This window comes from Littorina saxatilis, linkage group LG1 (assembly GCF_037325665.1).
Source record: "Littorina saxatilis isolate snail1 linkage group LG1, US_GU_Lsax_2.0, whole genome shotgun sequence".
Lineage (NCBI taxonomy): Eukaryota > Metazoa > Mollusca > Gastropoda > Littorinimorpha > Littorinidae > Littorina > Littorina saxatilis.
The window spans coordinates 90,450,320-90,738,677 of NC_090245.1; the positions used below are offsets into that span (position 1 = coordinate 90,450,320).

Here is a 288,358-nt window from a genome sequence, read left to right on the forward strand (position 1 = left end):
TCGAAGATAATTTGTCAGTTGTCTTTTATCTGACTTCGAAAAATTATGGCATGAGACCAATCAACAGTAATTATCATGTATTTATGGTGTTAATGCCATTCGTAATCACAGAAGCGGGTGTTTTTTTTATATTTTTTTTTATAGTTTCATTTCTTTTTTTTTTCAAACTCTTCACTAACAGTTTGGAACGAAACGTTTTCCACCACTTTATGTATAGTATAATCACCACCAACGTAGCAAGATCCACAGTAGCGTTTTATTAAGAGCGCACAATTGAACAATCACTCTGTTGCAGCGGAAACAACTTGATGTCCAGAAACAACGACCAAAAATGTTCACCAAACCTCAAGCGAAATTCCACTCACAGTTCTGATATCCATAAGAGTTCAAGGTTCGAAAAAAAACTCCAGCACAATTCCACTCACAGTTTTGGTTTCCAACAGGATTCAAGGTTATATTACGATACCAAGTTGAGGAATTTTCATGAAACAGAGGACAGCCCAAACAATGCAGAGTTTTCTGACTGTGTGACTAAAAGGAAAAGAAATAAGAAATCTCATGAACTCTATTATCTCTTGAAGTTTGTATGACTTCACGGCTCCGGTGGTGTGCTCATATCATCCCACGGTTTTAAAGGCGGTGTCTGAGGCAAAATAACCGGGTGCTCGTTTGCTCAGGTCAGCGAAGACAACAATGGTGTTTATCCCATGACCTGGCTTTGTGCTTGACGGGGTGAATGACTCTGCAATTTAGGTCTAATCTGCATAAACAAACATGACCTATTGTTAATCTCTCTCTCTCTCTCTCTCTCTCTCTCTCTCTCTCTCTCTCTCTCTCTCTCCCTCTCTCTCTCTCTTTCTGTCTCTATCTCTCTGTCGGTCTCTCTCTCTGTCTCTCTCTCTCTCTGTCTCTCTCTCTCTCCACCGTGATAATCTGGATTCGAGGCCTGCCAACAGACTAAAATTGCACAGCTGACCTATTTACCTTAATTTGGCAACTACGTTTGCATACCATGGCCTTACAAATTATGCAAGGACACGACAGCAACATTTCCCCTTGAAACTGTTCCTTGAGAAAGTAACAGAACAAAACAACTGAGGTGAATCAATGACATAATTGTATTAACAACATAAAGAAAGGAGCAAATTCTACCTAAACTGAAGAAAAAGAAAAAAAAAACGCGACAAAAACTGATCTGTTGGTGTTCTTTTTTCCGTACCTTGGCAAGGCCTTTTTGTGGCACTAACCTGATCAATCTTAATCAAACGCAGTGTCCAAACCCGAAAGCTATTTTTTCGTCAAATAAATATGAGAACGTAATTCTCTGTGAATTCGACTTCAGAATTCAGACTTCACTGAAGTCATCTTAAAGGGTTTTATTTTATGTTCAATTCATCCAGATAGTCTGGAATGCAAAATTCACAGCAGGTTCTACCAATGTTATCTCGGATCCATGCAGGATTCACTAGATAAGTCAGGAACAATGTCTGTTAAAAACCGAGACAAAACCGCTCAGGAATGTGGACATTGAGGAGAAATGACACCACTTCCTGTCCGTTTTCGTTCCAAACACAAAATCACCGATGAAATACAGTAATCAAAACACATAATACTGAAATATGCCTCCACAACTAAACACGAACCGAATAAACGTTTGCGCCGCGAGGAAGGTTTGCAAATACTGACTCAGATCAAACGACTTGCTTCTTTAAAAAAGTAAGAGAACTTTACATCTGCTCTGATATGAATGATTAAAAACTCAGAGCTCCGATAATAGAACCTGTCTATTATTAAAGATGGGACTTTTTAGATTAATCTGCTAATTTCGGCAATGGCTAGGTCCAGACACGAGATAAGACCTTCAACCTGTTGGGAATTTTCACATATGGCACAGATATGTTAGGCAGTGTTGTTCTCAGGCCTCGGGTCTTGGATCATTGACGCATGCTTTTTCCATCTTACGCATTGTTCTGACCCCTGGCCCGTCGACAGCTTTGACTTGCAGGAGGTCACCAGTACTTTTGGACCTTTTTTCAATCTATACTATGAGTCATAAAACAAAAAGTAGGCAGATGCGTTTGAGTGCAGCGGATCTCTGTACTGAGGCCGTTTATTGTCAGACCAGTTATATGACTGGAAAGGCCATTCATTTCCCTACCATATTCAGCAAACGGATTTATTTTACATGTGGTAGTGTCTATACAGTGGGACCTACAACACAGACACCCCCAAAATCAAATTCACAAAAGCGAGGTTTTTGCTAAAGCGAAAAATAATACACACACAAAACACACCAAATAAGCCAAAACGGAACAAGTTTGACATGTCATTGGAAAGAACAATCAAATTGACATCGCAATCAGTCAGTTTTGTTTTCCTATCTTGCATAACAATTGCGTTATGGAATGCTGAACGGTGCAGATGTCATTTTTCTCAGAAGCCATAAATGTGTTTTTTTAATCAAAAAACAAGAAAGGTAAGTTGTTGGAACGTTAATTGTTATTGACAAAATTACGTTACAGTCACAAATATGTCGACCCAACGGTCTTTTAAGTGAACAGACTAACAAATATCACATTAAAAGACATTTATATATTTTTATTTACAAACAAATATCCCATTAAACGGTATTTTAAGTGAACAGACAAACACATATATCACATTAATTAATATTTTTATTATATCATTAAATATAAAATTAAAAGACCGTTGGGTCGACATATTTGTGAATGTAACGTAATTTTATCAGTAACAACGTTCCAACCACTTACCTTTCTTGGTTTTTGATTCTGAATTTCGGAACGTTGGCAGTCTCTTTGTTTTTACATTTAGTCAAGTTTGGACTAAATGTTTTAACATAGACGGGGAATCGAGATGAGGGTAGTGGTGTATGTGTGTGTGTGTGTGTGTGTGTGTGTGTGTGTATGTGTATGTATGTGTGTGTATGTGACTGTGTGTGTGTGTGTGTGTGTGTGTGTGTATTTATGTATCTATGTGTGTGTGGGTGTGTGTGTAGAGCGATTCAGAGAAAACTACTGGGCCGATTTTTATTTTATTTATTTTATTTTTTTTATAAATAATACTGGACCGATCTTCATGAAACTTCACATGAGAGTTCCTGATTAGAATATCCCCAGGTATTTTCATTTTTTTCTTTAATAAATGTTTTTGATGACGTCATATGCGGCTTTTTGTGAAAGTTGAGGCAGCACTGTCACGCTCTCATTTTTTTAACCAAATCGGTTGAATTTTTGGTCAAGTAATCTTCGACGAAGCCCGGACTTTGGTATTGCATTTCAGCTTGGAGGCTTAAAAAGTAATTAATGAGTTCGCTCATTAAAGTTGTCATTAAAATCGATTTTTCGCAAACAGATTTAACATTGATTGCATTGTGTTCCTCATCTTCTCCTGATTTCAAAAATATATAGATATGTCGCGGCGGCGAGCGTGACCCGTCTCGGTTTTCTGTATGGTTCGCCGAAACTATCTGAATGTAGTCTCGGCGATGATTGGTTTGTGGTGTTGATCTTGACTAAATGTTATCATATCGCTTCACGCAACTTGTTGGATTTGTGGTTTGTGAAGCCGTTGTACTAACCTGTCAGACTGATCATTAAAAAAATGAAATTATCAGGCATTAAGAGAAATGAAAACTTCAAATTAAACGTGTTCATTGTACATTCAACACTGGCAGCTCAGAGCGCATTGGTTTAAACACAAACAATTATGAAAAATGCTCTTTCAAGGGCCATGCTCAGTCAAGCGTGTCAGCAGTGAGCTTTCATAGATGTTGGCTGACATTTGCTGTCCGCGATGTGAAAGAGACTACTTCTCAAAAATTACTCTTGTGTTGAAATCCTCATATCACCCATGACTGATATAAGCATTGATGTGAAATGCGTCCGTGTGTGTGTGTGTGTGTGTGTGTGTGTGTGTGTGTGTGTGTTGCTTTACCGCAGTATATTTACAGATTGGTACTGCTCTCTTTCCTTTTTATCACGTGTGTTTTTGTGTTTGTGTTTTAGTTTTTGTTGTTGTTTATGTTGTTGGGGGGGGGGGGGAGGGAGGGGGGGGGGGGGCAGGGCCAAAGGCGGGTCAATATACAGCTTGAATATTTTTCTGAGTCCTTTCTCTCTACGGCACCACACACACACATACACACACACACACACACACACACACACACACACACACACACACACACACACACACACACACACATTCACACACGACATACATTCAAGCCAGTAAACAAGCAGACAAGCAGCACCAACCTATGAAGATGCTGTCGTAGAGCTGCAGGGCGGCGGTGAATCCACCAATGGAGGTGATCGTCAGCTGCACCAGCTGATAGCGCCCCCTGGTGCCCAGTGCCCGGAACATGCCATCCAGATCATCCTGGGACTTCATGGTCGCTGACTGTGTTTCCGTTCCTGCAGGAATAGTGCAAAGGTATACCACACACACACATACATAAAGAGTGTCAGTGTTTTGCCTTCCTCAAGACTGAGCTCAAGCGACGCATGTTCCATGATTTGCTCGAGGCAAGTCTGCCAGGTGTAGGATCCGGTCCGGTCCCCCCTCTGAAGTAGTCCCCCGGGGGACCAATTCGTGGCAAAAACTGCTCTATAATGGTCCCCCCTTAGACATCCAGCCTCGTTTTCGACTGGTCCCCCTGGGCGATTTTGGTCCCCCCTCGCATCCAAAATAGGCCCCCTCTCGAACTGGTCCCCCTCTTTTCTAACCAATGTAGAGCTATGTCAGTATTTATTTTTAACTTTATTGTTACAAAACTTTATTGTCCCCACAGGGCCATAGGAACATTTTTTTTTATTTTTTTTTCCGATTCATGTGCTTGTTGTTATTTTTGTGTGTGTGAGATATATTTGTTTGGTTGTGTTCTTGTTTCTTTCAGGTTGTTTTTTTTGCATTGGTTCTTTTTGTTTCTGTTTGTTTATGAGATGGTTGTACCGAATACTGAACATTAAATATTACTAGAATTTCAAACAATAAATAAATAAGTCAATCAATACTCTCTCTCTCTCTCTCTCTCTCTCTCTCTCTCTCTCTCTCTCTCTCTCTCTCTCTCTCTCTCTCTCTCCCTCACTCTCTATCTCACTCTCTCTTGCAAAACCTGAAATAGACATTTACGTTCTTTGACAAGAAAAACTTTATTTCAAAAGCAAACTTGATCTTTCCATTTCCACATTGGACTCTCATGAGGATTATTTGGTATGTCCAGTCATAAGTATAGGCTGCATAGAACGGCATATCTACGAAGTTAAATCACTTTTATAAGTTTAGATTTGACACTGTAACCTTCACCCAGTTCAAGATCATCTTGAATAACATCTCTGTACAAAAATGAAAATAATTATACATATAACGAAAGAGGTGTGTGTGTGTTTGCGTGCGTGCGTGCGTGAGTGAGTGTGCACGCGTGCGTGCGTGCGTGCGTGCGTGCATAATGTGTGTGTGTGTGTGTGTGTGTTTGAGAGATGGAGGGAGGAGAGAAAGTGTGGGGGGCGAGAGAGAGAGAGAGAGAGTGAGAGAGATCCAGAGTCACGTTTTCTACTGAGTTGACACACACTATAACAATAAAGTTAAAATAAATACAAAATCGCCCAGGGGGACCAGTCGAAAACGAGGCTGGATGTCTAAGGGGGGACCATTATAGAGCAGTTTTTGCAACGAATTGGTCCCCCGGGGGACTACTTCAGAAGGGGGACCGGACCGGAACCTACACCTGGCAGACTTGCCTTGAGCAAATCATGGAACATGCGTCGCTTGAGCTCAGTCTTGAGGAAGGCAAAACACTGACACTCTTTATGTATGTGTGTGTGTGGTATACCTTTGCACTATTCCTGCAGGAACGGAAACACAGTCAGCGACCATGAAGTCCCAGGATGATCTGGAAGGGGGACCGGACCGGATCCTACACCGGCAAAGAGTTGAGACTTAAGCACGGACTTTTGGTACTCTAACTGTCGAAATCCACGGTGTGTCAACTGATTCCGTTCATACACCGGATGTTTCCGTTCATACAGCCTCATTTTTGTCACTTGCTTGGGGAAAAAACGTGGCGGTAAGTCGTGTGAGCAGCGCGCTTTTTGCAAGAATAAGGTAGCTAATTGGTTGGTATGGGGTTGGGCTGTGATTGTGTACGATAAGTACCAAGGTGCTAGTAATCCTCATAATAACACACGCGGGCCGAACGTGGCAGAATTGCCTGATTTTTTAAAACATTTTCTTGTATTTTTCGCTCTGTTATCGAATCTGACCCCTGACTTGCACATGATCACCAAAACCATTGCCTGTTACGACATTTCTCTTGAACAGAAGTTTATAGAGACCCATGGCTTTTCGTTAGATCAGAGTGAAACAGGCCCCCACTACAAGTTATGTGTGTTCCAATGGTCTTCAAACAACACAAAGTACGAATGCGTGTGATATTGGACCTATGTGAACCATGAGATGAATTGATTTTGCAAAAATCAGTTTTGTGTCCGTTCGTACTGATTTTGACGGAAAAATGCGTCCGTTCGTACCACTTTCATCAAATTGTTTACGTTCGTACGCTTTTCAGTGATGTGTTCTGTGACGGATCTTTCTGGGTCTTTTGATAAGAAAGAAGATTGATTTATGCAGTGTTGCTTGCTTTGCAGCACTGCAACTTAGACTGAAATAAGTGACATGTACATGTGTACTTACCGGTATCATGCCTTTTGCTTCACCTGTGATAATCATGAGCAGAATTTAGACAAATCAAGAAAAACATTATCCGGGCTCAATCAGTCCTTTTTACATTTAGTCAAAGTTTTGACTTATTTTTTGATCAAATGAAACTTTAACCAAGCAATCTTCGACGAAGCCCCGTTCTATGGGATTGCATTTCAGCTTCGAAGCTTAAAAATTGATTTAAAAAGTTTGGTCATTAAAAATCTCAAAATGCGAATTAAAATTAAAATGTAAGTAATCGATCCAAAAATGATTTCATCTTATTCTCTATTGTTTCCTGATTTCCAAAACATAAAGATATAATATGTTTGAATACAGAAACTAGCTCAGAAAATTAAAAAGAATACAGAAAAGCGTACTTTCCTGCTTAGCGCAATAGAAGCTACCGCGCTTTACCGGCTTGTGTCTTTTGCAATCACAGGCCCGTCTGGAGAAAAATTGAAACAATCAACTGATAATCCTGGTTTGAATCGATAGTTTAACGAGTGTGTACTTCTTCTTGCCTGTGAACTCTCAAACAATGGGTACATATGCTTTTAAAAATTCATCTTTGTGCGTGTCTTGGCTATTTAAATCAATATCTTTTACAGCTGTAAAGCGCTTATTGCAATGTCCGCATGTCACGTTTTCCATTGATTCTTGTCATCCTGGAACAGAAAACTGAGAGATTGCTTCATATATTCTCGATCAATACATCAGCGGCGTGTGTCTTACATTATAAATGACACGCTGCAGTAAAAAAAAACAAGTCGCGTAAGGCGAAATTACTACATTTAGTCAAGCTGTGGAACTCACAGAAGGAAACTGAACGCACTGCATTTTTTCACAATGACCGTAGTCCGCCGCTCGTGCAAAACGCAGTGAAACTGACGAGCTTGTTTAGCGCGGTAGTGGTTTCGCTTTGCTGCATAGCACGCTTTTCTGTACCTTTCTTCGTTTTAACTTTTTGAGCGTGTTTTTAATCAAAACATATCATATCTATATGTTTTTGGAATCAGGAACCGACAAGGAATAAGAAATTTGATTTTGATCATAATTGTAATATTTTTAATTTTCAAAGCTTGTTTTTAATCCGAATATAACATATTTATATGATTTTGGAATCAGATAATTATGAAGAATAAGATTAACGTAAATTTGGGATCGTTTTATACAAAAATAATTTTAATTACAATTTTCAGATTTTTAATGACCAAAGTCATTAATTAATTTTTAAGCCACCAAGCTGAATTGCAATACCAAAGTCCGGCCTTCGTCGAAAATTGTTTTGCCAAAATTTCAATCAATTTGATTGAAAACTGAGGGTGTGACAGTGCCGCCTCAAATTTTACAAAAAGCCGAATATGACGTCATCAAAGACATTTATCGAAAAAATGAAAAAAGTCTGGGGATATCTTCTTCTTCTTCTTCTTGTCGATCACTCAGATGGTAACGCCGGTTCTCCGCGGGATATCATACCCAGGAACTCTCATGTAAAATGTCATAAAGATCGGTCCAGTAGTTTACTCTGAATCGCTCTACACACACACACACACACAAACACACACACACACACACACACACACACACACACACACATACACACAAACACACACACACACACACACACACACACACACACACACGCACAGACACACACACATTTAGTCAAAACTTGACTAAATGTAAAAAGAGAGAGAGAGAGAGAGAGAGAGAGAGAGAGAGAGAGAGAAAGAGAGAGACAGAGAGAGAGACAGAGACAGAGACAAACAGACAGACAAAGAAGAGGCGGGATAGAATTACATTGAAAGGAGAGGTATCTTTGTCTAATTGCTGTAGAACCATACCCAATGCAAAGCATGTCAGACTTCAAACTCTTTGAATAAAGCAGGAGAAAACCATCTGGGAAGGCCTACTTGTTTTTGACTCGCACAAACGCACATACAAACACACAAATAAGCAAACAAACTAACGAAAGAACAAACAAAGAGTTATGCAAACAGGTAACCCTACCTTTCGTATTCCCTCACTAAAACAAGTGTGTCGAACGCTGAAGAAGAAGAAAACTAAAACAAGTGTAAGTTTTGTTTTGTTAAATTGCATTTCGAAAGATACATTATAAAGTGTGTTGACCTATCACCTGATTATAACGATTTTAGCACACAGCATCTGCTTTTTGCACATCTGAAATTTCAAGAAATAAAGAGTACATATTTTGAACAGGTTTCACACAAGTTCAGATCTTTGAAATGACATTATGTAAGGAAACTGGACGAAGACACACTTATCAAAATGTTTGCTCGTCAGAAAGATTTTAAACAGGGATGGTATTGCACCAGAAAAGCCACAGTCGCGTGTTGTTGCACTCATGAACAACATGAATTATGTGTAAAACATAAGTCGAATTAGGGGTATAGGGGTATTAAAATGCTAATTGCACAAGCTTTCTACCAAAATCACGAACGTCATGAAAAGCGTACGAACGGAAACAATTTGATGAAAGTGGTACGAACGGACACATTTTCCCGTCAAAATCAGTACGAACGGACAAAAAACTGTTGGTTTTTTTCAAATTCAATTCATCTCATGGTTCACATAGGTCCAATATCACACGCATTCGTACTTTGTGTTGTTTGAAGACCATTGGAACACACAGTACTTGTAGTGGGTCCTGTTTCACTCTGATCTAACGAATGTGTACGAACGGAAACGCTTTTCGTACGAACGGAAACATGCACTTTTGTACGAACGGAAACATGGTGTATGAACGGAATCTGCATGTTTTTAAAAGACAAGTGATTGTACAAAAGCCATGGGTTTCTTTAAACTTCTGTTCAAGCGAAATGTCGTAACAGGCAATGGTTTGGGTGATCATGTGCAAATCAGGGGTCAGATTCGATAACAGAGCGAAGAAAACAAGAAAATGTTTAAAAAAATCAGGCAATTCTGCCACGTTCGGCCCGCGTGTGTTATCATGAGGATTACTAGCACCTTGGTACTTATCGTACACGTAGCCCAACCAATTAGCTATCTCGCTGCCCACACGACTTACTGCCACGTTTTTTCCCCAAGCAAGTGACGAAAATGAGGCTGTATGTACGGAAACATCCGGTGTATGAACGGAATCAGTTGACACACCGTGAAATCAACAGCTGAAGTTCAGGAAAGTTCGGGTTAATAAGACCACCCTTGAAGATGAGAGCTGTTGTGGAGCTAATGGCTAATGTATCATGAACAGTTTCTGCATGAAAATCCACACATTACCTATAAGCAGGTGAAAAGAAAGACATTGTGCATCTGATTGGCAAGCTTTTTTTCTTCAAGTTACATTATCCTCTGAACGTCATGAAACCGTGCGTTGCTCCCGTTGGGTGTCTCATCGCCTCTACTTAGCGCAAAAGAAATATATGGGAGAAATCGGGAATAACGAGAAGGCCAAAACAAACAACAAAACATCCTGTGTTGAAGTTTATCTCTGCAGTTTTTCTTAGGTGGGTACTTAAATTCTCCAGCGTTCACAGAACGTTGGACTTTTTCAGCTGAACCGTGACCCTGCAATCTTGCATGCAACACGTCAATTGTGTTCGTGTGCACAGAGCTGAAGGGGCCAACATACGCTATGCACAATGAAACACTGACTGCCCAACAGCACACGCAAACATTTCTCGCATGTCTGTGACCTGATCGTCTTTTCCTGCCAGCAGCCGACAGTAGCCTATTGCCAAACAAACTAAAACTGTCAGAAAAGCTATACATAAGACTCAAAAATTAGGTATCTATGTATTTTACAACTAGAGGAATACACGGCTTCGCCGGGGTGAATCGCGAGACAGAGACAGACAGCGTGGCGGTTCACCACAATCACCTTTGAAGGCGAAGTCCTGTCAAACGGGATTGAGAATTTTAGAGCTTATTTCTTAGCCCTATATCATCTGCTGTGGCTTCTCAAATGCCAGAACATACAGACAGACAAAAACCGCTAGACCCCATCACAAACAGAACTCTACAATCCACAGGTTTTTGCCCACACACACACACAAACACACAGAGAAGCCGTATATATATATATGTATATATCTATATCTATAAATATATAGAGATAGGTGACAGTGTATTTTTCGCGTGGCTATAAATTGATTCGACCTTTTCACTTTGACTGTAAGAACAACTTACGGGTGCAAGGGAAGCGTTCTGGACAGCGCAGTGACATTCTAAAAATAGTAACTTAGAAACGGGAATATGGATTGAAGCCACACGAAGGCGCAAAACACTGGAGAAGATAAGGAAGAGTTACTGGGAATGGTGAATTCGCCGGGGTGAATCGCGAGACAGAGACAGACAGCGTGGCGGTTCATCACAATCACCTTTGAAGGCGAAGTCCTGTCAAACGGGATTGAGAATTTTAGAGCTTATTTCTTAGCCCTATATTATCTGCTGTGGCTTCTCAAATGCCAGAACATACAGACAGACAAAAGCCGCTAGACCACATCACAAACAGAACTCTACAATACACAGGTTTTTGCCCACACACACACACAAACACACACACACACAGAGAAGCCGTATATATATATGTATATCTATATCTATAAATATATAGAGATAGGTGAGAGTGTATTTTTCGCGTGGCTATAAATTGATTCGACCTTTTCACTTTGACAGTAAGAACAACTTACGGGTGCAAGGGAAGCGTTCTGGACAGCGCAGTGACATTCTAAAAATAGTAACTTACAAACGGGAATATGGATTGAAGCCACACGAAGGAAGGGAGATAAACGCAAAACACTGGAGAAGATAAGGAAGAGTTACTTATAATGGTGAAATGAACACAAAAACCAAAATCGGTTCAGCGCTGCGCGCTGAGAGCACGTGTTGAAATATCTCATCGATGATATTGTGTCCGGGGTGTAGCTGAATACGGTGTCCAAATTTGAAAAAGATCCACCGAGAACTTTGGCGTTGTGATGTGGTGTAGCGGCTTTGGTGTGTCGGTATGGGGGCCCGGGTAGCTGAGGTGGAACCAAAATCGGTTCAGCGCTGCGCGCTGAGAGCACGTGTTGAAATATCGACCAGGTTGTGTCCTGTCCCGGGTCTACCTAAATATGCCCACCAAATTTGAAGCAGATCCATCGAGAACTTTGGCCGTGCATCGCGAACTCACAGACAGACACACAGACAGACAGACAGACACAAGTCGTATATATATATAGAAACACACACACAGGCACAGGCACAGGCACACACACACACACACACACACTTTAAAACGTTTGAAGCAAAAATGAGAGAGAACTTACCGATGGCAAGGGTTTGTGTTTGGAATCTCTTGCTGGTTTTGACGCTGTAAGTTGAGATGATCCTGACCATCAGCTTTATTCAAGCTACAAAACTTGAAGTCTGACCTGAGGCCAAAAATCCTGGAACGCCGAAGAAGAAGAAGAAGAAGAGATGCAGGCAACGTCCCCGCATGCACCAAAGTCTGTACATTTGGGACATGTGGTCCTGCGGGAGCGCGTTAAAGTGCCTCTACATGGCCAATTTCATTTTAATCAAAACTCATTCAAAGTGTTTGTGTCATTTTTGGAGAAGACTGGTTTTATCAGCAAGCGAGCTTAATCACAAAGGAAATAGATCAGCGTGCATTGTTTAAAGATGTTTTGAGAATTTTAATGACCGAACTTAATCATTAATGCATAAGCTTCCAAGTGTATGCACTCCAATAGTCCCGGCTTTGTCGAAGATTGCTTGAACAAACTTTCAATTAATTTGATAGAAAAATGAGGCCGCGATTGTACCGCCTCAACTTTCACTAAATGACAGATATGACATCACCAAAGACACTTATCGAAAAAATAAAATATTATCTGGGAATATCATCTGGAAGAATGTGCATGTGAAGTTTAATGAAGATCGATCTAGTAGTTTTCTCGGAATCGCTCTACACACACACACACACACACGCCAGCACCGCCCTCATCTCAATTCCCAGTCTATGTTAAAATATTAAGTCAAAACTTGACTAGATGTAATAACAAGTCGCGTAAGGCAAAATTACTACCTTTAGTCAAGCTGTGGAACTCACAGAATGAAACTGAACGCACTGCATTTTTCACAATGACCGTAGTCCGCCGCTAGTGCAAAAGGCAGTGAAAGTGACGAGCCTGTTTAGCGCGGTAGCGGTTGCGCTGAGCTGCATGGCACGCTTTACTGTACCTCTCTTCGTTTTAACTTTCTGAGCGTGTTTTTAATCCAAACATATCATATCTATATGTTTTTGGAGTCAGGAACCGACAAGGAATAAGATGAAATTGTTTTTAAAACGATTTCGGAAATTTAATTTTGATCATAATTTTTATATTTTTAATTTTCAGAGCTTGTTTTTAATCCGAATATAACATATTTATATGTTTTTGGAATCAGAACATGATAAAGAATAAAATAAAAGTAATTTTGGATCGTTTTATAAAAAAATAATTTCAATTACAATTTTCAGATTTTTAATGACCAAAGTCATAAATTAATTTTTAAGCCTCCATGCTGAAATGCAATACCGAAGTCTGGCCTTCGTCGAAAATTGCTTGGCCAAAATTTCAATCAATTTGATTGAAAAATGAAGGTGTGACAGTGCCGCCTTAACTTTTACACAAAGCCGGATATGACGTCATAAAAGACATTTATCGAAAAAAAATTGGGGATATCATACCCAGGAACTCTCATGTAACATTTCATAAAGATCAGTCCAGTAGTTTACTCTGAATCGCTCTACACACACACACACGCACAGACACACATACACCACGACTCTCGTCTCGATTCCCCCTCTATGTTAAAACATTTAGTCAAAACTTGACTAAATGTAAAAATGCAAATGCAAAGGGCGGTGTACGCTCCATTGACATTGATGACGTAGTAATTTAAGCATAATTTTGCATTATCATTTCAAAAAGCACTCGAAGCACTTCAACAAATAATGATTATTGGCCGCATTTGACATTTTGTATTTGGTTGCATTGAATTTTAAGAGTATCATTTTATTTTATTTTATTGATATCTTATCGTTTCTTGCTTCACCTTTGTCATGTAACTCCAACAACTGTCTTTGCTTAAAAAAAAATGAAGTGATCCAGATCGCACGATGCAGCGCTTTAATTGCTATTTTAATTTAACTTAAAAATTATTCTGTGACTTTGCCATAATATTGTGAACGTTTCGAGAAGCAAACTCTCAAAACAAACATCAAAAAGGTTGTTTTGGAGCTTTAACATGCTCAAGTTGACACTAGCCTTGTTCGACAATTTATTATATCAATCTCACGCAAGCTAGCTTAACAAATAAACTGCATTGGGTAGGCAATTAATCTTTTTTTTATTGTTGTAACTTGTGTTAATAAAATTGCTAATTTGACCTGTTTGGATTTGTAAAAATTCAACTTTTAAACGTAGGTTTTGGTTGTATTGATTTGGGGGGGATTACAAAGACTTTCACGTGTTCCTTGTGAAAGACTTATTTAATTTAAAAAAATAGGGATAAATAGCCAACAGAATGTATTGATTCAGTGCACAGAATTTGAACAACATAATGATGCTTTTTTCCTTCTTTTTACATTTAGTCAAGTTATGACTAAATGTTTTAACATCGAGGGGGGAATCGAGACGAGGGTCGGCGTGTATGTGCGTGTGTGTGTGTGTGTAGAGCGATTCAGACTAAACTACTGGACCGATCTTTATGAAATTTGACATGAGAGTTCCTGGGTATGAAATCCCCGAACGTTTTTTTCATTTTTTTGATAAATGTCTTTGATGACGTCATATCAGGCTTTTCGTGAAAGTTGAGGCGGCACTGTCACGCCCTCATTTTTCAACCAAATTGGTTGAAATTTTGGTCAAGTAATCTTCGACGAAGCTTGGACTTCGGTATTGCATTTCAGCTTGGTGGCTTAAAAATTAATTTATGATTTTGGTCATTAAAAATCTGAAAATTGTAAAAAAAAATTAAAAATTTATAAAACGATCCAAATTTACGTTCATCTTATTCTCCATCATTTTTTGATTCCAAAAATATATAAATATGTTATATTTGGATAAAAAACAAGCTCTGAAAATTAAATATATAAAAATTATTATCAAAATTAAATTGTCGAAATCAATTTAAAAACACTTTCATCTTATTCCTTGTCGGTTCCTGATTCCAAAAACATATAGATATGATATGTTTGGATTAAAAACACGCTCAGAAAGTTAAAACAAAGAGAGGTACAGAAAAGCGTGCTATCCTTCTTAGCGCAACTACTACCCCGCTCTTCTTGTCAATTTCACTACCTTAGCCATGAGCGGTGGTCTGACGATGCTACGAGTATACGGTCTTGCTGAAAAATGGCATTGCGTTCAGTTTCATTCTGTGAGTTCGACAGCTACTTGACTAAATGTTGTATTTTCGCCTTACGCGACTTGTTTTTTTTTTAACCTGGTATATAAACATTGGTCTAACGCTTATCATCTACTTGAGCTTGACCGACTCCTCCCAAGAAAGAACAGCTATAATACGTCAGTCTATTTTGACACATTCTATTTTCAGAACTGTCTTTTTACATTTAGTCAAGTTTTGACTAAATGTTTTAACATAGAAGGGGGAATCGAGACGAGGGTCGTGGTGTATGTGTGTGTGTGTGTGTGTGTGTGTGTGTGTGTGTGTGTGTGTGTGTGTGTGTGTGTGTCTGTGTGTGTGTGTAGAGCGATTCAGACTAAACTACTGGGCCGATCTTTATGAAATTTGACATGAGAGTTTCTGGGTATGATATCCCCGGACGTTTTTTTTCATTTTTTCGATAAATCAAAATTAAATTTCCGAAATCGTTTTAAAAACTATTTCATCTTATTCCTTGTCGGTTCCTGATTCCAAAAACATATAGATATAATATGTTTGGATTAAAAACACGCTCAGAAAGTTAAAACGAAGAGAGGTACAGTAAAGCGTGCTATGAAGCACAGCGCAATCGCTACCGCGCCAAACAGGCTCGTCACTTTCACTGCCTTTTGCACTAGCGGCGGACTACGTTCAGTTTCATTCTGTGAGTTCCACAGCTTGACTAAATGTAGTAATTTCGCCTTACGCGACTTGTTTAATCATCACTGAACCTGACGCAAAATCCCAGAGAGAAGGAAAACAAGTCGCGTAAGGCGAAAATACAACATTTAGTCAAGCTCTCAAACTCACAGAATGAAACTGAACGCACTGCAATTTTTCAGCAAGACCGTATACTCGTAGCATCGTCAGTCCACCGCTTGTGGCAAAGGCAGTGAAATTGACAAGAAGAGCGGGGTAGTAGTTGCGCTGAGAAGGATAGCACGCTTTTCTGTACCTCTCTTCGTTTTAACTTTCTGAGCGTGTTTTTAATCCAAACATATCAAATCTATTATGTTTTTGGAATCAGGAACCGACAAGGAATAAGATGAAAGTGTTTTTAAATTGATTTGGAAAATTTAATTTTGATCATAATTTTTATATTTTTAATTTTCAGAGCTTGTTTTTAATCCAAATATAACATATTTATATGTTTTTGGAATCAGGAAATGATGAAGAATAAGATTAACGTAAATTTGGATCACGGTTTTATAATTTTTTTTTAATTTTTTTTACAATTTTCAGATTTTTAATGACCAAAGTCATAAATTAATTTTTAAGCCACCAATCTGAAATGCAATACCGAAGTCCGGCCTTCGTCGAAGATTGCTTGGCCAAAATGTCAATGAGGGTGTGACAGTGCCGCCTCAACTTTTACAAAAAGCCGGATATGACGTCATGAAAGACATTTATCGAAAAAAGAAAAAAAAAATGTCCAGGGATATCATTCCCAGGAACTCTCATGTAAAATTTCATAAAGATCGGTCCAGTAGTTTAGTCTGAATCGCTCTACACACACACACGCACAGACAGACACACACACACACACACACAGCTTGGTTTTAATCCAAATATAACATATTTATATGTTTTTGGAATCAAGAAATAATGAAGAATAAGATGAACGTAAATTTGGATCGTTTTATAATTTTTTTATTTTTTTTTTACAATTTTCAGATTTTTAATGACCAAAGTCATCAATTAATTTTTAAGCCACCAATCTGAAATGCAATACCGAAGTCCGGCCTTCGTCGAAGATTGCTTGGCCAAAATGTCAATCAATTTGATTGAAAACTGAGGGTGTGACAGTGCCGCCTCAACTTTTACAAAAAGCCGGATATGACGCCATGAAAGACATTTATCGAAAAAAGAAAAAAAATGTCCAGGGATATCATTCCCAGGAACTCTCATGTAAAATTTCATAAAGATCGGTCCAGTAGTTTAGTCTGAATCGCTCTACACACACACACGCACAGACAGACAGACAGACAGACAGACAGACACACACACACACACACAGCTTGGTTTTAATCCAAATATAACATATTTATATGTTTTTGGAATCAGGAAATAATGAAGAATAAGATGAACGTAAATTTGGATCGTTTTATAATTTTTTTTTACAATTTTTAGATTTTTAATGACCAAAGTCATTAATTAATTTTTAAGCCACCAATCTGAAATGCAATACCGAAGTCCGGCCTTCGTCGAAGATTGCTTGGCCAAAATGTCAATCAATTTGATTGAAAACTGAGGGTGTGACAGTGCCGCCTCAACTTTTACAAAAAGCCGGATATGACGTCATGAAAGACATTTATCGAAAAAAAGAAAAAAAGGTCCGGGGATATCATTCCCAGGAACTCTCATGTAAAATTTCATAAAGATCGGTCCAGTAGTTTAGTCTGAATCGCTCTACACACACACACGCACAGACAGACACACACACACCACGACCCTCGTCTCGATTCCCCCTCTTTGTTTGTTTGTTTGTTTATTTGTTGCTTAACGTCCAGCCGACTACGCAGAGCCATATCAGGACGAGGAAGGGGGGGATGAAGGGGGCCACTTGTCAAGCGATTCCTGTTTACAAATGCACTAACCCATTACTTGTGTCCCAGCAGGCTTTAGTAAAACTAAATTAATACCTACTGGAAGATTACCAGTTTCCAGTATGTTAAAATAGGCTTAACCTATCTACTGCTGGACTTACATCAGAACACTAACAGATTAAACTATACATGAATCGCGAGACAAGCGGCAAGAGAAGAGATTTTTGGAAAAAATACAGGTGAATGAGCAAGAAGGCAGAAAAAAGAAAAGAATTCATGAAGAAAAAGAGAGCATGACAGGAAAGAGGAACCAAAAATCTACCTAACAGCAAACTAGAAAGCTCCTGCGGTTCCAAAAACAGGAGGGGCCTTTAATTTCATAACCGCAGTGCCCCACTGCGGGAATTCCCCCTCTATGTTAAAACATTTAGTCAAAACTTGACTAAATGTAAACAAGTCGCGTAAGGCGAAAATCATACAACATTTAGTCAAGCTCAGTCGAACTCACAGAATGAAACTGAACGCATTGCATTTTTTCCGCAAGACCGTATACTCGTAGCATCGATCGTCTGTCCACCGCTCGTGGCAAAAGCAGTGAAATTAACAATCCAGAAAAGCGCGATAGCGGTTGCGCTGAGGAGAATAGCACGCTTTTCTATATCTCTATTTCTTTTTAACTTTCTGAACGTGTTTTTAATCCAAACATATCATATCTATATGTTTTTGGAATCAGGAACGGACAAGGAATAAGATGAAATTGTTTTTAAATCGATTTTGGACATTTAATTTTAATCATAATTTGTATATTTTTAATTTTCAGAGCTTGTTTTTAACACACACACACACACACACACCACGACCCTCGTCTTGATTCCCCCTCTATGTTAAAACATTTAGTCAAAACTTGACTAAATGTAAAAACACAAAGCGAAGTAACCGCCATCTGGAAGACTGATAATGAGCTGCAAATATAAGCATTGCTAAAGGCACACCCAGAGGTCTCGCGTATCACATGTCCCTAATGAATTAGCCGCAAAGGCTTAAACATCTTTATTTTCATTCATACCCAGAGGAGATGTGCATAAATAATGCCTGGTGATGCTTAAGTGCGATTTTATCTACCGTGTGACTCAGTAATAATCGTACCGCCCTGATATGGCCCTTAATTCGTGGTCGGCTGGGCGTTAAGCAAACAAACAAACAAAGTAATAATCGTTTATGTGTTAATCAAGCATCTTCCCTGCCGTCCTACATCTATATCTATATACGGCTTGTGTATGTGTGTGTGTGTGTGTGTGTGTGTGTGTCTGTCTGTCTGTGTGTTCGCGATGCACGGCCAAAGTTCTCGATGGATCTGCTTCAAATTTGGTGGGCATATTCAGAAGTAGAGGAATACCCGGCTTTGCCGGGATGAAAGCGTTGTGGACAGTGACCTTCTAAAAATAGTAACGGGAATATCCGGCTTCGCCGGGATGAAAGCGTTGTGGACAGTGACCTTCTAAACATAGTAACGGGAATATGGATTGACACCACATGAAGGAAGGGAGATAAACGCAAAACACTGGAGAAGATAAGAAAGAGCTACTGGGAATGGATCTGGGAAGATGAACAGAAAAACCAAAATCGGTCCCACGCTGCGCGCTGAGAGCACGTGCTGAAAATTCTCATCGACCAGGTTGTGTCCGGGATCTACCTGAATATGCCGACCAAATTTGAAGCAGATCCATCGAGAACTTTGGCAGTGCATCGCGAACACCCACACACACACAGACAGACACAAGCCGTATATATATATAAATATAAAAAAATATATATTTATATTAAATATGTAAAGGGACTTTGCTCTGTAAATCTCGGTCCCCCTTGAGAAGGGTCTGATGCTCCCAATAGGCTGTCTGTGAAGGGATACTTATTTCTCTCTCTTTCTCTGCTAAGAGATTTTAACAAATCTCGGAAGAAAGTCTCTGCTGACTTTCAATTGTTTCTTTCACAATTTCTGATGTTTTATATATATATATAGATAGATATACGGCTTCTCTGTGTGTGTGTGTGTGTAGGCAACACCTGTGGATTGTAGAGTTCTGTTTGTGATGGGGTCTGGCGGCTTTTGTCTCTCTCTATGTTCTGGTCTTCCTTAGAAAAGCCATAAGTGTTTAAAAGGCTTAGAAATAAGCTCTAAAATTCTCAATCCTGTTTGAGTGGACTTCGCCTCCAAAGGTGATTATGGTGTTTCAGCACTCGGTTACATTCGGCGTCGTCGACAGGGATGGCACTCGACATGATATGTACAAGAATGACATTATGGCCACTGAATCATTTTCGTGCTGTTCTTTCACGAACCTGGGAGGGACCTAAGCTTGGCGGGTCCATGGTTCGGAACTTTGGGGACAAAGTTCATTCAAACGGGGGCGACGGTGTGACAGTGAGACTACCGTCGCCCTTCACAGCAGACTCTGCAGAGTTGTTCGCCTTAGAAGTTATGAGCTATTTATAGCTAGCTCGCAAGGCAACACCTCTGGATTGTAGAGTTTTGTTTGTGATGGGGTCTGGCGGCTTTTGTCTCTCTCTATGTTCTTGCCTTCCTTTGTGAAGCCGTAACAGTTTTTATAGGGCTTAGAAATAAACTCTAAAATTCTCAATCCTGTTTGATTGGACTTCGTCTCCAAAGGTGATTGTGGTGTTTCGGCACTCGGTTACATAAGTATTGCAATTCGTGTACAAAATCCCTCCCATCTTCAAAATATTGCCACTAATACTACCCCTCCCATCGTAAATATTCTGCATCAAATTTGGTGGGCATATTCAGGTGGACCCCGGGCACAATAAGGTGGATGGAAATTTTCAACATGTGCTCTAAGCCCGCGAACCGCCACTCTGCATACTCTGTCTCGCGATCCACCCGGCTTCATTCCTCTAGTTAGTACATATATATCTACCCAAGTCCTTCTTTAGCATATAACACACGCACACACATATTCACACACACAAACACACACGTAATACATATATGAAGCAAAGCATGAACAAAAAACAAACAAAAAAACACATTCAATATACGAAATGTCATCAGCAATGGCAAAATACAATTCTTTCTTTATTTGGTGTTTAACGTCGTTTTCAACCATGAAGGTTATATCGGGACGGGCAAAATACAATGAAATAATTACAGAAAGGATCACATTACAAACGTGCGCGCTCCCCGCATACGCATTCATTTATATGTATACACACGGTTTATAATCGTAGCCTTATGATCAGTTTGAACGCTAATTTTGACATGGATAAATTCATACCTCAAAATGCAGGTAAATAGAAACACTAAATAACATTTCAGAGCACATATACACGGTAACACACACACACACACACACATGCGCGCGCATGCAGAGAGAGAGAGAGAGATATGATTAGGGGAGAGAAATGCTGCAGAAAAAACAATTTTTCTGCAGCTTTTCTGAATAATGTCATCATCCGTCGAAGCATCGTTTTTTTCCCCTGCAAAACAGTTTTTTCGCAGCATATAATGTTGACATTTTTTTCTGCGGCATTATTACGATTAACTTTTTCTTCAGAATAAACTGACAGTTTTTCTGATGAAAAACCAACGCTCTTGTAAAGTAGCGTTTGTATCCGTCTAGGGACACAACGATGCCAAAAAACAAGTGAATTGGTCAAGGAACAAAGACGCACAAAGCAATTAAAAACTGTGACTTCCGTACATATTAGTTAACTTAACCTCCACCTGAAGTCAAACAAGCTCTAGTTTTCACCATTGAAGATGTGTCCCTAGTCCCTGTAAACCTGAAAAGTCTGACGCACAAAGCTGGCGACCATCATGCCGTAGTAACTGGGGTGGTAGTTAGCTAGGAGGGTGGACAACCACTCTGCTGTCCCTTGAGCAGCTCTTTCCAGCATTCCGTGCAGCATGACGAAGCCGGTGAAGCCGCAGGACAGAGCGCGGTCAGCATAGCCGGCAGCGGTCACTGTCAAGGTGCTCTTGTCCAGAGTCGTAGCCCAGTGGCCACACGCCTGCCAAAGAAAATTTCACTTCTACCGTTTAAGCTCATTAATTCACCCATCTTGCTGTTCCACTGCTATCCACCCAATATGCAGAAAAATCAGACTGATCAATCACAAAGATAGAATTACAAAGCCCACAAGTGAACATGCCTAAAGCCTGAAATAAGTGAATTTTGTAATTGTCCATTCAGACACTTTTCTTTGCTTTATAATTGGTCACACAGAATACTTTTAACCAGAATAAACAAATGAAAGCCGGTTAACTTGCAAAAAGAATGACAAATTCAAACAGCAGAAAAGGATATAAATTATGGGCCAACACTAACACAAGCACTAACACGCACAAGCATGCAGACAGACAGGTAGACATCACACACACACACACTGACACACACCAGGTCAAATGGCTCTGAAGCATTGGAGTAGCCATAGGGTCCACTGGCTTGGTGTGTGTGCGCCAGGTCTGCACTGATAATGACCACAATGCGCTGTGATGCTGAGTCTAACATCTCAAACAGATTTGAGCCTGACACAACCAACAAAAGCTTATTAAGACAAAGATCAATGCCAGCATACATTATGAGTATGACAGAAGTTTGAACAGCATTGCAGACTAATAAACAATAGCACGCTTTTCTGTACCTCTCTTTGTTTTAACTTTCTGAGCGTGTTTTTAATCCAAACATATCATATCTATATGTTTTTGGAATCAGGAACCAACAAGGAATAAGATGAAAGTGTTTTTAAATTGATTTGGACAATTTAATTTTGATAATAATTTTTATATATTTAATTTTCAGAGCTTGTTTTTAATCCGAATATAACATATTTATATGTTTTTGGAATCAGCAAATGATGGAGAATAAGATAAACGTAAATTTGGATCGTTTTATAATTTTTTTTTTTTTACAATTTTCAGATTTTTAATGACCAAAGTCATTAATTAATTTTTAAGCCACCAAGCTGAAATGCAATACCGAAGTTCGGGCTTCGTCGAAGATTACTTGACCAAAATTTCAACCAATTTGGTTGAAAAATGAGGGCGTGACAGTGCCGCCTCAGCTTTCATGAAAAGCCGGATATGACGTCATGAAAGACATTTATCAAAAAAATGAAAAAAACGTATGGGGATTTCATACCCAGGAACTCTCATGTCAAATTTCATAAAGATCGGTCCAGTAGTTTAGTCTGAATCGCTCTACACACACACACAGACACACACAGACACGCACACACACACGCACATACACCACGACCCTCGTTTCGATTCCCCCTCGATGTTAAAATATTTAGTCAAAACTTGACTAAATATAAAAAAAGTATAAATTTACTTACTATATCACAAATATATGTACCTATAAATGCTGTAATAACTGAAAACCTACACACCTCATACTGTTATAGACAAAGTTACATCTGAGCTTGATATTTCATTATTAAGTGAAACTGAAAGTGAACTAATAGAGCAATTCTTAACGGAAAAAAATTGCTTCCAGTAATACAACTTACTATTTGATCAGTGTCAAAATCAACCCAAATAACTTGATTACATTTTGATTTACAAAACCCACACAAACACACATAGAACTGTTTAATTTCGAACATCATTTATTTGCGATAAAAAAGACATACTGAAAGACAAGTTGTGCCAAAGACAGTTTCCTGAAGTGAATAAACAGTCTCTGGTGTAACAGACCTGCATACTAACACATGAATGCAAACACATGCACGTGCACACCTCACATCCACACACACACACAGAAAGAACACAGTACCCAGCTAAAGGAGCTCTGGGATCATGGCGACATCATCAGTGTAGCGACGGCTAGGCTGAGACAGAATGATGGCTTTGGTGTTGTTTAAACCAGGGATGAAATGTAAGGGTATCACCTCCCCCCACCTGAAACAAAGAATCAAAGTTTGAAGAAACTGTGTGTCTCTTTTTACATTTAGTCAAGTTTTGACTACATGTTTTAACATAGAGGGGGAATCGAGACGAGGGTCGTGGTGTATGTGTGTGTGTGTGTGTGTGTGTGTGTCTGTCTGTCTGTGCGTGTGTGTGTGTAGAGCGATTCAGACCAAACTACTGGACCGATCTTTATGAAATTTGACATGAGAGTTCCTGGGAATGATATCCCCGGACGTTTTTTTCTTTTTTTTTTATGAATACCTTTGATGACGTCATATCCGGCTTTATGTAAAAGTTGAGGCGGCACTGTCACACCCTCATTTTTCAATCAAATTGATTGAAATTTTGGCCAAGCAATCTTCGACAAAGGCCGGACTTCGGTATTGCATTTCAGCTTGGTGGCTTAAAAATTAATTAATGACTTTGGTCATTAAAAATCTGAAAATTGTAAAAAAAAAAAAATTTTTTATAAAACGATCCAAATTTACGTTAATCTTATTCTTCATCATTTCCTGATTCCAAAAACATATAAATATGTTATATTTGGATTAAAAACAAGCTCTGAAAATTAAAAATATAAAAATTATGATCAAAATTAAATTTTCCAAATCAATTTAAAAACACTTTCATCTTATTCCTTGTCGGTTCCTGATTCCAAAAACATAATAGATATGATCATATGTTTGGATTAAAAACACGCTCAGAAAGTTAAAACAAAGAGAGGTACAGAAAAGCGTGCTATCCTTCTCAGCGCAACTACTACCCCGCTCTTCTTGTCAATTTCAATGCCTTTGCCACAAGCGGTGGACTGACGATGCTACGAGTATACGGTCTTGCTGAAAAATTGCATTGCGTTCAGTTTCATTCTGTTAGTTCGACAGCTTGACTAAATATTGTATTTTCGCCTTACGCGACTTGCTATTTCCTGTTCTTGCCCCCTTTGGTTCCCAAAATCTCAAGGTCCTCAGTTTGAGTCTTTTCCGAGGCTTTTATTTTTATCCCCAATCCCTCCTAAAAATGAAATGCCCAGCCCCGAAAGAACAAACAGGAAGTGTTGAATGAAGCTGTCAAGGTCATGCAGCCAGTGTAGGTTGGGATTCAGGCCACCTTTGCTGTACAGAGTTCTGTACATGATTCTCACTCTCAGCTCTATCTTTTCAAACACCGAGCCCCGGATAGCCATTATAATAGCTTTAAGTGATGATCCGGGTTTGAAGGTGCTCTCCATCTCTAACCGCATTTTTCTGTGGCCCCCCCCCCCCCCTCTCTGATTTTCGGAGGATGTTGGTTTTGTGCAGATCTACGCTGCATCTGTTGTTTACATATTTTGTCAAATACGAGGACTGGTCGACAACGGTGAATCTGTGGAGGGGCAGTCAGTGAAATCTTAATTGCGCTTGACTGGCAGGAGATGAAATATAGTTTGCAGGACTGTTCTCTTCTGGGCAAGCCACCCTTAAAACTGACATCCTCTTGCATGTCAACAGGGAAGGCAGTCTCTACATATAAAAGGAGGGAGTAACAAATCTGTTGAAAGGGCTGGATGCATGGGTATATCACTATATGCAACAACCACTTAAATTCAGCATTGTCCCTGATGCACAACTAGTGTAAATATAATTAAAAAGAAAGAAAAACTTAAAGTTCTGATTCTCACTTTAATGGAAAAGGCTCTGAGCTTTGCTCTGGCGGCCCGTATGCGGACAGCCCTGACACGTTTTTGGCCAAACCCAAACTCTTCACAAGATCAGCGGACATTTTGGTGTCCAGGTTTACAGACACGCTGTAACAGCAGGGTGGACACTGGCAGTTATCTGTGTCGGCGTGCCCCTGTCCCTGAGGGTTGAGGTAGAAAAGAAAGTTTTTTAGGTCCGCGACTCCGTGTGGAGTGCTGAGAAAAACAAGGTCTGGTTTCAGCTGTTGCATCTGTTGCCTTACTTTCACACAAGCGTTGTGGATTTCCCATGCTTCCTTTTTGGCCGTGGAGTTGGTAGTGTTGAAGTGTCGAGGATCCAACGCTATCCCTCCGTGAGGCATGATAAAACTAGCGACGATTTTGGCGGAAACACGTGTAAGATTGAAGACGAGAAACACGGCGCATAGGGTGCTTACTTTCGAACTTGCCATCTTGGCCCATGTGACTTTTTGATTGCGAGAGTGACTTCCCCTGTGTGTTCCACTTCCGTTGCGTGGTACGCCAACCTTCCCTGGGTTGTTGCCAATCCATGTAAATATTGGACGCGAATGAACTGTACAACTCCCGTCAAGCCAGATTTTCTTTTCCGAATGAAATGGCTAAAGCAGACGTAAAGAACCAGCCAGGGCCAGATTCTAGGATGAATAACGAATCTTCAGCGGAACATTCTTCAGAGAAATCTCGCTCAATGGCAGACGACGGGGGCGCAGAAGGCGAGGCAGTGGAATTCAACCTATCAGACCCCGATCAGTTAGCAGCGCAGTTAGAAAGAGTGGATCTCACAGAACAAGAGTCAGATCAACTGCTTCGAGAGGCGTATAAAGTCAACAAACAGCTGAAGATGGTAGGATTGTTAGCACCAGCTTTAAGCAGGGATTCAATCTGTTTCAGTGTTTGAAAACAACACACACACACACACTCACGTGTTCACAGACATCATGACTGACCCAAGAGTGCATACTTCTAATCTATACAGCGAAGTCTCTGCATGTCTTTCCCTGACATAATTAGAAGAGCATTTAACACTGCATGAGATAAGTAATTTCCCCCCAAAATGTGGTCTCATGAATGGAATTAGTTAGATTGACAGCGCTTTATTGGTTATTATTTAGCAATAACATGATTAAGATGGGTTTGAAAGTTCTCACCGTCTGTAGAGAAACCGATGATGGTCTTGGTCACCAATCTGTTCACCTCAACTGTTGCGAGCTGGTTCTAGTGTGCTTGCAGCAGACCCAGCACAGCACAGATCCACTTCTGGAATCTTAAGTTAAATGTGTCCCAAGACACATATTTTGTAGTCCTGGCATCCTGAAAGGCAGGGGCCCCAACCTACAGGTTTGCTTCCATACCAAAAACGCCTCCAGACACGGGAACTTGGGAGCAGAGGCAACAGCTCCGCTTGAACCTCAGAAACCAAATGTGCCTCCAGATACACAGATCCCTTAGACGGCCGAGGCTGTGGCCTCTAAGGTTCTCTTGTACCAAACCGCCTCCTGACTCTGCATCAGATTGCTTACGCTGGCATCTGCTTACATAGACCCACATTAAGTCACCACCGAGTGGTAGACACAGACGACATTTGGTAGCACTGACTGCCAGCTTCACGGTAATGCGTACCCCTAGCGCGGCTCTGCTTGGGTGGGAAAGTTCTGAGCAAAACACTATGTGTTACTCCATACCCCCCGCCCTCCATGGAACTTCTTGACCCCAACCAATTGGGGGGAGGGGGGGGGGAGTTTGCCCAGTCGGTAGAGGCGCTCTAAAACCGGTTGTTACTATCAGCGTGGGTTCAACCCCCAAGTTCGGCGCGGGATGCGTGTCCCAGAGTCAACTTTGTGCAGACTCTCCTCGGTGTCAGAACACCCCCGTGTGCACGCATGCGCACGATAAAGATCCCAGGGTCACAGCGAAAGCCTCAAGCCTTGGAAACACGAATACATGCATGCAAAAATATGAAGCCCGGGTGTCCGTTCGGCCAACAGCCAATAAAGTAACCATTTCAGCACTGACCCAAGACGACCCAACCCGGTCCCTAGCCCATTTCAGGTCTCCTCTAGCAGCCGGCAGCCAGCTGTCTACATCTCTCCCCCCCCTCCCCCCTACATTTTTATTTTTAATTTTTATACAAAGCCGGGTTTTCCCGTGTAACATGCCCCTAATGGCTTTGCCGTGAGGGCGTAAAACTTACATTTTCTCTTTCTCACCGTCTGTTTGCAGATACTAAAGCAAAAACAGGATAAGATTGCATCGTCAATGAGAACACAAAGTGCTAGCTCCAGGGTATCTGGGCATGGAGGCCTCAAGGTGCTTCCTCCAATTAGTAAAAGAAAAGAGGGTCTGCCAGCAAGGTCATTGAGAGCTTACGGTCACAGACACAGCCCCCCAAGAAGTGTCCCACATACAGCCGTAAGTATGCTTTTATTTTAGGATTGATGTAAAATTGTGTGAACCTTTAAAGTTTGATTGTAGGATATGCTTGGGATGTTTTTTTTAGTTTTTTTTTTATGTCTTTTAATGTTGCTGTTGATATGCAAATGATAAAAGGAGATGCCTGTAAGAGATGTGTGCTAGTATGCAGTTGCTTGTTGTTAAGGCATAGTGTATATATATCTGTTTGGTTGTTTATTGTTTGCCTTAAAGACTATTTTAAATCTTAATATTTTATGTAGGCGCTGCATTTTTAAACTTGTTCATTATGATCAGTGATGTGTGTTTGCTGGAAATATGTTCAAGAGTGCCATAATGCATGACAGGTGTCATATCAAATTTTCATGTCAAATTGAATCAATTTTGTGAAGCGCCCTCAGATTGCTAGACTGGTAGTGCTATTTAGGAGGCCAGTAACCAGAGAGCATTGTGAGACAATTGTCATGGAGCCAAGAGAGTTGTGGCACATGGCCGTTCACAAAGTCTGGTGTGAAAGAGTTCCTTGAATGTTGAACACGTTGTAACTAAAATGCTTGTCTTAGCTGTAAATCACACACACACACACATGTGCACGCACACACACACACACACACACACAAACGTGGACAAAAATGAAGTCAGGAATTGATTAAAGCTGTGAAGAAATGATCAAGCCTGCGTTTCTTTCATCCTTTTCTTTCTACCAGAGCAAGCCACGGACCAAGTCAGCAAGGGCAAAGTCAACCTCTCAAACTCGAAAACCTCAGTGGGATGACAGATTCTCGTTTTCATAATTATCTTCATAGCAAGGATTTACACAGACGGGGCAAAGGAGAGTGAAAACACCAAAGGAATTGGGTGTTTCACTTTTGGAAAAGTCAAAACTTTTTATCAGTAACAATGAGTGAATGCTTAGTTTGTATAAGAGTCTTGAACAATCAATTGCTGATGATGAACAATGATGCTTCTTTTGCTTGAAAAAGAAGCTTGACTGGAATTTAATCATGAGATTTGTGTCAGTGTTGATGTTGTTTGCGGTGCAGGTGTATTAAGCACTGTTTGATTGCATTTATCAAAAATAGTATCTGTGTACTGAATATTTCTAGTATATAATCATGTTGTAAATTGTTATGGTTTGTTGGTACGAAACTAACCTGTACAGATTTGTTGACAAGGTTATGTCTGGGATAGTAACTATGTTAAACTTCACCCGATCAAGCGTTGGACTTACACAGTCCAGATGATGTGGGTCGTGTACGACCCATACTTTCCAAAAGATTCAACGTAAAAAGTATGGGTCGTACACGACCCACGCCATCCGAATAGGGATAAATGTTTTGCCGCCTCTTTGCGGAGTATGGGTCATACACGACCCACGCCATCCGAGTAAGGATAAACAACATAACATTTCTTACGTAATTCCATATGGGTCGTCCACGACCCACATCATCCGGACTGTGTAGTTCAAATTACGTCATCGTTTATTTGTTTGTTTACAAAGATAATCTTTCAAAAGTTGGACAATGGGAAGGTCGTATGGTGATTAGAGATTACATGAATTGAAGTCTCAATTAAAAACTCCAAATAGTTTCAGAGATAAAGACGATTTTGTGAGGCTCCGGGTCGTCTACAACCCACGAAGCACGGTGAAGGTTGAAGCATAACAGGAAAGTCCTGACCTTGTACGATTGCGCTATTTGATTCACTGTCATATGTCCCAACAATGTGGTTGTGGCTTTACACTTTGCATAATGTACTTCTGTTTTGAAGAAACACCTGTGGGTACGAGTCCAGTGTGATTTTTTGTCTCTCGGCATAGCTGTTTTACTGCTAACAGTGATGCCCAAAACTAGTGAATTTCTCATGCTATTATTGATCAACATATACATTACTATGATAAGATGTATTTTTGCATGTATTTATATTGGACATGGGTTGTAGCAGTGTCTAGTACACAACAGATACCATTTAAATGACTAACATCATCCTTTTGTGTAAGGACACATGCAAAGAAAGAACACCTTTGGCCATTCCAAGGTTGTCTTTTCTTGACAGGTACCAGCAGAGATCTACATAAGAATTTTCATGTAGTATTGGGTAACTGGTACACAAGTGACGGTTAAGGCAAAATTATAAGTGAAATGTATCTGTACTTTTGTTCTGTCTCAAAATCATCAAGGAAAAGATGATGTTTTTGACTTGTATGATTGTTTTACCTCTTTTTATCATTCTGCTCAAATATTTATTATTGTGTTAAGACATGAGAAGTATGACTAGCAGATGTGTACAAAGCTACCCATGGTGTAAATTTGTTTTGGTAACAGTATTACAGGCAACTGGTATGCAGGACTAGTCCGCACCTTAACCTCCACTCCTAAAACAAATGTTGGATCCGTCTTAAAAAAAAAGTGAAAACCCATGATGTTGACATCTGTGTTCCATGAAATTGTATGAAAGTTTCAGATATATTTGTGTTCAAGAAACCCCCCGCGGGTTAGGGGGAAGAATTTACCCAATGCTCCCCAGCATGTCGTAAGAGGCGACTAACGGATTCTGTTTCTCCTTTTACCCTTGTTAAGTGTTTCTTGTATAGAATATAGTCAATGTTTGTAAAGTATTTAGTGTTAAGTCCTTTGTACTGGAAACTTGCATTCTCCCAGTAAGGTAATATATTGTACTACGTTGCAAGCCCCTGGAGCAATTTTTTGATTAGTGCTTTTGTGAACAAGAAACAATTAACAAGTGGCTCTATCCCATCTCCCCCCTTTCCCCGTCGCGATATAACCTTCGTGGTTTGTTTGTTTGTTTGTTTGTTTATTTGTTGCTTAACGTCCAGCCGACTACGCAGAGCCATATCAGGACGAGGAAGGGGGGGATGAAGGGGGCCACTTGTCAAGCGATTCCTGTTTACAAATGCACAAACCCATTACTTGTGTCCCAGCAGGCTTTAGTAAAACTAAATTAATACCTACTGGAAGATTACCAGTTTCCAGTATGTTAAAATAGGCTTAACCTATCTACTGCTGGACTTACATCAGAACACTAACAGATTAAACTATACATGAATCGCGAGACAAGCGGCAAGAGAAGAGATTTTTGGAAAAAATACAGGTGAATGAGCAAGAAGGCAGAAAAAAGAAAAGAATTCATGAAGAAAAAGAGAGCATGACAGGAAAGAGGAACCAAAAATCTACCTAACAGCAAACTAGAAAGCTCCTGCGGTTCCAAAAACAGGAGGGGCTTTTAATTTCATAACCGCAGTGCCCCACTGCGGGACCTTCGTGGTTGAAAACGACGTTAAACACCAAATAACGAAAGAAAGATGTGTTCAAGAAAAAGTCTTCACATAAATATGAATGTGCGTGTTCTATAGTCTTCTCATTAAAGATAGTACACCTAAGGCGTAATTTTGGAAAGTTTTTTTTAATGATTTGGACCTTAAAATGTTCAAAGGACATTCGCTGTACTGTTGTTTAGAAACACCTGCAATATGATTTGCTCAAAACTGCTCCAAAACTATGAATTTTAATCAACGAGCGGTTTGCTTCGCCCAGCTCTGATGTGTCAGGAGTCCGGACTTCCGTTCGTCATCGTACTTTATTAATTAGGTTTTTATATACCCATTCGTCAAAGCATATTAAAACCGTTGGATTGAGGAAGGCAAACCTATAGTCTAGCAAATGCATGCAAATTCCGTGCCAAACAGGGATAAATGGATCGCATATGTTATAAAACACACTGTCCGTTGGAGAATGTCACCATGTGAAAAGACTACCGAAGACGTCATTTAGAGTTGAAAAATACAACGCTCAAACACTCATTCTAAGACCTTCCTCAAGTGTGTTATGATCTATTCAACACCCAAATCGAACTCTGTAGCTCTCGGCTCAATTTCAAACCTGTATCTCTTGGAACACCAAGGGGCGAAAGGTAGGACAAAAATTATGACTGGCGCAAAAAGGTGTCACAATGAGGATTAGTCTGGAATGCACACTCAAAACCCAGCTGTTTACAACACCCAACTTGAAATGTATAGCTCTTGGGGCGATGAGACAGTTTTTTTGCTGGATATTATCACTTTAGTTACATAAAAACAACCGTGTACATTTTATCTTTTCTAATATATAGAACAGGTTATTGTAATCAACCCTTCCTCTCAGCATTCTTTGTGCGAGTGTGTGTGTAAGGGCAGTTGCGAACAAGTGACCCAATAGCACCAGCTTAGAAATATATATAATATGCACAACACACTTCTTCACCTGGAGCACTCATACATCTTTCACAAGTGACACATCCCCTCATACTTTTAAACACACGAACACACTTCAATCACACGCCATTTGGCCAGGCCCACACACAGCAGCATAACATGAACACATCAATTTATTGTACATGATTATAACAAGTGTAAAACCACAGATAATTTTGTTTCCCAATGAAGACACTGAATAGACATGAAGCTACATCTTTAACTTTAGCGGTGATTGATCAAGATGCGTATACGTACAACCGTCCTCTTGTTATAATGTAATGTCACCCATCTGGAACAGAGTGTGCTCTTACCAAGTTCTTACCAGTAAATTAATAAAACTTTGTTCCTAAAGGCTCTTGCCATCTCTTCTATTGCTGCTGTTTTCAATGTGCAGTGCAGTACTACATGCCACTGAAAGATTGTGCACAAGTCAATGAGACTGAAAAACATAATCTAATGTTATGTACAGCACCATTATCACACCCTCTCTTACATTGAAATGACCACAACTTTTCTTTTCGCCTCAATCTCCCTGCAACAATTTTTTTTTTTCAATTTCAAAGAACCCAAACTCAATCAGTCCTGAAAGCCTGGAACTAAAAGCCTACAATATCACAACAGAAACGACAACCAAATTATGTAATAAACACTTCAATTGACAGGGCTAACAGTTCTGTCAGTGCAGCATTACGTCCAATGCTAATGGATTTTATTTCCCTTAAAAGCTTCAATAATGTTTAACTTCTATTGTCAGAGGTCCTTTGTGAAATAGTTTCCCAATGTGTGTGTCACTGTGTGTGTCCTTGGGAGTGTGTTACGTCTTCAGCTTCAGTGCTATCCTTTTTTAATTATGATCACCTCCCTCTTTTGATTTTTTTTCTAAAAAGATGAAGAACATGATTAGTACCACTGCCTGTCCAGTTAAAAAATACAACATGGATCAGCCATGACAGAAAAGAGCATTGAAAAGATAACACCAATCCTGACATCAAAGTAACATGTCCTGTATTCTATCTTCAGCTAGTATAACAATTGCAGATGAAAATGAAATGATGGCTTTTTATGATTGAGGATTTAAATTTGCTGATGAGATGACTACACATACAAATCCTGCACACTATACATATAGTACTTTCATCAGGGCATGTGGTTGACAGGAGAAAACACCACATGTGCATTTTATTTTATTGAGTTTACCAACAAGGAGAATGTGAGAAATGGTTTAACAAAAGTAATGCACAGCAGTTAGAGTTAACCCGGGGGGCATGAGCCCATCTGGGTATGGTCTAAAAAACGTTACATTCCAACCAATGACTGAGAGAAGAAATTGCTCTTGTCCTTTTACTTGTGCAAATGGTTGCATTTTAACTTGAAATCAGCACACAACTGACTTGGTAATTCCCATTAAAATAACAAAATAGCAAAATCACAGAAAGCAATAATGCAGTTTTCCCAAAAAAATTATGAAGGAACAAAATGTGAGAATAGTCTCAAAGAAGCATTTAATCATCAATGTGATACATCACACTCCTGCCTATGGTTGTCACAAAGGAACAAATATTTACATCCAAACACATTGTAACATAATCTTCAGTGACACATAAAACTAAAAGTAAAACAATATCCAGACCTGGTTACCCCTAAAACATTGCATGTGTATTTTCTGGGAGCAAAATGAGGCAAATGTGTAGTTTTGTAATTGAATGTGTAGAATTTCTCGTCGACCTATCACAACAACAAGAACAATGATTGCTACTTTTTACCACATGTATTGATTGACTGACGGAAAAATGGGAATTGCAGACAGTGCAATGAGCATGATGTTTTCCTTTCCGTAGTCCTGATGATATTCAGTTTGGCAGAAAGACTTGGTTCGGCGCATTGCTCGTCTTTTTCTTTTCGGTCGGTGGCCTTTCGGAGTCATTTTCTTCACAGTTCTCATCTTCACTTTCGTGTGCTCTGCGTTCAGCCATTGTGTCGAAACGCCCGCATGGTTTGGCAGTAACGCTTTCAGTTGTGCCCGGCATTTGCTTGGAGAAGCCTATTCGGCATTAACAAGCTTCCTGCAGCTCGTCAACAACGCAACGCCCGTGGGCGCTTTACGCGCTGCACGCAGCAAACGACTGCTGGCCGAAAACAGGGATTGGAAAATGGATCGGTCAAGGGAGATGAAGAAAATTACGGATTGTGATATGCGTAGCCGAAACAATACCGTTTGCGTGCAGGGACGGGGCGGTGTGAGAGCACAACGGGACAAGGAACAGGTGTAAAGACGAAAAAGAAAAAAATTTTTTTTTTTTTTTTTTTTTAAATACCGTTTGCGTAGAAAACGACAGACTTGCGTAGTTGCGTAGTATATTATTCAAATTCGTAGTTTACTACGCTCAATGTGTAGTGTAAACAGGTCTGCAATATCTGGTGTGGGATAGGTCCATTGCATTTACAAACAAACCTTTTTCAGCAAACCAAACCACAACTTCTCTCGAAAGTCTTGTACAAAGGCTCATAAGACACTCAATAACTTTCCTTTTATGTTCATGAATTCAAACTTCATGTTTTATTCCCATACATCCAGCTAAGCTTTTTTTATGCAATCAGCACAGCAAGAACATTTCCTGACTAGTAACCAAGGGAAGGATGTAAAATATGAGGTGCTGCATGAATGTTTACTGGGTCAGAGGTTTTCAGTTGTCATACATCATTACATGTATTATAATTGAATCATTTGGAGCAAGTTTCTTTCAGCATTACGTATATAACTAATTATGGTCAGAACAGCGATAAACCCTGGTCTGTTAAACTTATTTATATGATTAAATTTGGTTCCCATGCATAATTGACTACCGACCAACCTGCTTTTGTTAAGACTAAAAAAAAAAGCTGCTTTGTGAAAAGCTATTGTCACAGTCAAATTCAGGTCATCCATCAGCTCTTTTCTTTGCTGTTCACTTAATCTGTCAGGAAGACAAACTGTCACAAATGCACAATTTGTGTTCCTTGTTCGCAAAAGAATCTGTTATGAAGGTTCAAAAGTCCTACTCTAGAATTCAGCCTTTCAATAGATCATGCTTCTCTTTTAATGTTGTGAAGTAGTTGCTAACAATGCTAGTTTGTACAAACTGATTCCCATCAGTACAACCGTGACTAAAAGTTAAACAAGGTAAATGCAGGTAACCACTCTCATGAGTTATGACACACTCCTCTCAAATGGCAATACATGTTGCTTTATGGGTAATTGACTATATATTCAAACTCACCAAGCTAACATGCATATCACTGGTATTACAGCATATTTAATGCACTTTTAATTCAACACTTACACTGGCTTTTAAGAGAAAGTAAACCTTGGTAATAATACAAAAATCAAAAACACTGGAGAAGTATACAATTATGTACAAACAGGCCCGCTTTTCCTCAGAATCTCCCTTGCAAAACAGAGGACCAGTGTTTTTTCTCACTCCAGAGAGTGCTGCATTTCCTAAATACAGATTCTTATGGATCAGTCATCATGAGAAAATATATAATCAACTACACAGAAAATGTACTCATGGATAGACAAAAAAAAAGGAAATTAATAAACAGACACCAAGACAGAAAGAAAAAAAAGTTCTAAAAGCATGAATACAACAAAAACAAAACGTTTTCCATGTTGACGGAGTGATGGTGCTCATGTGCGAAACACAGAAACTGTTGCATTTTAACAACAAAACATTGTAACACCTTTACTTTATTTCTGACAAAATGGCAAGTGTTCAAGAACATGTTTAGCCTGTTACGATGGCAAAAGGCATACAAAACCCGATGATGCTGACAATGGAAAGGGTACACCAAAAACACTCTGAATTTCAGTAATCCCCACTTCATACATCAATACTGACTGTAACTATCTTGAAACAAAGTTGTTTATACAGAGTATTTATGCAATACATTTGCTGTTCTTCTAGTAACTTACTGCCTGCATACAGTCTAACGCCTTCAAAAGCAAAGCTATGCGTAAAAGGTGACAGCAGCTCTTCCTATTAATGGTATCATAACTTGAACATTTCGACTACTGTATTAAAAGTAGAAAGCTCTTCTTCACATTGTATACAATTTCACAAATCACCCCACTTTACTTCTCAGTATAATCTTCATAACATTGTTTAAAAACAAGTTAAGCTTGAACTATTCTTTTTTCCCCCTGATGATCCTTTAAACAAAAAAAGTGTTAGTTTAACAACCTAATGCAATACTAACACAAACTGAAGTTGAACCCAATCATACTTTTTCAAGAGAGAAAGACAGAACAGAGAGAGAGAGAGAGAGAGAGAGAGAGAGAGAGAGAGAGAGAGAGAGAGAGAGAGAGAGAGAGATAGATAGAGAGAGAAGAGAAGTAGCCGTTCGATACCACAACTCTAAAGCCAATGAAAAAGTGTCTTCTGAGTGTCTGTGTGCAGGAGAGGTCTGTCGCAACACCACATCTTTACTGACAAGAACAAACACAAGCTCTTGGTCCAATGGCTGAGGGAAAACAGCTGACACAGACACGTCAGAAGCACAAGTTGACACAACACTGGCTGCAACAGTTTCTCTCCTCACTCATCCTCTTTTCTTCTCCAATCAGGACAGAGCCCCGGAGGCCAGTTTGCTCTGAATGATTGAAGGTTTTCTGGGCGGCAGGTCTTCAGGTGTGGGAATGCCTTCTCCTATGGACTCCTGAAGGAGCATCTTCTCCTGTGGGGGCAGGGGCTTCTTAGGGTTGTTGATTGCGGCCTTGGCCATGTTGTAGTCTCCAGAGTCAAAGTATTTCTGTGATAAAGAAGAGGATCAGAACACGAAAAAGAAATTGATGGCAAGTGTATAATGCATTTATAAAAAACAATAAGAGCTAATGCTCATACGACTCAACTTTTTCGTTATATTAATAAATAACAAAAGATTAAATCAAAAACTTTTTTCTTGCTGCACTAGCTCCATAAATATCCAACTCCAACTTCCAAGAACAACTCCACATCTTTTTGTTTTCTTCGATGTAATTTGCTAATGTACTACATGTACTACTAATCAGTTAATCACATTTAATTGTTATGAATACAAAGAACTTGCACTACCAATTCCGGCTATAACCACCAGAGCTGGATTCTATGCAATGAACATTTGAAGTGAGGGCTTACCCCTTTTTGAATGAGGCGCTTATGAAGCATAGCATTAGCAGGACCTCCTTTGTTCAGGTTGGGGTACTTGGACTTCAACTTCTCCTCTTCTTTCTGTTCAAGGGTCTTCTTGAATTGCGGCTGATGACATTAATGAAAGGAAACAATAAAGAATCAGGCATGGGAATTAAAAATTGTAAAAAAAGGCTGAAAATGTGTAAGTAATAACAAAGTCGACGGCGCGAAGCACCTTACTAGGGGGGTCTGGGGTCCAGAATTTTTTTCTCTCCAAAGAACCCAAATGGTGCAATTTGGTGTCATCTTAGCTCCAAGTTTGCCATTTAATTCAGTTTTTAGAACCATATTTGCCTCCCCCATTTTTTTCCCGGCGGAAACTTAACCTTTTTCGGCAGAACAATAAAACAATTCGGCGGAAATTTGCCTTTCGGCGGACAATTCCCATGCCTGAAGAATGCAGCAAATCATATGATTTTATATCTGCTGTTTATGAAAAGAAACACACAAAAAGAATAAAGTACAATGAGCATAAAATAAAATGTGACTGAAAGTGAAACAGTCAACCAATAACATAATCAGTGAGCGCAAAACAGCATTTGTACAATGTACTGTAACTGTAAGTGTAATATTAATACTGTAAAGTTGATGGAAGAGTGGTTCAATTTCAGAGATCTTTTTCTGTTCAGCCTTAAGTTAAGACAATTTCTCCCCACCTTGTGGTCACTTCATTACCAAAGTCATTATATCAAATAAAAAGCCATCCCATCACAAATAATAATCATTCAGCAAATCAAACCACAACTGCACAAGTACTCTCCAAAGTCCCATACCAAGGCTCCTAAGACATTCAATAACTTTCCTTTTATTTTTTATGCTAACCATGCAGATTGTTTGTTCGTTCATGGGCTGAAACTCCCACGGCTTTTACGTGTATGACCGTTTATACCCCGCCATTTATATACACTCGGAGTGCGTATAGCTTTTGCCAACAACATACTGGTCATTTGTGTTCTGTATAAGTCAATAAAGTGGCAGGAGTTAAATTGGGGACATGTTGACTACACCCACAAATCAGGATACAAAAGGTCCCTGTAGAGCTCTAAGTGCAACATCAGTTCAAGCAGTTGTAACTTGTAGTACAATTTGCTCATGTATGTGTTTGGGTTTCATCCTGCCAGTGCCACATTATCCAGCAGTTACTAGTTAGTCAAAATTAACACAAATATTAAACTTAGATAATTGTTCTTGCATTATCATCTAGGCTATATCAAAATAACCATACAAAGAGAATATCTGTTCAACACAAATCAGTCATAAATCAGCAATATTTCATACACATCATTTAAATCGCCCCAGGATCTCGTAATCGTAGTCAAGTTTGTGTGAAGTTCTTTGCACTGAAAACTATATTAATAATTATGTTTCTAAATAAACAACTGCTGCTCTTTGACTGCCGACAGATTTCGTGCCCTTTCACACAACGGCCTTCACACAAACAATAACAAATCCTGAGTATCAGTACATGTATGTATCTGATCACAGACTTGACGCAAAACTCGTGGGGAAACTAAGTAACTATGTCATGGCCACTGTCAAACTGTTTAAAAGGTAACTGTTTACAAAACGTACCAGAGTATTTTAAACAACAGGTAATGAGGACTCACTTCTTTTATGGTATCTCCTCCTCCGAGTTCCTTTCGCTCTCCATCCTTAGGCTGAGCAGAAGGTGCCGAGCCTTCTTGTGACGCCATTTTTCTTACAAATATTACAGTCTACCTTCCTCAGCGGTCTCTGTTTGGCAAAGATGGCCGTCTATGACGTCCGTTCTGCTCGGCCAATCCGATAGCTTTGTCGGCAGAGAGTGCGAAACTGTAAAGATGTCTGCGCCCTTCACCATGTCGTCGCGGGGGTTGTGAGGAAAGCTTTAAATTTGATCACAGTGCAGTGTCGGCAATATTTGTCAAAAGGCAACAAAATGGGTGTGGGTTCTAAAGTGGTATTTCTTTTTCTTTTTCTGGCTTCTGCTTACGTCGTGGGTTTGCTGATCTTCACCAAGGGATTCCTGTTGGCTCGAACAATGATCCACCAAAACAGTTCTTGTGAAGTCGAGTTCGCAACTCGATCAAGCGACCTTGCTCATGGAGGACACAGAGGTTGCTGGACTCACGCCCGTTTCAAACGGGCCATCATTATTATCGTGGATGCTCTCAGATACGACTTTCTCTTTTACAATGTTTCTCTACAGTCCGATCCTCCGCCCTACATAAACAAACTGAAAACTATTCATGCACTTCTCAACCGTCACCCGAAAAACGCACGCCTGTATAAATTCTTGGCAGACCCCCCAACGACTACACTGCAGCGTCTCAAAGGTCTGACAACAGGGAGCTTACCTACCTTCGTGGATGCTGGCGCAAACTTTGACTCGTCAGAAATCACTGAAGACAACTGGGTTGATCAGCTTGTAAATCAAGGAAAAGACATCAAATTTTTGGGAGACAATACATGGGACAGCCTTTTCCCAAACAGATTTTACAAGTCTTTCCCTTTTCCGTCATTTAATGTGAAAGATCTGCACACTGTGGATAATGGAATTCTGAAACACCTTTATCCAGAATTGCGAAGAAGAGATTGGGACGTTTTCATTGCCCACTTTCTGGGAGTAGACCACTGTGGGCACAGGTTTGGACCAAACCATCCAGCCATGGCAGACAAACTGGATCAGATGGACCGCATGATAAGGTGGTGCAGTTTTCTCATAATAGTAATAATAATAATTAAGTAGAAGTGCAATGCCAAGGCACTGCATAAAGGACAAATTCGCTCTCGCTCTCTCTCTCTCTCTCTCTCTCTCTCTCTCTCTCTCTCTCTCTCTCACACACACACACACACACACACACACACACACACACACACACACTCATTGACTCACACAAATCACATACACACAAAACACACACTCATACGCACAAAGACAGACAGACACACACACACACACTCATTCACACACGCTCACTCACTCACACGTACGCACTCACCCACTCACTCACAGAAACTTAATACACACAAAACACACACTCATGTGCACGTATAATCAGACGTATAATCAGACGGACTAACACACCTTTACAAACAAACACACAAACACACACAAACATACACACAAACTCACGAACACACTCACGCACATACACGGCACAGCCACTTTCTATCTTTCTCACACACACACACACACACACACACACACACACACACACACACACACTAACACACACACATATATATATATATATATATATATATATGCAAACGCACAAATAACCACTCTCTCACATACACACACACACACACACACACACTAACACACACACATGCAAACGCACAAATAACCACTCTCTCTCACATACATAACACATACACACACACACCCACACAAACAGTAACATTAACCAGTGATCGCGCTAGGTGTTTTTCAAACCGGTATGACGTCATGAGCTGGCTACAAGGCTCTCACGAAAATCGGTAAGCTTGCCAAGGCAACCAGTAAAAGACAAACAATGACTTACAATACATTAAATCAATATCAGTGATATGCGGACGTTTTTTCTCCCCCCCCCCCCCCCACCCTCAAAGCAACTGTCGCACAACTTGACAGTGACACATCAGCAGCCGCTGTGAGAGAGAGAGAGAGAGAGACTTCCGAAATAAAATAGGAAAGCAAATAGTAAGCACGCAACTGGAAGACTTACTCACTAGTTACTTACTGTTACACTTTCGCCAAGTCTTTGTTGTCAAAAAGTTTTCACGTGCAGAGCCAACAGCATTTCTATGACTTAGCGATTTTGAATGGTCTTCAAGAGATGAATGTTGAAAATTTCGACAACCTCTTGTGTAACCATTTTTTTGACGTGTTTTTTTTTGCAGTCTTCACAAAACATGAGAAAGTTCTCCCCCTCCCCCTCTGTCCGCAACCACAGAAACTCTTTGCACCATTTTTCCTGAAATCGTTTGACAGTGGAAGATGCCGATGTTGGTTTCTTTGCCGCCGCTTGAGACTCGGGCTCTGCAGATGTACTAGGCCGTGAAGTACTTTCACTTTCAGTTCCTTCATTCAAAGGCCTTTTCTCACCTCTTGGGGGTAGAAAAGACAGTAAAGATCGTTGCTTCTTCATCGCAATCGACTCGCCTCACAATAATCAACTGTATGTAGACAAAGATCTAAGTTGGTGTGAGTACATGATTTCCCGGTATGATGCTATGTCGGCTATAGTTAGACGCCGTCCCTTATAACATAAACTGAAAGATTTTACGATGGACCGGGAACCGAAAGAAATGGCGCGAAAAGTATGATGTCTGATTTTTGACGTCATGTTTGACACCTTGACATCAAGTGTCATCAATGGAGACATAATCGCAACATTGTAGCGCTGTCACAACAAGCCATCCAAATCTCTCTCTATCTCTCTCTCTCTCTCTCTCTCTCTCTCTCTCTCTCTCTCTCTCTCTCTCTCTCTCTCTCTCTCTCTCTCTCTCTCTCTCTCTCTCTCTCTCTCTCTCTCTCTCTCTCCCTCCCCCCCTCGTACTGACAAACGATTTTTGTAATTACTACTTTTTTTTTTACCGGTCAAACCAAATAGCAATCGGTACGTCTGACCGACATCCACTTTTTTTTCCGGTATTGGCGAATCTTAACCGGTAAAATACCGGAAATTACCGGTAAACGCGATCCCTGATTAACACATGTGTGCACAAAATGCACACACACACACACACACATCACGCGAGAAGCGGGTATTCATCTAGTTATATGCAAACAGTTACAATTTGTTTAAAACTTTAATTATGTTATACATTTGCCAATTTTATTTGCAGAAATGTCACCTCACAAATGAAAGATGACACAGTGCTGTTTGTGTTTGGTGACCATGGCATGACACGCACTGGTGACCATGGCGGCGACAGCGAGGATGAGTTGACAGCTGGTCTCTTTGTCTACAGCCCAGCACAAATCACAGCCTCCTCTCCGCCACCACAGGTAATTGATCTCTTGTCTCTGTGTGTGTGCCTGTGGGTGTGTGTGTGAAACCAGGCCCATTAAATTACGTACGGTGTCAATCTAATGAGAGTACATCCTGGACAACATACAACAAAATCTCCTTCTTAAACCCAGTATGTAGTGGATGCACTTACATTTTATTTTTGTACATGCATATATATGTGTATATTAATTGTTATGCTCAAAAAGACACACACACACACACACACATTTTTTCCAACAGAAGTAGTTTCACTCTGGAAGTTGAAGATAACCATCATATGGGGCTTTTGTAGACCTATACGATTTAACAGCTGGCAAAATCTTCTTTTAGGTTCAGCTGTGTTTTAACACGCAGTTGCTTTGAACCTGTTGTTAAATAAAATAAACAAAAGCAAAGTTCACATCTGTCAAATTCTAAAAGTAAAAAAAAAAGAGGCTTCAACAATCTGCATTGCACAATCAAAGGGAAATGATTGCCTTTACAAGAGAGCTCATGATAGTGAAAGTAAGCACCACAAATCATAAACACCCAAAGGGATAGTTTTATTCCCAATGTTTTGAAACTGTTTCTTGAAATGGAAAATTGGCACTGCATTTCTTTGTTGCTGTGCCAAGTATAGGAATGTGAATGCACTTTGTAAGATTTCCTGCATTGATGTGTTGCAGGATAAGCCGCAAGTCATACAACAGACAGACCTGGTGCCAACACTATCACTGCTCCTTGGTCTCCCTATCCCTTTTTCCAACCTGGGCATGGTCATTCCTGACCTCTTCAACCACTGTCCATGGTGGGACACACAGCACAATGAAATTCGCCAAGTATGTGTCACTGTCAAATCTGTTGGTCTCAAGTTGGTCCCTGGAGAAAGAATGAAAGTGCAGAATTTTGACTTGCTGGGTTATTTTGTTTTGTTCCCAACCAGGTGAAAGCATTGAAACAGGGAAGGTGTTGGATAATTTGCAGAGAGCAGCAAGATGATGTAATGATAAGTAGGTCAAGCTGACGAGTGTAGTAGTGAATACATAGTTATTGTTAATAATGAACAATATTCCATTGTTTATTTAAATACATGTACAGTATTTCCAAGACAGCTCTTGCTAGTGTGGCCTCTGACAGATTATCCATATCATTATTGTGTGTGGTTGCTTTCAGATTCATTTTCTATCAGACTAACACAGATATTTTGACTTGCAGTGCTCTCCCTTTTAAAACGAGCTTTATTTATAGACAACGATTGCCATAGTGAGGATTGTAGGTTGAAAGGGAGGAGGAAGACTTTATTAGTCCATATATCCTTTCTTGGGTTACTGTCAAGGCGATTCTGTTGCTTCCTTTACTGTTTTTACATTTAGTAAAGTTTTGACTAAATGTTTTAACGTAGAGGGGGGAATCGAGACGAGGGTCGTGGTGTATGTGTGTCTGTCTGTCTGTCTGTCTGTCTGTGTGTGTGTGTAGAGCGATTCAGACTAAACTACTGGACCGATCTTTATGAAATTTGACATGAGAGTTCCTGGGTATGATATCCTCAGACGTTTTTTTCATTTTTTTGATAAATGTCTTTGATGACGTCATATCCGGCTTTTCGTGAAAGTTGAGGCGGCACTGTCACGCTCTCATTTTTCAACCAAATTGGTTGAAATTTTGGTCAAGTAATCTTCGACGAAGCCCGGACTTCGGTATTGCATTTCAGCTTGGTGGCTTAAAAATTAATGAATGACTTTGGTCATTAAAAATCTGAAAATTGTCCAAAAAAATTTTTTTTTATAAAACGATCCAAATTTACGTTCATCTTATTCTCCATCATTTTCTCATCCCAAAAACATATAAATATGTTATATGTGGATTAAAAACAAGCTCTGAAAATTAAAAATATAAAAATTATTATCAAAATTAAATTTTTGAAATCAATTTAAAAACACTTTCATCTTATTCCTTGTCGGTTCCTGATTCCAAAAACATATAGATATGATATGTTTGGATTAAAAACACGCTCAGAAAGTTAAAACGAAGAGAGGTACAGAAAACCGTGCTATCCTTCTCAGCGCAACTACTACCCCGCTCTTCTTGTCAATTTCACTGCCTTTGCCATGAGCGGTGGACTGACGATGCTATGAGTATACGGTCTTGCTGCGTTGCATTGCGTTCAGTTTCATTCTGTGAGTTCGACAGCTACTTGACTAAATGTTGTATTTTCGCCTTACGCGACTTGTTTTTTCTTGTGCTTGAAATGCTGTCAAATTGATCTCATGTACATGTTATTAATAATACCTAATGTTCGTTTTTTTTTATTTCCAGGTATTTCACACTATCAAAGCTCTTCACCTGAATGCCCTCCAGGTGTCCCAGTACATCACATCCTATGCCAAGGTATCCTCCGACTTCCCTCAGGACAAGTTCCGCTCTCTTCAGGCCTCACTGCAGCGCTCAGAGAAAGAGCTGGAGGCCCTGATAACCAGCGTCGCTACAGGATCAGGGTCGCATGGATTGTTGGATCGATTCTTCAACTTGCAGGATCAGTACCAGGAGTACCTTTCACAGGTCCGCGCAATGTGTCAAGGAGTCTGGGCCAAATTTGACCTGACCGCTATCTCGCTTGGCATTGTGATGATTCTTGGAGGGGTGATGGTCAACATCATACTAGCAACGTGCTGGACTGGTGATGGAGAGCAATTCCCTGGTTACTTCCCGTTCATGATTGGAGGCATGATCTTGCAGGTGGTGTACTATGTCTTGCATGTGACAGTGTTCCCACCTTCAGTTCCTTCTGTCATGGGATTTGTCATAGGGCTGGTTCTGGTGTATGCTCTAGCTATTGTGCTGAAGAAAAGAATTGACGAGGTATCAAAAGAGATGACACTGAGTCAGTGGGCTGACTGTGGAGTTGCGGCGTTAGTTATGTTCATGTGCTTTGCTGCTTTTTTCTCCAACAGTTTTGTTGTGTATGAGGACGCTGTAGTGCATTTTCTAGCTCAGTCGCTATTGTGGTATACTGCCATTAGAGTAATGATAAACAGCACACAGTCATCATCTTCACATAGCAAAGACATTGCTGGACGAGCTTCCAAAAAATCCAAACCATCCTTTGTTCACCTTTCGGAGCTGCTCACTTCTCCAGCCATTACCACATTTTTCATTGCAAGCTTCTGTTCACTGATGCTGCGATTCTCCATATACTTCCGAGCATGCCGAGAAGAACAGCAGGACTGTGAGTTGTCATCATTTCTACAACCCCTCTCCTCTTTTGGGGAAGATGCATCAGGCTATAAAAATCAGCGCTATTTCTTCAGCATTGGGTGTCTGTTCGGGACATTGTGGTTAATACGTAAGTGGCTTCAGCACTACGGAAATCTGAATGGAGATGGAATCAACGTTCTGTGCACAAAGTTTGTCCTACCTCTGGGCGGCATTGCGTGTGCCTTGTACTGGGCAGTCCAGGCATTACCTCCAAAAGAACTTGATGCTTTACCACCATGGCAGCAGACCAACATGGCACAGATTGTCTACATCTGTGTAGCTGCTCACATCCTCACAACTCTGCTTCAACCGTTGCATGTTTACATTTTGGACTCCTCCCCATCAAACACTGTCAACGTTCCGCTGATGAATCGTGGCCCTGAACATGCTGTCCCCTATGTCTACAAGCAGCTACAGCAGCACTGGAACAAGAAAAATGAATCTGAGACACCACCAGCAGCCTATGGTCTGGGTTCTGTCTACAGCAGTAGTCTTGTGGCTTTTGCTGCTTCCCTCTTCTTGCTGCTGGGTCTCTTGCTAAGCGACGGTTTGGCGCCAAGTCTGGCGCTGGCAGTCCTGGTACTCTTTGTCTTCATGGAACTGACATCAGCCTTCTGCATTGGTGCTACATCAAACTCAGGTAATCAATGCTGAGTTTAAAAGGAAACTTCACTTATAGCTTGTTGGAAGTCATGTTTTAAAAGAGTATTGTTTGGCAGAATTTTGACTTTGGTTTGTGAGCAGAAGGTATATTTATGCATGTATTAACCTTCACCAGATCACGCTTTGGACTACAGTCCAGATGATGTGGGTCGTGTACGACCCATACATTCTAAAGAAGGATTTAACGCAAAAAAGTTTTGACGACCCACGCCAACTGAATAGGGATAAACTTTTAACCTCTTCTTTGCAGAGTATAGGTCGTACACGACCCACGCCATCCTAGTAAAATTCCTTCTTTAATTCTTTAATTGTGAGTCGTCCATGGCCAACATCATTCTGACTGTGTAGTTCAAATAAATTCAATCTTTATTTGTTGGTTACAAAGATAATCTTTCAAAAAGTGTGTGATGGAAAGACCCTATGGTGTTCGACGATTACATGAAGTCTCAATCAAAAACTCCCAATACATGTAGTTTCAGAGATATATAGATACTTTGAGGCTATGGGTCATCCACCACCCAGAAAGCACAGTGATGGTTAAGGGATACATCTTTTATGAGAAACCAACAGTACTGATTTGTATTTCAGACTGTAGAATTATTATTCTCCAGGGTGAACGAATTAGAATAAACTTTTCTCTTTTTTGTTGCTGAAAGTTGTGCTTATTTGTGAATTTTGTTTGTTTGAAGGTGTGCCTCAGGGGCCGGTGCCATGGATACCCATCATCACACATGGCCTGCTCTCCTCCACTTTCTTCTACGCCACGGGCCACCACGCCACCATCCCAGCCATCCGCTTTGAGGCTGCCTTCACTGGCTTCCATGGCGACTTTTCCACCAACATCATCCCTGCTCTTCTTATCACTCTCAACACTTTTGCTGCACCCATTTTCTTCGCAGTTGTCTCCCCTCTCTTGCTGTTCTGGCCACAGCTCCGGGGTCCCCTCAACCAGTGGATGACGTCTGCTGGCGCACGGGGGAGGGAGAGTGCAGAATGGAAGGGCGACTTTAGTCTCTATGACAACGGCGTGCTACTGAGGAAGAACCTGTTCTGCAGTTGCTGCAGGATGTTGCTGTTTCACGCTGTCAAGGTGAGAGCAGCTTTTGATATTTTGGTAACAGTGATGGTTTCAATGTGGATACATTAATTGTCACTTTTTGTGGCTGAGGATACACTCTCCTAAACTTTTGTTCCGCATGTATTCAACTTCCTGACTGCAGTGAAATCCCCATTTTAAGGCCTTCAAATGTCTGAGAAAATTACTTGATTAAGTCTTTAAAAGGAGGGAGTGGTTAGGACATATTTTGTCAATTACAGAATGCAGATGTAAATAACATTTTCATATTTCTATAACTAATATAAGGGATATGATATACATAGAGAGGTTAAATACATTTCTAAGAAGAAGAAAACTGAGGGTTAAAGCTGCAACAAAAGAACTTCCTGACTGAGATTCTTTAGAATTTTTGTGTATCAGTTTAAATCATTTCAGCAAGGTATGTCTGTTACAAAGCGAAGTACATGTTTGAGATGGCTGTTTATCCCTCAAGTTTAACAAACTTAAAGAACGTTTGCCCCATGAGTCGCTCTTGCGTTTGTATTCAGGTCCTGGGTGCAGCATGTGCAGCAGCCCTACACCGACGTCACCTGATGGTGTGGAAAATCTTTGCTCCACGCTTCGTGTTTGAAGCTGCCAATCTCATCATCGTTTCTGCAGTGTTGCTCGTGATGATGCTGCTGGTGCTCAGAGTGGATCACGCTGTGTCCAAGCTGACCAAAACTCTGCAGAAAACGTCGTAGCCAAAAGTCTAATTGTGGACATTGCCATGGATCTACATAAGAGTTTGTGAAATCTATATAATATTGTGTAAGTGAGCATAGCTTTGAAAAAGGTTTGATGAAACCCCAGAGAAGCATCTCCGGGGACTGTATTATTTCCTGTAACCGATCAAAAGTGGTAGCTCTACTGATAAATACCAAAGATTAGTTGTCTGCTTTGTATATTCATTGTCAAGTATCTGGGCATTGAGAGTGAGACTTTGGTGAAGACAGATCGTATTACAGACCAGGTGAGAGTCAGGTGTATAAACCTTGAAGTTGTGACTGACGGCAGATCTTTTCGTGTATGAGGCAGCCAGGTCTACCATTATAGGCAATCAAGTTTTCTAGCAACAGATTTGTATTCAATACTGCTGATCCAAATTCACGACACTCAAGTCATTGGATTACACATGTAACTTGCAAAGCTAATGCGGCAGTGGCATTGCAGTACTAGAAATTAAGTTATGATTGACTGTTTATTGTAAAAGCAATACTGTAAGGGAAAGGAACTCTTGTGCTTTTGAAATAGGTGCAACATGTGAATATTGAATGTGAGTGTTTGTGGCATGTGGCAAGTCTGGCTTGAGTTATACACAGGGAGATTCAGGTATTATTTTGAAGCAGCTTTGGTTTATTTTGGTACACAGAAGCTCAGGAATTCATATTGATTCTAATAACATAAATGCATTGCATCATTCATGTTATTAAATATGCTGCAGGTCATTGATACAGAAAGATTATCTTGATTTTGTACAAATTAACAAAGTACCTGGATGTAGTTTCAGATGGTCACAAATGTTCAAAATGTTTTCTCAGCTGTACAGTCACATAATCTGGAATAATTTTTATTCATAGACGTGTGTTGTTTTTGTCAGAAGAAGTGTGTTCACATGTTTATTTTCCCCATTCTGACCCCTAAAACAAAGAAAAAGTTAAGAAATTAACCCCTTCACTGCCCACCTCGTACTAGGTACGTGGTCATTTTCGTTTTGTCGTACGCCCATAACCGCACCTAGTACGGGGGATTTGCATCAGCAACATTTCAGGACATTTGTGAAAACTAAATGGGAGGTAACCACTGTCCAAGTACTTGTAGGGGTTCTAAACACAGTTCTTTCCCATTGACCGTTCGGATAAGTTAGTACCACGTGGTGAAAACTTTGTTAGAAGTGTAGAACCGATCTATAGGATTCACAATGGCGGCTGAAAGTCGGACCTCAACTCGTAGACCTGTTTTCAAGCGATACTGTGTTCTGGAAGCTCTACAAGAAGTGATTTATGGATTACCACACAGAAGAATACTTTTATTGTCTGTAATGTGAGTACCTGATGTTTGACACCAGTTTTAGCAGTGTTTTGTGTGGTTTTACGTGCTGCAATGTGTGTGTGTAAGTCCGGAAACTAATTTTTGACAAAAATGGTCATTTAATCAATTTTTACTATAACAATCACAAACAAAGTCCAATGATCATGTCATCCTATAATAGCCAAGGGTATAAGCAAAACACATGCCAAAGATCTAAGAGATATCTCAATAAATGGTCGAGCAGTGAACAGATTAGTGAACCTACCGAAGAAAGCGAAATTTTGCCCTGGCACACAGCAATACCAAAATACTGTTATACTGTGGCAGTGAAGGGGTTAATAATTCTGTGCAGTGAATTGATTTCACAGATTGAAATATGTAGGTCAGTCAGAAAATTAATCTGCAAGAAATGTCCCACTTACAAAAGAAGCAGCTAGGCTATAATTTGTTGGTATGTGTCCACTCTAAGTGAAAGGATGCTCATGTAATACAGAAAAGACTGGATAGACCTGAGGTGGTGTACATAATCACTTACACGAGAAGGAATGTACCGTTAAACTTATGGTGGGACCAGTATGCAAATAAGTCTCCCTGCATGTGTACAGACTGAAAAAAACAACTAAAACGTGTTTAAGTTCGAATGTCTGACAGTCACCTGTGGCACAGGACATAAGAAAGATGTCCATTGTGCCCCGAAGCAGTGGTCAAAATGAGAACAGAGCGGTTCTTCAAGACTTTTTGTTTGTTTGTGTGGATTGGTCTAAATGTACCGATGTTCTTGACATGTGCTTCTACATAATGTGAATGTCCCCTTGTATATTCAGGCAGTATATATACTGAAAGGCATAAATTCTGCAAATAGTGCATTGAACGATTTTGCTCTCAAACGAAAATCAGATTGAACCTGTAATTTGTAGTCGACATCTTGAGTGTCGGAGCAAATGTTTCACGCTGTCAGCGTGCGCTTTGCAGTATTGCTGATCCAGCCACAGCTAACTGTGCTAATAAAGACAATGGGCTGAACGGGAGACAATAACGTAAAAAAGATAGTGTATGGCCCTATAAAATGCAACTGGCTGTTTGGCTGTATCAGATATCGCAATCATGCCACGACTTGATGAAGGAGAGAGACAGCAAGCGATTGGGATGCTTAGAGCTGGCCAAAGCATTGAACGTGATGAACACTGAACGTTTTTTGAAATCATTGCGCTTGGACTCGGTCACTTTTTTTGAAAAATTGTCATTTCATGATGTTCTATTCAAAAGCAATAAAGCGAAGGTTTATAAACACTAAAATGGCCAATAAATAAAATATTCAAACATTGAAAACATTCACCACTGAGTTGATTTTTTGTGATTTTTTAAAGTTCAGTTTGCGTAATTTATGCCTCTCGGTATATATGTTTATAATATGAATGAAAAGTGCATAAGATTGCTACTACGTTTGTGGTTGTATATATGTCATATGAGTCGAGGCTATACCTGTAAGTGTGTATGTGAGTGTTTGGAAGACTTATTGTTGTTTGTTCAGTGTTTTATGGGGTGTTCGTTTTTTCTTTTGAGGGTCACACAATATTGCGTCTACTCTGTTCATTTGTGTACTAAGCTACTTTCGGGTTTGAAAAAAAAATATCACAGATACAAATTTACACTTTTATGAATGTTAATCAATGTTCATCTAAATTCTCATTGTGGAACTGAATGTTGTTGCCTTGGCTTCTATGGTTTGATAAAACCGGGATCTTTGTGAGTACAATGTTGTGTCCAATTTCTTTTTATTCTGGATGAAGGAGTGAGAATCTCATAAATTATTAAACACAAATGAAGTGGAATGGTGCTCCAACAGTTCAACCATAAACATAGTAATTACATCATTGTGTCATGTGCTTGTTCAAAAGGTGCTAGATATTTTTTTGTTATCGTGAATGTGTTTGTTATCAATTGAGCAAATGGGACCATAAGTTTATCTGCTTGTTTTCTTACTTTTACAGTTTGTTTCATTTTGGAAAACTGCTAAAAATCAAACAATAAAGTCAAATGTTAAACTGCATATGGTTCTTTCTTAATTATTTTTCTTGGACTTTTCTTTTCTGCTACATACTATTCTTATGTACACACACACATTTTTACTTCATTCCACACGTTAAACCATATGGTTCTTTATTCATTTTCATGAACGTTTGTTTTCAGCTACATGATCTCATTCATGCACACACACACACTTGTCCCTACTTCACTCCAACACACACACACACACACTTGTCCCTACTTCACTCCAACACACACACACACTTGTCCCTACTTCACTCCAACACACACACACACTTGTCCCTACTTCACTCCAACACATACACACATTTGTCCCTACTTCACTCCAACACACACACACACTTGTCCCTACTTCACTCCAACACACACACACACTTGTCCCTACTTCACTCCAACACACACACACACACTTGTCCCTACTTCACTCCAACACACACACACTTGTCCCTACTTCACTCCAACACACACACACACTTGTCCCTACTTCACTCCAACACACACACACACTTGTCCCTACTTCACTCCAACACACACACACACTTGTCCCTACTTCACTCCAACACACACACACACTTGTCCCTACTTCACTCCAACACACACACACACTTGTCCCTACTTCACTCCAACACACACACACACTTGTCCCTACTTCACTCCAACACACACACACACTTGTCCCTACTTCACTCCAACACACACACACACACTTGTCCCTACTTCACTCCAACACACACACACTTGTCCCTACTTCACTCCAACACATACACACAACTCATTCACCATCTCATCTTTGTATGCCTGAATAGTTCTCACGGTAACCAGTGACAAACATGGTCTCCTTCTCCTTTGGAATTTTAGTGTCCGCAATTTCTTTTAGTAGCTTTTCACTATCCAGGTTCAGCTGTTCTTTCTCCCTCAGTTCTCTCTCCTCCTGAGCTTTCACTGCCACAGACCCGGCCACAATGGACTCAAAAACACCTATCCTTTTCTGCCGGCGTAGCGCTTTTTTCCCAGCACGGCCTTGCATTGGAAGTGCAGAAGAGCCTCCAGCATTAATCATGAGTGGAAGTTTACCGGTGTCGACAACGTGCTGGAAATTGCTGGATTGTTGTTCAGCAGCAAGTGTATGTTTCAGCTGCTTCCAGTGAGCTGCCACTCGCCTGTCGTGTTTCTGTACGTCCTCTTTTGTTCTGAAATAAAGCATAACATTCTTTGATGAAATACACAGTCAAGTGTAAAGACAGATGCATGAAACAGTCCCCCCATTTTTGTTGTCATGCCACAAACGTTGGAAACTGTCATAGAATTGTATCCTACACTAAACTGAAGCTGCTTATAAGAATAATCACAATTTCCATCCATGAAGCATCAACCATTGAACGTCTTGACTTAGTTATGCCAGTTATTTTTCATTTAGAACAACAAGCAATCTCATGGGTGCATGTAAGGTGTATAACTCATGCCTGAAAACCTTGCGAAGGCACCAGTATCATTACTATTTTTTTAACATCAGACCGGTTTTTTCTTTTCTGGCTTTAGACATGACCGACCACATGCACTATTGCAATTTAAGCTTTTTCTTGGCATTTTTTATTTATTCTATTTTATTTGGTATAATTATCTTATTGTCCTTGCGGAATTCCTTCAAGGAAAGTCAGGCTTCTGTCCTTGGGGGTTAGCGTGCAGTGACAGAATCACGCTACCCATTTACTGTCACAGCACACATGTATTCCAAGCCCTGTGAGCTTGGGATCTTTATCATGGGCATGTGTGCACACTGGGGTGTTCTTTATTTTTGTATTTATTTTTTATTTATTTATTCACGAGGATTTATATCGCGCCCGTATCTCACCACACAAGGCGACTCAAGGCGCATGTTACCTATTAAGGCGCGTGTTCTGACACCTGGAAGGGTCTCCACAAAGTTGACTCTTGGAAATAAATTCTTCGCCGAGACCCGTGTTTAACCAAAGCACACAGCAATGAACTGGTTTTAAGGCAAGTGCAATACTAACTGAGTTACGTAAACCGCCGCCCCCCCCCCCCCCCCCCCCCCCCAAAGCAGGGATCGCGCTAGGATTTTTCAAATTGCGTACGGCTTACGCAATGTCGGCCAAAAAACGTGTAAAGCAGAACCGATTTTGCGTCACACTATAACACAGTTAAATCATGACGATGTGCGAAAAAAACGAGGACAACTTTCGCTGCATGCCGTTTTGAATGAATCAAAGACAGGCTTGAACTGAAAGCGTCTCTCAGCCTAGATTTGGCGCCACACGCCCAGTGCATTTTGGGTGTATGTTCTGTTTCAGAAAACCGACCGGCGTTGCTTTGCGTCGCTTGCAACACTCTTATGCCGAGAGCACGTCACCTCATTTTGTTTTATCCAAAACAGACTTTAGATTTGAACTCGCGCGCTTGTGCTATGTTTGATCCAGAACAGACTAGAGATTCTAAACTCGCCCGCGTGTGCTATAGTCTGATTCAGTATTGGGATGTGCTGCTGAGCATGCCGTTTTGAATAGAAGTTGTTTTGCGTACGCGTTACGCATAAGCGCCGGTAAAATGCGTGGGCGGATTTTAAAACGTGTCAAATACTCAAAAAACATGCGTTAACGCGATCCCTGCCAAAGAATATGAAAAACTGTCCACACCTTGGTGTGAAGGAGCTGTTGAGAATGTGATGCACTCCATGGAGACTAACAGGAAAGCTTTCTGCCAGCTGCTCTGGTGTCCACTCATCGGGAAATTCCCTGTGAAGGTAACAAATCTGTTCCTTGGCCTTCCATGTCAGCAGGTTCACTTCTTGTGGCTGCTTGAAATACTTTCTCTCCATGATTTTATGTTTCAGCTTCCTCTGCTGCTCCTTCACCATCCTGAAACAAAATATAATGTTCTTCAATATGTCATGTGTACACTTAGCAATGGAATACACCTACAACATCATTATTCTTTTTTTTCCAGTATCGTCCAGGACAACTAGAAAACATTTAAGGGGTGTGGAGCATCCACACAAAAAGTAATTACAATTAATAAAATAGCACCTGCAACTTTTCTTTATCTTTTACAGAGCAATCCCTATGATTAAAAAAAAGGAACGGTTTCAACGCTCTTTTATAAAAATACAACCACAGATCACTGCTATGCTATTAATTTCCTGAGATATTTTTTTTGACAATGCTGCTCTGCTCGACAGTTATTTCTGAACATCGTCTATTTGGGACATTAGAATTTAGAGTTGAATTTTACCTGCTTGATTTCAGGCGTAGGCTATTTAACTTTGTAAGTTGTTTCATCCTCAAGAGTCAAGTGCAAAAAGATCTTTACATCAGTAATTCCCACTATGGTCTACTTACAACCTCAAAAGCAAGAAGCTCACAATAGGCATTCTTAGCCACTGTGGATGGACACAACCAAAGTGGTACCTGCGATGACAGGACACCCTTGGGACCAGCCAAAAGTGTCTATCCAGGTTTCCCAATTGCTTCGTTTCCGGCCGATTTATGTGGAGCACGTGATGCGCACAAAACATATTGGCGGTCTAGAAGTGTCGTCTGTGCAATGATCGCGGCGGCGCCCGCGGCTTTCTTGACCGCCAAGGACGACCGCGCACGTTGTGATACGTCATTCGTTAGACCTCAATACATTGCATGTGCCGAGTCGGCCTGTAATGACACTTGACAGGTATGTTTTGGTAGAGATAATCAATTAATCAATATGAGGCTTATATCGCGCGTATTCCGTGGGTACAGTTCTAAGCGCAGGGATTTTTTTAATTTTTTAATTTAATTTTATTTTATGCAATTTATATCGCGCACATATTTAAGGCGCAGGGATTTATTTATAATAGAAACATGGACAACGGAAAGCGTCCTTTTAATGGAGGTGTCCTCTCAGCGGAGGGGCCACACATAGAAGGTACCAATGTATAACCAACCTTGCTATCCTTTCTCTCGTCTCCTCTTCCAGGACATGACCACGCTGCTGTGTGCCACTCTGGTTGATGAAACCTTCCATTGCGTCTAAATTGTCCAGTTCGTCTTCTGCAAACACATTGTCTCTAGGGGGGCCTTTAAGAACACGTTCTCGCCCTCTCCCGCGAGCACTGCCGCTGGTCGACAAGGTAAAGGTACGATGCAAGGACGGCAAAGTCCTTAAAATCACGCAACGCAGTAGGTTTTGTCCCAACATCGTTTTCGCTTCGGGATGAGTTTGGAGTTGTTCCCCTTGTCATCTAATCATACAAATATGCTCAAATAAATATTTAACAAAACCTGAGTAAAATATCATACGGCAGTAAAAATTAAAGATTTATTGTAAAATTAAATGAACTTGTTTTAAAGCGTGCTGATTTGTTTTCATTGTATTTCGAAACATAAATCTGTATAGTCTTCAAAAATGTTAGTTAAAAAGACAAAACAAGGGACGTAACCGAAATGCAAGAGCTGGTATGAAGGTCCGTGAGAAGAAATCAAAACCGATCGGGACGGAGGATTTGTTGTCGATTTATTTATTTTGATTTTGGTTTTTATTCCAAAACCAACATGGCCAAACCAAAGAGGAAAGGCGAAATGGAGATTCCTAACCACATCATGGCCGATCTGTGCAGGTATGAAGTCAAATGAAGAAGATATTTCTGAGAGATTCACATCAGATAGCTTTGTTAGCAACCATCACTATCGGATGTTAATATTGATAATCATAGCGACGGTAGACACCAAACATGCACATCGTTATCCCTTTTTGTACCAACCACGCACGTATATCTCTGTTAACATTTTTTTCGGCGTTGGATCATCGTTACAGATGGACACATGTGGCATGTAAACCTCAGACCATCACACACCTGATTTCTACATCGACATCTTTACAGCATGTAACTTTAAGCACCTCTAGATCTAATCTCATCACTGAGTGAACAAAAGCTGATGGAGTGCATAAAAGCTGTGTTTAAAAAAAACACACCATTGTATTACATATATATATAATGTACATTGCCATGAATCATCTGGAAAACGTTTATCAAAATAAATGTTTTACATGAAGTTTAACTGTTTGTGAATTGGAAAAACATCCTCATTTGTTTTGTTTTCTTTTTCAGCCGCTTTGTCATAAACTCTGATGGCAATGAACAGCACCCTATCCGTATTTTCTACATCACGGAACATGCCCACTGGCACTACATCGACTTTTACTGCAATGAACAAGCAGAGTTGCCGAAATGCAACCACAAAGCACTGACCAAATACAGTATCCTTGATGTTTACTTTGCACAACTTCAATGCATGGTGGTGGGAATTTTAATGGGAGAAAAGGGGAAGAAAAAAACACCAAAATCTGTTGTTAAGTCCACATAAAGTCTATCTGAGTACAGATTGTTCAAAATGCGTGAATGTATAAATAGATAGTTGTTATCAGAAGACATAAATAAGAAGAGCATGTATAGTAGATACTGGAAGAACCATACAGACAACAAGATACATTTCATAATCTTTGTGTATCATAAAATTGACATGTAAAACAAACCATGATTATAAAATTATAGATATATAGCAACCATCACTATCGGATGTTAAGTATTGATAATCATAGCGACGGTAGACACCAAACATGCACATCGTTATCCCTTTTTGTACCAACCACGCACGTATATATCTCTGTTAACATAGTTTTTTCGGCGTTGGATCATCGTTACAGATGGACACATGTGGCATGTACAAGTAAACCTCAGACCATCACACACCTGATATCTACATCGACATCTTTACAGCATTTAACTAATATACACATGTACTTACAATGTTAGTATAGAATCAAGAGGAATGCACATATACAATAAAGGTTTATAAATATATGCAGTTTTTGAAGCAACTTGAGAAGACCTTAATTAATTCCTTAACTCATTTTCAGTCTTCTCGTATTTGCCTAGTTTGAGCCATTTTCTTCCAAAATTTGATGCTATGTACCAAGAATGGACAGTGTATAAACGCAGTATTCCTTCATACGGAGGCATCTTGCTATCACCAGACTATAAACATGTGAGTCTCAAACATTTGTAAAACAAAGCTAAAAAGAAAAAAAAAGAGGCCTTATAATGGACAAGAATTCAAAATGTATTGTTTAGACTGTCAATCAGACTCAGAGGCATTTTATATTTGTTGAGATTTATAAAACAAATTAATGCAGATGATTTTTTGCTTTTAATATAATGAGGTTGAAAACTGAGTGTGTGTGTGGGAGATGGGGGTCGATGGGTGTCTGGTTGTGTGTGTCTCAATGTCTGGGGGAGTGTGTGTGTTTTGTGTGTGTGTGTGTGTGTGTGTGTGTGTGTGTTTTGTGTGTGTGTGTGTGTTTGTGTAGCTGGATGTCTGGGTGAGTGTGTCTGGTTAAGTGTGAGTGCATGAATACATACCTCTGTCTTTGTTTTCAAACCTTTCTCCAGTTTGGATGACTAGCTTGAACCTTGTAAAATGATGTGTTTTAGTCAATTATGTTGTCTACTCATAGGTGCTGATGGTTCAGGGTTACACAAGCAAGACAAGTTGGGGTTTTCCCAAGGGGAAAGTGGAGAGTGAAGAAAGTGGAATTGAATGTGCTGTAAGAGAGGTAAGAGACTTTCCAATAGATAGATGACTATAAGCCGATTTGTAAAAATGTGCGGCTCAATATATTGTAATGCTGATGCTTGCTGATACAAAGCGATTAATTGAATGTGCACTGAATTTATTACTTGCATTTAATGTGGGGATGGATTCATGTACATTCACTGATTCAGTGAATCGCTATCATTGGTTTTCTTTCTTTTCTCTGTTATTATGTGGCCTACTCACATACCAGCCGGTAGTAACTAGTATATCCCCAGAAAATACTTAGTTTTTTTGGGTGTGATTTGGTTATGTCCATGGCGATCAGAGTACGCTATGGTTATGTCATATTTGTATCAAATTCATTGCAATTAAAATGTTACGTGGAATAGAACTAAATGCACGATGTATTGCAAACGCTGTTTTGTCTCCTTAAACATAACAAGAAATTCCTACGAGGTAGGAAAAACACCCCCGTCAAAGGGAAATAACCTTCTCAGTTGGTGGCAGTGACTGAGTGAGAATGGTTATTTCCCTTTGACCATGAAGATGTCCCTCTGTAAGTCCTTGTATAATTTTAATCCACCAATAACTCCCTAACCGTGTGTTTGACTGGTCCCACTTTTTGTAAGGACCGTCTCAGGAATGTATAGAACCTGTTCACCAAGTTTGGTGACGATCGGTCCGTTCATTCTTGAGATCTATATGCGAACACAAACAAACAAACAAACAAACAAACACATCAAGCGAAACCTATACACACCCCTATACCGGGGGTGTAATGATGGATGTTTATGATGTAAACCTGTGCAGGTGTATGAAGAAACTGGAATTGATGTGGAGAAACAGATACATGACGCACAGTACCTTGACCACTGGTTTAGCGAGCAGTTCACCAGACTCTACATCATCCCAGGAATCCAGACAGACAGCGCCATACAGCCAAAGCTACGCAAAGAAATCAGGGTATGTGTAATCTATATATATACGACTTGTGTCTGTCTGTCTGTGTGTGTGTGTGTGTGTCCGCGATGCCAAGCCAAAGTTCTCGGTGGATCTTTTTCAAATTTGGAGACCGTATTCAGCTACACCCCGGACACAACCTCATCGATGAGATATTTCAACACGTGCTCTCAGCGCGCAGCGCTGAACCGATTTTGGTTTTTCGCGCGCAGCGCTGAACCGATTTTGGTTTTTCTCTCGATCCATTCCCAGTAACTCTTCCTTATCTTCTCCAGTGTTTTCAGCCGCGTTTGTCTCCCTTCCTCCGTGCGGTGCGCCGGCCGGGTCCCCGGCACAGCCGGGTATTCGGCTCAACTTCTTCCCGGCGCAGCCGTACCCGGCGAAGCGGGTATTCATCTAGTAACATATATATATATGAAGCTCCAGTTCATATAGACAGACCTGTTTACACTACACATTGAGCGTAGTAAACTACGATTTTGGTCCCCAAACTACGCAACTACGCATGCTTGTCTTATACTACGCAAACGTTTCGTTTCGACTACACATTTTGACATTTTGAATACGCAAAAACGCGAGCGAGTTCCGATCCATAATTTGTACTAACCGGTTGTGTACTGCGTGCAAAACATGCCCGGCGCCCGCAAGAGTAGCGTAGTCAGTTGGTCTTGCTGCTGTTATTACAACTATCGCGGGCGTTTCAGCACATACTTTTCTGAACGCGGTCACTTCGTAGCTCATTCTTTCTGGAGGGAAAAAAAATGGCTACAGCGACGAACACGGATTCAGAAGACTTTGGCGATCAACCGCCACGGAGCAAAAAAAAGAAGCTTGGTCAAACTCCCAGCAAGGCTTTTCTGCCAAAGTACTATGAGGAGCATCCATGCCTAGTTTCGTGGAGAAAAGGGAAGCATTTTGCCCACTGCACTGTGTGCAACACGGCTTTTTCAGAGAAGCACAGTGGGCTTTACGACCGTGTAACCGCCACAAGAAAAGCACTTCTCATGAGGAATTCGAGAAATCCCGACCAAAGCAGAGGAAAAATTGGACTGTTTTGTGAAGAAACCCGTGCTAGGGAAAGAAGACCAAGACAAGCTCACTTTTGAGAGATCGGTAACCAGAGCAGAGGCAATGACCTGCCATATTATTATTATTGCCGACGCAAACCTGTTCTGTTTATATGCAAATTTGTCTTCATGTTGATACACATACTCCCAGTCCCTACTTTTTGTGACTTGATGTTCTCAGATTGTCACAGGTCTTGAATAGGGGGTCCCACTGTATATGAACTGCATACCCCTAAACATAGCTTTTAACAAATGCATGGGTGAAACTTTTCCGCCTCAGGGCGGAAATCCGCCAAATGAAATTGGTCAAATAAAGAATTCCTTATTTTGAAAATCTGTAAAAAAGAAAAAAAAATGTGGGGTTTTTTTTTTTTCGCCGGCGATCCGATCTGTATTTTCTCTAACACAGTGACCGGACATCGCTGAATCTTTGTTTCCCTGAGCGCGCGAATTATCGGACTACAGCTTGGCATTTGTTATCATTGTTTACTGTGCAAATTTGTGTGTTTGAGATACCAGGAAAGGCCTACTTTTACCCTTAAAAAGCCTGATTTTTCGTTTTCTTTCTAAGAGGGTGTTGCCCCTGCACCCCACCAGGGCCTGGGCGGCCCCTGGACCCCGGCCTCATTTTCCTTATTTTTAATTCTGATCAGTTTCACCCATGCAAATGTTCCAAACTAGTTAATAATTTTTTTCTTAACAAATAAACTTAATGCTTGGCTTGTATTTTTGTGGGGGCTTTGTTTGTATTTGTATGAGGAGTATTGTTCACATTGTAATAGTTTTGTTTGGAGTGTTGAGTGTTTGTTTTAGTACGGTATAAGTGTCGAACGCTGAAGAAGAAGAAGAAGAAGTACGGTATAAGTAACTGTTCTGTTTTGCGGTTTGGGTTGATCAAATTGAAATACTACACATTCACCTGCCAAACTACACATTTGCCTTATTTTCACACCCAAAACTACACATGGTACATTTCAGGGGTAGGCAGGTCTGTATAGATAAGGATAAGCTTTCATATAGTACTGCGAAGTTACCCTCATGGAAATTCGGGTTGCATTCTCTTTGGGGAAAGCGAGCTGCCATACAGTACATCGCTACCCCCCATTTCTTTTCTTTTTTTCCTTGCAAGCGTGTATTCATGTTTCCAACCCTTGATGCTTTCCCTGTGAATTTGGGATCTTTATCAAACACGTGGGGATGTTTGGACACCGGGGGGGAGTCCGCACAAAGTTGGCTCTGCAAAATAAATCCCTCGCTGAACCTGGGGTTGGAACCCATGGCGATACACCCAGTTTAAGATTTCCCCCATTTAAAGACCTTGCTTTTTCAGATTGTCTGTTCGTTAGCTCTGTAATTTTACCTTCATTTTAAGACTCCCACCTTTTTAAGACCCGATTTTCTCAGATTTTTTAAGGTCCTAAAAGTGGTTTTTTTCCTGTAGCAGCAAAGCCAGCACCGCTACCAACTGAACTATCTCCCTGCCCCTCATGCTTGAATCATATTTTCTATGCTCTATGTACGTATGTCTGGGGAAGAGCTTGAGATTAAAATGACAAAAATTGAAGTCGAAACTCCTGTCCCATTTGACAGATATGTTTAGAGAGAAAGTCACAAGAAGACGTTTCACTATAGTTTCAGGATTTAAATATTGTTCTTTGCACTGTGTGCGTGTGCATGTGTGTCTGTCCACTTGCATTTATGTCTATGACTGTAACATGACCTCATGGTGATTTTTTTAAATTCCAAGACATGAAACAGCTAGTGTGTTGAATCTCCACCTTTAGTAACAAAGTTTAAACTCTCTGTTTGGTGTTCTTTTCAGGAGTATAAATGGATGCCAGTGGAAGCCCTACCAACCCACAAAAATGATCCCATCACAAAGCAGTCGATTGGAATTGAGCCCAACAATTTCTTCAAGGTCATTCCTTTTGTCAGGTGGGTAAAAACTAGTTAAACATTCAATTTTCTTCTATCTGTTTTGCATTTTTCCCCTCTCACAAAAAGTTTCTTCCTAAAGTTCTCACTAACCCTTTTATCTGCCGAATCTATGTGAAAGTCCGCCTATCTAGAGCTACGCAAGATTAGTTCAGTCCGTCACTACCTCACCACTGATGCAACCAAAACGTTAGTGTGTTCTTTAGTCCTCTCAAAGATGGATTATTGCAATTCTCTTCTGGCCGGTCTCCCTAAGTACCTCTTAGATAGACTTCAAAGGCAGTGATCGCGCTAGGTATTTTTCAAACCGGTATGACGTCATGAGCTGGCTACAAGGCTCTCACGAAAATCGGTAAGCTTGCCAAGGCAACCAGTAAAAGACAAACAATGACTTACAATACATTAAATCAATGTTTATCAATGTCAGTGATATGCGGACGTTTTTTCTCCCCCCCCCCCCCCCCCTTCAAAGCAACTGTCGCACAACTTGACAGTGACACATCAGCAGCCGCTGTGAGAGAGAGAGAGAGAGAGAGAGAGAGAGAGAGAGAGAGAGACTTCCGAAATAAAATAGGAAAGCAAATAGTAATCACGCAACTGGAAGACTTACTCACTAGTTACTTACTGTTACAGTTTCACTTTCGCCTAGTCTTTGTTGTCAAAAAGTTTTCACGCGCAGAGCCGATGTCAAAATCCCTGAGTGACTTGCTGTGCCAGCGAAGCATCATCAGGCGGTTGACACGGTCTTCATTCAGGCGGTTTCTCCCTTTTGTTTTGATGAGGTTTTGCACACTGAATCCTCGCTCTGCGTACACGCTAGATACTGGGATGACCAGAGCTATTTTGGCAAGCTCGCCAAAGTCAGGAAATTGGTCATACAGTTGCCTGATCACACACCTGCACACGGTGTCGAAAGATGTCGCGCCATAATTTGTGACTGCAGTCTTGAAGGGTAAAAAGTTGCGCTGTGCTCGTTCTGGGTTGATCACAGCTGTGTAATGCCGTCTCAGCACATCCATCTCGGCCTGTCCATACCCTGCTAATCTATCAGCCCCAGGATAACGCTCCACATCAAAGACGGTTGCCAGCGCTGACAAAATAGTCACTTCAGTCTGTGGGAAGCGACGGCGCAATGCATCAATCAGACCCTGAATAAACTCTCTACGTACTCTTTCGTACTGTCCTCTGTTGTGAAGATGGGTGAGAGTTGTGGTGTTGAATGTTGCTCCCTGCAGTGAGTTAGAAAACTCTCGTTCGTTGTCTCCTGGTGTGTCAAGAAGTTGTGTCAGCATGTGTGTGGTGCTTTCCACCATGGGCTTTATTGTAGACGGATTGACGTTATCTTTCTGAAAAGTGAGATTCAGCCGATCGATGACGGGAATGACATCCGCCAACATGTAGGTAATCGCAACAAAGATAAACATTTTTGCTTTCTTCAGTAGTCCAACTGCCGAAGTGTTCCCACGCTGACCTTCTTCTTCAAGTTCCAGAATAAGGGCTGGATAAGTTTGTTTCACAGCATCCACAGCCTTGCCCAAGCTCAGCCACCGCACACTTATTGGGTGTTTTAGACATTTGTACTCGACCTCATCAAGAGCATCGCACAGTTGCTTCAATCTGTGTGTCCGATCACCCGATGCTCTGTACAGCTTGAACAAATTCTGCAGGCAGAGACGATAATCTGCGACTGTTTCAACACTGTTTGTTGCATCTTTCGTGGCTAGTGCTGTCCTGTGAGCAATACAGTGCACATGAATAAGCTTTGCTTGTTTTTCCTTCATTCGCACCCCAACACCCGTGATTTGTCCAGTCATAACTGATGCTCCATCTGAAGCTAACCCTGCAAGGCGAGGGTGATCTTCGTCGATGCCCCATTCCCTCAACACCTCCTGAACTTTTGCATACACACATTCTGCGGTACCATTATCGATGGTATAATTTCCAAGAAATACAGTTTCAGGGGTGCCATCCAAAACGATGCGTGCAAAGACAATGAGTTTTTTGTCCAACGTACAGTTAAGTGTCTCATCAATCACAATTCCCACATAATCACTTCGATCAATCTTTTCTCTCAGTTCCTGTTTTGTTACAGACAAAAGAGCTTCTTCCATATCAGCTACAGTCTCATGGTGTTTGTAAGTTACCCCGGCACTGAGTGATGAGCAACCATTTTCACGTTGCAGATTCAGTAGGCTTTCAAACTTGGACGCGGCAATATTTTCTTGAGCCATGTATAGGACTGTCCGAATCTGTGCATTGAGACACTCGTTCTCACTTTGTTTGGCTTGCTCAGATACAGGTTTCATCGAAAGTTGCTTATCTGATGTTCCAACAGCATTTCTATGACTTAGCGATTTTGAATGGTCTTCGAGAGATGAATGTTGAAAATTTTGACAACCTCTTGTGTAACCATTTTTTTGACGTGTTTTTTTGCAGTCTTCACAAAACATGAGAAAGTTCTCCCCCTCCCCCTCTGTCCGCAACCACAGAAACTCTTTGCACCATTTTTCCTGAAATCGTTTGACAGTGGAAGATGCCGATGTTGGTTTCTTTGCCGCCGCTTGAGACTCGGGCTCTGCAGATGTACTAGGCCGTGAAGTACTTTCACTTTCAGTTCCTTCATTCAAAGGCCTTTTCTCACCTCTTGGGGGTAGAAAAGACAGTAAAGATCGTTGCTTCTTCATCGCAATCGACTCGCCTCACAATAATCAACTGTATGTAGACAAAGATCTAAGCTGGTGTGAGTACGTGATTTCCCAGTATGATGCTATGTCGGCTATAGTTAGACGCCGTCCCTTATAACATAAACTGAAAGATTTTACGATGGACCGGGAACCGAAAGAAACTTGGCGCGAAAAGTATGATGTCTGATTTTTGACGTCATGTTTGACACCTTGACATCAAGTGTCATCAATGGAGACATAATCGCAACATTGTAGCGGCAGCGCTGTCACAACAAGCCATCCAAATCTCTCTCTCCTCTCTCTCTCTCTCTCTCTCTCTCTCTCTCTCTCTCTCTCTCTCTCTCTCTCTCTCTCTCTCTCTCGTACTGACAAACGATTTTTGTAATTACTACTTTTTTTTTTACCGGTCAAACCAAATAACAATCGGTACGTCTGACCGACATCCACTTTTTTTTCCGGTATTGGCGAATCTTAACCGGTAAAATACCGGAAATTACCGGTAAACGCGATCCCTGTCAAAGGATCCAAAATAACGCTGCCCGCCTGGTCTTCAAATCTTCCAAGTATGAACACGCCACACCCCTTCTTCACTCTCTACACTGGCTGCCTATCACTAAAAGGATCGAATACAAACTCTCCTCTCTTTCTTTTGCCGTCGTTTCTGGTTCTGCCCCAGAATACTTGTCAGAACTACTCAATCTCTACACCCCCTCTCGTCAGCTTCGCTCCGCCGCCGACACGCGACTCTTCCGACTCCCCACAGTGCAAACAAAGACATGTGGCGAGAGGTCCTTCGCCTATCAGGCCCCTGTGACCTGGAATAGATTACCTCTGCCTCTCAGACACACAGATTCTCTCACTACATTCAAGACAAATCTCAAAACACACCTCTTTCAGCGCAAGTGATTTGTGTCAGCACTGTTTGTGTGTGTGTAAATAGTACTGTTGACACGTTTTTATATAGAAGCCTACTGTGGTTCTTGTGCTTAGGCTGTGTATTGGACTGTCACTGTATGCCTGCATTATTAGTTGTCAGTAATTATTACATGTGCTGATTGTTCTCTTTGCCTGCGCGCGTATAGTATGTTGGTTATGTTTGGTCATAGTATGTTTGCTTATGTTTGGTTGTTATTTTTGCCTGAGCGTGTATTGTATGTTTGGTCGTTTTCTTTGCCTGTGCATGTATAGTTTGTTGGTTATGTTTGGTCGGTTTCTTTGCCTGTGCGTGTATAGTATGCTTGGTCGATGTATGTATTGTAAAGCGCTAAGAGTAGACATTTTTCTAGAATAGCGCTATAAAAGTTTGCATTATTATTATTATTATTATTAAAGTGTGGGTGGATGCGAAGATGTTTTATTTGGATTTGTGTGTGTGCACATACTTTTTCATGGTTTTTTGTGTGCACATAAAGGATAGTTTTAATGGTTTTTGAAAAGGCATCTTTGGTCCATGGCAGTCTATTTCTTAAAAAAAAAAAAAAAAGAAGCTTACTTTGAAGAAATAAGATGATCTGGAGATTTCTCTGTCTCAGATGTTTTCAAGTTTATTTTTCTGTCAGTGTTACCAATTGTTTGTTGTCGGTTGCAGCAAGTTACGCAAGTGGATTGCCAAAGAGAAGAGCGAATACAAACCAACCCTGCCAGCCTCAGAGTTCACAGTCAAAGGTCGACGCGGCAAGGGCAAAGAAGGTCAAAGACGACAAGGCCAGCCTGGTCCCCAGGGTGACGCTCCGCCTACAAGAGAGGGTCAAGGTCGAAGGGGTCAACAGGGTCAAGGTCCAGTGGCAAGGAGCCTCAGCGAGCAGTTTAGTGACCTTTTAACGACGCAGGGTGGCCAGCAGGGCAGACCGGTTCAGTTAATGGTAAGAGCTTTATTAGTCTGTAGTATATGTGTGTATGATAAAAGCTTCATGTTTTTGTGGGTTTTTTTTATTTAAAAGTTTGAAATCACAGAGAGTGTACAGTGCAGTTTTGCATGATCACAAAGACCATTTCTCACTTAGAGTACAGACAAGCTCAGGAGACATCTTCGCTCATACTGACAAATAGATTTTGCCATAGAGTAAGGAGTTGCAGCCCATGAACCCAGGATAAGGAGACGAATGTGTAGACTTGCTCATACCTTTCTCCCTCCTTGACAGGGCCAAATACACACAAAGCATTTCAGAGTTTTGGGTTTTGATGGGTTACAGAAACACAAAATCACCCCCGGAAAACAAAGTATGACAGAAGGAGATGTTTGCTTTAAACATTACCCGAGGAACTCCTTTAAATTTGTGTAAATTATTCAGTATAGTAGATAACTCTTCAATGAAACTGAACTATCAATGACTTTATTCTGTTTTCAGACAAGAGGAGGAGGGGGAGCAATGTTTGGCGGAGGCGGTCGGAGAGATCAGTATCAGGACACAGACACCAAACCAGGTCAGTTTTCACAGGCACAAAGTGATAGCACTCTTCCAGCTATCATTGAAAATACTTTCATGATACAATGCAATTCAGTTCAATACACTATAATTTGTGTGTCTGCTTTGTGGATAAAAGCAGACTTTTCTTTGGCATTAAACATAATAGTCTTAAGACAGCTGAATCTTTATTAAAAAAAAAGAAGATAGTACAATGTATTGCAAAAAGTGTTTCATCTGTGCCTTTACAGTGTGTGTGTGTGTAAACAACAAAACACATTCTCATGGGTGCAACTGCTGGAAAATGAAAAAACTGAAAAGGTCGTGGTCCAGGGGCAGGGGCCGTCAAGGCCCCGGCGAGGTGCAGGGGCAGCGCCCTTGCTGGGGGGTCCAGGGGGGGCGCTCCACCCAAAAACAAATTTTTGCATTTCAGGGAGGATTTGAATGGCCTCTTTTGACTCTAAATCTATTTCAGAACAAACAGGCTTTGCGGATATGCATAATATGAACAATCGGGGGGAGGATGCACAACATGAAACACCTCTATACTTGAAGGTGTTTGGTTGCATCACTCTTGCTAGAGGGTCTACAAAAAACAAGGTCAACACATTTGAAGAAGGGTTTTAGAAGCCTCTCCTTGCTAACAAACTTAAAATTGAAGATGCCCAAATTAAAAATCTTGTAAACTTGAAGGTGATTGATTTATCACCTAGTTTTGTCTTTGATTTAAAAAATGTTTACTGAATTAAAGGAAAATTACCATGCTAACAAAAAGTTTTCACAAACACAGGAAATTACAGTCACCTCCCTTGTATTACAACTTCTTTACTGGAAGCTTATGAATTTATAATTGCAGGAGGTAAATTCTCAAATAATTGTTGAACCATAGCTTCAACCAAATGAGAAACAAGTTTCAAGTCACTGAGTTTGTTTCAATTGAATACTTTCAAAGGGGCTAACTGCTCAGGTTAAAAAGAAGAAGGTTTAGACAAAAACAGAAACCTCCAGAGTTATATCCCTTGCCATGGACATGCAATCTTCTGATACTGCTTTTTGACTCACATGCGAAGCAAAAGTGAGTCTATGTACTCACCCGAGTCGTCCGTCCGTCCGTCCCCCCCGTCCGTCCGTCCGGCCGTCCGGAAAACTTTAACGTTGGATATTTCTTGGACACTATTCAGTCTATCAGTACCAAATTTGGCAAGATGGTGTATGATGACAAGGCCCCAAAAAACATACATAGCATCTTGACCTTGCTTCAAGGTCAAGGTCGCAGGGGCCATAAATGTTGTCTAAAAAACAGCTATTTTTCCCATTTTTCCCATTTTCTCTGAAGTTTTTGAGATTCAATACCTCACCTATATATGATATATATGATATATAGGGCAAAGTAAGCCCCATCTTTTGATACCAGTTTGGTTTACCTTGCGTCAAGGTCACAGGAGCTCTTCAAAGTTGGATTGTATACATATTTTGAAGTGACCTTGACCCTGAACTATGGAAGATAACTGTTTCAAACTTAAAAATTATGTGGGGCACATGTTATGCTTTCATCATGAGACACATTTGGTCACATATGATCAAGGTCAAGGTCACTTTGACCCTTATGAAATGTGACCAAAATAAGGTAGTGAACCACTAAAAGTGACCATATCTCATGGTAGAAAGAGCCAATAAGCACCATTGTACTTCCTATGTCTTGAATTAACAGCTTTGTGTTGCATGACCTTGGATGACCTTGACCTTGGGTCAAGGTCACATATATTTTGGTAGGAAAAATGTGTAAAGCAGTTCTTAGTGTATGATGTCATTGCTAGGTTTAGCTGAAGGTCAAGGTCATGTAAAGGTCAAGGTCAAGCATGTGAGTCGTATGGGCTTTGCCCTTCTTGTTCATTTTAGGAGTTAAATTCGCAAATGATTGTTGAATCATAGCTTGAATTAAAAGATAAATAAGTTTCAAGCAAGCTTGTTTTAGTTGCCAACTTTCTAAAGGACTCAATGTATCTGAAGCAAAATACCACTGGTTCATAGATCAGGAATGCAAATTTTCTCTACCCACTGAAGGTCTCTGAATCGCTGAAAGTGGGGTATATAAGGAAGGCTAAATACACAGCACTTTTCATACAAAGCCGGGTTTTCCCGTGTAACATGCCCCTAATGGCTTTGCCGTGAGGGCGTAAAACTTACATTTTCTCTCTCACAGCACTTTTGTCCCAAATAGATGCTTGTTCTGGGGACACAAATGGAAACTTACATACATACACATACAGCACTTAAGATGCCACATTCACCAGTATGACATGACATTGACATCCTTCCTCCCCCCCCCCCCCCCCCCCCCCCCCCACCCCTCTTGGCACCTTTACACAACCGTCCCTATCAGGCATGGTCAAAAGTGGCTGACCTCTCAAGCAACCCCATACCCAAACACAATGGCCTTGCTCCAGAATTTTCATAAAAACGGATTTTCCGTCTGCAGCCTCCTGAGAAAAACGGAAATTCCGTCCTAGACGGAAGAGTTGCACCCATGAATGATTCTCTCTCTCTCTCTCTCTCTCTCTCTCTCTCTCTCCCCCCCCCCCCCCCCCATAACTCTTCCTCCCCTCACCTACTTGCACACAATTCAGGTATATATTTCTCTGTGTGTTTGATCTTCAGGGAAATCCAAGACCAAGGCCAACATGAACGTTGGCAAACTTCATCTGGATGAGTTTCACTCCAAAGCCATGCTCAACTTCAAGTTCGATGCGGAAGCCATCCTGGAATGCCTAAAGTGGTAACTCTTTCCACATGGATACAAAGGGAAAGAAATTTGACAGGCCATATCAGTAGATTGAAGAAAGGATGGAAAAACGTCAAACTTTGTGCATGACTTTTCAAATGGAGTTCTGTTGATGAATCTCTCAGGAGATACAATACTCTACAAATATGTTTTTAACTTTTGGGGGGAAACAGAATGACAAAAAATATTTTTAAAGACATTTTGGATACAACTTGCTGAAGAGGAAGTTTGTGGGCATTGTGTGTGATGCTGATACATTTTTAAACCTGGGATGGGGGAACATTTATGATCTGATTCTGTGCACTTTACGCATTTCTGGGAGAAAAAGTTTTGTTTCCCGCCTGCTACTACCTCTCCTTGTCCTATCTTAAATGAACATATTTGCTCATTTTCTGGGAATGTAAAGGGAGACTACACTGCCAAGCCATTGTGAACACAGCATCAATATGCAGTGTGTCAAATCTTCAGTATTTTCTTCAGATTGGTGCTGATTTATTGGGACTTCAACATTACATTGTATGTTCTTGGTTATGTCAACGTTTAACTGAAGAGAGAATTTCAAGCCAGCATTGATATCTTGCTTCCTGTACTTGAGGTGATTTTCACCAGGAATAGATGGGCTTTGGAAGAGTTGTACAGTGGAACCTCCCTTTTAAGACCCCCAAAATCTGAGAAAATCTGGTCTTAAAAAGGAGGGAGTCTTAAAATGGAGGTAAATTTACAGAGGTTATGAAGAAAAAGTCTGAAAAAGTAAGGTCTCAAAAGGGGGGAGGTCTTAAAAGGGGGGTTCCTCTGTGTTCCTCCAAAGTTTGTTTGTTTGTTTGTTTGTTTGCTTGCTTAACGCCCAGCCGACCACGAAGGGCCATATCAGGGCGGTGCTGCTTTGACATAAAACGTGCGCCACACACAAGACAGAAGTCGCAGCACAGGCTTCATGTCTCACCCAGTCACATTATTCTGACACCGGACCAACCAGTCCTAGCACTAACCCCATAATGCCAGACGCCAGGCGGAGCAGCAACTATAGATTGCCAATTTTAAAGTCTTAGGTTTGACCCGGCCGGGGTTTGAACCCACGACCTCCCGATCACGGGGCGGACGCCTTACCACTAGTCCAACCGTGCCGGTTTTTCTCCAAAGTGAGTTGGGTTGTAAATACACCAGTTGTGTCAGCTGCAATGTCCACTCTATGTGTTGCCTTTAACTTAAAAATGTGCATGTTCGAGGTCATTGTTCACTGTGATGCTATCGCCGTGTTTACATCTTGACTCGCCTTTAAGGAATACCATTCAACAAGGCATGAAATCCCTGACATTGTTATTTTCGAACATTGTTTGTTGCCAAACACTTTAAGATCATGTTCTGAGTGTGCAGCAGGATATGCTGATAGTGTGGGTCTGATTTTCAAGGTGGTGATAGCCTTATTCTTAATTGTAAGGATAACAGAAGCTATAGTGTTCAGCTGTTAGTATCTGTGTCAATCAACTGCAAATGTTGCCTTAATTAACCTTTTAACTACCAAGTTTATTGTTGTGTAGACTCCCTCAGCTCCCAAGTTATTTTGAGCAGAGACGGTCAAAAACGGGTATGCGTGTTTAAATTATTATTACTCAGTTTCTCTTTGTCAGATTGATAAAAAAAATTGGTATGTTATTGGATAGGGATCAAACTTCAAAGAGTATGTGTTCTTCTTCTTGGTGGTATGTATGTCGCAGTGTTATCATGATTTATCTACCTGTTGACCTGTCAATAAAGTTGAAAAATTACGCTTACTTGTTGCTCCGGTATATCATCCGTTTCGCTGTCACTTGTTGATATTCATTGAACAATCAAAGTAGGTCAGATCAGCAGTGTTCACAGAAATGCTGATGTCGAAGCCAGAATCTTCTAATTGATGTCTATTTTCGTGGAGATAATCCAGCATAGTCATGAAATCAGGATCACTGTCATGTCGGCACCAAGCGCCCAACAAATTTGGTGAAAAAAGATCGATTGTAACTCTCACAGAGATCGAAAGCACATGGGGAAAAAACAAGGCGGAAGTGAGACAATCCCACAATGCATTTGCAACCGTCTTATTACTACTGCTCGCGCACAACAACCGCAAACAACCGAAACAGACGCTACACCGGCGAGGGGCGGTATCGGGCGGTATGGGAATGGCGGCAATGGCGGAAGACGGGCGGTATCGGGCGGTATGGTAGTTAAAAGGTTAAAATAGAGGGAGGTTTTTAAACTACTGATAACCATATTCGAATCAGTGATGATGATAGAAGCAGGAGTGTTAAGATGACGGCATCTGTGTTGATCAACTTCAAATGTTCTTTTAATCACAACTAAACCATACGTTCAGGCTTATCTCAAATTCCTTGACTGTGTCGCTGAGATTCGGATACTGGTAAGCTGCTTTGGCTAACACTAGTAACAGTTAGATCTTTCATTCAAAGTAAACAACCCTGTTTCTGTGCTGTTTCGCATCTAAATAAATAAGACAATACCTTAAGCAGAAGCAGCTGACTTGTACTTGACTCTTATTCTAAAGAATGAAAAAATGGAGAACAAAAAGGTACAGCAGGGGCTCATATTTGAATGTTGACCATGTATATGACTGATAATTTGCTGCGGTTGTCTCGCTGATTTGACTCAGTTCCAGACTAAAAAGCTTCATATGTTTTGCTTTGTCTGATCACATTGCTGAAATATTTGGGAGCTGTATTTGATTCAGATATTTTTCTCACTGCATTTTATGACATCTAGCATATTCATTCATGCAGTACTTATTGTCAAATCATTGAAATGATGGTCTGTCAAAACCTCAATGGAAGGAACATCTGCATGTGGGGATCAAGCAAAAATGAAGTCCAGCAAAAATATTATAATACGGACATGCTTGTTTACTGAGTTATGGAATGTCATCACAGGAAAATGTCATTTGAATGAAAAAGACAAGAAATAAATGCTCTTAAAAAGCACTTGTTTGGATGTCAAGACTTCATGGAAGCGAGGAGACTAAATGATATTTTTTTCTTTCTTCCTTTTCTTTCTTTCTTTCTTTCTTTCTTCCAGACACTGTTAAAATGCAAAACTTTAAATTATATCTTTATTTACTGATAAAATGCAGGGCATTGTTTTGCGTTTCTGTTATGAATATCAAACCCACATTTGATTAATTACTCAGAAATAATGATTTTTTTGTGGACTTGCTACCTTTTTGCCAAATTAATACACAAAACTCATTCACTTAAAAATAAAGGCAAAAGGCAGTAACAGGACATACTGCATTTTGCCAAATTATTTCCCAACTTAAATCTTTTTTTTTTTAAAGTAGGAAAAGGCAGCAATGGACTTAGTTACTGCTTTTTGCCATTTATTTTGTTTGTTTGTTCGTTCATGGGCTGAAACTCCCACGGCTTTTACGTGTATGACCGTTTTTACCCCGCCGCTTTTGGAGGAAGCATGCTGGGTATTTTTGTGTTTCTATAACCCACCGAACTCTGACATGGATTACAGGATCTTTTTCGTGCGCACTTGGTCTTGTGCTTGCGTGTACACACGGGGGTGTTCGGATACCGAGGAGAGTCTGCACACAAAGTTGACTCTGAGAAATAAATCTCTCGCCGAACGTGGGGACGAACTCACGCTGACAGCGGCCAACTGGATACAAATCCAGCGCACTAGTGACTGAGCTACATCCCCGCCGCCATTTATTTTGATCTGGCTGAGAAAAAGGCATAAAGTAGGAAGTGGAATTACTGCTTTGTGCCAATTTATTATCTGAGAAAATGCAAATTTGGGGAAAACGTTTTCCCATACACCCCCCCCCCCCCCCACACACACACACAACACACACATGAATGCACACACACACACTCACACACACTCTCTCTCTCTCTCTCTCATCCTTTTTTGTTGTTGTCTGTATGTCTGTTTGCCTCTCTCTCTTTCTCTCTTCCCCCTCTCTCCCCCTCTCTATGTCTCGCTCTCTTCCCCTATCTCTTTTGCCAAGAGTTGTCAGTATTTTCATCAATTGGTCTCTCCGAGTGTCTCCACAACGTGACTTGTGCCCAACAAAAAAGATAAATGCATAGACGAAAATATCCCAAAGACATATACACGTATGTGCCTGCGCAGATAAGTACAAGCTGTTCATTGTTGCGTTGGCTGGCGCTATCATAACCTAGCTACATTTCAATAATATTTTAAAGCTGTTTCAGTAGCTTTCCTTTCTCTATTTGATTGCAAACCCGCAGATGTTGATGTTCATGCAGGAACGCCTGACTGACTCCTTATTGCGCACCATCGCTTTTATGAAATCACAGCTGTTGTTCGTACAAAACACGAGCAATTCGGTTTATTTCATGTTTTTAAAAAAACTTAATTCATTTGATGCTTTCACACGTTTTGAGACACACACACACAAACACACACACACACACACACACACACACACACACACACACACTCTCATCCTTTTTTTGTCTGCTTGTCTGTATGTCTGTCTGCCTCTGACAATAAGGTGTTCAATTTCTCGAACCAGACTTTTTCAAGTGAGAAATTGCGAGAACAGAGAGCAATGAAACATGCATTTACGTAATGATGCTGGCAAGGAAGTAAGTCCAGCGCAAAGCTGAAAACCAAGAAGTCCATGGACTTGCTTCCATTTGCCAATTTTTTTCCTTTGATTAAAACAATTTAAGTGGACTTACTTCTTTAAAAAAATTTATAATAATTGATCGCACAACTTAGACATTTTGACAAAAGATGCGCCTTTGTTTTCTATGCAATACAATACGATAATCTCATTTTGACCAAATTTGGACTTACTGCCTTCTGCCAATACACGGCAGATTTCCAGCAAGCTTCTTAATGAATTAATGAAAATAGCCTTTAGCTTTCATTTTCTTCGATTTGTTGAAGGTGGTCCATATTAGGGGATTCGCACATACTTTGAGATTTTGCTATTATTTTTTATTTGCAGTGGAAATTCGGGGTCAACACTGCTAAAATGTAACAAATACGGTCTTAGCTGTCATATATTGCAATTTTTGTGTGATAAATGCTTGGGCTGTGGACAGATACGAGTCCATTTTAGGCGGCAAATTTAGAGTGAACGCTGCCAAAAGTGAAAAAAAAGAGAACAAGCCTAACGGAGTAACGATTTTGAGATTTGTGTTTCTGCAACTGTTTTGACATACTGTGCAAGTTATCCAGAGAGGGTCAATACAGCAAATAAAACTGTTTTGAGCGCTCTAGCGCCGTTAGTTTGTCAGAACAGGAGGTGGTCCATATTAGGAGCCGGTCCATATTAGGAGCCCTTCCCCCATGCTATGTACTTTTGTATTGATGTATGATATTTATGCTGGTCACTTAACCTTTGTGGTAAAATAAACCGTTGTTTGAACTATACAATTGAAGTGTGGGCTCCCTCCATGGCTGATTGACGTTCGGATTGATTGAGTTCTTGTTCTGTTAAGTTATTTATTGACCAGTCAAGCCGGAATCTTAGGAAAAAAAAAGAGTTAGCCGTAGACAAGGGATAGATTTGCATTGCACAAGGGGATAGGAAAACACAACGCGAGGTAAATAAAATCACACGAATTAACAACGATTGCATGCACTAGTTTACAACGCTGGGCAGAGAGAAACATTTAGGCAAATTATCTCTCTCTGTTCCTCTTCACAACTTGTACTAGCTAGTTCTCGCCGGCAATTAGCTTAGAAACAACAACGTAGTAAGCTGTAGAATTAGGAGAACTGCCACAATTGCAACAGGGATCATAGAGGCAGAGGCCTTAAAGTGGACTTCAGAAGTTGGCAGCATGGTTACAGTGTACAAAGCGTACAAAGTGTCGATGTCATTGAGAATCCTTCGTTGACTGGGCACTGTCAGCATAAGCCTAGCACTGGCTCAATGACCGTGTGGAGTGACTCTTGTGACAGTGACAGGCTTAACTGTTTTCAATTTCACCCACCAGAGCTAGGTTAGGGCTGAAGTGAATGAACACCACAATTCTCCCTGTCGCAATGAAGTAGATGCAGACCTGCCAACCCTTGTGAAGCCTCAAGCGTAACTATTAAGCTTTTTACATTTAGTCAAGTTTTAACATAGAGGGGGGAATCGAGACGAGGGTCGTGGTGTGTGTGTGTGTGTGTGTGTGTAGAGCGATTCAGACTAAACTACTGGGCCGATCTTTATGAAATTTGACATGAGAGTTCCTGGGTATGATATCCCCGCAGGTTTGTTTTTTTTTGATCATTTTTTCGATAAATATCTTTTATGACGTCATATCCGGCTTTTTGTAAAAGTTGAGGCGGCACTGTCACACCCTCATTTTTCAATTAAATTGATTGAAATTTTGGCAAAGCAATCTTCGACAAAGGCCGGGGTTTGGTATTGCATTTCAGCTTGGTGGCTTAAAAACTAACGAGTGTGTTTGGTCATTAAAAATCGGAAACTTGTAATTAAAATTATTTTTTTTTTATCAAACGATCCAAAAACAATTTCCTCTTATTCTTCGTCATTTTCTGATTCCAAAAACATATACATATGTTATATTTGGATTAAAAACAAGCTCTGAAAATTAAAGATATTCCCGCAGTGGGGCACTGCGGTTATGAAATTAAAGGCCCCTCCTGTTTTTGGAACCGCAGGAGCTTTTTAGTTTGCTGTTAGGTAGATTTTTGGTTCCTCTTTCCTGTCATGCTCTCTTTTTCTTCATGAATTCTTTTCTTTTTTCTGCCTTCTTGCTCATTCGCCTGTATTTTTTCCAAAAATCTCTTCTCTTGCCGCTTGTCTCGCGATTCATGTATAGTTTAATCTGTTAGTGTTCTGATGTAAGTCCAGCAGTAGATAGGTTAAGCCTATTTTAACATACTGGAAACTGGTAATCTTCCAGTAGGTATTAATTTAGTTTTACTAAAGCCTGCTGGGACACAAGTAATGGGTTAGTGCATTTGTAAACAGGAATCGCTTGACAAGTGGCCCCCTTCATTCCCCCCTTCCTCGTCCTGATATGGCTCTGCGTAGTCGGCTGGACGTTAAGCAACAAATAAATAAATAAATTAAAGATATAAAAATTATGATCAAAATTTAATTTTCGAAATCGTTTTAAAAACTATTTCATCTTATTCCTTGTCGGTTCCTGATTCCAAAAACATATAGATATGATATGTTTGGATTAAAAACACGCTCAGAAAGTTAAAACGAAGAGAGGTACAGTAAAGCACAGCGCAATCGCTACCGCGCCAAACAGGCTCGTCACTTTCACTGCCTTTTGCACTTGCGGCGGACTACGTTCAGTTTCATTCTGTGAGTTCCACAACTTGACTAAATGTAGTAATTTCGCCTTACGCGACTTGTTTTCATTTGTTTTCAGCATAGCAAAATAATGGTGTTAAAGTGTAGCATTGCCTACAATTTATTTGCACATCCACAAGTGAAATGTTTATCTTATCTCGCGCAAGAATATACGTTGAAAAAAAGTTTATTTGGAAAGCAGGAACATAACAATTCCTATTAGACAGTGTATAAAGTGCCATTTTTCAGTATGGACAATGTCTTATGACAGCTACATGGAGTAAGAAGCAGAAATGAGTACAACTACAAGGACTCACAAGAAAGAGGAAACTGTTGTATGTTTGTGTTTATTGGATCGAGTGTAGCAATTTTAAGCTTGGCGTAACAGTGTAGCAATTTTTTTAAACACGTAGCATGCTACTTTGAAAGCGTAGCTCCTCTGAAAGTGGCGTATAGCTGCCTAAATGGCGGGGTAAAAACGGTCATATAGTAAAAATCCATTCGTTCAAAAACACGAGTGTACGGTGGAGTTTCAGCCCACGAACGCAGGAGAAGAAGAAGAAAGTGTAACAGTTGGGAGCTCTGTGGATGTAAATAAATTTAGTGAGTTTTCAGTAACAGAGAGTTATATTACTGTCTTCTTGCTTGTTGACTGATTTGTTCCTATTTCACAATCTGTAAGTAAAGCTGGGAATGAAACAACATTTTGCAAATTTTTCTTTCTCATCTTACAGTGTGTGTGTGTGTGTGTGTGTGTAAGTGAGTGTGCATGTGTGTTTTCTCCTACCTAGCTCACTCTTGATGCCTCACTCAATCATCCTGAACTCAGGTCAAAATGAGTTCGGCTCATTCTCTCCCTGACAGGATGCCTTCAGTTTCAAACCGATTTTTTTTTTTACATATTTAGAGCTTTTTGGCTCACGTAAGTGTAGCCTATGCGATCGTAACTTTGTCTGTCTGTGCGTGCGTGCGTATGTGCGTGCGTGCGTGCGTGCGTGTGTATGTCTGTGGTAGAAACTCTAACATTTGAAGACGTCACATTACATTGACGTCACATTATGACGTAAGAGGGTTAGACGTTACGCGAAGGAAGTACTGAAAGTCTCGGTCATTATTATTTTGAGCGGGCCGAGACTAGTTGGCAGTCGTGTCCCTGTAAGTAGGCTACATGCAGACAGACAGATCTAGATCTAGTGTCTCGCTTTCTTGCACAGTTTCACCTATGCTCTTTCTGTGTGTGTGTGTGTGTGTGTGTGTGTTACTGTTTGTCGATTTCTTACGTGAGCCTTGATGGCTTCGCCTCTTGTTGTAATGTATTATGGATATAAGCAGATTCGCGATCGTCGATAATGATTTTTCATGGTGTTGTGTAATTTTTAAATTACAAAGGAATTGATTTGTAAGACAGTTTCGAGGGAGCTATTTTTTCGCGGCTGTATTTCCTGTGCAAACAACTCTAAATATGGCAAAAGTGTCACGTGATAATCAACCGTTTGGTTTCGGCGTTTGCTGAAGCAGACGATTTTTTCTGTAGTGATGCAACCATATATTACGGTCTCCTTCCGGCAGCAGTCCCAAAATGTCGACTTGTTTTGACCTTAGAACGATGTCTTTATCATAACTGTGAAGAACAGAACGGAGATCACTGTCGAAGTCGGCCAATCTGCAATGATTTTCGTCTCGCGAACACTGATCTCAAATTTAGATCATGCTCGCGAAAAACATATGGGAGATAACTCTGTATTCCTAGTTTTGATAGATTCGCGTAGGACTGTTGCGTCCGGTCAGGGAGAGAATGAGCCGAACTCATTTTGACCTGAGTTCAGGATGTCACTCCATCTCAAACAATCATATCAAGAACAAATTATTAAACTCTGATGTATCCAAATGTCACTCATGGTTCATTTCATACAATAAAACAATTCAGTGGGTTTCTTGCACTCTACTTTCTTTCACACATATTCACAACTTAACGATATATATAACATCAGCATAAATACAGGCTTCTGGTGAGAAAAACAAAGGGGACGGAAATGCAGCTTAGTTCAGCAGACACAGAAGGGCGTCCTATGTTTTCCTCCAGTTTGGAACGGCCCTGCAAGAAAGATGAACATCGTCAACAGCCAGAATCTGAGCCTATGGTGCTTCACTTTGTACCAAAAATCACACAAAAGGAGCTCTACAATTTTGTTACCTGAAAGATTTCATGATAAACAGGTTCTGGGCTGATACTATTTATCTACCAACTGTCCCACATTCATGTATTTCATCCATTTATAAGGCTCAAGAAAAGACAATTTAAGATGTTTCTTGACATGTTCCCAAAGGATTGTCTCTCTCTGACTCCTGTGCTGATTGATACAATCTTCAATAGTTTTCGCATAACGTCAAGTAGCATGCTCCCCATCTTTTAAATGTTTAAGGAAACTAAAACAAAAAAGTGTTAAGTTTAGGCTTGTTTTTGTAATCTTATGCATAAAAAGGACAATTTCACAGAAAAGATTCACCTTTCACTTCAAATGAAGTGTCATAGCATTGATCTCCCCTCTAACAAAAATTAAAAAAATAAAAACAAAAGTGCCTGCTCACCTGTGGGGCATTTGCAACACCTGTCCTCCCCCACTGGAGCTTTTGTCTTTCAACCGTGACTTCCATCCTGCTGTAGGTTGTAACAGTCGTGTTGGGTCTCTCTCTACCTCCACCTGGGTAAGAAACAAGTCATTTTATACTTCAGAGACAACAAGTTAAAGTGGCCACAACCAGATGAACAAGAAGAGCAAACGCTCGATCGAGTCACTTTCGCAGTTCTGAATATTATATGAGGCATCAGATGGACAGGAAGAAATTGCTATTCACAACACAATGAGTCACGTTCACATAAAATTTGAGCCCGGTCACTTTTATAGTTTCCGAGAAAAGCCCAACGTTAAGTTGTGTGTTGCGGAACAGAAAAGGCTAGTTATCTCCCTTGTTTTTCTGATAACGTTCGTAAAAGGCTACAGATGTAAATACTTTGATGTAAAGAATAATCCTACAAAGTTTCAATCACATCCGATGAACTTTGTCAAAGATATAAAATGTCTAATTTTTCCTTTGACGCTGACCTGTGACCTTGAAAAAGGTCAAAGGTCAACGAAACCATCGTTAAAGTGTAGAGGTCATTGGAAGTCACGACTAAACAAAATATGAGCCCGATCGCTTTGATAGTTTCCGAGAAAAGTCCAACGTTAAGGTGGTGTCTACGGCCGGATGGCCGGCCGGCCGGCCGGCCGGCCGGACAGACTAACACTGACCGATTACATAGAGTCACTTTTTCTCAAGTGACTCAAAAATTGTGCAGACGTGATTTTATGGAGAACAAAATCACAAGCACATCTCATGTTCTGGAAAAACCCGGGTATTTGTGCGGTTGACTCAATGACTGATATGTCACACTTCCACACAAGCAATTTTGAGGTCGGCTGATGTTATGCACTTTACTTGTCACTTCAACCCTGGTCTTCTTGGAGAAATAAATGTCACTAGTGTCACATGTTTCTTAACATGTTCCCAAATAAAGCTGAGGTCATACATACAGTTTTTACATTCAATGTTCAAAGTCCATTTCTTGGGCTATGAATGGAAATTGTGCCTGCACATTGCTGTTTACTTACACATACAAGAAATAAACATAAGATGGCAAGTCACACCCCAGCTGAACGCCACTGCCTTAAAATAAAAACTACACTGTGTCTCTCAAGAAATGAAAGACGGTACAGTCAAAGTGTCCTTGCAGTCACATCTAAGTTAACACAAGGAAAAGAATATTACAAACATACACACAAACACAGACACACACACAAAAAAACACACACACACACAAACATAAAACTGCTCTGCTTCTGTGCATGCTCTACGTACATGACTCTTTAGTCGTTCAAGCTGTCGTTCCTTCTCTCTCTGTTGATTCTCTTTTTCTGCCTCCTTGGCCAACTTTTCCTGCAGCCTGCTCAAATCCTGAAACACCAGAGTGGGGGTGTTAATAAGCAGAAATTCAGCTACTGATGCAAGTGAAAAATAGCTTTTGCAAAGCAACCAGTAAAACTAAAACCTACAGGTACTGACTGCAATGCGCTTATGTTTTGATACATCAGCAACACCAACACATCATCACACACACGTGTTTGTACACACACACACACATACACACACACACACATATACACATCCACATACACACACATATTCACATACCCACATACACACACATATTAGAAGCCACAATCCATACCCTGCTCCTGAATTTGACGATTTCTCTGGCCGACTCCTGATGTCGGCGCTCAGTATCCTGCCTTTTACGCAGTTCATTTTGTTGCTGGATGAAAGATTCCTCCTCCTCTCTCTGACGACGGAACTCCTCTACCTGTGCTCGAATCTCAATCTGCATGCACATCGTTAGCAAAACAAGTCAATCTCTACAAAAATGTTGAAGAAGCTGAGCATGGGATTCTTGGGGAGATGCCAACTTGCACACATTCCATTTTCTTACAATATCATATTTCAGCATTGAGGTTTTACTCAGGAGAAGAAAAAAATCAAAAGTTGACTTAATATAAAAACAAGCATGAGAAAAACATTGCATAAAATTCAAAATGTGAGGAAAATATGGTATCGTAGGACTGAAGAAGATTTAACAGTACTGAATATAGACTGATCGATGGAAGACATACCGTATTTGACGGATTACAAGACGCACCGTTTTATAGGCCGCGCCCCCGACTTTTAACAAAAAAATTGGGACGAGCCACGTATAGGCCGCATCACTATATTAGCCGCCGTCAAAAAAAATATAATCAGATCGTGTCAATCAATCAAAACAACCAGGCAAACGAAAGTACGATATTTGGCGAAATCGGCTTCGAGAATAAACAAGTCAAACAAAGAAGAAAAGTGAAAAAGTTTGAAGAAAAATATCACACACACACAATTTGTAACCAACACACACATGTAGTCCCGCCCGGAATAAGCTTTTTTGGGATGATTTACGACTTTTGCGCACATTTCGAGCAGACGAAAACACAACATGGCGGCTCTCGCTCCTCCAACTATCGAGAGACACAAAAAAACAAAATCTCGCACGCGCGAGATCCTGATACATCCGGTGTTTCTCTGTACGCTATCTTGTCACAACGACTTGTTGACAAATGAAGATTCGCGAAAGAAAGAGAAAAGCGCCGAGTCTTGAGTAGAGAGCTAATAAAGTACCGGTAATCGCTAATCGAGCGAAATGAAAATCCGCGGCGACTTCCATTAGGTGAATGCTATTCAAGTTTAGGTAACGTTTTTGCCGCATCTTTTCATAAGCCGCAATGCGATTTTTTTTTTTTAAAAGTCGCGGCTTGTAGTCAGTCAAATACGGTAATTAATTTTCTTAGTATTCAACATTAATTTGAACCCAACTTTCAGTTCTCAATCAGCAGCAAAACAATCAAACTGTGAGCAACACACATACAACAGCAAAAAAAGCATTTAAGGATTCAGGAAATGTAATAGAAACTTTGCACTAAAAGACTGAGAGAAAACTGAAAGACTGAGAAGAACACATTTTCGTAGTTTGTGGCATACCTGGCGTTTCTTTTCCTCCTCGTGTTTCTTGACTTTTGCCATCTCCTCCCTCATCTTCTTCTCTTCAGACATGGCCTTCTCCAGTTCCTTCTGGACCTGAAGGGAAAAGAAAATGTATGTCACTAGTAATCTGATAAATATGACTTGTTTTTAAGCTGACCAAACTATATGGCAGTCGACAGGAGTTGGAGAAAACGACAACATTTATCTCCAGTGCTGGACTGATCGTGTAACCTCTGCGAACGCCAAGAAGAAGAAGAAGAAGCTGTCATTTAGTCCTTTCATTGACCTTTTTTTCTTATCCTACTGGGAAAAGCAGTCACAGAATTTTATTTGGTCTGAAATTAATCATACAATACAGTGAAACCCCCCTTTCAAGATCCCCTAATTTAAGACTCCCTCCCTTTTAAGATATTTTTTTCTGACTTTCTGTTCATAACCTCTGTAAACGTACCCCCATTCTAAGACTCCCTCCTTTTTAAGACCTGGTTTTCTCAGACTTTCTGTTCATAACCTCTGTAAACGTACCCCCATTTTAAGACCCCCTGCTTTTTAAGACCAGATTTTCTCACATTTGTGGAGGTCTTTAAAAGGGGAGTTCCACTGTAATGGGAAAAATTAAATAAAGGTGTTGAATATGAGCTTTTATACCTACGCATATATACCTTAGATATATACATTACACATATGTTGTGAGCAAAACTAATGAACAAGATATATGTACAACTCATGAATAGATTGAGAAGGGATACCAAATAGCAATAACTCACAAAAGAAAACAGAAACGGACACCACAGACCTCAAAGTTTCTGACATTATGGAATTACAATATCATGACTTTCGCAAACTGTATGATTTTTTTTAGTGAAATTGTACTCTAAAATGGCTTACGAGTTTATGCATTCCCATATCACACGGCAATATTCCTTACCTTCCAAGAATTAAGCTGAGAGAAACGTTCTCTCTTTTCCTGGTCAATCTTTTCCTGAAGCTTCTTTTTCCTATTTGCTTCCTCTTCCTCGTCCTCTTCTTCTGTTTTACTTTCTTGGGCTTTTGTCAGAATATCCTCTTTCTCCTCCTGGTCAGAAGATAATAAAACAAAGATGGTATAATGTCATCCCACTGCATTTGTTGGCTTTTGTGAATTTCATTAGCTTTAGTAGACAGACACTTGTGTGCACTTGTCTGCACAGCGAATGAAATGCACATACACACACACACACACACTACTGTACACACACACATAGGCATGCATGCACAGGCATGTACACACACACACACACACACACACACACACACATAGGCATGCATGCACAGGCATGTACACACACACACACACACACACACACACACTGACACACACACCGCATACACACTGACACACACCGAATATACACACACACACACACACACACACACACACACACACACACACACACACTCAGTGACTCACACACAGTGTCAAGCCCCTTTGACAGCCCCATAACTTTTACATAATCAGAAGCAAACAAATATCACATAATAGGCATAAGTTATACCTGTCTTCACTTTCAAACCTTTATACACTGCTCTTCTTGTGGCTTTCATTAGATTTAGGTTTACATAAGAGGTCCCTCTACTGAAAACATTATGAAAAAGAATAACCTTTGTTCCACAACAAGGCAATTTTAGAAGAGTAACCCTGATGCTAACGTCTTTTCTCTCATATTAGGCACAAAAGGACTAGTTTAAAAGAAACATTTTTGTATGTGTATTTGGTATAGCGTATTGTCCAAGGGTAATTCCCTCAAGGAAATTCGGGCTGCAGGCAGAAAAAGAATTGCGCTCCCCAATTATTTTTTCCGCTTCATTCGCCTATTTGTGTTTTGCAAGCCCTTAGACTTTTGCTGTGAGCTTAGGATCCATACAATTACCATGCACATGTGTTTGGACACCTGGAAGAGTCTGCACAAAGTTGACTCTTAGAGATAAATTCCTCGCCAAGAGCCGCGATTGAACCAATGCCGATAGCAACGAACTGGTAATAAGGCCAGCGCGCTACTGACTGAGCTACATCCCTGCCCCTGTACCCTGACACTAACCTCTTTTTGCTCCCTCCAGTGCTTGATGCTGTCTTTCTTCTGCTCTTTGAGGAAGAGATATTCCTGGTACCACGTCTCATGCTCCCTGATCTCCTCCTCTGTCTTGGTGGGTATGGGTCCCTTCAAGTGGTCCAGGAACATGATACGACCCTGTGAAACATGTGGTTTAGATACTAAAGCGATCAGTGATTTGAACTTCTTGCAAGGAAAAGTTATCATTTTAGCCAATCCAAAAACTATTCATTCGCTTGCGGCTTTGTGGCAGGCGGAAGAAAAAATCAGTCAGATAAGTTTTCGTTATTGTTTGTCTCTGCACTTAAAAGACCGTTTGGTCGATATATTTGTGAATGTATTGTTTTGTCAATAACAAACGTTCCAACAACCTACCTTTCTTGTTTTTTGATTCTTCATTTATTATTATAGCCATTTTCCATGAAGATATCATGCAAACACAAGTTACACCACTACTCCTTGCTAGTATGTAGTGTTGTCCAGACAGTGTGGAAGTATGATGTCAATCAAGGCTTCGCTGAGAGTACTATGTCATTCCTATTCTTCAGAATGTCGAGACGCCAATTACAATCATAATAGGTGTGAGGAATGCGTCTCGTGGTACAATATGGTTTTACTTCTGAAAGCGCATAAAGAAGAATTACTCAGGATAAGTAACTGCAATTTCCTATACTCAAACTGACAGTTTACAAATCTCAGTCAAACCTTTTTATGTAAAAATTAAAAAGCGTTTCTTAAATATAATGATAAAAAAAATACCATGCAACCAATCAACCAAACAAAAATATGCAACTGACCTTATATCTATTTCTGAACTTCAGAAAAGTTCCATGGTCATATTCGTCCCAGCCCCCTCGGTGGCCTCCTGACTGTTGCAGAAATTTCTGAAAATAAAGCAATGTCAATGAAACCAATGGCACAATGGCAGCATAAAAAAGAATATATAATACTGCACCAAAATCAAGCCAGGTAAAAAATTATTTTTTTAAAAAGGCATGCATGTACACACGCAATCTGTCTCTCATAGCTATTACACCATTAATGACAAGTGGGAATTGCTGAACTGATGATCCTTTGTGCAGCCAGCTGCATGACACTTCAACCCGGCAATAAAAAAGTTTAAAAAAGCAGAGGCAACACACACACAAACACACACACACCAGTTTTCATACTGTCCCACACAAGTCATGATTTGAATCCCTTAAAATCCTGTCAAATGAAGCCAAAGAAATGTATCAGCAACTTTAAACCTCAGCTATTCTCGTGGACTTCCCAAGGTTTTAACATATGCTGTGAATTTTGGGGTTCTTGGCACAGGCCAACTCTTAAAGTTTCATCATCATTCTTGCATCTGCCACATTTGTCAAACAAGTCAACCAGCAACAAATAAAATTAGATGAACTGCTTCACTTAAAAGATGCACCTGGTAGCTTACCTATACAGATCACTGGCTCAATCCTTTGGGATCTGATCTTATTTCCATTAAAATTTATATCATGCCACCATAGCAATCCCAGGGGTGAAAGCTGAGTTTTCAAAATCAGGAAAAAATTGAATGGTATTCAGATGACCCTTACATTTTAGATTTTTGTTCTCACATTGTTTCTTCTTGGTTGCTTTGAGAATCCAGAAAATCTGGCAGGAACTTGTCTTCAAATCAGGATTTTTGAATTTCTGATGGGAAATTTGTTGCTGCAATTCAGAACTCACTTCAAACGCAGCTACTTCTGGCGGAAGATCCTTGGTGATATCCCTTGCACTGGCCAGAGGGCGTTGTGTTGTGGCAGAGCGATGAGTCAGAGAAGCAGGATCATTGGCTGCCTGGGCCCACGTCTCAAACTTACGTTCCAAAGCCTGAAGTTCCTGGTTGATAGTACGCTCCTCTCGAAGCAGCTCTTCATACCTGAGGGAACAAAGAGAGATACCGGTGGAGTGATCTTCAAACATATTTTATCTCATAACATACCCAAATATTCTGCTGAATATCAAGTAAATTTGCTTGAAATTGATCAATGTAGCAAATTCAACAAAGGCAATGATTTGACTGCAAATGAAATGATGCCCTGCCAAGTTCTAGGACCTTTCCAGAACCTAGCTGATGCCTGCCAAATTATCTTAGAAGGAAATTCTTAACCTAGATCATGTGTTCAAACTCTGTGATAAAGACTTCGAGAGCCTGTGAACATGACACAGCAGGCAATATATTTAATTTCTAAACAACAAGGTGAGTAATCTGGAATGTTGCTAATCAAAAAACTCTAAACCAGTCAGCTTTCTGCTGTCCATACAAGAATTCTCTTATATCAGTAATGGTGTTTTAACACTAAATGTGTCACTGAACAAGCAACCTTTTAACCAGGCAGAAATATATCCCTTGTTTTTTGTTATACCTTGTATTACCATACTGTTCATATACATCACTTTTTTTTTTAAATATTCAAACTGGGAGTTTTAATTTCAAAATAAAAAGGTTAAAAACAATTGCATTTCTGAAAATAAAGAGCCTTCACATTTTTGTTTCATATCAACTTTCCACCTGTGTCAGTTTTCATTTTGACTGTACAAAACACAAAAGGACACAGCTACAATCAATCATGACACAAAAGTACTATACCTAATTAGAAAGGGGTTTTAAATAAATGTTGTGAAGAGAGAACAAAGACTTACTTCTGTTTTTGTTCCTCCTTGAAAACATTTATTGCTCCCTCAATTTCTTCCATGATCAGTTTTAGCCTCTCAACAACTGGAAACGAGAAAGAAAAATTGTCAAAAGAAGTATTTCTTGTACATGTATAGCATACCAAGCAATTATCCTACTCTCATAGTAAACTCAACATGATTTGGAAACACAAACAAAAGACAGTCCTTCAAAATACAAACAAACAAACACAACACACACAAATCTGAGCAAACAACAAACACATGGAAGAAGTACTAAATTATGGTGAAACTATCATCTCTCCCAAACAACAACAAATAAAATCCAGACAGACAGGAAAAAACACTCCCACATACAGACACTGTGACAGTCACACACACACACACACACACACACACACACACACACACACACACACACACACACACACACACACACACACACACACACACACACACACACACACACACACACACCATTCATACTCAAATTCCTTCAACATTTTCAGTTTCTCAACCACAACCCTCCATGGCTATCAGGATGTTATTGTTAAAATGACAAAAACTCATAAACCCCAAATCAAACACTCATCCTAAAACGATTGGATTGATGAGACTTTACATTCTGGTGTTGGCTTGATGTGTGTCAACTCCTTGTGGAACCTCTTCACCATGTGATTTGTTTTTGCCAGTTGCTGCTTCATATGCTCAACTGTAAAATAAAATTTAAAAAAAGAGACACAAACAATCTTAAATTCATATGGGTTTCTGAAGAAAAACAACAAAAACAAAGACATCTCCGCATCCACCAGCTGCTTTCTCATTGTCAAAACACTCATGGTTGTGTATCAATATTTAAACCACACACACACACACACACACACACACACACACACACACACACACACACACACACAGGATCATAGAAGCAAGTCAGCGTATAAACATCAGCCAATTAACCTATCAAGGAAGTCCAAGGTAATTTTCTCCCAGAGAATCTGTTTGAAACATGAACCACAAATGAAAGCCTGATACTAATTCAGTGGCAACTTAAAGATTAAAACCGGCATACATTATGTCTACCGTACAGTCAAAAGCAAACATTCCATTGGAGTAGATTGTTTTCCTCTTTCAGGAGTACCAGTTATTCAGTATAGTCTCTTGAAAACTAAAAAATGATCAAATCTTTAGAATACCAGTTTACCACCTCTCCCAAACGCTGGTTCCCGCAAACACATATTATCACAGGGCCGGACTACCGGGGGGGTTATGGGGGTTGCGCAACCCCCCCCCCCCCCCCTAGCCTAAACATGTACCTTACTTATTTAATTTTTTTTATTATTGCTTATTTTATGCCGTTTCATGCAAGGAGCGACCATTTTCCTATCTCAGATTATGACCTACCCATCAGCTTCAGGGGGCTTCGCCCCCTGACCCCCACAACAAAGGGGGGGGAGGGGGGGGGTTTCTAGGCTTTCCGGACCCCCCTCCCCAGCCAAAAAATAAAAATATTGAATGAGGTATGCATTTCTTTATTTTACATTGAGTTTCAATTTTTGGGGTATTAATCAGTGACAAAATCTGCTGCCTGAAACTGGTAATGATCATCCTCAGAATGCACCAGATTGCACCATTTTGCAATTCAAAATTTTCCGGGGGGGCATCCCGGACCCCCCTAGCAAGCTAGGCGCTTTGCGCCGTCGGCTCGGCGCTTTGCGCCGTCGGCTCGGCGCTTCGCGCCTTCACACCCATATCTTCACAATATACTTTTGAAAAAAACACCCATAAAATGAACTGATCCGCCCCTGCCGCCAGGGGGGACATCCCCCTGGGCCACCACTGGCAACCCCCCCCCCCTCCTCTTCGCCTAGTCCGGCCCTGTATCATATAAAATACACAAATGATACTTTGACAAGCTGGCATCTTACGCTCATTCTTCGTCTCTTCAATGAGTTTGGTATTCGTTTCTTCCAGAGTACAAAAGTCTTTCCGAAAGTCGGAGCGTTTGCTGAACACATGAGTAGATCTTTCTCTTTCCATGGCTTGAATTCTGGAAGAAGTTGACATAAAAACAGGTATACATTTGAGATTATAAGATTATAATTATTTAGAAGCAAAATCAGAAAGAATGATTGCACTAATTCAAACTAAGACACATGGTTATATATTACGAACACGGAACACTAACTCTGGATTTACGTCATACAAAAAGATTATTTCTGATTGTAATAATAAATTAACCAGCAAGAACTTAGATACCCCATCAAATAGCCTACCCTGTTTTTTTCCCTGCGATTCTTGACTTTTCACCATATCTAGAAGTCTGTATGTTAAAGCCTATCAGGTGCATTTTTTTTTATTCACACGACAGTGAAATTGTGTGGATTGTTAATCTGTGTCATTTTATTTGATTTTATCCCTTTACAATACACAAACTTAAATATGTGTGGAAAAAAGAGAAGAGAGGGAAGGAGGGGAGAATGAATGAGAGAGAGAGAGAGAGAGAGAGAGAGAGAGAGAGAGAGAGAGAGAGAGAGAGAGAGAGAGAGAGAGAGAGAGAGAGAGAGAGAGAGAGAGAGAGAGAGAGAGAGCTTACTGGATGTCTAGTTTGTGAAGTTCTCTCATAATCTCTGCTTTCTTCTTTTGGTCAGCTTTGTTTTTTTCCACTTCCATTCCTGCTGGACTGGTCACAACTTCCTACAAGCATGACAACATATTTTGTGAGTATATATATATACTAGAGGAATACCCGGCTTCGCCGGGGTGAATCGCGAGACAGAGACAGACAGCGTGGCGGTTCACCACAATCACCTTTGAAGGCGAAGTCCTGTCAAACGGGATTGAGAATGTTCGAGCTTATTTCTTAGCCCTATATTATCTGTTGTGGCTTCTCAAATGCCAGAACATACAGACAGACAAAAGCCGCTAGACCCCATCACAAACAGAACTCTATAATCCACAGGTGTTGCTTACACACACACACAAACACACACACAGAGAAGCCGTATATATATATATGTATATCTATATATATATACGACTTGTGTCTGTCTGTGTGTGTGTGTGTGTGTGTGTGTGTGTGTGTGCGCGATGCACGGCCAAAGTTCTCGATGGATCTGCTTCAAATTTGGTGGGCATATTCAGGTACACCCGGGACAGGACACAACCTGGTCGATATTTCAACATGTGCTCTCAGCGCGCAGCGCTGAACCGATTTTGGTTCCACCTCAGCTACCCGGGCCCCCATACCGACACACCAAAGCCAAAGTTCTCGGTGGATCTTTTTCAAATTTGGACACCGTATTCAGCTACACCCCGGACACAATATCATCGATGAGATATTTCAACTCGTGCTCTCAGCGCGCAGCGCTGAACCGATTTTGGTTTTTCTGTTCATTTCACCATTCCCAGTAACTCTTCCTTATCTTCTCCAGTGTTTTGCGTTTATCTCCCTTCCTTCGTGTGGCTTCAATCCATATTCCCGTTTCAGTCTACGTTACTATTTTTAGAATGTCACTGCGCTGTCCAGAACGCTTCCCTTGCACCTTCTTCTTCTTCTTCTGCGTTCGACGGAATTCTTTTGCACCCGTAAGTTGTTCTTACTGTCAAAGTGAAAAGGTCGAATCAATTTATAGCCACGCGAAAAATACACTGTCACCTATCTCTATATATTTATAGACTAGAGGAATACCCGGCTTTGCCGGGGTGAATCGCGAGACAGAGACAGACAGCGTGGCGGTTCACCACAATCACCTTTGAAGGCGAAGTCCTGTCAAACGGGATTGAGAATTTCAGAGCTTATTTCTTAGCCCTATATTATCTGTTGTGGCTTCTCAAATGCCAGAACATACAGACTGACAAAAGTCGCTAGACCCCATCACAAACAGAACTCAATAATCCACAGGTGTTGCTTACACACACACACAAACACACACACACACAGAGAAGCCGTATATATATATGTATATCTATATCTATAAATATATAGAGATAGGTGACAGTGTATTTTTCGCGTGGCTATAAATTGATTCGACCTTTTCACTTTGACAGTAAGAACAACTTACGGGAGCAAGGGAAGCGTTCTGGACAGCGCAGTGACATTCTAAAAATAGTAACGTAGACTGAAACGGGAATATGGATTGAAGCCACACGAAAGAAGGGAGATAAACGCAAAACACTGGAGAAGATAAGGAAGAGTTACTGGGAATGGTGAAATGAACAGAAAAACCAAAATAGTAACGTAGACTGAAACGGGAATATGGATTGAAGCCACACGAAGGAAGGGAGATAAACACAAAACACTGGAGAAGATAAGGAAGAGTTACTGGGAATGGTGAAATGAACAGAAAAACCAAAATCGGTTCAGCGCTGCGCGCTGAGAGCACGTGTTGAAATATCTCATTGATGATATTGTGTCCGGGGTGTAGCTGAATACGGTGTCCAAATTTGAAAAAGATCCACCGAGAACTTTGGCGTTGTGATGTGGTCTAGCGGCTTTGGTGTGTCGGTATGGGGGCCCGGGTAGCTGAGGTGGAACCAAAATCAGTTCAGCGCTGCCCGCTGAGAGCACGTGTTGAAATATCGACCAGGTTGTGTCCTGTCCCGGGTGTACCTGAATATGCCCACCAAATTTGAAGCAGATCCATCGAGAACTTTGGCCGTGCATCGCGCACACACACACACACACAGACAGACAGACAGACAGACAGACACAAGTCATATATACATATAGATATATTATATATATATTAGGCAAAAAAAAAAAATAGGTGTGGTTACGGTAACATAGCCAAAAAAAATAGGGTAGGAAGGTAGGCAATCACTTTTCTTTTAAAACTTTTTTTTCTAATGTGTACAAATTAAACCTACTTGACAGGAATATAAGTGTGCGACTCAGGCGATTTCGCTTTTATTGCGTTTTCTGCACTTGGTTTTTTTGTTTTTTTGGGTTTTTTTTGACAAATGTAATAAAAAGTTATAGGGTCGGCCCCTAAAAATAGGGTAGGTCGGGTTACCGTAACCACACCTATTTTTTTTTTAGGCCTTATATACCTCCAAATAAATCAAACCGTCTATCTGTTTAATTTCAAAATCAATCCATGCAAAATTCATTTTAATCACATTGCTAAATATTTATTATATCTTTTGTGTTGATAATAATCCCAATTACCCATATCAAACTTTGAAACCTAAATTTCAATGAGAGGACTTCTGATGTGTTTGTCCTGGGGACATTTGAAAACTTTTTTCTCTCCAGCAAATAAAATATAAACTGACATTAGACAAAACTGTAGTACAGGAGCTGGATGTGCAGGTGAATTAATGGCCTAAAAAAAAAATAGGTGTGGTTACGGTAACCCGACCTACCCTATTTTTAGGGGCCGATCCTATAACTTTTTATTACATTTGTCACCCCCAAAAAAAAACGAGTGCAAAAAACGCAATGAAAGCGAAAGTGCCCGAGTCGCACACTTATTTCCCTGTCAAGTAGGTTTAATTTGTACACATTAGAAAAAAAAGTAAAAAAAAAAAAAAAAGTGATTGCCTACCTACCTACCCTATTTTTTTTGGCTATGTTACCGTAACCACACCTTTTTTTTTTTTTTTGCCTTATCGTGAAAAACAAGCCTCACAGACAGAAATCAAAGGGAGGTTACAATACAAAATTCAAGAAATACAATACATGTACTGCTATTCCGGTATTTTTGTGTGTGCATTTGCATTTGTGGTAGGCCTTTTTTTCTTCTTTTATCAATAAAGTAAAAACAGAACCACATGCCAGATGACAGCCACGGGAGCATGCTCTGACTTTGGAATGATAAGAAGGAATTATTTTATTATCTAGAATACCAAGCAATTTTAATAAAAATAGCCCCATGTGAGGTTCGTTGTCACAGTGAACGAATCTTAAAATGTTTGTTCTCCTGTCATAATGTGGTGCCACTTCCGCAGTCAATTTCATAAACAAAAACACTCTGTTCTGCATTTTGATAAAATATAACATGAATTAATAATTGAAATGCACTACAGATCTTCTATTGAATTCAAATGGGTTACGGGAGTTGCGTATCTTCAGATTCGGCCGCAGGCTTCTTATACTCAGGATGTTTACTGTAGAGCTTCTTATTCTTAAGAAATGAATTCCAATGCAAATGCATGGTTTCTGGTAGTTGGTAGTCAAGAACAAAGAAGCAGTAACTGAGTAAGAGAGATTTTGTCTTCTTCTTTTCTTCTATATACTGAGGCAATTCCTATACAGGCAATCTATCCTTATTGGTTGGTGCGCCTTTGGTCTATAGATTGAAACTAGTGTATAGTGTACCTATGAAAATAGTAAAACACAAGACAAGTGCGTTGGTAGGCAAGCTACTTTGGGGAAATCGGACGGTAGGACTTCTTAACGTGTCGGTAAAATGATCCTGAATTAACCAGTAAACACAAACTGATATTTTTATGTTCACTTAGTAAAAACATAATTTTTTTTTAAAGAACACAGGCACGAATGTGTCAGAAAACATCGGAATCTACATTTTGTTTTGCTAACCTGAGCACCAGAGGCCGCCATTTTGACGCTAATGTTACCTAAAAACGTGGAATACACTGCACAGGAAATACACTTTGTGGGCGTGTTTTAATTTTGAAAGCGTATTATACCTAAAAGAGTGTGTCCACATTTTGTGAGTTATCCACACGAGTATGACATTTCAAAGTATTTGAACATTTAGTTTTTTTGTGGGGGACAAATGGTACTTTTTGAACAACCTGTAGCAGACGTGTTTCGCCAGCAATGGCTTCCAACGAAAGTGCGCCGCTGCTTCTCTTCCGTGAAAACAGCAAGGCGGAATTTCTTTCTGCGTGTGAATTACTTCTCCGACTGGCAGACAATGTGTTGGAGAATCCAGACGAGCACAAGTACCGGCGCATCCGAATCGCCAACCCCCTTCTTGAGTCCAAACTTCTACCAGTTATTGGGGGGATGGAATGCCTGTTTGAGATGGGGTTCGTGGAGGTGGGAGCCAGAGTTTGTTTTGTTTGGCATCATTGGTGTTTTTTCTGGTCATATTATGCGCAGATGTTGATTGGACTATAGAGTAGCATATGTTGATGAATGGTTGACCTTTCCCTGTGATTTCTTGAATGACGGACTTGCTGTAGAAAGTAGAAGAGGCATACAGATCTAGAAGGCCAAGTTGAAATTCACAATCCAAATAAACTTCTGGACTGGAGTTGCTATCAAGGCGTGTGGGATGTTTTCAAGTGGGAAGGAATCTGTTACTGGTTTCTGCAATCAGTAGATGGAAAAAGTAATTTAAAACTCATGTCACTGACTAGTGAGAACAGATTTCCCGCACTGCCAACACCCAAATTTAGATTAAGAGGATTGAGCTTTACTAACACGTATAAAATATCTTTAAAAAAAAAAAAGAGCATTTATCAGCAGCAGTGGTCCAAATAAAAACGTGATGGTCAGAAGACCTCATACATGTCAAAACTTAGGGTTAGTCTGACGGTCAACTGGCCAGGGGTCAGACCCATGCATCAGGCCTAAAAAAAAAAAATAGGTGTGGTTACGGTAACCCCACCTACCCTATTTTTAGGGGCCGACCCTATAACTTTTTATTATATTTGTCAACATAAACACACAAAAAACAAGAAAAAGAGTGCAGAAAACGCAATGAAAGCTAAAGCACTCGAGTCGCACACTTATTTCCCTGTCAAGTAGGTTTAATTTGTACACATTAGAAAAAAAAGAGTGATTGCCTACCTTCCAACGCAATTTTTTTTGACTACGTTACCGTAACCACACCTATTATTTTTTTTGTGTGCCTCAGATTAAAAAAAAGTATACGTCAGAGACTGTAGACCAAAGCCTGGGAATAACACTGCTTTTATGCTTTCAATGTTTCATGTTGCAGAATACGTAGTAACATTCTTGACCATAATGACAAAATACTGAAAAGAATAAACAGTCACATAATTGTGTGTACCAGACGCTTTTAGTTCATGAAGAGTCTGCCTTTCAGTATCAGCAGATTAACACCCAAAATTCACAACAATTGTTAACTTTAAATGTAATTCTGTGTTGATTTTAGGATGGTGAGTACCTGACATTGCCTGCTGACAGCAGCCTGAGAGTGTTGCGTCAGGTGAGAAACGAGCTATCTAGTCTGTGCAAGTCAGCAGCCACTGCAGAAGAGAACCCTCCATTGCAGACTTCTCCTGGCAGCTGTGAGTGAATAGACTTTTTTTCAGAAATAACTGTCATGATTTTCAAGAGATGTGGCAGAATAAGCACCCCAGCCATCGAGACAAGCGCCAATGCGTTGAAAAGCGACAAAGTCGCTTCTGGCTTGCTTAGACCTACTATCGTGACGAACAACTATCTGTGATGTGTATTGTTATGCAGCATGTGCTAAATGTGTTACTTTCCTTTTGAAAATATTCTCATTGAAGTTCACGATTTGTTGTGGCAATGAATGATCGCTGGCCCGCAGTGTTCACCGACAAAGTTTTGACTGTCATGTGGGTTTGGCTTGAGTAAGTTAAGGAAAACAAATGTGTCAAGTGCACATAACACAAACATCAGAGCAATGCCAGGCCTAAGCCGGCAAGCAGCTAGTTTGTTGCTTGGCCATGTGCCTTGATGTCTGGGGGGAGGGGGGGGGGGGGGAGGGGGGGGGGGAGACTTACTCTGCCTCACCACTGGAAAATCCAGCCAGAGTTCTTTCTGGACATCGTCTATTGTCAATTAAATAAATGAAGTTGTCCTAGCTGAATTTACAGTTCACCAGAGCACAGTGCTAAGACGAATGTGTTTGTGTGAGTTTTAACATGTATGTCTAAGCAGCAACTTAAAAAGCGTGGATGTTGTTTGTGCTAAGAGAAAAAAAACACGTGAAGGTTCATCCTTCATGATTTCATTGACAATCTTTGAACTGTATTCTATCAGTAAAGTAGTGCAAGCCTCTTGCAGAGATGGTATTCTCATGTCATACTGAAAATGTCAAGTTCCAGAAGATTAAACTTGTACTATGTTGCAAGCCCCTGGAGCAATTTTTTGATTAGTGCTTTTGTGAACAAGAAACAATTAACAAGTGGCTCTATCCCATCTCCCCCCCCTTTCCCCGTCGCGATATAACCTTCGTGGTTGAAAACGACGTTAAACACCAAATAAAGAAAGAAATAAAGAAAGAAGATTAAACACTTCTTCCTTACTGTTGTCTATCACAGCTGCAAATTCAGACTTTCGCCAGGAATCGACCTTGGCAACATCAAGCACAAGAAGGTGCTCATCTAGGGAAGAGACAAGCGCTGCAGCAAGGCCAGAGGAGAGTAGTAACCTGCAAAATACAGGAGCTCGACCCAAAACAACACCACCAGTGTCAGGAACTCTGCCTGCAAGACCAGAAGCCAGTGGTGCAGCTGGAAATGTGGGAAACGTTTCCGCCAGGCCCCAAGGGGCAGCAGCAGCTACGTTGCTTAATCGTCCGTTTGTACCCACTGTGCAGGCTCGACCAACACAAACTATAGAGGACCTTAGAGTGAGTTTTGTTTGTCTTGCTGTGGAGATTGATGTTTCTGTTGTGTGTTTTAGTTTCTGACATTTTTTGGGTTACTTTTTGACTGTTCTCCAACAGAGTGATTTCATTCGGTCTCCATTATTTAATGTTTTTCTGTCCTACAGTACTTGCACTAAAGTTAATGAATGTATGCTGCTTAACTTGAACAAGAACTTGTTTCCTGACATAATCACACTGTAAAGTCTTGATCTCAGGAAGCAAAAAGTAACTCTGAGCTCTTAGAAATTAAGCCCTGTTTGCATGTGTCTGTTTCAGAGGAGAGAAGCTGAATTTGCACGCCGCCTCCAGTCAACCATGGCACATGTGTTAATGTATGAGGACCCCACACTGCAAGAGAAAGCCAGGTCTATCATCCCTGTTGCAAGACTCACAGAAGAAGCACAAGCTCGCCTCGACTCCCCAGAAGAACCGTTCAGAAGGACCAGGGGTTCTGCCCCTCCAGACCTGAACGACTGCATACTTCTGGAGCTCCTTAGCTGGTTCAAGAAGTCGTTCTTCCAGTGGGTGGACTCCCCGCCCTGCGAAAGCTGTGGAGGCAGCACCCATCATGCAGGCAGTACCAGTCCCACTGAGGAAGAAGAATTGTGGGGTGGTTCGCGTGTGGAGAATCACAAGTGTGACACTTGCGGAGGCGTTACTCGCTTTCCCAGGTACAACCACCCAGGGAAGCTGCTGGACACGCGGAAAGGCAGGTGTGGTGAATGGGCCAACTGCTTCACTCTCTGCTGCCGTGCCTTAGGCTTTGATGCCAGGTATGCCTTGGACTGGACGGACCATGTGTGGACGGAGGTGTACTCCAACTCGCAGAAACGCTGGCTGCACTGTGATCCGTGCGAGAACACGTGCGATAAGCCCTTGCTGTACGAGCAGGGCTGGGGCAAGAAGCTGACCTACGTCATCGCTTTCTCCAAAGACGAGATCCAGGATGTGACGTGGCGCTACTCTACCAAGCACAGCGAGATTCTGGCGCGACGAAAGGAGTGCCGCGAGCCCTGGCTGGTCAGCTTCATGCATACTGTCTTCACTCGCAAACTGCAGGGCATGTCCGAGGCCAAAAAGCAGGAGATGCAGCAGAGGCTTGTGGTGGAGATGGTGGAATTCATCAGCGTCAAGGCACAGGAAAACGAGAGCTTGCCAGGCAGAAGCACAGGATCCCTAGCCTGGCGACAAGCTCGCGGAGAAACGGGTCAAGCTGCTGCTCCGGCTTTGACTCCAACACCTGCTCCGGCCTTAGCTCCGGCTCCCCGTCAGCGTCGGGAGTACATCTTCAGACTGCTGCAGGAGGAGAAGCACAGTGAAGTGGTGCATGTGAAATACAGCTGTGCTCAAGACATGTATATGCGCACGTCGGCAAACGATATAAGGACAAGTAAATGGCATTCATGTTCCAACAGCCGCAATGTGTTCAGAAAGGAGGAGAGTGACTGGAAGATGGCGTACCTGGCCAGAAATGAGGATGCTGAGATTGGGGAGATATGCTGGAAATTTGATTTGACAGGTAAATACACGAAGAGAGCATGCCTTTATGCTCGACATTGTTGGTTGATTTTTAAACACTTTATTTTTTTTTATAAAAAAGTCACTGACAACAGCTGTCAAAAATTGCAGACATAATGATAAAGAGTTTCAGACTTTTATATTTGTTTATATTTTTGTGTGTAAAAGTAATCAATGCTATTGCTAATGGATTTTGCTCATGTGAAGCCTGTCTCAAGTATGAATTCAACCTTAGAAAATCACTATAATTAGTAAAACTTTTATAGCTCCAACTCCAAGGAAAGGTCAAGAAATACATTAATGCTGTATAAGACTACAGAGAATATATTTGGATTTTGGCCCATGAATGGCAGTTGACAAGGGGATAGGGACATCCATACATCGATTACTATCTCAAGAATAGGTACAGTTGAACCTGTCTTGGTGACCACCTTGATAACGACTACCTGCCCACAATGACCACCCAAAACTGAAAAGGTCCCAAATTGTTTTGGGGGCTGTATTATTCAGAATAAAATTGTTGGGACCTTTTTGGATGGTCAAAAATTCACCTTTTCTCAGTGACTACCTGACTGTTTAGACCTTTTTTGGTCAGCCCCTTGAGTTGTCGTCAAAGGTAGCTTCGGCTGTATGTATTTATGCAGAAGTAGAAAAACCTGGACAGCTGGTACAGCACAGCTATAGAAGTCCTTTGGATACAGGTTTCTATGATAAAATGCAAGGTGAACCAGTACTTTCCTTTTTCTTGAAATCCTGAAATTGCTTCTAATTCTATGTAAATAAAATTTTTAAAAAGTGGTCTCTCTTGTTGTGCAGGGGAGGATTTGCGCATTGACAAACTGGAGCTAAAGGCGTCAAGTACAGTGTATGAAACTGGTGTTGTGGATTGGAAAATCTGTTGTGATCACCTGTGCTTTCCTGTAGCTGGTATGTTAACTTAATAGTTTTTTGAAAACACATTTTAGCCCTTCAGTTCTCTTCATCTCAGTTTTTGTTCTGTTTAGTTAGTGATTTTGTAAGTTTGAAACATAAAAAAATTAAAAGCTGAAAACTTGTTATTGGTTCCTATAGCAAAAGTATGTTCTGTCAAATTTCTAAACTCTGAAGCATTCAAATGTTGCTCTAAATACAAATGTTAAAAATAAACAATGATCACGCACAAAAATATACAGGTCTGTAAAATACACAACTCACTAGACATGTATTTCTGCTGCAGGTTCACAGCTGCAGGACTTCAAGACATTTAACCTTGACGGAGGTCAAGTGCTGACGATAACGGCCACCTTGAGCGGGGGTCGAGGTAACGTTGCCTGGCAACATGCTCAGCTCTTCCGTCAACACCTTGACGACAGCAACTACCCCTTTGAAATCATTTTACACCTTGGATAATGCCTTTCAAGCTACTTTTGAAGCAGAAGATGATTTGGTTAAAAAAACAAACAACAGAAAAAGTTAAACAATACTGCTGAAGCAAAAGATTAACTGCTCTCTGTAGGGACTTGACAAAATAAAAGAAATGTCCCTTACACCGCCCTGCATTTCTTAATGTCCACATGCATTATTCACATTGACATTATTCATCCTCTTTGTTGTGGAGGTTGTTGGAGTGCACTGTATTATTTATGCTGTAATTAAGATGCGATGAATACCTATTGTTCTTTCATACTCGTGGTCCTAAAATGTCAGAGAGTGGTTCTTGGGGCAAACTCCAGATATAAAAATTTTTAAGTGAGACTTTTCTGCATTTTGTTTTTCATTTTTGTTGTTTTTGTTTTGTTCTAACACTGTTAGTGTTACACAGAAATTGTGGAGAGCTGAGAAAGGAGTTTTGAATTATGCTTTTAAAATGTATGACAAACATGGGAGCCAGTAATTTGTCTGCTTTGAAAAATATTTGACTAATTACAGGGCAGTATTATGCATACCAAGTGTATCAGAAATTTGTAATGAAGGACAAAGACTTTATGATTTAAAGTGATGGAACTCTGGTCTCAGCATTATGCAGGTGAATGGATTGTCAGGGAGTTGAAAAAATCATCCTTTTTACATTTAGTCAAGTTTTGACTAAATGTTTTAACATAGAGGGGGAATCGAGACGAGGGTCGTGGTGTGTGTGTGTGTGTGTGTGTGTGTGTGTGTGTGTGTGTGTGTAGAGCGATTCAGAGTAAACTACTGGACCGATCTTTATGAAATTTGACATGAGAGTTCCTGGGTATGATATCCCCGGACGTTTTTTTCATTTTTTGAGTCACTTGAGAAAAAGTGACTCTATGTAATCGGTCAGTGTTAGTCTGTCCGGCCGGCCGGCCGGCCGGCCGGCCGTCCGTAGACACCACCTTAACGTTGGACTTTTCTCGGAAACTATCAAAGCGATCGGGCTCATATTTTGTTTAGTCGTGACCTCCAATGACCTCTACACTTTAACGATGGTTTCGTTGACCTTTGACCTTTTTCAAGGTCACAGGTCAGCGTCAAAGGAAAAATTAGACATTTTATATCTTTGACAAAGTTCATCGGATGTGATTGAAACTTTGTAGGATTATTCTTTACATCAAAGTATTTACATCTGTAGCCTTTTACGAACGTTATCAGAAAAACAAGGGAGATAACTAGCCTTTTCTGTTTGGCAACACACAACTTAACGTTGGGCTTTTCTCGGAAACTATAAAAGTGACCGGGCTCAAATTTTATGTGAACGTGACTCATTAAATAACATATTCTTACTACAACTCACATAAATGCATTAACTTCAGTTTGATGCGTTAGACATTGAAGCACTGACCCTGGTAACAGGGGGAGATAACTCCCAAAACAAAACAAACCCTTGACAACGGGTCCCGGGAGTTACCTCCCCCCACCGGCTGCCCGCGCATGCGCTGGACATACTGCCGGTATAGTCATTCCCTTCTTCAACACGCTAGCGAATAGACGTGTTTGCACTCTGGCTGTCTTCTTCAGCCGCTGGCCTGCCACGGTAGGCCGTTGACCCTTTGAAGTCTGAACGCTTCTTGCCTCTACTACGGTGAGATCTTTCTTGTTTATCTTGTTTTGCCTTGCCGCCATTTGCAAAGTGTATTTTGTTGGGGAACTTGACTCTAACTTGTCGGAGTTTCTTGTTCGTCTCAACTTGGCTTTAACGGTCGGGGCACTGTTAGTTGGTGCCGGCCGCCATTTGCATTTTGTAATTGTTGTTGAAAATTTGCACTTCGTCTTACGAAGTTTATCTGTTCGTCAACTTGGCGCTTTCAGGTAGGAGCACCGTCGTTTAGGTGCCTGCCTTCTTTTGCTTGATTATTATTTTGGTTGTGAAACTTTTTGCTCCGATTTCTGGGGTTTTTTGTTGTCTCAACCTGTGTAGGCAGAGCGCTGTTTTACAAGCGCATGCCGCCATTTGCATTTTGTTTTGTCTGCCGGTTGTGGAACTTTTGACTCCGATTTCTGGAGTTTTTTGTTGCTTCAACCTAGCGTAGGCAGTGCCCGGTGTTACGGGTGCATGCCGCCGTTTGCATTTTAGAATTTTGTAATTATTTTTGCGAAATTTTCTCGTTGTGACTTGTCATTTCGATGGCGGACAAGGGTAAGAGCTCTGCCAAGCAGGTACCGGTGGGTTCGCCGCTGGGCAGTTCTGGGTCTGCGTCTTCTTCTAAAAGTAAATCCAAGAAGTCGCGTTCGAAAGATAAGGTTTCACCGGTGAAACGACCTCTGGTCAGCGTTTTCGATCCGGTTAGCAAGGAGGCGTTGCGTGTTTCGATCGATCCTCCTGCTAGCATGCCTGTTTTGTCGCCGCAGGAGAAAGAGGCCCAGGCGGTCTCGCGCGATGAATTGTTTGCTCTTTTTTCTACTTTTAAGGATCAAATGAGGGAGATGCTGGCAACAGACAGGGGTGTGTCTTACTCCACCATTCCGGCTTTGCCTCCAGGGGTTGGCAACGCTGCCTCTTTGTCGAGGATTGTTCCTTCTGCTACGGTTACGTCGGCGGACGTTGCTGATCCGCAGCTTTCGGCTTCGGCCGATCAGGTACGTGTTTCTGGAAGTTGGGGGTGTTCAGCACACGAGCGTGCGGTTCATCTCGACGGTTATTCCACCCTTGACGGTGGGGCCGGTCCGTCCGGTCCCTCGTACTTGGGTTCAACTGCTTCGGCAAAGGGATTTCCGGCCACAGGATCTCTTTCGAGAGATCTTGGCACTTCCATTTCGTTACCATCGACTTCCGGTTCGCAGCCCACGGGGGTTCCGGTCGTTGGTGGTAACGGCAATCCGTTTCCTGCCTTCACTTCCGCTCAGGCGGCTGTGGATGGCGGGAGACAGGATGGGTTGGCTTCCGGGCAAAGCACAGGTGTGTTTCCGGTCGCTTTCCCTTCCGGATTGCCAGCTACCTATGGTAGCAGCTCGGCTGTATCGGTTCCCCTTGGTGTGGCTACACAGGGTTCCGGTACGGCGGGTTCATCAGTTCCGTTTAGGGACAATGATGGTTCCGGTCATGATCGGCCTTCATCGGACATCTTGATTGATGATGTGGATGTTGGCGAAGATTGTGAAGACTCTTCGGAGGCGGAACACAACTTTCGGGTTCAGAGGAGTTTCTCACGCGCGCTGAGTGCTGCAGCTGAGGTTACCTCTAGATATTTTGCGGAAGGGGTGTCAGCTTCGTCTTCACGGCTAGCGGCACCTCCTTCCGCGTTTGGCGATTTCCGGGGTGACAGCGAGACTGGTGTCCGCTTCCGGTTTCGGGAGTCTCCTTCTGTAGCCTACCATATGGCTAAGGTGCTGAGTGTCAGTTCTGATGACATCGTTCCTCTTTTATCTGCTCATGGGGATGCGCCTGAATCTGCTCAGCAATGGCTGGCTTCTCCGCGTGATTGCTCTCGCATACAGTCTAACTTGGCCCGTAGGCCTAAGCTGTTCGGGAAACCGGTTCATTTTATCGATTCTTTCGCGCTCCCGAGTTCCCCGCTTCAGGTCACTCCGGAGTTGGCGAACTTGCGGAAGGAGGGGTACAAGAAGGAAAAGCTGTCCGTCTGTACCGAAGCCGGCGTGATCGCGATTGAGGAAGCTGGGAGAGTTTCTCTGGAATTGGCTTCCGTGTCTGACACTCTTATTAGAGCGCTGTCCAGATCCATCTTTGTTTCTCTGGAGCCCTTTAAGTTCCGGGACGACGTGGTAGAAGAAGATGTTGTGACTTTGTTAGCAGCTCTTGCTAAGATCGCGGCTGAGCAGACCGCTACTTCGGCCAAGTTGTACACGCAGGCCGTGTTATGGCGTCGTGAAGCTCTTTTGAGAGACTCGAGACTGTCGGATAAAGCCACTATTGAGGCTTTGAAAGTTTCTCCGTTTGCGGGACAGAGCTTACTGGGTCCTGAGTCTCTCGAGGCTCTCAGGCGAGAGTCTCAAGAGGTGAAGGACTTGCATTTCGTTAAGCTGTCTGAGCTTGCCCTTAAGCAGGGTCAGAAAAAAGGTGGTTCGGCGCCGCCTTCATCTTTTCGCGGCTCTGGACAGAAGACGAGGTCGCATAGGGGTGGCAGCCGTTCGCGCCCCTACAATAAGAAGCCTTCCGTCGGGAAGAAGGTGTCAGGTGGCAAACCTAACCCCCAATGAAGGCTCCCCGATCCAGCCACTCCCCTAGCCCCTACCCCTTTGGTAGCGGGCGGCCTCTCAAGGGCCGTTCCAGCTTGGTTGGCTCTTACGAGCAACCCTTGGGTTACGGGAGTGGTTCGATCGGGGTTCCGGTTGCTCTGGTTGGAGGACAAGGCCCCTCTAACCAGGACAACACCCAGGTTCAAGTTCCCCGCCGATCCAGAGGCTTGTGCCGTTATTCAGGCGGAGGTTCTACTGCTCTTGCAGAAGCAAGCGGTAGAAGAGGTCATCGATCGTCGATCCCCTGGCTTTTACGGGAGACTGTTTGTCGTCCCGAAAGCGTCAGGGGGTTGGCGACCAGTGTTGGATCTGTCTCCCTTGAACGGCTTTCTCCGGAAAGTTCCGTTCAAGATGGAGACTCCAGCGTCTGTCAGGGAGGCCCTACGTCCGTCGGACTGGGTCACTTCCATCGACCTGACAGACGCGTACTTCCATATTCTGATGCACAGGTCAGATCGAAAGTGGCTGCGGTTCCTGTGGGGCGACAGGGTGTTCCAGTTCAGGGCGCTGCCGTTCGGGCTTTCTTTAGCACCCTGGATTTTCACCATGATAGTGCGCCAGCTTTGCGCATTAGTGCGCCAGAAAGGGATCCGTCTCAGAGTTTATCTGGACGACTGGTTGATTCTGAGTCAACAAGAGTCCCTGTGCGGGCAGCACACCCAGATAGTCTTGCAGACTGCGAGAGACTTAGGTTTCTTCGTGAACCAAGGGAAGTCCGACTTGGTTCCCTCTCAGGAGTTCACGTATCTGGGCATGGTGTTCGACACCCGAGCTTGGACTGTGCGTCCCGCCCAGCGGAGGATAGACAAGCTGCAGGATCTGGTCAGGTCTCTGTCAAGCCTCCGCCACGCGCCTGTCAGGGTGTTGGCGTCACTCCAGGGCCAGATGGAGTCGATGTCTACCCTGATTCCTCTGGGCAGAGTTCACAAACGCCCGTTTCAGGCGTTTCTGAACTCTGCCTGGGATCCAGCCTCGCAAGGTTGGAATCTGTCTCTTCCCCTTCAGGGATGGTTCCTGGAGTCAACAAGTCAGTGGTTGGATTCGGCCTGGCTGACTCAGGGCGTTCCGATTTCCTTGCCCCCTCCGGAGTTGCATCTTTTTACAGATGCGTCCCTTCAGGGTTGGGGAGCTCATCTGGAGGGGAACACAGCTTCCGGTCTTTGGGACCAGGATCAGAAGTCGTTGCATATCAACATTCTGGAGTTGGAAGCAGTGCGCCTCGGGCTTCGGGAGTTTGTCGCCTCATTGCGAGGCAAGCATGTGTTGATCCGCACGGACAACACCACTGTGGCCGCGTACCTGAACAAGCAGGGGGGTACGCGCTCGCTGGTTCTGTCCAACAGGGCTTGCGAGATTCTCGCTTGGGCGTTCCTTCAGGGGATTGTGATTTCAGCGAAGTACCTTCCGGGGTGCCTGAACATCTTGGCAGATTCACTCAGTCGCACTTCGCAGATTCTGCACTCGGAGTGGACTATCGCACACCAAGCACTGCGGCGTCTGTGGACGCAGGTGGACAAACCCCTCGTGGATCTGTTTGCCACCCGGTTCTCTCGGCGTCTCCCAGTCTTCGTGTCCCCAGTGCCGGACCCGGAGGCTTGGGAGGTCAACGCCATGGAAATAGACTGGAAGGATCTGATAGCTTATGCCTTCCCTCCCATTCCGTTGCTGGGCAAGGTGCTGAGAAAGGCGGACTTGGAGAAGCCAAGGCTGGTTCTCATAGCGCCGTTGTGGCCGAGCCAGGCGTGGTTTCCGGACCTTCTTCGTCTAGCCGACGGTCCACCCATTCCTCTCGATCTTCGAGAGGGGGAGCTTCTGCAACCGAGGTCGAGGATCCCTCACAGGGACCCTCATCTCCTGGCTCTACACGCTTGGGTTCTGTCAGGAGAGCGTTGAAGCGCGCTGGGGCGTCAGACCTCACTCTGACATTGGTGCAGAAGGCGCATAGAAAATCTACTTCTGCTGTTTATTCGTCCCATTGGGCTGCTTGGGCCCAGTGGTGTCGTCTTAACGGCGTTAACCCGTTGTCTCCACGTTCTATGCAGGTTGCAAATCATTTGGCTTGGCTCTCCCAAGGTCGGACGGCGTCTACCCTCCGGGTACGCCGTTCTGCCATTTCCACTACCCTCAAGCAGTTGGGACGCTCTATTACCCTGGACGGGGTGATCGCAAGCGTCATTAAAGGTTCCGCTCTTAGCTCTGCTTCACGCAGAACGTCTGTCCCAGCCTGGGATCTCTTACTTGTACTGGAATTTTTGCGCTCCTCGGTTTTCGAACCTTTGAAAGAGGCTAGTCTGTCTAACCTTACTAAGAAGACTCTCCTCCTTATTTTGCTTGCGTCAGCGCGTCGGGGAAGCGAGGTTCACGCTCTTTCCGGACTTAACCAGGATATTTCTTTCGAAAAGGATGGCTCTGTTATCTTGCGTTTTTCGCCTGTGTTTTTAGCAAAGAATCAAAAACCTAACCAGCCGTCTCCCGTAGTGAACATACAGTCGCTGCGTTCTATTTTGCCGCGCGGTGACCCTGACCTCTTGAACTGCCCGGTCCGGGCTCTGCGGGCTTACCTGTCTCGCACGGCTCCGTTAAGAGCTTCATCTCAGAAACTGCTTTTCATCTCGTTAAACGTAGCCAGGGATAAGGATATCGTTAAGACGACTTTGGCGAGATGGTCTGCCGGGCTTATAAGGCAAGCATATGAGTGGTGGCAGACACATGGGGGGGGACGCTCCGTTCTCCCATTACGGTCGCCTCGTACGCATGAGGCGAGAGCCTGGGCCGCCTCTCTAGCGGTCTTGCGCTCAGGCAGGATGACTGAAGTGCTCAGAGCAGCATACTGGAAGTCTGAAGACGTTTTCATAAACTTTTATCTACGTGATATTGCCAGCACTAGGCAAGATGGCTCGAGCTGTTTGCCTGCCATGGTGGCAGCTGGCCAGGTTCTACCGAAGGTTTAGGTGAGTTTCCCGCCGCCTTGTGTAGCAATCTGCTATTTATGTGAGTTGTAGTAAGAATATGTTATTTAATCGAAAATTTCTTATCAAATTTTCATTTAATTAATATACTTACCAACTCACATAGTTAATGCCCTCCCTACCTACCCCGCTTTGTGTGGTTTAAGGTGGTGTTTCAGTGGGAATGACTATACCGGCAGTATGTCCAGCGCATGCGCGGGCAGCCGGTGGGGGGAGGTAACTCCCGGGACCCGTTGTCAAGGGTTTGTTTTGTTTTGGGAGTTATCTCCCCCTGTTACCAGGGTCAGTGCTTCAATGTCTAACGCATCAAACTGAAGTTAATGCATTTATGTGAGTTGGTAAGTATATTAATTAAATGAAAATTTGATAAGAAATTTTCGATTGTGTTGTGAATAGCAATTTCTTCCTGTCCATCTGATGCCTCATATAATATTCAGAACTGCGAAAGTGACTCGATCGAGCGTTTGCTCTTCTTGTTCGATAAATGTCTTTGATGACGTCATATCCGGCTTTTTGTGAAAGTTGAGGCGGCACTGTCACACGCTCATTTTTCAGTCAAATTGATTGCAATTTTGGCCAAACAATCTTCGACGAAGGCCGGACTTCGGTATTGCATTTCAGCTTGGTGGCTTAAAAATTAATTAATGACTTTGGTCATTAAAAATCTGAAAATTGTAAAAAAAATAATTTTTTTATAAAACGATCCAAATTTACGTTCATCTTATTCTTCATCATTTTCTGATTCCAAAAACATATAAATATGTTATATTTGGATTAAAAACAAGCTCTGAAAATTAAAAAAATTAAAAATTATGATCAAAATAAAATTTTCGCAATGAATTTAAAAACACTTTCATCTTAATCCTTGTCGGTTCCTGATTCCAAAAACATATAGATATGATATGTTTGGATTAAAAACACGCTCAGAAAGTTAAAACGAAGAGAGGTACAGTAAAGCGTGCTATGAAGCACAGCGCAACCGCTACCGCGCCAAACAGGCTCGTCACTTTCACTGCCTTTTGCACTAGCGGCGGACTACGTTCAATTTCATTCTGTGAGTTCCACAGCTTGACTAAATGTAGTAATTTCGCCTTACGCGACTTGTTTTTGTTTCAACCGGTGACTTTGAGTTTGAATGTCATGTTACAGAACAACAATTACATGACATGCTCACAATGTTATATCACGCAGATACTTACATACAGGACACAGCATTGTTTAATTTACGGGTAAACAGTGATGAATGAGTTCAACTACATGTTTGGTTCATTAATTAGCAGACCTTTATGTTGTGCAATGCCTGTATTTCATTTTTATGTCAAATATTTTTGACCACCATAACTAGTGCAGGTGGGTGATTAACCTAAGCAGGCACACAGCAATAAAACAAAGAAACAGCAGTAATAAAAGTGTGATCTAGCGTAAATTCTTTGTGTGCATATCTTAAGTTGACACAACTTTCTGCTACGTCCAGTCCAGAGGAAACATCCCCCCTTCAAATATACTATGAGTGGATGTTGCAATAATCTGTGATGAAATGTGTTTCGTGCAATCTTTTTTTTATATTACTTGCTGGTATTGTGGTATGGTATATGTACAATAAATGAATTTGTCCAGATTGATTACTGTATGTGACCATCTTAGATACTGGATGACAGGGGGTGGGACCCAGGTTCAAGAAAAAAGTTAAGGAAAAGGGAAATAAACCTCATAGAGCTGAAAGAGGTAAAACAAAAGTTCCATGTCATGTTTTCACAATCTGGTGTTGAAGGAACAGCATGGCTGTCCATGACACTGACCATGATGTTTGTAACATAGTTTCCAGTTCACACCATTTTCACAGGACTGTGCTGTGAGTCATTTTTTCTATGTCTTTGAGGCTGAAAATGTTCTGGTACAAACAACTAATCTGTACCATTATGCCCAAAATGTGAACCTCAGTGAAAACCAATCTAACCAAACAGTAGCCATTTTTCAACTGGCTCCAAAATAATAAAAAATAAAACATGATATTTTTTTATCTCTTTTGGCAACTTCAAGACTGGGATCCAAACTGTGGAAATAATCCAGATTCTTTATTCCGGCTAATCATCCTTGCATGTAAACCAAGCAGATCAACAGATGTGTTTTTGGCGCTATTTTGATTACAAATTTCTCCGTTTGTTTTGCATTTATTTCGTAACCAAACTTTGCAAAGACAAGCAAATGGTATTTTTTAAAAACAATATGTTCTAAGTTGCAAAACATATATCCATAATTAATAACAGATCACAGTGAAAAAATGGCAAGTGAAGTGACAGCAACCCCTCCAAATCCCACTGTTACTCTGTATCTGGGATGGTCACGTATACACTACCTGTTAAACTGGTTAGTAAGCATGTATACCAGTATCTTGTTTACCTCGATTATTCTGTAAATTGCTTGCATGGGTATTTCAGGCTTGCAGATGCATGGAATTTGCAACACATTAGGCGTTGCAATGTGTGCATTAATCTTTTTGCTTTTTTATATTTTGTTATATATACTGTACTAATATTATCAGGTTTATTAATCAGTTGGTGTTTACCCCCCCGCGGGTTAGGGGGAGTCCCATATTGGTTGGGACGAGAAAGAATTTACCCGATGCTACCCAGCATGTCGTAAGAGGCGACTAACGGTTCTGTTTCTCCTTTTACCCGTGTTAAGTGTTTCTTGTATAGAATATAGTCAATGTTTGTAAAGATTTTAGTCAAACAGTATGTAAGAAATGTTAAGACCTTTGTACTGGAAACTTGCATTCTCCCAGTAAGGTCATATATTGTACTACGTTGCAAGCCCCTGGAGCAATTTTTTTATTAGTGCTTTTGTGAACAAGAAACAATTAACAAGTGGCTCTATCCCATCTCCCCCCTTTCCCCCCTTTCCCCGTCGCGATATAACCTTGAATGGTTGAAAACGACGTTAAACACCAAATAAAGAAAGAAAGTTGGTGTTTAAATGTTTTATTTGGCAGTTGGGTTTTGTAAGCTTATGCCAAAAAGGATACAAGAGGCCATGTTTAAGTGGTTAAAAAAAAGTAATTAAATTGTGTTATTTGATGTGATATGTTGTGTGACACTTGGAACTTTTGCATGATGCATGGTTGTCAGGTGTGTGACGTGTTAATTTTTCTTCTGTGTACCATACATTTGCATGTTTATTTTTAACATCTGTTAAATTTAGCAAGTTTTATGTATTATATTTATTGTATTTTAATTGTTGGTTGCATGCAGATTTCTGTCTTGTGATTGCCACACAGCACCTTTATGATTTTATTGAGTCACTTGAGAAAAAGTGACTCTATGTAATCGGTCAGTGTTAGTCTGTCCGGCCGGCCGTCCGGCCGGCCGTCCGTAGACACCACCTTAACGTTGGACTTTTCTCGGAAACTATCAAAGCGATCCGGCTCATATTTTGTTTAGTCGTGACCTCCAATGACCTCTACACTTTAACGATGGTTTCGTTGACCTTTGACCTTTTTCAAGGTCACAGGTCAGCGTCAAAGGAAAAATTAGACATTTTATATCTTTGACAAAGTTCATCGGATGTGATTGAAACTTTGTAGGATTATTCTTTACATCAAAGTATTTACATCTGTAGCCTTTTACGAACGTTATCAGAAAAACAAGGGAGATAACTAGCCTTTTCTGTTCGGCAACACACAACTTAACGTTGGGCTTTTCTCGGAAACTATAAAAGTGACCGGGCTCAAATTTTATGTGAACGTGACTCCCAGTGACCTCTACACTTTGACGTCTGCTTTGGTGACCTTTGACCTTTTTCAAGGTCACAGGTATGTCTTGAAGGAAAAAAATTGAAATATCATATCTCTGAAACTATTCATCGGATTTGATTCAAACTTTATAGGATTATTCTTTACATCAAATTATTTACATCTGTATTGTGTTGTGAATAGCAATTTCTTCCTGTCCATCTGATGCCTCATATAATATTCAGAACTGCGAAAGTGACTCGATCGAGCGTTTGCTCTTCTTGTTATATGTTGTGTGCCATGGTTCCTTGGTTAAAGCACAACTGAGTGAACCTAACAGAAAGATATTAACAGCAAAATGAGAGTACCAGGGAGGGCGAGGATGTAGCTCAGTCGGTAGCGCGCTGGATGTGTATCCAGTTGGCAGCTGTCAGCGTGAGTTCGTCCCCACGTTCGGCGAGAGATTTATTTCTCAGAGTCAACTTTGTGTGCAGACTCTCCTCGGTGTCCGAACACCCCTGTGTGTACACACAAGCACAAGTGCGCACGAAAAAGATCCTGTAATCCATGTCAGAGTTCGGTGGGTTATAGAAACACGAAAATACCCAGCATCCTTCCTCCGAAAGCGGCGTATGGCTGCCTAAATGGCGGGGTAAAAACGGTCATTCACGTAAAAGCCATGGGAGTTTCAGCCCATGAACGAACAAACAAACAAACAGAGTACCAGGGAGATGTTCTTTGAGAAGTTCCCAACCGGGTGGGAATCAAGTGCTGTGTCGGATTGGTTGAAATCCCACCAAGTTGAGCACTTTTTCATGCACACCACTCCTGGTCACAAAAAAAAGAACGTACCTTGCCTCATGTCATCTTGACAAATCAGCATATTATGAATGGTTTCGTCATCTTTCCTTTCTTCATAAGCAAGTCCAACATTCTGCTCTTTGGAGTTTATTGACACTCGGGTGATTTTATTTTCCAGACCAATCTAGTTCTCTTCTACACTTCTGGTTTAATTTAAGTTTTGAATATTTTTGTCATTTGTTATAATTTGCTTTCAGCTTGCTTAATTTGTGTTCCTGGCTGAATTTTGCTCTGTTCAAACTTTACCTTGACATTGAAAGATGCAGGAAACAATTGATGTTTGGACCACTGGTGAAATTGCTGATCCATTGTATTTTGCTTTTTTAAGTTTCTGTTTTAAAGTCGCATGTCAATGATTGGACTCACCATCGTAGAAGGGACCGGCACGGTTGGCCTAGTGGTAAGGTGTCCGCCCCGTTTGGGAGGTCGTGGGTTCGAACCCCGTCCGGGTCATACCTAAGACTTTAAAATTGGCAATCTAGTGGCTGCTCCGCCTGGCGTCTGGCATTATGGGGTTAGTGCTAGGACTGGTTGGTCCGGTGTCAGAATAATGTGACTGGGTGAGACATGAAGCCTGTGCTGCGACTTCTGTCTTGTGTGTGGCGCACGTTATATGTCAAAGCAGCACCGCCCTGATATGGCCCTTGGTGGTCGGCTGGGCGTTAAGCAAACAAACAAACCATCGTAGATCTGGCACTTTCTGTGCAGAGTGGGAATTGTTTTTGTGAATTAATTTCTCAATGGACACTATTTGCAAGCTGTTATCAATTCATTCGAACATTCTCAGTCTGCACAGTAAGCACCAAGGCCCCTGATGTTTTGGTGAGTCCAAGTGGAGAGGCCAGGTCTTATACCATGTGTAAGAGAAACCATGACTATCAAAAGGGTTGCGCATACCAAGACAGCAGACGTAAATAATATAGGGAAAGAATGACGCAATGGAAATGACGTGCAGATTCTCGACTAAGGAAAGATCGCAGTTAATCAGAGAAACCACACCAGAAAGACGTGAAGTCGCCCCGCAAGGGATCCTCGTATCAAGTAAGTTACCTTGGTAGAATATGGTCGCCAGTGCTTTGCTTGCCGTTCCAGTAGACGGCCATACTAGTCAAGGACTTGCTATGGGGCAATCCCGTATAACCCGCGTAAAACTTTACACATGTAAAAACCTGGCCAGATCTGAGATGCTATATCTTCTATTTTTTGCACGGGAAGGACTGTGCCTTTGAGTGTTCAGCTTTGTTTTGGGATTGAATAACGAGAGACCATCTCCCTTTGAGCACGGAAGTTTTAAGGTAGAAGTGAATGTTTTCTTTTTCTTTCTTTTCTTTCTTTATTTGGTGTTTAACGTCGTTTTCAACCACGAAGGTTATATCGCGACGGGGAAAGGGGAGAGATGGGATAGAGCCACTTGTCAATTGTTTCTTGTTCACAAAAGCACTAATGAAAAATTTGCTCCAGGGGCTTGCAACGTAGTACAATATATTACCTTACTGGGAGAATGCAAGTTTTCAGTACAAAGGACTTAACATTTCTTACATACTGCTTGACTAAAATCTGTACAAAAATTGACTATATTCTATACAAGAAACACTTAACAAGGGTAAAAAGAGAAACAGAATCCGTTAGTCGCCTCTTACGACATGCTGGGGAGCATCGGGTAAATTCTTTCTCGTCCCAACCAATATGGGACTCCCCCTAACCCGCGGGGGGCAGAAGAAGTGAATGTATCTTGTAAAGAAGTTGCACCAGGATGCATTGAAAGCTTTAGATACTGTACTACTTTAAAATCGAATACAATGTGCCTTTTAAAGGGAGGAGGAACATGATAGAGTGTTTACCTGTTTGACAAATGTCTTCAGCGAGATACAAACATGATATTCAACTTCATGTTTGTAACTTTACTTGTTGCATGTCAAATGCACATGCCAGTTTATGACAAAGCATAAGTGACAAGAAAATGTGTTGTCTTGGGCCATGGGTAATGACGGCAACCATGTAGATTGTTGTGGGAGCTCAACATGTCCCCAAACTCTTTATGAACAGAATTTATCTCGTAGTCTTACTACTGCCAGTACTGTCAAGGTTCCTGGTGATCTGACTGAGTTATGAGATGACAACTAATATGTCTACTGCCATGTGCAAATGCATCCTTGTGGTTTTAAACTTGTACAGAGTAAGTGTGCAGATTCTTATCAAGTATCTTGCCACATAGAGATTGAGTTATCTAATTAGTTAGCATAAGTGGAGTTCAGCAGTGATCCAAAGTCACGAGAAAAAAATTGAGCACCAGATATGTTCAGAGCAAAAATTTACAAGTATTATGAATTTCAATTAGCATTCAGTTTTATTTTGTTCTGTTGCTGGCTGATGCAGTTCTCAGTTTATTTGCTTGTTGTTTTTTGTCTGGCGATGATTTCTCGTTTGCAGGTACACACTCCTCGCTCAGTATTATTGAAGCTAGTTCATGTACAATCAACTGTAGAGTTTCTTACAAATCATGATTACTGTAATGATGGTATGAAGGACAATTGTGATACTATGTACATACATGTGTACAGGGTATGTCCAGTTGGATCCAGTGCATTAAAAAAAACACCTGTTAAATCAAATGATAGTTTTCACGATGGAATTCTTTTTACAGTGCACAGAATCAATTTGTAGCAAGCAGTTGATAATTTGTTACAATGTTAGTGTTAGCTGGACTTACACCAGCACATGCACAAGTGATTTATGCTACATAATGGGACTGAAACAGTGAAAAAATAAAGTACTTCATCTTACTCTGTGTGTGTGTGTGTGTGTGTGTGTGTGTGTGTGTGTGTGTGTGTGTGTGTGTGTATGGCCTGTCAGTTTAAATCAATACGCAGTTTAGGTATAATACGCAGTTATCAACATTAACACACCTCATCATGCAAACAACGCATCTCTCTCTCCTCTCTCACACACACACAGTGTATGCAGTGATTGAGATAGAATGTATTTTGCATGAAATGTGACCTGCCATTTTCACAACTGAAGTATGCTATGCTCTCTCTTGTCACCAAATTAGCTGAGAAGCATATAACCCTGATTTTGCCTACAATGACTTCAAGGAAAGCAGACCCTGATATCAATATCAAAGATTTATATATAACTAACATTCACAGAAATATGACATAAACAAAATCTTACAGATTAACACATGGCATATGCGCTAATGAGAACTTCTCTGGTAGCTGCAGGCTCTATTACTAATCCCTTTCCTCCCTACAATTAGACTTCTCTTACTATGGTAAGCTCGTCATCATTTTATAATTACTGTACATCAGTCACTATTTGCTATTGGTGACAGAGAAGTGAAATTATGTACAAAGCAAGGAAGCTGAAATTGTGCACCCACAGCACTGAGGAAGGTTAAACCATTCAAAACTGAATTGAAGATTTCTTCTTCTTCTTCTTCGTCGTTCGCGAATTGAAGATAATAATGGATGCAATCTCCTTGGTTCACTCTGATCAAAATTGTCAAGACAACCGCGCAATGGGAAGTAACTGGCGTGTAATTTGGGCATCAAAAGTGAGCCACGTCTTGTTTTAAACACTGCATCACTCCCTCTGTGCATACAGCCCATTTTCATTTTCTTTAGATCAACAGACAAAGTTTATTTACACAGCTCCATGTACAAATTACATCTCTGAATGTAATATATGTGTGACAATCATTGTTGCCGTGTCTTATTTATGACGTATGTTCACCACCAATCAGCCTGACAAGCGTATCAAGGCTTCCCAAATGTTGTTTCCAGCAGCTGCACCCAGTCTTCCAGTCTGCCGCCAGTGTGTGGCTGCAACACGCATAACAGTGGACAAAATATTGGAATGAGACTAATTCTGGTTTCCCTTATGCATATAAAATGTTCACATAAGGATATAAAAAATAAAATAAAATAAAAGGTCTGATGAGTAGTTGAGGTAAATACCTGGGTTTTTTTCTGTTCTCTTTTCCATCCAAGGGAGTGTCAGGCGTTAATAAAAACATAATTTCTAAGGTCTGTGTCGAGATTAATCATGTGGAATAAAAAGGAAGTCTGTGATTGAAGATTGTGAAATCTGCCAATATGATTATACCATTTGAACATTTTCAAAAATGTAATGTCATGATGCGAAAATAAAGAGATTACCTTAAAGTTGCCATGGAAATTATTTCAACTACAGAACCAGCCATGTAGAGATTCACCAGATGAAACAAAAATGGGACAAGTATTGTGCAAAAAGCACTCTAGCCTCTTGCAAGCAAACACTGCAAATGATCAAAGTACATGTACTGACCTTGAGATCTTGTGGTAAAATGTCGTCTGCAGCGCCCATGATGCCGGTGAGAGTGACCTGCCCCTGATGAGGATAGCCATCAGGGATCTCCAGAGAACAAACAATGCCTCCACCCTTTCCAACGATCACCCTTAGGATGTTCTCCTGTTGTATCCAGTCTATGGCAAACCTGCAGAATCAGATCGCCATGTCTCAGAAAAATTGCAAGAAAATAAAATAAAAACTCTACAGGATGATCAAATCCTAAATGAATCCTTATACTTAAGAATATTACTCAACTATGTTATTTTCTTTTCAGAATGAGATTGCTTTGTCTCAGAAAAATTGCAAGAAAATTAAAGAAAAACTCTTCAGGATGATCAAATCCTAAATTAATCTTTATACTTAAGTATTACTCAACTATGTTATTTTCTTTTCAGATGCAAATGGTTCTGGGACAGATATTTAGATTACACAGCCAATCAATGTGTCTACTCAATCAGTATAACAGATGAAACAAAAACATCAGGTTCCGTTAGTTTTCCAAACATGCAAAATCACACCATTATTTACGCTTGTCATGACTGATAGAGAAACAATTCTCTTTAATACTCGTGCGTTTCTGGACAAACTTAATTGGTTGTCCGCACTGTGTACACCGAATGATGAAAGGGCGCTCCTGACTTTTTCTTTTCCTTTAAAAAACCCACCAGAAAGTGCAAATAGGAAACATAGGAGATACAGACCTGGGAACCCCTGTTTTTCATTTGGAGTACCTCAAACCATGGTATTCTCAAACAAACTTGGTGCATTTTCAGATAAATGAGCGTACTTCACACAAAATTGGAACATCCATGATTCGATCACACACGCGTCCTTCGCACCGTTAATTACGTTAACCAATACATTTAAAACAAATGCTTCTTCCAATTTTTACCAACAAAAACTGTATTTATGTGTCAAAACACTGGATCGACTCGGGATGCACTTGTGAAGAACAGTAGTCTAGGAATTTTTCTCTTCGTATTTTTTTTCACTGATCGTATTCTAGACAATCAGGCGTACAAAATACAGCGAAATCATATGGGTTCCCAATTCTGAGACACGTATTAATATCATCATCCAATCACACACACTTGGCAATGAAAGGCACTAACTTGCTTCGCAGGTGATTAATCTCTGACAGCAGAGGCATGTGGGAGAACCATCGCAGTTTGATGGAACTGATTAATTGTGGCAGGGAGTCACAAGAATCTTCTTTGAACTCTTTCCATAGGTCATCCACATCAAAACTGTCCATGTTGCTCTTGAAAAAAAAAGGTTTAAAATAAGTAAAAATAGTTCCAATCTTAATTTTCATAAATGCAGAGGTCTAAACCTCACACAGAAAAAATGAAGAAAAGCTAAAGATGAAAAACCAAATAAACAAATAATGAAAAAAGTTAAGTAAAATGATTCAATCCCTTTAGCCTTGGTCTGAAGTTATCAAACATGCTGTGCACATAAAAGGGGAACAGAATACTAGAGGTTTAAAAAGAAAAAAACAACCCACAAAGACACTGCAACTAAAAAGGAAACTGTTGAGAGGAGTTACTAAGAACACCAAATTGCACCTGATATTGATAATTTATTTCAAATGCAAAGACAATCTTCATTTTTAAAGCACATGTACATTTTCACACGAAAACCTCTGAACATGTAAAACCTGGTGTAAACAGCCATTACAGTGGAACCTCCTTTTAAAATAATAAAAACACCAGTTCTAAGACCTCCCCCCTTTTACGGCCCTAGTTTTCCAGACTTTCTGTTTGTAACGTCTGCAAATTTACCTCCATCTTAAGACTCCCTTCCTTTTAAAATCTCATTCTTCTTCTTCTACGTTCCCGGGAAAATCTCATTAAATTACATATCTTACCCAACTCACATAGCAATTAACCCTAGTTCAGTGCTGGTAACGCTGTACGCGTCCCCTTGGTAATAAGGGAGACAACTCTAAAAAAGAGTGACCAATACCCATACTGGTATCAAGGCCAGACCAATACTGAGTCTGTCTTCCGTATGCGTGCGCATATGCCACCATTTGTAGTCATTCCTACCTCAGCATTCAGACGTGGTGGTTGCTTTTTGGTACGCTCCCGCTGTTTTGCAGCCTTTGTCACCGAGTCTTGAACTTGGTTTCATTCCTCTTGGTATTCTCTACTTCGTCTTATACTCCGCAGCCTGTTGGGGTGAGATCTCTCCTTATTTTTCGGGTTTTTTAATAATAATAATAATAATACACTACTCACAAAAAGTTAAGGATCACTATGAGAAAACAGGTGGTCAATAAAATCAGTTCGCTACTGTTATTTATTTCTTAGTTAAACCAAATTGTTATGAATTCTTGTTCAGCTGTAAGTGGGCGATGTTGTGTTAGTGGGAAAATTGCACGGGATTCTGTACTACTGAGTTTGGTAGCAAATGAAAAAGCGGAAACTTGCAAAAAAGGACCTTGTTTTGGACCGTTCAGCCCGAACACATTGCACAAGCCACATGGAAAAACCATTATGCACGTGCAAGCACTGCTGTTTATGTGTGAGATGCTGTCACTTGCTTGGCTTTTTGAGAAGACATACCACCAGTATTAGGCATTATCTGACAATGCCTCCCCGACGAAAATTGAACGAGTTTGAGAGGGGACGAGCTGTTGCATGGTTCCAAGATGGTGTCCCCAAGCGAGAAGTGGCCAGGCGACTTCACGTGTCCATCTCGGTCATTGTCAGACTGGTTCAACGTTTCCCAGCCACTGGGAGGGTCCAGGAAAGACGCAGACCTGGGCGACCAAAGAAGACAACTCCACGTGAAGATCGTCTCATTGAACGACTAGCCTTGCAAACAAGAACAGCCTCTTCCAGCATTATTCGAAGGCAGCTGAGGGTGGCTACTAACACCAACATCAGCCAGCAGACCATACGGAATCGCCTTCATGGGTTTAGCCTCCGTTCTCGTCGCCCAGCTGTACGGCCACGCTTAACTCCAGCCCATAGGGCAGCACGCCGCGCCTTCTGCAGACGTCACGTGAGGTGGACACGTCAGCAAGGTCCCAGGTCCTGTTCAGTGATGAATCACGCTTCACCCTGAACCACAACGACGACCGACTGAGGGTCTGGAGGCGCCAAGGGGAACGCTACATTGACGCCACTGTCCAAGAAAAGGTGGCCTTTGGTGAAGGTTCTGTAATGGTCTGGGTGGCCTTCAGCCTTCACCACAGAACACCCTTGTTTCATGTACAGGGTAACCTGACTGGCCTCCGATACCGGGATGAGATCCTTCGACCGCTGGCTGTGCCTACACTGCAGCAGATGGGACCGCAGGCTGTCTACCAGGATGACAACGCTCGCCCCACAGGGCAAGGGTGGTCAACGACTTCCTGCAGCAGTCTGGAGTCAACAGAATGGAGTGGCCAGCATGCAGTCCCGATCTCAACCCGATTGAGAACCTCTGGGATGAGTTGGATCGCAAAGTGAGGAGCAACCACCCCCCTCCCAGGGATGTTCAGCACCTCAACCAGGAGCTACAGGCTGAGTGGCAGGCGCTTCCACAGAGGATCTTCACGACCCTGGTCAACTCTATGAGGACTCGGTGCGTCGAGTGCCAGAACAGCCAGGGTGGTTACACGCATTACTGAACTTTTGGGAGCATCTGAATGTCATGTCTTGTGATTTCAACGACTTTGTGAAATTAAATTTCGATACGTACACACTTTGATAAAATGTACAGATCACACGATTGCTCGAAATTGAAGGAAATGTTGTATCGTTATTGCTAAAGCATTGAATTAAACGTTTGCCAAATACCAACGCATTGGCTTTCTTATTTGGAAAGTTATGAATTTGTGTGCAAGTGATCCTTAACTTTTTGTGAGTAGTTTACGAATATTTTGGCTTCATTTTGTTTTGAATTTTTTTTTTGTGAGTTCATTTTGTCATGGCCGATAGCGGCAGAAAGAGGCATCCTCCCAGGCAGGTACCTGCTGAGGCTTCCCCTAAGAAAACGCCTAGGAAACCGAAGCATTCCGGCCAGGCTCTAGTTTCTGTTTTAGAGCCATCTTCTAAAAAATGTATTGATGTTTTGGTTGATTTGCCGGTGACCTCTGTTGTGCCTGTTATGTCCTCTGACAAGTCTGTTAAAGACGGCAAGGTTGGGAAAGAGACTAGCGCTTCTTCTGATTCAGGTTTGGTTGCTGCGGACGTGGCTTCCTTGCTACTTTCACTGAGCTCTCAAGTTAGCTCTTTAGCGGCTGAAATTTCTTCAACAAGGGCTGAGCTACGGGCTCTTCCTTCCGGTGTGACGGACGTTGCTTCGCTGGCCAGCGTGTGCGCCCTTCCCCTTCTGCCACGATCACCCACGCCGATGTACACGCGACGCAGGATGCTGGGGACGTGCTTTTCCCCTCTTTGAGCGGACCATCTTCCGGTGTGCCCGGTCATTCTAAAGGTATGGCAGCTCCATTACTAACCGGGTTTTCCGGCGAAAGTGGAGCGCGGACTCAGGAGAAAGTAACCCTCCTCGTACTGCCTCGGGGCGGCGAAAGTTCTGATCTCTGGGCTGGCCCCTGGCCTTCTGCTCAGGCGGTCGGTCAGTGCGGGGTAGGGACCCTGAGACGCGAACGGAAGACTTGTTCCTCCCTGCCTTATCTGAAGATATTTGGCCGGCAGTGCAGCTTCCGCTCTGGGGGCAGGAAGAAGTCAGTAAGGGTGGCTTACGTCCGGTTGGTTTACCACGTTCGCCTTCCCTTCCGGTTGACTCCCCGTTGGACTATGGCAGTCAATGCGGGGGTCAACTTCTGGATTGCAATGAAGTACATGAAGGTTATGCTGACGATGGTGCTTCCGCTATGGAGGAAGGCACTGATTTCCGGTTGCCACAGAAGCTGTCTTCTTCTTCTTCTTCTTGGCGTTCGCAGAGGTTACACGATCAGTCCAGCACTGGTGATCCGTTTGTATGGCCATGTTGGGTTTGATGCGTGCATGCCTGGTTTTCTCCTGTAGATGGGTGTCGGCACAGAAGGTCTGCCCGCTGTCCTCAGCCAACATGCTCCGTCTTCATGGCAGCTCAAATTTTTTATCGAGGTTCTCTCCTCTAGATCCGCCGTGTTTCGCCTAGGGGCTTGCGCTGCCTAGTTGATAGGGTCACCTCGTAGAGGATGTGGTCATAGACCACACACGGTCGGTCTTGGGATAGGGAAACGTTATGCTAGTCCGGAGGGATTACGCCACAATGGCCACCTCGCGAAGACCCAGGGTCCTAGACTAGGGAGGTCCAAGGGGGAGCACCGGGAGGGCTACCCCTCTACCCGCACCTCCAACACAATCCCTTCCCCTGGTAGCTTCATCCCCAAGGAGGAAACAGAGCTACCTGCAACACCCCGCACTGGTGATAAATGTTGTCCTTTTCTCCAACTCCTGTCGACTGCCGTATAGTTTGGTCTGCAAGGGAGTTGGTGACGGCCACACTTCTTTTCGTTCCTCATCTAGTAAGGGACATCGCTGTAAGATGTGTTCCGCTGTTTGGTCTTCTTGACCGCAGGCACAGGTTGGTGATGGCACCAGCTTGAACTTTCGGTTCATGTGAGCATTGAGCCTGTTGTGGCCAGTACGCAGCCTGATGAGATTGACTTGCTGCTCTCTGGACATTGTGTGGTAGTCATCTCTGTTTGTCCTTGGCCTCATCAATGCCTTGATGATTGTCTTCTGCTCACTAAAGCTGACAGTGTTTTCAGGTTGATCTTCCACGGCTCCTTCTTTCGCCAGCTCATCTGCCCTTTCATTTCCTGGTAACCCACAGTGTGCTGGTATCCACTGGAGGACAACTCTTCTGGTTTGTCTGACCATCTGTAATGCTTTGGCCAGCTGCGGGAGTTTGTCGTTCTCTAGGGCCTGAAAGGGCGTCCGAGAGGAAGACAACTTGGTAGCAAGGGTCTGCGGAGTCCTGAACCAAGGAGGCGGCCTGCATGAGAGCTTCTGCTTCTGCTTTATAGTTTGTGCAGTGTTTGCCAGTAGCAACGCTGGATGTAGCTGTATGTCCCCCAGGGAACTGGATCAGAATGCCAGCACCTCCATTGAGCACGGCGTTAGTTGCTGATCCATCAGTGTATACATGGATCCACGCCTCTTTTGGGTACTGTTCGTCGATCAGGCCTGTCGAGCTGTGTCATTCTGATCTTCTCCTGAGGTAACATGTGGAACACTGGTGCAGATCTGGATGCCTGGTTTCTCTGTTGCCTTGGGGGTTTCCTCTTCTTCTTGAGTCAGAGGTAGAGTGTTCTGTGGGAGGACTTCCCTGTACTGTCGAGAAAGTCTCTTGCTCTCGTGTACAAAACTGCTCCGTTTGAGCCGGTTCTTGGTGAGGTTGTTCAGTCTGTGCTTCATGGGGTGGTCGGGTAGGCACTTGAGCTTCTCGGCCTGTACCATAGTCTTGGCTTCTCTTCTCTGACAGAGGGGTTGGATGGTGGTAAGCTTCTATATTTCCTTGATGGGCGTGGATTTCATTGCACCAGTGATGAGTCGGAGGGCCTGGTTTTGCACACGGTCGAGGGTCTGCAGGTTTGACATGAGAGATCCTGAGTATGGTATCTCCAGAAGTTTTTTTCATTTTTTTTATAAATGTCTTTGATGACGTCATATCCGGCTTTTCGTGAAAGTTGAGGCAGCACTGTCACGCTCTCATTTTTCAACCAAATTGGTTGAAATTTTGGTCAAGTAATCTTCGACGAAGCCCGGACTTTGGTATTGCATTTCAGCTTGGAGGCTTAAAATTTAATTAATGAGTTTGCTCATTAAAGTTGTCATTAAAATCGATTTTTCGCAAACAGATTTAAAATTGATTGCATCGTATTCTTCATCACATTCTGAATCTAAAAATATATATATATATATGTCATGTTTACTCTTAAAATGTGATCACAATTAACGAAAATAGATTAATTAGTCTTACGATTCAAATTTAAGAAATCAATCCAAAAATGATTTCATTTTATTCGTTATCATTTCCTGATTCCAAAAACATATAGATATGATAGGTTGTATTCAAAAGAAGCTCAGAAAGTTAACAAGAATACAGAAAAGCGCGCTTTCCTGCTTAGCACAATACGCCACCGCGCTAATCTGGCGTGTCAATATCACCACGTTTTGCACGTGGAAGGTGAGCGATTTCAGTCCTTCAAGCGGGGATTGACGAAGCTGTACTGTCTTGGTGAAAAAATACAGTGCGTTGTTTCATTCCGTGTGTTCGATAGCTTGACTAAATGTAGTAATTTCGCCTTACGCGACTTGTTGGTTTTGCGGTTTCTTGCTTCTGATGAGTTTGAGCCTCTCGATGCAGCCAGTTTGGCTAATGTGACGCTTAAGACTCTGTTTCTGGTTTTACTTGCTACCTCTAGGCGAGGTAGTGAAGTTCATGCGTTATCGGGACTTTCGAGGGATATTTCATTAGAAAAGGATGGCTCTATTTCTCTTAAATTTAGACCTGACTTTCTTGCTAAGAACCAGAAGCCTGGTCAAACATCCCCTCTTATTTGCATCCCCCCCTTGAGCAATGTGCTTGCTCCTGGAGACCCTGACTTATATAACTGCCCTGTTAGAGCTCTCAGCAGCTACCTGTCTAGGACTTTGCCTATTCGCTCTGAAAGTCAGAAACTGCTTTTTATCTCCCTCAACACGGTTCGGGGGAAGGACATTTCGAGAGTCACTTTGGCCAAGTGGGTTTCCACAACGATTAGGCAGGCCTACATCTGGTGGCAAGGCCAGTCAGGCGATAATTGGGCAGTCTTGCCTCTTACTGCGGCCAGAGCCCATGAGGCGAGAGCCTGGGCCTCGTCGTAAGCAGTTCTCCGTTCTGGGCGCCTCTCAGAGGTCCTTGAGTCGGTTTACTGGCGCTCTGAAGATGTGTTCATCAACTTCTATCTGAGAGATGTTGCTGGAATGCGACAGGATGGCAGTTCTGCGTTGCCAGCTTTGGTAGCGGCAGGACAGGTCCTTCATTCTTGATATGGTGAGTGCCCTCCACCTATAGTAGCAATCTGCTATATGTGAGTTGGGTAAGATATGTAATTTAATCAAAAATTTTAGTAATAAATTTTCATTTGATTAATATACTTACCCAACTCACATTGTTTATTCCCTCCCGCCTCCCCGCTTTTGGGGGTATATATTTTTAAAAAAGAAGTGAGTTGGGCTTCGGTTAGAATGACTACAAATGGTGGCATATGCGCACACATACGGAAGACAGACTCAGTATTGGTCTGGCCTTGATACCAGTATGGGTATTGGTCACTCTTTTTTAGAGTTGTCTCCCTTGTTACCAAGGGGACGCGTACAGCGTTACCAGCACTGAACTAGGGTTAATTGCTATATATATGTGAGTTGGGTAAGTATATTAAGGTGTTAAAAGGGGGGTGCCACTGTACCTTGATATTAGATAAACGAGGGTAACCCAGGTTGTTCTCCTGGAAGGTCAAAGTGACTTTGAGGACAAGGTCGTCGGGAGTTCCATTGCCGCCAGTCAGAGTCTGCACTTCAGGTCTGGGAGGAAATTCAACCATCATTGTGTTCTTGTTGACGGGTTTGCAGGTGATTCCACTCTGTGATTCTATGTCTGTGATACTTTTCTGCAGTCTGTGAAAGAGAAATATTTTGGAGGCATGAGCTAAAATAGAAAAAGAAAAAAAAGTGCACATATACTCGTGGTTACCATACTCGTATGGGTGCATCTGGAAGTAGGGTAAGAGTATCTAATTCCGACCGATTGAGATCATTGTTTTATTCTCAAGGCTCTAAATCGTAAAGTTTAGCAAATATGTCTTGTCTGGTAAGACCGGCGTTTTCCGTACGCAATTCTTGTTTTAAATAGGTGCCCGTGTCGTTACTTTCCGTTATTAAAGAACCGTTTGTCGGTAAACATTGGAGGTAGGTGTGGGAACCTAAATCCGACCGGGGGGTATCTAAATCCGACCGAAATCTACTCACAACTAAATGACAGTAAACGTAATGTTTCTCTCCGGCTTGTTTTGATCGTGTAGTTAATAATAATAATAATGCAAACTTTTATAGCGCTATTCTAGAAAAATGTCTACTCTTAGCGCTTTACAATACATACATCGACCAAGCATACTATACACGCACAGGCAAAGAAACCGACCAAACATAACCAACAAACTATACATGCACAGGCAAAGAAAACGACCAAACATACAATACACGCACAGGCAAAGATAACGACCAAACATAAGCAAACATACTATGACCAAACATAACCAACATACTATACGCGCGCAGGCAAAGAGAACAATCAGCACATGTAATAATTACTGACAACTAATAATGCAGGCATACAGTGACAGTCCAATACACAGCCTAAGCACAAGAACCACAGTAGGCTTCTATATAAAAACGTGTCAACAGTACTATTTACACACACACAAACAGTTGGAGTAATGATCGTCCAGGATTAGGTGTTTGTGAATATCAAATCTCTTCTGTCCTTTTTCTGTCATCCCAACAAATATTGCTTGTTCCTAGATCGATCTATACAATGAATCAAGGTCATGTGATAAAGGCTAAATACGATTCTGTCAATTTTCTCTTACACCCAGCTAACACTAACACACACGCAAACGCACACACTACACACACAAACACACAACTTCGTGACCTTCGTTGAGCGAAACACTCTATTATTATTAGGCTTACTGAGGCTTACATGCTCGCAAACACTGACAAGCACCCATCCACGCACTTGCGATGTTGGTGTCGATTCATCTGTTTAGCAAGACAAGAGCGCGCGCACCTGTCATGAAGTGGATGGAGTGGTTGCGGCTTTTACTTTATCAAAACAAGGTTCACTGGACATTATAAATACACAATCTGATACCTTCCCGTGTTCATACGATTTTTCAAAAGTCATAAAATGATAAATGTAAACAATCAATGATTTTAATGGGATTTTGTACAGCGTTTTGCATTCTCTGCGAGGTGGTTGGATTTAGATACCCACTCAAAAACTGGGTATCTAAATCTGACCGATAAGATTTTGTCCCTTTCGAGTAAAAAGTACCAGAAGACTTAGTCCGAACTATCAAAATACACTTCCAAAAGCACTTGGTAACATCCATTTCAATCAAACAGAACTCTGTTCATCAAGTTTTATGACCTTTTTGTAAGAAACGTATGACGTACTTTTTCGCTACAAAGTTGCAGTTTCGCTCTGCGGGGGATCTGGCGAAGCAGACGACACAAGGCAAATTTTCGCGCCGCAGAGCCGATGACGCAAATCAACTCTCGTGACAAAACGATTGGTCCGTAAAGTCGCGTCATCAACCTGTTCATGACTGGCCCAAGTATGAATGCACGGCTGTTCCGATGGCCCCTTTTTTGCTGCTTTAGCTGTCCAGGCAGACCGCGCAAAGTATAGCACCGAGCCCTTACATTTCATTTCATTTTTCATTTTCATTACTTTATTGTCCCATCGCTGGGAAATTCGGGTCGCTTCCTCCCAGTGGAAAGCTAGCAGCAACGGAGTCGCGCTACCCAGGTGCCTGCGTGTTTAGGTGTATTCAGCCACCTGCACTTATGGCAGAATGACCAAGGTCTTTTACGTGTCATTGTGATGACACGGGGGTGGGACATGGCTTCCGTCTCTGGGTCTGCACATAAAGTTGACCCGTGTCCGTCCCGGCCCGAATTAGAACCTGCGACCTTCCGATCACAAGTCCAGTGCTCTACCAACTGAGCTACCGGGCTGCAGGCTGTAACCTAACACCTCAGCCCAGCCCTATCTGAGAACTTTCCCTCTTATTTCCTTCTTGCGTGCGAGTGTCCGGGGAAGTGCTGTGTGTGTTTTTTCACAATTTGGTGTGTTTAAATCATCTTCGCTCTGGACTGCAAGATGTGTTTGTGTTCATGCTCTGGAATTTTGTCTCTGAATGGTTGTTCTTTGAAGTAAAAGAGAAATGGGGCACGCTCTCCATTGTGTTTTATTTCTTGGAGGATGTGATTAGGTGTTGCTTCTCTCCTTCTGGTGTTTTTACTCATAATATGACTTGGACATATCAACGATGTGTGGTGTTAAAAAATGTTACCCTGCGTCAACAATCAAGTTTGAATTACCTTCAAACTTTGGATTTCATTGAGTGAATGGTACTTCTATCCAACAGAAGGGAAATGGGGCACGCTCTGCCTTGTGTTTTATTTCTATGAGGATGTAATCAGGTGTTGTTTCTCTTTTTGATACTAGTACTTATAGTACGATGTGGACATATCTGCGATGCAGGGCCGGATCTGGGGGGGGGGGGGGGTTCCTGGGGTTACGGAACCCCCCCCCCCCCCCTGGCCATCCAATGTACCTCTCAGAGAAAAAAAAATGTGGACTTTGGACCCCTGCCTTCAGTTGGAACCCCCCCCCCCCCCCTCAAACGAACTTGGTCCGGCCCTGCGATGTATGTTGTTATAAAATGTTACCCGGCGGCCAAACCCCACTTGCACTTGCAGTTACCTTCAAACTTTGGATTTTATTGTGTGAATGAAAGTTCTATCACACAGAAGTGAAATTGTGTGTTTTATTTCCTGGACGTTTAAACTGCTTGTACCTATTGGCTTGTGTGTCGCTTCCCACATTTTTCGTAGCTGGAGTACTGTGAGTATGGCTTCACAGGCGCACATAGAAAGCCTTCACTTTGAGAGACTCCAAGCTCTCTGCAGAATATGTGGAGAAAGATCGAAGAGAAAGTACGACTCTAACCCAGCAAAATAGTGCATAAAGTATGAGTCGGATCTAGCAAGGTTTTACGGCCTAAACATCGCAGAAATCATCAGAGAACTGACACTAGTATTCGTTGGAGCAGACAATCGAGACCCTCTAATGGTTGTGTGCCAGTGTTTAATACACAGATTCTATCAATTGGATTACCTAACCAGGATGGAGTAGCCTTTGACTTCCCGTGCGCGTAGTTACAGAATAACGGAACTCAGCTTTCGGTGAGTCAGTGTTTCATACCAGATGTGTGTGTTTGTCTATATTCATGTGACAGATACCGTGACCTCATTCTTCAATCCTCTCTCTCTCTCTTCTTTCTCATTCAAACGCACGCACGCAAGAACGTACGCACGCACGCGCGCCCGCACACACACACGCACCGCTGACAAACCACGCACACACACTGACTGTCGGCAAGCATCTCTTTTTGTTTGTTTCACCCTTGTTTATTGTGTTTTCAGTATTTGTGTTTATTTTATGCTTGACTTGTCTGTTTTATTTTAATGTTTGCTATCCACATCGTGTGATAAATGTTTCTCCTCTCCGAGTCAGTGTAGTTTCTGCATGCCGTTTTGGTAATCCTTATTTTTTTAACTGGTGTATTGTGCGCGATTTGCGGATTTTTTTGTATTCCATTCATATGCTGTTGAAGTGTTGTGGGCGTTATTGTCTGTATATGTTATGTTGTGTCTATGTACGCCTACAAGAATTTGCATTCGCGCTCTGCCAGTAGTCGTACAAGTCCAAACTTTATTGGGTGTGCCTGTGGTCTGCTGGCAGGCGAGCACAGATAATGAACATTCCTCCAATAAGCCGCCGCTGCGAGCTAGAGTAAAGCGCTTCTTTGGTCTCTGGCAACGTTGAACTGCGCTGATATGCCTCGCAGCACAACGCAAACGGCGATGCGCAGACAAAGTCTTCGGTAGTGCCGGCTAACAGTCTGCAAGCAGTGATATCGCGCCGCTGGCTATTTTTACCACTCCCCATCGCGGGCCTTAAAAACAAGCCAGGAACAGCTGTGAATGGCATTCCTTCTGTTGTGGTGACGTGCGCACATCGTCTTTGATGTGACTGGGAAAATCGGTCGGATTTAGGTACCCCAAAAATCGGTCGGAATTAGATACCTTTACCCTATACATGAATTTTTTCACTTTTGCATACTTATTGATCACTTCTACAGTTTACTTAAAAGCCATAAGCAGCCCCTGTAGTCAGCTCAAATGCAACACAGATTACATTGTCATAATTTTATCGAGTTTTCATTCATAACCAGCTGGGTAACAATATTTTTTTTTCATATGTGACAAATCAAGGTAGTGAATGGGTTTGAGCTTCAGGTGAAACAAGGATTGTCAAAGTAAAAGCCAATCAGGCTGTTTGTTTGCTGTGTGGAACCATCACGGCTTTGAATTTGTGTCTCTGAGGACAAGGATTGTAAACATTCACTCTTAAAGACCAAATTAATAAGGTGACTCATGATCAATTTGCCACTTATTGCTGTAATCGCAAAATACTTAAAAGAAAAGGCACATGCCAAAAACTTACTGAACTCGCAAATATGATAGCAGATTTGTGCATTTTTAGACTGAAAAAAAAAAGCAAACAGGTTATATTTGACGTCACACACAAGTAATACCTCGAACTTCTGACGCGCTTTGGGCCCGTGGCCACTCACCTTGACAAACACTGAGCATCCATGCACTCTGCATCTTCATCCAAGGTCAATGAAAGCTGCTGAAGATCATTCTCCATTTGGGAAAGGTTAAGGTGCATTTGCGATGTTTTGTGACCAATTTGCAGAAGTTGCTTGCGGCATTCTTTGATCTGGGCACAGTATCTTTGATATTCAGCCTGTTTAGAACAAAATACACTATCTTGTCAAAAAAGTGAGATGTTAAGTGTGAAAAGAATCAAATCACTGTGCATTATCGCAAGCAGCAAGTACACAGGTGTAAATCTGGATTCATTCTGAATAGAAAAAAGTATTTGTTCTCCCAAATCTTAGAAGCTGACTTATGAATAAGGTTACAGACTGTACTGCAAATGTTAGCAGCTGATCCACAAATAAGGCTGCTACAAAATAATTTATCTAATTTTTTTTTTCTCAAAGAAAATTCACTGGTTTCAGAATTTGAAAGGATGAATGAGTTTATATTCAAAAAATGATAACACCCAAAATCCTACCTTCAAATTAAAGTAAGAGGGAAAAGTCAAAAGGAAATAAATGAAGCAATAAATTACATCACAAGCAAACAGAAAGACAATTTCAAAGCAACAAGAAAACATAGCAACCTCCATAGCTCTGAAGAGAGCTTCATCATCACCATCCTCAGAATCCAGCAACCTCTCGTGTAAAATCTTAAGTTCTTGTGTCTGAAACAGAACATGATACATACAGGTGTTGTTTATGTCAAATTGAAGTGCACATAAACAAGTCGCGTAAGGCGAAAATACAATATTTAGTCAAGTAGCTGTCGAACTCACAGTTCTATGAAACTGAACGCAATGCCATTTTTCAGCAAGACCGTATACTCGTAGCATCGTCAGTCCACCGCTCATGGCAAAGGCAGTGAAATTGACAAGAAGAGCGGGGTAGTAGTTGCGCTAAGAAGGATAGCACGCTTTTCTGTACCTCTCTTTGTTTTAACTTTCTGAGCGTGTTTTTAATCGAAACATATCATATCTATATGTTTTTGGAATCAGGAACCGACAAGGAATAAGATGAAAGTGTTTTTAAATTGATTTGGACAATTTAATTTTGATAATAATTTTTATATATTTAATTTTCAGAGCTTGTTTTTAATATAACATATTTATATGTTTTTGGAATCAGCAAATGATGGAGAATAAGATAAACGTAAATTTGGATCGTTTTATAAATTTTTTATTTTTTTTTTACAATTTTCAGATTTTTAATGACCAAAGTCATTAATTAATTTTTAAGCCACCAAGCTGAAATGCAATACCGAAGTCCGGGCTTCGTCGAAGATTACTTGACCAAAATTTCAACCAATTTGGTTGAAAAATGAGGGCGTGACAGTGCCGCCTCAACTTTCACGAAAAGCCGGATATGACGTCATCAAAGACATTTATCAAAAAAATGAAAAAAACGTTCGGGAATATCATACCCAGGAACTCTCATGTCAAATTTCATAAAGATCGGTCCAGTAGTTTGGTCTGAATCGCTCTACACGCACGCACGCACACACGCACGCACACACATACACCACGACCCTCGTTTCGATTCCCCCTCGATGTTAAAATATTTAGTCAAAACTTGACTAAATATAAAAAGGGCAAACCCAACAAATTAACTTCATTATATTGTGAAGCTTGAAATTTAAACAGTTAAAGTAAGAGTGAACTTGTTGACTTTTTCAAAATCAGTTACAGTAATAACAGATATTAATAGTCGCGTTGGCCTCATACTGAATAACATTTCCATACTTGGAAAAATACAATCAAAAAGCACAAAAGATGCAGCCAATCTTTTAATCTGTATACATCTACATCTTATGAGAAAAGATGGTTGCAGCATTTTGCAGTCCGAGTGTGAGAGTATGAATAAAAATTTAGCAAGCTCCCCTCCCAAGCTTACCATACTATCCAGCATCTGCTGTTTTTCATTCAGAGCATTCACATTTTGCTCATACAAAGCCAGCCCTGCAAAAGAAAGCATTGGCAATTGTCAGTATATCTTGATTTTTGTTTTTGTGTACTTCTTTGTGATAATATTGCTTGCTGTGTTTACATTCAAAGCAAGTGACTTCTAACTTGCCATATAATGTGAGAAGAGTCTTGTTCTTGCAGTATATGGCACATGTGTAAAAATCGAAGGTGAGTAAAGATCTCTTTTGTTTTTTAATATGGTACATGTACTTTCTACGATTCTGGTCTCATTTGGGGATACCTATTCTCCTACATTATGAATTTTAAAATGTTATTCACTTATCTTTTAGAAGCCTTTACTGAAAGTGAAAGGTCCAAATCCACATAAAATTCTAAAATTCAAATAAAAAAACACACATTCAATTTCAAGACACTATTTTGCATTTTTTCTTGGAAAGACTTGATTATCAACAACTTTTTAGTCATCTATCGAACAATAATCTGCCCAGCTCTCCCCACCCCCCCCCCCCCTCCCCCAACTCCAGCAAAGCATCAGAACTATTCTTATGAAGGATCACCTTGTTCAACCACATTGTTGAGCTGCATCATCTGGGTTTTTTTGTCTTCTGCAGCATGTTTGGCTTCACTCAAGTTTTTTTTGGCTGTCTGAAGCTCCTCCTCTGGGTAGAGAAAAATGACTTTTTCATGCATAACATATTATCACAATGTGTTCTCTTCGACAGAGAAATAGTACATGTTTGATCAATATTAAAGAACTGAATCTTCCGTATCTTTCACTTGAAAAAAATTGAAACAAAATGCAAGTCTGGACACCATAAGCGGGTTGGTATGGAATTATGTTACAATGCAGAAGAATTAACAGCTTGAGGTGTCTTTTGCCCGGAACCAATGTCCTCAGAAGAGTGTTGCCACTGTCTCTGTTAGAATGTTAGTAATTGTTACACAACAGCAACATGTTTCATAGCAAAAACAAACTAATACTGTAACAGTACACACATTTTTAGCAAGTTATTGCTGGTTTCTTTTACTGACTTCAGAAGGCCATGACAGGATTACAGTAAGAAGAGCAGAGAATCAAAGTTTGCAAGTTACCAGACTGAGTCTTCAGAGATGCCCATTCCTCTTGAGGCTTTGCCACATTTTTCATGAAGGTGTTCATTGCCACTGTTTTGTGGAACTTTTCCTTCAAGTCAGGTTTTGTCTGAAAGGTTAAATCATCCAAAGCTGTAACCACAAGTATGAAACTGTGAAAAACGGTTATAAAACTGTCTGCTTAAGTGCTTTATATATATAATATTTCAATCTTTTCTTCTTTCAAAATCACAATGGTTGCAAGTTTTTCATAACGGTGAGACAAGAAAGGTATGTTATAGGACGTTTCATTGCGACAAAACAATACGTTACGGTCACTGATGTTTGACTCAGCGGTCTTTTAAGTGGACATACAGACGAACACTTATAATACAGAAAATGAACTTATCTGACAAATTGTCCAAAGCTCGTTCGGAAGACACAAGGGAGACCACTATTCTATATACTAGGTCTCGCTTGTGTCTTCCGAACAAACAGTTTAAATTAGCCCATTTGTTGCTGTGACAACTTCCAGAACGTCACACTCTCGTTACTGAGTTAGAACTTAGATAATACAGTTATACTGTCTCAATTTGCTGTATCCCAATAATACTAGGAGGCTGCTTAGTGCTTAGAACACATTTAAGAGCTGTGGTTACTACACATAGGCAGACCTAACTAACATTCAATCTTACACACACACAAACACTTGACTGAACAGTAGATGAGCATCTATAAACTAAAGGCATACTTTACTGAGTTCCTGCAGCTGGTCTGTGATTTCATCAGGACCCACATTTGTTTTGCAGGCTTCAAACTGTTTCAAATTCATCTCTGACAGGAGTCTGTAAATCAAAATTGAAAGCAAGATATCACATATCACTATTAAGCAAGATATTACATATAACACTATCAGATTGTTACTACATGTATCAGTTTAATCTGTGTCCTTTGTATCAAATGTTTAGGTCTAATTTGGTCATTTCTGCCTGTAACTGTAAGTGTAATGGGCGTAACTGCACTTTTTCTTGTGCATAATGAGCAACTCTCGTCTTACTGATCTGTAACCAGCATGTTTTACCTTTTTATAACACAACAGCTGGTACTGTTAGTGATACAGAGATAATTCGGGAAACAATTTTTGAAGAGCAATTTGAACCATCATTTGTGTTTCGCTCACTAGGAGTAGGATTAGGACAAGTCACGCTCCTAGACCAGTCTATACCAATTTACAAGTACATCCTGTAACACTAACACAAGGTCGATTCAGCATTATGTGAAGATTGCAGTGATGCCAATTGTGGAGACGCCATTTAGGACCAGTAGTAGAACTAGACGTAGAAGTGAACGTGAGTTGTTCTTTGCTACTGGTGACAAGTGGGGGTCAGCTCACACGGACGCATTTTTCAATTAGGGGAGAAACTGGTCACAAAGCACCCAGTACATGCCAGAGAGATAGGAGAATCGGCACAATCAAAGAAAAAACCAAAATCATTCTTTCAATAGATATGGAAATATTAAGATTTACTGTGAAAATGCTAGCAAAAATGGCGTCCAAAAACGGGAACGCACACTTGGTGCGTCTTTGAAGACTTACCTCCCGTTCTGTGTTGTTGATAATAGTCGTGTTTGTGCTGTTTTTGTTGAAATAGTATCTAATAAAACTGATGCAGTTCTTGAAATGTTGCAAATTATTTTTGTCTTTGTGAAATGCGAGAGTGTTCTGAGACGTAATCTGCATACGGCTGATGTCCCACATAGGGTACCCCACTTGCGTATCACTCCAAATGAGCTTCATAGTACAAAAGCAGATACACTACCAAAACACTGCATAACAGATCTACAAGACTAAGCCAGAATCATTGAAATTTACTTCCTGTATAAAATATTGCAATCAAATTTGCTCACGCCGTCCCACATGCAACGCAGGTTACCTTCGCCTTCGATTCAAAGTAACTCCACGCTAACTGAATTACCATCGAAACGCAGATAACGAACTGATTCGGAGATTACACGCCACACATTTATGATAGTTTACACACAAATTTCAACTGTGTTGTTTCGCGATAAACAGCCATAAACAAACAAATGTGGCGCCGTCACGTCGCTTCGGAAGGAGAAACGCAGGTTTCCAAGAGATTTTTTCCGATACCTGTCGGATTAAAATCATCCGTTTTCAACGAATGAAGGCTCTTTGGCAGATCTGGTGAGTTGGAAACTGTCTATGAATGTTTCATTTAATGTCAAATGCGTACATTCTTGTCGATATTGTTACCTTTGGGCTCATAAATGAAGTCAATGGTCGTGTTTTCCTAAAGTGACTTTTGTCAGCATTGAACTTTCTGAATTCTGTGCTTTGATCATTGACTGAGAAGAATCTTCCGATGACACTAGTTCATTTCACTACGCGACTGCAGATCTGCAAGGAAACTTATGGCAGGGGAAATAAGCTTAACTGAAGACGAATAAGCGGAGTAACTGTTCTTCAACGGATTGCTCTCACTGATCTAAATATTTAGATCTTGTCGTCTGCTAGTCTGCTAGAAAGTAGTCTTCGGTCGTGTGAAAGTCACATCTATTTCAATGTGTGTGTGCATCGATCCGTGTAGTGAAATGTTGATCTTTGATGATTTGGCAACATAACTTCGCTAAATGTGCTTCGAGTGTATCTCCCCGTTAACCGCATTTGAAAACGTCTTACCATATGTTTCGACAGCCCAGACGGGGAGGATCCTCGATAGCTCACAGGGTATATATATATATATATTGATGTTTTCCGCCAGTTTTTTAAGAATCCTTTCAAATTTGCTATTCTAAAAGTATCCTAAGACATGACTCGAGTGGCAAAGAACATTCTCTGCAATTCCCGTCTCAGTCCGTGCAGCCGTTTCGGGTCCTATCGTCATCATACAAACATACACACAGACACACAAGAACCAGCTTTAAAAGTTAGATTATATATGTAAGAACCATGTGAACCAGTGATTTTTTCTATGTACATCAGATACTACAGTATTTCTGCTTTATGAAAAGCTAGCCTATATTTCAAAAACAAAACTAGAGATTTGAATTTTGACCACTTTTCCCCCTTTCTGTCACCAGTACTGAAGAACAACTCACAAATTAGACGCAAATCAATCAAATTAACAAAGTTAGGGTTTTGGAGTATAATATGCTATAGCTAGGAGCTTCAGATTTTGGGCACACAAAGAAGCAGATCACTTGCCTAGCTTGTGACTGTTCACGAGCAAGAAGTCAATTTGCGAATTTCTTTAGAAGTTTTCAACTCTACAGTTGTTCTCTTCAAGGTAAAACATAGAGAGCTCTCTCAGTCGCCAATAAATTGAATAATTTCATTTATTTTATCGGTTTTACAAACACTGAACAGTTTGTGAGAATGTTTAGAATAGAAATTTTCACAAAGACTTCCTTTCTGGGTTTTTTTCAGTTGGCGGTGGGAGGAATTCTCGGAGCCACATCCAGCCATTGAGCTGACAAAACAGCCGAACGCGTCACACAGTGATGAGAAATATAGCGTCATAAAAAGATTACGTAATGCATCATGACGTCATGCCTCCCTGTAGTCTTTTTCTCTCGCGCGGTGTGTGTGTGTGTGTGTTCATTTTGTGCACATGTGTTAGTGTTACTGTTTGTGTGTGTGTGTGTGTGTTTGTGTGTGCGTGCATGAGTCTGTACTCGTGTGTGTGTGTGTGTGTGTGTGTGTGTAAGAAAGACAGAGAGAGAGATAGAGAGAGAGAGAGAGGGAGTGAGGGAGAGAGAGTGTGTGTGTGTGTGTGTGAATGTGTGTGTGCATTTTCACTGTGATCAAATAAAAGAGAAAGGCCAGTCACCACGCACATCCTCGGCTCGCATGCAATGTATTTATATAGCAAAGGGAATGCCTGTAATTCACACATAGCAATCACTTGGTCTTAAACGTGCACAAGACAAAAACTTTCATACTGGGGGAGCGAGCCAGTCTGAAGAGTACTCGGGTCCAGCGCGAGCGTTTTTTATTTATATTTTGACTGAAGAAAGGATATTAAATTTATCAGGATACCGCCCCGACTGGACAATTACGTGATCGAACTGCCTACAGTTTTTAGTCATAATATATAGCACCTCGGGTTTCCTTTTGCCCGTGAGGGTCAATTAGTTATCCCACCGACCTGAATTATGGAGAGGATCGAGCCTGGGTTGTACTACAGCCTCACACATAATTTCATTGAAATCGGTTCTCAAACATCGGATATCTATTTGCGGACAGACACACCTGTAGACACACAGACACACACTCACACACACACACACACACACACACACACACACACACACACACAGACAGACAGACAGACACAGTGAAACCTATAATACCGTCTTTTAAGGGGCGGTATAATAACTTGAAAATCAAGCGTCTATAGTAAACCCTTGGACTAGTGAACACTCGGACTAGTGAACCCTCGGACCAGTGGGACGTTCCCCTTCAATTTTGCTGCCTGGACTGCAGGACATTTTCAGTAAAATACACGCAAGTACAGTATGTAGGATAAACAGAATACTACATGGCTTGCTGTGTCGTACCAGATTTACACTCGTTGCTTTTTCAAATAGTGAACAGCTCGCAGTTCAATATTTAAAAAAACAACTCGTGTAAATCTGACGTCGTGACGACACAGCAAGCCCTGTACTCATGTAGTATAATAGTGTCCCTACCTTTTCGCTTCTTTAGCCAGTTCAACGTTGTTTTCAGCTTCCATCTCTTGTCCTTCTGGTTTCTTCTGAATTGAAAAATGGACTACTGGGATAATAAATGACAACAAGGTAAATTATTATTGCTATTTGTCAGTCAAACGCTCATTACTTCGTAATGCGCGCCGAGATGGTGGCCATCTTGAAAACATTTGATAAGCCATTGCCTTTGGCTCCTTTTTAATTTGTTGTCTTATCATTCTTTTTTTAAATTTGTATGACAATAATTTGTGTTTAAAGTTTTATTTTATTGGCGCCCCGGTATTATCAGACGTCATCTTCATTGTTTTAGTTCATTCAAGAATAAGATTTGTTTTATTGATTACTTTTTTAAAATAAATAGAGTAGCTTCCCCTGATAAACAGGGGCGATAAGTCAGACGTCAACAAACGCTGTGTGTTCGAGGTGTGCAGGTCTAAGTATAAAGGGAAAACAAAACTTGGTCGTGTCACATACACAATGTATACAATTCCTTAATAGGTAAGCTTCCTGTGAGGACGTTAAGTCCCCCCCCCCCTCCAGTACTTCGTGTCACACACGCATTAGTCTTTGCTTTTGACGAAAACTATGATCATGTCTACTTTGTACCATGGGTCAGGGTGATTGAACAAGTTCAACAACTTGAACAAGTTCATGACGATGATGTGTAACTTAAATTTTGCTTGTCCTCAGTAAGTTACCCTTTTTTTAATCTATAATTTATTGAAAAGTGTTTAACAACAATATTCTCTTTCTTTTTCTCCGTGATCAGTCTAATTTGTACATTATAAATTATATAATTTTATCACTATATATAAAACAGATGAAGCCACACAAAACAAACACAGGCGGGTGCCGGTGTCACGAACTGAAACCTCTGCTGAACAATCCCTCTCATTGCGGTCAATGCGCATGCACCAATCTTGGACTTAAAAAATGTGACCCTTAGAGAAAGGGAGAATGTACGTTCTGGCTCACCGATTCCGACAGACCCTAAATATTAACGCAAAATAGGCTTCTGGACTAAACTTTTACTAAAATGAAACATGCGACAAAATCAGAAAAATACTGCATAAATCCATACAAAAAAAAATACAGTAAAGTAAGGTTGTTTTGAACCAATGCCGGGTCTGTCGGAATCAGTAACCCAGAACGTACATTCCCCCTTTCTCTCTGTGCAACGCTAAATTTAGTTTCCATTGAAATATTAACTAGTTGCAGCCAGCGTGCGTATTGATCCAATCTGCCCGTACGGTCGGCTAGCCATAACTACCGTATTGATCTGGTAAAAACAAACAGCAAGCCTGTCTTCTATATTCCTCCAATGGCAAGACAAGATTAAATCATGTGATAGCAACAGTTACGTCACGTCCGCCCAACACTTGGTATTGATTGTAACATAGCCTGGTGATTTTGCCATTTCATTCCGGACTCGCCTGCCGTGCAGTTGTGTTTTCTGTGAGAGAAGTGTTTTTACTGTCACTATATTTGCTAAATATTTATGTCTCAAGATAGCATTTCTGAAGAATTAGAGAGAGAAATTCTTGAATCACAAGTTGCTCATCAAAATCTATTAGATTTTTCAACACAGTCATCAACTTTAATTTTACATTCACCAACTATGGATATACCGGAATCATTGAGTGAATGGAATTCTGAGCAGTTTTTAACTATTGAAGAGCACCTCAGTTACCTCAACAATTTTGTTGAAGTATTATCGCAAATGAAAAATGAAGGGCCATCTCCGAGTGGAAAACTACCTAAATTTCCTTCACGCCCAAAACGGAAACTTTCAGATTTGTATGGAGGAAAACCAAAGAAAACCAAAACAACAATGACGTTCAATGAACTCCACGAATATTTAAAGTCAAAAATTGTTGATGTAAGCATGACAGTTAGGAAGGAAGTGTTCTTTTTTAATCCGGAAGATATCACATCATCAGCAAGTGCCATTGAAAAGTTAGTTGAGGGATATAGACACATACAAAGACAGGAGGCAACTTCAATGGGCTTCAATTTGCAATATGGAATGGTTCTAGAAATCGCATTTAAGTTTTATGAAGCAGAACAAGGCATTCATAATGAGACCTGGGATGGCTGGTTGGAAAGAAACGTTAAAATTTCTTCTACGTATGCACGGAGATTGAGGGAGATTGCCCGTTTACTATTTCCATACAGAGCCAAATTCAGCACAGTTGGGATGTCTTTTTATGAAGTCTTCAACATGAGAAAAGAACTCAAAACCATGTTTGAAAAGAATGAGGATATCAGGCTTTATTGGGCTGAGAAAGTGACGTCAATGGTTCCAAATATACATCAACAGCAATCACAAGAGTAGGCTGCAATCAGGTCACGCAACTGCCAGTTGCGCCAAAATAGGTCAACACCCTGCTTCGCGATTGGGCTGAGAAAGTGACGTCAATGGTTCCAAATATGTACATCAACAGCAATCAGGTCACGCAACTGCCAGTTGCGCCAAAATAGGTCAACACCCTGCTTCGCGATTGGGCTGAGAAAGTGACGTCAATGGTTCCAAATATACATCAACAGCAATCACAAGAGTAGGAAAAAAGAGTTAGAGCTAACACTGCAATCAGGTCACGCAACTGCCAGTTGCGCCAAAATAGGTCAACACCCTGCTTCGCTTCGCTTCGCTTCGCTTCAAAGGCTGCCTTCGGGCGGCCGCCGAGTGCACTTTATGCAAATGACTTGTTTATTGATTCAAGCTTTGACAAGTGTACTTGGTGGCTGCTTTGAAACTCAACAAAGCCTTCTCCCCTTTCACAAACACTTCCCAAACGCAAGCAACTTCCTCTCCCCCGCTGCAGTCAAAACAAAGCTGTCATAGCGGGTTTTCCCGATTGACAAAAATTCTTATTACACACCCAGACTATTTGGAGCCGCGTTTATTCTCCAGTGTCCAATTGCATAAGAATATTCTGGTGATGAATAAACGCGCTTTGTGTCATTAGCATCTAAAGATTTCTTGTTTACAATAGTTGTGTTGATCTGATGAAGCGCGGAACTGATCTTAGGGTTGTCATGGTGAAACACTCGCTTCTGAAACAGTGCTTCCTTGTAGTTATCATGCGATATGCTCGACTTTACAACCTGTTTGCTTACACCCTTTGCTTTTTTAACCACCCCTTTCTCACTTGCAACACTGTACATCTTTGCACGCAATCCAACATACTCCTTAATTATCTTCCCATTCATTTCATCTTTCATCTTTCCAATAACCTTCTTGTTAACATTTGAGTGCAATGGTGATTCTTTAGGGTAGTCGCAAGTGTCATAAAAAGAATCTTTTCCTTTTACTGCAGGACTTTCAGCTTCTAGATCTTTGTAAATGTCATCCGCTGGAATGTCAAGTAAGAATGAATCTGTGTCTGTGTAAAGTACTCTCGATTTGGGATATCTTGGTTTCAAATAATCATACAAAAACTCAAGCATCAACAGTTTTGACAACTCTAGCACAGTAAAGCCTATGAATACTGGTTTGTCAAGCTTGACTACAAGTTTTTTCATTAAGATACCATACAGCTGTTCATGAAAGTATTTAAAGTCTTGATACTGTGGTTTGGATGTCAGCTTGATGGCCTCATTTTCTCTTGTAACAAGTCTAACATCCTTTCTCTTGTGTGGGTTTTCCATTGTCTTACCAAAGCAACTGTTGTTCATCAGTTTAAAAAAGTCTTTCTCTGATGCATCAGCGGCTTTGGTTCTCAGTTCTGTGTTTTTCATGATGTAAGGTTTCATAAACTGTTCTTGATCAAATAAAATTATACGATGAACAGCCTTCAAAATTAATCCATGTCTAATGTAAAACTGTAACAGTCTGTAGTGACACACATACTTCTTTTTGTGAAACAGATTGGGCACCAGCTTTGGAGGTTCTCTTGGGTTTACTTTTAACCTCTCAGCCGCTAAAGGATAATCATTATGTAGATCATGAAGTGATAGTGGATAGTCTAAGTCAACTTCTAGTATCCATCCCTTTCGACTGTCTGGGCCTGCTTTTAATATTGTCATCACAACACATTGTGAAAATGGTCCTGAATAGATCTTAAAGTTCCGAAGTGGAAGCGTCTGACACATTGCCCAACCATACAAATTGTTTGCATCTAGATACATGATGTAATTAGAAGGTTTCATAGGATCAAAGTCGTCCAAGTATTTGTTGTTGGCTTTGCAGTAATTGTGTGAAGCCATACTGATTCCTCCACGTAGTCCATTTTCAATCATCTGAAGTGTAGGTAGATCTGATAGCAAGTCAATCTTTACTCCCGTAAATCTAAGAAATGCATCCCAGCTCATGCCTGGTGCAGATATGTAATGTGAAGGATCTAGATTGTAGTGCTTCATACATGTTCTTCTGTAATTCTCAAATATATCTGCAAGTAAACAAACATCAGCCAACAAATATTGATCATGATAATCACCCATTGTATTACATCCTAATTTATTCCATGCCGTCTTAGCGTGTTCATAGTCTTCGTCACTTATACCTTTACCCTTCAGCCGTGAGAAGTAAGCATCCTTTGGTGGTAACTCATCTTCATCAAACCTCTCCCACGAATCCATGTATTCATATGGATAGACTCCCTTTCTAACTAAGTCACTGTCAAAGTACTTACATGTGATTGGGAAAGCAGTTAGTGATGAAGATAAAGACTCAAGTGTTCCCATCAGATGTTGAGCAGAATCGTAGAAGTGTAAACTATTCAGAGTAAAGGCCATGTACTTTTCTGAAGACTGCGCAATGCATCTTGCTTTGTATTCATCAGTTACTGCCTGCATGATCAGATGTGAATCATAACCGCGCAAGTTATGGAAGAAGATTGGAAGCTTCCAAGTCTTAGGATCAAACTTTAATTGTAGATTACATTTGCTGTGTGCTGCTCCTCGGAACTGCCCACTTACATGATCATGATCTCTTACTATTGGATTGTCTGTGTTTGGTGTTAGACTTTGTTCGCATATCCAACACTGTGTGGTAGAGTTAAACTGTTCTTGGTCTTCCGGTTTCATAACAATGTCTGAAAGATTCAGTTGTTTGGAGCAGTCATTTCGCACTTGGTTCATTTGCTGTAAGAAGTTCTTTGCTGCATTAGGTCCTCTGTACAATTGCGGTTTAGAATGTTTACCATCTGAACTAACAACAATAAATGCATATGAACAGACTTGATGATTACTTAGAGTTACTGTTTTAGGTAGGTCTTTTGGTAAAGGTCCTTCATATGGCACAATGATAGATTCAAAGTCAGCATAAACAACATAAGGATTTTTCTGTAGTTTGCATACATTCTTAAAATACACTTTGCTGTCTGGCGGCGGTGTTGTTAACTTCACAACCGCATCATCAACGCTCTTACAATGTTGCTTGTGTATAAGTGCTGCATGAATTGATGGAATACGCAAGAGACATCGCCTACAAAAGTCTTGTTTACTATTGTGATTGCTTGTGCTCGCCATCAGTCTACTCATTGTACGAATCAAAGTGTAATGATATTTTACACCATCAGTCATTAGTAACATGTCAACATGGTTAGTATCACAATCACCAATCGTTGGTGAGTTCTTTGATATTCTGACTGGTTTCAGTTCATCTTCCTCATCCCACGTGTAAACATTTACGGTGATGGGTTTGTTTTGCTGTTCAAATTTGTCAATGCTTGTAATGCTGACAGGAAATTCAATACCAGTAAAGTTTAGTTTATTTCTGTATGCATGATAGTTAGACACTCTTTCTGCATTTTTCTTTACACTGTACAGTCTTGCCAGAACACACCACATAAAACATTTGTCATCATCATTCTTTATGTTCAGCACAGCACGTTTTTTGACAAGAGCAGGAGGTAAAGGTATGTAACTTCTACCTCTGATGGGGGCAAATTTACTTAGCTTCAATTCTATTTTTAGAATTTCACCTTCTGACCATCCGGATCCTTTCATCTTTGCATCCTCTGCAGCTTGCTCAAACCGTTTCATCATTTCATCTGCCCAGTTTCCATTCAATTCTGCCATAGAATTAAGTGCTAGTTGTCTGGTTGAAACATGAACTTCTAGCACCTCATCACTGACTGTTTTGTATTTTATTAAACTGACTATCTGCACTTTTACTGGAGGTTCAATCAACAAATTGTTTGGAATTTGTTCAATGGCGTCTTGCACACTGGACTGCACATTTTGAGGATCCGTTACTTGTAATTCAACGGTGTCAAATACTGTCGATAAAGATTCTAATACAGAGTCTTCCATCGCTGTGAGTTTGATTTTATAACTCAAAATAAAAATATAAATTAAAAAAATGAAGTTGCTTAGAATTCTTTCTCAGAGCTTCCATTTTTGTTAACACTATAAAATCTGAAATAAAAAATCATTTAACATTTGTACCACGTGGAACTAATTGTAATTCCTCTTTTACAAAGGCTCTTTGCGGTGCTGGTTCTCTCAAGTAATATATAGGTGGATTTGTCTCTACTACTCTCTTGATTTCATGAATGTCAATACTCCAGATTGGATCCGTTGCACGCTTCCTGCTGTCACCCTCAGCTTCACCGGGTGCATATAAATATCTGACTTTCTGATTGAAAGGTAGTAATGCCACTGGTGTTGTTGACTTTGGAGCAACAGGTATTGTTTTCTGTTTGATTGCATCAACTGGTCTTAACCCTGTAGCTTTAAATACCTCCAGATTCATTGCTCTAAGTACTGATGGTAATCTTTTGACCCATTCAGTGTTACGCAATTTACTTTCTGTGTCCAAAAATTCCTGATGGTACTGATATGAAAACAGTTTTTCTGCCAACTGTTTGTTAAAGCTCTCAACAATAGCCTGTGACCTGTGGTTTCCTGGAATACCTCTCTTCACTGTAACATGATGTTTTAACAGAAGCTGGTTGACAGCTCCTTTAAACTCCTTACCATCATCGCACTGAATCATTCTGGGATACTTTAGTGGTCCACGTCTGTAAATTTCTTGCAGGGCAACAGCTGTAGCTATAGCACTTTTCTCTGTCAACGGTTCAGCATCTTTGTATCTTGTTGCAACATCAACTACAGTCAGTGCATACTTATATTTCTTCCTTCTGACTGTGTCATGCGGTAAATACAGCAGGTCTATTTGATGAGTGTCATTCGGTTTAATGTTAACAAAGTGTGGTCGTGTAATTTTTCTTGGTGCAGGTAAATAGATCTGCCAAACTGCCTGCTTTGACAACCATTTCTTTGCTATATCTTGAGAAACACCTGCTGCGTCACTGAGCTTGTCAATAGCAGTTCTTCCTTTCCAGTATCCTTTTGGGGAATAATATATTTTAGATAACAAAGCATCACTCATGGTTTTTTAAATGACAGAATATTAAGATTTTACAGCACGCGCAATAAAGTAAACAACAGCCATACCAATAACAATGAAAACAATCTCGCCCACCTTCTGCTCTTCTGAAGGCTGATAAAAGTCACCCAGTTTTGGAGGAGCACTTGTCTTCATTTTCTTTCCAGTTACAAGATAGTATTCTTGAATGGCTGCATCAACATTGGCAAAGGTTTTGTTTGCATGTCCTTGCTGCCTGAGTTTATCATTCATAAAGTCTAACTGCGCAATTCGTTTCTTCTCGTATTCATCCTGTGCTTTCGCCAGTTGTTCCATGGCTTTGTTGTGCCTTTCCCTCTCTTCACCATTTTGCAGTTTAGAAAACAAATAGTTGCTGCCAGAAAATGCAAGCGCATTTACAATCGCACCTCCCACCATCATAACCAAGCTAGCCATTTTATTGTCTTACATGTTTATATTTTCTGGAATAATTCCTTGCTTCACCAGGAAGTCTTTTGTTGCAAAGGAAGCTGTCACAACACCAATTAGTTTAGCACCGTCTTCGAAGTCTAACTTTCCCAAGTCGGCTGGTTTCATTCTGAGGAGACTTTTACCCAGCATTGTGTAACCTACACTCAAGCCTCCAATCACTGCAGCGTGATAAACTAGATTAACTATTGTCTTTTCAGAACTCATTTTTATGTTATCAAAATTAAAATATTAAAATTATTCCATATGAAATGAATCCACTGCAGGTACTACTGTGGGCTTTTTTATTGTTTGTACTGCTTTGTTTGTTGGTTTTGGTGTTTCTGATTTTGGTTTTTCTGACACTTTATATTTGCCTTGCCAAAGTTTGTAAAGCAAGTATCCACCTCCTCCAACAACAGCTGCTACAGCTACTTTTCTGTATGATAGAAATGAAGATTTTAATTCTTGATCAGTTTGTGTGACCTTAGTCACTTCAGGAATGTTTGGTGTCTGCTCAACTTCAGACATAATGTTCTGCTTTGCCTTTTGATTTAACTTTTTTTGTCTGTTCCATTCGGCTAGTTTTTTTCCTGCTTCTACTCTACCAGGTTTCTTTGTCACTGTGTTCACTTCTGGTATTTTCGTCTGCTCCACTGTCTGCTTCAACTGATCTGTCATCTTTTTTATTCTGAAAATTAATGTGTTTGAAAGTAATTAATCCAGCAACAAATGGTACTAATAAAGCACCAAATCGATAATACAGGCCACAGGCAAGAGATTCGAGGGACTTGGAAACAACAGGGTCATGAGTTAGATCATGTGTTAAGTCTTCCTCCGAGTCGAGAGGTGTAAAATGTCCAAAAATCTTTGTGTACAAACCTATAACAGTCTGTCCAATACTTCTAACCATCTTAGAACCAAGCACTGATTCATACCGTCCATGATACTTTTCTATATCTTCTGAGGAAAGATGTTGTACTTCTTCCACAGTTAACTGCCGCCCAAGGTAGTGTTTTGTTTTTCCACAAACAGCAAGTGAATACAATCTTTCTTTTTTATCAGGTATAGTCCTACTGTCACAGATTTCAATATCTGTAGCAGTCTGCATCAGCAATTCATCACAGTTCATTTTATTTTGATGCAGAATAAAATTAAAATCTAGTAATTAAACTTGAGTAAGAACTTGGGTAGGAACTTAACAAGAACTTAGGTAGGAACTTGAGTAAGAACTTAGGTAGGAACTTAACAAGAACTTGAGTAAAAACTTAACAAGAACTTAGTAAGAACTTGACAAGAACTTAGGTAGGAACTTGAGTAAGAACTTAGGTAGGAACTTAACAAGAACTTAACAAGAACTTGAGTAAGAACTTAGTAAGAACTTGAGTAAGAACTTGACAAGAACTTGAGTAAGAAATTGACAAGAACTTGGTAAGAACTTGAGTAAGAACTTGACAAGAACTTAGCAAGGATTTCTACAAACATACATACTGAACTGGTTGATCAGTTTTTAAAACCAGTTTCGAGTGCTTAGAAGATTTCAGATTATTCTTTATTCTTTCTCTCTCCTGTTTGTTTTCAATGACATCATTTTCTCGAAGACACTCTTCAAAACTGTCACGGTCCTTTGAATAGAACAATGTTATTGTTTTGAGTTGCTCTCTAAAGTCTTTCAGAACTGCATTGTATTTTTGTGTTAATATCCAAACTGATATTAATGCATGTCGTCCACTGAATGCAAGCTTTGCTAGTGCACTTTTCTTTCTAACAATGTCACGTTCTGCTGCACAGTCATCAATAATAAACAGTGTTGGCGTGTTCTGAAAAAGATCGAAATAATGCTCCAAGCAAACATTTAGACGATCAGAAGGATTTACAATAAATATATTTTGATCAGACCATATGAATTTTCTCTCCTTGTATGTTCTGTTATGCTTTATGGTTGGACAGAATATGACTATGTGTTCAAAGTGATTTATGTAAACAGTCTGTAATAAATCCAAAACATATCTTGTTTTGCCGCAACCTGTTGCCCCACAAATCAAAGAACAGTGTGGATCTTTTGGAAGAAAATCTAGATACTTCATTTTAACACGTTCAATAAACAATATCCTGTAATCTGCTTTCAGAGATGTTTAACTGCGCATCTGACACAACAAACACGTAGATCTTAACTGATTTACTGCTACTCCCTACTTCCTTTTCAATTTGTATTGTGATTCCTTCTGATCCGTTTTCAATTCGCCTTCCACTTCCATGCAGTTTGTTGTCGTCAGTTGTTCTGAGATCCAGCCATAACGCATATTTATTTGTCAAGAAATCTTCTACGCCAACACCGTGTAAATGTAGATCTTTAGCCACAAGATCAGATGTTGGGTCTTTCAATCTTCCTCCAGTAAAGTACTTTCTTGCTTCATCATAGTGTTGGTATGGCAGCATGCCAGATGCAAATATTTGGTTTGGCTGCCCTTCAATTGTGCAATATACTCTATTGATTAGTGGATTGTAAAACTTTTCTATTTGCCTTTCATATGAATCTTTTGGTTCCTCAAACAACATAAGTATTCCCTTCATTGACCTAGCTGGTGTATTCAAGTTAATGTTCCAGATTGGATCAGCCTGGCTTTTTGAAAGTGTACTGTGATTCAACACTCTTTCATAATAGATAGGCAGCTTAGAACTGTACTGATTTTCTATAAGTCTAGCCAGTTCAGGATGGTTTACAACATCAAACTCTAAAGAAATTCCAGACACCTTATACTTTGCTTCCGGGTCTTGTGAAAGCATAACACGATCATAACTATTGAAAGTCAGGTCGTATGACAGCCTGTCACGCAATGCTCCTTGATAGAAGGGAGGATGTGAATTTATGAGTTCAAAGTCAAGTGGAATACAAAATTTGTTTCCAAAAGCAACATTGACAGCGTTATCTTTTTTGTTGTCAGCTTTATCTCCGGCTCCTATTCTAACTTTTATCCCATTGTCTGACTGAATCCCTTGAAACACTCTGTTTTTCTTTTCATTGTCAGTCAACCAATTATCTGCGTAAACTAAAAATACATCTGCATTATTCAATGACATCACTTCCCGCCCTTCCAGTTTGACAGTAATCTTCCTCACAATTGCTCTTCCTACATTATAAGCCAAAGTCCTATTTTCATCTGAGCCAGATTCTAATTCTAATTTGAATGATAGTCTTACAGTGCCTGGTACAATAACATCGTTCTTACCTAGATTAGGAAACCTAACAGTAAGTATTTCATTCTGATCAATAGTAGAAGGATTATTTGTAACTATAACTGTTTGCCTTATTCCTTTTACCCCGAGAGGTTCTTTCAGCCTTCTGTAAGGATCAAGAACAGAACCGAACGATTGTGCCATCTTTTTTTATTTTCAAAATAAAAAATAAGTTACAAATGGCAGAAGGTGGATTTGAAGATTTATTTGAGCCAGCGGACGACATGAGCGAAGCAATCCCTTTGGTTCCCTACCATCATTCACTGCATTATGAGGTGGCACGACATGAACTTCTGGAAGGTAAAGTTAGAGATTTCTACAAAAGTTTAGGAGAAGAACCTGATGTTTTAGATCCAAACCAGTTCAAAATGGAAGCAAATCATTTATATACAACTAGCGATAAAGGAGAAAAAGTCCAACTTACATATAAATCTAATCCTGCTAAGTTTCTATCAAAAGTTTCACTAAAACAAAAACTTACTGCTAATCGACTTAGGCAATTAGATATTGTGCCTAGCACACGGTCATCACCTTCCCATGTTGTTTCCTTACTTCAACAAGCAGAACTAGGACTACCAACTGCTACTCAAATAGAATCTGTTCCATTGCAAGATCTTAATAAACTCGCAGAAGAGGCTGATCAACTTATACAAGAGATAGAAACTTCTTTTTCTGAGGAAACTTCACTGAAGACTCCACATGAACTATTACCTATGAGAGAAATAGAAGCCCTTAATCAATCACTACAAACCATCAGAGGTGAAATAGCAAATAATCTGTCAAAACTAGGTCAGCTGGATGAAGATATAAACAAAGAGAAACAAAAACTTGCTGATGCTGATGATTTGAACCTAGAACAAGAAGTAAAAAACAGAATTTCTAAGCGTTTAAAAGATTTGCAGGAGGAGAAAGCCATAAGGTTAGAAGTTCTAAGTAACAATAGAGAACAACTGAGAACACAGGTCAGCAGAATAAAAAATACAATTCAAAGAATCCTTTACGAAGACACAACTCTTGCTGAAAGAATTAGAACGCTTTTCAGAGAGCAGGGAATCACAATAGCTAGTATACTAACTGCGTTAGGATTTGCAATAAGCACATTAGTGTTAACACTCACAGGTGGCACTGTCACACCTCCACCTCCACCTTCACCTTCATCTCCATCTGATCCGGGATGGGTAAAGAAACAACTCAAACACATTGCAGAACTATTAAAGAAACTAGCAGCAAAAGCTTTGGATGCACTTCCAGGAATCATTGGTTCAATTGTTAGCTGGCTGTTATCTTTTGCAGGTAAAGTTGTTGGTTTCATGGCTGAACATCTCTGGACTCTAATAGTTTTAATTGCAGGTGTTCTGCTAACGAGAATAAAGCAAAAGTAAGCCTACACCCACTCCACCAATTACTAGAGCAGTCTTCTGCGATTCATGATCATCACTAATACTAACAGCTTGATCATCACTAGTGACAGAATGATCTTCACCTGCAGCGTGATCTTCACTTGTCACGCTTTGTTTCTGTTCATTGTGATATGGCTGTAACATCGTTCTGATTTCTGAATTCAGTTCTTCACCCTTTCCAAGCGGCTGGGTGTCACTAGCAATAATGATTTCATTGTTATAATTTGTTATTGTTCCAATCTGCAGCTGGAGATCAGAAGGTAACATGTAAAGGCCGTTACCAACAGCAAAGTCAACTTTTGATCTTGCATAACGGAGAGAGTCTTGATACCTTTTGATGCTGGAAGGCAGATCAACTGCAGAGTTTATGACATCTTCTAAATTTGATAGCAACTGTTTCTGTGCACCAAACCCTGTGCTTGTTCTCATTATGTTTGATCGTGTCTGTGCCTGCGAGCCTAGCAAGCACCACGCATATGTTCGGATAGATTCATTGATCCTTTCAACACCTGATCCAGTGAAACCTTTGCCGGTGTCTAATATAAAAGTAGTCCATGCATTGTGGTGCTGTTGTTCTATTGATCCTAACTGTACCTGCACATTTGAAGAAAAAGATGTATGACCTGGCCAGTAATCAAAATTATACCTCCTGTGGACACCCCATAAATATAGTGTTCCCATGCCATGGTTTTTGTCTTGCTTTTGCCTAAAGTCGGTCTTAAAATCTATATTGAATTCATTGCAGAGACGCTCATACACTTTCATGTTTATCCTATTGTTGAATGGGTTCCAGCTCTTTTCATGCGGCATTGGTGCCTGAAGTTCAGACAAGATTCTCCTGCACTGATAGTAAACGTGAAATGTGTACACACACTTTGTCAGTAAGTTTGAATTATTCATGTGGTCTGCATAGGACACTCCACATCCCGTGGTTGCACAGAATATTGCAAAGTTTAACTGATTCTGATAGAACTGAATTGGGTGAGAGTTCCACATCTTTGGAACACTATCATTTTTGATTGGGGGATTTAGGTAAGAATGGAATGGGTCAGGCACTTTAACGCGAATGGATTCTGTTTCTGTTACAGCAAAGTCCAACTCATGGAAAGAAATAGTCTTTGGATTGTAATATGGTCCAGTTTTGTATTTAACATCTTTGTTGAATTTATACTGACTCATTTTTGTTGTTGAATAAAAAATGTTTATCACACTAACAAATGTGAAGACTAGTGTGCCAGTTAAACTTGCAAACCCTATCAACAATCAAAATGGAGGAATGAAAGTTGCACTGCATGAAATTATGTACAAGGTTACTTGGTATAATATCAGTAAAAAAAAGGCTAACAACTGGGTTAGAATTAATGGTAAAACACATTCTGTAGAAGATGGTTACTATGACTTCTGCACTTTAGAGAAAGAATTGTTTGCTCCAGTAGGTATTACAGCGAGTTTAAATCATGCAAGTCTCATTGCTACTCTTACTATGCCCAAAACTAGAGAAGTAAACGTTGAGTTTCCAACCAAACTCCTTGATATGCTTGGAATTACAAATTTATACAAGGGAACACGTCCCATTGACATGGATGTTAACAGTGTACTGTTTGTTCACATGAGAGAGCTTAACACATCCTATAATCTGTTTAATGATCAGCGTTCTGATCTGCTTAGGATTCTTCCACCGAGTGATGCCTCTTTTTGTAAAATGCACGTGCCAACATTTAAGACACTTCAGTTCAAGGACTTGGAGGAAGGGTGTCATGAATTCCTACACATTGATCTGAAAAATCAAAGTGGACAACCAGTTGATTGTTTGTTTAACATTACATTGGAAATAGTTCCATAAAATATTGAGTATTAAAATGTCGAGTGGACCTACAATAGCTTATCCTGTTGCATGTTCAACTATAGAGTTGAAAGATTTAGCAGACGCTATCGACTTTGAGAGCAATGCTGAAGTTGGTGCAGTGTATGCATTCGAGTTTACAGACACTGGTCATTACAAGAGAAAGGAAATCGACGATGAAAAGAAACCAAGATTCCTCAAACTAGGTCAAATCCGTGATGTTAATGTACCTGATCCAATTGTCGATGACACATTCTACATGTGGAAACATCAGAATAAAAAATGGGTACTTAGTCCTGTTATAAAAAAGATTGACTGGGAAATGAAGTTTGAATTTGTGAGTCCATACACTCTTGTTGGAAAAGACGACACATTCCGTAAGTCAATCAATGCTAAACCACTAATTGTTAGCCTTGTTCCTGCGATTAACAGCAGGGGAGAAGTTGCAGTTAAACCTTTCCATAAGAACAACTATCTCATTCACAGAAAACAAAGTGTTGAAAAGGACGCTGACACCATTGTCGATTTTATACCCAAGCTTCCAATAGGGCAGAATGCAACTATGATATTTGATATAGTTGTCAGGAAAAGGGAAGAAACCACAAACACTGTTCTAATGAGAGGAATAAATCTCAACTGGAGACCATTAAATGTTGAAGAAGTCAGAGTATTTATTGCTGTTCAAAAGGATTCTAACACAATAAAAAAACAGACGTCAAACCAAAATGTTGTTGTTAACGCAGATATAAATAATTTAACAGAAATAAGAAGTATTAATCTTACTTATCTTGATTTGATTGCTTTCTACTATACAGATAAGGTGTTAAGCAATGAACAGCTTCAAAGCTTAGCAGAAACACTGGCCAGTGAGAATTAAGATAAATATTTTATATTTTGCATTAAAAAGATGACTAGCAGTGTGAAGCTTTATCCTAATATTGATGAAAGTGCAGCAGAAAGTCAACAATTCAGACTGGCACACATTAGTAATATACAAAAACAACTAGAAGATGAATTAGAAAAATATTCTCGCGCTAGACGTAAGTACTCAACAACTTACAACAGCCTTTCTAATGCCAGCACTGGTTCTACTATCCTTGCATCAGCTGCAGGTGTAACGGGAACAATTCTGTTAGCTACCGGAGTAGGGACTCCAGTTTCTCTAATCCTAGGTGGTGTCGCAGCAGCAGTTGGTGGTTTATCATTTATAGCATCAGCTATAATGAAAAAAATTGTGAAAAAGCTTGAAAAACACGAATCCATTTCCACTCTTGCATCATCAAAATTGTCTAGCCTAAAACTGTCTATCAGTAAAGCACTTGAAGATTCAAAAGTTTCTGACGAAGAATTCAAACAGATACAAACAGACTTTGATGACTACAAAAGTAAGAAAGCAAGTATTCAAACAAAAACACGAGCTGAATATAACAAGCCACTCGATATAGAAGATCTGAAAAAGCAGTTTTTAAAAAAGGGGATTCAAATAGGACGGGAAGAAAAAGTAAAAATAGAATCACTTGTAAAGAGTTAACTATTCGTTTAGACAGTCACATTGCATGTATCAGATATAATTCTAACAGTGAAAGAACATATGAAGTAAAGTTTGTAAATGAGAGAGCGTATTGAGCTTAAGAATGTTGTATAAGAGAAAGGGAGAATGTACGTTCTGGGTTACTGATTCCGACAGACCCGGCATTGGTTCAAAACAACCTTACTTTACTATATTTTTTTTTGTATGGATTTATGCAGTATTTTTCTGATTTTGTCGCATGTTTCATTTTAGTAAAAGTTTAGTCCAGAAGCCTATTTTGCGTTAATATTTAGGGTCTGTCGGAATCGGTGAGCCAGAACGTACATTCTCCCTTTCTCTCCCTTTGACCGAACGAACCATGGGTTAGGGCTAGGATTAGGGTTAGGATTAGGGTTAAGGTTTAGGGTTAGGTTGTTCACGACCTGATTAATCTCCCCATGTTAGCGCATGCGCATTGACCGCAATGAGAAGGATTGTTCAGGCAGAGTTTTCAGTTCGTGACACCGGGGTCGAATTGATCAATAGTTCCCATGTTAATTATAGTGATTAAATTATACTCCTAGTTGTACTTGCACTGTGTACATTTTGTTCATGTGTGTTTCATTCTTTCTGCAGGAATACCACTGAAGTGTTCACAATGTGTGATGCAACACCTGAACCCAAAAAAAGGAGACAAAAAGACCGCAGTGATGATTCTGACCAAGGTTATTCCAAATTGCACAAGCATCACAAGAAACACAAGCGCAAAAAATCCAAGCACCGCAAGCATGAAAGAAAGGATAATGTGGATCGTGCAAGTGACGCTGAAAGAGATAGCAGAAAAGATTTGACAGATACCACAAGGAAACAAGAGTGTAAACATGAACAAGAACCAGTGAAAGTGGAGAAGGATTACAAAGACATATCAGGTCATAGAACCAGAAGTCCAGCAGATTCTGATTTTGACAGATCTGAAAATGTGCTTTCTGTGAAAGATGAAAAGGTCAGTGTTGTCTTGGAGAAGCAGTCCAGTCACAGACAAGAAGCAGACCAATACAATGACACTGACAGAGACAAAGGTAATTCTTGGGACAGGAGTAAACTATCGAAGTCGGACAGAAAAAGTGACAGAGGAAGACGTGAGAGCAGACACCATGGCGATGATGATGATGGTAGTAGAGAAAAATCCCCTCGTGATAGAAAAGGTGATTGGAGAAGAGACAAGCATAAAAGTTCTTATCGTCACAAAGAAAGTAGTTCCAGCAGCAAAGATTGTGACAGGGGCAGGGACAGAAAAAGGACTGAGAACACACAAAGAACTAGTCCCAAAGGTGGCAGATCGTACCATGAGCATTCACCTCCTTCTGAAAGCATCAAAGGACCAGTAGAGGGAACTCACAGTTTCTACTCTGAAGATGAAACAGACATGAAGAGCTGCCAGTCTGAGAACAGATCACAGTCAGCAAGACGTCAAGGTGTTGATGGCAAAGTAGAAGATAGCCCGGATTATGCGTTTGACTATAGCAAGCACAAGCTCTCACTCAACAGGATTTTCTTTCGTGATCAGGACCTCATTCCCAGAGGATCCAAGGAATATGAAGATTTCTGGACATTTCTGACCAAGTACAGAGCCTACCAAAAAAAGAAAGCAGAGACTGAAGGACATGGAAAAACCAAAGGTATACATGTACGTGTTCTTCTAGTAATAGTAGTAATTATACATGTTCACAGTACAGCATCAGCTCTTCCTTTTCTTGAAAACTCTATTTTGGTGAGATGGAAGGGTACCTTTGCCTCAATCAGTCAATGAGTCAATATTGGAATGAGATCAATTGAGAAGTCTACAAAACGTTGTTTTTTTAGGTCAAAGCTGATACACCGAGGACGGTATAACAAACAATCTGCTAGAATTAAGCACAGTTTACATAAAGATAGTTTTGTCAAATAATACACAAAAATATAAGGGACAGAAAAGTTAAATATTAACAATAAGTTGAGGATTTAACTTTAGTCAAAGCATGGTCCCAACATGAATGATGGCTTAGTCGCGTGCACATCATAATTAATTGGCAGTCACAGGTGTTCTGAATCGGAAGAAATACTGTGTTAACTTAGAACTAATGAGACATAATAAATTATATATATATATATAATGTTGTTTATTAGTAGTTTGATTTTCAGGATCTGATGAAGCTGATGCAGAGGCCATGTCAGAGCCTTTAGACATTCCACAGAAGTACGACCGCCGCTACCGTATCAACCTGTGTTTGCTCACCCGTGAAGCTGAGGACTTCATCAAGAAGGGACGCTTGGTTGACTATGAGGTGGACAAGGAACTGACTCGAGAAAGAGTGAGGCAGTTCCGTGGAATTCTTCTTCACTACCTAGATTTTTGCCAGAAACAGAAGTTCCAGAAGTTGAAGAAGATCCGGCATGACCAGAAGAACTTGCCCATCTATCAGTACAAGGAAAAAATTATCTCCATGATCAAGGAGCATCAAATCGTGGTGGTGGCTGGAGATACTGGCTGTGGCAAGTCAACACAGGTAGGGTAGAGACTGTTAATAAATTTATTTAATTTTCCTTCATAAATGTATATTGTTTGCAAGTATTGCGCTTCACTTGCAGGCATTGCTTTCAAAATCAATGCTTTTGTAAAATGTAGGGTACCAGGATACTGTAAGCATTGGAATTAAAGGACCATGGATAAGTTTCCACATCACTTTTTATTTTAGCAGAGAAATTGAATGACAAATATCAGAAGTTGTGACAGGACTAGAAAACTTTTGGTTGTATTTAAATATTATAATATATGGCTTTTTAGTGTTTTTCGCATTGGTGATTGTGTTTCAGTTCACTGTATGTTGTTTGTTTTTCCATGACAGCACTGTAATTCTTTTCCTTTTCCATTGGGTAGGGAATACAAACGTTGAATGATTTCGTGCAGTTCACCTATAAAAGAATTTTCTACTTTGGTTTCAGATGCCGCAATACCTTATGGAAGCAGGATTTGAAAAGATAGCCTGCACCCAACCTCGGCGCATTGCATGCATCTCTCTGGCAAAGCGTGTGGGCCACGAAACTCTCAATGAGTACGGCTCTCAAGTTGCTTTTCAGGTGCGCTTTGAGAAAACAAAAACAGCTTCCACTAAGATCCTGTTTCTCACAGAGGGTCTGCTTCTCCGTCAGATGTCGACAGATCAGCTGCTGTCTCAGTACAGCGTGATAGTGATTGATGAGGTGCATGAGCGACACATCTTTACCGATTTTCTGCTGGGGGTGCTGAAATGTCTGCTGAAACTGCGCAGTGACCTGAAACTGGTACTGATGTCTGCCACCATCAACATCTCTCTCTTCTCCGACTACTTTGATGGAGCCCCAGTCATCAAGGTACAGTCAAACTGGTGACCTGAACAAGTTATACATGTGCATTTGATTTGTCCAGGAAACTAGTTTGATTCTCTCGTTTCTTGTCTCAGGCAAGGACCCCTTGTTGTTTATGCAAATATGAGCGTTTTCTAACCAGTCATTCAAACTGCATGCAGATTATCAAATAAAGAGAGAAAAACAAGCAAGGATAGAAAAGAATAAACAACAACCATGAACAAAGAAAGAAAAAACCCTCAATCATGATAATTTTCTTACAGCATTATAACCTGTAAAGTGTAATGATAAGTCTATGTCTAATAAACATCCTGTTGATTTCAACAGTGAGTGTACGGATTCTGTAAGAATCCCAACCCACTCTTCCAGCCTAAGCCTATCCTTTGAAATCGCAGAGAGTGACTTGGTTTCTTCTGACTGACAGGTACCGGGACGGCTCTACCCCATCGAGATGGAGTACTGCCCACTGAACAAAGACACGGAGCTGTACAGTGGGCGAACAGCCAAGACTGATCCCACCCCCTACCTCCGCATTATGAAACGCATTGATGGCCAATACCCACCAACAGAGCGTGGAGATATGCTTGTCTTCCTCAGTGGTATGACAGAGATCATGAGTGTGGTGGAAGCTGCCAGGATGTATGGACAGCAGGTGGGTACCTCTCATTTTGTTGTGGATGTAGCGGCTGGTGCTTCAGAAATAACTATTCGGGTTCAGCTCATGGTGAATATCATTGATGTGCTCTTTTTCAGTACACGAAAGTACATCAATGTCCCTTACATTTTCTTCTGTTTTAATGGTAATTTACGTACTATCTGTATCCATTGAAATGCTTTTTTTCTTAAGATTTACTGGGAGAACAAGAAAATTATCTCAAATCCCTGTGTTCTAACTCCTTTAAAAACTTGGTAGGCAGGCCTTCCTCGTGCCCTGTATAAGATGCTAACAATAAGGAGGAGATATTTGACTTACCAGCATGAACTGATGTTTTTGACAGACAAAGAGATGGATTGTGCTGCCCTTGCATAGTGCCTTGTCAGTGGAGGAACAGGAGAAGGTGTTTGACTATCCGCCTGAGGGTGTCAGGAAGTGCATTGTGTCCACCAACATCGCGGAAACCTCCGTCACCATCGATGGCGTCCGCTTTGTTGTTGACTCTGGCAAGGTATGGAGACACAGTGTACAGTGGTACCTGCGATGTGTGGCTGTTAACCCGTGATTTGTAAAAATGTAAAAATATTTTACAAATCACGTCGAACCTAAAACCGCGATTTGTAAAAATGTAAAAATGTAAAAATATCGCATTCCACAAAGTAATGCATGCCTTTTATTATTATTATTTTTCTTGTTTAGAGCCTCTACGCTGAGTGGTGGGGGTGGTTTTAGTTCCACATCCCATTTTGGTGCAATCCCATTTTGCCGCCGTCCCATTTTTTGCCCCATCCCATTTTCGCGACATTTCACAAGCCAAACGTCATTTTACTAACATGTCATAACAATAGCGCGACATCCCATGTTGACACCATATCCCATTTGGGCGCCATGCCGTTTCACCGCATTCCATTTTGCCCCCATCCCATTGTCGCGACATTTCACAAGCCAAGCGTCATTTTACTACCGTGTCATAACAATTGCGCGACATCCCATTTTGACACCATCCCATTTGGCCGCCATCCCATTTTTTATTTATTCTTCTTGCCAAGCCTCACTATACTACTATACTGCGTTATTCAACTAGGAAGACATTCTGTTTTCGCCAAATCCCAATTTTGCCACAATCCAAAATGTCGCGAAATAGGGATGGCGGCGAAATGGGATGACGGCAAAACGGCATGGCGACAAAATGGAATGTGGCGCTAGTGGTATGACACGGTGGTAAAATGACACTTGGCCTGTGAAATGTCGCGAAAATGGGATGGGGCAAAATGGGATAACGGCGAAACGGGATTGTGCCAAAATGGGATGTGGAGCTAATGGTACATGACATGGTGGTAACATGACACTTGGCCTGTAAAATGTCGCGAAAATGGGATGGGGGCGAAATGGGCTAACGGCGAAACAGGATTGCGCCAAAATGGGAAGTGGAGCTAATGGTACATGATATGGTGGTAAAATGACACTTGGCCTGAGAAATGTCGCCAAAATGGGATGGGGGCGAATTGGGATAACGGCGAAACGGGACTAATAGATCCCTTGCCTTTGGGGTAGTGCGACTCTGTCACTGCTAGCTTTCCACTGGGAGGAAGCGACCGGAATTTCCCAACGATGGGACATCCTAGTAATGAAAAAAAAAAAAAAATCTTAAAATTAACAGAGTCGCGCTACCCCAAAAGTCAAGGGATTTCGTTTTTGTACCTTGACTTTGGAGATGACAAGAAAATATCGGGCGCAAAAACGTGATTTGTAACAATTTTTACATTTTTACAAATCACGGGTTTACAGTGGCCCCTCTGATGAGGGGACACCTCCCAATAAAGGACACCTGTTGTCCCTTTGTCTTTCATCTTGACTAAATTCTTTTATACACTGTATTAACCAAAATATACCTGTTATGACAGGCCACCTGCAATGAAGGGACACTTTTGGCTGGTCCCAAGGGGTGTGTTTCACCACAAGTACCACTGTATGTTTGACGTGTATAAATTAATTTAGAGGATGGTTCATCATGATTTGACTTAGAAAAAAGTGCTTTGCATTACTTAAACACTGGAACTGTTCACAGGATCAGTGTGTGTATGATGTCCTTGATTTCTTCAAGGCAATGACAGCTGTTGTTAGGCTTGCTTATAGAGAGGTCCGTACCTCTAAAACATTGGCATAGATTATTCTCTGTATTTATATGAAAGTGGTACATTTTTTATGCACTGTACAGTTGGTTTTAAAATGTTTAATTTTTTTTATGATGGGAGAGCCTTTCTTGTATTTAAGAAATTCTATTTGTGGAAACTTATCGAGGTCTGAAGAACAGCTCATATTTATTTTACAACTGACAGCTTGTATGAATAGTACATTTTTGCGGGGTTTTTTTTCAGGTGAAGGAGATGAGTTTTGACCCCAAGTACAAGATGCAGCGTCTCAAAGAGTTCTGGGTCAGTCGAGCCAGTTCTGAGCAGCGTAAAGGTCGTGCTGGTCGCACAGGGCCAGGAGTCTGCTTTCGACTATACGCAGAGTCTGACTATGATGAGTTCCAGGCATACACAACGCCAGAGATCCAGAGAGTGCCGCTGGACTCCCTAGTTCTACAGCTCATCTCCATGGGGCTGCCTAATTGTCGCAAGTAAGATATGTCTTTTTTTGCAATTTGTGAAAAAAATGGACTTAAAAAAGTAGAGAGAATCAGTATAACTGTGGGAAAATTCAAGTCTCAGCTTGGATTATTTTGCTGAAATGGATTTGAAAGTTTGAATTTTTTTCTCTGACATCCTTGTCATTGTGCAAGAGTTTGGCAATTCTCCTGCCTAAGGCACAGTTTTCTGTGATTTGGAGTAAGTTTTGGCATTTCGGCAACTGCCGATGCTAAATATCATCCCTGAATGTGAGGTTCAATGGAATGATCCTTTTAGAAGCTTGCCTCTCAGTTAGCCTGTATTTATTGTTTGGAAACACCCGTCACTTATGATGACTGTGGTGCTTTGAGTAAAAGCTTCCCTTCAATACTTAAGCATTGGCACACTGACCGAACATTGATAAACTGTCTTGCTATGATCAGAACAGTCGCAGCAACAAATTAGGATAGGTCAGTTACCTGAATATTACAGCATGTTTATTGATTGATACATTGATTTATTTATAAATATTCGCACATTTATTTGTACATGTTTATTAATGTATTTTTGAGTCACTTGAGAAAAAGTGACTCTATGTAATCAGTCAGTGTTAGTCTGTCCGGCCGGCCGGCCGGCCGGCCGGCCGGCCGTCCGTAGACACCACCTTAACGTTGGACTTTTCTCGGAAACTATCAAAGCGATCCGGCTCATATTTTGTTTAGTCGTGACATCCAATGACCTCTACACTTTAACGATGGTTTCGTTGACCTTTGACCTTTTTCAAGGTCACAGGTCAGCGTCAAAGGAAAAATTAGACATTTTATATCTTTGACAAAGTTCATCGGATGTGATTGAAACTTTGTAGGATTATTCTTTACATCAAAGTATTTACATCTGTAGCCTTTTACGAACGTTATCAGAAAAACAAGGGAGATAACTAGCCTTTTCTGTTCGGCAACACACAACTTAATGTTGGGCTTTTCTCGGAAACTATAAAAGTGACCGGGCTCAAATTTTATGTGAACGTGACTCCCAGTGACCTCTACACTTTGACGTCTGCTTTGGTGACCTTTGACCTTTTTCAAGGTCACAGGTATGTCTTGAAGGAAAAAAATTGAAATATCATATCTCTGAAACTATTCATCGGATTTGATTCAAACTTTATAGGATTATTCTTTACATCAAATTATTTACATCTGTATTGTGTTGTGAATAGCAATTTCTTCCTGTCCATCTGATGCCTCATATAATATTCAGAACTGCGAAAGTGACTCGATCGAGCGTTTGCTCTTCTTGTTATTATATTGGGTTAAGTCCATTGAAAATGTCAAGTCTGGAACATTGTACACTTTGACTACTAATGGTCTTTTCCTTACAGATTTCCTTTCATTGAACCACCAGACATGTCAGCCATTGAAAACTCTGTCCGCTTTCTGAAGGAACAAGTGAGTATGATGATCAGTTTTTGTATGTGTAACTGTAAGCTTAAGGGAGCAGATTAGTGTTGCTTTGATTTTCAGATAAAGTTTTTTTCTCGTGCCATGAAGCTTCAGTTTTATGTAAAGTAGATTTTTGCTTTCTTGTTTCTTTGAGGCTTTTTGAAAGAACAAATGTTTATGATGATCATGTCTTAATATGTGTAAGGTTAATGGAGCAGATTAGTGTTGCTTTGATTTTCAGATATTATTTTTGTTCATGTCATGAAGCTTCAGATTTGTGCTTTCTTGTTTCAGCCTTTGCAGAGTGTGTGTACAATTGATGCTATCCAGAAAATATCAGCCTTTTTTAAATTTTGTTTTGCTATTTAGGGTGCCTTGGAAGCAGATGAGACGCTGACTCCCATCGGACAGATGCTAGGCATGCTTCCAGTGGATGTTGTTATCGGCAAAATGCTCATCATGGGATCCATTTTTCATGTTGGTATTCCCTTTTCGTGCTTTTTAAGATTCCTGTTTTGGGTCTGCAACCGCAAGGAGGTTATCATGTATCTTTTTATTATTATTATACATGTAGTTAAAATGTTATATTTTGAGAAGAATTCTTGTAAGGCTGAAATATATGTACTTTTGAAAACAATGACATAATGATCATAGTATCTGCATAATTTGTTGTTGTTGTTGTTGATGAGTTTTGTTTGAGTATTCATGTAACTGTTTAACTTAAGTGAGTCAGATCAAATTTGAGACTGAACTTCTTTTTGTCGTTTATTCCTCCTGGAATTATGAACCGCCTGAACTGATGTCAAGATACATAATTAAAAAAAAAGACTGTGAATGAAGAAGATATGAACCAAATTTCTCACTGTATCACTAATTTTCTAAGTGATCTGCGACTTTTTTATTTTCAGATGATTGATCCAGTGATGTCAATTGCAGCAGCCTTGAGCGTTCAGTCTCCCTTCACTGGCAAAGCTCACATTGATCATGATGCTATTGTGAGTGATTTGACCAGTTTCAACAGTTTAAAAATAAGTTTTGTACGCTGTGACATCAGTTTCTGAATATATTTTTCATGACTTAGCTTGTTTTTATTTATTGATTGTTTTCTGACTTGTTTTTTGTTTTCAAATCGATGATCTTGATTATCATTTGGGGTGTATATTGATAAATGTGTAACTAAACTTGAAACAAATTAAATCTGGTTTTTTTCAGGCAGCACGCAAATCACTGGAGTCTGAGCATGGAGACCCCTTGACATTACTCAATGCCTTTGATGAATGGATCCAGGTCAGTTATTATGGTTTAAATTGCTCATACAGACCTGTTTACCCTTACGATTTTGGCGTAATTTATTACGATTTTCTGCAAAAAATACGCCATTCCGCTATCCGTGTCAAGACTACGATTTTCATAAATAAAAAAAATGTAAAAAAAAATAATTTTTTTGTTATTTTTTTTATTTTTTTTTATCAATTCACATGTTTGGCATTGTTTTTTTCAATGGCAAAATGGGGTGAAAAAGCACAGGACTGACCAGAGATCTGTCTGATGAGACGCTGGAGAGCCTTATTCTAGTGGTGAAGTCTCGCCCTCACTCATTCGGCAAGCGCAAGTACAGTAGAGAAGCGCTTGACACACTGAAAAAGGCCTACTACGAGCAAAAGAAAAAGAATCAGTGATGCATGTGCTTTTGATGTGATCTTCTTTGAAATTATGATGACCACAAAAACTGACTGATGTGTTTTGTTTGTGAATGATGGATATATGTGCATGATTGCGTTTCGCAGACACAGTTGTCATGTGCGTTGTAATTGGCGACGAATGCTGGATGATTACTATTTTTGTGCCAGGATTACTATTTTTGGGGCTGAGCATTACTCCAAAACACTTATGGGGGTAAACAGGTCTGCTCATAATTATTGAAGTCTGAACAAGGAGACCCCTTGATATTACTCAATGCCTTTGATCACTGGATCCAGGTCAGCTATCATGGTTTACATTGTGCATAGTTATTGAAGTCTGAACAAGGACACCCGTGATATTACTCAATGCCTTTGATCACTGGATCCAGGTCAGTTATCATTGTTTAAATTGTGCATAATTATTGAAGTCTGAACAAGGACACCCCTTGATATTACTCAATGCCTTTGATGAATGGATTCAGGTCAGTAATCATGTTTACAATGTGTGTAATTTTGTTCATGTGTTTTGCCACCATCTTGGGTACTTTCATTCCTCTTATGACTGGATCCAGGTCAGTTATCATGGTTTAAATTGCGCATAATTATTGAAGTCTGAACAAGGACACCCGTGATATTATTCAATGCTTTTGATGAATGGATCCGGGTCAGTTATCATGGTTTGCATTGTGCATAATTATTGAAGTCTGAACAAGGACACCCGTGATATTACTCAATGCTTTTGATGAATGGATCCGGGTCAGCTATCATGGTTTACATTGTGCATAATTATTGAAGTCTGAACAAGGACACCCGTGATATTACTCAATGCTTTTGATGAATGGACCCGGGTCAGCTATCATGGTTTACATTGTGCATAATTATTGAAGTCTGAACAAGGATACCCGTGATATTACTCAATGCTTTTGATGAATGGACCCGGGTCAGCTATCATGGTTTACATTGTGCATAATTATTGAAGTCTGAACAAGGATACCCGTGATATTACTCAATGCTTTTGATGAATGGATCCGGGTCAGCTATCATGGTTTACATTGTGTGTAATTGTAAGGATAAGGACATGATTTTATATAGTCCTGTTACCCTTATAGAAATGTGGGCTGCTTTCTCACCGTTTAAAGCGAACTGCCTGACAGTATAGTGTTGGCATTTTTCCTTTTTGTTTGCCCTGCATGCATGTATACCTTTTGTGTATGCGTTTCACCACCATCTTGGGTACTTAGTGGTACAATGTTGCCCCCTGCGGGTTAGGGGGAAGAATTTACCCGATGCTCCCTATCATGTCGTAAGAGGCGACTAACGGATTCTGTTTCTCCTTTTACCATTGTTAAGTGTTTCTTGTATAGAATATAGTCAATGTTTGTAAAGATTTTAGTCAAGCAGTATGTAAGAAATGTTAAGTCCTTTGTACTGGAAACTTGCATTCTCCCAGTAAGGTCATATATTGTACTATGTTGCAAGCCCTTGGAGCAATTTTTTGATTAGTGCTTTTGTGAACAAGAAACAATTAACAAGTGGCTCTATCCCATCTTCCCCCCTTTCCCCGTCGCGATATAACCTTCGTGGTTGAAAACGACACCAAATAAAGAAAGAAAGAAAGAAAGGTACAATGTTACTTTTAAAAATGGAATTCTTTTGCTGTGTATTGATGGCTATAAACTCTTTACTAAGAAGAGCCGTAGAAAGTATTAAAAAATGTTGAAGAGAAGCACAGACTTTGATAGAAAAATCTAAACTAGTTCGTCAGTTTTTCTGGGAGATGTTTTTTTGGATGTATTAATGATTTATGTAGCTTTCACAATATGCTGTTGTAAGACCACAGTTTGCTATGGCAAAGTACTGATTTATATATTAAGCCACGGATTGCCTGATGCACATTCAAACTAAGTAGCCGAAACATTGTTCTCACCTTCACAGAGCAGTGTTAAGTGTAAATTATTGGAAGAGATCCTTTATTCTTTGGTCTGTTTTTCTTTCAGATGAAAGGTGAGGGTTTGGAGGGATGTACTATATTTTGTGGTGTGTTGCTCTTTCAGGTGAAAGCTGAAGGTCGTGGGACCAAGAAGTGGTGCAAAAAACGCTGTCTTGAGGAGCAGAGGTTCTATGAGATGACAAAACTGAAACGTCAGTTCAGAGACTTGCTCAAGGCAAGTATAGAATTGGACAGGTTAATAGCACAAAGACAGCAGCCACTGTGAAATACTCATCAAGTATAGTCAGGTTATTTTTGTTGAACAAAAGAAAACAAGGATTCTTGTTGTTGTGTTCTCTGAGACTGAGAGACGAAGGAAATGCCATATGTGTCAAAGAGCTACAACCTTAGATTAGGGGGAGCGTGTGAGAGATGCTGACTCAGAAGGGTAGTGTTTCTCATTCTGGCCTGTCTGGTTCATTGTCTTGGACCTGGCTTTTACCGCTCCTGATAGATATCTTTCATTGGACAGCTCTAAAATATTCAGTCCATGTCTGCTTGTAGGGAACAGACACCAAGCAATGGTCACTAGCTGTCTCAGTTTGAATACTGTAGTTCAGAAACGGATGCAAAGGGGAAAAACATTTTGAACATTCCTTTGCCTCAGCACCAACAGCTAGCTTCCTAACTTTCTGACATAGCTCAAATGGTTTGATATCTGAAATGCAGAGAGAACCCTAGAATTATTGACAGTCAGTTTTTTGTGTGTGCCAGGTATCGTAATTTATATATCTTCTTCTTGTCGTTCGCCAAGTAATTTATATATAATACCAGTACATGCACAGCCTGGTGACCTTACAAGTAAGTTTCCACTGCTGTTATGACTAATGACGTAGGCAAACTTTATACTCGAAATTCTTTGTCATTTCTTCAGAAGACGTACATAAAAGGTGACATGAATTTTATGCTATGCCACTATTGATATTGTATTAATGTCTTCTTGGCCATTTAATCCCTTTTGGTGTCAGAAATTTCACTTGGACAAGAGGGTCAAAAAGAGAGCTTGGTTTATTCAGTTGTTGTATTTCAACAGGACCATCACCTGCTTGATGACGGAGCTGGTGACCAGCGTCCAGCATTCACCAGCGAGGAGCGCCGGCAGCGACACGGAGAAAGGAAGCGACTAGGCCAGCTCAAGAGAGACCAGCAGCAAGAACGAAAGCGTCGCAAAGTGCTGAAGGTAGAAGATGAGGTACGTGAATGAAAATAAATCCCCGATAACTCGTATAATTATTATTCATTTTGTATATGATCTTGTATTTTCCTGTGACTTGTTAATGTACTGTGTGTTTGTTTTCAGCAAAACCAGAGCTGAAATTGAAAAATTGGTATTGCTGAAGGAATGACAACACTTGTTATATGAAGTCTTATATCGCGTGTGTATCTCCAGACTCGGACTCAAGGCGCAGGGATCTATTTATGCCATGTGAGATGGAATTTTTTTACACAATACATCACGCATTCACATCGACCAGCAGATCACAGCCATTTCGGCGCATATCCTACTTTTCACGGCCTATCATTCCAAGTCACACGGGTATTTTGGTGGACATTTGTTATCTATGCCTTTACAATTTTGCCAGGAAAGACCCTTTTGTCAATCGTGGGATCTTTAACGTGCACACCCCAATGTAGTGTACACGAAGGGACCTCGGTTTTTCCTCTCATCCGAAAGACTAGCACTTGAACCCACCACCTAGGTTAGGAAAGGGGGGAGAAAATTGCTAACGCCCTGACCCAGGGTCGAACTCGCAACCTCTTGCTTCCGAGCGCAAGTGCGTTACCACTCGGCCACACTTGTGTAATTGCAGATCTCACAAGAGAGTCTGGTAGCTAGTTTATTGTGTAGAACACTGGACTTGTGATCCTCAGGCCACAGGTTGAAAGCCGGGCTGGGATGGACACATGTCTTCTTCTTCTTCTTCGTCTTCTTCGTCGTTCATGGGCTTAGACTCCCACGTTCACTCATGGTTTTAGCCCGAGTGGATTTTTACGTGTATGACCGTTTTTACCCCGCCATTCAGGAAGCATATGCCGATTTCGGGGGAGGCATGCTAGATATTTTCGTGTTTCTATAACCCACCGAACTCTGACATGGATTACAGGATCTTTTCCGTGCGCACTTGGTCTTGTGCTTGCGTGTACACACGAAGGGGGTTAAGTCACTAGCAGGTCTGCACATAAGTTGACCTGGGAGATCGGAAAAATCTCCACTCTTAACCCACCAGGCGGCAGCGACCGGGATTCGAACTCACGACCTCCCGATTAGGAGGCCGACGTCTTACCACTGCGCCACTTCGCTTGTCTATGTCATCTTTATGTGATGACTCAGAGACGATATGCATGTCCCACCCTTGTGTCACCGCCTTGGCATGTAAAAGACCTTGGTTCTCGTGGCAGAAGTGCAGGTGGCTGATTACACCTAAACAGGCACACAGCTGGGTGGCATGACTCTTGTTGTGGCTAGCTCTCCACTGGGAGGAAGCGACCCGAATTTCCCAGCAGTGGGATAATAATAAAAGGAATGAAAATGAAAAACGACACAAGTACAAACAAGCTTTGATTTTGCAGGACTTTGCAATGAGCGATCATGAGGAGGATGAGCAGGGGGAAGACATCAAGGACCTGGAGTTCCGTCTGACTCATGACCTCAGTCAACTGCAGGTAAAACTTGATATTTCAACATGAAGATATTGTGATAATTCGCTATGGGGGGGCCCGGTAGCTCAGTTGGTAGAGCATTGAACTTGTGAACCGAGGGTCACGGGTTCGAATCCGGGCTGGGGCAGACATGGGTTAACTTTATGCGCAGACTCAGAGATGGTATCCATGTTCCATCCCCGTGTCACCACTGAGGAAGCGACCCAAATTATCAAGCGATGAGAAACTAAAGGGATAACAGAAATGAAAGTGAGAGATAGAATCTGTGCTCCTACATGACTTACATTTAGAGGGAAGAGAAAGTGGTAGCTGGCTTTGAGTGAGAGTTAAAATCTGTTTTCTCACACATCTGCGTTCATTTAAATGTACCTGTGTGTTTGGGGAGGAGGGGGATGTTGACAGATGGGACACAGTGCAGGCTGATTTTGTCGTGGATTGAAGAAAAAATGTCCCCCTATTTTTCCTTTTTGTTTTTTTAACTTTCACAGGTAGGTAGAGTCATTCATTGTTGTTGCTTTTGGGTGGATGGGGTGGGTGGATGGTAAGAATAACATGGTAGTTTTGTTCTTGTGACAATTTCTTTGTGTGTTTGTTTTAAGAATATGCAACAGTACAATATTTTCATGAAATCCTCTTTGCAAAGATATTGACGTGAAGATTGCTTGCCTTGTATAATCAGACTCCTGTTCATTAACACATTTATGTATTTCAAACAGGAGCGTTCAAATCGCAGTCGCAGTTTCACCTTGCGAGACATCAACTTGCTGAAAGTCATTCTCTGCAGCGGAATCTTCCCCCAGGTGGCTCTAGCAGATGACTGCAACTCTTTCAAAGGCACCTCAGAGCAAGCCTTTCATACCAAGGTTGGCACCATTCTTTTTTCTTCTTCTTTATTTTATAGAGGTGTTAAAAGAATTAATTGTATCAAATGTTTGGAATATTTATTTAAATAACAGTGGTATCTGCAATGGAAGGACACCTGTAGGACCATCACAAGTGTCCACCATGCAGGTGGACAGTCACGACAGGAATGTTTTGGTCAAGATCATAGACAAAGGGACAACGGAAGATGTCCTGTATTGGGTCAGGTGTGTTCTCAACAGCAGGGCCTCACATTGCAGGTTATTCTGTACACCCTTTTTGAAAGAAATATAATTCAAAACTTGCATGATGTCTGCAAAAATAATGTGAAAATTGAGGCGTCCGTTCTGCTGTAAGGTTTAGTGTGGTTGCACAACTCAATCAATCAATCAATATGAGGCTTATATCGCGCGTATTCCGTGGGTACAGTTCTAAGCGCAGGGATTTAAAAAAAAAAATTGTATGCAATTTATATCGCGCACATATTCAAGGCGCAGGGATTTATTTATGCCGTGTGAGATGGAATTTGTGTTCTTTTCTATTTGAATATGCACTTGCATTTCCCCGACCCACCTCACTGGCGATAATATCCAGTCCAACAAACAGTAGTCCAACAGTAGATGTTCTTTCATTGCTGAAATCCAACATTCTTGTGTCCGCTGTTTCTTTGGAGGGTGTGATGGGGGAGAGGGAACAAAACAGATTCAAGCCATTGAAGGTAAGATAAGAGGACACCTTCGAAGGAAGGACAGCTTCTGTTGTTCCTTTGTCTATTATCTTGACCAAAATATATCTTTCAGGACAGGCAACCTGCAACATAGGGACAGTTTTGGGATTAATTGTCCTAAAGATGTCCTTTCACCACAGCTTCCACTTTACTTCAGCAGCTACAAAGAACACAATGAAATATTTCAGAACAAACCCTTCATCCTCCTCCACCCCACCAGCATCTTTGCGTACCAGCCTGATTTGCTGAAGCCATCGGCGGAGGTTCCTGAGAAACACTCCGGCCCCACTGAGCTCAGAGGGCGTCTGAGTACACGCCATGAGCTGCTTGCCTATGGGTAAATAACAGTACAGTGGAACCCCCTTTTAAGACCCCCCAATTTAAGACTTCCTCCCTTTTAAGACCTTGTTTTCTTGGACCTTTTGTTCATAACTTCTGTAAATGAACCCCCATTTTAAGACTCCCTCCTTTTTAAGACCTGATTTTCTTAGATTTTTGGAGGTCATAAAGGGGGGGGGGGGGGTTCCACTGTAACAATAACATCAACTTTATTGTCTATCAAAATGAGTAAAATCGCCTTTGACGCATCTCTACACCTCTCTGTTAACCATGTTTAAACATACATACATTTTAAAATAAAAATTCCAGCAGGCATGTCCAATTCTATTGAGTAATAATAAATCATGTGTTTTCAGTATTTAAGTGTTGCTTCACAAAAACAGATGACTGTAAAAAATCTCTCACCTGCGGTAGGACCATTAGGTGCAATGGGGTACATTTAATATACAGCCGAACCTATCTATAGCGACCACCCGAGAGATGAACCAAAAGCGGTCGTTGTAGACAGGTGGTTGCGATGGAAAGGTGAATACTATAGAAGAAAAACTTCTGGCATCTTTCGGAGCGGTCATTTGGGGCAGGTGGTCGCTTTCAAAAGGTGGTTGCAAGAGCAGGTTGAACAAACACGTCAGCTTGACCACTTTAATGTCTTCAAGATTGTGTTGACAGATCCTTATTGGAGACCAACAACAAGCCGTACCTGGTCAACTGTATGCGTGTTCCTGCATTGCAGACCTTGACTCTTTTCACAAACTCCATTGACACAAATTCAGACTGCACAAGGTATGGGAAAATAGACACACGCTTTATGGTTTTAACTTATATCTGGATGATTTTCAAAAGAATAGTAAAAAATGAAAACCGTTTATTATATGCTGTCTGGACATCTGGAGAGGTTTTTTTTAAATGTTTGCAAATTTAGGGGGCCTTTTAGCGTTAGTCGTTGACCTTTCAACTCCATCCGTTCTACTTCTAGATTTCTACCGGTATTTTGCATTAAAGTGTCCCACCAGCCCCCCAAATCCTTTTCCATCTGCTTATATCTTTTGAGCCAGTGTACCTATATATATACATGCTATTTTTGTTTTAGATGAAGGCTAAAAAGCCACTCTTTCATATGACATGTAAATCAAGTGATGGCAGGGCTGAGATATGCTGCTGCTAGATTTTTAAGTCAGAGCTACAAGGGTTAAAGGATGGGATATTATGGACTCTGTTGCAGATTGGTGTGTGACGGATGGCTGGAGGTTCGATTCCCAGATGCAGAATCAGCAGAGCAGGTTTTGTCAGCTATCATCAGTCTCAGGTCTACCTGGCTACACCTGCTGCAACTCAGACTAGAAGGTATGACAGGTCATCAGCATGAAATATTATTGTTACAGGCATTGGGTCAGGGGTGTTTGTGGCTATGCCAGAAGCCAGAATTCCACCTTTTTGATAGGTGTTCTGGCAGCAGTGTGCCATCAAAAAGTACAGGTCAAAAGCAAGAGTCCAGGAAAGTTCAGAAAGGCAGAGATTTTGAACCCTGCATGCACCCATGTGGGGTATACAGTGAACTTTTGTTCTCAGTACGCTCATCTCATGTCCTTGTATGCTAGACTGACATCAGCTGACACCTTTTGCAGATGTGTCACCCCTTGTCTTTGGAAAATATGCACACCAGAGCTCATAATTCACTGCCGCCATGATAGCTTACCTGTACTGATTACTGGCCACATGTGCTATGCCCAGATCATTGTAACGTCTTCAAGTGGTTTTGCCTCACTACACATTGCCACTGATCAGTGCAGGCAAGCGGTCTAGGCAAGAGTAAAATAGTGAACTCCAGTGTGCATGGTTTTGATAAGAAAGGTCGCCATGTGGAGCATAACCTGCGCTACATGCCCTTGGGGTTATTTTTGTGTAGGTAAGTTTTTGTTTGGCTTGTTTTTAAAATAAGGATGAGGACCACCAGACAAGCCTTGGAGCACGTCACTTGTGTATGCAGAATGCATTTTTCTGTTAACAGATTTGAAAGCATGGAAGAGGATGCAGACGCACGCCCTTGATCAAATTAACTTTGATTGCACAGGTTTCTGAGCTGATTCGATGACATTTTCTGTTTGGCTTGTTGTGTAGACACGTTTCAAGGCATGAACGAGGATCGTGAGACAAGCCCTCGAGCGCGGCAACTGGAGCGACTCCTGTCACAGAAACTGGCAGAGTTTTTGGACAGCAAGGTTCCTTACGCTTTGCGACGAATAATGGCTGCTGAGATGCAGCACCTCTATGTGCGCCCTGGATCTAGTGAGTATGAAATACAAAAATAACATTTCCTGGCTGAGTGGAGAATGAGGGAGAAAGTAATAGTTAATAAGCAGACAATAGTGTTTGGTTTTGTGTATAATGAGTTCGGTGGGTTATAGAAACACGAACATACCAAGCATGCATCCCCCAAAAGCGGCGTATGGCTGCCTAAATGGCGGGGTAAAAACAGTTATACACATACAGCAGTCCCTCTCATGAACGGACACCCTTGGGCCATAGCAAAACTGTCCGTACATTGCAGGTGTCCGGTCACGGCAGGGGTGACCACACCACCCCCTCCCCCATACACTCACACAGACGGAGACACACAAACAACAGGATTGAGTCTATGCTAATCACTTCTTGTGGCTACTAAACAATAATAAACTCCTAATACTTCTTTAAACGTTCTGTAAAAATGATTTGTATGAAAAGTGTTGAAAGGAAGAGATAAAATAAATCCTCAAGGCAGTGAACACACTCACCATGCACTGACATACGAAAGCAGCCACACAAACACAGCACAGAGGAGCGTGTGCAGATGCTTTGCAAGAATAAGCTTGAAAACCAGTTTGAATAAATAGCAGCAGATAGAGCTGCATGTCATAATCATGTACTTTATTTTCTTCTTGTCTGGCTTTATTGACCGCATGCCGATCATGTGGCATGGCAGTGACTTTTCACTCTTTAGTCGGAAATACACTGTACATAACACAGCTCCCACTCTCCCTCACTAATGCCTACCCCAAGCCGTGACAACTGATGCTTGGAAAATGTGTGGAAGAGTACACCTCTCTATTTCTCTCCAATGCTCTTCCTGCTGACATGCAGTGACACCGGACACCCCACAGAGTTTAGCCAGCTACCCCTCCACCCCCCCCATCCCTCTCTCTCACTCCCTCCAGCCATGTACTGTCTGGGGCTGTGGCCAGAGAGGCCAGCTGCACTGTTCACTCAGAGCAAAACCAGTTGACTGTCGTAACTTTTGACAAAGCAAGACAACTGAAGGGTTCACAGATTAGGCAACCGACTCACTGGTCAAGGCTGAGGGGAAACAAGAGTATCTTGTCAATGAAAGAGGTTACACACAGATCGACACACGATGCTGAGAACTGTGGCCGGTTTTTCATTCTCTTTCGCTCAGGACCTTCATCGACTGTGGTTTCTGTTGTTTACGTCCAACAGACAAGAATAAAGAGCACAGTGCAGTTTCATGTTGGCATCTTCGCATGTACTCCACTCCTGACCAAAACTACCCTCCCCTCGATCCTGATGGGTACACGTGCACTCAAGTTATCAGTGACTGTCATCACACCATTGCGGCTGTGATCTTTGTACCAAGAGCCGGAGTGCTCTGTTATCGATTTTGTTGTGGTGAAAATTTGACGATGGTCTGTCCGTACATTGGAGGTATGACCTGCTGTTGGGACCGAAAATGAGTGTCCGCGTCCACGTTTTGCAGGTGTCCGTTTAAGGGGGGGCAAATATAGAAGGAAAACACTCCGTGCCGAGCAAATGTGTCCGTACATGTCAGGTGTCCGCTCACGCCGGGGGCCGTACATTGCAGGGACCGCTGTAAAAACAGTGGGAATTTCAGCCCATGAACGAAGAAGAGCAGACAATAGTGTTTGGTTTTGTGTATGCGTAAGTTAGGGGGGGGGGGGGGGGGGGGGGGGGAGGGAGGGGACGGTTCAAGTAAGTGACTGTGATCAGGTAGGGGTTGGAGATTGTAGGAAGTGATTTTCAAGTTTGTGTGCAATATTTTCTTTGCTTATGAACAACATTATGTTCTTCTTCGATCATTCCATTTTTTTTTTAATCATTCTCAAATACACATTTGGATACATTTGGTCATTTTCTGGCCTTCTTTTATGATAACAGTTCAACAGTCAACTTTTTGTTTTCTGTCTTGTTGCTTTTTAATATTTTGGTTGCATTGTTAATCCTGCTGTTTGCATCTCTAACAATTTGCATCACATTTGTGCACTGTCTCTCTCATCCAACTAAGTTCTGTAATATGATGACAGCATTTGAAGGAGAGTTGTAAGTATGTTGTCACCCAAACCGGTATCTAAGAGAGCTCTTTCTTTTGTCCACAGAAGCCATGCTGTCAGGTGGGATGAAGATGTTTATGAAAGAGGGAGACGAGGTGAAGGAAGATCCCGTCAAAGGCGGCATTCAGGTCAACGCCTACCTGACATACAACTGGTCAGTATACAGGACACAACATCAGTACAGCAGTACCTGCGATGTGTGGACCCTGCCATGAGAGGACACCTCCCTTAAAAGGACACCTTCTCTTGTCCCTGTTTATATTATCTCTACCAAAGTATACCTGTCATGAAAGGCCACCTGCAATGTAGGGACACTGTTGTTGGTCCCAAGGGTGACCTGTCATCGCAGGAACCACTGTAGCATGCAATACATCTAGGCGGGACTGCAGTATTTGGACTAATCTTATGCAATGAAATGAGTTGAGGATGGAAGTCGGTTTTTTCTTCTTCATTTGAATCCTTCTTGTTCTCTCAGGTGCCAAGAGACTGGTTTCGCATAACTCATTTAGTGTTCTTGTCGATATTTAGAGTGAATGCTTCTCTTTGTTTCTTAGATCATTTCATTATCTAGCTGTTAGTGTAGCTCATTTCGCATGTTCCTAGCCGTCTGTAGGAATGACCTGGCGTTCTGTTACACTAGTTCAGGTCAGTTCCAAACGTGTGTAGGTGACAGGTGAATTTGCTCTGGAAAGCATGTTTTATTTTTTACTTGCTAGTATTAGTGAGCAATTGTGTTTTGTGTGTGTGTGTGTGTGTGTGTGTGTGTGTGTGTGTGTGTGTGTGTGTGTGTGTTTATCTGTCTGTACTATTTCAATTTGCAAATTCATAATGATGCTTATCACAGGTGAATTTGCTCTGCATGTTTTTTCATGACTTGCTACATTTGAGAGCACTTTTGATGTTGGTGTTGGTGTGTGTGTGTGTGTGTGTGTGTGTGTGTGTGTGTGTGTGTGTGTGTGTGTGTGGATGCATGCATGTTAGCGTGCGTGCGTGCGTGTGTGTATGTGTTTATCTGTCTGTACTATTTGAATTTGCAAATTGACACTGATGTTTGTCTGTGTCAGCCTGCTGGACGAAGAGTCGGCCAGCATGTGGGGTCAGTACACGTCACACATGCAGCGTCACTGGACCTGTCCCCGATGCAGAGAGACCATGATCGCGTCAGTGTTGGAACGCCTGCAGCATGAAAACACATGTCAGCATGACGACTCACTTGCTGGGGGTAAGTTGATTTAATGCAGTGGATTTCCCCTTTTAATACATAAAATTAAGTAGAAGTGCAATGCCAAGGCACTGCATACCCCCAGCGAAGGACAAATCCGCTCTCTCTCTCTCTCTCTCTTTCTCTCTCACACACACATTCACACACACACACACACACACACACACACACACACACACACACACACACTCATTCACACACAAACATAGGCCCTACACACAAACTCACATACACATTCTCTCTCTCTCTCTCTCTCTCTCTCTCTCTCTCTCTCTCTTACACAGACAGACACACAAACACACACACGCATGCATGCACACACACACACACACATACATAACCACATTCTCTCTCTCTCTCTCTCTCTCTCTCTCAAACACACACACACACACACACAAACACACACACACACGCCCCAAGTCACACATATACACACTCACTCACACGCACTCACTCACTCTCTCACACAAACTTCATACACACAAAACACACACCCATACGCACATATAGACAGACGGACATACACAAACACATACACACACACATACACTTACGCACACGCACATACACACACCCACTCTCTCTCTCTCTCACTCTCTCTCTTACAAACAGACACACGCACGCACACACACACACACACACACACACATTTACATACGCATACACGCACGCACACACACACAGGCTCACACATACACACACACACACAGTGACTCACACAAATCTCATACACACAAAAGACACACTCATACGCACATAGACAGACGGACACACACACCTTTACAAGAAAAATAGGGTCGGTAGGTCGGGATTTTTTTTTTTCCTTTATTTTTTTTTTTCTCCCAAAAACCATATTTGTTATTTTGCCAGAAAACAAAGACTTTTTTTTCCCCCAATTTTTTTTAAAATTTTTTATTTTTTCCCAAATGCCAAAAAAAAGTCTAGGGTCGCGCGAAAAAATAGGGTCGGTCGGGATACCGTAAACAGACTATTTTATTTTTTTTGTGTGGCCTAATGATAGCGCCATGTACAATTTCTGTCACTGCTTATGTAAGTCTCCTGAGAAAACGACGAAGAGTTTTAAGAAGGAAGGTTGTCGCTGTGACTTTGTCATAACAGTGGTGGAAAATGTCTTTGTAAGGTTACCAAACCAGGCAGTGCATGTGTTGGTATGATATATATAGAGAATACTACATGGCTTGCTGTGTCGTACCAGATTTACACGAGGTTTTTTTTTTAAATATTGAACTGCGAGCGAAAGCGAGCTGTTCACTATTTGAAAAAGCAACGAGTATTTTGTTTAGTATTTTGTTTATCCTACATACTGTACTTACGTGTATTTTAGTCGGGGCAGCTAAATTGAAGACGCTTGTTTTAGAACCTCGATCTCTTCTAAAGCCTCGTGCAATCTATTACGTCAAAGCAAAGAAACGTCACTCTGAAAGTGTGGCGTGACGTGTTAGTTCTAAACATTTATCGAGGGTAATTAGCGAGCGCAATTTTTTTTCTATAATGATGTTTGTCTCGGTAACTTTGGCATCATAAGCAGTGAAAAAACAGGTCCCTGCCAGACTTGCTTGACATAACCTCATTTACATGATATACACATGTGTGATTTGAACGATTATTTCACTTAAAGTGTCTCTCTCACATATGTAGGATAAAATGACCATGTCAGCTGTCATCACAGGATCTGCAGAGATAGAGGAAGAAGAAGAAGAAGGACAAAGTCGCAATCCATTGAAGAAGAGCTACCACTGTGAAGCCTGTGGCAAGATGCTGCGACTGACTGCTACAGAGATTCTCAAGCACAAGAAACGACATGCTGGTAACAGTGCCTCTGCATCATCGTGAACCATGAATTCTTGATTCTAGCATCATGAGATGAGATGAGATGATGAGATGAGATTTGATGATGCGACGAGAGAGAGTGTTTGTGTGTGTGTGTGTGTGTGTGTGTGTGAGTGAGTGCATGTTTTGGCATGTACTAGTACACATTTTGCATCTGTGGTTTAAAATACCTTTAACAATAGCAAGAAAAAAGCTTTCATCCTTAAAGGCTGCCTTTCTGAGCTACCTGTATATTCTGTTCAAAAACAAAGTCTGGAGAGTAAATGGATGTTTATTCCATTGTGTCTGCATTGATGTATGACAGTAACCACTGTTGGTCATTTTTGTGTGATGGAATGAAGGATGTGTACCAGCTGTTTGAAGTTTTGAAGGCACTGTCTATGTTCTGCAGTTGAAATGATTTGCTGAGTAATGACGATTTTTATGTGTAAACTGAAGCTCATGTGTCATGAATTTGGCCAGCATGTACCGGTTTGCATGCCTTTGTTGGTTTATTTGACTGTAATCAAACAGTTCGGGATGATTTTGCTGGTGTTTGCAGTATACAATGTTGAAACTAGATCTGCAATGTTGAAGTAAATCAGAAATAAAACCATATTGACTGTCAAGTGTCAAAGGTTTGAATTGCAGTTTGCGTGCATCTTATTTAGGTGCATGTTGTCTGATTTTGATTGTTATGATTGTATGTCTTCTTCTTCTGCGTTCGTGGCCTGAAATTCCCACGTACACTCGGTTTTTTTGCACGAGTGGGATTTTACGTGTATGACCGTTTTTTACCCCCCGCCATTTAGGCAGCCATACGCCGTTTTCGGAGGAAGCATGCTGGGTATTTTTGTGTTTCTATAACCCACCGAACTCTGACATGGATTACAGGATCTTTTTCGTGCGCACTTGGTCTTGTGCTTGCGTGTACACACGGGGGTGTTCGGACACCGAGGAGAGTCTGCACACAAAGTTGACTCTGAGAAATAAATCTCTCGCCGAACGTGGGGACGAACTCACGCTGACAGCGGCCAACTGAATACAAATCCAGCTCGCTACCGACTGAGCTACATCCCCGCCCCATGATTGTATGTAACTTTGTATCCTTTTACTCAAACAAACGTTTACACTTACAGGCTTGCACACTGCATTTACAAAACAAGCAAAGGAGGACTTCAATATTTTTATGGTCAAGTGAGACAACTCCACTTTCAAAAACAAACAAAACCCACATCACACATTGAGTAGATCTGTTTAAAAACATGATATTTCTGACACACAAGGAGGAAACTGTGGAAAAAGAAGAGAGAACAAATTTACTCTTAATCACAGTTTCATGATTTTATGTATCACCAAACTCTGAAACTGAGTTCTGTCCTAACTTCGTAAAACTGCAGCTGCCACATGATGCATTCATTCATTATTAGTGAATCATTGAGGCCTTTCAAGACTTGCTATATAATTATATAGTAAATGTAATTAACTCATTAACTGCTTCTTTGTCTCTGTTAGCTAAAGCAGATGTATACGCTGCATATTTCCCTTGCAACGCAGTGTATTTCCTAAAATTGCCGCTACATATTGCCTAAAATACACTAAAATGATGAACAAGGTCATCTGCAAAATTACTAAAGTTCAGCCCAATGAGGGATTCACAGTCTTCGTGATAAGAAAATACTAGAGATACATTTATCAGTTTCCCCATAAGCACAGATGAATATTAGCACATTTTAAGTCTATCAAAGACAACCTCGCAAGTTTGAGTACTGCTGACAAGTTTTTGCATTTTTTCACGATTCGAAATGTGCTATTAGCAAAACAAATAACCTGGCAGTTAATATTCAATCTAAAAGCGACTTTGACGTTGCTATCGAGTCGAAGGTCATGTGAGTGATTCAAGGCGAGTAACTCTTGAACGAAATAATCATTGGATCGATTCGAACAGCAAAATCGTTATTGAACTAAGTCTTGATATGAGACAATAAAAGTAGAAATATACTATTTGGTTTATTGACTTAATTTCACTTAAAGTGTTAAATGCACAAAAAATGACTAGCTTTAATGAATGTAGTGAAGGTTGTGTCAAGTGGAGAACAGGTATCGGCAGGTTTGTGTCAAAAAAGTTTGATATTTGACTGAAAATGTCAAACAGGTTACACACCTTGTCCAGGATAGCCTAGATATTTTCCCTTGAGACACCCTTTACACATAAAAGTTAAGGGGGAAAACTGATTGTCAAAGCTCTGGTCGTAAGCCCAGAGACGTCACATGCGTTCAGCTCATTTCAAGTTCAATCAAAGGCAATCTTGTTAGTTTAAATAAATGCTGACAAGTTTCTGCATGTGTTCACTATCCAAAATGGGCCTTTGGAGCACAGGAAATACACCTGGCGTTTAATATTCCATCTGAAAACTACTTCGATGATGCTATTGAGTCAAAGGCCACGGAGTGATTGAAGGTGAGTAACTTTCGAACAAAATAATCGTCAATCAATTTTAACAGCAAAATCGTTGTTAAACTGAACCTTTTCAACAAGAGAAACCCAAAAATAGAGCTGTGAGTTTTCTGGTTTCTTAATTTATTTTCGCTCAAAGACGAGGAATCAAACTAGCTTCGCACATGAATACTGTTATGGCGTTTACCTGCAGAAGGTCTTCACGTGTGAAAAGCAGGCTTCAGCAGGTTATGTCCAAAAGTTTGATATTTCGCTGAAATGACCAGATAATGGGATAAATAGGTTACACACCAGGATACTTTTCCCTCGGTACCATTTTTGAGTATTCCCTCACCAGAGGCTTGGGAACACCTGAAATGTAATGGTCCTTGGGGAAAATATCTCAAGCTCTTCTGGACTCAGAAGTGTGTAACCCATATGATATATACGTAAATGTACTGCAGTCATATAGTGTTACAGGCTTCTTCAGACTAGCCTGACTAGGAATGTTGACTGACACCTGAGGATAGCAAGTGATAAAACTTCAGATTCTGAATCTGAAGTAAATACATCATTTGCACTGGAATTTAGCAAATGAATACAGTACCTATGCTGAAAAAAATAAAACATCTTTACAAAATATAAAATTTCATGGTAAATTGACACATTATTTTAGTTACATGCTTGCTGTGCTCTAACAGTGTTCTCCATCCCCTATCTCAGACTGTGAAAGTCTCTTTTGTTGCCAAAGGCCATGATTTGGAGAACTTTTGGGGGTTGAATTAATTCAAAATCACATAATGAGTTGGTCATGATTTGGAAAGCATATGGATTGAATTAGATTAAAAAAACAACAACACTTGTAATGAGTTATCACTTCAAATATGAAACACCCTGTGAAAACAACAACAAAACCTCTACAATATTGGTCTTAAGCTGCACCTGTGAACAAATTCTCACTTGTTGTTTACCCTGCTTTCATGAAGATAAGCACTAAATAATCAGAAATCAACATGTCATTAACTTAAAAATTTTAGTAATAAATTTTCATTTGATTAATATACTTACCCAACTCACATATAGCAATTAACCCTGGTTCAGTGCTGGTATCGCTGTACGCGTCCCCTTGGTAACAAGAAAGACGCCTCTAAAAAAGAGTGACCGAGACCCGTAAGGGTGTCTAGGCCAGCCCAGAAACGAGGCTGCCTTCCGTATGCGCGCGCATACTCCGCCATATGCATCATTCTAAAACGAAGCCCAACTCACTTCTTTTTTAGACATATATAACCCCACAGCGGGGAGGCGGGAGGGAATAAACGATGTGAGTTGGGTAAGTATATTAATCAAATGAAAATTTATTACTAAAATTTTTAATTAAATTACATATCTTACCCAACTCACATATAGCAGATTGCTACTAAAGGTTGGAGGGCACTTTACCCAAATAGGAATCGAGATTTTGTCCTGCCTCTACCCGAGCAGGTAACCCAGAAACGCATCCTGTCTCAAGGCATAGAAATCCCTGAGAAAGACATCAATGAAGAACATTTCAAGAAAGCCAGTAAGCCGACTCAAGAACTTCCGCCAGGAGATTAAAATGAAGATCAACTAGAGTGGAAGCCCAATCTTTTGCCTCATGAGGCCTGGCTGTAGTAAAGGGCAAGACTGCCCTGCCATTCCCTGCCTGACTCTGCCACCAGCCAAGAGCTTGCCTAGCTATGGTGGAGACCCACTTGGCTAACGAGACTTTCAACATATCTCTAAACCGTACCATGATGAATGAGATAAAAAGAAGTTTCTGAGTCTCCAAACGAGAGTGCACAGTCCGAAACAGAAATCTGCTGAGGGCTCTAACAGGACAAAAATGTACATCAGGATCTCCAAGAGCAATAAACTTGCTCAAGAGAGGAAAGTTGAGTCCGCGCCACCTGAAGAGAGAGGACTGACTGCTCCCCCCCCCCTTTTAATTCCTTGCCAACACTTGAAGGCATGCCTAAACAATGTGGCAGTCTATAAAGCTAAGGTTGACTTAAGTAAGTCATTACCTCCACCAAAGTCGATAGAAAAACTTTCTATCCTTAAGCAGTGTTTAACGTCGTTTCTAACCGTTCAGGGTTAAAAAGCGACGGAGTTGAAAAATAAGAACAAGAGCTGTTAGAATCAATAATCTGAAAAGATCCATGCAAGCTAGAAAAATCATTGAACCCGAAATGATCAAAAGGCTAAATATGGCTCTGGAGGAGCCAGAATATTGCTAAAAGGTTTAAAATGTGCACGAAGCTGGATTCTCCAAATTCTGCTTACTTGCCAGAAAATTTGAAGGAACCCTAAGAACCATAGATCAGTCTTTCTCCAAAGAGCTGTCCATAGCAAACCTAGCCAGAAAAAAACCTTCTGCATAGAACACAGAAACTCTGAACCAAATCCAGAGTTGAGGCAGACGCCCCTAAGTATCTCAAGTGAACCCTTACAGCAGACATTCAAGTAATTCCAATGTGAGAAAGCAAAGATGCCTTCTTGCCAGCCTAAAGAGGTCTGGAAACCAAGATTGCAAAGACCCGTACTGTGCGACCAACAGGTCGCCCAAACTAACTCAAAAAGAGCCCTGTGAAAGCGAGGGTATGGAGCCCCAACCCAAAGTGGATAACAGCCAGCCTGAAGCTTTTCGTTTGGAAACGAAAAACAGCCAAGACCTGCCCTGCGCTTTCCTTTTACCGTGAGATTCTCTTAGTTAGAGAACCCGCGTGCCTAGAAGCGGGCTCAAAAAGAGACCTTTCAAACAAGAAAGAGATTAACCTCTAGCCAACAGAATAATACTTAAAGGGCAGAGGCTTACTCTCAGGTAAAAAACGGCAAAGTAAAATCTTTGTATATGAGTCCTGTCGGACCACAAAGATAACCTGTTAAACGAAACCGCCCAAGCGAGAGACTAAAAGCCAGTTACGTACAAACGAGCCAATCATAAAGAAAAGATGCCGCAATCTCCCAGAGCTAGGAGACCTTGATCCAACAGACAGTCTCTCCTTGCTATCGCCATCACCAAACCCGAGGGCGGTTCCATAGAAGGAAAAACAAGAGAACCTAAGTCCTTAAGCTTGGAGTTACCCGAAGCCTACAGAAAGCGCTCCGCGAGTGACACGCTACTTGGGCGTAAGAAACAAGCTAAAGCACCAACACCACCACAGGCAAATAGTCGTGCGTTGCCCACAAAAGTAGTGGTGACAAAGAAGACTCGCTTGCGAAAACTTCCGCAAGAACAAGATGACCCCGCCAGAGGATCTAAGAACTTAACACTCGAAGATTCTCCTCAGAAAGCTCAAACCAACTACAAAATGCCGCGAACCGCGACACAGCTGAAGTATGAGCCTCCCCATTTCCTCCTCTTGTTCCAGCATCATAACGAACATCGAAATGATGAGAACCAGTCACCCATCCCGATAAGGCAAAAACTTGCCAACAATCGGAAAAGTTTTGAAAAGTTTCAAACGTCATAACACCATGCCAGATCTCCATCCACCTGACTCACGCCAGCTGGAAGACTGGAAGAGAAAGTGAAAACAGCCTGTAAAAAAGGCAAAGGAACCGCAGAAACGGAACCAGAAGCCAAAAGCTGAAAAGTGCCGACTACCAACACCACAGTGTTAACAGTAAAGGATATCCCGTCCTGCACCCAGAAGTCACAGCCGCAAAAGCGAAAGCGCAACAGGCCATGGATAAGTAAACATCGGGACCACCCGGTTGCACAGAAACACACCGGACGATCCCGTTGTACCTCGAACCATTTCAGCTGCGAGCGCCACTGCACTTGCTAACTTGAAACAGAACCTAAAATCAGTGCTTTACAGAAAAACAGGAGCACCTTAATCTGAACAGCCTTCATGCACCTCCGTGCAATCCGGAAGCTGACTCCATGCTAGACTTAAATCTCCAACAAAGAATCAGCCCTACTGCTCGCTTCCTGCCCCCCTGCTCGGTATCAAAGGTAGGAAAGTGACCCCCAGAGAGACTCGCATGGTCAACCCAAGAATCACCCAGCCCACCAACTTCCTGCCCCCCAGGGCGGAAGCTTACGTTGCCTAGGGCTCTTAGCCGCTGCTGAACGTGCGCCAGAAAGCGGAAGAACAGACACGGTTTCAACACTTCACCGCACAAAGCTTGCTACCTCCTGCGAACGTACACCACTTTCACCGGAGAACCCGGCTACACGCGGCCCTTTGCCAACTCCAGGGCAATGGACAACGATTCCCGGAAGCTGAAGTGAACATCCTGTTCCTCCGAACTTCCAGAAGTCATCAAACCGGATAGAGGTGGAGGAAGTAAAGCTTTGCTCTCAACCACCCCCTCCAGTCAAAACTTAAATGCCGTTTTCCGCCGCCCACGTCACTGCGCTGGACAACCTGAACGGCAAGTTAAGCTGGGTGTCGTCCATCCCCGTGAACGCACCCTCATATGGAAGTAACTTCGTTATCCTCTCCTTCATGCTCGCAATCGCAATCGGGAAGGTGACCCCCGCCTTTCGCGGTCCACCAACTTCCACAATACTTAAATGCCATTTTCCGTCGACCACGTCACTGCGCTGGACAACTTGAACGGCAAGTTAAGCTGGGTGTCGTCCATCCCCGTGGACGCACCCTCATAAGAAGGTTTCCTCGTTAACCTTTCCTTCATGCTCGCAATCGCAATCAGGAAGGTGACCCCCGCCTTTCGCGGTCCACCAACCTTCACAAAACTTAAATGCCGTTTTCCGCCGCCCACGCCACTGCGCTGGACAACTTGAACGGCAAGTAAGCTGGGTGTCGTCCATCCCCGTGGACGCACCCTCAAATGGAAGTATCCTCGTTATCCTTTCCTTCATGCTCGCAGTCGCAATCAGGAAGGTGACCCCCGCCTTTCGCGGTCCACCAACTTCCACAAAACTTAAATGCCGTTTTCCGCTGCCCGCGTCACGGCGTTTGGACAACTTGAACGGCAAGTAAGCTGGATGTCGTCCACCACCGTGGACGCACCCCTTCCTGCCCCCTGGGCGGAAGCAGATGCCTTTCAACCTGACCACAGTCTACCGACGAGGCGGGAAGAAAAGGAACATCTGTTCGCTTGTCAGGGCCCTTAGCACCCACTGACACCCCGACTAAGCGGTGGATATCAGCCAGTGTTTCAGAACTTTCACCTGGGATTAGACCCGAGGCTACTCCCTCAAGACAACGCTCACGTGGAGTACACATACCTTGTGAAGAAGGACAGACGCCGGAGACCGTGAACTCCCCACATAAGGTCACAGCAGGGGACGAACGACCACTGTCCAGAGACGAACACACAGCAACCCCGGCCGGGAGAGCACGTAGTTCTGCCTTTGATGACGCAGTGCCAGCTGCCAAAGCAGAAACCTGTGAACTTAAAGTCAAAAGCAAAGAGGCCACGTCTACAGACGCAAGCCCAATAACAACATGTTTAACACCGAGCCCGGACTAATCCGTAGGCTTAAAACAAAGGTGGCCACTGCACCCGGTGTTCACCGGCGATCACCCATCCAAGAACTAACCGGGCCCGACGTTGCTTAACTTCGATGAAAGGACGAGAACCAGTGCTTACAACGTGGCGAGGCCGTTGGCCGGCAAAATGGGGGTTCCGGAATAGTCACCAGTGTAGTAAACAAACTGGAAGCGGACTTGTCTACCGGCTAAGCGGGTAAAACAATCAACACATCAAAAGATTTTTAGCAAGAGAATCTACAACAGAAACGGACATAGACCGGATTGTTTAGACTTCCTAAAAGCTTTCTAAGGAGAAAAGGGCACAGCAGCTACCTATTAAGAAGCTGCCCTCCTCTTAGCATTGTCAGCCATGACGGAAAAACGACTCACGAAAAAATTTCTGAGAAACATCGCAAGTCCAAAATACGGCCAACAAAACTGCCAAAATCAAGCAAAATACAAGGAACGACCTCACCTCAACATAGTTGTGAAGTCCAGATGACAAGAAGAGACCAAGAGGAACGAAACAAAGTCAAAAAGACTAAGTAACAAAGGCTGAAACAGCCAGAGCGTACAAAATGCGACCAGTCCCACTGACGCTGAGTTTTTAGAATGATGCATATGGCGGAGTATACGGAAGGCAGCCTCGTTTCTGGGCTGGCCTAGACACCCTTACGGGTCTCGGTCACTCTTTTTTAGAGGCGTCTTTCTTGTTACCAAGGGGACGCGTACAGCGATACCAGCACTGAACCAGGGTTAATTGCTATATGTGAGTTGGGTAAGATATGTAATTTAATGAGAACTGTGGCGCTGCTGTTTTTGTCTGCTGACAAGAAAAAAGACGAGCACGCTGATTACATGTGTATTTCAGCATGTCATTGTCAAGCTACTCAATGTAACCTGCACACAAACTCCAGCAATGCTATGGACATCAAAGCAAAGAAAAAAAAAGGGAAGAATAAACAAAACCAGCAAACAATCAGTACCATTATACCTAAGGTTGTCTATCTCTATGAAATATATGGACATTTTTGCTTTCATTCCAGACCAGGGAAAATCAGATTAACTTTTTAACGCTTTGCCTATGAACTTGTAAAACCGATTCTGGTCCTGTGGCTGAAAACAATGCAGAAATTAGAAATGGGGGATGACCATTGTATACAGAACACAATTAATTAAGAACAAATAGTCAATAATGAGCAAATTATTTGGAATTCATATGAATCGTTGTGAGTGGCTGAATATAATTGGACATCACAATCAATATTCGGTTAAGTAAAGGCCAAGTGAGTCAAGCATTTCAGGACAGTATGACAAATATTTAGAACACTAAACTGAATAAAAATCTAAAAAATAATAATCAGAAGTATAAGGCAATGGAAAATAAAATATTTGTTTGGATTTATGTAATGAGGAACAGCCACATGAAACAAAATACCGCATAACCATACTTTCACTGGCACTGAAACAATTAACAAGTGGCTCTATCCCATCTCCCCCCCTTTCCCCGTCGCGATATAACCTTCGTGGTTGAAAACGACGTTAAACACTAAATAAAGAAAGAAAGAACATCTGTTGCCATACAACAAAATCTCACAATCTCAAGGACAATGCTCGACACTCAATATTTTGGGAACAGATGTTTTGCATTTACATGTATAATTATATTCATGGCGATATGAGTATGAAAGTGTTTATTTATGTTCTTTCTTTATTTGGTGTTTAACGTCGTTTTCAACCACGAAGGTTATATCGCGACGAGGGAAAGGGGGGAGATGGGATAGGGGAAAGGGGGGAGATGGGATAGAGCCACTTGTTAAGTGTTTCTTGTTCACAAAAGCACTAATCAAAAAATTGCTCCAGGGGCTTGCAACGTAGTACAATATATGACCTTACTGGGAGAATGCAAGTTTCCAGTACAAAGGACTAAACATTTCTTACATACTGCTTGACTAAAATCTTTACAAACATATTGACTATATTCTATACAAAAACCACTTAACAAGGGTAATAAGTGAAGAATTTTATGGGTGAGAAAAGGAAAGTAAAAGGACTTTGGGGAGGCAGAAATAGAGAAGAAACAAGAAAAAGATCCTAATTAGGTTCACGGCATCGAGAGTGATGCGACCTTCTCTCAGAAGTTAGTAGAGAAGGCTCCCCCATCCACCACCCGGGGGACTTTATTTATGTTCCTTTGTACTGTTGGGACATAAACTTTAATAATGACATACAATTACAAGCCATTAACAAGGATGTAACATTTATATAGCATGAGAAATACACCGTTTTCTGCAGTAAACTATTGAAAAAAGAACATCTGTGTTACAGACTTAATTTTTTGTATCTATTATTATTATCAATGTTGATAACTATTTCTTTATACAGTTCAAGCCTCTGTCTGTCTCTAGTCCAGGCAAAAGGAAACCAAAGTTTCTAGTGTGCATAGTTTTCTAGTTTGAAAATGCAAGAAATATTTTGAGACAAAAGTTATAACCCCAGAGAAAAATAAGCAGCTCATAGTATATCTGCACGAATATCCACAACTGAGTCCCTCACACATTGAGTTGTGAAAGGGGGGAGAACAAAAACCAAAACATTTTTTTTACTATCTCAATTGCCGTTAAACATTAAAAGCAATAAATCTTGTGTCCCTTTTCCTTGTCTAGCATAAATCGACAAAAATGACCCAGAAACAGTATTAACCCTTACACTGGTGAAATTCTGTAACACATGTTACATAGCCACTGGTGAATTAACAGAGAGAAAAATAAAGAAAAACGGTCATATAGGTTTTCGCATCCATGGGAGGTACGTAATGGGAACCGACCAAACAGACTGAGCCAGTAGCGCAACATATGTCGTGACAACCAGGTGACAGTATACGTAAAGTAGCGCGACATATGTCGCGACAACCAGCCTAAGGGTTAAGATACAGCTTTATTTATTTATTTATTTATTTATTTGGTGTTTAACGTCGTTTTCAACCGTTCAAGGTTATATCGCGACGGGGAAAGATGGGATAGAGCCACTTGTTAATTGTTTCTTGTTCACAAAAGCACTAATAAAACAAGAAGGGCAAAGCCCATACGACTCACATGCTTTACACATTTTTCCTACCAAAATACATGTGACCTTGACCCAAGGTCAAGGTCATCCAAGGTCATGCAACACAAAGCTGTTAATTCAAGACATAGGAAGTACAATGGTGCTTATTGGCTCTTTCTACCATGAGATATGGTCACTTTTAGTGGTTCACTACCTTATTTTGGTCACATTTCATAAGGGTCAAAGTGACCTTGACCTTGATCATATGTGACCAAATGTGTCTCATGATGAAAGCATAACATGTGCCCCACATAATTTTTAAGTTTGAAACAGTTATCTTCCATAGTTCAGGGTCAAGGTCACTTCAAAATATGTATACAATCCAACTTTGAAGAGCTCCTGTGACCTTGACCTTGAAGCAAGGCAAACCAAACTGGTATCAAAAGATGGGGCTTACTTTGCCCTATATATCATATATAGGTGAGGTATTGAATCTCAAAAACTTCAGAGAAAATGTGAAAAATGTGAAAAATAGCTGTTTTTTAGGCAACATTTATGGCCCCTGCGACCTTGACCTTGAAGCAAGGTCAAGATGCTATGTATGTTTTTTGGGGCCTTGTCATCATACACCATCTTGCCAAATTTGGTACTGATAGACTGAATAGTGTCCAAGAAATATCCAACGTTAAAGTTTTCCGGACGGACGGACGGACGACTCGGGTGAGTACATAGACTCACTTTTGCTTCGCATGTGAGTCAAAAATTGCTCCAGGGGCTTGCAACGTAGTACAATATATGACCTTACTGGGAGAATGCAAGTTTCCAGTACAAAGGACTTAACATTTCTTACATACTGCTTGACTAAAACCTTTACAAAAATTGACTATATTCTATACAAGAAACACTTAAAGGCCCGGCAGGAGTATATAAGGAGCCTGACCTTCTGCGTTGGCAAATCATTTCAAACCTCTTGCAGGCAACGGACAAATACTGCTCCTACATTTTCTTTAATATCTCAGTTAAGCATGAGTTACGGTGTCAGATTTTTTGTTCACACAGCTGGTTTTCACACATTTACCGCCCTATGCACTTAGATAAGGTTAATTCTCCATAATAAAGAAGATATTTGTAAACAAACATTTCAATGGGGATCTTGTTCAAAGAAAAGGGCGGAGTCAACACTCTCCGACGTCACAGATTTACACCATGCGTTCCAAAAATAGCAAAACACGTGGCATGCGGCAATTTGGTTCCAGAACATGCTGTCTCAGGTGCATGTGTATTTGTTACATCGGATATGAAGAAAGAAATGCAACTAACCTTTACCACCAGTTGTGGCCTTGATAGGGTATTCCTGTGGGGTTGGGATAAAGCTCTCTCACTAATTTGAGCACACAGTCGGGCATCATAAATTTTCTCGGTTAATGTTTACCCGTGTTGGATTGTCTTGATGTAAGGAAGACGTCTTTTTCGCCAAGTACAATGCACAATTCCAAGCACCGCGTCGGTCTAGCATGGACCAATACTTCTTGTAGAGTACTTTTCTAACGCCGGAATTCCTGCGGTGTGGCAATTGGCCTGTACCTAGCCACCTCTGGCGATGCCGGATTTGTCACACAAGGGCTGCAAAAACAAAAGGCACACTGGCCTACCCCAGAGGAGAGCACTGTACTAGGACCCGTGTCTCCGCTTTCACAATTGCCTCCAGGATCAGATAACCAGGTCTGCACCCTAACGGTACTACACACACGAGAGACAGCCTAGCGCCTCTGTATCGAGGTCACACGATGATGGCCCAGCACCTCTTGGTACACAAGTCGAATCTTTTATTACACACCTTCGAGTTTCAAATGGCCACTGATTCTCAGTAAATAGTCTCCTTATTGCGTTCTCCTGGTCACTTAAAAGTTGAGAAGTGTTAAATCAAATTTCGCCATTTATTTCCACAGACAGAAAGAGATGTCAGTGCAATACAGCTTACAGACCGCAGCCTGGCCCTTACTAAGTTACTATCACCATCGGATGTTGGAATGTGAAACACTCAGGTTTTCCCGCCATCTGTCGACAACACTGATTGTGTTAGAGGCTCTCGCTGGGTGGAATAACAGACCGTGTTCCAAAGTATGCGTATACACTACGCAGATTATCACCGTTGACTTCGTCTACATGGTCCCGCTAACTATAATTACTGTCCCTGAAAGTGCCTCACAGGATGGGCAAGTTTACTTTCAAAACAGAAAGGGGTAATCTAAACTCGGTTTGTTCTAAGTGGACATGGGAAACAAAGGGACTCGGATCTTGGGTCGCCCCTGGCAACACAAATGGAAGAATCCAGGATATGCAAATGGTCTTCTGCAGTTTATTCCAAGGTGGTAGGGGGTTGAAAGGGGGAACGAACGGGAGGGGGGAGGGCGGAGGGGACAGTGGTCGGTGGAGCTACTATACTAAGACTGCAGCAATGTAGACTGGTGATGTGAAATCATCACCCACACATTTCGAGGTACCCTCCCCCCTCACCATTCGGTTCACAAGCCTGTTTTTGTCCTTGGTCAGTTTGAAAATGATTGGTTTGTTCAAGTATTCCGCCAAAAAAATGCGCCAAGATTTCCCTCCTCATTTTAGTGGTGTTTGACGCTTGCCCCACTCACTTAGTCAGAGTCTGATGCAAAAATTGACTCCAGAATTCTGTTCATTGACGTTGTGACGTACTAAACTTGTTTATTGTTCTCGGTTTTGGCTGATTCTGTGTTGTTTTTCTGTTAATATCAGCGAAAGTACCATCATAGCGGTGACTGAGTTACAGCAACCAAGACTAAGTTTCATTTTGTCCGTTTGACTAGCCTGACATCTACAGCCTTGACATTGTTATTCTGTTTCTCTCTGTGTGACTGATTTTTTTGACACAAAGGTTCTCTGTGTGAAAGTTCAATTGTATTGTAAATATAAACAAAATACGCAATCAATATGCAAGATATCACAAATGTTCAGAAACGAAAATATGTGAAAAACTCTGAAGAAGCTGAAAAGAAGAAATGCTGCTCGCACAGACAGAAAGCCAGATGGTAAAATTCAGTTTAGCGGTGAGAGAGAGGAAATTAATCTTATTTACGCCCAAGTTCAAAAGGTTAAAACATTTTTGGGAGAAGGAAATCCAAACAAAGAGCTTGTGGACACTATCTTGTGCTTTTTTTTATTGACAAAAACATTGAAGCTGATTTATTAGAGCGCCCTGGTGCCCCCGCGTCCCCAGTGCACTTTGGCCTGTTCGTGTTTACATCGCGTGCCACGCGTTGTGCTATTTTTGCTAAGCCCCGCCCCTTTTTTCTGTTGCATTATGGGAGAGGCCGGATCGGCCGTGACGTGTTTAACAAGGGTAAAATGAGAAACAGAATCCGTTAGTCGCCTCTTACGACATGCTCCCCGACATGCTGGGGAGCATCGGGTAAATTCTTCCCCCTAACCCGCGGGGGGTAAGATACAGCTTAAGAATTCAGGTCAAGCCTCAATCTGTACACAGAACACAACGCAGAATGCTTTCTCAGGAATGGATGAACATTTGTTCTCCCTCGACTCAACAGAAATGAAAAGATGATCATTCATTCTGAGTACCTGAGATTCATCTTCTCTGTTTTCTTGTACTAAACTAGGATGATATTTTATGCAGTTGGTCACATTTCAAACATATGTATGAGATCCGTTCCAGATGATGCGGATAAGCATGAGAACAATGTCTTTTTGGGGAGCGATAAGGTCTGCTACAGTGGAACCTTCATTTTAAGTGCCCTGTTGTAAGATTTGCTCATATCAAGACCTTGGTTTTTAGGGCGGGGATGTAGCTCAGTCGGTAGCGCGCTGGATTTGTATCCAGTTGGCCGCTGTCAGCGTGAGTTCGTCCCCACGTTCGGCGAGAGATTTATTTCTCAGAGTCAACTTTGTGTGCAGACTCTCCTCGGTGTCCGAACACCCCCGTGTGTACACGCAAGCACAAGACCAAGTGCGCACGAAAAAATCCTGGAATCCATGTCAGAGTTCGGTGGGTTATAGAAACATGAAAATACCCAGCATGTTTCCTCCGAAAGCGGCGTATGGCTGCCTAAATGGCGGGGTAAAAACGGTCATACACGTTAAAGCCGTGGGAGTTTCAGCCCATGAACGGACAAACAAACAAAGACCCTGGTTTTATTTCTCCCTACAGATTTTCTGCTCATAACAACTATCAAATTACCTACATTTTAAGCCGTCATCTTCTCAGATTTCTGGAGGTCTTAAAAGGAGGTTCTATAAAAAAAAAAGTACTATATCAAAAACATTTGTCATCATTTTCACGAGTTTTCATTCACAAACACCTGGGAAATAAATCTCATGTTCCCCATGCAATAAATCGAGGCCTTGGTCGATAAAGATGAAACAAAAGACGATACGGTCCCCTTGGACCAACAAAAAAGCTGGTCTGTCAACAAGCCACCAAACATCTTATAATATTTAGTTTATGCACTACAGTGACCCAAGTACAGATGAAAGTGGTTTATTCGCAGAGAGCTGTCGCATGAATTAATCAAAACTTGACTAAATATAAAAACACACAACCACTGGTACATGTATAGTGACTGTGAGCTTTTCAGAAATCAATTGTTCCCTGACATTTTAATTTAAACACGGGCAATGCATTGTCACAAGAGAGGGCTAGGCATGTAACCAAAGGTCTCGAAAGGATTAGTGTGCCATGTTTGGAGACAGCCAAATATCTTATCAATATTGAAAGCAACTCTGAACTGATCACATTATTTGGGAAAAATAAACTGTAGAAGATTCAAGATACACAGTTCTTTGACTTTATGTTGCATGTGTTATTTCTCTACTGCATTCTGTTTGATCTCTTGCAAATGGCTTTACAGTAGCTCAAGCTTTGCACGTTGTATTCTGAAATCTTGGCACCAGACTGAACACATGGGGGGTAAAATAAACTTTAGGGTTTTTAAATGTGGGAGAACATAAACTGTCTCTGTGGGCAAACATCTGGAAAATATCACATGAGGACACATATCAAATGAACATAGATACAACAAGTACAACTGCATAGTTTATCAATCAAATTCATGTGAAGTTTGCAAATTCACAAAGAAAAAATTGGTATAAACGAACCAATTCAAGCTCTACAATCCACATCATTCCAAATTTGTTTTCTTCTCAGGTGACAGATTGACTCTCAAGGACAACAGAATGTGGAGAAAGTGTGCCGTGAAAGTTAATATAATTAGATCAGCTAAACCATATTTGAGACACACAAAGACACACACATGTTCACAATTATTAGCTACACTGAAGAATTTACAACCCCGATGAAGCATTACACTGTCACACATACAAAACAATCTTTTCAATGTTAGGTCAATGTACTCTGGGAATGTTTTGGAATACCTCATTCACTGGAAAGGAAGGCACTTGACTACAAATCTCAACACTTCTTGAGAATAAAAAAAGAAAAATACGCTGCTTACATCAAACTGAATATGAAGGGAATGACAAGGAGCAAAAAACTGAAGTTCAAACCTGACTGATTTAACCTCAACAACAAACTTACAAAGGACTGGAAAATAAATTGCACAGTAAATTAATGTGTGGTTTAAAATGTGCCGCTAGTGTTTTTGTCCTTTGCCTTATTCAGAGAGAGCTTTTTAACATATTATTATACCTGCAGTAAAATATCAGGGATTGTATTCACTGGAAAGTTATGGTATTATAATAGTGAAAATCTGTTGTTTTGTCTTCTTTTCACATTTAGTCAAGTTTTATGTGTGTATGTATGTGTGTGTGTGTGTGTGTGTGTAGAGCGCTTCAGAGAAAACTACTGGACCGATCTTCATGAAATTTCACATGATAGTTCCTGTGTATATCTTTTTTTCGATAAATGTCTTTGATGACGTCATATCTAGCTTTTTGTGAAAGTTGAGGCGGCACTGTCACGCCTTCATTTTTTTAACCAAATTGATTGCAATTTTGGTCAAGCAATCTTTGATGAAGGCCGGACTTTGGTATGGCATTTTAATTTGAAGGCTTAAAAAATAATTAATGAGTTTGGTCATTAACAATCTGAAAATTGTAATTAAAATTATTTTGTTATAAAAGTTAAAACGATCCCAAAATAATGTCATCTTATTCTTAATAGTTTTCTGATTCCAAAAACATATAAATATGTTATATTCGGATTAAAAACAAGCTCAGAAAAATAAGAATATGAAAGTTATGATTAAAATTGAATTTCCGAAATCGATTTAAAAACAATTTGATCTTCTTCCTTGTCGGTTCCTGATTCCAAAAACATATAGATATGTTATTTTTGGATTAAAAACAAGCTCAGAAAGTTAGAAAGAGTAGAGATACAGAAGAGCGTGCTATCCTTCTCAGCGCAACCACTACCGCGCTGTACTGGCTTGTCAATTTCACTGCCTTTCCCACGAGCGGGGGACTGACGATGAGCTATAAGGTCTTGGTGAAAAAATGCAGTGCGTTCAGTTTCATTCTGTAAGTTAGACAGCTTGACTAAATGTTGTATTATCGCCTTACGCGACTTGTCTTTTGCCTTATTCAGAGAGAGCTTTTTAATATAGTATACCTGCAGTACAATATCAGGGATTGTGTTCACTGGAAAGTTATGGTATTATAATAGTGAAAATCTGTTGTTTTGTCTTCTCTTTTTTAATATCAAATAGCGCTATTTACTACTACCAGTGCTGTTAACTTTTACTAGTACTAGCAGCTTGTGACTTTAACCTCATGGGCTGTATTCAACTCTTGGCACCTGTATGACATTACAGTAGGTTAATCTAATGATAATGAAAAATTCATGTCATACTATAATAGTCATACAACTGTGTTTGCAAAGGGTTTTACACTGTTCAGACATAGACCACTTTGACCTAAACCACACAGCTGCTTGAATCTTTAAGTAAAACAGTTCATTAACACAAATCAAAGAGAATCAGATAAAGTAATTGAAAAACCTTCACTGGTGGGCAAAGGAACGGATGCTCATAGCCGGAAATGCAGGAAGCACAAGAAATACAGTCAGGAATATCACAACCATTCACTCACCAGAAAGAACAACTTAACCATCTCATATTTCACCCCACCTGGGAGGTTTAACCATGTAAGCTTACCACAGTCCCAGGCAGTCACACGTACACATACATCTCACACAACATCAAGGGGAGAATTCAGAAAACATCAAACCTGTGGCTGAAATAGCATCACCCAAACCCACAGTCTTCAGGGGATGCTTGCACACCAACACCGGACTAAAAACGAAATAAAACTCTCCCATGGTCCATGTAAATGCAGGGTTGTGGGGATCAAACTTGCGCTGAACGTCACCAGAGTACAGCTTAAATTCCAAAGGAATCCGCAAATCCACAAAGTGTGGATTTGATTCTTTGGTGTCGCAGGCTTGGTGGCCGGCAACTCTGGTGCCCGCCATGGTGGCTGACTTCACGTTCTTCCAGTGATCTTTGTGAACGCTCACAATATGGTAAGTGAGGGAGTGGAAGTGAATGCGAGTCAGCCTGGAGTCGGGTCTTTTGGATGACTTTCCGTAGGTGCTGAGCATCCAGTGGATGAGGTCGGACATGATGTGGATGACAGGCTGACCTTCCGACATTTCCAGGTGGTCGCTGTGGGGACCGTTCATTGCTATGGAGGCAAAAGCCAGCTCCTGCTCGTTCAGGCCCAGTGAAGTGACCTTGGACATTGCCTGAAACAACAAGAAGGGCAAAGCCCATACGACTCACATGCTTGACCTTTACATGACCTTGACCTTCAGGGTCAAGGTCAAATAACTAAACCTAGCAATGACATCATACACTAAGAACTGCTTTACACATTTTTCCTACCAAAATACATGTGACCTTGACCCAAGGTCATCCAAGGTCATGCAACACAAAGCTGTTAATTCAAGACATAGGAAGTACAATGGTGCTTATTGGCTCTTTCTACCATGAGATATGGTCACTTTTAGTGGTTCACTACCTTATTTTGGTCACATTTCATAAGGGTCAAAGTGACCTTGACCTTGATCATATGTGACCAAATGTGTCTCATGATGAAAGCATAACATGTGCCCCACATAATTTTTAAGTTTGAAACAGTTATCTTCCATAGTTCAGGGTCAAGGTCACTTCAAAATATGTATACAATCCAACTTTGAAGAGCTCCTGTGACCTTGACCTTGAAGCAAGGTAAACCAAACTGGTATCAAAAGATGGGGCTTACTTTGCCCTATATATCATATATAGGTGAGGTATTGAATCTCAAAAACTTCAGAGAAAATGGGAAAAATGTGAAAAATAGCTGTTTTTAGACAACATTTATGGCCCCTGCGACCTTGACCTTGAAGCAAGGTCAAGATGCTATGTATGATTTTTGGGGCCTTGTCATCATACACCATCTTGCCAAATTTGGTACTGATAGACTGAATAGTGTCCAAGAAATATTCAACGTTAAAGTTTTCCGGACGTCCGTCCGGACGGACGGGGGGGACGGACGGACGGACGACTCGGGTGAGTACATAGACTCACTTTTGCTTCGCATGTGAGTCAAAAAATTACATAATCTCAGTACCCCCCGCGGGTTAGGGGGAAGAATTTACCCGATGCTCCCCAGCATGTCGTAAGAGGCGACTAACGGATTTTGTTTCTCCTTTTACCCTTGTTAAGTGTTTCTTGTATAGAATATAGTCAATGTTTGTAAAGATTTTAGTCAAGCAGTATGTAAGAAATGTTAATTCCTTTGTACTGGAAACTTGCATTGGATTGGATTGGATTGGATAAGATTTACAGTCCAGTGAGGTTACCCTCATGGAAATTCGGGCTGCTTTCTCCCCGGGGAAAGCGAGCTGCCATACATACGGCGCTACCCATATTTTTTTGTTTTCCTGCATGCGTGTATTCATGTTTCCTGAGACTTAATGCCGTGTGAGATGGAATTTTTTTACTTTATTCCAAGTCCCACGGGTATTTGATGGACATTTTTATCTATGCCTATACAATTTTGCCAGGAAAGACCCTTTTGTCAATCGTGGGATCTTTAACGTGCACACCCCAATGTAGTGTACACGAAGGGACCTCGGTTTTTCGTCTCATCCGAAAGACTAGCACTTGAACCCACCACCTAGGTTAGGAAAGGGGGGAGAAAATTGCGGCCTGACCCAGGCCTGAACACGCAACCTCTCGCTTCCGAGCGCAAGTGCGTTACCACTCGGCCACCCATTCTCCCAGTACAGCAGTCCCTCTCATGAACGGACACCCTTGGGCCATAGCAAAACTGTCCGTACATTGCAGGTGTCCGGTCACGGGAGGGGTGACCACACCACCCCCTCCCCCATACACTCACACAGAGACACACAAACAACAGGATTGAGTCTATATGCTAATCACTTCTTGTGGCTACTAAACAATAAACTCCTAATACTTCTTTAAACGTTCTGTAAAAATGATTTGTATGAAAGGTATTGAAAAGAAGAGATAAAATAAATCCTCAAGGCAGTGAACACACTCACCATGCACTGACATACGAAAGCAGCCACACAAACACAGCACAGAGGAGCGTGTGCAGATGCTTTGCAAGAATAAGCTTGAAAACCAGTTTGAAGAAATAGCAGCAGATAGAGCTGCATGTCATAATCATGTAATTTATTTTCATCTTGTCTGGCTTTATTGACATGCATGCCGATCATGTGGCATGGCAGTGACTTTTCACTCTTCAGTCGGAAATACACTGTACATAACACAGCTCCCACTCTCCCTCACTAATGCCTACCCCAAGCCGTGACAACCGATGCTTGGAAATTGTGTGGAAGAGTACACCTCTCTATTTCTCTCCAATGCTCTTCCTGCTGACATGCAGTGACACCGGACACCCCACAGTTTAGCCAGCTACCCCTCCACCTCCCCCCCTCCCTCTCTCTCTCACTCCCTCCAGCCATGTACTGTTTGGGGCTGTGGCCAGAGAGGTCAGCTCCAACTGTTCACTCAGAGCAAAACCAGTTGACTGTCATAACTTTTGACAAAGCAAGACAACTGAAGGGTTCACAGATTAGGCAACCGACTCACTGGTCAAGGTTGAGGGGAAACAAGAGTATCTTGTCAATGAAAGAGGTTACACACAGACACACGATGCTGAGAACTGTGGCCGGTTTTTCACTCTCTTTCGCTCAGGACCTTCATCGACTGTGGTTTACGTCCAACAGACAAGAATAAAGAGCACAGTGCAGTTTCATGTTGGCATCTTCGCATGTACTCCACTCCTGACCAAAACTACCCCCCCTCCTGATGGGTACAGGTGCACTCAAGTTACCAGTGACTGTCGTCACGCCATTGCGGCTGTGATCTTTGTACCAAGAGCCGGACTGCTCTGTTATCGATTTTGTTGTGGTGAAAATTTGACGATGGTCTGTCCGTACATTGGAGGTATGACCTGCTGTTGGGACCGAAAATGAGTGTCCGCGTCCACGTTTTGCAGGTGTCCGTTTAAGGGGGGGGGCAAATATAGAAGGAAAACACTCCGTGCCGAGCAAATGTGTCCGTACATGTCAGGTGTCCGCTCACGCCGGGGGCCGTACATTGCAGGGACTGCTGTAACGTCATATTTTGTACTACGTTGCAAGCCCCTGGAGCAATTTTTTTGATTAGTGCTTTTGTGAACAAGAAACAATTAACAAGTGGCTCTATCCCATCTGCCCCCTTTCCCCGTCGCGATATAACCCTTCGTGGTTGAAAACGACGTTAAACACCAAATAAAGAAAGAATAATCTCAGTCCTTCTTCTATTCCAAGTTTACTCTTGAAACCTTGTTCTTTTTATCAGACCTGTTTACCCTAACCCCGAGGCAAGAGTACTTTCCCAAAATGTTGAGTGTATTTTTCAAAAAGTTGGTGTACTTTGCAAGCAAAGCCATGTGGGCTAGGGAAAATGTACGCGTGGGTGCAAACGTGTTTGTGTAAGAAGAGCATGTCTTGTGAACACCTTCAGAATTTAACTCCTTCCAATACAACAGGGATAAAACAATTTTATTTACCTGTCAGTTTATAGCATTATAACCAGTGTCTTCCAAACAGATTGATAATGAAAAGATGAAGTTCGTGAAATAACATCTGCGGTTGACAGTGGCAAGTTCATTTTTACAATCATCTCAGAAAACATTGCTTCAGCACGGACTACCTCCTTTTCTTCTGGCAGGATTTGCTTTGCGGGAATGAACTTCATAATTCCTTGACAGCTTTCAGCGGATTTCTTTGCAGCAACCTTGTCCGGGTGAGTTTTGGAACTGCAGTGTCGTTCGATGTCATATTTCCCAGCATGGGCAACGGAGAAATCTGATTTACAATACTTGCAGTGTGCATGACTTTTTCCCATAGTAGCATCCACAATTCCTGGCTCTTTCTTATATTTCTCCAAGAAAATCTGCTGCTTCTGCTGTTTAGATTTGGTACAGTTATCCGAAACTGGCACATTTTTCCGCTTCATTTTGCCACGATTGTCCAGACGATCGCACGTGCCAACAACTGAACAAGGTTTCCACAGCTGAAGACTCGCTGTCATGGTTATCTCCCTTCGACCGAAACCGGTATCAGTTGTACCATCCCGTAATCAGCACACCAACACCGGAAAACGTATTCTAGACTTTTTCTTAGGCGTATTGTGTGCGTGTGTCGCGTATTTGCGTACCGATAATAATTTGGCGTACAAAATACGCCCAAATCGTACTGGTAAACAGGTCTGTTTTATATATAACTCCCTCCCATTGAAATGCAAACTTACTTTTTCTGCCACACTTGTCATTATGTGTTGCACAACCAAAACATCACAGCGGCTAATTTGAAATTGAAAACCTCATGCAACCTTCATTTTCTATGGCTATGCTCATTCCTCTTTATGAGCAGAAAAACAATGATGTTCATAATTGGTGAAATCCATTCTGAATGTCAGTACGTGTTTCCTTGTTGAAGATATTTATGTCACAGTTTTTACGTGGCTATTTCAGCATGATAGTAACATAGTTATAATTTTTCCACCATTGGAAACAGTCGACCAGCCTAAATGCTAAGGGAGTGGAACTACAATGCAAGTATGTAAAGTTAGTATTGTTACAACCACAGGAACTGATGTGCAACTGAAACTTTGATGTCACAAAGAACCAGAAACTACATGAAAACCAAATGAACTAGAAACTACATGAAAACTAAATGAACCAGAAACTACATGAAAACTAAATGAACCAGAAACTACATGAAAACTAAAGGGAAATCTCCCACCTTTTCCAGAATGGATCTCATAAAGTTCTTGTCCATCATGCTGGCAAACTCCAGATGAACCGGTATCCTAGCGTCCACCTTGTCCAGCCCTTGAATCAGGGCGGCCAGTCTGGACTCGAAGAACTCCGGCTCTAGACTTTCCAGCATGTGAAGGCCGGAGAGGAGGATGAGATCAGGCTTGAAGGCATCCAGGTTGTTGAAGAAGGTCTCCAGCATTGTCATCTCCGAGTTGGAGGCATCATAGCTGCAGATGAAGCGGGTGGCCACAGGTGCTTTCGTCGACCCCCACTCCTGTCCAACCTTGAAAGCGACAAGAGTGGATGGATTTATCATCACACTGGATGGATTTTTTAATCATATTATAGTGATAGTTGAGAGCAGAGGACACGTACCCTCTGGACCAGCCAAACCTGTCCAACCTTGCAAGTGACAAGAGTGGATTTATCATCACACTGGGTGTATTTTCTAATCATATTCAGACCTGGGAACCCCTGTTTTGCACTTAGAGTATTCTCAAACAATTAAACTTGCTGTATTTTCAGAAAAATGAGCGTACGTACTCCACACAGCATTTGAACATCCATGATTCAAACCATGCTTCACTGACACACGTCCGTCGCATAGTTCATTAAGTTAACCAAAACATTTAAAACACATGCTTCTTTCAATGTTTACTAAAAAAAACTGTAATCATGTGTCGAAATACTGGATCGGCTTCGGGATGCGCTTGTGAAGAAAAGTAGTCTGGGAATTTGTCTCGTCGTATTTTTTTTCCACAGACCGTACTGATCGTATTCTAGACAATCATGCGTACAAAATACGGCAAAATCGTATGGGTTCCCAGGTCTGCATATTATAGTGATAGCTGAGAGCAGAGGACACGTACCCTCTGGACCAGCCAAACCTGTCCAACCTTGAGAGAAGGAAGAGTGTATTTATTAGCACACTGGATGCTTCTTCTAATCATATTACAGTGATAGCTGAAAGCAGAGGACACGTACCCTCTGGACCACCCAACCATTTCTCTGTATTGCAGATGTCCTCTCAAGAACAGGTACACTTCAATCATGTATACAGAATGATGTACAACAGAGGGTTTCCTTTGTTGGGAGGTGTCTTCTCATCAATGTGGTTTTACATTACAGATACCCCATTACTGCAAATTCATAACGCAGAGTTGATGGATGTTTCCCAGGTTTACACACAGTGGCCCTGACAAATATGTCAAATGACCAGAACAGATAACGTATCGACAGTAAATACAGATCGATTTATTAACTTGTGTATTAAAAGTGTATTTTTACTGTATGTGATAACAATGACACAAATGAACATGATGCATTCACAATGAATTTGGCAAAGAACAAAGCCATTCAATCTGAACTTCAATCAAAAGCAAAGCAGGTGATGTAATATTCATACACCAAATGCAGCACACTACCTATTATATAAACTAACAGAGCGAGTGCACTTACCTTGTACTCCATGATTAGATGGAATTCATCTTGTTTTGCAATGCTAGATTCAGGAATAGAAATAGCTTTCGGCATCAACTTCTGTAAAATTGGACCTACGGGACCCACAAATTGAATCTGCAAAGGCAAAGAAAATATAATTGAATGACACTGACAGCTTATTTAACAGCACATTTTGACTTAGGCAAAAAAAAATAAAAAATAGGTGTGGTTACGGTAACTTAGCCAAAAAAAATAGGGTAGGAAGGTAGGCAATCACTTTTTTTTAAAACTTTTTTTTCTAATGTGTACAAATTAAACCTACTTGACAGGGAAATAAGTGTGCGACTTGGGCGCTTTCATTGCGTTTTCTGCACTCGTTTTCTTTTTTTGTTTTGTTTTGTTTTGACAAATGTAATAAAAAGTTATAGGGTCGGCCCCTAAAAATAGGGTAGGTCGGGTTACCGTAACCACACCTATTTTTTTTTTAGGCCTTATAGATAGCTCTAGCATGATCTAATCTACTCAGTGCTCTAGCCTAAAAGTCTGCAACTATGAAAAGACAAAAACCAAGCGTACACTACATACAAAGATTACAACCCAAATCTTTAAGTTATTATAACTAATGCCATTTCAGTGAGTGGAAGTTGTCTTTCTTTCAAATGTTGGTGTCAGCTACTAAAGGTCATTTGCTCTTGAAGGTAAATCCATTCATCCTGATCCAACTTCTACATAATACAAACTAATTGGAAAATTTCTAAGTAAATTTTCATTTCATTAATATACTTACCCGAATCACATAAAGCATTTGACTACGTCTGAGATGCTAGGTACTGAAAAAACGCTACCCATCAAAAAACAAACAAAGGGAAGCGACCCCTACCAAAAAGCTTGAATAGCTATGGTAACAGCCAGGTTCCCTGGGAGTTACCTCCCATATAGCTACTTCCTCTCTGTCACCACGTGACCGCTCATACGGCTTCAGAAAGACTAAAAACCACAAGCGGGGAAGGAGGGAGGGAATTCACTATGTGATTCGGGTAAGTATATTAATGAAATGAAAATTTACTTAGAAATTTTCCATTAAATTACATATTCTTACTCCGAATCACATAAAGCAGATAACATCAACATGGCGGTGGGCAAGAAATAAACTCAAACTCACCATCACGTTCTGGTCAGAACCTGACCAGCTGCTACAAGTGCAGGCAGAGCACGAGAGCCGTCCTGGCGGAGGGCAGAAATGTCCCGAAGATAATAATTCAGGAATATATCTTCAGAGCGCCAGTACGCAGTAGACAAAACATCATCGAGGCGCATGGAGCGTAGGACTGCGAGCGATGATGCCCATGCCCTCGTTTCATGGGCTCTGGGGGAGTCCAGGGGAAAGGCAGGCAGCGCCCCCCCCCCCCCTGTTTGTGCTACTCCAAACGTAAGCTTGCCTTATCAGAGAAGTCACCCACCGGGCCAACGTAACCTTTGAGACATCTCTCTCCCGAGTAGTAAGAAGGGAGAGAAACAATAACTTCTGAGACTTGGAACGCAAGGGCTGAGTGCGCTCCAAGTACAAACGGAGAGCCCGAACAGGACAGTTGGCCAAATCAGGGTCGTCCGGAGCCAACGCGTTGGTCAGTGCCTTGACTCTAACCAACGGAGAGGCCTGCCCCGGAGTCTGATTTTTGGCCAAAAAATCGGGACGGAAATGCAAAGAGACAGAGCCGTCCGACTCGAAAGAAATATCCTCTGGCAGACCCGACAGGGCGTGGACCTCGCTACCCCGCCGGGCCGTCGCCAACAGAAGAAGAAACAGCGTCTTCCGAGTAAGATTATGCAGACTAGCCTCCCGCAGCGGTTCGAACTCCGAAGACCGCAAGAATGCTAAGACCAGAAACAGGTCCCACTTGGGGGACGGGCACCTGGACCTGGCCTGCTTGAGAGCAGCACCCTTGATTACTGCTGCAATCACCCCCCCGACGTTAATAGATCTACCGATCTGCTTAAGCGTCGCAGAGATAGCTGAGCGTCGGACCCTCAAGGAGGAAACAGACGCACCCTGCGAAAAAAGATAAGAGAGGTGGTTGGCCACCTGCATAGAGCGAGGCGCCACCGAACTCACCCCCTTCTCCAAGCACCAGGAGGCCCAGGACCTCCAGTGTGAGGCGTAAACAGACGCCGTGGACGCCCTGTGCGAGCGGTCCACCAGATCCAGCGTCAAGGATGATGCTCCCGAGCGCCTCAATGAGTCCCGAACAACCTCCACACGTGAAGCTTCAGAAGACTGGGCTCCTCGTGTGGAATGCCTGTTCGGGGCTGCACGAGTTCCCCTCGCATAAGAGCGAGAGGAATGGGAGGCCCGTGGGCGAGCCGGAGCAGGTCCGGGAACCAGACCTGCGACGGCCACAGAGGGGCGACCAGCAGAAGAAGAGTCGGCCCCTCCAGCTCCGCCTTTCGAATTACTCGGCTGAGTAATGGGAAAGGCGGAAAGGCGTACGCCTCCAGGCCCGTCCAGGGAATGTCCAGAGCGTTTACTCGCCAAGCCTGAGGATCCGGGAATGGCGAGACAAACACCGGAAGCCTCTTCGAGAACCTTGTGGCAAAGAGGTCCACGAGAGGCTTTTGGACCTGAGCCCAAAGGCGCAGCAGTGCCCCGTGAGTGATGGTCCACTCTGACTGAAGCACTCTGCCGGAGCGACTGAGCTCGTCCGCCAGAGTGTTCAGCCTCCCTGGAAGGTACCTGGCTGAGATCGTGATGTGGTGAAGAGCACACCACTTCAGGATCTCGCAGGTCCTGTCCGAGAGAGACGGGGACCGCGAGCCTCCCTGCTTGTTGATATAGGCGGCCACAGTCGTGTTGTCTGTAAACAGACGAACATGCTTGGCCTGCAGGGAGGGCAGAAACTCGACTAGAGCTAGAGCTACTGCTTCCAGCTCTAGCAAGTTGATATGCCACTGGCTCTGTTCCTCCGACCACAGACCTGACACCGTGTGTAGGTCCGTGTGTGCCCCCCATCCCCGCAGAGAAGCATCTGTAAACAGATCCAAGTCTGGGGGAGGTAGGGCGATCGGAACTCCCTTGCTGATCCATTCCGTGTCCAGCCACGGAAGGGTCGCGGACTGGAACCATCCCTGGAGAGGGACGAGGGCGTTCCAGTCCACCTGAGGTGAGTCCACAAACGGCTTCAGCGCTGCCTGAAAAGGCCGTTTGTGGACCCTGCCCAGAGGAACCAACAGAGCCATGGACTCCATCTGCCCCAAGATGGAGGCGAGAGACCGGAGGGGCGCCTGCAGGAGAGGCAAAGTGGAGCGGATCTGAGCCTGGAGTTTGTCCACCCGTCGCTGGGAGGGCTGGACAGTCCAGGCAACCGTGTCGAACGCCATCCCGAGGTAGGTGAACGTTTGAGACGGGATCAGCTCCGACTTTGACCGGTTGATCGAGAAACCCAACAGGTGAGCCTCTCGAAGAACCGATTGGGTATGCTGCGAGCAGCCTATCTGGGATTGATTCAGCACGAGCCAATCGTCCAGATAGACCCGCAGACGAACCCCCTGCGACCTCGCCAGAGCGCAAAACTGTCTCACCACCATGGTAAAGATCCAGGGTGCGAGAGACAGCCCGAAAGGGAGCGCGCGGAACTGGAAGACCTGATCTCCCCACCGGAAACGAAGCCATTTCCGGTCGGCCGGATGCATGAGAATGTGGAAATATGCATCCGTCAGGTCTATGGAGGTCGCCCAATCTCCTGGGCGCAGAGAGTCCCTGACCGTGGCCGGCGTCTCCATCTTGAACTTGATCTCTCTCAAAAAAGTGTTGAGGAGAGATAAGTCCAAGACGGGGCGCCACGCCCCTGAAGCTTTGGGGACGGCGAAAAGACGGCCGTAAAACCCCAGTGAGCTTTGGTCCAGGACCCTCTCGACCGCGCCCTTCTGCACCAGGGAGACAATCTCCGCCTGAAGGACGGATCTTGCTTCCTGCGAGGAGGGGGGTCTGAAGAGCGGCGGATGTCGGGAAAGAGGTGCCTTCTCTTCCCGCCATAAGAGACGGAAGCCCGATCTCACAACTCCCACTATCCATTGGCTGTCTACTGATACCATCCAATGGGAAAGTGCCCGGGAGGGGCCTCCCGCCATCACCAGAGTGGAGGGCGGGAGGGTGGTGAGACCGGGAGCGCTTCATTGGGGGTGAGGCTTGCTACTCGAGCCGCCTCGTCCCCTTCCCGACGCCATCCGTTTCTTGCCGCCTCTAGAGCTCTGCTGTGCAGGTCTCTTCTGAGCAGGTTTGGGATGAGAGGCCGGCTGAGCCTTCCCCTGCTGGGAAGGCTTAGCTTGCTTCATGCCCTGTAGAGTCATGTCCAGGAATTGAGAATCCTTGTTGGACTGAATCTCCTGTTGCCGAGCGACAAGCGCCATTTGGCTGAACAAGGAGCCCTCCACAACCGGAGACGCTCTGAGAGTGTCTCTGGTAACCTGCTCTGCAAACTGAGAGTTGGCAAGAAACAATTCCCTCCTCGCCAAGACTGCGTGTGCGTACTGTAAAGAGGACAGACGAGTCTGTTCCTCGTTTACCTTAGCCAACGCTGTGAGGAGGGAGGAGACGTCGTCCGCGTTCTGCTCTTCGCTGAGCGTAAACGGGACTAAGTCGTCCGTCAAAGACCTAGAGAGAGCCCGAATCAGCGTGTCGGAAATTGAAGCCAATTCCAACAGCTGACGTCCGACTTCCTCCAGGGAGAGGAGAGTGCTTTCTTTCACCGGAATCACTGAGTCGCCCTTGATTGGCTTGGCCAGAAGAGCTGTCAAGTCCGGCGTCACCGGCAAGACGGAACGCGGAAGTGCGTAAGACGCAACGAGGTTCCGGCTATGCCGAGGAAGCGCAAGCTTCCGCTGAGGCAATGGCACGAAAGTAGAAGTCTGTGCCATCGTCGCCAGCCAAGGCTGAGATTGCTCCGGAACTGTGCCGAAAGGCACCAGAAAAGGAACAGGGTCCGAAGGCACACCACCTGTCCGCCTAGAGGCCGACGCCCAGACTTGCGACAGGTGGTAGGCTATGGCCGGCGACTCCGCGAAGCGGAAGGAAGGATTAGCCTCCTTAGCAGGCAGGAAATCCGACATCGCCGAAGGTACCCCCGAAGTGGGAGACACCGCCGCAGCCGTGCCCTCCGGGAAATAACGTGAAGTCACCTCAGCTGCTGTGTCCAGGATGACACGCAGCCTTGACGACATTCCCGAAGGAGGCTCTTCACTAGCCACTGATTGCACATCAGAGTGTTCACAGGAAGTGCCATGACCGTAGTCATCCAGAACGCCGGCGGCAGGATACCCGAGATGACCGGAAACCGGAAACCCGTAATCCTGGAAGTGATCCCGACTTGAACCCTGACTAAAGTGCATAGGGTAAGACGGAAACCCATCCGAAGCCGCCGGATGTACGTGGGAGGCAGTCGCGGACCCGTCCGGGGGAAGTGACAGCCTGCCTGGTTGAAGCGCCGGAAGCGCAAAAACCTCACGCCGTTGATCCCTCTCCTGCAGCCACGCGGACGTGCTAGGATGAGGGACAGCGTGTCCGGCCGAAGCCGGAAGTGCAGACGTCGAAACCGCCGGGGGCGGAAACGACGAATGCGAGAACTGCGGCTGAGAGCCGTAAAGCCCGGAGGCCAGTTCTCGGTCAAACCCGTCACTGCGGCACTGGGTGCGGGCTAGTGAGGGCAGACACCGAAGCTGAGCGACAGATTCACCATACGGAGTACTGTTGCCAGTAGAGAGCAGGGAGTGACCCTGAGCCAATGAACCGCTTCCCGTGAGGGAATGTCCGAACGCCTCACGAGGGCTGCCAGACCGGTTCGACTTACTTGAGACGCCTGTGGTAGAGGCGGAAGCAGCCTGAGCATGCAGACCGGAAGCCGAGGTAACCACCACGGAAGCGAGGGAACGCACCCCCCCCATCTCCGCAGGAAGGAAAGCGCTAGCGGAAGGAGACGCTCGTTGCATTTCAGTCTGAACCATGGAACGTATCTCTGGGAGTAACGAACTCAAAAAGGAGGCAACGATAGCCCCCTGCTCCGGAGCCGCAGAGGGCGGCGGCGGAGTAACGGCAGAAGTACTAGGACGAGTACTAGGACCAGGCGGTGAAATGGGCACCGTCAAAATGGTATTGCGTGCTTCATCCGACACGACCACCAAAGGCTTGGTGCTAGAAGATTTAGGTTTCACTTTGCCCTTCAAATCGGATTTACCCTTACGTTTGTCTGAATCAGCCATGCTGACGAACAACGAAAACGTAAACAAGCAAAAAATTATACAAGGAAAGTTACTGGAATGAACGTAAACACGAACAGCAAGCAGTAACTAACAACGCATAAACGAACCAAACTTGCAACGAAACAGTGAACAAGCACAGGTTAAACGCCACAGACAGCAAGTCAGCCAAGCTGACAGAAGCAAAATGGCACAACGCACGTGTTACTGACACACAGAGTCCAAGGGACAAAATATCAGCAACAGCAGGCGAAAACGAACAAAAACCACAGAGAAAACAGAACGGGCTCACCAAACGAAGCCCTGACAGGAGAACGATGGGTTACGTGGCCGGCAAGTGAACAACTCCACCAAAGGCAGCCACAGAAAGCGCACAAAATTTCCAACACAACCTCTCTGCAAGACGCTGAAGTCAGTATGAGCGGTCACGTGGTGACAGAGAGGAAGTAGCTATATGGGAGGTAACTCCCAGGGAACCTGGCTGTTACCATAGCTATTCAAGCTTTTTGGTAGGGGTCGCTTCCCTTTGTTTGTTTTTTGATGGGTAGCGTTTTTTCAGTACCTAGCATCTCAGACGTAGTCAAATGCTTTATGTGATTCGGAGTAAGAATATGTAATTTAATTAGTAATTAAAACTTCTTATGAATTTGTGAGTTTTGTTTTGTTTTTTGTAACTCTCAGTGATACATGTATGTTAATTATGGTGAGAGTTTTGCATGCCAATCCAATTCTACCTGTATCAACTATCATACCATATGGGCAGAATAACCACATCTTCAAAGGTGTGTGTGTGCTAGGTAGTGTGGTATGATTCTTCCCGCGTACAGTCTGCAATGAGCCTAATTGACTGGGAAATATGGATAGTAAAACAAAAACAACAAGAAGAGCAAACGCTCGATCGAGTCACTTTCGCAGTTCTGAATATTATATGAGGCATCAGATGGACAGGAAGAAATTGCTATTCACAACACAATGAGTCACGTTCACATAAAATTTGAGCCCGGTCACTTTTATAGTTTCCGAGAAAAGCCCAACGTTAAGTTGTGTGTTGCCGAACAGAAAAGGCTAGTTATCTCCCTTGTTTTTCTGATAACGTTCGTAAAAGGCTACAGATGTAAATACTTTGATGTAAAGAATAATCCTACAAAGTTTCAATCACATCCGATGAACTTTGTCAAAGATATAAAATGTCTAATTTTTCCTTTGACGCTGACCTGTGACCTTGAAAAAGGTCAAAGGTCAACAAAACCATCGTTAAAGTGTAGAGGTCATTGGAGGTCACGACTAAACAAAATATGAGCCCGATCGCTTTGATAGTTTCCGAGATACTTTGTCAAAGATATAAAATGTCTAATTTTTCCTTTGACGCTGACCTGTGACCTTGAAAAAGGTCAAAGGTCAACGAAACCATCGTTAAAGTGTAGAGGTCATTGGAGGTCACGACTAAACAAAATATGAGCCCGATCGCTTTGATAGTTTCCGAGAAAAGTCCAACGTTAAGGTGGTGTCTACGGACGGCCGGCCGGACGGCCGGCCGGCCGGCCGGACGGCCGGCCGGCCGGCCGGACAGACTAACACTGACCGATTACATAGAGTCACTTTTTCTCAAGTGACTCAAAAACAGTGCCTAATGTAATTGGGTTCAAACCCACACCAATAGCATCGAACTGGTAGCAAAGCCAGGGCATGACTGACTGAGCTACAGATGTTCCCACACATAATACAAACAAACAAGGCTTGTTCTTTCTTTCTTTCTTTATTTGGTGTTTAACGTCGTTTTCAACCATTCAAGGTTATATCGCGACGGGCAAGGCTTGTTAGTATGTTACAAAGTCTGCATTCTTATTAAAGCAGTAAACAGCACACTTACCTTGACATCTGGAAACAAGCTTGCAGCATTCTTGGCCATCAACGCAGCGTTCCCTCCAATGAATTGCTGCACAAACAAAGAAAAATGTAAGCTTCTTCAGTTATTCCATCATTCTGGCTAAGCTGGACAAAAGAGTATGGGTATGAGTGACCCAGACAGTTTTGCCATGAAATTGATGTTACACTTACAGATTGTTTTCTTTTATGAAAAAGTTTGCTTGCCGACTTCTCTATCTATAATAGTATAAAGGACAATTCTTTGTAAGTAATGTGCAAGTTACAACTTACATCACATGCCTGTTAAATTTTAAAAAAATCAGGGAATTAGCATTATTTTGGTCTGCACTGCACTGGTTAACGAATACGAATACGAATACGAATACTTTATTATCTCATACAGAGAAATTTCAGTGTGGTGCACATTAAAAGACAAAACAAATAATAAGACAACAGATAAAAATACCATACGAAGCATACTACACTCGCGCACGCATATGTACACTAACAGGAATAGTAACATGATTCCAAATAGGTAAATTGCCGTCAGCTTTAGCTAAAAGTTTACCGCTAAAAACTATCATTATCACAGGACTAGATATGTCATTGAACAATATTTATCACAGGACTAGTCATTCGAGGGTTATCACACTCAGCATAAGGGTGCACATCAAAGAATATAAAAAATATTCATCACAGAAATCAGTGCATATGTTCACCGGCACACATACTAGTTTTAATTAACTTAGGTATTTAAAAAGCCAATTGACTTTGGAATAAAACTGTTCTTAGTTCTGAGCGTGCGGAATCTGGGAGTGCGGAGGCGACGTCCTGAGGGCAGGACCTCAAAGTGGTGAGCGAGCACATGACTACTATCCTGGATGATGCAGCGGGCCTTTCGCACCACACGTCGTTCATACAGCACAGTCAGTCCTTCCTGTCTCACCCCCACAATCTTACCACATGTGTTCACCATCAATGATCACTTACTTCAACTTTTTCCAAAGTATACACTGCTTTCACTACTTCTTTATAAAGATCAGCATCTGTGAACAGTCTTTCCGCTGCTCGGCCCCTCTTGAAGAAGTAGGAGAATGATTCCTGCAAGTCTCTGAGGCTCGCCAGGCGGTTGTGGTTATGCTCTTTCCCTGGTACCTGCTTCAATTTGTTAAGGAGCTCTATGCCAGAAACTATCAAGTCAATGTTTCCATTTGTGCTGAAAAGGAAAATATTTAAACCGTTGAAACACATCTTTCTTTACTGCCCTTCCTCGATCCCCCCCCTCCCCCCCTTCCCTGCAAATCTCTGATCAGAAGGTAAGGTTAGAAGATTATTCCCATAACCATATTTGTAGGGGAGCGAGATGTTACTGTTAGAGATCTCAACTTATCTAGGGCCAGCTTTATGAGGGTGGTGCCTCTTCCTCTTCCTCGCTGCCTTTGCCTTCACCGACCTTAAATATGGTCACTTACCCATTTCAAGCTTAGTGGACTTGAGAGCCCTCCGAGAAATAAAGTATTTGTATTCGCCCCGAGTGGGGGTCAATCTTGAGAGGCAAGCAGTTAAGCACTAGCTCTTACTAGTGTGCCACTCCGGCTCTCCTGATTAGAATTAATAGAAACACTTCTTTCAAATCTGAATCAGCTGTTCAGAATCACATTCAGACTTACCGGAAGACTTAAAATTGTTCTCACAATTATTAAGTATGAACATAAATCAATTATTAAAGGACATTATATCTTAAACAGGCAAGAATTACTCTGTCTGTAGATAAATGATAATGTTATCCACAAACTGTATTTAAGTGTGTGTGTGTGTGTGTGTCTGTGCATGTGCGTGTGTGCAGGCTGTTGCTACAATGCTATTGTACATCGCCGTGACCTCTAGTGAGAAGGGGCGATTAATAAGTGTCTATTATTATTATTGTGAACAATGACAATTTATTTAGCAATTACTTGCACCTTCAAGTTCCATATTGATTCCATATTGCATTCAAACAACTTTAAATTTTGCATACTTAAGGCTGTTCTTAACCAGACGAACCATTGGTTCGCCGAACTAAGGTTCGCGAACCATGGTTTGTGTCTTAACTGGGTGAACTTGTTCGGCAAACTCAAGGACTAGTTCGTCCAGTTAAGACACGAAACCTGGATCGCCGACAAACGAGGGGAGCTCACTCCGAGTCGACAATAAAAGCAAGTAAGTTATTCCCCTTCCAAAAATGGCTGCCTCCAAGACGAAATCACCGATTGAGTGGTAACTCCGTGCTGGTTGTCGATTTGGGTCTCTCCTTCCGACTTGATCATGGTGCACGAAGCCTGGTAATCTTGAACTTTAGTGTGTTAAATTCATAGCTCAGAATCGAGTGGCATACTTTACTTATTTTAGATCCAAGTACCTGTAATCAAGCCCAAGAACATTTATCATGAAATTAATTGACGGATTAAGCTCCAAACCTAAGCATAATTAATTAATTTGGTTGTTTGATCGGCGAAAATGGCGTAGGTTGTCAACCAAGGGACTTCAATTACACGACAAAGTTGCCTCCCCTGTCCGCTGACACGGATAATTCCTTCTTTGACGCATGTAAACAAAATGCATTCGTACCAGAGTACGCTATGATTCGTACAGTTCATCGGAGTTCATTCCGTGACTTTAAAGGGATCTAAAAGACTTGTTATGATTACAAGTGCAGGTTCTCCAAATTTGGAGGCTTGAATGCCTCTGAATTATGAGCTATGAATTTAACATAAAGTTCAAGATTACCCGAAGCCTTCCATGTCATTTACCCTCCTGGGTTAAAGGTTATAAATTGATTCGAGAAAATAACATGACTGGTATGGACTGATCATTGTGTCTACCGTGGAGCCATCGGGGTTCTATGGGAAATGCTACACAAAAAAACTTGCCTGTGAAAAGGGAAAGACGGTGACCAAAAATAAATGATGATAGCGATATTTCTAATTGTGGATCAGCAGAGTCGAGAAGCATACATGATGTTTACCAAAGTGTGTGTGCGTGTCTGTCTGTCCACGTGTGTGTTTGAGCTCTTGTCGGTACAGAATATGAGTTTGGGGATTGAGTGAAGAGGGAGACCTAAAAAAAAAAACTACTCGGTATTTTGGTTCTTTTTATCACAATTCAGTCTGTTTTAATTTTCAAGTTATATCAGAAATTTTCTATTTGCACTGATACACTGGAATCCCTTGTGGATGTATTGCTTTAAGGGTCTACAAATAGTACTACTGAACCAAAATCATCCTGTTTCTTTACGTTTTGAGCAATTCAATTGTCTTGTTTTTTTGTTTTTTAAAAATTTGATTCCTCTTCATTCTTCTCAAAAAAAAGCTTTCATTGCGATAAACAAAACATTACTGGATAGACATTTTCTTGGAGAACGTGTGTATTAGCAAGCATTTAAAGTAGGAGGACGATATGGAACGTACGATAAAAGGATGTGCTTTAGCTTTCTGTCTCATCATTTATAAATGTTGCCCTTCAATCACACACACACACACACACACACTTTTGATCCAGCTCCAACCATATTTCATAAGGCTTTATTCAGGATTGTCTCTTGTTCTTAAACATCCGATTTCTAAGCACACGTCTGTGCTGAGAATATGAACATGAACCGATATGAACATCAATGTCAGCCGCCTTTTTATTATGAAATAATGTTCATTTGTGTTCCAAACACTTCCGAAGAATACTTGTTGGTGTGTCTTCAGTCGCCCTGACATCATCACAACTCGACCCTGTCCTGCAAAAATACAAATATATACAGGGTGACACCCAAACATTCAACCCAAACAAATGCTTATTTCTTTAACATCTGTTGACCGAATTAGTTATCTTTCTTTTTTTCTTTCTTTTTTTTTTGGTCCCTGTCCTGTCTTGTCTTGTCATGCCTTGTCTTGTCATCCCTCTATTGGCCTACTGGCAACCTTTTCCTAACTTGTCTTGTCTTGTCTTGTCTTGTATTGTATATACATTTAGCATACATTTGGGTAAAGGTTTGCGAACAGGTAAGGGGTGTAAGAGAGAGAAAGAGACAGAGACAGAGAGAGAGATGGTCGTGGTCTATGTTACATTACACAGGTCAACACAGTTGCAAGTTCATAGGTTAAAGGCTGCCCTTTTCGTAGCGTTCATTAATTAATTCCTATTGTTTACATGTGCCAATAATGTTATAAAACTGTACCTAAGGGGATATAATAACGATTGGCTGTAGCTTTCAAAAACAGAAAAAATTATTTCAGTATTGCAAAGTGGTGTTGATAGTGTCGAATGTAAACAGAACAGTCTCAAAGTGAAAGTGGATGTTTTCCGGAAATTGCGAAGTTAACAAGAATACAGAAAAGCGCGCTTTCCTGCTTAGCACAATCCGCTACCGCGCTAATCTGGCGTGTCAATATCACTACGTTTTGCACGTGGAAGGTGAGCGATTTCCTTCACGCGGGGATTGACGAAGCTGTACTGTCTGTGTTGACGGTCTAAAAATAGCCCAAGCCCTGGAGAACTGTTTCTAAAGATAGCAATAAACTTTATAAAGAATTGATTATTTCTTGTAATTGGTAAGGACTTCAAACCTAAAACTTTGCAGGAAGCTTAATTTATACATCCCCGCAACGATGGGAAAAGCCCTGGAAGTAAGTAAACTAATTAAATAGGACTTTGTCAGCCTTTAAATGAGGGGTTATTGTGTATAGTGAGGAAATAATTTTCTGATGTATTTTTAATTCATTATTGGTGTTTTATGCAAAACGTACGGTCAATATTGAAAGTTTAAAAAAGGTACTGCCCTCACATTAATACGAAGGCGGGATCACAGCTGGATAAGACAAGGTACGGCAATTTCGACCCGGAGGTCTCTTTCAGGGCGCACAGAGGATGAGACAACACAGGAGAAAAAAAAAACCCACAGATAATAGCACACGGAAGGAACGATTACAGCAGTTATAATTAAATTACTTTGTGGGTCAGGGTTTTTTAGGAGTACAGGGGAAACCCCTTTTAAGACCTTATTAAAAAATGTGAGAAAATCAAGTCTTAAAATGGAAGGGGTCTAAAAATGGGGGTAATTTACAGGTTATGAACAGAACATCTTCTTCTTCTTCAGCGTTCCAGAAATTCTGGTGACGTGTGAGCTCGTTTGCCCATTTGGGTTCCCCACACTATACTCTGAGAGCATAGTCAGCTTCACTCCGCTTTCGTTGAGTAGGCATGCTGGGTATTTTCGTGTTTCCATAACCCACCGAACTCCGACATGGTTTACAGGATCTTTTCCGTGCGCACTTGGTCTTGTGCTTGCGTGTACACACGAAGGGGATTAAGTCACTAAGCAGGTCTGCACATAAGTTGACCTGGGAGATCGGAAAAATCTCCACTCTTAACCCACCAGGCGGCAAAGACCGGGATTCGAACTCACGACCTCCCGATTAGGAGGCTGACGTCTTACCACTGCGCGCCACTTCACCCGTCACAGAACATCTAAAGAAGCAAGATCTTAAAAAGGAGGAAGTCTGAAATGAATGGGTCTGAAAGGGGGGTTCCACTGTGGAAAAGTACCTGTCAGTTTACCTGTATGTATTAGGACCGGGTGGCCGAGTGGTAACGCACTTGCGCTCGGAAGCGAGAGGTTGCGAGTTCGACCCTGGGTCAGGGCGTTAGCAATTTTCTCCCCCCTTTCCTAACCTAGGTGGTGGGTTCAAGTGCTAGTCTTTCGGATGAGACGAAAAACCGAGGTCCCTTCCGTGTACACTACATTGGGGTGTGCACGTTAAAGATCCCACGATTGACAAAAGGGTCTTTCCTGGCAAAATTGTATAGGCATAGATAAAAATGTCCACCAAAATACCCGTGTGACTTGGAATAATAGGCCGTGAAAAGTAGGATATGCGCCGAAATGGCTGCGATCTGCTGGCCGATGTGAATGCGTGATGTATTGTGTAAAAAAATTCCATCTCACACGGCATAAATAAATCCCTGCGCCTTGAATATGTGCGCGATATAAATTGCATAAAAATAAAAAAAATAAAAATCCCTGCGCTTAGAACTGTACCCACGGAATACGCGCAATATAAGCCTCATATTGATTGATTGAATAAGACCACCCCTGACATGCGGCACATACCAACTATCTACAAGTGCTTTGTGTGAACAGTAAAAAAAATTTTTTTCCTTTTTGCGAATTCATTTCATTAAACACAACAACAAAATTCATCAAATTCCAGCTGAGTAGAACGGCTTTCACAATTATCACTGGGCCTTTAAAGCCATGTTCCTCACCATATTACCCAGCATATCAGACACCACATGTTTGACTAGGTTTTTACATGGGAACAACAAGACTATACAGGATGGTAAAAAAACCTCCCTATTTTCTTTTTAATCACATTTTTGACTGCGAAAAAAAAAGAGATCAAAAAGGAAATATGGCGCTTTTTTTTAGACACCCCTTTTTACGTCCAGCTTCTTTTGGTGGAGATTCAAGTTACAGACACATGTGAAATTCATTAAGCAAAAAGGTTCCCACTATGCACTGCCACAGAACACAACCAGGTTATTAATGTGCGGTACAGTGTATAATTATGTTTAGGATGCCCTTCTTTTGTTTAATTGGAGCATCTATGATGTCTGACATTTTGGTTCTAACGGTAAGGAACGTATGTTAAGGCTCTAATAAGGACAGTTTGTCTTGTCAAAAGCCTCATGCATATTCCTTCCTCCCCATGCAAGACTTTCTTTTATTTGAATATCTGCCTTTATAGTACAAAAATCAAATAAAAAGGTCGCACTCTGCGCATAGCGACAAAAATCGCAATTTTACCAAGAAAACCTCACACTCTTTATGTGGAGAAAGACCCTGACTGTTCCAGTATGTTATGCATTTGAAAACATCTGAAATTGTATACTTGAATTCTACAGTTTGATCAGTTCTGTGTGTTTAAAAAGTTACCTTGATCATTCTGACATGCTCTTGCTCAAATCACATCCCAGACAATATTGTAGACTCCATTGATAGACGCTGTGGTGCATGGGAGAACTGCATGGAAGAATTGGGGTGGGGGTTTAGAGGCGGGGATAGAAGGATAGCTGGGAACCGGGGAAGGTGGGGTGGCTAACACAGTTTGATCATGTAATGACTGGTACAATGTTTAATATATCTAAAAAGGCAGCAACTCTGTAATGCATTATGTGAACCAACTTCTCCATAAACTAAATAAAGATCAGTAAAAGTTACCTCTTTCATTCTGGAATCTTTTTGGTCCCATCACAGCTCAGACGCAGACTCAATGGACAGATACTGTAATGATGAAAATAACACCAGCAATTTAAGGGAGAACAAGAATTATGCAGAGAGGAAAAACAGTAATGAGTAAGAACAACAGCAGCAGCAGACTCAATACACTTACTCTACATAACACTCTCACTGAATGACTGATTCAGTAACTAAATCCCAGTGAAGTGCAAGTGATCAAAATTACTTATGTAAAAACAGACAAATAGAGAGAGAGAGAGAGAGAGAGAGACAGAGAGAGAGACAGACAGACACAGACAGACAGACAGACAGGCAGAGACAATGCGAATGTGTGTGTGTGTGTGTGTGTGTGTGTGTGTGTACATGGGAAATGCAGTGCCATTGAAAACAAACACTTGCTTCATTTAAATATCAACAGTTATACAACATAAGAGGCACTAAAAAAGTTGTACATGAAAATAAATGTTGCTCTTGCTGATGGAAAAAGAGCAGGGGGAGAGGGTCGATGTTGCTTTCACTTGCAGATAATTATGCACTAACATCCAGCTGTTTTTCTGGGTGTACTGTAACCCTGTAATGTTTAAGCAGAAATGTTTGTGGATCACGTTATGCTTCTGCTTTTAGATCAGTTTGAGTATTTGCAATATTACCTGGATCATTGCGGCATCCTCTTGATCACATCACATTTGAGACTTTGACCTATATAGACTCCATGGGCAGACGCTGAAGTTATTACAAGGGCATTCTGAAAAATGACAATACAAAATTTATGCAGAGATGTAGAACTTTACATTACACTTACAGAAGCAACAACCAGAGAGCTGATTTATACAGGTAGAGAGAGAGAGAAAGAGAAGTATAAGTAAAAGAAAAAAGAGAGCATAGAAAGAGAGAGGGGGTGGGGGATGGGGCAAAGGGAGTGTGTAATGTGACGTGAGGAAGGGGAAGAGCAATGGAAAATGAAACTCTCAGTACTTTTAATTTATATTAACAGTTATGGAATTATTTGAGCACTCCCCATAACCACAAACAAGGTACAGACGGCAACATATGTTGCACGGAAGGGTGGAGGTAGTTGGACTGGAGAGTGTTGTTATGGGTTTAGGGTGGAGCTGGGGCGGAGTGTGTATGTAACTTGATAATAATAAGCATGATCAGTTAGTGCTAACAACTATCTTGATCTTCACAGACATAAATTGCACAATGATTTCACCACCATGTACCTTTATTTTTGCCCTTGAGTTAGGTGGAAGACAATGTTGAGTGGTGAACGCAAGTTGTATTGATCACTGGGTCATCCTGCGGTCCGGGCCATTGATCTGCACATTGCACCAGCACAAACAAACACAATGTTATGATCTCAATCAGCCTGCATGGTCAATCATGAATCTAAGAACACAAACACTGTCCAGATCTAATTGAAAACGAGATCATAAATTCAATGAAAATCTAGCAGTCAACGAAGCAGATAGATCTGTCCTTGCGATTGTTGTTGCAAGCAGATAAATGTGTGAACTTCCTTATCTCAACGTTATCATTCAACATATTGATATTTTGCCTGATGGATGTTGTGCCGATGAGATAAACAAACAATCAAAATCAAAGTCATAAACTTTTGAAGAAAAAAATTAAACAAATTGAGCAGAAAGAATCTAGCTTACTGCTGTGCTGATTTCGACAAAATCAATGCGTTTACATGCCGAAGTCATTCCTGCTTTTATTCATATCATACTAGATGATCCTAATGCACAACAATACGAAAACGAGCTCAGCGAAATGAGTAACACTGCCTCACCTGCACTAACACAATGCTGCAGAAGCGAAGGTCGTCTACGACTGGAAATTTCGAAGTCGAACAGCGGCGTTTTTTCACTCTCAGCGGTTGTCTTGCTCGGAAAAGTGAAAAGCTTAACTTGAAATCGAACGGAAGTCACCATTCTACCTTTTCGTTCAAGCGTTGTTTTTATAAAATCTCAGAAAATGTAATTTTGACTTGGGTGATTTCGTCCGCCATTGAGATTCAGTTTTTCAATAATTTGTCTTCCTCCTTGGCAGAAGAGTCAAAGGTTCGGCCCGATCTTCAAGGTTCCCAAGACATGACTTGCAAACCCCGAACCTAGTTCGCCGAACCTCCCAAACCTAGTTCGAAAACTCAGGTTCGTCTGGTTAAGAACCAAGACAAGTTCGCCGAACCAGTCTTGAGGTTCGCCGAACCCCACGAACCTAGTTCGCGAACCAAAGGTTCGTCTGGTTAAGAACAGCCTTTACAGTTAAAATAATTATACTTACAGTTGCACTTTATCACTATCAGTATCACTATCAGTATCAATTAATTTATACAAGTTTAAAACGTATCAATATCAATAAAACTAAACCTCGCAGCAAACTGGACCAAATCTTCCACTTATTCCTTGAGGCACTAGACTATATATTATATAAATATATATTGCCCCTTCAACTTCAAGATACATCAAAATCCCTTTTTTCAACACCTGTCCTTTTGTGCAGTGCAGTGGCTTCCAAAGTATCCCTATTGGTTTGTGTCTTTTCCAACCTGTTGAGCTGAGTTAAAGTGTTGACTCATGAGTCACCTACTCCTAGGCTTGTGCAGCATCCAATATGCATGCATGACAAGGCAAAAATCAGATGCATAACTGATGACTACAGGGTTCATACAGACACCTGACAGTGAAATTCAAGGAGTATTCAAGGAGTTTTCAAGGAGTATTCAAGGAGTTCAAGGAGGTCAAATTGCATAGGTGTTCACGTGGAAAAACTTTCATCAACCATGCATTCAAAGCTCAAACCAGAAACGTAAAGTAAAACAAAAACATTTATTTACTTTTTTAAATTAAAAAATTTTTAAAAGCACTTTCCACCCGGCATGACTACGATTTTCGACCGGCGATGGCTTGAAACGCTGTCACAATGAATCGACACTCTGCTTCTTCAGAAATGGCGCTAAAAGCTACCCGGATGAAGGGGAAGTAATCGGTTTCAACTTCCCTTCGCACGATGGCAGACGACACACGACTTGCACACAACACGCACACAATCGATATAAATTGCTGAAAAACTTTAATATTAACATTTTTTTTTTTTTGCCTGCACTTCAGAATTCAAGGAGGTTCAAGGAGGTTAAACACAAGAATGACCATTTTCTCCAAATTCAAGGAGATTCAAGGTCCTTGAAAAGGGGGGTTGAAAATTCAAGGAGATTCAAGGAGATTCAAGGAGCGTATGAACCCTGTGACTATAATCATGCGTAAAAACACTCTGGCGTCAGAAAAGACTTCTTCTTACAAAGAACTGATATCAACACTAACAGTTCATCTGGTGAGATGAGGCAAGTTCAAGTTGTTTGATTTCTCCTATTAATAATATTCAATCCTTGGCTTTAAATTGTAATAACTGAATCAGTAAAGCACAAGCAGGCATTCCACAAATCTTGAAGAATCATATAATACAACTGAAAAACTTGCAGAAGCATGCCCTTGAAACACACAAACAGTCTAAGCTTTTTAGTCGTGCATCTGAATGATTAGAGAAACTGTAGTGTGAGGCTCAAGAAGCATAAGTCATGGCACAATCGGCATTCAATGATTCATTTTGTTTCTTTTCTTTGACTAGTTCTATTTCACTGCAGCCGTCGTGCAAACGTTGTTACCTGACTCTACATGTTAGCTGCACTGTCTCCGGTTACTGTTACGAGCAAGGCATCGCCTCATCCTTGTTCGGGCCTACAAGTATATTGTAGGGATACACCGAAAAAAGTTGTGCTTCATCTCTTACCCGACGGCGAGTCGAGAAAAGGGCTTTTTCGGGTATTGTATCTGCTTTTCCCAGGCGTCCACCATTTGTTGCTCTATTGCGTTCAAGTCTGCTTCTTTTCTCAGAACGTCAGGTTGCCATCTCAGGTAGAGGTAAGCGATCACAACTGTTGTAATGCCAAAACAAAAAGTTTTCGTCGCAGCCCCCATGCCTAATGTTTACGTGGGCCCAAAACCGCAAGTCGGCATCCGCACCACGCACCACAGCGGAAGCTGTTGCGCGCAAAGATACACCCTTTTCAAGCGATCAATACAATCTAATTGTACAACAGAATCGCATGAAACTTTTCAAGGGTCATAAGATGAAAACATTATACACATATAAAGTCTAAAATAAAAAAGTTTGTTTGCTATTTCCATGTCAAGTATTATTACGCTAGTTCCGTCGTTTGAAGGTCAAGGTTAGGAGTAGGACAAACATGGCGAAGGTAAACGATGGGGACAAGATGGAACTCCACGTTTGGAAAGGAGACTGGGGCCTGCCATCTATCGATCCCAACTCACTGTCAGTGCTGGTAAGTCACAAGCTTACTGCTGATCAGTCGGTATATGCTCATTAGTATTACATTAACGTTAGTGTTATCTTTATGAAAACCGGCCAGTTCTGGATGGTAAGAAAATGTCACTGTCAACTTTCACTTTTAGATCTATTGTTTAGAGAACGCTTTATCATATTAGTTTATGTTTCAGTGCTTCGATTGTTGGTCATTCGAGTCATACTTAGCCTTCAAGCATTTTGATGGTGAAACGTATAGCCTACATATTTCAAGAGAGGAAATTGAACTTGAAGTATGTTGTTTTATGTTGTACTTGTAATGTAATCTTGAAAAGTTCAATTTTGTTTGGATACATGTAAAAAGAGCATCTTGTAAATTTCAGGCCTACTGCAAGTTCTCGGGTGTACCAGTGGATGTTAAGGTGACAGGAAACCCATACAGATCACCAACAGGTCTGTTTCCCATTTTGTTGTTGTTGTTGTTGTTGTTGTAATGCATGTTTGATGGTGTATGCTTTTAATTAAGCGTTGTTGACTATGAATGTAGATGTAAATGCTTGTATAACTGTGTTTTAAATTTAAATGTGTCAAGCGCAAAGAGCATAATTGTAAAGTTATGATGTTGCACTATATAAATGCTCATTTATTATTATTATTATTATTATTAATGAATATTAATATCTTGATTGAATTGCATTTAATTTGAAAACTTTTGCATGCTGTTTTTTGTTGTTGATTTGTTTTGCTAATAGTTATTAGTGCAGGCTTATGATCTTGGAATCCTCTATTAAACCTTTCATGTTATTGTTTCAAAGCCATTTGAAGTCAGAATTGAACACTAATGATTTAAGGCATATAGTCATGTAAAAAATACACAATAAGTGAATAACAGTTAGCCCCATGTGAGATTCACGGTCACTCTTTTTATAGTATTAGTATGTGACGTCACTTCCATGCTGTTAATTCGGGACTGTGCCCATTTTCACATACATCGTGATCATGTGATAAGATTTAAAGCACACAAAAAGATATATCTGGTCATGGCTCAGAAAAGGTGTCCAATTTGTGGGACACTTGAGTCACAAATACAAACTCTTGGATTACTTTCCATTTTGGGGTCCAGCAAAACTGTTTATGTGTTTAGTTGTGTCTGGGCAGTAACAATGTATTTTCATCAATTACTGCGGAATGAATTGCATTTTAAATTTTAACTGGAGTGTGTTACATAACACCGTGTCACACATTGTTTTCTAATATACAGTTAACAGTAAACCTATTACACAATAAAAGTTAACTGCATTAGTTAGTATCTACCTTGATCTTCATTTGTGAAAAGTGGCATTCCCCGACAGCAATAATCTGCATATCTAGGTACCCTAGGAATGTGTGTATGTTACATGAACACCAATAAACAAAACAACGATCAAACAAGTACTCAAAGAACTGAAAAGATTACTGTTTCAGCAGTCAATCAATTCTTAGTTCCACACACTTCATACGGACAGTCTGCAAAAAAAATCAAATCAGAACAAGATGTGAAAATGTATTCAAACAAAAATCAACTTTCTGTGTCTCACAACACAGACATTCAAAACTGCTAAATTCCTATTTATTTTACACACACAACCTTAGAAATACATGTAATGGGAAGAGAAACAAGTACATAATAGTAAAGAGTTGAAATGCATCAATGATACCGGACCCGTTATTCCCATTATCAGTTATCTGTCAAGTCATTCCTAAAAGTTTCCAATGAGTGTGTTACATTTCACCAAAAAAATCAAACTTAAGGACACTGTCAAGATATTCACATGAAAAATGCATGCAAAAGAATGAAAAATGAAAGAGCAAAACCATAACAACCTAACAATGATGTCTTATGACTTCTACCATGCTCCAATTCACAATACAGAGAAGATTTTCTCACTTTTGACACTGAGTGTGTTACATTTCACCAAAAAAGTCTTACTTCACATTATTTTGTAAGGTATAAAGCATATATCCATCCACTTGGTAATGAAAACAATACACTGTACAAAAAAACTTGATAAACCCAACAAAAAAATCTTAGGTTGAAGGCGGATTTTGAAGTTATCAAGAAAAATGCTGTTTATTCGCCAATGAGTGTGTTACAAAACACTGTCATAACATGAACAAAACGTTGTTCATATTCAGTGCATTCAGTTAATTGTGAAATTAATTATAGGAATGACACCATGGAAATGCAGGAATGCTACACAACTATTGAAACTATTGTTGACACATTCCGACAGCAATAATCTGCATATCTAGGTACCCTAGGCAAGTGTGTGTGTTACATGAACACCAATAAACAAAACAACGATCAAACAAGTACTCAAAGAACTGAAAATTACCAATCCTTCAAAGTAAATTGTAACAAGAAGGGCAAAGCCCATACGACTCACATGCTTGACCTTGACCTTTACATGACCTTGACCTTCAGGGTCAAGGTCAAATAACTAAACCTAGCAATGACATCATACACTAAGAACTGCTTTACACATTTTTCCTACCAAAATACATGTGACCTTGTCCCAAGGTCAAGGTCATCCAAGGTCATGCAACACAAAGCTGTTAATTCAAGACATAGGAAGTACAATGGTGCTTATTGGCTCTTTCTACCATGAGATATGGTCACTTTTAGTGGTTCACTACCTTATTTTGGTCACATTTCATAAGGGTCAAAGTGACCTTGACCTTGATCATATGTGACCAAATGTGTCTCATGAGGAAAGCATAACATGTGCTTTTAAGTTTGAAACAGTTATCTTCCATAGTTCAGGGTCAAGGTCACTTCAAAATATGTATACAATCCAACTTTGAAGAGCTCCTGTGACCTTGACCTTGAGGCAAGGTAAACCAAACTGGTATCAAAAGATGGGGCTTACTTTGCCCTTAGATGAGGTATTGAATCTCAAAAACTTCAGAGAAAATGGGAAAAATGAGAAAAATAGCTGTTTTTTAGACAACATTTATGGCCCCTGCGACCTTGACCTTGAAGCAAGGTCAAGATGCTATGTATGTTTTTTGGGGCCTTGTCATCATACACCATCTTGCCAAATTTGGTACTGATAGACTGAATAGTGTCCAAGAAATATCCAACGTTAAAGTTTTACGGACGGACGGACGGACGACTCGGGTGAGTACATAGACTCACTTTTGCTTCGCATGTGAGTCAAAAAAACACTCTAATTCAAAACAATAAACGCAGACATCCTTTTCTGTTTACTTGATTCATTCCTTACTTTGTTCCAGCAAGATTTAAATAATTTTCAAGATAACTGTACAAACTATTGGAGTGTGTTACCTCTCACGATGTGCGAGTGGTGTGAGTAACACACTCAACACTGTTCCTAAAAAAACCCACTCTAATTCAAAACAATAAACGCAGACATCATTTTCTGTTTACTTGATTCATTCCTTACTTTGTTCCAGCAAGATTTAATTAATTTTCAAGATAACTCTACAAACGATTGGAGTGTGTTACCTCTCACGATGTGCGAGTGGTGTGAGTAACACACTCAACACTGTTCCTAAAAAAAACCACCTCTAATTCAAAACAATAAAGGCAGACATCATTTTCTGTTTACTTGATTCATTCCTTACTTTGTTCCAGCAAGATTTAAATAATTTTCAAGATAACTCTACAAACGATTGGAGTGTGTTACCTCTCACGATGTGCGAGTGGTGTGAGTAACACACTCAACACTGTTCCTAAAAAAACCACCTCTAATTCAAAACAATAAAGGCAGACATCATTTTCTGTTTACTTGATTCATTCCTTACTTTGTTCCAGCAAGATTTAAATAATTTTCAAGATAACTCTCCAAACGATTGGAGTGTGTTACCTCTCACGATGTGCGAGTGGTGTGAGTAACGCACTCAATGTAAAAAAACATATATTTCTTTTTCCTGTAATTTATTTCATTAAATTGGCATGAAAACAAAGCACAAGGTGAACTGTATGGAAAGACTATAGAAAAGGCCAGAAAAAACACATGCAATGACATGAACGCTGAATAACTTGGGAAATTGGTTGAATCGTCTCAAACATATGTCTTTAAAAATCAAAATAAAGAAAAATCTTTGTCCTAAAAAATGCAAATTTTATCAAAACAAATCACAATAACACTTCTAACTTTCAGATGAAAAAAAAAGGAAGTAAGTTGTTATTTAGTGAAAATAACAGTGTTTCAAACTGCAGGTGAGTACGTTACATACAACGAAAAAGCAGTGGTTTTTATCTTGGCCGTTTACGTCCATCTCCTCCATGCCACACTGAGTTCTGAGTTCGAGACAGTCAATGCAACTTTGTAGCAGACGATAGAACAGTTGTTTCCATCGTTGGAAGTCAGGAACATGTCGATAAACAACTTTGATTTACGTTGTTACTTTTCGCGGTAACACGAAAGTACACAACAACGAACTTAAGACTTATTTTCATTGCTTTGTCTTCTGTGTTTGTGCATATTTTTTGTTTTAAGTAGTAGATTGTTCTTTCTTGTCCAAGTTTATCGCTTAGTTCAACGTCTGTCATCATTATTAAAAGCGCGGCAAAAGCTAAAACTGCCTACGTGACTCCAAACACGAAAAGTAACATACTCACCGTTGGATCTAAACTTGATCTCAGCCGACTGTTGGGGTGAGGTACAGGTTATCGTGCAGTATGTAAACAATAACTAACACCTTCTCTTTCCCTCTCCATCAAGTTCTTATCCAAGCAGTGTGTGTAGTACGCACAAATACGACGTTTGAACACCAAGTAAAAAAGTGTCCCAACTTCCGGCCCAAAAATCGACGTAAATTCACTCTACTATTGCGCCTTGCTCGAAAACAAAGTCATCAAACCTTTCGGTTTCTACCAGAATAGTAACTTTATTCAAATCTGCACCCCGTGTCAGTACTTTCAAAGGTAGAATAAACCACAACTGAGCGTGTGGGGCGTTTAAATGGGGTAAGGGTGGAGTTCGACGCCATTTCTGAGCCGTGACCATCTCTGAATCTGATGTGGATTATTAATTTATTTCTGTGAATGTTGGTCAATATTTTTTTCTCCTAGATTCAGTCATATAATAATTAATATATATATATACAGTGGAGTCCGGGTACAACGAATCTCAAGGGAGATGCATTTTAGTTCGTTATATCAGTAATTCGCTGTAGAGTTTTCAACCTCACGAGAGGGGTGACCACACCACCCCCTCCCCCATACACTCACACAGAGACACACAAACAACAGGATTGAGTCTATGCTAACCACTTCTTGTGGCTACTAAACAATAACAACAAACTCCTAATATTTCTTTAAACGTTCTGTAAAAAATGATTTGTATGAATGGTGACTGGTGTTGAAAAGAAGAGATAAAATAAATCCTCAAGGCAGTGACCGCACTCGCCATGCACTGACATACGAAAGCAGCCACACAAACACAGCACAGAGGCACATGTGCAGATGCTTTGCGAGAATAACCTTGAAAACCAGTTTGAATAAAAAGCAGCATAGAGCTGCATGTCATAATCAAGTTATTTATTTTCTTTTTGTCTGGCTTTATTGACTGCATGCCGATCTTGTGGCAGTGACTTTTCACTCTTCAGTCGGAAATACACTAAACACAACACCGCTCTCACTCTCCCTCGCTGCCTACCCTAAACTAAAGCCGTGACAACTTATGCTTGGAAACTGTGTGGAAGAGTGCACCTCTCTATTTCTCTCCAATGATCTTCCTGCTGACAGTGACACCAGACACCCCACTGAGTTTAGCCAGCTACCACGGCCCCCCTCTCTCTCTCTCCCTTCCCCCAGCCATATATGAAAGGAGAACCACCTCTCATAGCTAAAACTAGGTCAATGACCCCTGGGAAGAAGGTCGCTGAGTGTCTATAAATAAGGCCACCCATCTGCCCTGTGATCTCGTACCTGAAAATCGACCCTCGGGAAAATATGCAAGCTATCCAGGACTCGGAACGTAAGCTGTATATTTGTTTTTGTTTTGTTATTGTATAAAGTGAACAGGCTAACACTAACAGTAATTTTGTCTTTTGCAGGGGAGTTACCAAGTCTCAGACACAATGATGTATCAGAAACTGATGTTAACACTATTTTCACCTACCTTCGCAAGCAGGTGAATTTGACTGTCATTCTTTTACTGACTTACAGCTGGAGTTTTTAGTATTGAAAGTACAGTCCTGGGAATCGAAGAACAAAGGAAGGAGGACAGAAAGAATTAAATGGTATTCATTCTTATAAGTTATATGACTGTTTTGACCTACTTCAGATACATTACAATCCCAGTAAAAAAAAAAGATAAGAATTTCAGACCAACATCTATTTGCTGCGTTGTGACTGGTTTTACTTTCACTCGGTTTGGGTAAAACATTAAAAAGGACACTGTGATTGTGAAAAAGGCCCACTACCTTGATAACAATTGAATGTAGTGAGCAGAAAAGGGGAAACGGCCTTTGCGTCATAAAGGAATGCCTAATTTCTACTTAGTAAATCTTCCACATTTTTATTGTTTTTCTTTTTCTTGCAGAATTGGGGTTCTGATTTTGAATTGTCTGCAAAGCAGAGTGCTGATGTTCTAGCTTTCTCTGCTATGCTGGAAGAAAAACTTCTTCCTGCTTTGGTAAGTCTGTAAAGAAGACCAAAGTACCCTCTGTGTACCGGCACGGTTGGCCTAGTGGTAAGGCGTCCGCCCCGTGATCGGGAGGTCGTGGGTTCGAACCCCGGCTGGGTCATACCTAAGACTTTAAAATTGGCAATCTAGTGGCTGCTCCGCCTGGCGTCTGGCATTATGGGGTTAGTGCTAGGACTGGTTGGTCCGGTGTCAGAATAATGTGACTGGGTGAGACATGAAGCCTGTGCTGCGACTTCTGTCTTGTGTGTGGTGCACGTTATATGTCAAAGCAGCACCGCCCTGATATGGCCCTTCGTGGTCGGCTGGGCGTTAAGCAAACAAACAAACAAACAAACCTTCTGTGTGCAAGTACTTTAGTGTGTCACTGTGTTTGTCAGAGTGTTTTTGTGTGTTTTTCATAAAATGTTTTTTTTAACGTTCATTCCTATCAAGTACAGTATCATTACTTCTCTAAAAATGTAATTATGAGGTTGCATAAATGGCACAACACAGTATGTACACCTTCTAATTGTGCATGTTGCCACAATCACAGTAACAGGAATATTGAATGGTCAAATAACAGATTGGAAGAGTGTCAAAACTTTAGAATTACATTATACACACATTTAATGGAACAAAGCACATAAAAAAACAGAAACCATACAATTAAACAATGTCCTCTTTAAATGATATGCATGTCTTTAGAGTACAGTACTGAGACATCCTGCTTGCTGGCTCGCGCGCAGAGAAATTTGTCCCCTCTTTATCTTCGCTCTCGCTTGCTGCAAAATCCCTCACGCGGAGGGGTTTTTAGACAGGCCAAGCACTGGTTTTCCCTTGACTGAGTAAGACATTGTGTGTTTGATCTTCTGCAGCTTCACCTTTGGTGGATTGACGGGAAGACCTACGTTGATTTCACACGCCCATGGTACAACAAGATCATGCCTTTCCCTCTCAACTTCTTCCTGCCCGGCCGCAAGCAGAAGGCAGCATCATTGCGGGTGTTTTTGACCAAAGGGGGAGAGAATATAAACAACAGTGATGTGGAGGCAAAGGTTGGCTACTTCTGCTTGTTTGTGTGTGTGTATGTGTGTGAGAGAGGTATTTCAAAAGTGCACCTATTTCTACAATCTGTGGTTGTAATTTTTGTGTTCATTACTTGGTCTACCAAAGTGTGCATATCGCCATCAGTACCACCTGACCACTGATGAGACACAATAGTGTCAAAACACGTGTCTGGTCTAGGTACAAAAACAATGGTCCTCCTCAGGACTAGATTACCTTGTGATACGTCCCCCCTAAAGCGACTTTGCTTTGTAAACCTCGGTCCCCCCTGAGGAGGGTCTGATGCTCACAATAGGCTGTCTGTGAAGGGATACTTGTTTCTCTCTCTTTCTCTGCTAAGAGATTTTAACAAATCTCGGAAGAAAGTCTCTGCTGACTTTCAATTGTTTCTTTCACAATTTCTGATGTTTTATAATGTGGTCACCGTGAAAGTTGCATCGCCTTTAAAGCGATCGAATTGAACAAGTCTTGCAGAAAACTTCTTCTTTACCAAGTCCTGTGTTGAACAGCAGTGAAAAGTTGACCGCTTTTCCTGTTTAACCTTTTCAAAATTAGATCTAACTTGTTCGCGTATCCATTTCTGGATCTGCAGGCTGGTACAGAGTTACCTCCCTTTAGGCTTTTTCAAATTTCCCTTGTTTAAAAAGGTCCTTGTCTACATTTTTATACCGAAATCGCCATTTGACCATTAAAATGCAGAGTCTATTATCTACAATTATCAACAATACACCCCCTTTCGATCAGGAAAGACGAAGCCAGTGTAGCCGTTTGAACATTCATTGTAGTATTCCAGCGTAGTACTCGTAGTAGGATATCCTTATTTGGAAAATGCCAAGCGCAAAACTCCTCTCAAATCCCGTGCATTTCGTGCGTTTAAAAAAAAGCGTGGACAGCGCTCCAGTGTTAAACTGTTGCTGCACTTGTTTGGGCGTGGCTATAAGCATAGTGACATGAATTTGATTGGTCAGTATTTTTAGGCAAAGCACATGTTCTCAGCAAACAGAAAACAAAATATTGGAAGCGTGAGTCACGCTACCCAAAAATAAAATCTTTTTTTACATATATTTTTTTTTCTATAACTTTTTTCCCCATGGTTCATTCTTCATCTGGCATAACTTTTTAGCGAAATCTAACCATAAGATTATTGAAAAAAAACAAAAATGTAGACGACCACCTTTAACCTAATTTCTTGGTTAAAACTTGTCTAAATTTCTAAATTCTTTCTTAATAAATATCAATTCCACACTTTGGCCTTAAATCAAAGTATTTCCCTTCACAGATATACCCTTGGGGTTGTCAGATGAGGGTAGTCTCCCATGCCAACAGAAGCTACCATTCAGAGAGTGGTTTGCTTCTTAGTTGGATACCATGGATTGACAACTCTCGCCATCAGTACCACCTGACCACTGATGAGACACAATAGTGTCAAAACACGTGTCTGGTCTAGGTACAAAAACAATGGTCCTCCTCAGGACTAGATTACCTTGTGATACGTCCCCCCTAAAGGGACTTTACTTTGTAAATCTCGGTCCCCCTTGAGGAGGGTCTGATGCTCCCAATAGGCTGTCTGTGAAGGGATACTTGTTTCTCTCTCTTTCTCTGCTAAGAGATTTTAACAAATCTCGGAAGAAAGTCTCTGCTGACTTTCAATTGTTTCTTTCACAATTTCTGATGTTTTATATATATATATATTTACAACAAAAGGGTGAAAAAACATCTACACTCTTGAGATTTTTGTTCACATCCTGCAGTTGTGTTTCAGATCTACAAGGAAGCCAAGGAATGCCTGAACCTGTTGTCATACAAACTGGCTGACAAGGAATACATGTTTGGACAGCAGTATGTACATAGTTCATTTACTTGTGTGCATGACTGTGTGTGCAAGCACTTTGATGCTAAATTGCGAATAAATACTGACACAGTTTTTGTCACTTTTGTCTAAAAACATTCCTCATTGGAATGCCGAGAATTGATTATACAGTATGTGTAATTAGTATGGTTTCATCACCACCTTTTGTCAATGTGCCTATCACCGTTTGCTTTAAAAGTAGGTTGGCTCAATTTTGTGTGTGTGATAATTGTTTCCATAAGCTGGGCGAGGGTATGATTTGCACTTCTTTAAATCAAAAACTTTATCACGTAAGGTTGGCAGCCCATCAGGTGCTGTCTTACAGCTTAAGTCCTTGCTGAAGCTAGTCTATTAAATACACAAACGTAAGAATGTCACAATGGTCACCCAGTAGTGCAGCATTTGCTTACCCTGACTTCTGTATAAAGGGATGGCCAAATCGTCCGCCCGATTGCCAGGGGCGAGAAACCGTCTGGCAACTCACCTGGCTGGCCAGAGAAAATTCTGGTCTAATGCCACATTTGTGGTTGTAACATCGAGTTTCAAAGCCATAAACACTGCAGATGCAGCAACTGGGATATGTACCTGGCCAGCAACATTTCTGGCGGGCTAGTGACTTTCTTAAAGTTACTCGCCTGGCTGTCGAGTTCAAATTTTGAGATTTGGCGATCCCTGTGTATATATATATCCAACAATTGCTACACATGAACTAATCCTCACATGCTCTGTGCAGACCTTCTTCCTTGGATGCCTTGGTGTTTGGTTACCTTGCCCCCATCTTGAAAGCACCGTTGCCAAGCAACCAGCTGCAGAATCACCTGCGGCAGTGTGACAACCTGTGCAACCTGGTCAACAAAATACTGCTGCGCTTCTTCCCTCTCAGCAAAGCAGGTGAGCTCACTGGAACAGTTTTAAAAGGGACTTGCAGACCAAGCAAACTTTAACTATCAGTAATAAAATAGTACCTTACAGTTACAAGTATTTTCTGGTGTGTGTGTGTCTTTTTATGCTTTATCGATAACTTTTGTGGTTTGGCCTCATTTGTTGTTTTTTTGCTCCCAATGGTACTATAAAGAGTTTGTTTGTGTGCTTGTGTGTGTTTGTGTGTCTGTTCTTTATTACCGTATTTTCCGGGTTACAAGGCGCTACCGGGCATAAGGCGCACCCCCTTCTTTTTAAACAAAATTGTAATCCAGTCACCCATTGGGCGCAGGGGGCCGATAGGGCGCACCAAAATTAAAAAAGTATACCGGTAACAAACGGTCGAAGAATGAAAATAAGCCTCACATCAAAGGAAGAATACAGAGTGGAAATATGTGTGCTCTGTGTGTGGACCTTCTTCCCAGGGGTCAATGACCCAGTGTTTGCTATGAGAGGTGGTTCCCCTGTCATAGATCTGAGAGAGGAAACACTTCCTGCACCGGGGTCAGTGACCGAGTTTAACCTATGGGGTGGTCTCTTTGATGTCTTGAGAGGAAACTTGACCAGGGTAGTACCTAGTAGCTGAAACATGCATTATCACAAGTTGTTTGACTGGTACTCAGGCGGTCTCTTTGATTTTTTTCGTATTTATACACGGATTAGGCGCTTCGTTATACAAGACGCAGGGGTCAAACTCGAGGAAAAAAGTCGCGCCTAATGACCCGGAAAGTAAGGTACTGTTTGCTCTAGTAATTAACATTCTCTCCTAAATCCACAGAAATTGAAGAGAAACAAAAGAAGGAAGAAGAGGCCAGGAAGGCTGGGGTAACACCAGAGGACACAGAGTTTCCTCACAAGCGTCGCAACATGGTCCTAGCCGCTATCTTTGCCGGGACTGCCATGGTTGGATACGCTTTCATGAGCGGACTGATCCAGTTACGCATGGCAGATTTCCAGCAACAGGAGGAGTTCCCAGGCCAGCAGAAGAATACCAACAACTCTGCCGATTCCAGCAACTCACCCAAACCACCAGACTTCTCAGCGTCTGGGTTTGATCCAATGTTTGAAGAGAGGAGTAATGAGGGAGAATAGAACACCTGTGTTACTGTGACAGTGCAAGCAAGCAGCTGTGATGATGAAGATCCTGCTGGAAGTGGAAGCTGCAGTTTCTGTGTTGATATACTGTAAAACAGGGTCCTATTTGTTTCAATTACCGGGATGAAAAAAAGTGTTTGAGATCTCAGGAAAAATTGTGATCCTGAAAGGGAGTGCTTGAAATTGGTTAAGTGTTGGCTATAATTTGAAGCAACCATTTTTTTTACTTCTGACTTGTGTGTGTTCTTTTGAATGGGGAAGATAAGCTAGTTGAATGTGAAGAGTGCCAGTAACGTAAGTTCCAACCCGCAGGTGGGAACAGAGATATTTCTTGCATTGTGGTTGACTTGAGTTGTATTTGTAATATATACAACTTGCAGTTGCAATAAATAATATGTGTTAGGGAAGGAGTAGAGGTTTGTTTTGGGGTTCATTTCTGTATTTTCTTTTGAAACATGAAGAACTGTGAATGTGGGAGTGGAACATTATTTTGATCCATACGTACTGTGTGGTTTTAGGAAAGATGAGAACAAAGAGCTTGACAGGAACAATTTTGGCAGAAAAGATTCTGGTTGCTGTACACTACTTGAAGGTCCAATGAACTGCATTTAGTATGGTGTTGACGGGCGCTGTGGCAGGGTGGTAAGACGTCGGCCTCTTAATCGGAAGGTCGAGGGTTCGAATCCCGGCCGCGGCAGCCTGGTGGGTTAAGTGTGGAGATTTTTCCGATCTCCCAGGTCAACTTATGTGCAGACCTGCTAGTGGCTTATCCCCCTTTGTGTGTACACGCAAGCACAAGACCAAGTGCGCACGGAAAAGATCCTGTAATCCATGTCAGTCAGAGTTCGGTGGGTTATAGAAACACGAAAATACCCAGCATGCTTCCTCCGAAAGCGGCGTATGGCTGCCTAAATGGCGGGAAAAAACGGTCATACACGTAAAATTCCACTCGTGAAAAAACACGAGTGTACATGGGAGTTTCAGCCCACGAACGCAGAAGAAGAAAGAAGAAGTATGGTGTTGAACTCCCTCCAATGAGTGTATTTTCTGTTTGTACTTGTTATGTCCAACAATAATTTACTTTGTGTTCAAATCCGCTGTAGCTGACCAGTGAATGGCCAAGATTGAGAACATTTGGTTTGTATCCTGTATCGAAGAATATCTGGTCTGGAGCAAAATCAAAATGTGTCGCCTTTTCTGCAGTGCATTTTGATTCTATTTTGGCTTTTATAGTTTTGCTTGTTACGTTTATCAGAGGTTTGTGGTGTGGTTCAGTAGTTATAGATCTGAGATGCAACGTTTCAGACCTGTTTACCCTTACGATTTTGGCGTAATTTATTACGATTTTCTGAAAAAAATACGCCATTCCGCTATCCGTGTCAAGACTACGATTTTCATAAATAAAAAAAATGTAAAAAAAAAATAAAAAATAAAAAAAAATTTAATTTTTTTTTTTATCTATTCACATGTTTGGCATTGTTTTTTTCAATGGCAAAATGGGGTGAAAAAGCACAGGACTGACCAGAGATCATGTCTGTCTGATGAGACGCTGGAGAGCCTTATTCTAGTGGTGAAGTCTCGCCCTCACTCATTCGGCAAGCGCAAGTACAGTAGAGAAGCGCTTGACACACTGAAAAAGGCCTACTACGAGCAAAAGAAAAAGCATCAGTGATGCATGTGCTTTTGATGTGATCTTCTTTGAAATTATGATGACTACAAAAACTGCCTGATGTGTGAATGATGGATATATGTGCATGATTGCGTTTCGCAGACACAGTTGTCATGTGCGTTGTAATTGGCGACGAATGCTGGATGATTACTATTTTTGTGCCAGGATTACTATTTTTGGCGCTGAGCATTACTCCAAAACACTTATGGGGGTAAACAGGTCTGAACGTTTGCATCACTATTTATCAGGGATTTTGTGAAAGGAGACCATGTTTTAGAGTATATATTTACAATAAATCTGTCTCTGGAAAATATTTCAGAAACTTTTGTTTGCAGAACATGGCTGTGGAGATAATATTGAAACATAAACAACTTCAGTGGGTGTATGCCACTGATTAAGAACAAGAATGAGCCAGCTGAAACAAAACCACTGAAGTTGGTGGAGTAGATATGTTTTTACTGTTTTTATTGTATCCATCTTATGCCCGTAGCAATTTGGGGAAAATGTGCTGCAATATTTGTTGGAATGATCATAGTTATTTGAGTGACCCCGTTCGGTGGGAGGTTTCAGAAAATCTTATGCTGAAGACACACTGTATGGAGGCAATTGTATGCAGGTGTGTAGTTTAGTGTTGGGGTGACGGTATGGTAGGTAAAAATCAGCATTTTAGTTTATCACAAAACAGATCATGTCGCAGTGTATTTTGTGTTCAAGTCTTCCACATTGTAGCATATTTTTTGGTGTTTTCTTACATGCCATTGGTGGTAAAATATTTCTTGTCAAATCAGTTTACTGTTTACTTTTATTTCCTACCATCCTCGTGTCTTACGTACATAGATGCATTGCTCAGCTTTGTCCATAACTTCATACATAATTCATACTGACATAACTAAAATGTATTGGTTTTTCCTACTTTCGCAGCAAGCACAGGTTTTGCTTTTTCGATGGAAAAATGAAGGTTGTGGATAGCTAAAAACTGATAAAAGGAGGGACATGAGAATCTCTTTTTCTTTTTTTCCCCAGCGGCTTGCCTTTCTAGCCTAACAGATTTGTTCTATGAATTACAGTCCCGCTTTACTTACTGATAGATGTTTGCAAATAACAGTTCCGTTAACAATTTACTGTTCCGTTTGATTGCTCATAAAAACATTCTCTCTGATTTCAAAGCTGGATTCCAACAAACTTCTGTCTCCACTCCAGAGCAAAACAAAAACTGCATGGTATGTTTTTTCTCTTTTATTTCAAGGAATCTTGTTTTAAAGCTGTTCTGAAAATAAAGTAAAATGTTAAAAACACTTCGAATAACAGATCTCTGAAATGTAAATATGTATAAAGATATGTACATATATGACTGAAATAAATTTAAGTTCAAATATTATGATTGTCTTTTTTCAGTTTTCATTTTTATAGAAAAAGATGTCTTCATGTTATAAAACAGATGTGTGTGTGTGTGCGTGCCCATGTCTTCGTGCATATATTTGCATAAATATGGTGGATATAAAAATTGCCTTACGCTGGACGAATCTGACCTTGCTCGACCGAGATAAACAAAAATTGCTCTATCACATACCTATTCAGCAAAACATAATTGAAACGCAGTCCTTTGTATTTTTAGCGCTCCTTTCAAAATTCAATCAGTGTTCTACAGCAGTAAATCACAGATTCAATACCCATTCCTCTTGTATTCTGGTATATATCAGCTTCATTTCTTCATTCAAAAAACAGTTCAGTGATCTAAGCTCATCAGTTGTAGGTGGTATTGGTATTTACTTCACATGTAGTTTTGAAAAGGATATTTCTTGCATAATGCATGCCAAGCACACACAAAAATGTCATAGGCCTTTAGCTGAAAGCACATACTCCTACATCAGCAAACGCTTAGCTATGATGCCTATTCTGCTGGGATCTACGCTGAAGTCAAAGTGTGCAGCATTCAACGCTTGACTGACAAACAGCGCCACTTTTTCTGACAGAGGTTCACTGAGGAGACTCCTCCTCCACAGTTCTATGTCCAGAGACACAAGCCTTGCCAGGGCAGGCAATACAGACACCGCAAAGTGCAGAAGGTGAGGCGGCCATATCTTGAAGGGTATGCGCTGAGGACCCACACGCTCCATGCAGACGCAGAAAGGAGTGGGGTTGATAATGTTGGCGTTGCGACAGGTGATGCACAGCACATGATGACAGGTGGGGTCTGTGTACAACTGGAGAACCTGTCTGCCGATCATCTGGTTCAGGTACCTGTGAAGATACCGCTGTACAGCTACTTCAAACGTTTTGGACGACTCGCGTTGCTGAGTTTTTTTCTGCGAGCCTGCTGACCCTGGGTTATCTTCGTTGACCATGAATGGAACTCCATCTAGGAAGCTTTTCAGTTTTCTACATTCGTCCGCAGGTAGTATCTTGGTCATTTTTTTGCTGATAGTTTGAGCGCTCTTTTCCAGGGCATCTTGCATCTTTGGCAGTAGTGCGTCTCGCTGCTGGACAAGCTTCAGGAGCCCACGGAATAAGAAGGCATTTGGACAATGCACAGAGATGTACTCTGTTCCCACATACTCAATGAACCGTGGGAACAAGTTTTCACAAACCTCCTTGATGTCGCTGAGTGTTGCTTCAGGCAAGAACTTGTACAGGCCCCAGGTGTCTCTCCAGCGAAAGGTAGAGTAGTCAATGATACCACTCCAGCCGATGAACAGTTTTGTGTCAAAGGTGAAGAAGAAGGAAGCTAGTGCCAAACCGCGCTGGCGGGACACAACTTCACACGTGTACTGTGGGTCACGCTCAGCCTGCCACTCAGCAGGAACGCCATTGTCCCAGGCATCGTCCAGGTCGCTCGGTGGGGACCCGCAGATGCTCAGGCTTTCAAAGTCATTTACAGTCAGGAGAAGAATCTCCGGATGGCACATAGCGACTTTGGTCAACATCCTCAGCACATGTTTTGAAATGATTATCAGACGCTTGCATTTCATAAAAGACAAGGGAGGCGGGTTGGGGCTTTTCAGAACGTCAGATATAAACATCCAGTATTTATACCCAAGCCCTTGGAGAATCCAGCTGTCTAGCAAGTGCTTGAAACACAGCAGATCATAACAGATAACTCCTGGGCGGACAACGCCCACCAGATTTGGTGCCGCTCTGTGAAGATACAGCTGGAACCACAAGTCCTGAATGGGTGCCACTGGGGCCGGCACTGAATCGTACGTGATATCTTTCTCACTGACCCTGAATCCAAGCAGAAGGCGGGTATGCATGTTGAGGAACTGGACATCGTTGATCACATCTGCAAAGGCCTCGTGTGCTGTGGCACAGGCGATGAGGCTCACCGTTGGTAAGTGCTGGACGATGTTGAGTAGCACATCCCGTGGCAAATGTTCAAGTGTGGCTTGTGTGGCGCAGCAGCTCTGAAAGGTTTGCTGCGACTCAGTTGAAGCTGTCATTGAATTCACTTCCTCTGAATCATCTTCAAGAGTTATTCCTCCTGCTTCATTTACCACCTTCCTTGAAGCATGCCCTTCCGACTGTTGTGCATGCTTCCTTTCATTGGGTTTGTTGAAGCTAATCCCAGAGGTAACTTCTGCTTGGTTTTGGACCTTGTTCTCAGACCCATTCAAAGTTACTCCACAACTGTCTCCATCCAAATTTTCAGCTTGGCTTTTGCTGCATGACTCCCCTAGTTGAGAGGATGTGACACGCTTGCTGTTTTGACAATACACAGAAGGTCTTATATCACCGTCTTCCAGAGAAGATTGATTCTTATCTTTGCTGATATCATTGGCAAGAGACTTGCTAGCAGATATTTGTGACACATCTTGACTTCTGTCCCACTCCCAGCTTTCTTGGAAGAAATTTGACTCGGAATCCAGCAGTTTGTAGTCTGAAGAATCTCCCTGAATTGCGCCCGTGCTGCTTACTTCTAGCAAAGACGTTTTTGTAGTCTCACTTGTGGGGACAATGACCGCACAGTTTTCTGGTTCTTTGTGTTTTTCCTTATGCTGATTCAAAGCAGGACAGCTGCTGGTGGAGGCGAAGCTGATCTTAGACTCATGTACCACTACTGTCGGGGAAGGTGATGTAAGGCTTGGGCTACTGCTCTTTTCTTCAGGCTGGTTCATCACTCTGCGTGTGTGGCGTCCATTGGAGGACCTTTGCAGCGCCCCCTGGTGAAAGCACCATACACATTAAAATGTACAGTATTGAAAACCTTTAAACAACTATTTTGTGTTACTCTCATTCTTGTAACTGCATGGTCTAACACTGAAGAGAAGCTGACCCAAATCTTTAAACTAAAAAGCATACAGTGTCCCGGTAAATCTACCCCTGAATCACAGTCTTCACCCGTTTTAATTGTTACAGCAAACTACTTCATCAATAATAATAACAAGTCGCGTAAGGCGAAAATACAACATTTAGTCAAGTAGCTGTCGAACTCACAGAATGAAACTGAACGCAATGCAACGCAGCAAGACCGTATACTCGTAGCATCGTCAGTCCACCGCTCATGGCAAAGGCAGTGAAATTGACAAGAAGAGCGGGGTAGTAGTTGCGCTGAGAAGGATAGCACGCTTTTCTGTACCTCTCTTCGTTTTAACTTTCTGAGCGTGTTTTCAATCCAAACATATCATATCTATATGTTTTTGGAATCAGGAACCGACAAGGAATAAGATGAAAGTGTTTTTAAATTGATTTCGACAATTTAATTTTGATAATAATTTTTATATATTTAATTTTCAGAGCTTGTTTTTAATCCAAATATAACATATTTATATGTTTTTGGAATCAGCAAATGATGGAGAATAAGATGAACGTAAATTTGGATAGTTTTATAAAAAAATTTTTTTTTTACAATTTTCAGATTTTTAATGACCAAAGTCATTTATTAAATTTTAAGCCACCAAGCTGAAATGCAATACCGAAGTCCCGGCTTCGTCGAACATTACTTGACCAAAATTTCAACCAATTTGGTTGAAAAATGAGGGCGTGACAGTGCCGCCTCAACTTTCACGAAAAGCCGGATATGACGTCATCAAAGACATTTATCAAAAAAATGAAAAAACGCATGGGGATATCATACCCAGGAACTCTCATGTCAAATTTCATAAAGATCGGTCCAGTAGTTTGGTCTGAATCGCTCTACACGCACGCACGCACACACACACACACACACACACACATACACCACGACCCTCGTCTCGATTCCCCCCTCTATGTTAAAACATTTAGTCATAACTTGACTAAATGTAAAAACACACAAGAAAGGTTACGTTTATGGATTGTTTAACTATAGGCAAAAATGAAACATTCACTGACAAGAACCCCAACCTATCAATGGACACACACGATTCACAACAGGCAAACAAGTTGTGTAACACAAAAAACGATCTTTTCTTATTTCTCAAAGATTTATTTTACTTCATGAACATTTTTAAATGCAAGAAAAGAATAGTCACATAAATATACTTAGAAAATCCAAAGGAAAAGATCATTATGGCTGCTGTTTACCTCGACCGCTAGAATGAAATAAATCAAAGTGTAGGCTATACTTTTGTAAAATTTTTGTTCTGTTCTTATATATTATATGTGGGGTATGTATATATATATATATCTATTATGGGTGCCGCCCTATATGAGAGAGCACAACGAGCAGTAAGTTATCTATCACTGATGAAGACACACACATTTGCTAAATGCATGCTGAGTCCTGAAGTTCCTCATCCACAGTAGTTCAGATATATGAAATGAAAGTGCTGTTGAAATACTTCTGGCACTGTGTCGGTTTTATGGCGTCACACTGTTATCACATCATGTGATTATTCTTTGTCGATTTGTGAGCAGACACGTCAATGTCAGATAAGCTCTCCGTCTGTTTCTGTCGTTGCATGTCTGTGTCAGTCTCTGTCGGTCACACACACACACACACACACACACACACACACACATAGATAACTGTTTTCATATTTTTCCCCCATCAGATTGAATTTAGCGCGATGTCAAGTTGGTCTCTGGTTCAGTCAAGCGGCTTGCTCCTGGTCGATGTCAATATTACCACCAAGAAGCACCACCCCGAGGTCTTTCACAGCAGGACGCTAATAATACAAAAATCGCAATTTTAACTGACTGTATGTCACGCAAAGTGATCAAATGAGATAACACAAAGAAGTACCAACCTCGCTGAGATTTGGCGTTCCACGCAACGGAAGTTTGTAATTAGAGTGCTCTCTCTTCCTCGGTTAGAGTAGTTTCTCCTGGGTTGTGTGAATCCACGGCAGCTCAGTGAAAATCAACTTCAAATCATGAAAACAAGGAGCACTTGACGTGCAGATCTTCTGGATTCATATCACATAGTGGGCACCATTAAACAACAGTTTCTCAAATTAATCCTGTCCGTGCACAATCCGCCTTGAGTTATGTCATTTGAACATGAAAACATGGTTTACGGAATGAGTCGAATTGCGGCAAAGTCAAGCGCTTTTCGCTACGATTTTACCTCTGTTTTCACACTGCCAGGGTTCTCTCCGTCTGCAAAGTTTGGTACCTTGCAACATCTTCCTTGTGTCTTCACTAGATATTGGCAAGGTGAACATATCTTGCATTGCATTACGCTCTGAATCGCTAAAGAACACTTCTGGTGAAGTTGCCTGCTGTATAAAATCACGACTCTAATTCTTCTTTTTCCCAATCGTAGTTTTGTTGTTATTACAATGTGACTACATTCAGCCTAAAGCAGGAAAAGATACTTAAAACAACTTTAACTTCTCTTTCTCTCTCTCTCTCTAGCTCTCTCTCTCTCTCTCTCCGACTCTCTCTCTCTCTCTCTCCCTCTCTCTGTCTCTGTCTGTCTGTCTGTCTGTCTGTCTCTCTCTGTCTCTGTCTCTGTCTCTCTCTCTCTCTCTCTCTCTCTCTCTCCGGGATTGTGTTTCAGTATGGACTAAAGGAAGGTGTTACGGACTATGGCAATCCGAATGGTGCAAAAGTCCCTTTTAGCTCTTGATGTCTAAATAACACATTATTTAGCTAAATAACGCGTTATTTAGCTAAACAATGCTTTATTTAGCTATATCATGCATTATTTAGCTAAATAATGCATTGTTTAAATTAAACAATGCATTATTTACAGATACAGAAAAAGAGAGCCCAGAGCACTAAATAATGCATTGTTTAGCATAAATAAGAGATTGTGTTTGTAAATAACTCATTATTTATAAATAATTACGCGTTTTCTCTAAACAATATATTATATGTAAATAAAGTGTTATTTAAATAAATAAAATATTATTTAGATAAATAAAATATTATTTATCTAAATAAAATATTATTTAGATAAATAAAATATTATATGTAAATAAAATATTATTTATCTAAATAAAATATTATTTATCTAAATAAAATATTATTTAGATAAATAATTTATTATTTAGATAAATAATTTATTATTTAGATAAATAATTTATTATTTAGATAAATAATTTATTATTTACTGTTTTTGCCTTGAAATAGTATTATTACACTAAATAATGCTTTATATAGCTATATAATAGGTTTCCGCTATATAATTCATGATTTGGTAAATAATACATTATATACCGTAAATAAAATATTATATACCGTAAACAATTCATTGTTTAGCGCATCGCGAAGCCGTTTTTTCTCTTGTTGTTTTTTTCCACGTGTTTCCGTGGATCCACGAGAGCTCTGTTGATTCTCAAACTGACCAATCAGACAACTAGCATCTGTACACTAATTAAAGTCCCATTGTTGAGTGTGACGAAAACTCGTGGTGACGATTTTAAAACATGTTGGGTCACGCATGGTCCAATCTTACATGGTCCAATCTTACATGGTCCAACCTTACATGGTCCAACCTTACATGGTCCAATCTTGCATGGTCCAATCTTGCATGGTCCAACCTTACATGGTTCAACCTTACATGGTCCAATCTTACATGGTCCAATCTTGCATGGTCCAATCTTACATGGTCCAACCTTGCATGGTCCAACCTTGCATGGTCCAATCTTACATGGTCCAATCTTACATGGTCCAACCTTACATGGTCCAACCTTACATGGTCCAATCTTACATGGTCCAATCTTACATGGTCCAACCTTACATGGTCCAACCTTACATGGTCCAACCTTACATGGTCCAACCTTACATGGTCCAACCTTACATGGTCCAATCTTACATGGTCCAACCTTACATGGTCCAACCTTACATGGTCCAACCTTACATGGTCCAATCTTACATGGTCCAACCTTACATGGTCCAATCTTGCATGGTCCAATCTTGCATGGTCCAACTTTACATGGTCCAATCTTACATGGTCCAATCTTACATGGTCCAATCTTACATGGTCCAACCTTACATGGTTCAACCTTACATGGTCCAATCTTACATGGTCCAATCTTGCATGGTCCAATCTTACATGGTCCAACCTTGCATGGTCCAACCTTGCATGGTCCAATCTTACATGGTCCAACCTTACATGGTCCAACCTTACATGGTCCAACCTAACATGGTCCAACCTTACATGGTCCAATCTTACATGGTCCAATCTTGCATGGTCCAATCTTGCATGGTCCAACCTTGCATGGTCCAATCTTACATGGTCCAACCTTACATGGTCCAACCTTACATGGTCCAATCTTACATGGTCCAATCTTGCATGGTCCAATCTTACATGGTCCAACCTTGCATGGTCCAACCTTACATGGTCCAATCTTACATGGTCCAACCTTACATGGTCCAACCTTACATGGTCCAACCTTACATGGTCCAATCTTACATGGTCCAACCTTACATGGTCCAACCTTGCATGGTCCAACCTTACATGGTCCAACCTTACATGGTCCAACCTTACATGGTCCAATCTTACATGGTCCAACCTTACATGGTCCAACCTTACATGGTCCAATCTTGCATGGTCCAATCTTGCATGGTCCAATCTTGCATGGTCCAACCTTGCATGGTCCAACCTTACATGGTCCAACCTTACATGGTCCAACCTTGCATGGTCCAACCTTGCATGGTCCAACCTTACATGGTCCAACCTTACATGGTCCAATCTTACATGGTCCAACCTTACATGGTCCAACCTTACATGGTCCAATCTTACATGGTCCAATCTTACATGGTCCAACCTTACATGGTTCAACCTTACATGGTCCAATCTTACATGGTCCAATCTTGCATGGTCCAATCTTACATGGTCCAACCTTGCATGGTCCAACCCTGCATGGTCCAATCTTACATGGTCCAACCTTACATGGTCCAACCTTGCATGGTCCAATCTTACATGGTCCAACCTTACATGGTCCAATCGTGCATGGTCCAACCTTACATGGTCCAATCTTACATGGTCCAACCTTACATGGTCCAATCTTACATGGTCCATATATATTATTGGACCATGTAAGATGGTCCAACCCTGCATGGTCCAATCTTACATGGTCCAACCTTACATGGTCCAACCTTGCATGGTCCAATCTTACATGGTCCAACCTTACATGGTCCAATCGTGCATGGTCCAACCTTACATGGTCCAATCTTACATGTAAGATTGGACCATGCAAGGTTGGACCATGTAAGGTTGGACCATGTAAGATTGGACCATGTAAGGTTGGACCATGTAAGGTTGGACCATGTAAGATTGGACCATGCAAGGTTGGACCATGCAAGATTGGACCATGCAAGATTGGACCATGTAAGATTGGACCATGTAAGGTTGGACCATGTAAGGTTGGACCATGTAAGATTGGACCATGTAAGGTTGGACCATGTAAGGTTGGACCATGTAAGGTTGGACCATGTAAGATTGGACCATGCAAGGTTGGACCATGCAAGGTTGGACCATGTAAGATTGGACCATGCAAGATTGGACCATGTAAGATTGGACCATGTAAGATTGGACCATGTAAGGTTGGACCATGTAAGATTGGACCATGTAAGGTTGGACCATGTAAGGTTGGACCATGTAAGATTGGACCATGTAAGGTTGGACCATGTAAGGTTGGACCATGCAAGGTTGGACCATGTAAGGTTGGACCATGCAAGATTGGACCATGCAAGATTGGACCATGTAAGATTGGACCATGTAAGGTTGGACCATGTAAGGTTGGACCATGTAAGATTGGACCATGTAAGGTTGGACCATGTAAGGTTGGACCATGTAAGATTGGACCATGCAAGGTTGGACCATGTAAGGTTGGACCATGTAAGATTGGACCATGTAAGGTTGGACCATGTAAGGTTGGACCATGTAAGATTGGACCATGTAAGATTGGACCATGCAAGGTTGGACCATGCAAGGTTGGACCATGTAAGATTGGACCATGCAAGATTGGACCATGTAAGATTGGACCATGTAAGGTTGGACCATGTAAGGTTGGACCATGTAAGATTGGACCATGCAAGATTGGACCATGTAAGATTGGACCATGTAAGGTTGGACCATGTAAGGTTGGACCATGTGAGATTGGACCATGTAAAGTTGGACCATGTAAGGTTGGACCATGTAAGGTTGGACCATGTAAGATTGGACCATGCAAGGTTGGACCATGTAAGGTTGGACCATGTAAGATTGGACCATGTAAGGTTGGACCATGTAAGGTTGGACCATGTAAGGTTGGACCATGTAAGATTGGACCATGTAAGATTGGACCATGCAAGGTTGGACCATGTAAGATTGGACCATGCAAGATTGGACCATGTAAGGTTGGACCATGTAAGGTTGGACCATGTAAGGTTGGACCATGTAAGATTGGACCATGCAAGGTTGGACCATGCAAGATTGGTCCATGCAAGATTGGACCATGTAAGATTGGACCATGTAAGGTTGGACCATGTAAGGTTGGACCATGTAAGATTGGACCATGTAAGGTTGGACCATGTAAGATTGGACCATGCAAGGTTGGACCATGCAAGGTTGGACCATGTAAGATTGGACCATGCAAGATTGGACCATGTAAGATTGGACCATGTAAGGTTGAACCATGTAAGGTTGGACCATGTAAGATTGGACCATGTAAGATTGGACCATGTAAGGTTGGACCATGTAAGGTTGGACCATGTAAGATTGGACCATGTAAGGTTGGACCATGCAAGATTGGACCATGCAAGATTGGACCATGTAAGATTGGACCATGTAAGGTTGGACCATGTAAGGTTGGACCATGCAAGATTGGACCATGTAAGGTTGGACCATGTAAGGTTGGACCATGTAAGGTTGGACCATGTAAGATTGGACCATGTAAGATTGGACCATGCAAGATTGGACCATGTAAGATTGGACCATGTAAGGTTGAACCATGTAAGGTTGGACCATGTAAGATTGGACCATGTAAGATTGGACCATGTAAGGTTGGACCATGTAAGGTTGGACCATGTAAGATTGGACCATGTAAGGTTGGACCATGTAAGGTTGGACCATGTAAGGTTGGACCATGTAAGATTGGACCATGTAAGATTGGACCATGCGTGACCCAACATGTTTTAAAATCGTCACCACGAGTTTTCGTCACACTCAACAATGGGACTTTAATTAGTGTACAGATGCTAGTTGTCTGATTGGTCAGTTTGAGAATCAACAGAGCTCTCGTGGATCCACGGAAACACGTGGAAAAAAACAACAAGAGAAAAAACGGCTTCGCGATGCGCTAAACAATGAATTGTTTACGGTATATAATATTTTATTTACGGTATATAATGTATTATTTACCAAATCATGAATTATATAGCGGAAACCTATTATATAGCTATATAAAGCATTATTTAGTGTAATAATACTATTTCAAGGCAAAAACAGTAAATAATAAATTATTTATCTAAATAATAAATTATTTATCTAAATAATAAATTATTTATCTAAATAATATTTTATTTAGATAAATAATATTTTATTTAGATAAATAATATTTTATTTACATATAATATTTTATTTATCTAAATAATATTTTATTTAGATAAATAATATTTTATTTATCTAAATAATATTTTATTTATTTAAATAACACTTTATTTACATATAATATATTGTTTAGAGAAAACGCGTAATTATTTATAAATAATGAGTTATTTACAAACACAATCTCTTATTTATGCTAAACAATGCATTATTTAGTGCTCTGGGCTCTCTTTTTTCTGTATCTGTAAATAATGCATTGTTTAATTTAAACAATGCATTATTTAGCTAAATAATGCATGATATAGCTAAATAAAGCATTGTTTAGCTAAATAACGCGTTATTTAGCTAAATAATGTGTTATTTAGACATCAAGAGCTAAAAGGGACTTTTGCACCATTCGGATTGCCATAACGGACGACAGGTTCTGTGTTGGTGAAAAAACAGTTGAACGTCTCGCGAATACCCTTGATGGAATTCAAAAAAGAGGAAAAAGAGAGAGAAGGAAACAAAGATGCAAAAATGAGTTGATAAGTCAGTTGCATTGGCCATTGTCAAGTGTAAAACTTTATGTGTGTGTGTTTATGTGTGTATTCATTTGTTTGGTTGTGTGTGTGTGTGTATGTGTGCGTGGGCGTGCGTACGTTTGTTTCCCCCCCCCCTCCCCCTTTTTATTTTTTTTTATTTCTTATTTTTCCTCTGTCAACCCCCCTTTTATGAATGTGTATCACTTTTAGTCTAGTATGCCTGTGCCCATGACATCATCCAACCACTTCTCTCCCCTTTCATTCATTTCCGTTCCTAGAGTTCCTTCCCTTTTTTGCATGTTTCCCCTCCATTTTCTTTCAAACCTTGTTCGTTCCGTGTTGCGTCTGCTTTTTGTTGTCTTTTGTGTTCTTGTTTTTCCTGATGAAGCTTCCATAAGCGAAAATTTGTACCGTCTTGTCTCGTTCTTGTATTGGTGAGTACAGTATTGTTTTTTAACTTTGTTCATCTTACCACAGTCACTTCGTTGTTTAGATTTTGTAAAACTTTTGTTAAAATCTGAAAGCCAAACAAATATGCGCAATGTTGTGCTTTTGTTTGTCAGTCTGTTTCGTTTGTTTGTTTGTTTTGTTTGTGTGTTAGTTTGTGTTGCATTACTTTTTGTCTTACCTTTTAGTTTTTGTTTTTCCCAGACGGTATGTGAAGTCATCGCGTTTAAATCAATGAATGAATGAAAAATATGTACCTTGTTTACATATTCTGCAAAGCTGAGATTTATTTGACGAATTTGTTTTTCCGAGTTCTGAATAATGTTGATATTTTCTTTCATATCAGAAGAGTGAGCATCTATGAATGTCTGTGATGTGTGGTGTTAGCTTTAAGATACTTTTTTGTTGTAGCTTTACGAATTATAACAAGACATAAACCACGTAAATGACACTGTTATAGTTGCCTAATAGACGAAAACATTGCTTTTATATCATTCTCATCCCTAAGCCGGCCTCTAAATTTTAAGGTGAATTTTGTTACATATATTCCACTTAAACTCAAAGTAAAAGACAGTGATTCGTCCGAAAGAAAGGAAATATTGCTTTAAATATAACTCCCTCACCACTAAAATGTTGGGAACTGGCATAGGCAACGTAGAGGCGCATGATTCTGGTATGCTCTCTCTCTCTCTCTGAAACAAATACGTGTGCGCACACTCACGCACGCACGCACGCACTCACGCCCGCACACACACACACACACACACACACACACACACACACACACACTTTCTTTCTTTCTTTATTTGGTGTTTAACGTCGTTTTCAACCACGAAGGTTATATCGCGACGGGGAAAGGGGGGAGATGGGATAGAGCCACTTGTCAATTGTTTCTTGTTCACAAAAGCACTAATGAAAAATTTGCTCCAGGGGCTTGCAACGTAGTACAATATATGACCTTACTGGGAGAATGCAAGTTTCCAGTACAAAACACACACACACACACACACACACACACACACACACACACACACACACACACACACACACACACTATCAAGTCTTTGATTAAGATGTGTCATTGAAGCGCATTTGTTTATTAATTTATTCATTTTTGTACACAATTAATGTTCCATATTGCAGTCATACTATCAATAACGATGACATCAATAAGAATTTTACGGCATCCATAGCTACAGTGAATATACAGCTCGATGCTGACAATTAGAACAGCTTATCATTACATAAACATAGACAGTTTTTGATCAAATACAATAATCATACACCACAGCTGTACAAGTAATTAAATAATGATGAGTATTTCTGTTTTGAGAACCAGCCTCTCCAAAACGAAAATACATAATATTTTTCCTTCATTGTTCCAGAAAATGCATAACTTTAAAGCAAAGAGTGTGCGACACATTCCACAAACTCGAATTTAAAGAGAGATAGGCAAGGTTCTAAATCAGAAATAGGTTGGAGACAATGGTAATGGTATAAATATATATATCTGTATGCAAAAAACTCCATTTTATAGAGACAGGCAGGGTTCTAAGTCAGAGACAGGTTGTAGACAATGGTATATAGGCCTATGCATTCCCAAAACTCGATTTTAAAGAGAGACAGGCAAGCCTGAAGGTCTAAGTCGGGGACAGGTAGAAGACAATCGTCTATCTTCAAGAACTGCACATTGCCGCCAATTTGGGATAACAATACATGAGTATTCATGCAGGCGAGGAACAGAAATTTCCACACGTAGCCGTTTCTAAACGAATCATTGCAGCTGCAACATACGAAAAGCTGCTCGACAGCTTGATTCTTAGTAACGTTCTGCAAAACCACAGGTGCTAGTGGCACAAGCGCGGTAGCAACAAGGATCTTAACATGAAATATTACAGACTTAATGAAACACAATATATATACTGCATGCTGGCATCCACTTTTACACACTCTGACAGTCAGCAACTGTACACAGAGAGGCCGTTTCCACTTTCCCTCTTTATCGACAGAGTGCATAGTCAAGGAAAGAGAAGCACACGATATCCGGTATAAAATTCTGCGGGGAACGCGAGGCAACTCAGTGTCTAGCTGGACGCGCCAAATCAATTCTCAGGTAAAAGTCTTCAAAACTGTCTGGACTTTTTTCTTTCTGAGGATTCAGGAATTTCTCAGCGCTGTGGTAGTCCTTTTTCACCAAATGAAGCAACTGCAAAAGGTTGACGTTGGGCACAAAACAGACTGCATATCAGGTCTATGATGTTATACAGCTTCTATTTCAGCACCAACAGTTGTAGCTACCTATATTTACTTGGTTGCATTTGGAGCATCATTTTGTCGTATTCCCAACACGAATATATCGGTACCACAAGTACCTGTAGCGGAATGAAAGAGTCCTTTCCATGAACCATGCACGTACAATCCAGGTGGAAAAAACTTTTAAGAAACCCTAAATGGGTTGTTTCCTTTGCACTCGTGCTTTGACTGGGTTCTGACAGGAACGTCCATACGTCTCTCCTGTACTGATGAAGTAAGTGTTTAACCCACTAAAGTGGGCTCATTGTTCACAACTTGAATGGCGATTCCCGTGAGATGGATTGAGAACAATCGAAGAAAGCATCACGGAGTTCTTAGCCACTCACTGTGGGTAGCTTCGAGCCCGGAATTTTCTTCGGTTTGTCCGTACGGTGGTCCCCTCAGATTGACTCAGTACTCACCATTTGAAGGTATTCTTTCGTGGGATCAAGTTAAAACGACTGAAGAGTATAATCTTCAGTGTCAGTTGACAGCAAGGTTTATAAGCACATGTAGATGGCGGGTAAGGGTTACGAATCTTCTAGGGGTTTCCCCTCCTTTGGCTCTTTCCACGTTGTCTGTCTTCACCAGTGTCGCGGGCGGGGGGGGGGGGGGGGGGGGGGGGATGGTAAACGGTCGAAGAACTCAATTAATTCCCGAAGTTAGTCGAAGAGTTTTCTCAGCAACTATGGACTTTGGGAAAGCTTATAAACCTGGAGTCTTCTGGGCCCGTATGCATGAACTAGAAGTAAGAAACACTGGAAGTAGAGGCCTCTTTTCGAAGTGGGAACTCCCGAAGTCAACTTTCTAACACTGTTCACAATGCATGAACTGACTTGAACGCCAAAGTAGTGACAGCGAGAGTATTAAGGTCAAGGTCGGGGAAATTGGGGGAATCCCTACTAATACGCATGCGCACGTTTCTATCAACATGGCAGTCAACGAAAATGGCAAGGCACGTGTGCCGCTCAAAAAGAAAGTAGACACGGAGGGGCGTTCTGCGCCTTTTTCAGATGGTGAAATTGCTGTACTCTTGACAGAAGTGTTTTACGAAAGAACGGTTATTCTGTCCAAATTTCAGAACAGTCTAACTGTTAAACATAAAGACGCTGTCTGGTCCAAAATTGCCAAAGAAGTGTCAGTCTCTCTCTCTCTCTCTCTCTCTCTCTCTCTCTCTCTCTCTCTCTCTTACGACACACGCACACACAGACAAACGTACACTCATGCACATACTGACACTATGACACAAGTGACACTGACGGCACACATAAACACACACACACACCACACACTGCACACACACACACACACGCGCGCGCTCGCGCGCACACATATACACACACACACGCACCCATACACGCACGCACAGTCACAAACAAATAACCACACACTCACTCTCTCTCACTTTCTCTCATTCTCTCTCAATCTACACTCATACACACACTGAAACTATGATGACACAAGTGACACGTCACACACACACACACACACATACATACACACACACACACACACACACACACACACACACACACACACACACACACACACACACACACACTCACCGTAGTGACACACATATACACACGCGCGTACAGTTGAAAGTCAAGACATGATATGATTTTTTCAAAGCATAGGAAGGTTTCTTTTGCAAATGAATAAAATTAACACAGAGGCAAAACCCGGTTTTTGCAGCCGGAATGCAATTGCGGAGGCTTAAAAAGGAAAAGATTAATAAAAAAAATATATAGCTCCCGGCGGAACTTGAACCCGGAGCGAATGAACGAGAGTCCGGAACCGTTACCACTGCACTATGTTACTCGTGTAGAATAGAGGCATGATGAAAAAAGGCATTCTGAGTTATTCAGTCGTGCTGGTTTGAAAGCTCGCCACCTTCGCCGAATGACTCGAGCACGTTTTTTTCGGTCAGTAACTGATCGAACTGTCGCTTTTGAGTCACTCTGTTTTAAGCATTTCACCTAAATTAAACAAGAATGTCACAGTCCGTGTCTATGGTGCAAGGTAGGAGACCGTCTCATTGTAGCCAAGTTACGACAGTTGCTCGATTGACGCATTTCACGTCTTCGATATTGTGTCTGAGATCATTTCCCAATGAGCTGCCTTTAAAAACGGAATGTCCTGCAATTGTAGTATGCGCTGGAGGTTTCTTTTGGATGGGTAAGGACCCTTGAGATGCGATATCGTCGTATAATTATGTCAAGCGAGAGGCCCTTGACATTGGAAGTGGGAACTTCGAAAGCAAAGTTGCCAGCTACTCGGTATGCACGAGCTAAATTGAACGCCGAAGTAGTGGCTTCGAGAGTTCTGAGGTCAAGGTCGAGAAAATTGGGGGAATCCCAATTAGTGCGCATGCGTTTGTAAACGGTAGGCTTGGTGACCAGAAGAAACGAATCTCATCGCGAGTTCGTAAATGGGCAAACGTTGATCGCGCTGTAGCTTTTACTATAATTGTTGTTTTTAACTGGTTGAACGAAAGCTGTGATAATTGTCCTTAAATAGAATGACTTTCTATAATAATGATTTCGTTGACCAGAATGTTGGGGACAATAAAAAAAGGTTGTTTATGTGGTAGCGAAGTCGGTTAACTTAAAACTCTTTTTGTAGTGTTTTTTTTTAATGATTGTGTATCGGTAAAACTGCTGGACAAAAATAGTTTGGTCAGAGCAAATGTTTGTGTTACTGGTAAATTTAAAAAGGCAGAACTCCATTTTTTGGGAATCAAGATATAAGGTGTAGTGAAAAGAAGATAAGTTCAGCGAATTTCATATTATTTGAGAAAATGTGTGTCCGAATTTTTAAAACAGAAAAATTGTTGTACTTAGGTGTTTGTAAATTACGTTTGTCCTCGTTAATTGTGAAGAGGATGTATGTTTATATAAAGTTCAAAGTCAAGATTGGATTTTTGTAGCCTACGTGCGTGTGTGCATGTGTATTAGACATAATACATAGACATAGAACACTTTATTATCTCAATTACGATAAACTCGGGTGTGGTGAATCACAATAAACAGCATAAAACGTAAGAACATGAATAAAATATCAAGGCGCAAATATAGTCAGCTCATCATAGTGTGGGGAGTGGGTACACACACACACACACACACACACACACACACACACACACACACACACACACACACACACCGTCGAACACACACATAACGTCGAACACACACACACACACACACACACACACACACACACCGTCGAACACACACACACCGTCGAACACACACACACCGTCGAACACACACATAAAATCGAAAACACACACACACACACACACACACACACACACAAACAAACACACACACAAACACACACACACAAACACACACACAAACACACACACACACGGCACGCGCGAACACGCAAACAAACGTATGAAGGAACAGACGCACAATTATCAGGCAGACAGGCACTCGCACAAATACACACACACACACACACACACACACACACACACACACACACACACACACACACACACACAGATAAAGCAATGACAAAACAAATAGCAGAAACTTACACTTCAACACTCGAACACACACACACACACACACACACGCACACGCACACAAACACACGCACGCACGCACACAAACACACACACACACACACACACACACACACACACACTCACACATGCACACAACGACGCCCATTTTCATAGAAACACAGTAACCCCCTCGTATAAGCGGGAATGAAAGAGTGGTGGCCAATGACCCAGAACAAACAAAAGTCAAAGCTGGCAACTCAGGTTTGTATTCAGGGAAATTTGCACGAAATGCATGCAGAAGATACGACTTTTCCCTCTATTTTCTCTCTTTGGGAGCGTCAGCTCGGTTTGACATGAAAAACTGAAGAAAAGCCCTGCCTTTTTGCACTGAGAAACTGTGGAAGTAGCGTGTTTACTACTGGGTCTGGCTGTAGTACATTTACCCTCATTTACTTCCTCGTTAGCTTCCAAAGTAAACTCTTTTTTCGTCCCATGCATGCGAAAGTGAGGATGTACTTCCGATGTCACTCAAAACTTTAGAAGTAGTCGCAAAATACCCTGAGTTACTTCCTCGCTTTGCTTCGAGGTAAACCCTTTTTCCGGCCCATGCATACGAAAGTGAGGCAAGTACTTCCGATGTCACTCAAAACTTCGGGAGTTGTCGCGAACTTCCCCCATAAGCATACGGGCCCTGATTAGTCCCCGCTGAGGTTGTTGGAGTGTTCACCACTGGAAGCGATCCCGCATGGGATGAATAGAAAGCAACCAAAGCACATAAGGCCAAAAAAAAAAAAAGGTCTGTTTACGGTAACATAGGCCAAAAAAATAGGGTCGGTAGGTCGGGATTTTTTTTTTTTTTTTTTTTTCCCCAAAAAAACATATTTTTACGTTATTTTGCCAAAAAAAACAAGATTTTTTTTTTTTTTCCCAAATGCCAAAAAAAAGTCTAGGGTCGCGCGAAAAAACTAGGGTCGGTCGGGTTACCGTAAACAGACCTATTTTTTTTTTTTGCCTAACAGTTCCCCAGTTACTCAGCATCTGTAGACAGTGGGTAGCGGCTTAGGAGGGGGAGCCTTCTTAGGCTTTTGTTTCTGTTTGCCCCAGCCAGGAAACTTCCAGTGGAAGGGGTGATGAGCGGGTCTGGCCGCCATGGCCATGGGGTGGAATGACCAGTGTGACGAGGTGGAAATGATGGACGATGACCGCTGGTTCTTCGCTCCACGACCTTGTCCCATGCGCGCCAGCGGGGATGCAGAATCGGCGTCACTGGTGAATTTGCCGTCCCCTGTAGAACCTGAAGACAAGTTGAGGAGATTACTGTGGGTTGCGACACTGATTTTGTATCTTTCTTTGTTTTTCTGTCTGTCCACCTGTCCGTCAGTTTGCTTGTTTGTGTCTGTCTGTTTTTTCTCTCTCTCTTTCTTGCTGTTTCTCTCTCAATTTAAAATTTGGGGTCAATAAGAGTATATGAGACTGAAAGTGTGAGTGAAGGCGGAAACAAAGTTTGTTATCTCCCTTTCTTTTCTTCTATAAATTCTGCTAATCTCTTGGCTTAGTCAAGATGGTCTGACTTCTAGTTTTCTCTCTATCGTTTTCTGTCTGTCTGTCTGTCTCTGTCTGTCTGGCCGTCCTTCATGTGTCCTCTCCTCCGTCTTCTTTCAGTTTACTCCCGCCGGGTACGACTTATTATTCTTATTAGCTTGTTGGTGAATCAGCCATTCTGTTCCTGTTTCCTGGCAGTTCTTCTGTCCTTTTCCATCCATCTGTCTGTCTATTTGTCGGTGTCTGTCTGCGTCTGCCTTTCTGTCCGTTTACTGAATCCATACACTGAAGGTATTCTGTCAGTCAGTCAGTCAGTCAGTTAGTCAGCCAGAAAACTGACTGAAGTGACACAACCACAATTAGCATTCAGCCAACGCGCCGATTTATAGATCAAACGTTTTGAATTTTGACGAACGATCAAACTACCTACAAAAATAACTCACGCTACTACCCACAGTTACAAATAGATATACATGACTAACTAATGGTTCTTTGCGTCCTCATAGGCATCAAAACCTACTACTGGTACTGAGTACTACGGGCATTACACTGATGAGACGCTAAACATGTTACTGAACCCTCCCCTTAAATATCTAAATGTGATGCGTCCACTCACTAGAAGATGATCGGTTTAGACGCTAAATAAACATGTTACTGAACCCACCCCTTAAACATTTAAATGTGATGCGTACGTCCACTCACTAGAAGATGCTCGGTTTAGACGCTAGATAAACATGTTACTGAACCCTCCCCTTAAATATTTATATGTGATGCGCCCACTTACTAGAAGATGCTCGGTTTAGACGCTAAATAAACATGTTACTGAACCCACCCCCTTAAATATTTAAATGAGATGCGTCCACTCACTTGTCCCAAAATAGTCACTAGCACTGGGGACAGTAATAGAAATTTAGCATAGCAGCTCACTTGCCCCTAATGGTTTAATCGTTTAACAACAATTACCATCATCGTCCACTTACTAGAAGATGCTCGGTTAGGACCCCCAGGTACCCTCCCATTGGCTGCGGAGGCTGAGTAGGCGGGACCTAGCAAGACAGCCATTTTTGGGGAGGCGGGTTTGGCGGTGGTCAGCGGGGCCTGTCGGACTTTGGCCACGTTCTGCACGGGGATGGTGCCCACCTTGATCTCGTCCTGGAAGGACAGGCCTTGCCAGCCGAACCCTGTCGACGTCAGCTCCACCTGGCGACACACATCATCATTCGGTTAGGCCTGGTGCTCACCTATGTAACTTCAGCAGGACAGACGACGCACTGCAGATTATCCCAGCCTGCTACACGTTGCGTGAAAGAAAAACAGGCCAAGTACTCGTCAAAATCCCTATCGCAGCATCAACAATATTCAGTGCGTCGTCTGTGCCGCTGAAACTGTGCAGGTATATTCTGCCCTTTACATAGACGGCACGAAGACTGTGGACTTCATGGCAGCCACCGACCTGAAGATATGACGGCCATGAATATCGAACGCAGAAGAAGAAGAATAAGGCACGAAGAAGTTTGAGAAGGAGAATTGAGAAACAGCTGAATGTGACATAAATATCATCCCCCCAAAAATCGCGTAAGAATTAAATGAATGAATTACAATAAATCGAATCACATTAATAAAGGACATTTTCAGCATCGCACGTACTTTTTGTACTTTTAAATTTTTTTTTTATTGTTTGAGTTATCGGTGATTTCCATCAACGGAAAGAACCGCAACGATACCAAACAATTCTTCATTAAGAACCGGCTTTGGTTTAGACTTACAGGTCTTGTGACGTCGCCGTATGAAAAGTTAGCCTGACACAAGTAAAGCTTACGTCACAAGGAACGGGTGTGTGTGTGTGTGTGTGTGTGTGTGTGTGTGTGTGTGTGTGTGTGTGTGTGTGTGTGTGTGTGTATGTGTGTTTTGTGTGTGTTTGTGTGTGTTTGTGTGTGTGTGAGTGTACGTGTGTGTGTGTGTGTGTGTGTACGTGTGTGTGTGTGTGTGTGTGTGTTGTGTGTGTGTGTGTGTGGGGGGGTTGCGTGCGTGTGTGTGTGTGTGTGTGCGTGCGTGCGTGCGTGCGTGTGTGTATATATATATATATATATATATATATATATGTGTGTGTGTGTGTGTGTGTGTGTGTGTGTGTGTGTGTGTGTGTGTGTGTGCCCCTTAGAGTCAGGATGATTACGTTAATGCGGAAACATTTTCTTGTGCTGTCGTAATGCACTGAAGTCGCCTGGGTGTAAAATTCAATGCCAGTCAGCATCGATTAGCAAAACAACAGATTGGAATGAATCGAACAGGCTAAATCTGCCGAAATGAAGCTTTAGACCGGATGCAATCGCGCTCGATTTCACGCAGTCACAAACCACATTGCCCACACATTGAAATGTATTCCAGATAATTATTCCCTACGGCTGAATCTGGCTCTGAATTCTAATGACATGCAAATAATGGTCAGCCCAGCATAGCACGCACAAAAATCAATAAAAGTTAATGAGAAATCATTTGGTTGGTTAACGAGTGCAAGGTTATTTCTGTAAAATCGGCACCTAAAAAATTAGAATTCAGGAAAACCCGATCACAAGACACAAAGGGAAAAAATTGGGTTAGACACAGCAGGGGCGCTTTTGATCAATGCGATGATTTGTGTACACTCTTCAAAGATCAATTTCGAACGGATCTCGTTTTTAATGAGAAAATAAGATATAAAGGTCATGATCAGTAATTATCGTTGCGATTGTTAGAACAGCTAGAGTGAGAAAAAAAAGGTAAGAATCAATTACGTATGCTTATGGAACTGTCCTCATAGAATTTGCCTGATTTTTCGTTCTGTTGCTCAGATTCGTCAACGGTTTTAATTGCGTCTAAGCCAAGTCAAGGAGAATATTTTTTCATTTTAAGCCTACGGCTGAAAGCAGACAGGCAGTCTCTTTATTGTTACGTTTTTTGGTCTGAACAGTGGATTCATACACCATGGCTGAACAGGACTTAGGTTATGTTGAACTGAGGCACCTTTACTCCAGCATCTCTGTATCTCGGCCAGCGCGCAGGTAACGCGGCGACGTCTGTCTTCGTCACGCACGACTTGCATTTTTCCTGACACCGTCTCCATGGTCTCCGAGTGAGATAGTCGAGAGGTGTGGAGTCCCAAAGGGGAAGTGGCACGCAATATACAATAGTTTGATAACATGCAACTTATTTCCGACCGTTGATCACTGATACAATTCAACGCTTTGGATGGAAGCGACCTACTTTTTATTGTAGTTCACTGGAAGACTTCAAAACTTTGGATTTCAATATTATATGCGATCGTTTCTCATGCCTGTTCGTGATCTTGATTTGAGAGCAGCTTGATCTTTCTAAAACCTATGGGCGAATCAGCCTGCAGTTGCACAGGGTTCCGTCAGTTTCATTTGACTAATTGTCGGATTACGTGTCGTTAGGCGACGTGTATATGATTAACAAGGTAATGCAGACAAAGTTTACTGTATTGAAATTCAGGACAACTTCTGTTGCTGTAAAAGTTTTGGTAAAAGAGTAGGAAATAGGAGGATATCCATCAGCGATTGTCTGCTGCCGGCAAGGACTGGCAATGCGACAAAACACGCCTGAGGGGAAAACACACACAAATACGTCTTTTCACTTCTGTTCTTCATCTGGACATTTAATATTCCCGTTACAAGTTAACTCCATGTTCATGTACCAAGACTGAGTCACCAAGGTCGTTTACTTTGTTCTACCCTAACGCCATCGGGCTTTTACAGCTGTTGTTCAACTCTATAATACTCTTTCCATCGACAACGATGGCCAATTCTGGTTCGAGAAAATTTTCTGTTGCTCTGATTGTACTGATCTCCGTGTGCTACGTACACAATACGGCTCAAGTGGAGGAAAAACGGCTGTCCAGAAGCGACCGCTGTCCTGGACTGGTCATCTCACAGACCCACTGCTATCGGACTCTGGAGGTCCGGAGTCTGTTAGAGTGTGGGATGCATTGCCGACCCGACAGTCCTTGTCAGTCAGTCAGTTTTGACGGCACAATGGAACTGTGTTATCTGTGCAACGCAACTTCTGGAGTGAATTGTTCCAATATGGAGCGAGGCGTTAATAAGAACACCAAGTACTTTGAATCAGTAAGTTCTGTCACTTAAATTGCTGAAGCATATAATGCGTGTGTGTGTGTGTGTGTGTGTGTGTGTGTGTGTGTGTGTGTGTGTGTGTGTGTGTGTGTGTGAGTGTGTGTGCGCGCGTGTGTGTGCGTGTGTCTGTGTTTTTCTGTGTGTCTTTGTGGTTATGGTTTGTTTAAGGATGTGTGTGTTGTCGCCTTTTTTTTTGAAGTACCATTTTCCATCAAAACCAAGGAATATCCCTTTAGAATTTTCTGAAAAATATTTGTGTGTGTGCTGATGATCTGCGTGAGCAGGAATCCCTGCATGGCGTACAGCGATATAATGGCAAACAATGTTTTAGCAAGGTCAAAACGTTTTGGTCTTTACAGGAGATAAAGTGCGAGGAGACCGGACAGACAATGGGACCGGACGGTGAATGTGTGTGTGCTGAAGGCTTCAGAGGGAAGCCTTGCGCACCCTACAATGGCGGTACGTTGAAACACACAGTCCTTCCCGTTTGAACGACAATGTCAGCCATCACAGGGACTGGGTGGCCGAGTGGTAACGCACTTGCGCTCGGAAGCGAGAGGTTGCGTGTTCAGGCCTGGGTCAGGCCGCAATTTTCTCCCCCCTTTCCTAACCTAGGTGGTGGGTTCAAGTGCTAGTCTTTCGGATGAGACGAAAAACCGAGGTCCCTTCGTGTACACTACATTGGGGTGTGCACGTTAAAGATCCCACGATTGACAAAAGGGTCTTTCCTGGCAAAACTGTATAGGCATAGATAAAAATGTCCATCCAATACCCGTGGGACTTGGAATAAAGTAAAAAAAATTCCATCTCACACGGCATTAAGTCTCAGGAAACATGAATACACGCATGCAGGAAAAAAATAATATGGGTAGCGCCGTATGTATGGCAGCTCGCTTTTCCCGGGGAGAAAGCAGCCCGAATTTCCATGAGGGTAAATCTTATCCTAATCCTAATCCCAAAGGCACAGTTCTCCCCGTGAAAACACTTCAGCTCACCGTCTCAGATCTGGCCAGACTTCTACGTGGAACAAGAACATCATATATTATACCAATATACCAAAGACCATCATTGGTCACATACCAACGATGAACATCCTACGTGCTCTTTGTGCACGGTGGGAGGTTTAAAAAAAAAAAATTCTCCGTAAAAGCCACTATTGTCTTTTTAAGAATCTAATTCATCAAAAAATTCCAACTCACAAGAGCAAGCAGTGAGGGTGTTCATTTTGGGTATTTGAAGTGTGTGTGTGTGTGTGTGTGTGTGTGTGTGTGTGTGTGTGTGTGTGTGTGTGTGTGTGTGTGTGTGTAAAAGCGTGGCTAGATCTGAGACCATGGGCCATTTGAGACCATGGGCCTGGCTAGATCTGAAACTTAAAGGAGTGTGCCTTTAAGGCAATTGCACGGAATGAGAGCACCCATCCACGTAAACATATACCAAAAATCAACAGCCTGGCAGTGTTCTGAACAGAGTAGGCATTTGTTGTGCTGAATTAATGTTGATGTTGACACTGGTTTCAGTTACGACATTCATTCTGCAACATCACATCTTGTTCTGCAACGATCCAGGCAGTTCGACTTTCGTATGTGTTCAAGTTGAAGGATGTTGTTGTCCCTTGTAACAACATGAACACATCTGTGTTAGCTGACATGATGGGGTTCATGAGAGAGAAAGGAACCTGTCATGTGCCAGACTATGTGAATTAACCACCGCACTTACTCATTCTCCACTCACTCGAGTGTCACGAGAGGGTTGCAAGTGGGATATGGAAATAGTAACTATTGTCATCATTTTCACGAGTTTTCATTCATAACAAGCTGGGTACCAAAAAAAAAACAATGTTCATATGTGACAAAGCAAGCAGTGAATTGGTTTGAGTTTGGAACGTGGATTGTCAAAGTAAAGGCCAACCAGACTGTTTGTTTGATATGTGGAACCGTGGAGGCTTTGGATTCGTGTTTCCGAGGACAACGATTGTACACATTCACTCTGAAAGACCAAATAAATGTTGATAATTACTACGACGACTCATGGTCAACTTGTAACTTGCAAATTGCACAACGAAAAGTCTTAAAACACGTAAAAGAAAAGGGAAACGCTAAAAACTTACTCACACATACAGGGCCGGACCAAATGAGTTGTAAGGGGGGGTTCCTCCTTTTGGGGGGGGGGGGGGGGGGCAAATCAGCGAAGTGGCGAAGTCACAAGCGCGCGCCTGCTTAACTAGGGGGGGGGGGGGTCCGGGGGCATGCTCCCCCGGAAATTTTTTGAAAAACGGTTAAAATCTGTGCAATCTGGTGCATTCTGGGCCTTGTTTTGAGGGTTAAGAGCAGCATTGTTTTGGTGCTAAAACTAGTAAAAAAAAACCCACTCAAAGCAAGGTACATGCTTTTTCCAGGGGTGGGGTTCCGGAACCCCTGGAACCCCCCCCCCCTGGGTCCGGCCCTGCACATATGATGGCAGCTCTGTGCATTTTTAGACTCGAAGCAAAGCGACGCAAAGTCAGTTTACGTTCGGCGTCACATACAAGTATGACGTTTTCGCTTGAACTTCTGACGTACATAGGTGCCCTGAATTGCATTCCAATAATTACGTTCCCAACATTGGCACCCTGTCAATTATTGTGCGTACTTTTGCTCTTCCAAAATGATGACAAAAACGATGTCTGTTAGGTTCTTGCCGGGGGGGAGCATATCGCCTTCTGTTACATCTTGCGGCCTCGGTCGATTAAGATGAAACAGAAGACGATATGCTCCCCTCCGACAGAAAAAAAAGTTGGTCTGACAATACGCCACCAAACATCTCATGTATAAATGCTCCTTATCTTTTTTCTGCAGTTTTTACCTTACACAATGCAACGATATCTTTGATAAGGACATTTACACCAAGCAAGGCGTGTTAGCGATCGAACCATTCTTATTCTTTTTCATTTTACAGACTGTAAAGATCTGTATGACAAAGGCATTTACACAACGCCGGGTGAGTACACAATCCATCCACTACTGTCCGACCAGCCTTTCTCTGTGTACTGCAAGAAGCTGACCAACAACAACAACACTCGCACCAATGTGTTGGTCAGGTCGAGCGACACCACAAGCTTCAACCGTAACTTTTCCGAGTACCAAGCAGGCTTCGGAGATCTGGAGAACGACCACTGGCTTGGCCTGGAGAAGGTTCGTACAGCCGGAGTAGTTTAGCTGTCATGATCAAAAAGTATTTCTTGGTTCTGTTTAATTTTAAGCCGCAGATTTTGATTTGTTACATTGATTTGTGGATTACCATGTACAAATTCTCAGACAAAGTATTTTTGTGTGTTTACATTTATTTTTTTTATTCTCTTTATTTATATAGCGCCTTATCCGAAGTTCAAAGCGCTTTACAAAGGATCAATGTCATGATCATGAGCAGTTGCCATTTCGTTTCCGAAAATGTCAGAGTTTTACCGGGACATGAACTAGCGCGAATGTTAATTTGTCCGCAGCTGTACCAGTTGACGAACAGCCGGAGCTACGAGCTCCGTGTGTCGTGCAGGCTGGAGAACGGCAGCAACGTCTTCATGTTGTACCAGCACTTTCAGATCACCGGGTCCGCAGACGGATACCGCATGCTGTTCCGTCAAACAAGGGACAACTCCACCTACTTCCTCGGGGACTGCTTCACGCCTCTCCTCGGGGCCAAGTTCAGCGCCTACGACAACGACAACGACGAGAACAACAAGGTGAATTGCGCGGAGAAGCACGAGGGAGGCTGGTGGTTCAGGGGAGAGAACTGCAGCACGTGCAACCCGACAGGCCCCTTGCTCAAGTCCCCCAACGGCACCAGGGAGGGCATCGACGCAGAGGCCTTCTGGACCCACGACCTGGGTGACGCGGCCCTTTACGTTATTTACATGTATCTCATTCAGATGTAGTGGTTTTGCTTCAGAGAGGAGTTACATTTTGCGGTTGACGCGGTTTTATGGTAAAACATTGTGTCTCCATCCTTTCACAAGGTACGTTAGATTGTACTCGTTCATAATCGGTGCAAATAAGGAGCGTTTGACTACTGAGATGGACAAAGGCTTTGTTTTTCAGAGAGGAGTTACATTTTGTGGTTGACGCAGTTTTATGATAAAACATTGTGTCTGGATCCCTTCTCAAGGAACAGTTACGGGCTGCCGGACCAAGGCAACAAGGCACGTTGGATTGTACTCGTTCATAATCGGTGCAAATAAGGAGCGTTTGACCACTAAGATGGACAAAGGCTTTGGGCGACAGAGCCTTATATACCTGGTTTATGTGCATTTTCCCCATAGGTATGTAGAAAAGCGTTGCACGGTTTGAAGCTGCCTTTTAATTCAAGCCCTTACGTCGTGTCTAAGTGTACGTCGTACACGTTCCTGTGTCGTCAACATTGTCTTAGTGGTTTTTTTCCCCGGGTAAACTAAACTTTAAATTTACATAACAATTAACTGAAGCAGAATCAAGCATGTGAAACTCCAGACCTGACTCCAGGCAAACAAACTTGAAACAATGTTCGTGAATCTGAACGGCTTGAGTAGAAATGCCTCCACCTCGTCCGTGATTTGTCGATGCAATTGACAAATTGAACGAGACAAGTGTACTAAGTAATATTGAGTGAGGTGGACAAAGTAACTCTCACCTCAAAGAAGAAGCGAGCATCAATAATGTGACAGCCACCAAGACCCGTGGGCGGAAGTGCAGGGACTTGTAAAGATGGCTCCCATTTCGTCACTTCCGCTCTGTGAACCGTTTTCTTTTCCTCTGCAACCACTTTAGTTGTAATTTTTCTTCTCGTTTTGGCTTTGTATGTTGTAATCTGCACAGAAGATTGAAATAAACAGAACCAGGTTAGACTACAAAATAAATGCTGTATGAAAGCTATCAAAGCGTTCAATGGGTTTATTTATTATCAAGATGCCAAAAGGAACTTGAAAGACAGGAGTTCATCAGAAGAGCAGAAGGGTTCATATCTTAAGAGAGTGGTCCCGCTTGATTATGTATATTTCTCTCTGTTAGTCTGTCTGTCTCTCAGGTAAGGAATGCATGCAAGTATGCGTAGACTAAGGCACACACAGACTTACACAGAGAAAGACAAAAAGACGATAGACAGGTAGACCTACCATTTGTAACCTGACAAAGATGTTGATGGGATTGCGTGTGAAGTTGCGAAAGCGGAAATCCGGAAACATTGTCTCCCCTGGCACGTAGCCTCTGTATGGTAACTCATAGCTGACGTCATATCGGTCCGGCCTGAGGCACCCACAGCAAAGAATCACTTCCTCTCGATGATGTATCTTTTTCTGGCAACACGGGAAAAAAGAAAACAGTTTAAAGAGGTGATTAAAAAGAGGAAAGAAAGAATATTGATAAGTAATGCTCATACCTTAATATTGTGCTTAAAGTGTAACTAAACAGACATTTTGAAGTGTCAGCTTTACTGAATTGCTTTATGTTTTGTCCAAGTATAGACCTGTAGAAGCGATACTGGACGATTTTTCCAACGTTTACTGTGTTTTCTGATTTACTACGATTTTTTAAAAGTGTTGAACCCATTTCAGATTTACCTGCTTATCTGTTCTTGATTTGATACTTCCAAAGAACAAGTGGTACTTTGAGTTCCGGTTTTATGTTTTAACCAATCAGAATTTGGTTCCTAAATAAAATCGTCTGCTGCCTGTCCCAGCAGAGTCGGCAACAAGCACTGCTTGCCACATGTGTGATGTTACCAACAGAAATAGCCATAAATTGGGCAAGGTAGCAATGTAAATGAATTGGATCTAACTAATGTGCTTGTACTGCATCTCTGGCCTTTGTATTCACTCCAAATGTACTGGCTCAGCGTGAGAGGCAACATCCTGTCGAAGTCGTAAGCACGAGGCTGACTGGAAGATTATTATTCGAAGAGCATGCTGAAACAGATTGTAAGTACAATATTTTACATGTTCTCGACATTTCTGTTGATCTTTCCTTAACTTTAATTGTTTCCTTGATTTAAAACCCTAGGTCTTGTATTTTCATTTGTGATACTAAGCACGTATCTTTACCACAGTATCTGATCACTTCACACTTGAATTTTGGAATGATGAAGTGGAATTATTTCTGGATCTAATTTATTCCTTGTTCCCCCCCCCCCCCCCCCTCGATTCCTTTTTTCGCCACATATGTATTGTCGTGTAAGGGGGTAGATGCGTGTACTGGCTGATTTTTTGATTTTTTTTACTTCGGTCAGATACAGATGATTGAAAAAAAACTTGTCAAGGATTTCAGAATTTAATAGATCTGTTCGAAGTTTTTACGGGATGGGTCCTGTTACAATATAGACTGAATGTGCGCAAGATGAACTTTTGATTAAACATACACACACAAATGAATCTCTTGATTTTGTAATACGGCGAATGTCCAGTTCCCACCACCACGTCTGTGGTATGTTTTTATACTGTTTGATTGAATAGACTGACGTGCATTCTCTCGCAAATGTGCGCGCGTGTGTGTTTGTCTGTGCCTCAGACTTATCAATCAAAGATGATGTTGCACATTGCAGATCTATGCGACAGGAGCAAGTGGACAAGACAGCTACATTTGTCTGAGCGAAGATCCAACGGTAAGCTCTTTTAGCCGAAGACAGCGAGCCTGGGTGCATGCATGCAAGCTTCTATCATGTTCGTGTGAGTGCTGCAGGGCTATTAGACGCCTTTTCATTATTCTTGATTTGGAGATCCATGCAGGGTATTAGAAAGTGCAGAATATACACGTTTGAACAAATACGATGTGTGTTTGCTCTGAAAAAAAGAAAAAACGCAACAAACAAACATTGTATTTGTTTAAAGTATCACAAATATTTATTGCCTGTATCTGCATGTTTTGATAATGATGAAGGGTAAATTACTTTGACGTGTGCTTTTTTTTTAACCACACTGATAACGAATGATAGAAACACAGACACACTTAATAACATATCCACAAAAATTGTAACAATAAATGTAAGCTCCTCAGAAGTAAGTAATTATGAGATTCAGACAGAGAGAGAAAGCCCAACACGAAACCAGTTGTGACATTTTTTATTTCATTATGTAATATTAAAAACACGACAACAACGTATTTCCTGTACTTAGTTTCGTGCAATTATGGATTGCAAAGTATGTCTAATTGAGTGGCATAAAGAGGCACAGTTGCATGAAAAACCAACTCGGATCTTGACTAGGATCAGGATTTTACATGGACACAACCTAGAATTTAACATCCTGGGGGGAGGGGGGTACTGCGCCTTTCACATCAAGATGTAAAGATCTATTTTAAATAATACTTATTAGAAGGGAACAAAATCAAACAAACTACAACAATCGTTCTGAGGGGAGAGAATTACCTCTTCCGAAGAAATTACCTCCCTTGCTTTTCTTGTCGTGACTTATGTAGAGTAAAGTGAATAGAAAGTGAATCAGTCAGTAACAAAAAAAACCACAACATTTCTTAAGATCAATGAGGAGTCTTGAAGTATTTGTCAATGTTAATCTTGTATGCATAACAAACAATATATTACGGATTGATAATTAAAGAAAATCGTCTCTTCTACAGGGTTGACCCCCCTAAAAAGGACACCCACAACCATACAAATTACTTCTGCATCTGTTGAACCAATTATTTTATATATGGTATTCATTATCTTCAGTTTATGTTCTGCCTTTCCAGTAAGTGGCAATTTTGTAAATTGAATGGTCTGACTTTTGTGCAATTTTAATTTGTTTCTCCAAATTCGGGGGTCGACTAAACAGAACGAGTTTTGACATTGAGCGGTAGCCATTTTTACCTAATTTAAACCCTTCAGGCTTTTACCTTTTTGATTATTTTGAATGTCTGAGTATGTAAAAACATCCCCTTCAACCCCCAGGCTATCGATGACCTGAAGAAAGCATGCAGTTACAGCTAGGTTCAGGGCAATCCTCAGACACGAAAGCGTTGGTGTCATTGGTGATGCAAAAGTTAGATAATTTAACCTAAAAATTTGCCACTTTGTGAACTGCACATGCATAAAATCAAGTTTAAGTATGCTGAATATGAAGTTATCCAGTCAATTGGTGTAGAAGTTATAGCATTTCTGTCAGTTAACAGTATTTAAAATCTCTAAAGTAAAATCTGACATATTCGAAAGTTTTGCATAAACACCCAGACAATTTTTACGATATTCTCCAAAGCTTCTCCACTTCTCAGCCCTGTCTTGGAAATGAATTCGAATAAGGCAGTCAAAATAACTTAGTTTGGAGCACCCATCAATCAGAATAAGCATTAACTTTTGACACAGGAAATATCTTCTACCGAAAGCTCTCCTGGTTTTATTCTACATTTTTCCTGCATAATGGTAACAAATTTAATGATAAATCTAAACAACGAAGTGACTGTGGTAAGATGAACAAAGTTAAAAAACAAAGGATTACTGTAAATGGTTTACGAATCGAAATCTAAACAAGTTTTAATGATAAGTAAAATGATAAAAAAAATAAAATAAAAAAAAGCTGACGTCCTCGCATTTGTCCAGAATTATTCCATGTTTAACATGGGAACAGAGGTATAATTGGTCTAAAGAATTTATCTGTATGCAATGCCCGCTATAGGTGAAAGACTTTTGTGGAAGCCATGGAAGAATGCATCGCTGTTGTGCTGGTTCAGCTTGAGGTCCTGTCCTAGCGAATATCCTGCACACACAAAAACACGACTTTTTAAGCCACTTATGTTGCATTCCGTGACATAGCTTTGTTAAAACCGTGTGCCTGATAATAATGACAGATTTTGTTGATATACATTTTTTTTAAAGACACCCCATATGATATTGTTTGACAATCTCTTTCAACATAGTTTACGAATCACCAATGTGTATACAAACGCAAATAACCCACAGGTCAATAAATTACTTTCCAGAGAGAGAGAGAGAGAGAGAGAGAGAGAGAGAGAGAGAGAGAGAGAGAGAGAGAGAGAGAGACACAGAGAGACAGACAAAGAGAGAGACAGAGAGAGAGAGAGAGAGAGAGAGAGATCAAAACTAGAAAATGTGTGCTATATAAAACAAGGATAATCACTGTCAAATCTTTGCTTGTACCTGCATGGTGTTTACTGCGCTATATACACAACCTGTTTTATTTCATTTATTTATTTATTTATTTATTTATTTTTTTTTTTGGGGGGGGGGGGATGTTTTGTGATGAGGGTTTTTTCAAAGCCTTTACTGCTTTAGTCATTGAATCCACCCGACTTCGATTTATTGTTCAGTGATGGGTAATTGTGTGACCAACTATGTAAGTTAGTGATTGTTCTGGCTTCATACAATGACATTGCATTAATTTTATAAGTGTATGTGTGTGTGTTTCAGGCAAAAGCTGATATTACAGTCCTAGTTGTATGCAGTACCTCTGCTTCTTCGTTCAGGAATCAAAGTATACAATCTAAACCGATTATTTTGTTCAATAATGTTCAGCTTACCATCCCGAAGAAGGCAGTAACGTGCCGAGATATTGATTATAGATATTAACGTACCTAACCTGGTTACTGGTGTGTTTTCTTTTTATTTCAATAATGTAAATGTGTGACACCTTGCAGGGTACTTGATGTTCAGAGCAATATTTCTGGCAAAAGACCTTTTATGGATCAAAGAAAACTTTTGTCGTGGTGCACAAGTCAATCAATTTGGTTGATAAATAATTTGTGCTGCATTTTCCCTGGTTCCAAAACGTAGTATGTATTACCACATGTCCTTACCTGTCATTGGCATCACATGATTCTCTGCAAGCAGTCTTTTGTGGAAATTATTATACGTCATTTAACACTTGCACTTATAGTAGGGCTGATGGGGTCTATGTCGACCAAAAGAGTGGTATTCTCTGTAGGTCGAGTTCCTGTAGGTGGATTCCCTGTATACCTAAGACTTTAAAATTGGCAATCTAGTATACAGGGAATCCCACAGGGTGCAGTTTTTCAATAAAACTTGCAAACCATACTCGAATTTCTAAGAAATATTAAAAAAAAAGATCGAAAAACATCAAATTCTAACGATGTCGCCAAGTATCACGTGACTTTCATTGATATTAGCAAAACGCTACAGGAACTACACCCTGTGGTATTCCCTGTATACAAGATTGTCAATTTTAAAGTCTTAGGTATACAGAGAATCCACCTACAGGAACTCGACCTACAGTGAATCCCATTCTTTTGGTCGACATAGACCCCATCAGCTATAGTAGGTGGCTGTGGAACGGTAGACATGCAACGACAACGAACAACAAAAGACAAAGTGTGGAGAACACTCATTTTTCTTAACATACGCTAAGTTTCTTTGAGAATGCTCCAAGTGAAAATCAGGGGTTCCTAGGCCTGATATCACAATTAAACAGCTTCTTCTCAGAATCAGGAGGGAAAAAAACGAGATGTGACAAGAACAGACAGCAGCAGCAGCAACAACATTGCTAAATCGTCGCTTTAACAAAATTTCATGTTTAGTATCGCAGACAAAGCACGGCTACTGATCCGACCAAAGCCACACTTCATGCACGATGGGCACATTGTTATGGCCAGCTTGTTAACATGAGCATTGTGTATGTTTTACATAGAATTGAATGTGTTTGTCGTTGTGTCTGTCATCTATCCTAGTCATTTGATTTAGAATAAAGCAAACTTATTACAATGACGATTTTCTTCGGTTTTTGATGAAGGATTGGCATCTTTTCCTATTTTCCAACTCTGCCACCATACACTGGCCGTTCAGGTCTGCATGTCGACCACATGGTGTGTGATCAGATTTTTCGGACATGTTCACAATGCTTACATGACCACCAAATGGAAAATCAGTTTGTATTTGTTATGATTTTGTGTAAGCACAATCTTCATACAAGTAAACAGTTTTGTTGCAAACAGAGCCTTCATAAGAAAAAATGCTTCTAAGTCAAAATACATACCCCCTTGTTCGTATTGCGTAAAATATACCCATAAATTCTGGACATCATATTTTTATTTTTTTTCACAACAATGAAACCAAACTTTGGCATATGTTTTAGCAATATATTCACAATAAAACCTATGAGTTTGAAGGCTGCATCTTGTTTTGTTTATTTTTGAGAATTTGTTTGCAAACCCATGCAAATGGCCAGTTTCTGGGGAGAGACTGGGGAGATAATGGCCAGTATAGAAAGAGTTAATAAGTAAACTAATGTCAGAAGTAGGTATTTACCTTGTTTGCCTTCGCGTTCTTGATAGCCCGCTGCAGCATTTGTATCACTTCCCTTGACATTCAAAACGCCAATGTATTTCTGAAAGGAAAATAAAGATATATATTGACCGAAACATCACACAAGTGGTATATCATGCTAGGTTTTGTTTACAGTGCCTGTTCTACGACCACATCTGATTGTAATTTAAATAAAGAAAAACTGTATCCATTTATTACTTCTCTATTTGTGTGTGTTTGTGTGTGTGCAGGGGCGGATCACATCATTTTTAAGGGGGAGATTCCAAATTTCTTTTAGGGACAATTTGACGACGCGAAGCGTTTAGTTGAAGACGCGAAGCGTTCAACCTCCTTGGGGGAGGGGGGGGGGGGGGGGGGGGGGGGGGGTCCGACAAATGTTGATAAAAACAAGGAAAATGGATCAATCCGAGCCAAGAAACATCCCCTAATACACCTTCCAAAAAAGTAAATATATTAAGAAGAAAAATTTGAATCACAACAAGGACAACTGATAGATCTGGCGCAACCTGAGCAAACTAATTAGCCAACTTCTTTCCAAAATCGTCACTTAGAATACAAAGGCCGGATCCGCCCAGTGTGTGTGTGTGACCGATGACCTTCTCTAAATTCTTATCGTTGCGTTTGCATGGTAATAAAGTTTTAATACTGGATATGCCCATGAAAAAATATCATTTCTTGTTCATGTCATTGTGTGTGTGTGGCCAGGACCGTGACTTCTGCTTGCCTCGACGTCTTCAGAAAAGACACAAAATGCCAGCAGGCGTATGTTCTTGGAGCACTCAGTATGCAGTCATCTGCAAACAAATAAATACAAATTATTCAATTGTGTAAATAAAGAACAATCATTTTAATATTACAACAAAAAAATTCATATAACTGTAGTCTTCACCAGAGACATCCACTACACTATCTTTAAATAAAACTGCCGTAAAAAATTGAAATACTATAAAACTTACCCCCACTCAGATCTATTTGGGATTATTCAAGTTTCAACCATGAAACGATGCCGGTTTGGACAGATCTGCTAGTTTGCCGCTGAAACTGAAATCAAAGGCGATCTTCAGAACTATTTCTAATCTTGTATTTGTGATTAATATAAAATACTGATCTTCCCAATTGAAGCTGATGTGTATACACATGACCAGGACAAGGTATTTTGTTACAGGGCATTTACGCAGACGTCGCAGTTCAAAATATCGTTTTAGATCTGATTTTGTACAGCAGCCTGTGTGATTCAGAATCGTCTGCCCTTTTTCGGTTTAACATTTTATGGACGATTCCTATGAGACTGCTCAATCATAACTGATGACAAATTCAGAAACAGATGATGGTTTCAAGTAGGCTACAGTAATGATTCGTTAAAAATGTCAAGCCACTCGTCGATCATTCACACTCAAAGAACCCAAGCCAAATCTGCTCTGGTTCCGAGCAGCTTTTTCCAACTGAGACCCTAATTGTTACGCATCTGCCGCGAAAAGATAGACCACAAACAAGCGGCACTGTACCATGCTTTCGTTTATGTTGCTAAACAGATTAAATGTGCATTGTAAATGTGCTTACAGCAAAGAAATGCATCCTTACTTACCACAAAAATACTGGTACCACATTCATCGCACTTGTGTCTTCTTACCAAAACCAATCGATATGTTTGTTTACGATGTATTGGTAATTACTAACCGTTAACTATTTTTCAAAAATCTGAAATGACTTTTAAGAATCAAAGAAAGATTCGCTAAAACGGTTGACTTCAGAAAATAAGCAACATTTTTCTGAACCATGAAATAAAAATCGAAAACTCCGTTTGATCTTTTATTTTGGTAGATTGATGACAACAGCCGGAACTGAAAGTACCAGAACCAAAAATTAAGGGCATTAATCAGGTAAACTAAGAAGATTGTCGTTCCTGGCGCGCACTTCACATGTCCGTCAAACAGTGTCCGAGTGAGAGAAAAATTTTTTTTTTCGCAGTTCGACAGTATATGAGGCCCTTCTTCATATCAAAGTGTAAAAGTTGCTGAACGACGTTTTTCCTTTTTGCTTGTTTAGTTACACTTTAAATTAGTTTGAGAAAGACCTTAACTAGCCACTATTAGTCTACCAGCCAGCCTTCTATGTCATGTATGAAACCTGGAAATGTCTGTTCCTGTAAACTTTTATGACGGAAATGTAATCTATAGGGTACGGAGAGTCAAATTAGCTTGGTTGCCTAAAGTTGCACTTTGGGAAATTCTCAGAATCCAAGATGGCCGCCCAACGGTCATCTTGAAGATGGTCAATATATAACTTTTGATCCAGATGGGCTAAAGAGTCGTGTAATACCTCAATATAGGGTTTTTTGATGTCAGCGGGTTCATTTCTGAGGTTGGTTTGTCAATCCTGTCAACAGAATCCAAGATGGCCGCCAAAATATCTAAAAACACATTTCTCGCCATATCTGGGTTTCTAAAGCAGCTAGATTCATGATCTTAGTGCTGACCATGTTTCCAAAGGCTGGGAAGCCGTTCTGATATCACCCAGATGCAAGATGGCTGCCAAGATGGCAGGTAAACGTCATTCACGCTCAAATCAATGTCACACAAAAATAAGGAAAATAATAGAACTCTACTGCTCTTGCGTTACAGCAAACGATTCAAACTTTGAAACCATATCTCCTTCTTTTGCTGGCGCGATCTGCCCGTTGACGATGTTGTACAGGTCAGTGGACTCAACAATGAGAGGGTGCGAGTGCTTCTGCAGTTCCTCTGCAATCTTCGTCCGGTTTGCTGCGTCCATCGCTCGCCTTCTTTCACCTTCCTCTTTGTGCTTGCTCTCCTTCTGTCCATCCCCACCATCGAGACCCATCGGCTTTAGGCAACCAAGCTAATTTGACTCTACATACCCTATAGATTACATTTCCGTCATAAAAGTTTACAGGAACAGACATTTCCAGGTACTCCTTTTGGCAAGTAGACTATATTATGCAAACCATGCCATCAATAGGGATCGATGTCTATTTTGTAATAAAACTTCTTGTTTGTTTGCTTAACGCCCAGCCGACCACGACGGGCCATATCAGGGCGGTTTTGTAATAAAAGAGAACCCCGCCATTACGTTTTATATAAAGCAACATCGTCACGTAAAGCAATTATAATTGTCAGAAGTTGATTCATTTTGCCATTCCTCGTTCAGGGGACTCAACGGCCAACTCATCATTGTCTGAGATAGTTCCGACTTTTCGGACAATAATATTGAAGTTCGCCAATTCTGTGTTTAGACTCGTTGACACTAGCATATAGTCAATTCAAGGTTATGCTTCAGTAACTTCCCTCTTCAGCTGTTAAACTGTCTTATACGTACAGATTTATCCACTCGTATCTTTCTTGCATAAAAAATGTATTTAATAATGATTATGATCAACACTTATATGGCGTGAACCAAAGAATACTTCTGTGCTCTCAGCGCTGTACAATATTAGACTACGAATGACAATACACGATTTTAACACCTTAATAAAAAACATATTATTTCAACATGATAGAAAACAAAAACACAATACAAAACACAATTCACAGATAACTCAATTCAATTCCAATTCAATTCAATACAACTTTATTGTCTGAATGCAACAAACAGACATTTTTCTTTTGGCTCGTGAACAATGTAACATCACATAAAAACACTCTCTCAAAACATATAGACACATAAACAACAGATAACAATTTTATTTGTTATCTATGATAGAAAACTGTAAACTAATTTCTGATCACAATTTCTTTCGAAACCTTACCGTGGCTACTGGATCTTTATTGAGGTCAGCGTGTGAGATGACGGACAGAGCTCTCTTGGTGGACATCTCTGAGGCTCCCGGCCTGTCGACTACACACTCCAGCCAGTGGCGCACGAACCCGTAACGACCTTCAAATGACGCCGGCAGTTGCTTCGGGACCTGAACATCAAAGGCTAAGGAGTGGTGACCTGCCGGCATCATCTCGCCGAAGGATGCTGTTGGTTCTGAATTAGACAGGATATGCAAATCATAATTGATGGGTTTTTTTCTTGCATTTTCACCCAATAATTTTTTTCTTCGGAGGTATTTTTTACAATGACGTTAACCCTCTGTTGTACTAATTGTTTCAGTTCCAAAGAATGAAGTAAATATAGTAAAGAGTTTGTTTGAAAAAGTATGTTACTATTGATTGTTTCATTTCTTGAACAAAAGTGCAAGGAGATCTACACTATCAAATCGCCCAGTCACCGATTGCACCCATAGAAGTTTCCTGCACGACCCCCTCTGCTCTCCCCCCTCTCTATCTTCATCCTCCCCTTCACCCCATCAGCCCCTTCACTTCATCTCCAGGACGCAATAGGCATTTCCTTGTGAAACAGAGAGTGAGAGAGAGAGAGAGAGAGAGAGAGAGAGAGAGAGAGAGAGAGAGAGAGAGAGAGAGAGAGAGAGAGACTGACTTCTTTCTCACCCGTTCCCCACAATATTGAGGTGGTTTCCAGAAACTTCTCTGTCGCAGTTCGACGTCTGGGGGTGCCAGTCACGCCCTTCATGAAACCTTTTTTTTTCTTGCGTTTTTTGTGCGCTGGATTTCCTGACATGCCCGCGTTATCTTCATCGTCACTCTCCTCCACCTCCACCTCCAGCCCGTCGTCCATGAAATCGACGTGAGCCTCGCACCTGTAGCTCAGTCGTATTCCTGAAACGGTAACCAGGACAACGTTATATTGGCCACGTGCAATGCTCTTCTCGGTTCAAGGACACAAAGATGCAGTTAGCAGGAATACTTCTATTACATTTGTATTGATTGCCTGCTTGCTTGCTTGATTGATTGATTGTTATTTTATCTACATGACGTAGAACCTTACTGGTCGGCAAGTCTGCCAGCAGAACGAAATTCAAATGTGGATCGAGCAGTGAACTTTACCTAACGGCAAACGATTTGGACCATTGAGAGCTGAAGAAATGATTGATGGTGCATTATAACATACAGCAAGAAAGCATGGGATGTATCTACGTAGCACCTGCTATTTTGTAGCAGGACAGTTCACATACTGTGTCTGTCTGAGTTTTAGTATGTGGTGGAGTTGTTGCGTCACTTCTAGCTGAGGCAAGCTGATATTGTGGCAGTGAATTAAGCTACGATGTGCATGTTTTGGACAGAAAAGGACACGATATTGTGCGGACACTGTCATGTATGCATGTATCACTGTTCGTCATTTTACCTTGCAATGGCTTGAACATTTATAACACAACGAAAAAATGAATGAAAGAAAGAAAGAAAGAAAAAACGAAAGAAAGAAAGAAAGAAAAAAAGAAAGAAAGAAAAAACGAAAGAAAGAAAGAAGAAACAAATAAAGAAAGAAAAACAGAAAGAAAGAAAGAAAGAAAGAAAAAAAGAAAGAGAGAGAGAGAGAGAGAGAGAGAGAGAGAGAGAGAGAGAGAGAGAGAGAGCGAATGAAAGAAAGTAATAAACAAAGAAACTTTAATCGTAAAAGACCAGAACGGTAGCTACAAGTTACGAATTATTCAATACTATCACAGGCATGGAAATTGAAAAAAGGCTGAAAATGTGTAAGTAATGGCAGGGGGGTTCGGGGGCATGCCCCCCCGGAATTTGTTTTCTCCAAAGAACCCAAATGGTGCAATTTGGTGTCATCTAAGCTCCAAGTTTGCCATTAAATTAGAACCTTTTTTGCCTCCCCCATTTATTTTTTCGGCGGACAGTTTGGTTTTTTCGGCGGAACAAAAAAAAAATCGGCGGAAATTTGCCTTTCGGCGGACAATTCCCATGCCTGCTATCAGCCCAAACTAAGCGGGTCCAGGAAGAAGTGGATGTCAGTAGATAAACGCCACAATGAACAAACAGACGAACTGACAAACAAATACAATCCAAAACGAGCAAAAGGGGAAAGGTACAGACAAGCAATGTTCATCATCGCATCCTTACAGACATAATTCACCAAGAGGACTTTTCTTAGCTAAGCATGGTTTCTATTATACATGTAGCAGCAAGTTTAACGCATTTTTCAAATGCCACTAAAACACGGCGCATCAGCTGTCTCCCCCTGACAGGTGAAAATAAATCATGTCATAAACACCGCGCTCCCAGTAAGGCGTTGTATGAATTCGAAATCGTGTCAAGATAGAAATAACAATACTCTCACGCCTCTCTTTGTAACACTGTCTGAGCTTCTTTTCCAAATAAGGAATTGCTCAAAATAACACGGCGACGCTTCACCCGGGGATACTCACAAAAAGGCCTCAAATCGCCCGAAGAGCTACACAGTGTTCGCTTTGAAATTAATCATGATGTCACCTCACACTTGGAATACTAAAAAAATCAGCGTTTGAACGTACATTTATTCATTTTTCAAACGCTGTGTTTGAGTTATCTTCGGCATACTGTAAATTATCCTCGCACTGTCTTCGTTATCACCCCACGTGTTTGCTATATTACATATTTTGGTTCCTGAATTTGCTCGTGTTTCGTCTGCTAGTGTTATGGATTACTGCCAGCATTGGAAATAATATATCGATGTATAGAATCAGAACTTTGACGGGGAACAGTTTGCATAATGAAACGGTTCCCCTATTTACATTGATTTCATTGCTCAGCATTGTCACAGAGGATTTTCGACCACATCATTGCAGCTGTGTGTAAATTACCACAGAGCAAATTTTCCTTATTCTTTTCAATGTTTAATTTGCAAGAGAACTTTTCCAAATGCGTCTTAAATGCCACATCTTTAAACAGCTTAAACAGCTTTCTGTTGCGTTCAGGATGATATGAGTAAGACTCCAGATTGCATTTTTAAAAGTTTCTCATGTCTGCATTACCACATCAAGCTCCGACGTTAAGACGCCATCCGACAATAACTCTGTCGGGTTTGTATGGGTTGTTAAAGAGTGAATACCCTTGCTTTTACTTGGACAAACATTGGAGGGGCCAATCACAAGCGAGGGGTGTGTCTGAAACACGTGGACAGGAGCACATGTGAATTTATTTGTCTTTGGAAAAGCACTCTTTCACTCTTTCACAACCCATATAAACCCAAAAGAGTTATTTCCAAACATCGTCTTATACTACTGTACAGTCGTGCTCGTACCCGCAAACATCGTCTTATACTACTGTCATGCTCGTACCCGCAAATATGTAGCCTTTAGCTTGATACCATGATCACTGCTTTTATTTTCCCTCGACTACACGCGGGATGGCAGGTTAAGTACCTAATAAGTATTAAGTAACAAGGAGAAGTGTTCATATCTATGATTGCTGACTGCCGCCAACTCAGAACTCCTCATTGAAATGACTTCCAGTTTGCTTATTGAACTATCTGTGTAAAGGCAAATCCATTGTGTCTGATTGTTCCGGGGGGCCCGGGTAGCTCAGGTGGTAGAGCACTGGACTTGTGATCGAAATGTCTCTGGTTCGAATCCGGGCCGAGTTATTTATTCAGCTTTAAAAACTTCACACAAACGTTTATTCGGCTGGAGACATCTTTTACAGACTGTTGTTTTGTACACTTACTTTGTTTTTAAACAAACAAACAAACAAATGAACCGACCGACCAACCAACCAACCAACCAGTCAAACAACCAACGAAGCAGCTAGTCAAACAACCAACACACAAAATATGCCACATTTCTTTCACTATGTCACATGTTGCTTTAGCACGTGAACACTTTTAGCGGCATGACATGGGAACTGTGGCACGTACAAGGGCCTCTGACAAGGAGATGTCATTTTTATGACACACATCTTAACACATGCATGCATAATTCTCTCACGCGACCAGCGCCGTTACTGCAGAACGTGTACAACTCGAGAAGAATTTTTCATGCACAGATAACACTTGCGACGTTCCTATCCCAAGACTAAATTAGTGGCGTGGTTTTTTGTTTATTTGTTTGTTTGCTTAACGCCCGGCCGACCACGAAGGACCATATCAGGACGGTGCTGCTTTGACATATAACGTGCGCCACACACAAGACAGAAGTCGCAGCACAGGCTTCATGTCTCACCCAGTCACATTATTCTGACACCGGACCAACCAGTCCTAGCACTAACCCCATAATGCCAGACGCCAGGCGGAGCAGCCACTAGCTTGCCAATTTTAAAGTCTTAGGTATGACCCGGCCGGGGTTCGAACCCACGACCTCCCGATCACAGGGCGGACGCCTTACCACTAGGCCAACCGAGTCGCGTGATGCCATATCAAAACATTATACAGGGGCGGATCACATCATTTGGGGGGGATTTCCACATTTCTTTTAGGGACAATTCGACGACGCAAAGCGTTTAGTAGAGGGCGCAAAAATGGAGCACTCTGGTGCAATCTGAGCCAAGAAACTTCCCCTAATACACCTTCAAAAAAGTAAATTTAAGAAGACAAATGTGGATCAAAACAAGGAAAATTGCCACTACCTTCCAGAACCGTCATTTAGATGACAAAGGCCGGCTCCTAGGGGGGTTCGGGGACATGCCCCCCCCCCCCCCCGGAAAAATGTGATAAAAATCAAGGAAAATGGAGCAATCTGGTGCAGTTTGAGCCTTCAGTTTTAATTTATTTTTAATTTTTAATTTTTTTTTTGTTTAGGCTAGGGAAACCCCAGAAACCCCCCTGGATCCGCCCCTGTTATGGTCAATATGTCGGCCTAAATCTTAACGATTGACCCTGAAAACTAGACACCATGGAGACTACAATCATGTAGTAAGGCTTAGCTAGCCAAAGCCTGCACACTCGGCTCCGGGAAGCATGCGAACGTATAGTACCTAAATAATCTATTTGCTCTAATTGTGAGCATATTTTTCAGAGTGAACACGACATATCTATACATGTTTGGATTCAGGAAGTGATAAGGAATACAATGTAATCACTTTTTAAAATTTGATTTTAATTCGAATTTAAGGAACTGCACACTGAACAAACTCACTAATTAATTTTGAAGCTTTTAAGCTGAAATGCAATCCCTTTGTTGGACTGAGTGAAAGATGCTTGACAAAATTGCAATCAATTTCGTTAAAAATTGAGGTCGTCCCAGTACCGTCTCAACTTTCACTAAAAGTCGGATATGACGCCAGAAAATACATTCCTCGAAGAAATGTAAACAAATATCTGGGTATATATCATCTGGAAGAATTTGTATGTAAGGTGCAGTAGCTTTTTCAGAATCGCTCTCTCTACAAACACACACACACACACACACACACACACACACGCACACACATACACACACACACACACACACACACACACACACACACACACACACACACACACACACACACGACTGTTTCAATTGTGTGTGTATGGGCGGACACACACTTAAAACATTCATGAATACTAGTATCAGTGTCCACAGAATGTTTGGCGGAAAGTGTTAACATGACTAATTATGATGAATTATAGTGTCAACAAACTCATGGCATCAGTGAGCAAACTGCGCATTGAGTAAACAAATCACACACACAAGACAGACACGCAGCATCTCAGGAATGACATATTAAATGCAAATGCACTGGGAAAACACGGTAACTCAAATTAAAATGGCAGGAATGAAGGATTGAGTTGAAATACATGTACGCAGAACATTCAGTAACCTAGATTCAAATGTTTCATATATTCTGGACCCATTTAAGTAAATCGTGTCATGGTATTTTGCATATTGTTACATGTTTGAAGAAAAGGAGATTCTTCGACCTAGATATTTGACACAAAAACAAAAAAGTGCAGAGTGGACGATCCCTTGCATCACATCTCTCAAATTGCTTACACTTCCTCCATCAAGTCCGACCCCTCCTTTACTACATACTTTTTTTTTCACCTTTTTTTTTTTTTTTACATCCAAACTTTCTCAGTTACTCTACTTATTCTTCTGCGTTTCCATGTGCACTCGTGTTTTTACATTTAGTCAAGTTTTGACTAAATGTTTTAACATAGAGGGGGGAATCGAGACGAGGGTCGTGGTGTATGTGTGTATGTGTGTGTGTGTGTGTGTGTGTGTGTGTGTGTGTGGAGCGATTAAGACTAAACTACTGGACCGATCTTTATGAAATTTGATATCAGAGTTCATGGGTATGATATCCCCGGACGTTTTTTTCATTTTCTCGATAAATACCTTTGATGACGTCATATCCGGCTTTTTGTAAAAGTTGAGGCGGCACTGACACACCCTAATTTTTCAATTAAATTGATTGAAATTTTGGCAAAGCAATCTTCGACAAAGACCGGGGTTTGGTATTGCATTTCAGCTTGGTGGCTGAAAAACTAATGAGTGAGTTTGGTCATTAAAAATCGAAAACTTGTAATTAAAATTATTTTTTTATTAAACGATCCAAAAACAATTTCATCTTATTCTTCGTCATTTTCTGAATCCAAAAACATATACATATGTTTAATATATTTGGATTAAAAACAATCTCTGAAAATTAAAAATATAAAAATTATGATCAAAATTAAATTTCCGAAATCGATTTAAAAACAATTTCATCTTATTCCTTGTTGGTTCCTGATTCCAAAAACATATAGATATGGTATGTTTGGATTAAAAACACGCTCAGAAAGTTAAAACGAAGAGAGGCACAGAAAAGCGTGCTATGCAGCACAGCGAAACCACTATCGCGCTAAACAGGCTCGTCAGTTTCACTCCGTTTTGCACAAGCGGCGGACTACGGTCATTGTAAAAAAAATGCAGTGCGTTCAGTTTCATTCTGTGAGTTCCACAGCTTGACTAAATGTAGTAATTTCGCCTTACGCGACTTGTTTTAATTGCACGAGGACGATACGACACTAGCAGGTCTGCACAAAAGTAGACACGGTGATCTGAAAAACCTCGGGTTTTAACTCATCAGGTGCAGTTTGGATTCGAACCCCAAGCCTTTGAGGTTGAAGGCCGACGCCCTTGTACCAAAATGCTATAAGGGATAAATAGGTAACACAACACATCACAGCATGCCTTCCTCCAGAAAATTCTACAAAGTCATTTTGGTTAAATCCTCCCTCATACGTTACGTTTTTTTTCTGTTGTATGATAGTCTTATTCCAACACCAATTTCGAATTATACAAGTTTTCGGGGCAACTAATGGACAGGCCAAGTCCTTATTTAAAGCGGGTTTGTAAAGTGGTATGCAGGAGGTGAGAGAACCCTCATATGAAATAAAGATAGGTGAATGAAATCCTTTTTGCAGTAAGAAACGAATTTTTCCCTGAACAATTGTCGCTGAACTTTAGCCAGCAGTGGTCAGTCCACTCACTCTTTCAACCGTACCTACATGTGTGACTGGCGAAACATAAGTGACATATGTCACTTGGGGGGAAGTGTGACCAGCATGTAAGATTATCGTCTGCTTTGTCAAACATGGCAAACCATTCGCAATGCTAATGAATGACACAGGCCTGCCGTAAAAAGGACATTTAGGTGGACAACAGTAACAGAGACATTCATTGCCCATGCTGTTCTAAAGGGTGTCTTCTTCTTTTTCTTGTTCTTCTCTCTCTCTCTCTCTCTCTCTGTCTCTGTCTGTCTCTCTCTCTCTCTCTCTCTCAAATTATGCAACATCAAAAGCATTATCTCTCTGTATCGCTGTCTCGCCCTGTCTTTAGCTCTGTCTGCCTGTGTCTCTCTCTCTCTCTCTCTCTCTCTCTCTCTCTCTCTCTCTCTCTCTCTCTCTCTCTCTCTCTCTCTCTCTCTCTCTCTCTTGTATTGTTGTTGTTGTTTTCTTGTATACTTATTTTTGTTTACAGTTGAGGAAAATTCACTTGTTTCGCCATTGAATACGACTAACCATCCGATTCGCTAAAATTTAACCGCTTTCTTTTTCTGAAATTGAAATAAGGTTTTTGCAAGCTAAAATGTCTTACACATTTCGTTCGACCTTAGTTTATAGAATTACTGGATAATTTCCCTTTGAAAACGTACTCAAAGGTCAGTACATGTTTGTCCACGTGGGTTCAACATTTGTGTCCTATATGTGTTTTTCTGCCTGGTTCATGTTTATCGTTTGCCACGTAGCCATGTTCTTGGCATAAATTATTGCACATTTTGCAGCAGTTTGTGCTCTTCACCAAGAAAATATGTCAACTTCGTTGGCAGTTTCTCCGCATAAATTAACTTTTCCTGTCTAGTTTTATTTGGAGGGATGGGGAATGGCTTTCAAGAAAAACAAAAAGTGGACTGGACAAGCTAACGATATGGTAGTTTAACATTCAACCAGTGGTTAAACATGAACAATTATACAGCTAACGAAAGCTTGGTCGCAAAGCAAAAACAAACATTTCATGTGAAAAAAACCCCGTAAGCACATTAAATCCGAAACTTCTGCAGTATGTCTGGAGTATGTTGGGATATGATCACACATGTATTTTTATTTTTTTCCGTTAGAAAAAAAAACCCCAAACAATTATAAATGGAAAAGGTACAAACAAACAAAAAGTAACAAAATACAACAAAAACACATTGAAAAAACAACAACCAAAACAAAAAGTTCAATCCAAAAGGAACATAGTCATACAGACTGTGTCAACCATCCAGCTAAAAAAAAACACAACAACAATAACAACTTATTTTTGATAAAGATACTTAACTTGTACAAATTCGACTGCTGGGGTTCCTTATGAGGTTAAGCATACTTTAGAGATAGCACCACAATACTGTTATCTGATAGCAGTCTAAATTCATGGTGGTCGCTTTGGGCGCTGGGGCATACAGGGATGTTGCCACAAATTCATACCTATAGGACAAATGTCCTGAGCTCTTCGGCATCAATAGGACATTTGACTGCTTTCACTTTCAGACATTTTAATAGGACATTATAATTGTGTGCAAAACACAAAATTATCATGTGCAAACACACATATCAGTACATCAGTACATGCACCAACATTGTGTGCAGGACACACACAAAAGAGAAACAAACAAACTAAAAAACGACCAAAACCTTCAGCACTATCACGAAAAGAATATATATAGGTTACACACTCCGAGTTCTGATTATCTTGCATATTTTCCCGAGGGTCGATTTTCATGTATTACCGAGCCTTTGGCGAGGTAATACATGAAAATCGACCGAGGGAAAATATGCAAGATATTCAGGACGAGGTGTGTAAGCTATTTATCCCATTACTCCGACGTTTTCATTAAAAACACTTACTTTTTCTACCAAAACCTGCCCGTGCCTGTTTTCAGCTTGCCAAAAGCCTCCGCAGTCGAAATTCATGTTAATGAATTCATGCGCAAAGCTAGTTCCCATTTGTCAGCATAATGGACGGCGTCATTCGACTTGTATGTGGACATTCAGTCATTCATATTGCTTTTAAAAAGGTCTGCTATCTGCTTTTACATTTTGAAAGTCATTTTAAAATATCCCTGTGTATATTTGACATCGGCTTTCGTTATACTCAATTCGGCATACCGGGTTTATATTTTTACCAGAATTGCGCACGATAATGGCAGCGCAACAAATTCAGTTCGGGCCGTGCTGGTTTGATCGTTGACCCAAGCCAGTTCGCATGCAGTGTTACTTTTTGTCAGTCGGGGATAGAAATGTTGGCTGTCATCGAGCTGTTCTGTTTTGGTTTTCACACGTGGATCACTTACATATTCAGTCGTCGGGTTTAGGTGAGCCAAAGCTTCAATACGTCGCCTGTTGTAGACGTTAAAGCAATAAAGCTTGGAAGTTGTATGTCGGCACTGAGAGTCGGTCGCGGTACATCGCTTTCTACTTTGTCCCGGTCTTGAGTTTGAACACCAAAGGAAGGCTACATCTAACACCTCACATCCTCTTCTCTTCCCCATATATCTTAACTGTATCTCCAACTTCTTTTCTTCTTCTTTTTTTCATTTTGGTGCCACTCCCCCATTTGTCGCTGAACCCCGCAGTTGACTCGACTCGGATTCACACAAGCCCGTCTAGCAGACGACAGTTCGAACAGTCTTGAACAGCACGGTTGCAAGCAGATTCAGCTATCAATCGAAGCAATACACTTAGCCAAAGCAAATAACCAAATGAGAAAACCTAACGTTTGATTTGACTTCATGGTGAGTCTTCTGATAATTGTTTTGGCGTTGGAATGGATCTCAACGGGTTCCCAGCTACGACAACTTTTCCAGAGTTACTGTGCACCACAGGCATGCCTTCGACAATCGATGTCAGTTTCAGATTGAGTTTTCGAACTACCAGGTGACTGGGTTGTGTTTTGATTGCTCTCTCTCTCTCTCTCTCTCTCTCTCTCTCTCTCTCTCTCACGGTTCTGTGTAGATGGCTGTCTGTGTAAAAATTAGGGAGTATCGTCCCTTGATCCCACTCGCGATACTCGTTGAACATGCCTTTGACCATGAAGTTGCTTCAGCCAGCGAAATATCTCGACTCCGCTCTTTAAATCCATGCAGAATGTGCGTATCGTATGAAGTATTCTTTATTTTCTCAATATTGACACATGTAGTCCTGTACCTATACGTGATATTGACTTTGACACCACAAAATATTTCAGTCGTATGTTGAAAAAAGTAGTCCATCTGTAAACTCTGAATATGCAGATGACCTCTATAAATTATTCAATTGTACTCTGAAATCAAAGACAATGAACAATGACAGTTGAGATCGAAACTCGGTTGTGATGGGATATCCATATGGTTGTGATGGAATATTCAGAATAATCACCTCCTCAGCTAACAGAGACAAAGAGGCAGGTCATGGGATAATATTAAATATCGCGCTGTCCGAAGGAATGGAGTTCTTATCGGACCATGACCGCGCTCAGTTGAAAACGATAGGACATCTGACCGTAATGCGGCTATGTGAATCGGACATTTGAGCCTTGTAATCGGTCTATGTCCGATGTCCGACGCCTAACGACATCCCTGGGCATATGATGATTAATGTTTTTTTAACGCCCTCACGGTTAAACCATTAGGGGCATGTTCCCGACTAAGGCATTTGCTTGACACAGGATTTGTTTCGCAATGTTATGCCCCCCCCTCCCCCACCCGGTAAAGTAGTCTTAATAAATTAGGCGTGAAGAATTCACTGTCATCATTGACTGCAACTGTCGCCACGTTACAGTAGAAACCTGTACACGGAGAAATAGATGACAAATAGCCGCTATAAACGTTTAGAACGCTTTCTTTACTATATACCAAAAATATTGTCCAAATGAGATCGTCCCCAGATACTGCACTCGGCCGGAATATGTGTGGGGTACTCTCCTTCTGAAGAGCAAAGAAAAGAAGAACAAGAATTTAGTACCTCATACAGGTAAATGCCATTGGTAATTGTCACCTTGGCATATACTTCACACACCTTCTGAGGCCCTTCCAACCCCTTACTTTTCTGTCCACTATTTTGTTTTTACTGACAAGAATCGACAGGTCCCATAGTGTTTCTGCTCGCGTATGTTGGTATTCAGAACTGTAACTTTCAGTTACCCACACATAGTACAAACAGGCTGTTTAGTATACCTTCTCACAACTTGATGCACAATGAACTCACTATTCATACACAATACTTCGCATGTTCATAATGGTTTTTGGAACTCAGAATAGACGCTGGCAAACTGACAAGGTTCCTCGGGCATATAAGCTTTGAACTTATCATTGATGAAAGAGGCATTAGCCCTCGTACTGAACTTGCCTGGAAATTGATGCTTTGACCACGGATCAATAAATGGCTTGTGCAACACTTGGATAGTATCCTTGACTACAAAGCTCTGAGACATTCCATCTCTCTGCTATAAGTAGGGGGAGCGGAAGTCATAAAACGGTCGCCCCAATGGTGTTTGAACCATTTCGAAATGAATACTAAAAATCTTTTACAAAGATTATGGGCTTCATCACGAATAGTTGGCAAGAAATGTGAAAAGGTTTTAAATGATTTAATGCCTGAGATGAACACAAATTTCAAGGGTAATTAGTGAAAGTCGATTTCTCGGCTCTCTAGTATTGGAGACTGCATACAATAGACCAGACCACGTGTTGTATACACTGGTGGGACTAGACCAGTTTGACTTAAATGGAGTACGTGGTTGGCATATTCAGTTAAATTTTATCGTTCGTTCCGCGTAAATCCACCCCAAAGGGGCGGCTGCTGCCAAGGACACAATGTACTACATGTACTACTTTTCTGACTGAAGAAGAACTGGTCCTTGTTCACCATCGATCTCTGTTGCTGACATGTGTGTGTACAGACTTTCTTGTTCTGAAACAATGCAGGTCAACGCAGACAATACCTGCTCTGTCTATTCGACCGCAGCTGAACCGATATGTTCATCATGTTTATGGTGACATGTTTATGTTGACCTCTGTTGACCTTATGTGGACCTTGACCTGTTGTGATCGGGACAAAGGGCGTGCCTGATGGAGGAGTGACAGGTTGACCGTGAATAGTACAGACTGGCGAATTTTGTTTCATGTTCTGGCTCGCCCGACACGCTTCATTTGATGTGTACAAACAAAAGCGAAAAGATATCAGAATGAGATGTGTGTGTGTGTGTGTGTGTGTGTGTGTGTGTGTGCGTGCGTGCGTGCGTGCGTGCGTGTCTGTTTGTGTGTGTACGTGCGTGTGCGTGTATGCGTGTGTGTGTGTGTGTGTGTGTGCACCTGTGCGTGTGTGTGTGCGAGCATGCGTGCGTACGTGCTCGTTAGTGTTTGTGTGTGTGTATGTGTGTGCGTGTGCGCGTGAGTGCGTGCGTGCGTGTGAGTTTGTTTTCGCTCAAATGCTTGGGTAAAGCAAACCCAAAACCTGTCAGCAAAGAAAGTACAAGGAACTTAGTCGATAAATATCGACAGGGGGCGGACAAATGGTTTACATGTGAAATGTGTGTATATGGGTGTGGTTCTGAAACAAACAAACCATGTGAACCCCCCCATCCCACCGCTCGCGGGCTGAACGACTGACGTCACATGTCGCTTCGGTCTTTTCCTGAGAAGAACACCGCGTGTACATAATACACAATTGTCAATTCGATCGCGTAGCACTGCCAATGCACATTTTCGCAACGAAAACCGTGCTACTGTTTCTTGTGTGTTAAATCTGAAAGCAATATAAGTGAACGAACAATTGAAAACTGATATCACGTTACTAAACTCCCAAAAGTAATAAATTACTTCTGACTGCGGTACACAATACGGCAGTCACCTCTGCGAATGCTGTCGAAGAATCTAACCGAAAGTAAACATTCTGGGAATCTACGCGCATCGGCCTTGACGCAAGTTCAATACTTAGCCAATGAGCGCGCCGCGGCGAAGTTGGCCGCTGTAAGTCTCGCAGCGCTGGCTGGCTGAGCGAGTTGCGTGTCCATCCTTTTTTGGTCCAAGCCGCACCGTAGACCAGATTAGTAGGTGCTTGATTTTGGTATTTTGATTTTACATAACATTAAACCTTTCTTGGGGTTCATGGTCATGGCAACAGCCATAATAATATTATATCATGTATAATATTACATTTCAGCATATTTGAATTACATGTCATCATACCAAACTGTCATACATTTTTATTCCTACATCATTCTGATTGATCACAACCAAACCTACTATCAGTGGACACATCCAAATGTAAGCGCCTGTTCTTGACAACTTTTAATCGATCTAAAAATAGCAACTTGCTGGGCCCTCTGCCGCCAACAGACACTGTTTGGCCTGTAGGTAAAATGTACAATGTATTTTCTGATTTGTGCACAAAAGCTTTATTTCTTTTTTCTTTTTTTTAACATAACAATGTTTAATGTCACTGTATGTTTAAAAGACCATGGTCATATTTGTAAAAAAAATGTTAAATTAGAAAATAAATAACATTTTGGTTCATGATTTTTCCTACACCTGTGCTAAAAATAAGAAATAAAAATGTCGGGTATATAAGTCTCTCAAATACAGCTAGGTATGAATGGCTCGGTTTGAGTTTGTTGCGGTTGACCCTGCACAATGCGACATATCATGTTTTTGTTGAACAATTTTGACGTCACCCCTCCCATAGGGTGACGTATTTCACAACTTCCTGTGTTACACAAACTCTGTGATGACCAATTTTGACGTCACCCCTCCCATAGGGTGACGGATTTCACAACTTTCTACAGATGAACAATGTTGCCTTCACCCCTCCCATAGGGTGACGGATGTCACAACTTCCTGTGTACACAAACTGATGACGTATTTCACAACAAAATGGCGCTGCCCATGGTCAACCTCTAAACTATCCGTATAGAATGGGGGCGTCCTCGCCTTACACTGATCCTGGTTCAAATCAACACAATACACAAGCATTCGACTCACCTCTGATCAAAGTTGAGTCTGTGAGCACCAGCACAACCTCCCCTTCAAGATTGCCTCCCGCCCAGCAGACGGCGCGGGGGTCTGAAGTCTGGATCGCCAGACGCTGCATGAAGGCCATAGTTCACAGTCGGTTCAACACTTCTTTTTGTCAATGGGAAGAATTCTAGAGTCCCAGCTGCATACAGTTCCTGCGAGCTGGGATTGCCGTTGGTGTGAAGAGAGTCACGGAACTTGAAAGAACACACGCTGAGCGGGAGACATTGTGCAGCACTGGCATAATTATGTTTTTCTTCAGAGT

At 41.4% G+C, this 288,358-nt stretch overlaps 14 protein-coding genes, 4 long non-coding RNA genes and 1 pseudogene across 22 annotated transcripts in view; 7 read left to right on the forward strand and 12 right to left on the reverse strand.

The window, feature by feature from the left end:
- Window positions 1-12,171, reverse strand: part of LOC138983792 (organic anion transporter 3-like) — a 28,393-nt gene extending 16,222 nt beyond the window's left edge. Inside the window, exons 1-2 of the mRNA XM_070357122.1 lie at window positions 12,015-12,171; window positions 4,275-4,433 (exon numbers count right to left, since the gene is read on the reverse strand). Coding sequence (XP_070213223.1) covers window positions 4,275-4,433; window positions 12,015-12,084 — 229 coding nt within the window. The 5' untranslated portion in view covers window positions 12,085-12,171. The remainder of the gene's footprint in view (window positions 1-4,274; window positions 4,434-12,014) is intronic.
- Window positions 12,172-19,760: 7,589 nt separating this feature from the next.
- On the reverse strand, window positions 19,761-25,753 carry LOC138945444 (uncharacterized; annotated as a pseudogene).
- A 42-nt stretch (window positions 25,754-25,795) lies between these two features.
- On the forward strand, window positions 25,796-30,119 carry LOC138945472 (uncharacterized). Its single transcript, XR_011449008.1, has 3 exons — window positions 25,796-26,135; window positions 27,512-27,700; window positions 28,408-30,119. It is a non-coding gene; the product is annotated as an uncharacterized lncRNA (long non-coding RNA).
- A 374-nt stretch (window positions 30,120-30,493) lies between these two features.
- LOC138945498 (uncharacterized) lies at window positions 30,494-113,323 on the reverse strand. The gene is made up of 2 exons (XR_011449018.1): window positions 113,089-113,323; window positions 30,494-30,977 (listed from the first exon to the last, which is right to left on the reverse strand). It is a non-coding gene; the product is annotated as an uncharacterized lncRNA (long non-coding RNA).
- LOC138945462 (cAMP-regulated phosphoprotein 19-like) lies at window positions 32,066-38,930 on the reverse strand. Its single transcript, XM_070316894.1, has 3 exons — window positions 38,767-38,930; window positions 37,106-37,225; window positions 32,066-36,740 (listed from the first exon to the last, which is right to left on the reverse strand). Exons 1-3 carry the CDS (start codon window positions 38,851-38,853, stop codon window positions 36,552-36,554), a joined length of 396 nt encoding a protein of 131 aa, XP_070172995.1. The 5' UTR covers window positions 38,854-38,930; the 3' UTR covers window positions 32,066-36,551.
- On the forward strand, window positions 38,982-50,921 carry LOC138983894 (GPI ethanolamine phosphate transferase 3-like). The gene is made up of 6 exons (XM_070357235.1): window positions 38,982-39,844; window positions 41,975-42,137; window positions 42,807-42,959; window positions 44,437-46,015; window positions 46,728-47,128; window positions 47,644-50,921. Exons 1-6 carry the CDS (start codon window positions 39,078-39,080, stop codon window positions 47,836-47,838), a joined length of 3,258 nt encoding a protein of 1,085 aa, XP_070213336.1. The 5' UTR covers window positions 38,982-39,077; the 3' UTR covers window positions 47,839-50,921.
- Window positions 51,873-55,433, reverse strand: LOC138945452 (neugrin-like). The gene is made up of 3 exons (XM_070316885.1): window positions 55,152-55,433; window positions 53,869-54,090; window positions 51,873-52,404 (listed from the first exon to the last, which is right to left on the reverse strand). Exons 1-3 carry the CDS (start codon window positions 55,403-55,405, stop codon window positions 51,999-52,001), a joined length of 882 nt encoding a protein of 293 aa, XP_070172986.1. The 5' UTR covers window positions 55,406-55,433; the 3' UTR covers window positions 51,873-51,998.
- On the forward strand, window positions 55,652-70,655 carry LOC138945411 (m7GpppN-mRNA hydrolase-like). Its single transcript, XM_070316845.1, has 9 exons — window positions 55,652-55,823; window positions 56,316-56,464; window positions 57,125-57,252; window positions 57,722-57,820; window positions 58,612-58,764; window positions 61,651-61,763; window positions 66,036-66,309; window positions 66,796-66,871; window positions 69,511-70,655. The coding sequence occupies exons 1-9, from the start codon at window positions 55,759-55,761 to the stop codon at window positions 69,630-69,632; spliced, it is 1,179 nt and encodes a 392-aa protein (XP_070172946.1). The 5' UTR covers window positions 55,652-55,758; the 3' UTR covers window positions 69,633-70,655.
- LOC138945366 (coiled-coil domain-containing protein 112-like) lies at window positions 78,814-93,858 on the reverse strand. 2 transcript variants are annotated; one of them, XM_070316795.1, is made up of 14 exons: window positions 93,831-93,858; window positions 89,883-89,983; window positions 89,215-89,336; window positions 87,909-87,998; window positions 87,296-87,371; window positions 86,339-86,531; window positions 85,426-85,512; window positions 84,617-84,766; window positions 83,467-83,613; window positions 82,536-82,631; window positions 81,202-81,351; window positions 80,832-80,927; window positions 79,521-79,633; window positions 78,814-79,026 (listed from the first exon to the last, which is right to left on the reverse strand). In XM_070316795.1, exons 1-14 carry the CDS (start codon window positions 93,849-93,851, stop codon window positions 78,999-79,001), a joined length of 1,470 nt encoding a protein of 489 aa, XP_070172896.1. In that variant the 5' UTR covers window positions 93,852-93,858; the 3' UTR covers window positions 78,814-78,998. The 2 variants fall into 2 exon arrangements, 1 of the variants encoding a protein (XP_070172896.1); XR_011448978.1 differs by lacking the exon at window positions 78,814-79,026 and having other exon boundaries at window positions 79,618-79,633; window positions 81,173-81,351.
- On the forward strand, window positions 93,917-100,098 carry LOC138945356 (peptide-N(4)-(N-acetyl-beta-glucosaminyl)asparagine amidase-like). The gene is made up of 6 exons (XM_070316787.1): window positions 93,917-94,295; window positions 95,380-95,515; window positions 96,518-96,828; window positions 97,123-98,365; window positions 99,181-99,291; window positions 99,581-100,098. The coding sequence occupies exons 1-6, from the start codon at window positions 94,074-94,076 to the stop codon at window positions 99,751-99,753; spliced, it is 2,196 nt and encodes a 731-aa protein (XP_070172888.1). The 5' UTR covers window positions 93,917-94,073; the 3' UTR covers window positions 99,754-100,098.
- A 1,194-nt stretch (window positions 113,324-114,517) lies between the features above and the next one.
- LOC138945400 (tropomyosin Lep s 1.0101-like) lies at window positions 114,518-137,219 on the reverse strand. The gene is made up of 11 exons (XM_070316836.1): window positions 137,050-137,219; window positions 133,088-133,181; window positions 132,358-132,466; window positions 131,823-131,924; window positions 131,234-131,298; window positions 129,928-130,008; window positions 129,311-129,486; window positions 124,292-124,499; window positions 117,003-117,151; window positions 115,867-116,035; window positions 114,518-115,382 (listed from the first exon to the last, which is right to left on the reverse strand). The coding sequence occupies exons 1-11, from the start codon at window positions 137,091-137,093 to the stop codon at window positions 115,317-115,319; spliced, it is 1,263 nt and encodes a 420-aa protein (XP_070172937.1). The 5' UTR covers window positions 137,094-137,219; the 3' UTR covers window positions 114,518-115,316.
- A 16,245-nt stretch (window positions 137,220-153,464) lies between these two features.
- On the forward strand, window positions 153,465-177,211 carry LOC138983873 (probable ATP-dependent RNA helicase DHX34). Of its 2 annotated transcripts, none has more exons than XM_070357211.1 (21): window positions 153,465-154,519; window positions 155,022-155,386; window positions 155,823-156,230; window positions 156,649-156,876; window positions 157,223-157,390; window positions 159,258-159,502; window positions 160,870-160,936; window positions 161,300-161,407; window positions 161,839-161,925; window positions 162,143-162,217; window positions 164,667-164,777; window positions 165,636-165,794; window positions 167,174-167,266; window positions 167,980-168,126; window positions 169,040-169,188; window positions 169,860-169,973; window positions 170,413-170,534; window positions 171,309-171,476; window positions 173,576-173,684; window positions 174,595-174,752; window positions 176,412-176,541. In XM_070357211.1, the coding sequence occupies exons 1-21, from the start codon at window positions 153,499-153,501 to the stop codon at window positions 176,414-176,416; spliced, it is 4,107 nt and encodes a 1,368-aa protein (XP_070213312.1). In that variant the 5' UTR covers window positions 153,465-153,498; the 3' UTR covers window positions 176,417-176,541. The 2 variants fall into 2 exon arrangements, with proteins under 2 accessions (XP_070213312.1, XP_070213307.1); XM_070357206.1 differs by having other exon boundaries at window positions 153,467-154,519; window positions 176,443-177,211.
- Window positions 177,212-188,435: 11,224 nt separating this feature from the next.
- LOC138945376 (ADP-dependent glucokinase-like) lies at window positions 188,436-220,694 on the reverse strand. The gene is made up of 6 exons (XM_070316807.1): window positions 220,465-220,694; window positions 210,399-210,624; window positions 209,413-209,478; window positions 201,315-201,431; window positions 199,840-200,139; window positions 188,436-195,282 (listed from the first exon to the last, which is right to left on the reverse strand). Exons 1-6 carry the CDS (start codon window positions 220,650-220,652, stop codon window positions 194,737-194,739), a joined length of 1,443 nt encoding a protein of 480 aa, XP_070172908.1. The 5' UTR covers window positions 220,653-220,694; the 3' UTR covers window positions 188,436-194,736.
- On the reverse strand, window positions 212,953-218,937 carry LOC138983806 (uncharacterized). The gene is made up of 5 exons (XR_011461262.1): window positions 218,468-218,937; window positions 217,896-217,991; window positions 217,323-217,417; window positions 216,655-216,717; window positions 212,953-213,171 (listed from the first exon to the last, which is right to left on the reverse strand). It is a non-coding gene; the product is annotated as an uncharacterized lncRNA (long non-coding RNA).
- Window positions 220,695-220,891: 197 nt separating the features above from the next.
- LOC138945433 (metaxin-1-like) lies at window positions 220,892-235,613 on the forward strand. The gene is made up of 8 exons (XM_070316864.1): window positions 220,892-221,017; window positions 221,382-221,451; window positions 227,065-227,141; window positions 227,553-227,645; window positions 228,512-228,691; window positions 230,464-230,540; window positions 231,284-231,441; window positions 232,250-235,613. Exons 1-8 carry the CDS (start codon window positions 220,922-220,924, stop codon window positions 232,561-232,563), a joined length of 1,065 nt encoding a protein of 354 aa, XP_070172965.1. The 5' UTR covers window positions 220,892-220,921; the 3' UTR covers window positions 232,564-235,613.
- A 193-nt stretch (window positions 235,614-235,806) lies between these two features.
- On the reverse strand, window positions 235,807-240,830 carry LOC138950896 (uncharacterized). Its single transcript, XM_070322599.1, has 2 exons — window positions 240,720-240,830; window positions 235,807-238,392 (listed from the first exon to the last, which is right to left on the reverse strand). Exons 1-2 carry the CDS (start codon window positions 240,828-240,830, stop codon window positions 236,098-236,100), a joined length of 2,406 nt encoding a protein of 801 aa, XP_070178700.1. The 3' UTR covers window positions 235,807-236,097.
- A 10,541-nt stretch (window positions 240,831-251,371) lies between these two features.
- Window positions 251,372-288,358, reverse strand: part of LOC138945386 (arrestin domain-containing protein 2-like) — a 37,187-nt gene continuing 200 nt past the window's right edge. Inside the window, exons 1-7 of one of the 2 annotated variants that reach the window (XM_070316827.1) lie at window positions 288,061-288,358; window positions 274,267-274,494; window positions 273,579-273,802; window positions 263,706-263,885; window positions 263,225-263,401; window positions 255,437-255,656; window positions 251,372-254,199 (exon numbers count right to left, since the gene is read on the reverse strand). The exon at window positions 288,061-288,358 is cut by the window's right edge and continues 200 nt beyond it. In XM_070316827.1, the coding sequence (XP_070172928.1) occupies window positions 253,946-254,199; window positions 255,437-255,656; window positions 263,225-263,401; window positions 263,706-263,885; window positions 273,579-273,802; window positions 274,267-274,494; window positions 288,061-288,178 (1,401 nt within the window). In that variant the 5' untranslated portion in view covers window positions 288,179-288,358 and the 3' untranslated portion in view covers window positions 251,372-253,945. Of the gene's footprint in view, window positions 254,209-255,436; window positions 255,657-263,224; window positions 263,402-263,705; window positions 263,886-273,578; window positions 273,803-274,266; window positions 274,495-288,060 lie in introns of both variants that reach the window. The other variant, XM_070316819.1, reaches the window with a different exon arrangement.
- LOC138945422 (microfibril-associated glycoprotein 4-like) lies at window positions 257,372-263,433 on the forward strand. The gene is made up of 4 exons (XM_070316856.1): window positions 257,372-258,580; window positions 258,946-259,045; window positions 261,521-261,756; window positions 262,065-263,433. The coding sequence occupies exons 1-4, from the start codon at window positions 258,251-258,253 to the stop codon at window positions 262,491-262,493; spliced, it is 1,095 nt and encodes a 364-aa protein (XP_070172957.1). The 5' UTR covers window positions 257,372-258,250; the 3' UTR covers window positions 262,494-263,433.
- Window positions 265,758-271,591, reverse strand: LOC138945485 (uncharacterized). 2 transcript variants are annotated; one of them, XR_011449012.1, is made up of 5 exons: window positions 271,398-271,591; window positions 270,769-270,853; window positions 270,521-270,606; window positions 269,795-269,873; window positions 265,758-267,272 (listed from the first exon to the last, which is right to left on the reverse strand). It is a non-coding gene; the product is annotated as an uncharacterized lncRNA (long non-coding RNA). The 2 variants fall into 2 exon arrangements; XR_011449011.1 differs by having other exon boundaries at window positions 270,537-270,606; window positions 271,398-271,589.

Bases quoted from the DNA above. Each gene is read 5' to 3' on its own strand.
- LOC138945422 (XM_070316856.1), top strand. From the start codon at position 258,251: ATGGCCAATTCTGGTTCGAGAAAATTTTCTGTTGCTCTGATTGTACTG. The intron at 259,046-261,520 runs GTACGTTGAAAC...TTCATTTTACAG, and splicing joins TTGCGCACCCTACAATGGCG to ACTGTAAAGATCTGTATGAC. The intron at 261,757-262,064 runs GTTCGTACAGCC...ATTTGTCCGCAG, and splicing joins ACTGGCTTGGCCTGGAGAAG to CTGTACCAGTTGACGAACAG.
- LOC138945376 (XM_070316807.1), bottom strand. From the start codon at position 220,652: ATGGGGGCTGCGACGAAAACTTTTTGTTTTGGCATTACAACAGTTGTG. The intron at 210,625-220,464 runs GTAAGAGATGAA...TTTCCTTTTCAG, and splicing joins TTTTCTCGACTCGCCGTCGG to CACAAATGGAAACATTGACT. The intron at 201,432-209,412 runs GTAAGTGTGCTG...TTGCCTTTGCAG, and splicing joins GCTTGTTTCCAGATGTCAAG to ATTCAATTTGTGGGTCCCGT.
- LOC138945433 (XM_070316864.1), top strand. From the start codon at position 220,922: ATGGCGAAGGTAAACGATGGGGACAAGATGGAACTCCACGTTTGGAAA. The intron at 227,646-228,511 runs GTAAGTCTGTAA...GATCTTCTGCAG, and splicing joins AAAAACTTCTTCCTGCTTTG to CTTCACCTTTGGTGGATTGA. The intron at 231,442-232,249 runs GTGAGCTCACTG...CTAAATCCACAG, and splicing joins CTTCCCTCTCAGCAAAGCAG to AAATTGAAGAGAAACAAAAG.
- LOC138945356 (XM_070316787.1), top strand. From the start codon at position 94,074: ATGGCTTCCAACGAAAGTGCGCCGCTGCTTCTCTTCCGTGAAAACAGC. The intron at 95,516-96,517 runs GTGAGTGAATAG...TGTCTATCACAG, and splicing joins GCAGACTTCTCCTGGCAGCT to CTGCAAATTCAGACTTTCGC. The intron at 99,292-99,580 runs GTATGTTAACTT...TTTCTGCTGCAG, and splicing joins CCTGTGCTTTCCTGTAGCTG to GTTCACAGCTGCAGGACTTC.
- LOC138945400 (XM_070316836.1), bottom strand. From the start codon at position 137,093: ATGGAAGCTGAAAACAACGTTGAACTGGCTAAAGAAGCGAAAAG. The intron at 131,299-131,822 runs GTGATCCTTCAT...TTTCTTTTGCAG, and splicing joins CAACAATGTGGTTGAACAAG to GGCTGGCTTTGTATGAGCAA. The intron at 116,036-117,002 runs GTTAGTGCCTTT...CTGATTCTGCAG, and splicing joins ATTAATCACCTGCGAAGCAA to GTTTGCCATAGACTGGATAC.
- LOC138945462 (XM_070316894.1), bottom strand. From the start codon at position 38,853: ATGGCGTCACAAGAAGGCTCGGCACCTTCTGCTCAGCCTAAGGATGGA. The intron at 37,226-38,766 runs GTGAGTCCTCAT...TAATGTCATCAG, and splicing joins GAGGAGATACCATAAAAGAA to CCGCAATTCAAGAAGACCCT. The intron at 36,741-37,105 runs GTAAGCCCTCAC...TCTTTATCACAG, and splicing joins AGCGCCTCATTCAAAAAGGG to AAATACTTTGACTCTGGAGA.
- LOC138945452 (XM_070316885.1), bottom strand. From the start codon at position 55,405: ATGTTGGGACAAAACCTACTGCGTTGCGTGATTTTAAGGACTTTGCCG. The intron at 54,091-55,151 runs GTTGGTTATACA...ATTTTGTTTCAG, and splicing joins ACGAGAGAAAGGATAGCAAG to GATGGTGAAGGAGCAGCAGA. The intron at 52,405-53,868 runs GTGTGGACAGTT...GCTTTATTTCAG, and splicing joins AACAGCTCCTTCACACCAAG to AACAAAAGAGGACGTACAGA.
- LOC138950896 (XM_070322599.1), bottom strand. From the start codon at position 240,830: ATGCAATGCAAGATATGTTCACCTTGCCAATATCTAGTGAAGACACAA. The intron at 238,393-240,719 runs GTAAAATCGTAG...TGCTTTCACCAG, and splicing joins CTGGCAGTGTGAAAACAGAG to GGGGCGCTGCAAAGGTCCTC.
- LOC138945366 (XM_070316795.1), bottom strand. From the start codon at position 93,851: ATGGCGGCCTCTGGTGCTCAG. The intron at 89,984-93,830 runs GTTAGCAAAACA...TCATGCTTGTAG, and splicing joins TGGCGGCCTCTGGTGCTCAG to GAAGTTGTGACCAGTCCAGC. The intron at 79,027-79,520 runs GTGAGCAGGCAC...TCTTTCTTGCAG, and splicing joins GTGTTGCAAATGCCCCACAG to GGCCGTTCCAAACTGGAGGA.
- LOC138945411 (XM_070316845.1), top strand. From the start codon at position 55,759: ATGGCCAAACCAAAGAGGAAAGGCGAAATGGAGATTCCTAACCACATC. The intron at 55,824-56,315 runs GTATGAAGTCAA...TTTCTTTTTCAG, and splicing joins ATCATGGCCGATCTGTGCAG to CCGCTTTGTCATAAACTCTG. The intron at 66,872-69,510 runs GTCAGTTTTCAC...TTTGATCTTCAG, and splicing joins GGACACAGACACCAAACCAG to GGAAATCCAAGACCAAGGCC.
- LOC138983873 (XM_070357206.1), top strand. From the start codon at position 153,499: ATGTGTGATGCAACACCTGAACCCAAAAAAAGGAGACAAAAAGACCGC. The intron at 169,974-170,412 runs GTATGGGAAAAT...ACTCTGTTGCAG, and splicing joins ACAAATTCAGACTGCACAAG to ATTGGTGTGTGACGGATGGC. The intron at 171,477-173,575 runs GTGAGTATGAAA...TTTTGTCCACAG, and splicing joins CTATGTGCGCCCTGGATCTA to AAGCCATGCTGTCAGGTGGG.
- LOC138983894 (XM_070357235.1), top strand. From the start codon at position 39,078: ATGGGTGTGGGTTCTAAAGTGGTATTTCTTTTTCTTTTTCTGGCTTCT. The intron at 42,138-42,806 runs GTAATTGATCTC...GATGTGTTGCAG, and splicing joins CCTCCTCTCCGCCACCACAG to GATAAGCCGCAAGTCATACA. The intron at 47,129-47,643 runs GTGAGAGCAGCT...GTTTGTATTCAG, and splicing joins TGCTGTTTCACGCTGTCAAG to GTCCTGGGTGCAGCATGTGC.